The sequence below is a fragment of the Rhinolophus hipposideros genome, assembly GCF_964194185.1.
Source record: "Rhinolophus hipposideros genome assembly, chromosome: 14".
NCBI classification, from domain to species: Eukaryota; Metazoa; Chordata; class Mammalia; order Chiroptera; family Rhinolophidae; genus Rhinolophus; species Rhinolophus hipposideros.
Genome location: NC_138060.1, coordinates 61,451,424 through 61,694,497, shown reverse-complemented (window position 1 = coordinate 61,694,497; position 243,074 = coordinate 61,451,424). Strand labels below are relative to the sequence as shown.

The window sequence follows — 243,074 nt, the reverse complement described above, 5'->3', positions numbered from 1 at the left end:
TCTCCCCTCTGCCAAATCTGTGGACCTAAATCCCCAGGGCTCTGGAAGACCGCCCTTCCTGAGCCAGGTATGATGTCCCAGGTCGGGAAAGAAGCTGAGAGCCTTCGGTGGGAAAAACACACTTCACCCCAATAAAGTGAGGGTGCTAGAGCTGGCCTCAGGGACAGAAATGTGAAAGCATGCTGTTACTGAAGTGGCTGCAGGCGGACTTTTCCCGAGCATGTACCCTGCCCTAAGGGCTCGTTAAATCTTCATCTCTAAAGAGCCTAGCTGTTACCCTCATTTTGCAGATGGGGCAACCAAAGCGCAAAAGTCGCAGAGCTAGCGAGCCCTGACACGTGATGTGGGTGTTCACTGTGTGACTGCATCTGGGCTCCTAATCCTGAAGCCAAGCCGAGGGTTAGGTGCTCTGGGTGGGAGACCAGTCAGTCCTCCCAGGACTCATCGTTGGCCTGGGAGGCAGATCGTGGCAGTCCAGGACAAAATATGTTGTCATAGGAGCTCAAGACAAGATACTCTAGGGCGAGTAAAGAGAGTGCCTGCTGTGGGCCAGGGCTGTGCTGGGAACTGAATTCTACACCGAAGGACAAACGTGGGCAACGGGCCAGAAGCTGCTCCGGGAAGCACAGATGGCTGCACCTCGGTACTGATGAGGGGCAACGCCGGGGAAGCCGCTGGGAAGAAGGCAGTATACTCTGGAGCCAGTAGGAGGAGGTAGGAGACCCGGGGCGTCCACTTCCAGAGATGGCTTGACCTTGGCCCGGCCTCCCGCTCTGCGCCTCAGTTTCCTCACCAGTGAACCGGGATAGCAACCCCTTCCTTCCAGGGTGGGTGACAAAAAAAGCAAACAGCACACAGCAGACATTCCCCAAGTGTGCACACTTGTGTGGGAAGACGCTGCCGACTCCGCGCAGGAGTCGCGCACGCAGAGGCGCCAAGGGCGCTACGGCCTCGGAATCACCCGCAAAACCTCTGCCGCCAACAACTCCCGGAAAGGCACGCATGCGCCAATCCGTGCCGTCACAGTCACGTGCCGAAGCATTCGGCAAGGGCCGTGAGAGGCTGGCTCTGATTGACAGGTCAGTCCACCTCTCAGCGGGAAGCACTCCCGGGGCGTCCGGCAAAGGGACTGTTGATTGGGGAAAGTTTCAGCTGGAGGCGGGTTCTTTGCAGCCCTGGTTACTATGACGCCCGGCCCCCGCCCCCTCGGCTGGCCGCCATCTTGTTGTTGATCCGTACCCAGTGGGCAGCGCCGGGAGCTGGACCGAGCGGCCGCTGCGGGGCCGCTGCTGCGGGGCTCAGCCACCTGCGCTGCCTGCCAGGGGGCGGGCCGAAACCTGGAGGCCCGGGGGGCCCAGCTCCCGTAGGGAGCCGTGGGCGCCCGCTGCCCGGGCCGGGCCGGTGAGTGACAGGAGCTGGGCGGATAGACCGGCCTGGCGGCCGCGGGGCGAGCAGCAGCAGGCGCTGGGTTGGAACGGGCGCGCGTAGGGCCGGGATATCGGCAGAGCATCACTGGCTCAAGCGTCCCGACTGGCCGCCTGTGGAGCCTCCCTGATGCTGCTTCCAAGGCCGGGGGGACGGCTCGGGGTGGCGGTCTGAGAGCCCCGCGCCCGAGGGCTGGCCCGCGGGGTAGCAGGGAACCACTGGCTTCTGTGATCGGAGCGCCGAAACATGCTAGTGCCAGCCTGATGCTCTCCGGGGGCGTTGTGTTGCTCTCGGGTGAGAAATACACGTACCTCCTTAGATGTCGTTCTTGCGAGTGATTTTCAGACGGCTTGAGACTTAGGACTAGACGAAACAGCTGAAATCGGGCAGGCCGGTCTCATGGCCCTTTGATTCTGGAAGGGCGAAGGCCCTCTCGCCCGGCTCCTGCTTCTGGTGCTCCTTAGAGCTCAACCTTTGCCTCTTCCCGAAGGGCCTGGTTAAATGTCCGTGATGTCCGAATTATATTTTGGGACATAATTTCTTTGGTTCTTGACCGCCACTTTTTGGAGTTGTGGTATGATCTTTTTTGGTCTAGGAGAAAGTGAGTATTATGGTGATGACTTGGTTGATTTTACCTCCTAACGAGATAAGTTTGCCGGTGTAATGAGACACAGGAAATGTAGGAATGTGTTAGAATCAGAAAAAACGATTTTGTCGTGGTGGATAGTATGGATCTACCAAAATTAACTTTTGACAGACTAAGTGTATTTTGCCCAAGGAAAACTGACTGTACGCCCCCTTCCTGCGGGGGTGGGAGGGCTAGAGACCTGGGGCTAGGTGTGCAGAGGGTTCTGGGTGCTCCATCACACATTTTTCTTTGTGGTCCCTCTGCTTCTCTGCACAGGCACCTTGTACGTGGTTATACAAAAAGCCTGGATGACACCGCTAAGAAGTCAAGCAGCAATACTTTGTGCACTTGGGTCAGAATCTTGTCACCTTCAGAATGTTTAATTTTGAAAGAAAGCAGCTCCTTGGTCAGGAGGTCCTTTTGGAGAACAGATGCTGAAACCTGAGGAGGCTGGCGGCCTGTTGCTGGTGGCCTTACTTGTGAGAAGAGTGAAGTTGAGTAGTCCTCAGTTATTTATTTCATTGCCTTCCCTCCAGCCATTTTTTGAATCTTGAATGAATTTTGACCTTGGCGAGACCAGTCAGTTCCTCGGGCAGTTCTTGATAAGAAAGGAGGGAGGTACTAAAATATCAAGAGCTTCTCAAAATTGTCCCAAGCTAACTAGTGTGTGTGTGTCCCCATGTCCGTCCCCTCCCGCTTTACTTAAGGTTTCCTTTAGAAATTTAAGGCAGCCACAGGTTTCTTTTAAATAACCTTAAGATAGGCTCCTAGCCTATTTAGGACCTCTTTGAGATGTAGAAAGAGCCAGACTCTCCTTGGTAAGTTCTTAACACTACGTTTTGCATACAATTTTTGGGGGTCCAAGGGCCCGTTACAGTTCATCCATGGTGTAATCCTACCTTAGAACTGCTGCCCCAAGGAAATTATAGAATATCCAAGAACTTTTATTGCCTTTGTTGAATACTTTTACAACCTCGTGAATATTTATGAGCAGTAGGTGATGCTTGATTCAGCATGGTATTCACCCAAAGGTAGCTAATAGCAGTACTTCTGTGCTGCGCATTTTTAAGTGCAATTGAGTAAAAATGGTGTTAGAATAGCAGGTCCTCAGTCCGCTTAAACTTCTTTGTCTGCATGCAATTCACCTGTAAAGATGAGCATTTTTGATTCCTGCGAGCAGCAGGCTCTGGAGATCCTACACTGAAGTCGGAAATGCTTCGGGTTTATCATGGGTTGAGGTCCGAGGTCCTGATGTGGCATTCAGGGTGCTCCTGCCCGGCTGGCCTTCGCCCACTCTCCAGTGCTTACCCTAATCCCCGCTAACCAAATGGTTTACTGAACATTCCACACGTTAGTTATTTCCCTACACAAATCCTCTTGCCAGCTGAATCGAGTGGCTTTTGCCCCCTTTGAGATGCCCATTTCCTTCAGCTCCACTTCTCTTTTCTCCAGAGTCCAGCTCAGGTCCTTCCTACCTTCTTTATGAAACTCCCCAAACATTGCAGCCCCTGTGGATGCTTCACTCCCTCAGACCTGCAGTAGCATTTTTGCCCTTGTACAAAAATAAAATAGTGTTTGCTCTTTTAAAAATAATGTTTTGTTTCCTCTGGTAAGACTTAACCCCTTTCCTACAGAGACTATTTTTTTTTTTTTGTATCTTTGTGTACCTGCATATAGTAGATGAAGACTAAATGTTTATAATAATGTGCAAAATTTGAGTTGGAAACACCCTCTGATTAAGCAGGGAAATGGAGGGAATGGGCAAGTAGAAATAGGGGATTTGGTGGCAGTGGAGCTCCACCTCCAACCCTGCCTGAAGGTAGCACAAGTTGACTCTGGCGCCTGGTAGAGGCGTATCCTCAGTGCTGCAGAACTTGCGCAAAATGCAGAACTGAGGCCTGAACATGGTAATTCTGCATCTCAGAATGGACTGTCACCCACCCCCTTCCTGACTGAGATGCCAGTTTTGACTCTTGGAAAATGTGTTGGGTGAGTGTGGCACCAGGTGCTGAGATTCTTAGACCCTCTTCTTGGCTAGGGCTTGGTGTCACTGCCCCCTGGGGCTGCTGTAAATGTGTCAGTCGTACTTGCTCCTTGCTCTCCTCCCAGTGTTACCCCGAGGCTATGGGGGAACAGTGATGGGCAGAGCTGGGGAAAGACTGCGCAGTGCACCCTGTCTCCGGCTTGGGGTGAGGGAGCAGTTAGGAATTTTGTGTGTTTGTGCCAGTGGATCTGTGCTTTTGCCCTGATTTTAAATCAGATTTCATTTCTCTTCTACTATAGCAGGATTTGAGCAATGGATTCTGGAAGAGAAAACGTAAGATATCTTGGTTCTTTTATGAAAGGTGATGAGGACGCGTGTGCTGCTATGGCTTGAAGTTACGTTTATGTAGGAGGCATTACAAGTGTGTTTTGATGGGAACACAGGTTTACCTCAGTGCTGGATCCCTGTTAGTTAGGGACTTTGTTAGCTTGAGTGCTTAGAAAATCTGCTGCGGAGCTTTTCCATAAAAGTTTTATTTGTAGGTGGGAGAGTAGCTCGCTTATGCCTGTCCCTTCATTTTCCTGAAGGTGGGCAGGCTAGGGGAGCAGGTCTAGGACTGGACCCTTTTCAAGTCTAAAATTTGATGTCAGTGAAGAAGAGCACCTTGAAGTCCATAAGAATCTGGGCATGTTATGATCAAATGATAACTGATAAACAAATTGTTCTATAATCAAAGAGTCAGATAATGACAAGTGTTGGTGAGGGTGTAGAGAAATCAGACCTTGTACACAGCTAATGAGAATGTAAAATGATGCAGCCACTTTTCAAAACAGTCTGGCAGTTCTTTAAATGGTTAAGCATACAATTACCATGTGACCCAGCAATCCCACTCCCTAGTTATTTACCCAAGAAGAATTAAAAGATGTCCACACAAAAACCTGTATATGAATGTTTATAGCGGCACTATTCATAATAGCCAAAGGGGGAAACAACCTAAATCTCTAACAAATGATAATGGGTAAAATGTGGTAAATACGTAAAATGGAACATTATTTAGCAATAAAAAAGAATGACGTACTGACATATACTATAACATGGGTGAACCTGGAAAATATGCTTAAGTGAAAGATGCCAAACACGCAAGATCACGTATAATTCCATTTACATGAAATGTCTAGAATAGGCAAATTTAGAGAGACAGGAAATAGATTAGTGGTCGCTTAGGGCTTGGGGGTGTGTTAGAGACTAGGGGAATGATAACTCCATGTTTCCCTGAAAATAAGACCTAGCCGGACCATCAGCTCTAATGATGCATCTTTTGGAGCAAAAATTAGTATAAGATGCTGTCTTATTTTAATATGAGACCGGGTATAATATGTAATATAATAATATAATATAAAAGACTGGGTCTTATATAAGAGTGGATCTTGTATTAACTTTTGCTCCAAAAGACACATTAGAGCTAGGTCTTATTTTCGGGGAAAATAAGGTCCAGCTAGGTCTTATTTTCAGGGAAACACGGTAAAGAGTATGGGATTTCTTTTTGTGGAATGAATATGTTCCAAAATTGTAGTGATGGTTGCACATATTTACAAAAATACTAAAAACAGTTAAATTGTACACTTTACATGGGTGAATTGTATGATGTGTAAATCATATCTCAAAACTGTTATAAAAAACCAATATACATTACTTACATACTTTTATATACTTATATGTTTTTATATAAGTAATGTATATTCACTAGTTTAAAAAAGATAATATATGAGTAACAAGAAGAAATAAAAATAAAGGATCATCTATAATTTTACTGTTTTAGTGTATAACCAGACTTTTCCCCATGTCTTACAATTTTTATAAAAATGAGATTATGTTATACATACTGATTTGAATCTTTTTGCAATCAGCAATATATTATAGATACCTGGGTTGGTAAATGATGCATTTACATCAGGGCCCAACAACATGTTAAAGAAAGTGTCTTTAAACAGAAATATAAATAAGAGATTATATATTGTATGTACCTAGTTCTGGAAGGTTATGTACTAATTGGTTGACGAATGTATTGTCAAATGTATTGCTATGTATTAATGCTTGACCAGAGGCTCGCAGAAATTTAACTCTCTATTTCCTCAAGGAACAGTGGTTCAGCATTTGCTAACTTGGTGTTCACAGTCACTGTAGAAGACAACTACTATACTCGTAAGTAATGAGAATTGATTATATAGTCTTTGTATCTGGCTTCTTTTGCTCAAGGTGTGTTTTCAAGGTTCATCCATTTTGTTGTGTTTGTTCCTTTTTACTGCTGAGTAGTATTCTGTTTTATGGCTGTACCATTTGCTGATGGACATTTGGGTTGTTTCTAGTGTTGAGCTATTATGAATAAAGATGCAATAAATATTCTCGTATAAGTCTTTGTGTATACATACATGACGTGATCAGACAATATGGTGAATGTTTAAATTAAAAAAATTACAGTAAAAGATACATTGCTATTAATCCCCCTCAAAATACTCCCCCTCACTTCGAACACACTTATTCCATCATTTTTGCCACTTTCTAAAGCAGTTCTGGAAGTCCTCTTTCGTGAGTGTCTTTAGTTGTGCCGTCGTGGCTGCCTCGATGTCCTGAATCATTTTCACTTTGGGGAAGGGCCAGAAGTCACATGGTGCCAGATCAGTGAATAAGATGGATGAGGACACACCGTAATGTTTTTATTTGACAGAAATTGCTGTACCAGAAGCGATGTGTGACACAGAGCCTTTCCGTTGTGATCACAAAACACGGTGAATGCTACTGCCAAGCGTCATCCAACGGAAAGGCAGGGATCTTCAATACGGGAAGTAGCGCGTTGAACCTTAGTAACAGTGTGTGACAAGTTTTAACTTGTTCTATATAGTCGGGTGTTGAGAGAAGGTGTGTTTTAAAGTGTGCCGTAAATCGCCCTCCATCATGACATCCTCTGTGTCACACATCGCTTCTGGTATATGACAATTTCTGTCAAAACGTTACGGTGTGTCCTCATCCACCTTACTCACCAGATCTGGCACCGTGCGACTTCTGGCTCTTGCCCAAAGTGAAAATGATTCAGGACATCGAGGCAGCCACGACGGCACAACTAAGACACTCACGAAAGAGGACTTCCAGAACTGCTTCAGAAAGTGGCAAGAACGATGGGATAAGTGTGTTCGATGTGAGGGGGAGTATTTGGAGGGGGATTAATGGCAATTTGTATTAAACTTTATTTAAACATTCACCACATTGTTTGATCATATCTCATATGTTTTCATTTCTCTTCAACTAAATAAGAGTAGAATTGCTCTGACTCCCAGACTGCATCAGAAGGACACTGTTTCAGGAAAAGTTGAAGAGCATTCCTGTGGACTTTGGGCCCAGTTTTGTTGTTATTCTTCCCTCATAGTCCTCAGCTCCAAGTTTCATTTTCCATTTTGCCAGAGTTCCAGGTCTCCCCATACTGAATCGAGAACTAAGGGATACTTCATTGAGGTTGGAAGTTGAAATAACCAGGAACTGTTGCCAGTAGACAGACACAAGCTACTAGATTGAGGGAGTCTTGAGAGTTTACTTCCGTACTTGTCATGTTTCTAGATTTCTGTTAATTGGTACAGACCAGGAGACGTCTTGGTCACGCACAAATCCTTCCTTCCTGTCTCTGTGGAGCCTCGTCTTCGTGATTTGTGCCTTTGTAAAGTGTCCAGGCCCAGTTACCAAGGTGGGGACTGCCTCTTTAGACTGTTGGTCCTGTGGAACATATTTTGGGACTTTAAAAAGGTACTTGTGAATTAATTTTAACTTTAATTCACGTGTACCTTTTAAAACTTGGGGCTTACTTGTCTGATGATCTTCCATGTGTGTTACTGGAAAACTAACACCAACGGAGGGTCCTAGCGGGTGTTCTAGATTTTAGTTTCTGGGGACAGCAAGCAGTACTTTTGGTGACGAGGATTCGTCCCTTAAATCCCCCTCCCATTAAAAATCGTTTGCATACTTTGCCTCTTCATAGCTCTGTCTCACCATTGACTTCTTGGGCAGTGCTCAGTGACTACTGATTTCTTTGTTCTCAAGAACTTGGTTATCAGAATCCTCTTTCAAAGCCTTCCAAATCTCTTTTAAGAATGAAATTAATTCTTATAGAGCTGCTAAAATGGTATTTTCTGGATGGAAGTAAGGTGGGAATTTAAATGAATGGAAATTTCATGTGGGAATTTGTTCAAGTGAGAAAATTACTCTTTAAATAGTGCTTTTTTAGAGGGCATGTTATTAAAAATTTTGTCTCTATATTTTATTTATAGTTTACTGTATTATTTATAGTTTGTTAGGAGAAAGAACCAATATGTACTGTTCCTCTTCATTGATTGGAATCTTTATTTTCTGGTCTGCATTTCTTCTCTTGAATAACTAAGTGGACGAAAGAAGGAATTTCTTTTTTAACAGCCCTCTGAGACAAGTAGTAGTACATTCATTTTACATTTGAGGAAACTGAGAAAAACATGTTTAGACCATAAAGCCAGGAAGTATGAGTGCTCAGACAGTACCCATGAGTTGTCATGATACATAGGCTCTGCCTTCTAGTGTTAACGTAAGTACAGATTATTTTTATTTATTTATTTATTTTTAAAAGATTTTATTGGGGAAGGGGAGCAGTACTTTATTGGGGAACAGTGTGTACTTCCAGGACTTTTTTCCAAGTCAAGTTGTGCTTTCAATCTTAGTTGTGGAGGGTGCCATTCAGCTTCAAGTTGTTGTCCTTTCAGTCTTAGTTGTGGAGGGCGCAGCTCAGCTCCAGGTCCAGTTGCCGTTGCTGGTTGCAGGGGGCACAGCCCACCATCCCTTGCGGGACTTGAGGAATTGGACTGGCAACCTTGGGGTTGAGAGCGCCCTGGCCCATGTGGGAATTGAACTGGCAGCCTTCGGAGTTAGGAGCACGGAGCTCTAATCGCCCGAGCCACCGGGCTGGCCCCAGATTATTTTTTAACCCTTAAATGATTACTTTACCTTGTTAATTTTTTTCTTTTAAAATAACTCGATATATAAAACATATATAAACTGCACCAAATTTGATGATTTTTTACACAAGTGTACACCTAACAACCACCCAGATAAACAATGAGAACATTTAAATAATTTTGCTTTATAAAAATAGGGTCTTTTTTAGAGCAGTTTTAGGTTCATAACAAACGGGAATGGAAAGTACAGAGTGTTCCCATATACCCTTTGCCCCCACACATGACATAACCTTTCCCTTTATCAATATCCCAGTCCAGAGTGTGGTCCATCATTACAGTCTGTGAACCTGTGTTACACGTTATCACCCATTCCTTGGTTGTCATGAGGGTTCACTCTTGGCATTGGGGTGTGGACAAAGGTACAGTGACGTGTATGCACCATTGTAGTATCATGCAGAGTAGTTGGGCCATCCTAAAAATCCTCATCCTTCCCTCTCCCCCAACCACTGACCTTTTTACGATCTTCATAGTTTTACCTATTCCAGAATGTTGTCATACAGTTGGAATCTTAGAGTATGCAGCCTTTTCAGGCTGGCTTTTTTCACTTAGTCATACACATTTAAGTTTCCTCTGTGTCTTTGCAGGGTTTGATAGTTCATTTCTTTGTGATGCTGAATAATATTCCATTGTTTGGATGGACCATAGTTTATCCATCACTTACTGAAGGATGTCGTGGTTACTTCCAAATTTCAGCCATTATGAATGAAGCTGCTATAAACCTTCATGTAATCATTTGTGTGTTTTTTTATATATATATATATATACAAAATTGGTCTGGATGCTTGTGTTTTCCTTAGAATGAAAAGCTCTTTTTAAAGAAGAGGCATAGGGCATTTAATATTCATCATGAATTTAGACGGACTTAGGTTCTGAATTTGTTATAAAGAGCAGGTACAGCTTTTTCCTTTTTTCACTTTAGCTTTCATCTGTTTATCCTCTGTGTGCTTTAGTTTCTTCATCTTTTAAATGTAGAAAACTTTTCCTTTTCTCTTAAATAGCTTTGCACCCTGGCATGATACCTGGGAAGTTGGGCTGTGGGTAGGCAGGTAATCCTTTTACCTGGGAATGTAATCTGTGCTCTTGAGCAAGCCTGACTTTTCTGGATTGTAGCCCTTGTTAGCCTACTGGCCCCTGTGGGCTGCTGATGATGTTTGTAAAACTTCTTGATGGTAAAAATTCTTATTAAGACTCTGAGGGTGAGTGAGAAAATACTTGTAAAGTGTTATGAGTTACTTCTAGGTAAAAGCACTTAGAAGTGATAGAAACAAATCAAAACCAGCTTTCCTGTAAGGATTTGATCTTTTCAAGCATAAGACTATTTAGGGTCATACCCACTGAACAGAACAGTCAGTCTTTTAGTTCTCATACAACCTGCGATGAAAATTCTTCTTTAGAAAAAAGTTGAGCTGATTGGTTCTGCAGCTCTTCACTTGACTGATAAACCACGTAAGGCAGACGTGGGGACTGTGTATTCCCTCAGTTCCCTGCAGCCAGTCTGATTGCTGTGTCTGCTGAGGACCACATGAGTGGCTGGTACCCTGACAGCCTTGCTTTGCTTTCTTCCCATGTCGGTTATTTTGTGTCTATGTACAACTACTTTAGTTTTTCCTTTTAACAATTCAAATTTTGTCTCAACAGTTCAGTAGAGCCCCACAGAGGCATTGTGTCTGAGCTATAACATTGCCTTGGTAGGTGAAGGGCTGCCAACAGGTTTGCTCTTTTGCCAGGGTAGAGTGGGGGTGGGGGGGTGGGAGAGCATGTCTTGTCAGTTGGCTTATATGTTAGTTTTATAATGTACATAACTGCAGTTGGATTTAGATGTTGTGTTTTTTCCCCTTATTTATTGCTAAAGGAAGCATTTTTCAACTGCTCTTAGAAGAAAGTTTCCTCCTGACCATGGACATTGATGCTGGTTGGCAACACTCAGAATGTTTCCTGGGTGTTTTGAAACCCTCCAAGATGATATATTCCGACCCTTGAATACATTGGAACTGTAATGTGTAGGTTTTCAGGATGCTATGTCTTATTCAAGTGGGATAGTTTCAGGATCTTAGACAGTTTTTAGAGTGTGGAGACTTTGACAATTGTTTTTCGGTTTCTAGGCGATTACTAAAATTGCAGAGAGAATAAGTGATTTTCTTAAGAGCAAGCCTGGTTCTGAAACTCTTGGTGCCCCTACCATCCGGTCTGTCTTCCTCACACCCTGTGTGGCCTTGCTTTCCTGCCGTGGGAAAGAGACACGGAAGGAGTGCCGTCTGTAGTTCTGAGAGTTTGGGGTTCCCCCATCACTTTGTAAACTTGCTCAGTAAACTTGCTGAGCGAATGCACCTGTGGGTGTACTGCTGCGACTGCTAACCTCAGTCAGCCCTGCACGGAGTGATGCCTGCCTCTGCGACTACACTGAGAAGAGCTCTCGGAGCTCTCCTCGGAACAGGGAAAGGAAAGGGAATGCCGGTTTTCACACACTTTCCAGCTGTGGCCCCTTACCCTCACAAGTCAGCGCTTTACGACTCTGCTTGTAACACCCGTGCTGACAAACCGCCTCCCCTTAGCTCATGGAGTTGAGCAGATAAAGGGGAAGCTTGTTACTTGTTAAGTGGTTAACTTAATGGCTGGTTTTAATTTTTCAAAACTGGGAATAGTTTTATTTAGCTGTTGTAGTCTTGCCTTCTCCACACTGTGGGCAGTGCCAGTCTGAGCCCTTGACCTGCTTCAAGTTCTTCAGTGACTTCCCCGTGGGAAGTGGGTCAAGTCCCAACTCCTGAGCCTGGGAGACGAGGCCTCGCTTCATGTGCTCTGTCTTAACCGCTCTCTGGATCAGGTCCCAACTCCTGAGCCGGGGAGACGAGGCCTCGCTTCATGTGCTCTGTCTTAACCGCGCTCTAACTGCATCTCTTGACCCTCTGGTGTCAGTTTCAGGTGCCTCTCCTCCTTCTGGGCTTTTGTCTGTGCGTTTATCTTTGCTCTCGCTTTCCTCCCCTCTTCCTGTCTCGCTCCAGTTATCTTTCAGATTTCCATTTAGATGCCATACCCTCTAAGAAGCCTTTCCTGACCCCTCCCCTCTGTCCTGGTGTTTTCATAGTACTCTCCTCATCGTAACATTTACTGTACTCTTAAAATTGCTTGTTTGCCTCTCGTCTCTACCTGCTCTCCATCCTCCCTTTCAGTTTCCTGAGGACTGTTCATCTTGTTAGTACAGTATTAGTTCTGCAGGGTCTCTTTCATCGTTGGCACTCAGTATTTATTTGATTATGTATACTCTGACAAGTGAAAAGTTGTTTGCACGTTTTATTTTAATAGAGACTTTGGAGTTGCTATTTGGATCCAAACTTGAATTGATTGGGAGTATTCTGACACGTATTTATAAAGATGCTGCTCAACTGGAGGATGGGTCAGGGCCGAGTAGCACACTGGGACATGCGTAGGCTGTTCTGGGTTTTGATATTCTGCATGAAACTTAAAGAGGTTTCTTTAGCATAGAAAATAAAAGAAATGTGAAGAAGTTTCTTCTGTATTTGGGAAGATGTGTTATAGAATATGTGGTTGTGTTAGCTATTTTATGAGTATCTCCAAACAAAGGCTGGCTTTGGCCTCAGGGAACTGAATCTGAAGCTTGAGTAACTCTCCAAAGCAGAATGTACCAGGCAGGGCTGCTTGGACCCCCTAAGCAGGTTAACTTGGTTGCTCACCTGTCTCTTTATTGGCAGAATTGTGAAGGAAGCGGAGCTACGGAGTATGTGGATTTTATGATGGTAATAAAGTTTCTCATTTTTGGCCTATGCTACTTAGCTTTTCAACTCATTGAAACAACTGCCAGGGTCCATTCAGGAGACAGAAACCGCACGATAATTTGAATGGGTAAAGTCTACCAGAAAGAATGATTAATTATAATGGAATTGGAGTAATGAGGGATTGGTAGTAAGAAGTAGAGCGAACTCTAAATATAGGAATAGCGTATGTGGGAGCAGCCACTACCCCATGGCAGCTATAGGGCTGCTATAGCGAGCTCAAGGAGGACACCCTCCAGGCCCGAGATCTGTATCTTGTTGAAGGAGGGGATGGCTGTGCCTGACTGGATGGCAGAGAAAGTCATTGTGTTACCACACTGGCAGAGCATGCTGGAAGTTTACCCTCCAGAACTTGTTGGAAATCTCCCTTCTAGGATGTTGGAGAAAGCCGTATGTGGAGAGGTGTCGTGCTGGCAGTACTCGGCCACAAAACTGCTTGAGTGAGGTGTCAGGAAGCTGCTGGCACTGGGTGCTGCTGACCGCTATGCATGGTGGGAGTCAGGCGCCCAGCATTGGCGCTGTGGGGAGCTAACTGGGTAACGGGGCCTGGTGAGAGGAGCATACTGGAAGTAGGTAGAGAAGCCTCTACTTCTCGCAGTGTCTCTCCAGTGTCCTCTGTTGACAAAGCTAAGATTAACCTCAGCTGGCAAAGGAAAACTATTTAATGGGTTCAGCTCCCCTTTTGCAGAGCAGGCAATGATGGTTGGGTTTGGAGCCAACAAGTAATATGTTGATAACGGGTAAGTTGCTATTTGGCAGAGTTATATGAACAAGTTATTAACAATTTAATAAGTACTTTCTCAACAGAATTGTTACTACCACCTTATTTTTAAAATTTGTTTTCTTTAATGTGGGGGTTAACTTAAGCTTCTGTTCTGCTCTAGCCAGAGACAACTTGGGCCTTTTATCATATAAAGGGAATCATACCGTATGTGCTTGTGGGTATACTGTATACTTTTTTGGGAATTTATTCATGCTGTTGTATCAGTAGTTCATTGTGTTTTTTTATTGCTGTATAGTATTTCATTGCATGAACATTCCAGATTGTTTACTGTTCTGTTGATGGACATCTGGGCTATTTCCAGTGTTTGACTTATGATTAAAGCTTCTGTGAACAGTTTTGTACAGGTGTTTTGGGGAACATACATTCATTTCTCTTGAGAGTAGAATTGCTGGATAGTAGGGTAGATGTATGTCTACTTTTGTAAAAAACTTGACCATCTTTTCCAAAAGAGTTGTATCATTTTCTAGTCCCACCAGTAATGTATAAGATTTGTGATTGTTCTACATCCTCAGCAACATTTAATGTGCTGTTAGTGCTTTTAATTTTAGCCATTTTCATGAAAGTATAGTGATACCTCATTAGGAGTTTAATTTGCATTGACCTGATCAGTAATGATGTTGGGTACTTTTTCCTGTACTTACTAGTCATTTGTATATCTTCCTTTGTGAACTACGAGGTGTGAGCAAACAATATGGTGAATGTTTAAATAAAAAAAATTATTACAGTGAGACACATTGCCATTAATCCCCCTCCAAATACTCCCCCTCACTTTGAACACACTTCTCCCATCGTTCTTGCCACTTTCTAAAGCAGTTGCAGAAGTCCTCTTTCGTTCCACTGTCGTGCCTGCCTCGATGTCCTGAATCATACTGACTTTGGGGAAGAGCCAGAAGTCTCACGGTGCCAGGTCCAGTGAATAAGGTGGATGAGGACACACCGTAATGTTTTTATTTGACAGAAATTGCTGTACAGAAGCGAGGTGTGACACGGAGCGTTGTCATGATGGAGGATGATTCACAGCACACTTTAAAACACACTTTCTCTCTCAACCGTAACTCACACCCTACTGACTGTACCGAACAAGTTGAAACTTGTCACACACTGTTACTAAGGTTTCACACGCCCCTTCCGTATTGAAGATCCCTGCCTTTCCCTTGGATGGCACTCAGCAGCAGCATTCCCCGTGTGCTTTGATCACAACGGAGAGGCTCTGTGTCACACGTCGCTTCTGGTACGGCCATTTCTGTCAAATAAAAACATTACGGTGTGTCCTTATCCACCTTATTCACCCGATCTGGCACCTTGTGACTTCTGGCTCTTCCCCAAAGTCAAAATGACCGTGAAAGGTAAATGTTTTGAATCAATTCAAGACATCGAGGCAGCCATGACAGCACAACTAAAGACACTCACAAACGAGGACTTCCAGAATGGCTTCAGAAAGTGGCAAGAACGATGGGAGAAGTGTGTTCAAAGTGAGGGGGAGTATTAGGAGGGGGATTAATGGCAATGTGTTTTTCAGTGTAATTATTTATTTTTAAATTTTTTTTAGTTGGGGAACAGTGTGTTTTTCCAGGGCCCATCAGCTCCAAGTCGTTGTCCTTCAATCTAGTTGTGGAGGGTGCAGCTCACTGGCCCATGTTGGGGGGAAATTGCGACCAGCAACCTTGATGTTAGAGCACTGTGCTCTAACCACTGAGCAAATTGGCTACCCCATTATTATTTTATTATTATTATTATTATTTTTTAATTTATTGGGGTGATAATTGTTAGTAAAACTACATAGATTTCAGGTGTACAATTCTGTATTACATCATCTATAAATCCCATTGTGTGTTCACCACCCAGAGTCAGTTCTCCTTCCATCACCATATGTTATTATTGTTTTTTTAGGAGATCTTTATGTACTCTGGATATCAGTCAGATATATGCTTTATGAACATTTCCTCTTATTCCATAGTGGCTTATCTATTTATTTTCTTCTTATATTTTAAAAGTCAGGTTTTCAGTTTTGTTTGAAGTCTGATTTATCAATGTTTTTAAAATTTTTCAGTTATAGTTGATATTCAATATTATATTAGTTTCAGGTATACAGCACAGTGGTTAGACATTTATATAACTTACAAATTGATCCTCCTGATAAGTCTAGTACCCGTCTGACATCATACAGTTATTACTTGTTATTGACTGTATTCCCTGTGCTGTACTTTACATCCTTGTGACTGTTTTGTAGCTGCCAGTTTGTACTTCTTCATCTCTTCACGTTTTTCACCCAGCCCTCTAACGCCCCCCCATCTGGCGACCATCAATTTGTTCTTTATCTGTGAGTCTGTTTCTATTTTGTTTGTTTATTTTGATTTTTAGGTTCCACATATAAGTGAAATGATACTGTATTTGTCTTCCTCTGACTTAGTTCACTTAGCATAATACCTTCTAGGTCCATCCATGTTGTCACAAATGGTAAAATTTCATTCTTTCTGTGGCCGAGTAATATTCCATTGTATGTATGTACCACATCCTTTTTATCCTTTCATCTATTGATGGACACTTAGGTTGCTTCCATATCTTGGCTATTATAAATAATGCTGCGATGAACATAGGGGTGCATACGTCTTTTCAAATTAGTGTTTTGGATTTCTTTGGATAATGCCCAGAAGTGGGATTGTTGGGTCTCAGGAGGTAGTTCTAGTTTTAATTTTTTTTTGAGGAGCCTCCATATTGTTTCCCATAGTGGCTGCACCAATTTGCAGTCCCACCAACAGTGTGCAAGGGTTCCCTTTTCTCCACATCCTCTCCAACACTTGTTTGTTGATTTATTGATGATAGCCATTCTGGTTTGTGTGACGTGATACCTCGTGGTGGTTTTGATCTGCATCTCTTCGATGATTAATGACATTGAGCATCTTTTCATGTCTGTTGGCTGAATGTCATCTTTGGAGAAATGTCTGTTCAGGTCCTCTGCCCGTTTTTTAATTGGATTTTTTTTTTGGTGTTAAGTTGTATGAGTTCTTTATATGTTTTGGATATTAACCCCTTCTTGGATGTATCATTGTTGCACATCTCCCATTCAGTAGGTTGTCTTTTTGTTTTGTTGATAGTTTCCTTTGCTGTACAAAAAGTTTTTAGTTTGATGTAGGCCCATTTGTTTATTTTTTCTTTTGTTTCCTTGTCAGAGGAGACATTTCTTGGACGTGTATATTCATGGTTTTCCTCAGATTTGAAACATTTTGACTATTATTTCTCTAAATATTTTTTCTGCCCTCTTTCCTCTCTTGCTGGAATTTCTATAATGCATATATCATTGCATTTACTGCTGGCCTACAGGTCCTCAGACTCTTCACTTTTCCTTATTCTTTTTACATCCAAATAATTTCAATTGTCTTACCTTCAGGTTCGCTGATACTTTTTATGTGTGCTCAGATATGCTGTTGAGAACCCCTCTAAGTGATTTTTTCTTTCATTTTACTTATAGTGCTTTTCAATTACAGAATTTGTTTGGTTCCTTTTCATTTCTGGCATTGATATTTTCATTTTAACCTATATTTTCATTTTGTTAATATCTCATTTTCCTGATTTCCTTTGTCCATGGTTTCCTTTAGCCCATTCAGTGTACGAGATTTAGGACAGTTGATTTAACATCTTGGACTAATAATAATTCCAATGTCTTTGCTTCCTCCGGGGTTTTTTTCTTTTTCTATCAAAATCTCTTTTTCCTGTGAATGGGCATTGATTTTACTTTTCGTTGTATGTTTTGTAATTTATTTTTAAAACTGGACAATTGAGTATTGTGTTTTGGTAACTGTGGAAACCGCATTCTCCCACTCCTCAGAAATTGCTGGGTTTTGCTTATTGAGGGCTAGAGCCTTCCATTCATGAGCTTTCCAAACTAATTTTGGACATGTTTATTTGGTGTTGTATGTGGTCATTGAAGTTTCCGTTCAGTTATCTCTGCAGTTAGCCAGTGACCTGATAAAGATTTCCTTAAATGTTTGGCTCCCAAAAGGAGGAAAAATAGAAACAGGTACTATCCTCTTAAATCCCTTGGAAACCATTTCAGCCTGTGGGTATTGAAACAGTGGTCACCAGCCTCCCCCCTACCCCCCCACCCCCAATAATCAAAAGCAACCTTCATCAACCAGAACACACAACCCTGATATTTGGAGGAGAAGGTCTTTATTGCTATTGCGCACTCCAGCCTCCAGCAAGCTGCACCAGGAATTAGGGCAGCTGTCCCACTGCTGCTTGCTGTGGGCTCAGGGTTGGGTACCTAACAGGAGGCTGAAATTTACCAAAATTCACCAGCCTCTTCACCAAGCTCTACCTTGGAAGCTAAGCTTCAGGTTTTCCAACTAGACTCCAGAGTTGCAAAAGTTACTTCAGACAGTTTCTGCCAACTTAGTAGTTGTTTGGATACAGGGACGGATTCCTGGAGCTTCCTACTCTGCCATCTTCCATGAAGTCACTCCCATGAATTGTTTTTAAAAGTTTGTTTTCCTTTTGTTTGCTGCTAGCATATAAAAATGTAATTGACTTTTGTGTATTATTGGCCTTGTGTCTTCTGACCTTGCTAAATTTGCTTATTAGTTTTAGAAGTTGTTTTGTAGATTCCTAAGTATTTTCTATGTAAACAATCATCTGTGGATAGAGAAAGTCTAATTTTTTCTTTTCTGGTTTTTATGCTTTTAATTGCTTGCCTAATTGTACTGGCTGATAAAATGTGGAATAGCAATGGTGAGAATGGACACGTTTGCCTTAATTTTGATTATATGAGGGAAATTAAAAAGAAATTCCCATTGAGTATGATGTCAGCTGTAGGTTTTTCATAAATGCCCTTTATCAGGTAAGGAAGTTTCCTTATATGTTTAGTTTGTTGGAAGGTTTTCATTATGAATGGATGTTGAATTTTGTCAGACTTTTTCCTGTGTATATTGAGATGATCATATGATTTTTCTCCTATTAATATCGTGTATTACATTGATTTAGTCTTCAGATATTTAATCAATATTCCCATTTTGTCATGATGTATTATTTTTTTTCTATATATCATTGGATTTGTTTTCCAAAAAAAATTTAAATGATTTTTGTGTGTATGTTGATGAAGGATATTGGATAATCTTTTTTTCTTTTCTTGTTTTCGATAAGTTTCTTCTTTAGGTTTTGTTCTCAGGGATCTCTGTCCTCATAAAACAAGTTGGGAAATGTTCTTTCTCTCCGTTTTCTGGAAGAATTTGTACAAGATTAGTGTTAACCTCTTTTTTAAATGTTTGATAGAATTCACTAGTGAAATCATTTGTGTCTAGAGTTTTCCTTGTGGAAAGACTTTTGATAAAATCAGTTTTCTTAATGGGTATAAGGCTATTCAGATTTTATATTTTATCTTGATAAGTTGTTTTTTTTGAGGAATTTGTCCAGTTAGTCTAAGTTGTTGAATTTATTGTTATACCGTTGTTCATATTACCTTATTATTCTTTTAATGCCTGTGCAATTTGTAGCGATAGCCCATTTTTTATTCCTGATAGTGGTAATTTGTGTGTCTCTTTTTATTGATCACTTTCTCTAGAGGATTTATCAACTTTACTGATTCTTTAAAAAAATAAAAAGACCTGCTTTTTGGCTTCGTTCATTTTCTCTTTTTTTAAATTTATTTTTATTTTATTTTATTGAGTTCTCCTTATATCTTTATTATTTCCTTCTACTTACTTTGGTCTTTTTCTAGCTTCTTTTTTTTTTTTTTGTTATAGTTTTATTTTATTTTATTTTATTTTTACATCCCTCACACCGTGAACCCCCCCGCCCCCCTTTTTCTAGCTTCTTAAGGAGAACCTTAGGTCATTAATTTTGTATTTCTGATACTTTTAAACTATAAAATTTTAGCATTGTTTGAGCTATATCAGTATAGTATGTATACTTTTATATGAGGTAGAGAGAAGTGCTTTTCTATTGTTTCAAAATGCTTAAATGTAGTAATTTTGGTGTTTCACTGGAGGTTAGAACACAGAATCCAATCTGCTTGAAGCAATTAAACTGTTGCATATTAAACAGGTCATTTACCCCCTCTGTTTACAGGCTTTCCCACATTCACTATAACTGCAAGTTGCTCATCTGCTTCTGGGTGCCCTCTAATCAAATCTTGATCCACATGATGGATGTTTTGATATGTCATTTTGTGTGGTGTGTGGTGCTAAATGGAGGGATAGCCTGTTGAATTTGTGCCCTGAAGTCTCCATGCTCTGTGGACCTTGAGGGGAAGAGGTCTCACAGGAGGGCAGGAACAGAGGACACCAAGAAGACGGGCTGGAGGAGAGAAGCTGAGCTGGTCTCAGCCCTTGTGGAGCAGCAGGGGCAAAGCTGAGCGGCGCTGTATCTTATGGACACGTTATCATATCCTCCCACTACGATCCAATGCCCATGTAGAATGCAGAATTGGATCTTTGATTATATTTTCAGATAATCTGCGGAGTAGTATAGCATCAAGATATTTAGATTTGTGATTTCACCACCAAAGGAAGAGTCCTCTGGATTGTAGCCATGTTGGATTTTTAGTCGTTTTAGGTTTTTTGCTTCTTTGTTCCTCTTTAAAATAGTACAGAATTCAGTGATTTAAAACCCCTTTGGAGTTCTAACAGTTTTGTGATATTGAGACACCAAAGGAAAAACAGGAGCTATTTCATGGTTGCATAATTCCTTACTCTGGAGATTTTTCTTGTGACCCGAGTTTTAGCTTCACCTCTCCTATGTGGAGGAGATTTTGTTTCCACATTTTACTTATTTAATAGCAAGACACATGCAAATGTCACTAGTACCAGGTAGCAGATTTGTACCCGGAATGACCTCTGTTTATAAACCCAGAGTTACTGTGAATTGAAATTCGCGTGAGTGACAGGAATCATTGTTCTATTGTTTCTGTTCTGAAATAGAGCAACTTTTATTCAAAAAATGTTTCGGTGGGGGAAAAGCACAAGTTTCCCAAGTGTACCTCAGTTTCCCAGTTTCCCCGTCACCTTCGCGTGTGTCCCCCTGAGCCTCCAGTGTGACCTCAGCAGGACGGAGCCCGAGGTGGCAGTCACGTCACAGCCTCAGTGTGAGAACAGGCCTCGTGCTGGCCCCTTGCATCTTTCTGTCATTGTGCAGAGGCTTCTCTTCAGCTTCACGGCTGCAGTAGGATTGGCCGGATGAGACACGAAGTCCAGGAAGTTCCCTGTTCCACGGCTTGGCGTTGTAGACAGTCTCATTTTCAGTGTTCTGTGATTTGGTGTTCCCTTCAGAACCATTTCTCCTGTCCTTCCACATGTGTGCTTTCTGGATTTGACCATGTTTAGATTCAGTTGTAAATGTGTGAGGCAGAGACTTACTTGATTCAGGTATGGCTCGCCTGAACTGAGTGTTTTTGTCACAGCACGGGTATTCCTATGGCTTCTTGTTAAGAACAATCCCATATAAATCGTGAGCAATAGTGTTTCAGGTATGAAGGATGGGGTACCTCTGTTTCTCCTTTCCTTTTGGTTTTCTCTGTATCACTTGGGATCTTTGTTCTGAAAATTCTGTCCTCAAACCTCCTTTTTTTTCCATTTCAGCACAGTTGAGACATTTTCAAAAGGATCTTTGCTTTTACACACACACACACACACACACACACACACACACACACACAGAAGCGCAGTTTCTAATCCTTAAAAATCCAGTAAAAACAGGAAAGGGGTTCACTGGATTCTAGCTTCTCTCTTTGTCCTAAATTAATTCTGTTCTGGCCGTTTCTTGATGGGCTGGCACATCTCAGGCCGCCTGCCAAGTTTCCTTTCCTCCTTGCTCCGTTTGCTCTCAGCCTGGTGTCCTCAGGAGGATCCATGCCACTGTGTCCCTTACTTCTGGGATAGGACCCAGGAGTCTAAACAATTCTGCATCTCTTCTCGGAGAACAAACAGCAAAACAGACACCTTTAAAAGCCTTTTTCTTTTCTCCTTGTTTCAAACCTCCCAGATTGCCCTAGGCCTCTGCACACATTTCTGGTTCCTAGGTGAGCGATATGCCAGTCGCTGGTAGATTGGAAGGGCAGGCTCAGGTGGGCAGCCCTACTTACCTCAAGAACATTTCCCTCCTCAAAAGAGAGGTTTGTGAGCATCTGCTTGGAACAGTCCAGTTCATGGGAGTGGGGGAAGGAAGGTTGTTCTCCCGCACCCTCCTGAGTATACTTCCTGTGTATCAGCACCTGTGTAAAAGCAAGAATGGACTTGACTTCAAGAAAGCATTAGGTTCCCTTGGTTGTATGCTTTAGAGAAAAACAAGCTCTCATGTTCGTTTTCTGCTGCTCTTTATGGTCCATGAATTTGAGGGTATTTTGGTATCTTTTTTTTCTGTCCAAGTCTGATCTCAGCTTATGTCGGAAATTAGTTAGAAATTAGTTTTCACAAAGTCCAGAGCTACGCAAACCCAAGTTTTGTGTGTTTTCTGTTCGAGGGACTTACCAGTCCATTGTGTTCTTCGCAGTTGAGCAATTTTGCTATTTTGACCTTGGATTGTATCAAAGAGTAAAAAACAAACTAAAGAAACATTATTGCCAGAATTTTACTTAGCATCCTGACTTACCCAGTTTAAATTTAATTTCTAAAAAACTAAACACATTTCAAATGATTTTTAAAGGGCATGATACTTGGTTATTGTGCTTTTATTGCTTAAGTGGATACGTTTAATTTTAGAAGAGGTAGTAGAAATATTGGATTTATAAACTCATTTTTATGAAAATTTGGGGAAATTTGCAAATATACCTGTGCAATGTGAATGCACCAAGGATACTTCTCTTTATAAAAAGATTGCATATCAAACTCAATAGTTCATTTCAGGTTATAAAAATATGTTGGCCAACAGAATTTGGAATTCCAACCAGGCTTCTTAGAGTTCATGTCTGCTGATCTGCATTTTGGGTGTGTGTCTCTGCTCATCCTAAGTAACTTGGTGACCAGGTATTGTCTTGCTCTTGCTGTGGAGACACTGCTTTCCTAGTTCTTAAAATAGTCCTGACCTTGTCCAGCGCCATATCTGATTGCAGTTTCCCTTTCTCTGCCAGGGCTTTCATTCATTGCCACTTTCTAGGCTTGCTGTGTTGTTGAATTAAAACAAATAAAAAAAACTTATATTGTATTTTCTCAATTTGGTTTGAGTTCTTTGGTGTGGTTTATCCTTTATAATTGAGATTATTTGTACGTTTGCCTAATCACCCCCCTTGTTTCTCTTTTGTATCCTGAATAAAAACTGTCTAATCCTCCTCCTCATAGGCTATTGTCTTTTTCCTTCCATATCTTTTGTTTCTGTTGTTGCTATTATCCAGGTACATTTAACACTGTTTTTCTTTCGTATATCAAGGTTTTTTAGAGTTGAAATATAGAATTTTGCATTCTCTTTGTTGATTTGTAATTCTATCCCATGGCCAACATACTTTGTTCTGGTTTTGGTAGCCCTAGATCAGAAGTCTGTAAACTTTTTTTTTCAAGTTGTCCTTTCAATCTTAGCTGTGGAGGGCGCAGCTCAGCTCCAGCTCCAGTTGCCATTGTTGGTTGCAGGGGGCACAGCCCACCATCCCTTGTGGGAGTCGAACCGGCAACCTTGTGGTTGAGAGGACAGGCTCCAACCAACTGAGCCACCTGGCCATACAGGAGCTGAGCGGCAGCTCGTTGTCTTCAATCTAGTTGCAGAGGGCGCAGCTTGCTGGCCCATGTGGGAATCGACTGGCAGCCCTGTTGCTCAGAGCTTGTGCTCTAACCAAGTCCGCCCCTATTCATCTATTTTTGTTGTGTGGCTACTACATGTGCCAGACACTGCTTACATCATTTAAGATAATATATAGTGAACTAAACAAAGAGCCTTTCTTTCATGGAGCTGATATCCTAATAAAAATAAATGTTAGACGTTATCAATAAATATATAATATGTCAGAAGGGGATAAATACCATGAAAAAAAGAAAAAGTGGAGCAGATTGATTAAGGGGGATAGAGAATACAGGTGGGTTTGCAGTTTAAATTTAGAGAGGTTAGGTAGGTCTCATTGAGAAAGAGACATTTGAGCTCCTTTTGAAGGAGGTGAGGGAATTAGCCTTATAGATACCTGGCAGGGAAATGGTCCAGGCAGAGGGAATGGCTGGTGCAAAGACTGTAAAGTGGCAACGTGCCTGTGCCATGCCTGTGTCTAGGGTGAGGTAATAAGCTGTCAGGAGAGGGCTAGCAAATCAGACTAGAGGGAAAACGGGGTGGGGAGGAATGCAGATTTTGTGGCATCTTGTAGGCTACAGTAAGGGAGTTGAACTTTGACTTCGGGTGAGATGGGGGGAGTGCGCGATTTTGAATGGACATGTCACATGCTGTGACTAGCGTCACTGTGACTGCTGTGTTGAGAAGAGACTGTAGGGGGGCTGTGATAGAAGCAGGGATGCCAGTTAGGGGGTGAGAGATGTTGGTGATCACACTAGGCTGGGAGCATTGGCGGTGGGGAGAAGTGATTGGAGCTGGATGTGTTCTGAAGGGAGAGTCAGTAGGTTTGCAGGACACGGGGTTTGAGGGAGAGAGGAACCAAGAGTGACTGCCAGGGTGTGGGTGAGAGGGACTGTAACAATGGAGTTGGGTGTGGGGAAGACTGCAGGTCAAGTTTTTTGCAGGGTTGGGGGAGATGAGTCCTGTGTTGGCCAGGTTAAATCTAAACTTCCTAGGTCAGATAGGCAGTTGGATGTATGAATTGGGTGTTTAAGATAGAAGACCAAATTGAAAGTGTAGCTAGACAAGAGGGAACCAAGGACAAAGAACCAGCAGAGAAGACTGAATAACGGAGATGAGAAGAGTAAAGTGCTTGAAAGCCAAGTGAAGAAAACAGGTGAAGGAGTTCTAATATTTTTCCCCACTTCCAGGGGACTGTGATGGTATTCACACTCCTCTTTGGAACCATTGCTAGTATGTTCTTCTGTCATTTACTATGTATTGACATCAGGCTTTTAGCACTCTGAAGGCTTTTTGTTTTTTAATGAAGTACAAGTTCAGAGAATAATGCAATACTAATGTGCTTGACACATAGATTTAAAAATGTGAAGATTGTACCATATTTGTTTCAAACTTTCAAAAAAGAAATAAATTGTAGCTAGAGCTGAAGTTCTCATTTCCTCCCAGCTGTCAAGCCCCTCCTTTCCTTTCCTCCTCTGAAGCTGGTGCACCTCCTTCCATTCTATGGCATTGTTCTTGTTAATACAGACTTGTATGGATGTGCTTGTAAATTCATGGATAATGTAGTATTGTTATGTGTAGGAAAAATTTACAGTGGCATCATACCAGAAATATTATTTCCAAACTTGCTCTTTCCACTTTGGTTTTGAAATGTATTCATGTTGACATATAGAGATTATTAACTCAATACAGTTTATGAGTAGACCCATTCATTTATCCATCCCCCCTGAATGGACATCTACGTGGCTTCCCACTTTTGTGTTACACGAATGCTGCGGTGAACCTCCCTGAACTTGCCGTTTTGGGCATGTGCTGGGTTGCGGAGGGTCCACATCTTTGGTTGTGAGTTGCCATCAACAGATTAGGAGAGGAGCCATTTCTCCCTGACTGGCCAATGCTTGGTACGTTCACACTTTTTATTTTTGGCCAATGGTACAGGAGTGAAATGACACCCTGTTTTAATTTGCATTTCCCCATATTTAATGAAGGCGGGGAGCATCAGTTCACTTGTTTATTAGCCTTCTGAGCCTCCATATGAGAATGCATCTGCTAGAACCTTGATCTTGAACTTCCCAGTCTCCAAAATGGTGAGAAATAAATTTCTGTTTGTAAGCCCTCCAGTCTATGGTATTCTGTTACAGCAGCCCAAACTGACTTAAGACAATTTCCTAAGGATCCTTCTCGAAAGCCTCCTTGTAGTTACTTCCTTTCAATACTCCTTAATGCTGCAAAGAGGAGAAATGTCCTGCTTCTGTTAAAGGAAAGGGTAGAGAGGAAAGAAAATAGTAAATTTCCCTTCAGTTCAGTCTGGGCAAATGCCACTTCAGACTTGCATGTCAAAGAGTTAGGCTATTGGAATTAAATACTTTAACTAACTAAATAAAATGAGTTGTAAGGCTTTTCACTTTTGAATGTTTGTCAGTCATAGCAAAGGGCCATCAGGATGACTGGGGAAAGTGGGAGCCTCTTTGTTCCTGGAGACGCTTTTAGTAAATGGCAGCTTTCTGCCCGGCTGAGGAACCAGAAGGCATCTCACAAGTTCCTCCGCACCGATGGCGGCTGGATCTGTTGGAGACACATCTCAGCAGTGCAATTAAAGTGGCTGTTTTGTAACACTCAGCCACCACCCTTCATTTCTTCCCTTGACACCTAGGAAACCACCTGTTGCCAGCTCAGAGGTCTGGTTTTATAGGGATTCTACGTTTGCAGAGAAAATCTTAATGAAGTTTACTTGGAAAGCAGACAAGGCAGGTAACTTGGGAACACACTTACGTGGGTTTAATTCTACACAGAAAGGTAAAATTTGGCCATGATTTCTGTAGTGACACAGCTCAGATGACGACGCATTCTAGGAAGAAACACTGTAAAACACTGGTCTCCATTTCGATTTCTCTCTGCCCAGAGCTTCTTTCCCTTCTCACTATAGGCACGTCCTGCTCCTGGACAGTCGCAGTTCCCTGTCCTGGAAGACATTTGGTTATTGTAGACCTTCCCTTCACCTGGGCTTATATTCACTGACATGTCAGAAGTTTCCGACACTTCTGTGAGGTAGCGGAAGGACAGAACAGTGTCTCCCTGTCTTCTGGACTTTACACATCATGTGGTTTTACGCTGTAGAGGTTTGAGTAGCTCTGCTGGATATACTGAAAGGGACGAGTTCCGATGTTGCTGTGGCCATGTTGGCCGTCTCTGGGATGGGGGATTGTGTGCCGTTTCTCCAGCGTGTTCTCACAGTACTTACAGCTCAGGTCCTTAGTCATGGCAGGGAGGAGCTACTTATGGCCTTCGGTTTGCATCGGACTTGGTTTCTTGGTCTTGTGCAGGAATTGTCCCGCCGGGATGGTTGTCGTCATGCCCAGAATGTTAGTGCTGGTGACCATGTCGCGTGCATGATCAGAGTATTGTGACCACGATCCTCTCGGTGGCACTGGCAGCTGAAGAACTTGGTGGAAATGCTGAAGGCAGTGGTGTTGTGGTAAAAGCTACAGAGACCTTTTACAGTGACAGCCAGGAGTAGGAACGTCCAGGGAACAACAGGACTGGGAGATGCAGTCACGTCAGCGTCTGCAGAGGGCTCGAGGTTGTGATGGGATCTTCTGGAAGCTTCCTAACTGCAGTTGTTTCTGGAGTGGGGTGGGGGATAAACCTGGGCATCACTTTCCTCCAGGGTTTCCCAGGTGACTCGTGCAGGGGAAGGGCAGCTTCTGTCTTGCGAGTGGAGAGTCAGGTAGGTTACTGCTTAGCAGAGACTGCTGGCCAGGGGCTCAGGGTAGTAGCCCATTTGGGATGCTAATTCTTACCAAGGAAAGGGTTTAAAAATATTGCTTTTGTGGGCCGGCCTGGTGGCTCAGGCGGTTAGAGCTCCGTGCTCCTAACTCCAAAGGCTGCCAGTTCGATTCCCACATGGGCCAGTGGGCTCTCAACCACAAGGTTGCCAGTCCGATTAAAAAAAAAAATTGCCTTTGTAAAGAGCCTCTTGCACAGAAACTTGGGAACTTTGAACAGCTTGGTTCTTGATGGGTCTTTGGCTGTTCATTCCTCCTTGTTCACTTTACTGACAGCTCCTTCTGAGAAAGGGCTCAGCCTTTCCTGTTTTCCTAGTCTCTCAGCATGGTTTCAGACCGAGATTCCTTTCTGTTCCTGTTGTCCATGTATTATTTACATGCCTTAGAAGTTCCACAGGAGGGGAAGATACTGTCTGCCCCTGCAGCTCTTGTCTGAACCAAGTGTGACTGCGTCATGAGCCCTCACTGCCTCATGAGAGGAGTAGACGACAAGTCTTAAGAAGAAACCACAGAATGAGAAATTGCAGTTGTGCTTAAGGGATCAAAGAACATTTCGGGGGACTAAGGAGAATTTCTTTTTGTCAGCAGTGTTAATTACAAAGCAAAGTGAGTTTTACAGAAAAAAGAAAAAATTGTTAAGTCCTAATGTATTTGAATGGATAGAGTTGTGAGATCTTTATAATATGTAGATTATTTAGCTAATCTTTTTCTCCTCCTGAATAAACTCTTGTGATGTTGGCAGGGGACGATGTCTAGTGGTTGTTGTTTTTTTTAAATATAGTAATTTTATTAGCCTCAACCTAAAAACCATCCTGTTACCATCGTCATAGCTGAAAATTTTGTTGTACATTATGTGTGTACTTGAGCAGTGCATAGGAAACACCACTGGATTGCAAACCTAATAGGGAACCTCAGTGTATGGCCACATGGGGAAAAGAGGACCATTTATAAAGTTTCTCCCAGGGAAACCTTTGGAGTCGTTTACCAAACAAAAAACCAAAACATGTACTGATGGGTTTTCTTCCTGTTAGTTTGACTCATGGCAGTGAAACGAGAGTCTCATTATTTCAGTTATCTGACATTACTTTTGAGACTTTGTACCTTTTAAAAGATTTGCAGGTTTTTTTGTTTGTTTTGTTTTTTAATGCTAAGTAGTTCCTTAAGTCTAGAAAAAGACTGCAAAAGCTGTAGGCATCTTAAATGGCATAAACTACTTGAAATTAGGTCAGAGGACAGTCTGCAATATCTTTGAGGATTAGTTATACTTTGGAAAATAGGATTTATTGACTGTTGTATTTAGGTAAGTTTGGAAAAAAATCATAATCAGTAAGGTCCTGAGGTGGCAAAAGTGTCAATTTCTTTTATGGTCTGCCTCTTGTGGAATCACAGTAGAATTAATTCTCAGCCAGTTATTTGAATATTTGGACAGTTTTATTACTACTTATTAGAGAATGAATTTTCCATTTGTCAGATTCTTTTTTAGTGTCTTGGTACCAGCCCTGTGGACCAGATATAATTCAAATTATCTGCCTTCAGGGACACTTTTAAAGATTATAGAGCTACATTTTTCATTTCTGGCCTTGTGGAGAGTGTCCCCTTTTGTCATCAGTGACGGGCTTGTTCTTTAGTGAAGTTTCCTTGTCATCAGAAAACACGACTGACCTCTTTATGTGCAAAGTGTATTAACTGGAAACCTGGGGATTTTGATGCAACTATTTCTGTCCTTTTATTTAGGGTGGTTTTGGCTACAAGTGACAGAAAACCGTAATGTGACTGGCTTAAAGCATAAAAGGAAATTGATTTTGTCACATACGAGATATCCAGTACTTTCGTGACAGCATCGGGGCCCTGGTTTTTTCTCTCTGCTCTGCGTACTCAGCACATTGGCCTTGTCTTTAGGGTGGGATCTCTCTCTCTCTCTCTCTCTTTTTTTTTTTTTTTTTTAAGGAGGGTGCCGCTCACAGTGGCCCATATGGGGATCAAACTAGCAACGTTGGTGTTACTGGCACCATGCTCTAACCAACTGAGCTAACCGGTCACCCAGGCTGGGATCTTTTAAGGTCCTAACCCAAGGGGGCTGCAGTAGGAGTCTCGGTTATCACATCCAGACAGAATAGTATCCTGAGGAAGAGGAGGGATGCCTCTCTCCTGTTCTTTAAGAACGAGGTAGCTTTTCCCAGAAAACCCCTGGCCAACTTCCCTCATTCCTCATTGGGCAGAAGATGGTCACAGGCCTTTCCTAAAGCAGCTACTCAGAAGAGCGGAGGTACTGCTCACGGTGCCCTCTGGGCTAGAACGGCGTCACATCCCCTTGCGGTTTGGCTACCTGAACAAGACTGTGACTGAATTAACAAGGACCTAGTGAGGAAGGATGTCATCAGCTACAGCTCAGTCCATGGGTCTCAGTGGACACTAGGCTTCCCGAGCAACCTCTGGTTGTTTACAAAAAAAGAGTCAGCCTTTCTCTTTCCAGTCCTTCCAAGGCTGCGCAGTAGGCGAGACAAGCCCAAGCCCCTCAGCTGCATCAGCGCATCCCGCAGGGTTAGCAGTGGGCGTGTCTTCATTCTACAGGTGAGGAAACGTAAAGTTAAGTGACTTACCCAAGGCCCCACACCTTGTAGGCCAGGGCTTCCCGGAGGCTGAGAGAGTTCTGGCACTTCCACTGCTTCACATTTCACGTTGACTTAGAAATAAATGCCAGAACAAAGTTACGGAAATGTGGTATGTTTTACATGTTTACGTCTAAGGAAATATTTCAAACACAAAACAGTAACATAACTCTAGGTAGACATCACGTGGAAACAAAATATCAGAAGTCGAGATCTGACTGGAGGTTGGACTTCTGCCTGTTAGCCCTGTGGGGGCTGCAGAGGTTCTCTCCGAGTCCAGGGACAGCCATTTCCTTGACCCTTCTGCCCGACTCTTCTGTGGCACGTGGCACTGTTGACCCCTCTCCTTTCCCAGACACTGGCCCAGTCCAGGAAGATTAGCCCCTTCCTGGTATTCCCTCTGCAGTCAGAGACCCAGCCAGGGCGGGGCCCGGCTGACCTTGCCAACCAGAGTCCACGGCCACCTCCAGTCTCAGGGCACCTCCAGGGGCCCTGAGAACAGGCCCCCCACAGCTGCTTCGCCACTTTCCGCTGTCAGCACTGCCACCGGGAGAGTTTTCTAACTTTCATATTGTGCTTTTACTCACTGTGGTCCTCTTCTGGAATTATCTAATTCATTCCAACAAGCCTTTTTTTGAGTACTTACTGTGTGCCAGGAACTGCACCGGAGATGAGAGAGAATGGTCTGTGGTGTGACAGACAAGTAAAAAGAGGGCAGCACAACGATGCATCACTGCGACAGCGCAGGTACCTGCGGAACCACAGAGAACACTTATTTGTGTCAATAGCATTGAACTAGAACATAGTTTCTTGGGCAGCTTGGGAGTAAGAAAATTTTGCAGTTTTGCAAGTGGTCTTGTATAGCACATTTTGCCCATAAATATGAGGTTCAGACAAAAAGAATGGTTTGACTCTTCAGGTAAAACCATATTTCTGCTCAACAGACATTTCATTTTTCTTTTTTAGATTTGATCTTTCAGATGTAGTCTTGATAGTACATTCCTAATTTTAAAAATACATTCAGTATTAAGGAAGGTGCCTACTACTTTAACTTTCTTGAGAAAAAAATTGATATTACAAGGAGGGTATTTAAGTACAAAGAGCTTTTCCTTGTCCCACTGTTTGTTATAGAGTCAGACAGAAAGGAAGCTCTGTGGTTGCTAGACATGATCCTAAGTTGATGGCCGTAGATTGAAAGTGGAGGAAATCTGAAGCCGGAATTCCTTTGGGAATAGCAAAGCCTTTTCATGATTCTACAACCCAGCAAGGAATGGCTTTACCTGCCTGGCCTTGCACCTTCCAGAGAAAAGTTTGGTGTCTAGCATGACCTGATTTCTCAGGCAAAAACCCTTCCTTTGGGTCAGGGAGACACCCTCACCAGTATGGATATCGTGCAAAGTCTGAACAGAGTGAATTTGTGGTGCTTTCTGTTCTTTTCTTGAACTCTTCTCTTTGAATGTGCAGTGACTAGGGATGGTTGCCTTCCTGATTGTTGTAATATGTTGTAGCTCTAAAATCAAATCCTTTAGAGAATGTAGAAGGGACCTGAGAACTGGGAAAAGAAGAGAATGTGGGCTTTTGTGCATAAAAAGATGGTTAGAGGAGCCCAACGACACATCATTCAACAGAAGTTTCCTACTGCCTCTCACGCACCAGCTAGTGTTGTATGAGTACGTGCCGGGGCACCGCGTCGGGAACACAGCTGATCCCTGTTCTTCCTCGTGGAGCAGGTACTCCGTGAAGTCGAGGGTCACTGTAGCTTGCCACGTGTTTTGATTCCCTTTCCCTCTCTTCCTTTCTATTAGGAAAGAAGAATAAGCTGAACAGACTGACCGTTGGCTCTCAGCTCGCCAGGACCTCCTTCCTAGCCCTCCTTTCGTGGTCCATGTGCTGCATCCTCTGCCCTCAGTGTGCACCCGGCCCCCTACGCAATGTGTGTTTGTCAAACCATGGAAGTGGGGCAGTATGGCAAGAACGCAAGCCGGGCCGGAGAGCGGGGAGTCCTCCTGGAGCCCTTCATCCACCAGGTGGGCGGGCACAGCAGCATGATGCGCTACGACGACCACACTGTGTGCAAGCCCCTCATCTCCCGGGAGCAGCGCTTCTACGAGTCCCTCCCCCCCGAGATGAAGGAGTTCACGCCTGAGTACAAAGGTTAGTCACCGGCCAGAGTGCAGAGAGCAGCAGCCTTGGGCTTGTCGGCCCTCCGTTCAGTCGTCGGTGTTTTGTTCGCCCTGTGATGCCGCAGGCGTCTCTGTTGGCTCAGCTCAGCGCAGTCACTTCATTAGGTAAAATCCAGGGCTGCAGGCATCAGGGAGGTCTTTAGAGCTTAAAAATCGAATGTAGTGACAGGGACACCGAGAAGAACTCAGCGTTAAGTCCCACTGGGGGAGAGCACCTGGTGTCGGGGGTTCCTGTTTGCTGGGACAGTCTTGGCGAGGAGGGGGCAGTCCTGCTCTGGTCCCAGAGCAGGAAGGATTGGATGCTTTCCAGGCTACGGCGGTGAGACCGCTGGGAAGGGGCTCTGTGGGCGGAGCCTGTGCTGGGGGACTGAATGGATGGTAAGCAGTTTACAGAAGAATTGGGGTCTGGAGGGAGGTCCTAACTTTTGAAGGAAAAATAATCTCTTTTAAAATGTAAATTAACTTTATATAATGAATCGCAGGAATATATACCAGAATTAAGTCACTTCTAAAATCTGATTTTTGTCACTATGTTTATACAGTTTTATGATTGCCCGTCATATATATTTTTTGGTGTTCTGCTTTTTAACTTTTCTCAAGCTTTATGAATTCAGTCATGTTGACATCATCCTTTACTTAGGGAATTCTCAGTTTACGAAAACCAATCCATATCACTATTAACTTTTGATCCTTAACTTTGTGTGTGTGTGGTAAATATATATAACATAAAATTTGCCACTTTTATGTGTATAATTTAGTGGCGTTAAGTACATCTATAATGTTGTATAATCATTATTATCTATTTCCGGAACTTTTTCATCGCCTCAACAAAACTATACCCATTAAATAGTAACTCAGAGATACAGAGGAAAAACTGCTGGTTGCTAGATGGGAGGGGGGTGGGGATGGGGGAGAAGGTGAGGGGATTCGAAAGCACAAATTGGTAGCCACAGTATTGCCAAGGGGATATGAAAGAGTTTGGGGGATATAATCAATAATGTAAAGATTTTGTAGGGTGTCAGATGGGCACATGTCTCATTAGGGAGACCACTTCATGGACGGTGTGGATGCCTGGCCACTGCGGTGTACACCTGCAGCTGAAGCTGAATAATATTGTACGTCAACTATAATTATGTATGTGTATATATATATATATATATATATATATATATACACACACACACATATATGTATACACACATGTGTATACATATATGTGTAGTCACGGGATGTGGAGTACAGCATAGGGAATAGAGTCAATGGAACTGTAACAGCTGTATATGAGGTCAGAGGGATAGTAGATTGGGGGAGAGGGGTTGCCACTTTGTGAGGGGTGTAAATGTCTAACTATTACATTGTTTTGTACACCTAAAACAAACAAACCAACAAAAAACAGTAACTCCCCATCCTTTTCCCCCTGCCCGAACCCCTGGTAACCTGTGATCTCCTTGCAGTCTCTACAGACTTGCCTATGGTAGCCATTGCAGGTATGTAGAATCCTGTGATTTTGGTCCTTTTGTGTCTGGCTTGTTTCACTTTGCATAATGTTTTCAGGGTCCATCCATCTTGCAGCCTGTATCAGAACTTCATTTCTTTTTATGGCTGAACACTATCCCACTGTAAATATACAGCACATTTGGTTTATCCATTCACCTGTTGGGGAGCACACACCTTGAGTTGTTTCCACCTTTTGGCTATTGTGAATAATGCTTCTGTGACTATTAGCTTACCAGTATCTGTTAGTGTCTCTGTTTTCAGTTCTTTTGGGTGTATCCCTGGGAGTGGAATTTCTGGATAATATGGTAATTCTGTGTTTAACTTTTTGAAGATCCGTCAAACTGTTTTCTATAGTGGCTGTACCATTTGACAGCAGTGTTCTACTTCTCCACACCCTTGTCAACACTTACTTTCCATTAAAAAAAAACACTATTACAGCCATCCTAGTAGGTGTGAAGTGGTGTCTCATCGTGCTTTTGATGTGCATTTCCCTAATGACTGACCATGTTGATGTGCTTAGTGGCCGTTTGTTTATCTTCTATGGAGAAATGTCTGCCTAAGTCCTTGGTGCAGTTTTGTACTGGATGGTTTGTCTGCTGCTGTTTTCAAAACAGGATCCAAAGAATATTGAATTTGGAAGAATAAATATTCTAAGGCTGCAAAATAAGAGAAAAGTCAGAGTCAAACACACTGCCGTCTCTTAAGCGGCTGAGAAACAACAGTTGCAAGTGCTTTATAAATGCAGCTTCAGCCGCTTGCTTGTCTGCACTCAACACCTCCGTGGCCAAACCTTTTGCTATAAATATGCCAAAACCAGAACGAGAACTCTGCTGCTAAGGAGAAAACCTCTGAAAAGGGCGTTGAGCCCGGCTCCAGAGGAATGTTTTCTAAGTCACAGCCCCCAGATTCAGGACAAGTTGGGGTCTCCAGGTGCCTCCCGGGGAAGGAGTGCCAGTCATAGCACTGGTTCAGTTCCCCCACACTTCTCTCAGACCGGTGGACAGAGGTCTTTAAAAACCATAGCAAATCCTGAGTACTTGATTTTCTGTCCTCCAGCTGCGTTTTTATTAGAAAAGAATAAATACACTTTTTCAAAAGTAACAATTCAGTTAAACTAAAATCGATCCCTTCTTTTTAAGCTCAATTTATTCAAAGAAAATGGAAGATATTATTGGTCCAGTTCATGTATTTCAAAGACCAGCAGTATAGGATTTTTACCTTTTATTTTGAAATACATTGAAAATTACAGAAAAGTTGCAAAAATAACAGCCTTCCCATAAGCCCAGCTTCCTCTGATGCTCCCACAACACTGACATACCAGGTAAAGCCCTGTCACAGGGCAGCACGCCTCTCCGCAGAGAGCTCCCCCTCTGCGTGACCGGCTCCCCAGCGTGCACGGCAGGACCGGCAGGACTGGCAGCCCTGTGCAGGAAGAGTCTGACCCAGCCCTTCGAGCTTTTGAGTCCCGCCAAGGTGATATTTTAAAATGTCTTTATGAATTGAAAGCTGTGGTTGATGGTCTTACCAAGACATTCAGATGCCAGATGCGGACTTGGCTGTAACCCACATAATGCCAGCTGATGAGCCCACTGGTTTATTGCCCAGTGCATCGGACTTAACTTCAGTGCTTGGAAAGGATTCCAGGCACTGAAGACATGGTGATCGATGCAGACCCCGCCTCCCCTGCCCTCCCGGTACCAGCTGCTGTCACCACCGCGGGGTCCTGTCGTCCACTGAGGACAGGCATTCAGCAGTCAGGAGCATGCCAGCAAACCTTCTCAGGTGCTTAGGCGAGCAGACTGAAAACAGCCCCTTCATGAAAATCAGCTGTGTTTTACTTTAATTTGGAAGAGTGTGCCAAAGACTCAAATGAAGCTCAGTGTCCAAATGATGTGTCCCATTTGAAGGAGAAGGGAACATTGCATGTTTTGTTCTCTCTGTTTGGCCAGAAGCATATTGCTGTGAATTTAACCCGCATAACTAGCTGGGTAGATAGAGCTTTTTCTTTTTCTTTTTTTAAAAGAGTTTTTATTGGGGAAGGGGAGTAGGACTTTATTTGGGAACAGTGTATACTTCCAGGACTTCTTCCAAGTCAAGTTGTGTCCTTTCAATCTTAGTTGTGGAGGACGCAGCTCAGCTCCAAGTCCAGTCGCCGTTCAGGGGACACAGCCCACCATCCCTTGCAGGAGTCGAGGTATCGAACCTGCAACCTTGTGGTTGAGAGCCCACAGGCCCATATGGGAATCGAACCGGCAGCCTTCAGAGTTAGGAGCTCGGAGCTCCAACCACCTGAGCCACCGGGCCGGCTCCCTGAAAGAGCTATTTTTCAGCTAAAAGAGGGAAGCAGTAGGTGGCTAGATGGCTCAGTTAGTTAGAGCGCAAGCTCTGAACAACAGGGTTGCCAGTTCGATTCCTGCATGGGTCAGTGAGATGTGCCCTCCACAACTAGATTAAAGACAACGAGCTGCTGCTGAGCTTCCGGAGGGACGGAGGGGGCCGGATGGCTCAGTTGGTTAGAGCACAGGCTTTAAACAACAAGGTTGCCGGTTCAATTCCCGCATGGGATGGTGGGTTGCACTCCCTGCAACTAAGATTGAAAATGGTGACTGGACTTGGTGCTGAGCTGCGCCCTCCACAACTAGACTGAAGAACAATGACTTGGAGCTGATGGGCCCTGGAGAAACACACTGTTCCCTGATATTCCCCAATTTTTTTTAAAAAAGAGGAAAGCAGTGAAGCAAAGGCCACCGAGCTTCTTGAATTCCGCTCCTGGGCAGAGCCGCCGGCCTGTGGGAAGGACCTCCCGGTGGCAGGTGTGCTGGGCTCTGCATCAGCAGGGCGGGGCTGCGGTGTGAGGGGCCAGCTGCAGAAGTGGGTGAGGGCCTGGGAAAACCCGGTCCCTCTTACCACTGCCTTCCCGCTCCTTAAGTGAGTTTCAGTAACTGATTTTAAAGAGTTTTGATCTTAAGCATGGTGCCATTTCATGCCTATTGATGGTAAAGGGACTTATTCTGAAAACAAAGTCTTTATTTAAGCCAGTTGTCGAGTATCAATATAAGCATCATATTAAAAAACACATAACTATAGTACAATTTATGGTTACTAAAACCAGGAAATGAACATTGATATAATACTATTAACTGATCTGTACACTGTATTCAAATTTAGGTAGTTTTCCCACTTACGTCCTTTTTCTGGCCCAGGAGATCACGTTGTATTTATTTAGTCTTCCTTAGTCTCTTCCAGTCTGGAACAGTTTCTTAGTCTTTCTTTTTCTTTCACGACCTGGACACTGTCAAAGAGTACTAGCAGGTGTTTTATAGACTGTCCTTGAATTTGGATGTCTTCTATTTCCTCACGATTAGATTGAGGTGATATATTTTGGGCTATAGAAGTGACCCAGTGACCTCCTAAGTTCATCACGTCATGAGGTACGTGTCTAGTTACTGGTGAGTTAACTTGGGTCACCTGATTAGGGTGGTGACTACCAGGCTTCCCCACTGCGAAGCTTCTATTTCTCACATTGTAATTAATGAATATCTTAGGGGAGACACTTTGAGACTCTCTAAATATCCTGCTTCTTATCATGCTTTAGCCCACTAATTTTAGAATCCGTCAGTGGTTCTTGCCTGTAGCAATTATTACTGTGTTACATGCCTAATGGTGACTTATGTTTCCATTATTCCTTCTATATTTACTAATTAAAAGGAATTACAGTTCTATAAGGAAGAATTATTCCTTCTCATCCATTAGTCAATATGGACTTACGGATATTTTATTCCTCAAATCATTTTAGATTTGGCCACTGGCACTGCTTTACATGAACTCTTGTGTACTTGGGACATATACCCCCTCATTTTTCACTACTTTTTTACTTTCAGTTACCACAAGATGCTCCAGGCTCATTTTGTATTTTTCCTGTCCCCAATGAAGGAACCATTCGTTTCTCCAAGGAGCACTGCCTCCTTTTATTGTAGGAATAGTATTTAGAAAAACTGAGATGTTGGCACTAGGTGTACTGAGTACTACTGGAATATCATTGCTTTTAGGCTCTTTCAGCAGACAGGTCTAGAAAATACACGTAGATGCACTAACCCATATATATATACATACACACAGGTCGCTTTATTGCCAGAAGCACAGGTGTTTTAAAATTCAACCGAGCTAAGGAAAAATGTCAGTAATATTCTATATTTTGGCAATGGGTTTGAAGAGGGATTTTCATTGATTTAGTATGACCAGCTACAGTCATCAAGTGTCACAGCTTGTAGTACTAAGTGGGAAGTCCCAGGCTTCTGTGTGCTTCTGTAGAACTTTGCTGCGTTCATTTACCAAGTATTTACTGAGCGTCTGCTAGATGCTAGGCCCTGTGCTCATCGTGTAAAAGACAAGAAGCTCCATACCATCAGGGAGCTTAGGCACATGCTCATGTGAGAAACAGAGTAAGCAAACATGGACAGAATAATTACAGACTGTGATGAAGTGCTCTGAAGAAACTACGTAAGCTTCTGTAATGGAAACGGCTCAGGCTTCCAGGACACTTGATAAAAGGTGAACAGAGAAGGAGTATCTGGGGAGACTTGAGGAGTGAAGGATGAGGAGCAGCTGTGGGCACAGGACAATGGAAGGAACATTCCAAGCATAAGCAAAAGTCCTGAGGTAAAAAATAAAAATTAAAAAAAATTGGGTATTCTAAAAATTAATCTCTTTTTGCTAATTAAGAGTTAAGAAACAATCTGATTCAAAAATTGTCAGAGGACTTCAATATTTCTCCAGAGAAGATGCACAAGTGGCTGATAAGCACATGAAAAGACGCTCAGCATCATTAGTCATTCGGGAAATGCGACTCAGCACCACAGTGAGAGAGCACTTCCCACCTACTAGGACTGCTGTTATTATAGAAAGGAAGGAAGGGGAGACAGACAAGTGTTGGCAAGGGTGTGGAGAAGTAGAACACTGCTGGTAAGACTGTCAAATGGTACAGCCATTTGTGAAAACAGTTTGACGATCCTCAAAAAATTAAATACAGAATTACCATATTATCCAGCAGTTCCACTCCCGGGGATGTACCCAAAAGAACTGAAAACAGAGACACTAACAGATACTGACTGGTAGTCACAAAAGTATTATTCACAATAGCCAAAAGGTGGAAACAACGCAAGTATGTGCTCCCCCACCGATGAATTGTTAAACCAAATGTGCTGTATATTTACAGTGGAATAGTATTCAACCATAAAAAGAAATGAAGTTCTGATACAGGCTGCAAGATGGATGGACCCTGAAAACATTATGCTAAGTGAAACAAGCCAGACACAAAAGGACCAAAATCACAGTGTTGTTCCACATATATGCAATAGCTACCATAAGCAAGTCTGTAGAGACTGCAAGGAGATCAGAGGTTACCAGGGGTTCAGGCAGGGGGAAATGGATGGGGAATTACTATTTAATGGGTACAGAGCTTTAGTTTGAGGCAATGAGAAAGTTCCGGAAATAGATAATAATGGCTATACAATATTGTGAATGTACTTAATGCCACTGAATTGTACTTCTTAAAATGGTTAAACTGACAAATTTATGTTATATATGTATATCTGTTTAAACTAATCTTATAAATGCCAGGAAAATGAGGGCTTATATTAGATGAATTAAAAGACCATTAATTTTTATTTTCCTACCTGCATTCTGCCTAGGTGTGAGTAATGAGGTAAAAAAATGTCAGGATTAAAAATATTTTTTTTCTAAAGCTCGTGGTAGATTGCATAGCTTATTTAATTACCAAATCTCACTTACTCTTGGAGGGAGCTAGCTACTTCCTGGCCTACCCACAGCATAGCCATTTCTGCCCTGATCAGAGGTGCTGGCTGTGTGTCTGCCAGCGTTATACTCAGTGGTATGTGCTTACGGAGAATTATATGTTTCCAGGTTAGCTTTAGGTGACCTTGCAAGAAGAAAAAAGCTCATTGTAAAAGGAGAGAATGCTACAATTGACTATATAGCATTTAAAATATTTATATATCAAAATATACCTTTAAAGAAAATAAAGAGATAAAAATATTTACACATATAGCAGACCAAGCATTAGTTTCCCGGAAAAAAAAATATATGTACATTTTTTGTATGTGTGTAAATTTATGGAAATCAATAAGAAAAAGTTCAGTAGAAAAATGAGCAAAAATAAAGTCAATGAAAACCAATGACCGAAGGCTGATTCTTTGAAAGTACAATAAAATTGATAAATCTCTAGCCAGCCTGATAAAAAAAAGAGAAGACATCAATTTCCAATATCAGAAATGATAGCTGTATCATCACAGATTCTACTGATATTTAAGATAAAAGAATATTATGAACAACTTTATGACAAATAAATTCTACAACTTAGATGAGATAGACAGTTTCTTTAAAGACACAAACTATGAAAACTCACTCAAGAAGAAAGGAATAACCAAAATAGCCCTATCTGTTAAACAAATTGAAATTGGATTTTAATGCATTCTAGCAAAGAAAACTCCAGGCCCACACCGCAATTATACCAAATGTTTAAGAAAGAAATAGTGCCAGTTCTACACAAACTTTTCCAAAAAATTGAAAAGGAGTATGTCCCAACTCTAAGTCCATTACAAGAAAATAAATATTCTTAAGAACCTAGATGTTAAAAATTTGAACAAAATTTTAGCCGGTTGAATCCAGTAATATATTAAAAAGATAATATGTGGGCCGGCCCAGTGGCTCAGGTGGTTGGAGCTCCGTGCTCCTGGCTCCAGAGGCTGCTGGTTCGATTCCCACATGGGCCAGTGGGCTCTCGGCCACAGGGTTGCCAGTTCGGCTCCTCAGGTCCCGCAAGGGATGGAGGGCAGCGCCCCCTGCAACTGGGATTGAACATGGCACCTTGAGCTGAGCTGCCTCCCGGATGGCTCACTTGTTGGTTGGAGCATGTCCTCTCAACCACAAGGTTGCGGGTTCAATTCCTCGAGTCCCGCAAGGGATGGTGGGCAGCGCCCCCTGCAACTAAGATTGAACATGGCACCTTGAGCTGAGTTGCCGCTGAGCTCCTGGGCAGCCAGATGGCTCAGTTGGTTGGAGAGCGTCCTCTCAACCACAGGGTTGCTGGTTCGACTCCCGCAAGGGATGGCGGGCTGCACCCCCTGCAACTAATAACGGCAGCTGGACCTGGAGTTGAGCTGTGCCCTCCACAACTAGGACTGAGGGAACAGCAACTTGGGGCTGGGCGGCACTCTCCACAACTAAGATTGAAGGGACAACTTGACTTGGAAAAAAGGACCTGGAGGTGCACACTGTTCCCCAATAAAGTCCTGTTCCCCTTCCCCAATAAAGTCTTTAAAAAAAACAAAAGATAATATGTCATGACCAAGTAGAGTTGATAAGAGTCATGCAGGGTAGGTTGCAAGTAGGTTTAACATTCAAAAGCTAAAATGTAATTTACCATATTAATAACCTAAAAAAAAAACCCATGGGATTATCTTCATAGATGCAGAAAAAGCATTTGACGGCATCCAGTATTCATTCTTGATAAGACAACAATAAAACTCAGCAAACTAGAAATAGAAGGAAACGTCCTCAACTTGATAGAGGATATCTATGAAAAACCTACAGCTAGCATCATACTTAATGATCAAAGATTACTTTCCCCACAAGATTAAGAACAAGACAGAGGTATCATGCTCACCACTTCCAGTCATTTTACTGGAGGATCTGGCCAGTACAGTTAGGCAAGAAAATGAAGTGATAAAAAGCATCCAAGTTGGAAAGAAGTGAAACTGTCTTTATTTGCAGACACCATAGAATTCTGTCTTCAGCCAAACTATCAATGAATTATTGGAGTAGAGTGAAGTCCTGCAAAGGACTCAGAAAATGACTTCTTAAACACCCTTTCTTAGGAAGTTACTTGAAGATGTTTTCCACTCAAATAAGGAGTAAACCAAGAGCTGGGAGAAGTAGAGGATCATGGAAGATGGTTTTCACTCTGGTTAGTTACAGCAGGGAGAGGCCCAGCACAGAAGCTGTGTGGCCAGCCTGGAGGACACTAGATCAGAGCATGAGGGGGTGCCCAGGAGACAAAGAAGAATGTAGACCAGAGGGCACTTAGGCTTGAACAGAATTGAGACTCTGGTAAAGACAGACAAGAAGTTACAAAGGCAAAGACCTATAGGAGAAGCAGCCACCTGTGTAAGAAAGGCAGCGTACCGAAGTAAGTGAAGGCTACTAAAATGAGGCATATGTCTGAGCAAAGCAATGGGAATGTGAGAAAAAGAGTCCTTTTTTTTCTAATTTTCAGACTGTAGAAACAATTTTGCATACCAAGAGTGAGAAATGTAGCTGACAGAAGGTTAGACATGGAAGTTAGACAAAAGGCAGGCCAGACCTTTTTAAAAAACAAACAAAACCCTCCTCTTTGAGTTAGGTTTCAAGACCTTGTGTTTTAACTGCTTTGGTAATGATCCAGAAGAAACTATGAACAACCTGCTTGATAAAAATGGACACATCAACTGTTTTGCATGAGTACAGCGTGGAAAATACAAAGCTGTGCCAACTTCGGAATGCTGGGGGTTTGAAGAATGGAAGTTGTGTCTGGTGAGGTTAGAAAAGCCTGATGCTCAGTGTGGGCAGAAGACATACTTTTGGGACTGCTTGGAGGGGAAGAAGTCTTGATGTCTCTTTCTCTCTAGGTGACACTGTCAGGCAGAAAACAACCCAGATCTAGAGGAGGAAACAGGAAATGGCAGTAGCATAGGGCAGTTAAATAAGTAGAGGGTTAAATTATGTCAGGTTTGGATGTCACTGAGGCACACAGTTCTTTGAATGGTACAGAAGTCAGTATTGAAAGTGAGAGAGCCAGATAAGAGAATGGGAAATAAATATAGATTTATCCAAGATCAAAAGTAAGTAGCAGACTTAGAGTGGGGTTGAGTGGTCAGCTGTCTTCTGGAAAGATGTCTGCTGGTCACTGTTCCTACATTGACCTACAGTTTGCTCAGGGCAGGTGACGTCTGTGTGCTGGGAGCAGCCAATGCCAGCAGTCTGTGCTGCGTGGACCCAGCCTGTGGGGACATATGTTGACTGGCTGCCTTTTTTTCCAACAGGTGTGGTGTCTGTCTGTTTTGAGGGGGACAGTGATGGTTACATCAACTTAGTGGCCTACCCTTATGTGGAAAGTGAAACTGTGGAGCAGGATGACACACCAGAGCGGGAGCAACCTCGACGCAAGCACTCCCGCCGGAGCCTGCATCGGTCAAGCAGTGGCAGTGACCACAAGGAGGAGAAAGCCAGCCTGTCCATTGAGACCTCTGAGAGGTGAGGGGTGGTGAGCAGGGCTGAAGGGGGTGTTGGTCCTGTCAGCACAAATGCTCAAGAAGTGTCTAGAGTCCTGACATATCATGCATGGGGAAGTAGGGCCCAAGTGTGGGGGAAGGTGGCTGGTGTTCTTGGGCTACTCACACAGATGTGGCCTGTGTCCTGTATCATTTCACCTCAGTGACGCCTCCTTCTGAGTATGGCTGTCGTTGGTTAAGAGAATGAAGCTCTCTGAGCCCTTGGGAAGCGAGAGCTCCCTGTGCCCTCCAGCTTTGTTAGGTCTTATATCCCCAAGACAGGTCAAAGTGCACTGGCCCATGTTGAGGCTGCAGCTGCTTTCTGACCTGCAGGATGTCAGAGCCCAAGGGCAATGAGAGGCCATCCAGACGCGTTCTTGAAGGGCTTTGGTGTCAGACTTTCTCTTAGACTCTGACGTCTGCTGTTAACCCTTTCCCTGGATCTAAAATCGAGTTTATTGCATTGTAAGTGAATTTTTGTAGATTAGGAAAATAGTCTACAAAGAATTATGTTTTTTGATATTTCCTGCAAAAAAATGTAAACTCCCACTAGGGTAGCTATAATCAGAAGGACAGAGAAAAGTGCTGATGAGAATGGAACCTTCCTACATTGCTGATGGGAATGTAAAGTAGTACAGCCACTCTGGAAAACGATTATTAGTTCTTCAAAAAGTGAAACCCAGCAATTCCACTCCGAGGTATAAACCCAAGAGAGTTGAAGAAATATATTCACACTTAAAACTTGTACACAAATGTTCATAGCAGCATTATTCCTAACAGGCCAAAAGTGGAAACAACCCAGGGGTCTGTCACCGGTGAATGGATAAATGTGGTCTATCCATATAATAGACAATGGTCTATCAGCTTAAAAAGGATTGGAATACTGATATACAGTACCTCATAGATGAATCTTGAAAACATGCTCGGTGAAAGAGGCCAGGCACAAAAATCCACTTGTCTGATTCCACGTATGTGAAATGTTCAGAATAAGCCGAGCCACAGAGACAGAAAGTGTGTTAATGGGTACCCAGGACTCAGGAGGGGATGCGGGGATGGGACGCTACTGCTCATGAGGTTTGGTTTGGGGGTGATGAAAATGTCCGAAAAATTAGACAGTGGTGATGTTTCACAACCTTGTGGATATGCTAAAAAACACGGAATTATACAAAAAAAAAAAAATGAAAGGAATGTAAACTAAAAATAATGTGAGCTTCCTGAAACAAAGTGAAATCAAAATTGTATGATTATGTTATGTTTAATTTCACTCAAAAATAAGTTTCGGTGACTAGGCTGCTCGGTGACCTGACTTAGTTGGCACTGGACTGTTCTTACATGTGGCAGCACACAGTTTATCTCCGACATCAGATCGGTTCAGCCACACCTGCTGTACCCCTTGCTCCTGTGGCTCAAGGGCACGGGGGCATTCCCGCTCTCCTCACTCCCTTTGATGAAGGGAGCACAGAACCCCAGGGACTGGCTGAGTGTGTGATGTCTCACTTCCTGTGTCCTCAGTTGGGGTCCTTTGTGGCCAGGCCTGCATCTCTGATGTCAAGAGAGGCCTTCATCTCAGCGTCGTAGTAAGGAGGGTCTCCCGATGGTGAACATTCTTGTGGAAAGTGGACACCAGCCTGCAGAAGCACAGCTTCCAGGGCTTTCCTTTCATTCCCCAAGGGGCTTCTGTGTAACTGATAATTGTGGGAGCTAAAGTCAGTCAGTCAGGTGACAAGGAGTGTTGCCCAGGTCCATAGCTGGCAGTGGATGCTGCTCTCAACAGCTCTTTGGAGAGGGTTTTCCACAAGCACAGAAGTTATTTCACACGTCACCTAGTGAAAAGCCAGTGAACACCGAATCCCATCAGGTCTGCCCATGCCCAGGTTCAAGGCCCTGCTCTGAAGGTGACAGTTCTATCTGCAGTGACCAGACTTTGTTTGGCTTGTTAGCAGAGTCTCTTAAGTCGCTCCCAGGAGTGGAGCTTGTTTCCTCCCCAGGACCAGGGCTGCAAGCAAGGGTGATGCCAAGTGTCCCATCTAGGCACAGAGAACTTATTTGGGTTTACTTGCAAATAAGTCAACCTTGCTGTTTTTTAAAGGGGGTCATGAAAAGGCATCCATGAATGGCCTCAGCAGTGCCCTCTCCAGAAGACAATGGGAGTTTTGTCATGCCGAGAGGCCCTGGCCGGCTCCTCTACTTCCAGTTACAGGGAAATGGGATCTCTGCCAGGGCCTCTTAGCCAGGGTCGCCCAGGCTGCCCAGTAGCACCCTGTTGGGGAGTGTCAGCATTTCTGGCCACACTACCCTGTGGTTACCTCAACTCTGACTTATTCCATACCTAGAGGAGAGGCCAGCAGTTCTGGAGAGGAGAGGGGCATTGGCATTGCTGCAGCTCTCCGTCTCTGTTCCAAGCGCAGACGTGCGCTGCCATTTCCAGGGCACGTGGCGTCGCCAGCGCTCTGCTTCTCTTTGCTTAGTGTGAGAAACCGCATTGCAAGTTACTTCAAGCAAAGGCTTTTATGTTGGGGCAAAAATGAAGTTGTGGTAAAGTTCTAATATGTTCAATTAGATTCATCTTCTCACCACAACCTCTTTGTGGTTTGACTTATTTCTGAAGTAAAGCTCCCTTACTTTAGACAGCTTCATGCCTTCCACAGGTGCAAACGTCAGCCACTGAGAAACACAGGTTCCTTGGGGCCTGCTCTTTTTTCTTTGATGTTTTCCTTTTTCTTCCAGGCCTCATACAAAGGCAGGCAGACGTTCATAAACATGATGTCGGCGTCTGCTTTCTTTAAGTCTTCTTAAAGGTTCTGTTCTAGATGTCACGGACTCTAAAAGGATAGTTACTCATGTCCTCGACAGTGGCTTCCAGTGCTCCACTCTGTTTAAGTGTGACTGCATGCTCATCAATATCTATAGTTTTTTAAATTGTGGTAAAATACACATAGCATAAAATGTACATTTTCTCATTTCCCAGCATACAGTTAGCATTCACATTGATGTGCAGCCATTACCTCTGTCCATTTCCAGAACGACCTCATTATCCCCAGAGAAGGTCTGTGTATTAAACAGTTAACTCTGTACTTCTCCCCGCCCCAACCCTTGGCAACTGCTATTCTACTTTCTGTCTCTGAACTTGCAGTTACCTCATGAGTGGAATCATACAATATTTTTCCTTTTGTGTGTTGTTGCTTATTTCACTTAAATGAAAGCATGGTTCATTTAGGTTGTAACATGTATCAGAATTTCATTCCTTTTTATAGCTGAATACTGTTCCATTGTATCCATGTACCATGTTTTGTTTGTCGGTTCATCCACTGATGGACACTTGGGTTGTTCCCAGCTCTTGTTTACTGTAATGCTGCTGTGAACATTAGTGTAAAGTATCTGAGTTTCTGTTCTCGGTTCTTTCAGGCATTTGTTGGATCATGTGATAATTCCATTTCACTTTTTGAGGAAGTGCCGGACTTCCACAGTGGGGTACCTTTTCACGTTCCCACCAACAGTGTATGAGGGTTCCAGTTTCTCCACCTCTTCCAACACTTGTTTCATTTTGTTCTCATAATAGCCTCCCCAATGGATGTGAAATGGTATCTTGATCACATAATTTAATGCAAAGAATTCTTTTTTGGAGACACAAATTTCACTAATCTGATTTACTCACTTTTATGTGCTCATGCATGCGGGGCCACCATGTCACCCACCCTGTGCAGTGAGATCCCAGAGGGTGACTTGTCTGAGCCCATTAGCCATGTGTATGTTCTTCCCCCTTAGTTCCCAGGAGGCAAAGAGTCCAAAGGTGGAGCTACACAGCCACTCGGAAGTCCCTTTCCAGATGCTAGATGGCAACAGCGGTGTGAGTTCTGAGAAGATTAGCCACAACCCCTGGAGCCTGCGCTGTCACAAGCAGCAGCTGAGCCGAATGCGCTCTGAGTCTAAGGACCGAAAGCTCTACAGTATCCTTATCACAGCTCCTCAGCAGTGTCTGCTTCTGGGATCACGGGCCCTGCGTCAGGGCCCTCTCTGCTCAGTCCTCTCATTCTCAGCTTCCTTTTTCATAGGTTCTTCTTTCTCGTCCTCCTTCCTTTCATCAGCATGTTGTTGTTTTTCTGCCTTTGGGGACTCTTAAAACTGAATCTATAACTTGACAGTCTAGAAGAGCGCTGTCCAATAGAACCTTTTGGGACAATGGAAATATTCCGTATCTGTGCTTTTTCTCAGTATGGTAGACACTAGCCACACTGAGTATAGAAAATGTGGCTGCTGTGACTTGAGATATTGAATTCTAAATTTTTAATAATTAAAATTGAAATTGAAATCACCAGATGTGGCTAGTGGCTACCAGATTTATCAGTGCATGTCTAGGCTCGGGTGGGGGTGTATGTGCGCATGTGCATTTCTCCCCTCCCAGAAGATAATTAAAAAGTAATATGTTTGGTTTTGGTGTGTTTTTTTGTTTGTTTGTTTAAACACCATACCTATACAATGTAAAATAGTTTCAAGATGTTAAAGGTAAAAAAGTATTATGAAATCGGTATCTTTATAATCATTTAGTTTTGCAGCAGTAGACAATAAATAACCAATACTTACTGAGAAACTGAGGCGGGAATCTGCTGAGTACTTCATGTGTACTCAGTTTTCGTAACAGTCTTTTGAGGGAGGAACTGTTATGATTCCCATCTTTAGATGAAGAAAGGGAAGCACAGGGGTAAGTATTGTGCCCAGAGCCAGTGAGTGGGCAAGATTCAAGAGCCCATGCTCTCAGGCACTGAGATCTTTCCGCAGCCTTCCTTAAGTTTTATTGTCACTTATGTATAGGTTATAGCAGGCAATGAGATTAATTAAAGGCCAAATTGAATGGTTTTCTGTAAGTTATTTTTAAAAAGAATTAGCAGGTGTGAAAACATTCATCATCAGAGTGATGTTGAGTGGCTTATCGTTCCCAGATGTGGGCTGTGGTTCAGGTTGTGTGAGCCCCAGTGACTTTTGGCAGACATGTGATACGCCTGTACTTTATCCAAGATTGTTGCAGACAGTCGATCTAGGTGAAGACACAGATATAAATGACAGGAGGCCAGGACCATAGAGCTGTTTTGAGCAGAAGGTCCTAGAAGTACTAAGGGATAAGCTTTAAACATATAGTCCAGTAGTTTGAAATTAAGTCAGAAAATGACAAAATAGAAATTTAAACCAGCTTTTTCTGAGATTCCCATTTGGGAATGTTAAATCTGATTTTTCCTATTTGTAGTAGTGCTGCAAAGATGTCTTCCTTACGTCTTAGGCCTGGGTGAGGCACTGGCTTGAGTGGGGCCTTGGTTTACTGATGGTGCCAGGGATGTATGTGAATCTGCCAAATCTTCTTTAGTTTGTGTATGTCTACAGGACAGATCTAAAGAATAAAATTTAAATGATGACATCAATAGATGTGGCCTATCCATACAGTGGAATATTAGCCATAAAACAGAATGAAATTTTGTCACATGCTACAATATGGATGAACCTTGAAATAGCCAGACACAAACAGACAAATATTATATGATTCCACTTATAAGAACCACCTAGAATAGGCAGATTCATAGAGACAGAAAGTAGATTTGTGGTTATCGGGCTAGGGGGCGTGGGGGCAGGGATGGGAGTTAGTGTTTAATGTGCATAGTTTCTGTTTTCTGTTTGGGAAGTAGAAAATTCTGGAGATGGATGGTGGTGATGGTTGCACAGCAGTGTGAATTTACTTAATGCTGCTGAACTGTCCATTTCAAAATGCTTAAGGGGAAATTTTATATCTATTTTAGCACAGTAACAATTTTTTTTAGCGAAGTAATAAGCCAGTGGCATGAACTCTACATTTTACTGAGGTAGAATTCAGATTGCATTAGATGAGAATACCCCCTTTTACAGAAAAACTTGCTTGCACTTTCCTGGCTGCGGCTGCTGGCGAGTGTGGTTGTTATTGTCCTTGACTGTGGCCCAGAGTTCCTCCTGCTGGAGAACGTGGTGCATCACTTCAAGTACCCCTGTGTGCTGGACTTGAAGATGGGTACCCGACAGCACGGTGATGACGCTTCAGCTGAGAAGGCAGCTCGGCAGATGAGGAAGTGTGAGCAGAGTACGTCAGCCACGCTGGGTGTCAGGGTCTGTGGTATGCAGGTGAGTCGCCCCTGGTCTGGTGAGCGCCGGCGTGCTGCTGCTTGCGTGTTTTCAGCTGCCCATGTACCTGTCTGCTACCACGCCAAGTGCCCTTGCCTACGTTGGTCCCGAATCTCCTCCAAGAGTGGCGTCCCTCACCGGGTGCCAAGTGCATCCTTATAAGTATGTTCCTTGAGCTCTCTTGTCCTTACCTGGTGACCTTGGTCTGGGCTCCAGGTACAGAGCTGCTGTGGGCACCTGTTGCCTTGATATTGTCAGTCAGATGTTCTTCGTTTGAGTCCAGCTGGGCCCTCGGGCAACTTGGAGAAGGGCTTCAGAGGTGATGGCAGAGAACCTGCAGGCCTGGTCTCTGTTCTCTCCTGGCTTTACCGCAGGAAAACTTCAGGTGAACCTGGCCCACACACCTCAGTGGTGTAGGGGTGAGCAGAAAAGTTCAGGTCGGTCAGTAGTACTTCCCAGATAGTGCTTGCCCAAGGCACTAGGAGGTCACAGCACCTCCTGGCACTCACCCTTGTCTGTCTCCTGGGGTTTCAGGTGTACCAGCTGGACACAGGGCATTACCTCTGCAGGAACAAGTACTATGGCCGTGGGCTCTCCATTGAAGGCTTCCGCAGCGCCCTCTATCAGTACCTGCACAACGGCCTTGATCTGCGGCGTGACCTTTTTGAGCCCGTCCTGAGCAAACTGCGGGGCCTGAAAGCGGTGCTGGAGCGGCAGGCCTCCTACCGCTTCTACTCCAGCTCCCTGCTTGTCATCTATGATGGCAAGGAGTGCCGAGCTGAGTCCTACCTGGACCGCCGGTCTGAGACGCGTCTCAAGCATGTGGACGCAGGGCTGCCTGAGGTGGCATCACCCTGTGGCCCTAGCACCAGCCCCAGCAGCACCAGCCCTGAGGCGGGCCCCTCCTCGCCACCCAAGGTGGATGTGCGCATGATCGACTTTGCACACAGCACGTTCAAGGGCTTCCGGGATGACCCCACCGTGCATGACGGGCCAGACCGAGGCTATGTGTTTGGCCTGGAGAACCTCATCAGCATCATGGAACAGATGCGGGACGAGAACCAGTAGGCCCAGCTCTGGGCCCCCAGCGCCCCTTCCTCTCCACCCGCAGGCAGGGACCATTGATCTGAACTTGCCGTGAGGACACAGACTTGCTTTTAAAGGGTTATATTTCTCTTTGGTGTAAACTAAAAGAAATGTTTTTAGCTGTAGCCTGGAATCCATATATGTAAAGTAAAGGAGGGCAGAACACACATCCTCTCAGCCAGGCTCCTTAGCTCTACAGCTCTGACTGCTGTGTCCAGTCTGACTTAGGAAGGAAGAGGCGCCCCTGGTGGGGTTGGCAGCATGGACAGGGTGCCCTTGGACATTGGTTTCTCTTGCCAAGGTTTTTGGGGTCTGTGACTATAGGGCCCTGCTGGTTGCAGGGTGAAGCTCTGGGCTGATGCAGGGCCCCTCCATGCCCACTCATCCCTTTTCCCTCTTGGGTGCCCATCTCTTGGGGGACATTCTAGTGTGGTGGTTGTCAGCCGCTCTTTGATGCCCCCAAGGCACTACCAGGCCAGCTGCACACAGCTGGACCCATCCTTCTTGGTTCTGACCTTGGCATGAGGCTGGATTTGTGAAGCTGGGCAGAAGTCAGCTTATGGCAGAAGGCAGGCCCTGGAGTCCCCTGGCACTCTTTGGCACTTGAACCTGCTCCTCCTGTCTGCACACCCCAGCCAGCCTTTCTCAACAAGATCTCTTCCTAAGGAGTCTGCACTCTCTTGCCCCACTGAAGGGGGCCCTGCTTACTTGCTGAGGATAGTCAGTGTCCCACCAGGTGGCTCGGCCCAGACAGTATTTGCAGTTCTTGTGCTGTGGTTGGGAGTCCTCTTCCTCTGGCTCGGGCAGCTGTGCTGCCTCTGGTGGGCAGCTCCTCCCGGGGCTGAGGGGCTGTGGTCCGCTGAGGGGCTCAGCTTTCCCCAAGCCAAGCTTCTGGCAGCAGCCCATTGTGAGAAGCTCCTGGCTTGAGAGGGAGAACTTGGCGCATACGGACATTGTCTGTGCCTGGGTGCAGGTGCCCAGATTCTGCTAAGGAGAGTTTTGTCTTACGGTCCTGGGGTCCATCAGTCTGTCCGTTTGTCCATCTGCCAGCCCCTGTCTCTTGGGATCCTTCCCCTGGGGTGTAGCCTTGTTCATTAGTAAATATTGATTTTTCCTTCACACTTTCCTCAGCAAAATATTCTTTCTCATTTCTGAGGTGAGTTTTTGCCCGTGCCCTTCTTCAGCAGGTGCTACCTTTTTACAAAGAACTGGTAGCAAAATGAATTGTAGGAGGTGTTTCCCTGCTGGCCCATCACCCTCTCTGTTGGCCTAGAGTGTGGCCCCTCAACACTGACAGTGTACAGTGAAGGTCCAAAGGGTGGCCCCTTCCTTCCCCATGGTTGTATTTAATTTTTGCTGCCAGCCCTTAATGGTACAGAGACCTGCCACCGCTAACACATGTGGCCTGCCACCACTAACACATGATGACACTGCACTCACCTCCAAGCCTAGGGTCACTGTCATGATCACTTTCGGCACATGTCCGTTTGGGCATTAAAAGTAAGCTTGCCAGTTTGTGTCTGTGAGAGGCCTTGGTAACTGATGGACTAATTTCCTAGTCCTTAGAGATGCAGCCTCACACATCTTTCATGGGCTCCTTGATGGATCTCATCTCTCAGCCCTCTGACCCTGGTGCCAGTGGTGGGCAGGTTCCCATTCCTTGGGGCTGGGAGGGGCAGCTTGCCTGTTTCTGGTCATTAATGACCATCTTCTCTCCTGTACCATTCTGTAGCTTCAGCCATAGGGGCAGTAGCTCTTCATTAGCATAGTCATTGTCTGGCAGGGCAGGGGCTGAGACAAGGTCTGGGGCCACTCGTTATTCCTTGGTTGAACAACTCTCCAGACTGGGGATGTTCCGTGCCTCCTGCGTTCCTGTATTTTGGGGGCAGATGCTGCCCTCTTATGTTCTTCATAGCAAGAGATTTACTTATATTCAGTGTTGTCCTGGCACTAAAAAGCGCAGAGGGCCTGGGATTTGCTGCCTCTCCCCCAAGTCGGGGCCTCTCTCTTGAGCACTTTTTTTGACACTTGAGACCCAGCCCTGTTATCTGGTGGGGTGGTGGGCGTGTGCACAGGCGCACATGCTCTCTGCTGCTACTCTTTCTCACGGTTCTATGCCAGAGCCCTGTCCTTGTCAGGCCCTGCCTTCCTAGCCCCGACTTGGGACCAAAGTGCAACGTGGGATCACGGTTGGGGCACTCAAGTGACCCCTCTTCATAGTGCTTCCCTGGGTCAAGTGACACCAGCCCCTGGGGGGTGGGATCGGGCGGTGCTTAAAGAGAAAGGGGACCAGTGTAGCAATTTGCCAGGGACCCCACCCCTCCCTCACATTGGGGCCTGTGCAGTGGGCGTGGGGACTCCCCTAAGGGGCCAAAGGCCTAGGCTAGTTCAGTAGCACGCTGCTCATTCACTCACACCTGGCCACGTGCACGCCCCCTAGATGCAGATTGCTTTGAACTTGAAAGCTGTTCAATTTGGTTTTGTTTGTGCAGATTTAAAAAATGTTTTAATGAGGAAAAAAATTGGAGAACCCTGGGAAGGACCTGGTTCCTTAGCTTCTCCGAGAACTGTAAGCCCTCGCCTTTGGGTATTGCTTTCTTGCTCCACTTTCCTGTCCACGCCACCGAGGCCTGCCCGGGGATACCACACGTGGCTCCAGCCGCGTCTGGGCGCAGTGAAGTGTTCTCGGGACCTTGCGTGCGGGGGTGGGGTGCTCGGGCCTTGGGCCCAGCCGCCCCTTTCTGTACACCTAGCGCTGCCCGCCCCGCTTGTGTCTAAGGTCGTGTATGTCAATAAAGCCGCTAGAAACTCAGGCTGTATCCGCGTCTTTGTGAACAACCCGCGGCTTCTGGGAGACAGGCCGCCGGCCTCCACGCTCCTCCGCTCCTCCAGCGGCGGGGCCTCCAGGCACCTGGAGGGACGGCAGCCTCGCCTTTGGCGCCAGTTCTGCCTTTGGATCCGCCAATGGCCAGCTGACCCGCGGGCCCGTCGCAGTCCCCATGGCAGCAGGACGCGCTCGGGTTCTCATTGGCTACGTCTGCCGGAGCCACGCCCCAGCGCTCCGACGCCGGCGGCCGTGCCACGTACACGGCAGCCGATTGGCCCGTCTGAGTTCACGTCACCGCCCGACCAGGGCGGGCGTGAGTTCCGGGCCAGCCGCCCTCCATCCGGTGTGGCGTCCTGGTTTGTGGCTGCCCGGGGTCCAGCGTCGGGGTAGACTGGGTGGCCAAGGCAGCTCCAGAGTTGGTCAGTCTGTCAGGTGAAGGACGCAGGGCTGAGACCGGCGGCGGGAGTTAGCGGCAGGGGTCGGCCAGGCGGGCCGCGGACACCTCGGAGCGCGGGTTCAGTCTCCGGCCGACCTCCCGCAGGCGCGATGAAGGCACTGATTTTAGTGGGCGGCTATGGGACGCGCCTGCGGCCGCTGACTCTCAGCATCCCGAAGCCACTGGTGGACTTCTGCAATAAGCCCATCTTGCTGCACCAGGTGGAGGCGCTGGCCGCGGTGAGGCCCGGGGCCGGGGTCGCGGTAGGACGTGGCACGACGAGGGCCGGCTGACGAGTGGGGGCGGGGCACCCCTGCCTCGGGCTAAGCCCGCCTGTTGGGCGGCGCTGTTCTTTCCGGCAGGCAGGCGTGCATCACGTGATTCTGGCGGTGAGCTACATGTCCCAGGTGCTGGAGAAGGAAATGAAGGCGCAGGAGCAGAGGGTGAGGCTTGAGTGCACTCTTGACCCTTTCCCTCAATGCCTGCTCATCCTGACGGGGCTCCTGTCTTTCAGCTAGGAATCCGGATCTCTATGTCCCACGAAGAGGAGCCTTTGGGGACAGGTAAGTAGAGACAGGAGGTCCCTTGGGGAAGGGGAAGGTTTAGGGTTAGGAACGGGGTAAGACCCAGCCTGGATGGGGCCTGGATCCAGGGGCTCAGACCCCTCAGGAAAATGGTGATCTGTTCCCCTCCCCCAGCTGGGCCCCTGGCACTGGCCCGTGACCTTCTCTCTGAGACTGCAGACCCTTTCTTCGTCCTCAACAGTGACGTGATCTGCGATTTCCCTTTCCAAGCCATGGTGCAGTTCCACCGGCACCATGGCCAGGAGGGCTCTATTCTGGTAAGGCCCATGTCTGTCTGCTCCCACACTGCCCCCCCCACCCGCTGTGAAGGCTCCTTTATGTTGTGGGTGCAGGACTGTGCAGTGCGTCTTGAAGCATCTGGGGCACAGCCCCTGAGACTTAGGACAGCATGCATATGAAGGTTCAGGAGCACTGGTCTAAGCCTGAGGTCTCCCTGCACTCAGGTGACCAAAGTGGAGGAACCTTCTAAGTATGGTGTGGTGGTGTGTGAGGCCGACACAGGGCGCATTCACCAGTTCGTGGAGAAGCCGCAGGTGTTTGTGTCCAACAAGATCAACGCAGGCATGTATATCCTGAGTCCTGCCGTGCTGCGGCGCATCCAGGTGTGTAGAAGCAGCTGCTGGGGGGGCTGCGGTAGGGCAGGCCAGCACCACCACGACCCTGCTCACAAGCTGCCCACCCCCACAGCTGCGGCCTACGTCCATTGAGAAGGAGGTCTTCCCTGTCATGGCCAAGGAGGGGCAGCTATTTGCCATGGAGCTGCAGGGTGAGGCAGGGAGGCCACAGGGTGGGGGTGGTCTGTGGCTGGGCTGAGCCCCCTGATCCATTCCCTCCCTACAGGCTTCTGGATGGACATCGGGCAGCCCAAGGATTTCCTCACTGGCATGTGCCTCTTTCTACAGTCACTGCGACAGAAGAAGCCTGAGCAACTGTGCTCAGGCCCTGGCATTGTGGGCAACGTGCTAGTGGTGAGGCCCTTGCCCTGCCCATCATTAACCCCCTCAGTCCTGGGAGACAAATGGCCCACTTGTATTTTCCCCACTGTCCTCAGGACCCAAGTGCCCGCATTGGTCACAACTGCAGCATCGGTCCCAATGTGAGCCTGGGTCCTGGAGTGGTGGTGGAGGACGGCGTGTGCATCCGGCGCTGCACCGTGCTGCGCGACGCCCACATCCGCTCCCATTCCTGGCTCGAGTCCTGCATTGTAGGCTGGCGCTGCCGTGTGGGCCAGTGGGTGAGCCTCTGGGCTGGGCCAGGTGGGGGGAGGGCCAGGGAATGTGCATGCCTCGCTGACGAGACCTGCCCCTCTCCCCGAGGTGCGCATGGAGAACGTGACGGTGCTGGGTGAGGACGTCATAGTTAATGACGAGCTCTACCTCAACGGGGCCAGCGTGCTGCCCCACAAGTCCATTGGCGAGTCTGTGCCGGAGCCTCGCATCATCATGTGAGGCGCTGCTGTGGGGCTGGCTGAGCCACCATTTCCCTGTTGGCAAGCGGAGCACCAGCTTGTCATGTCAGAAGACCCTGGACTCGTTGCCATGTGTCTGGGGAAGCTTGGATGAGGCTGAAGTTGGACATCTGCCTTCTCCTGTGGACATACTCTGCCAGGATCCTTGCTGGGCACACCCCACTAAGTCTACTCCCTCAAGAAGGGCCGGGCCAGGGCTGTATGGAATAATAATTTAATGCTCACTGTGGCCCTGACTGAAAGTCAAGCTCAGGCACAATTAGGGCATGGCTGGACTCCTGGTATGAGGTTACACACAGGCAAGGAGGCTGAATGTGGCGGGAGTGGGGCGAAGGGGCATGAGGAGCTCATAAATAGGGCCCAGCCTGGGTCTGGGTTCAGGGGTGGAGGCTCCAGCTCTGGGGGCTCAGCAGGCCTAGGCAGCCGAGGAAGTGGCACTTGAGTTGGCTGCCTTCTCCCAGTCCTCTACAGACACGATGGTGGCTTTGCAGAAGAAGCAATCCTTGTTGTTCATCAGGTGCTGGTTGATGCAGGCTCTACAACAGGAGGGGTGGGGGTGGCTGTGTATCCCTGTGCCCCCTGTTCCCCCACACCCAGCCTCCTAAGCCCATGGGGCCCACTTACTTGCAGGACTTGTGGCCACAGGGCTGGAACACAGCAGAGATGGGGTGAGCATAGCAGATGGGGCACAAGTCCTCCTCGCTGGTGGGCTGCAGGGAGCAGAGTGTAGGGTGGGCTGGGGTTCGATGCAGGTGGACGCACACTGTGCCTATGTAGTGTGTACCCAGTTGTGCCAACATCTTCAGGTGTGGTGGGTGTGGACCTGTGTCTAGGGCCCTACTCACCAGGGAGGCAGCCGCTGCCTGGGCAGATGCAGAGGTCAGGTGTGCCAGCATCTGTTCCACCTGGGCCAGTTCCTCGGCGCTGATGTAATCTGTGTCTGGGAGACGGTAGGAGGGGTCAGGCCCAGTGTGGCCGTAGAGTACTCCCAGGTGGGAATTCACTCTTCAGACTCCTGGCCCAGCTCCAAACCCCTCTCTTCCCTGATCCACTTACAGCTCTGTAGGGAGAAGCGCTTCTGGTCAGGGGTAGGCAGGGCAGTGCCAGGGGCAGGGGGCTCTGGCTGCCCCAGAAGGTAGCAGATAGAGCGGAGCTGGAAGCAGGGATCGGCCAGGAGCACCGACGTGGCTCTCTCTATCCTAGGTGGGAGAGGGTACATGAATAGTCAGGAGGCTGGGGCCTGTCTGAGAACAGTCATCTATTAGAAGGGTGGGGGTGGTGTGACAATCTAGTCCACCCCATATCCCTACTTCTCACACCCCTCCCCCAAGTTCTAGACCCCGGGAAGAACCCACACAGCCCGGGTACCACGTTAAGGGGCCTCAGGCACCACCAGAAAATAGTGAAAGTCCATCTGCCTCCTAATATACATTAACCCTTCAAAGAAAATAGCTGAAAGGTGCTTCCCAGGCTTCACCTGCTACTGTTTAGGGAGATGGGCGCCGCGGAAAGCCGACCAAGCGAAGGTTGGGGCATTGGGACCAGATTCACTTCCCCCTCTGGCGGCCACGGGGGCCCTTGATCGCCAGGGTCGTGGCTGCCCCGCCCCTTCCAGCAGGAGCCAATGGGAGCCCGACGCTCCACCCCCTGGAAACCCGCCCGCCTTGAGAGTATTTAGAAGCTGAGTGACCGGGAGAGCACTCGGAGAGCTGGGGAAGCCCGAGAAGGGAGTGCTGAGGGGACCGCGGCCCCAGCTCACAGCCTGGAACCGGGGAGCTGGAACAGCTGGGCGGAGGCCGCGTCCTGCCTCCCCGGCCATTGGCCGTTCAGCGCCACGCACGTCGAGCCAGAGCAGAAGGGGGCGAGTGCCGGAGTTGCACCCCGCACAGAACTTCCCCGTCCCACCCCGGGAGGTCGCCGCCATGGCCTGGCTGATGCGCCTGGGCGCACTGTTGTGCACGCTGCGCGTCGGATTAGGCAGCCTGGACCCCGAAGTCTCTGTGCCCTCGGCGTCCCATAACTGCCCCCAGGAATGCATCTGCGCGGCCGACCTGCTGAGCTGCGCAGGGCTTGGGCTGCAGGATGTGCCGGCCACGTTACCTGCCGCTGCGGCCGCGGCCGAGCTCGACCTGAGTCACAACGCGCTCCAGCGCCTGCAGCCCGGCTGGCTGACGCCCCTCTCCCGGCTGCGCGCCCTGCGCCTAGGTCATAACGAGCTGAGGGCGCTAGGTCGCGGAGTCTTCACCAATGCCAGCGGCCTGCGGCTGCTCGATTTATCATCGAACGGGCTGCGGGTGCTTGGCCGCCACGACCTCGACGGGCTGGCGGCGCTCGAGAGGCTGTTTCTGTTCAATAACCGCCTGGCGCACCTGGACCAGCATGCCTTCCAGGGCCTGAGCGCACTCCACCGGCTCTACCTGGGCTGGAACGAGCTCGCGTCCTTCTCTTTCGACCACCTGCACGGTCTGGGCGTGACCCATCTGCGTACCCTGGACCTCTCCTCCAACCGCCTGGGACGCATCCCCGTAACTGACCTGGCCGCGCTGCCGGCCTTTCTCAAGAACGGCCTTTACTTGCACAACAACCCGTTGCCCTGCGATTGCCGCCTCTACCATCTGCTGCAGCGCTGGCACCAGCGGGGACTAAGCGCTGTGACAGACTTCGCGCGGGAGTACATTTGCCTGGCCTTCAAGGTACCCACGTCCCGCGTGCGCTTCTTTGAGCACAGTCGGGTCTTCGAGAACTGCTCGGAGACCCTAGCTTGGGCGAGCCTGGAGCAACCTGAAGAGCAGCTGCATGTGCAGGTGGGTCAGTCCCTGAGGCTGCACTGCAACACCAGTGCCCCCGCCATGCACGTGGCCTGGGTGTCCCCACAGGAGGAGTTGCTGGTGGCACCAGGATCCCACAATGGCAGCATTGCAGTGCTGGCTGATGGCAGCTTGGCCATCGGCAACGTGCAGCCATGGCATCAGGGTGTCTTTGTGTGCTTGGCCACCGGGCCCCACCTGCATCACAACCAGACGCATGAGTACAACGTGAGTGTGCACTTCCCGCACCCTGAGCCTGAGGCCTTCAACACGAGCTACACCACGCTGTTGGGCTGCGCCGTGGGCCTGGTCCTGGTGCTGCTGTACCTGTTCGCACCACCCTGTCCCGGCTGCCACCGCTGCTGTCACCGCACCTGCCGCTGCCGCCGCTGGCCCCGAGCATCCAGCCCACTCCAGGAGCTGAGCGCACAGTCCTCGGTACTCAGCACCACGCCACCCGACGCACCCAGCCGCAAGGCCAGTGTCCACAAGCACGTGGTCTTTCTGGAGCCAGGCAGGAGGGGCCTCAATGGGCGTGTGCAGCTGGCAGTGGCCGAGGACTTTGATCTCTACAACCCCATAGGCCTGCGGCTCAAGGGTGGCTCCGAGTCCACTAGCTCCACGGTCTCTGAGGGGCTGGTGATAACTTAGGCTGCCCAGGGCCCCCCCGCCCCAGGCCACCGCCTGCCTGCCGCTTGCCCTGCTGCCCGCTGCCGCACACAGTACTGCCAGATCCTGGTGTGAAGCACTGGGCTTGTGCCCCAGCCTCCTGCATGGGCCTCCACCTATACACACTCGCTGGTAAAGGGGTGGGGACCCTGACCTCTCCCCTGCTCCACCTCAGCAACAGGCCTGCCTGGGCCACATTTCCCTGGGACCTCCTGGTACCCAAATGTCCCATGAGGACCCTAACTGAGGCCCATCTGGAAGAGCACTTGCTTTAGAGCCCAGGTCCACCCTCAGGGACCGAGGCAGTTACCAAGGCATGGTGGTGAAGAAGTGAAGCATAACCCAAGCAGATAGGAAGGGGGAGGGCTCCAAAAAAAGACCTGTCACCCCCCACCCCAGGGTGGAAGAAGGAAATTGGCCCTCTGATGAAACGAGACTCCACGCACCAACATCTAACCCACTTTCGGCTTCACAACTCCATTCAGAGTCTGGTGGCAGGTGTGAGGCACTTAAGGGACCCCTGGGGTCCTAGCCTGGGCCTGGCCCTACTTCCTCTGTGGGCAGCAGAATTCACAGGCCACTCTGAGGGCAGAGCCTCTCCCATGGGCTCCTGAGACAGCAGGGAGGGGGCACTGTGGCCCTGCACCCCCAGCTTTTCAGCAGTGAAGAGCCTGCTGAGCATGGCCAAGATGGGAGGGCAGAACTGCAACCCGCTGTCCCTCAGGGATACAAGCCTCTTAAGGGCTGGCACTAGGCTCGGCCTAATGGCTGAGGCAGTGCCCTGGCTTTATGTGGATCTCAGCCGTCCCACTGCAGGGAGGCAGGGTAGGGGGGCTGGGCTGGGGGCCCCCACGAGTGTCCTGGATCCAGCTGTCATGGAGTTTCTTAATAAAGGTAGGACATGCTTGTTGCCAGAGCCTTTGCAAACACAAGTGGCAGTGTGTGTGCTCAGCTGTTGATCCCAGCGGTGCTGTTCTAGCCATTGCAGGAGCGCACCCCGCCCCTACCACAGTCTTGCTTCCCTGCCCCTGCCTGAGGCTCTGACTGGGGGCCAAGACACCTCAATCTGCTGGAGGCTCCGTTGCTCCTACTCACAGCTGCTGCTACTGACACCTGAGTTCAGACGTAACCGCCTGCTCTCTGTCTCAAAACCCGATACTGAGGTCCATTTTAGAGATAAGGAAACCGAGCTGCAGGGAGGCCCTGCCTAGCACCCTCCCCGTCAGACACACCCAACTCCCAGGGGCCCACAGTCCCTAACACTTACCCTGAGGCGGGGCCATGCACCAGGAGCCTCACCAGGATGCCTGTCACTGCCACCAGAATGGGGTAGTGGTCCACGCTCTCCAGGCCTAAGGAGGGAGGCAAGGGGCTGAGCTACCCACGCATTCCCCCTGCAGGGGCTGCTGGCCTACCGGGCTGATGCCATCACCCTTCCCGTGTCCTCCCCACAGAAGGACGCAGTTAAGGCTGGGGACGCCAAGCCTGGCCGTCCCGGTGAGAATGGACCATCAGACATCACTGCTCCTGGCAGAAGAACCAAGGCCTGTGGCGTGTGGAGTGCAGGGCACTTGGGTCCTCACCAGGCAGCCGCAGGGTGACCACACGGTCAAACAGATTCCTCTCAGCCGTCACCCGGTTCAGCACCTGATTCAGCAGCTGTGAGGACCGGAAAGTGTTGGTGGCTGGGTGGGCTTCCCATCGGGGCGTCCCCAGGACCCCCCCGCCCGGCCTCCTTGCCCGGATGGACACACCTGAGCAAGACGCCGCAGCAGCATCTCAGAGGTCGGCTGCGACCAGTCGAGGAATATGTCAGGCACCAGTGTGGTGGTCATCTCCAAGACACGCAGCAGGCTGACCGAGAGGTCAAAGCAGGTGGCACACACCTTGAGCTGTCGGCTGTCCACAAAGTTCCTCTCCAGGCGCTCGGCGGCCTGCTGAATCTGAGCCACCAACAGGGGGGTGGGCAGCGCTTAGTGGCCCGGCCACACTGCACATCATGCCCTGTGCTCTGCAACATCCGGGTCCACCAGGCCCCCCACAACCCACCTCCTGGATCATGCCGATGAACTCAGAGAAGGCCCAGTTGAGCTGGTTGAGGACGCTGTTGAGGAAGCTGGGTGCCACGTCTGAACCCTGGCGCAGCAGGTCCGCCATGTGCTGCTGCAGCAGGGTGGAGGGGCAGGGCTCTGCAAAGGGCATGGGGAGGTGGCACTGGGGACTCCAGTCAGTGGCCTTGCCTGTGTGCCCCTGCCCTCACCCACTGGCCATTGGTATAAGGACAGAAAGATGGTTCTGGGAATGCTGAGGACATGAAGGGGGGATGGTGCAGTACTGCCTGGGGTTAGGGCTAAATCTGTCCCCTCCCTCTGCTGAGCAAGCCACAGGCTGCAGTTGTTTCCAGCCCCTCAGCACCCCCCTCCCCAGCCTGAGTCCCTGCAAGTTCTCAGTTGCAGGCCCTCCAAAGAGGGCTAGTCCTAGACAGTGACAAAGACCCTTCCTCATGCCTATCAAGGCCAGCCTCTCCAAGAGCCTCCTCTGAGCCATGCCATCCTCTACTGTCCTCTGCTGCCCTTGGCTGGCCTTGGCATATGGCCCAGGTGGTGGGCGCCAAGTCTGGGCTGATAGGCAGCAGTAACCAGAGCCCTCAGCCGCAACCAGGCTAGGCAGACCTCCCCCCACCCTTACCCCCACACAAATCAATAGTCCCTGTAGCAGGAGGATGTGGCTCCAGCCCCACTGCCACTCTCCGTCTGCAGCTCACTTCCACCCTGGCAACTGGCAATGACTTAACTGTGTGACTTTGCACAAAGCACTTGACCTCTGGGGACACCCCTCAGGCCAAAACACTGCCCACCAAACACCATGTGGGCCAAGGAGAGCCACCACGTAGGGTACGTACAGCTTGTGGCAGGCAGACCCTCGGCTGGGCCTGGGGCAAGGTCCTCGGGCTCACAGGGCTTTGCTGGACCCCAGAAGCAAGCATATCTGCTCCCAATCAAACACCCCTTCCTCCAGGAAGCCCCATGGATTCCTCTGGAAACCTGGCCAACCCCCAATCTATGCCCCTGGACTCAGGTATCCAAGGTCTGGCAGCAGCAGCAGGACATGGCGCTGGCACAAGGATGGAGGTCAGGGAGCCGGTCCTCAATCTGCATAAGCGGCCAGCAGCCTGGGAGGGTGCTGTCCCTTTGTACCGTGACCTATGCAGAGCTTCAGGCCCAGAGGGCACATGTGGGACTGGGGAGCCAGCAGGAGTAGTCCCAGAGTACCCTTGGGCTGGGAGGACATAGGAGAAGGGAAACCACAGAGGACAGACAGGGAGTTTGGGGCCCAATATAAATCCAGAAAGGGGGCTGGAAGACGTGAGAGACCCCAAGAGCAGTGGGCAAGGGCCACGTGCGTGCCTGACCTGGATACTCACTTTGGAGGCTAGGCAAATTGGCGTCTTCAGGTTTGGTTTTCAGCAGGTGTGGCAGCCGTGTATAGCGGTACCCAAACCCACAGCCCTGGAGGGGATGTCAGTGGCAGATCAGTGGGGCGGGCAACCTTCCTCCCAGCCAGCCATAGCCACCTCCCCTCTGGCCAGGCTTACCCTCCAGAGCCGCACCAGGATCCAGTTGGTCTGGGCCCAGGGCCGCTGCTCATAGGGAGCTAAGAGGCTTCTCACCATGGCGATGCGTCTACGAGGGTAAGGGGTGGCAGGCACAGGGTAAGGCTGGGCGTGGTGCTGTGAAGGGCAGGGAGCACACCCCACCCCGGACCCTCACTCACTGCTCCTCAGGGATCCGCTCCACGGCCCGTAGGGAGTGTGGGTAGCAGACATAGCTAGCCAGGGCCTGCATCAGCGAGTCACGGATGTCTGCCAGGATAGAGCAGGCCTCAGCAAGGGCCTAGCATGAGCCCTGGCCCCCATGCCTCATGCCCATCTGGCCAGCATTTTGTGCAGAAAATAGCCAGCCAGAGATGCCATCCCATTCCCACGCCCCCAAGACCTTTGTAGGGCACCTCACCAGTGCCCACGATGCGTGTGTCAGCAAAGTGTTTGGCAAGGATGGCAGCCAGGCGGGTCAGGGTCTCTTCATAGCCTGCAGAGTGGGGAGCAAGAGCTGTTGACGAGTGGGGGCTGCACAGGTAGGCATGTCCCTTGGCAGAGTGGGTGGGCTTGGGTAGGGGGCTCCAGAGCTGGCTCCAAGGGCCAGTCTGGGCCCAAGCTGGCATCTGGGGATTTCGGGCACGGCATTCACTGACAAGTGGTGAGAGGCTAAGGCAGATTCGCTGTGGGGGGGAGGGCGGGCCCTGGCAAGATACCCGCCCAGGCCCAAACCCATCTTAGCACAAACACTTGATGGCTCAGCATCAAAGCACCTGGGCACCAACAGCTCCACCTCTGAGGACAAAGCCTGCACCTAAGCCTGCAGCGGGGCAGAGGTGGGCCAGTGGCCTGACAGCCCACAGCCTGACCCAGACACAAACCACCCAGTCCAGCCTGGTCTCTGATCCGCGGGAAGCCCAGGCTCTGGTGGGGCCCCCAGCATGGCCCCACCCCTTGCTGTGCTCTACAGAGACACTCTGCCCTGTGCAGCTGCCACACCATGTGGCCAATGCCAGGCGGCAGGGTGAGAGGTCAGTTAGCTCCTGGACCATAGCAGCACCAAGAAGAAAGCGAATGCGGGGATCTGTTTGGTCCGTTTCCCTCCCAGAACCAGGGAGGAGCTGCTGGCTCTGCAGTGCCGGCCTCAGGCAGGGCTCTCCGCCAAGTGGGGCTTTAGCAAACGCTTGTCTGCTGTAGGCAGAGCAGAGCAGACACTGTCTCCCTCCTGCCTACGCAGATGTGCACTGCTGGGCCATGAGGGCTCAAAACAGGGCTCCCAGGGCTCACACCGAAGACCCCTTTCTGCCCCCGCCCAGCATGAATGGCTCCATCACCTGGGAGCTCCTCCATGCTGTGTACGGGGCCAAAGTAATTCTTGAGAGCGCTGTAGCTGTTGATGGCCACGCTCAGGTAGAACTCGGGCATGAAGGCAAAGAGAGGACCTGTGCGGTCACCGTGCTCGATGGTCCGCAGGCAGACACGCAGCAGCCAGTAGATGTCCAGCATCTTCTCCTGCGGGAGGTACACCGAGCGCTGCTAGGCTATTCATGGGAAGGGTCACAGGGGGCGTGGCCTGGTCTGGGGACCAGGAGAGGCCTCCCTGGAACATGACCTGAGGACTGAGAACTGATCCCAGGAAGTGGGAGCAGGTGCTCAGGCGGGGCGATTGAGTGCTCAGCAGGTAAGAAGGGTGCACCCCGCGTGGAGGCTGCACTGTGGCCCAGACCAGAACTCTGGTTTGCATTTTTTAAGGCACAGAAGGTTTCAAGCAAGAGGGTGCCGTGTGACCAGAAGTCTGTGTTGGAGCACTGTCCAGTGCAGAAGGGGCTGCCGGGGCAAGTGGGGACAGGGCCATGAGGAAGCTACAGCCTCGTCTAGATCCAAGACAGCAGACAAAGGGACCGGATGGCCAGGAATGGGAATACACCAAGGGCCTGGGGGTGAGGGGATGGTCGCACCAAGAATGGGGCACAGATTTCTGGGGGTGATGGGCCATCATGGAGGTCACAAGTACTGGAGGAGAAGCAGGCTTGGTGCAGGGCAGAGGTGATGTGCTTAGGACACGTGGAGCACAGGTGCCTGGAGCTGGCCCCAAAGAGGTGGCACTGAGGAAGGAGGTAGAAACGTGGCCTGGAGCTCAAAGGGGAAGGCGGTGGGAAGGCCGGAGGCAGGGTGGAACAGAGGTCACAGAGAGCAGACAAAACCTGCCAAGGGCCCTGTTCCCACAGTGTGGTTCCCAGCCAGTCTGTCAGGATCCTATGGAGGGGATCAGAACGAGGCCCCAGGCCCCAGCCCAGGTCTAGAGCACCCACATCTCTTGGGTCGGAGCCAGAGCACCTGGACCGCACACCAGCTCTCTAATGCACTCTCAAACCTGAGAACCCGAGAAGAAGATGTAAGCAAGATGTCAGAGGGCACACGCATGGGCAGCGAGCCAGAGGCCTGCTGGGAGCCTGCTGCCACAGAAAGCCAGAGGAGACAGTCTGAGGAGGGGACGGCAAAGGCACACAGCGGTGCAGCCAAGGGGCCACTGCCATGGGGGTGAGCGTGTGTCCGCAAAGGTGGAGAGACTTGACAGAGACCTTGTAAGACCATTTTAGAGAAATGGAGGAGCTTGTGTTGGGCTAAGTGTGAGGGAAGATGAGGAGCTAAGACGGAGCAGGAAAGAGTGAGTGGGAGTTGTAAGCGGGTGTGGAGTCAAGGAAGGGTGTGTGGGCTTCTTCCTTTAATAAAGGGAGAAAGCGAATGAGAACGAGGCAGGAGTGGGAGCACTGATGAAGCAGAAGGAAGAAGGCAGTTGAGTACAATAAGGCTATGAGGACACCACAGCTAACATCACATTCAACAGTGAAAGACTGAAAGCGTTTCCTCTAAGAGCAGGAACAAGGCAAGGATGCCTGCTTTCACCACTTCTATTAGCATTGTACTGGAAGTTCTAGACAGTGCAATTGGGCAAGAAAAGAAGTAAAAGTCATCCAAGTTAGAAAGGAGGGCGTACAATTATCTCTGTTCTCAGATGACATGATCGTATATGTAGAAAACTCTAAAGATTACACACACAGACAGACACAGTCTGTTAAAAATAATAAATTCAGGAAATTTGCAGGATACAAAATCAGTACACAAAAATCAGTTGTGGTCCTGTGTACTAGCAATGAACAATCCAGAAAGGAAATCAAGAAAATAATTCCACTTATGTTGGCATTAAAAAAAAAATGAAACATCTAACAATTGTCACCCCAATAAATTTAATAAAAAGAAATGAAACAAGCATAAAGTTAACCAAGGAGGTGAACTACTTGTACACTGAAAACTACAATATGTTGCTGAACAAAAATGTTGAATGGCACAAACAAATGGAAAGACATCCCATGTTCATTGACTAGGAGACTTAATATTGTTAGGACGGCAACATTACCCAAAGCAATCCACAGATTTAATGCAGTTCCTATCAAAATCCTAATGGCATTTTTGAAGAAACAGAAAAATCTGTCCTAAAACTTCTATGGAATCTCAAGAGACCCCAAAGAGCCAACACAATCTTGAAGTAGTACAAAGTGAATCACACTTCCTAAGTTCCGCTTACTGCCATATTACAACAATAATCAAAACACTGTGATCCTGACATACAGACAGACACATAAATCAGTGAAATAGATGGTGCTGGGAAAACTAGATATCCACGTGCAAAAGAGTGAAGTTGGACTCTTACCTCACATCATACCCCAAAATTAACTCAAAATGGATCAAAGACCTAAACTAAGAGCAAAAACTATAAAACTCTTAGAAGAAAAAAAGAAACTCTTAGAACAAAACACGGGAAAATCTTCGTGAGCTGGGATTTGACAATGATTTCTTAGATATGACAACAAAATCATAGGCAAGAAAAGAAAAAAATAGATAAATTGCACTACATCAAAATAAAAAAACTGTGCATCAAAAGACATAATTAACAGAATGAAATGGCAATCCACAGAATGGGAGAAAATACTTGTAAATCATAATCTGATAAGGGGTTAATATCCAGGATATATACTAAAGAACTACTAAAAACCAACAACAAAAACCCCAAACAACCTGATTTAAAAAAATGGGCAAAGGTTTGAACAAATATTTCTCCAAAGAAGAGATACAAATGGCCGAGAAGCACATAAAGATGCTTAACACACTAGTCATTAGAGAAATGCAAATCAAACCTACAGTGAAATCCTACTTCATACAGATTAGGGTGACCATTATATCAAAACAAAACAAAACAAAAACAAACAAACAAATAAAAACCAGTAATAAGTGTTGACAAGGATGGGAAGAAATTGAAACACTTGTGCCCTGCTGGTGGGAATGTAAAATGGTGCAGCCTCTTGGGAAAACAGTATGGCATTCCTCAAAAATGAAAATTAGAATTACCATAGGAACCAGCAATTGTGCTTCTGAACACATACCCAAAACTACTGAAGAGGATCTCGAAGAGATCCTTGTCCCCCCACGTTCATAGCAGCATTATTCACAACAGCCCAAAGGGAGAAGCAACGCAGGTATCCATCAATGGATGAACGGAGAAACAAAATGTGGTCTACACACACCATGGAGTGTTATTCAGCCTTAGAAACGAAGGAAATCCTGACACATGGTACGACATGGATGATCGTGAGAACATTATGCTGAGTCAAGTAAGCTCGCGACAGAAACTAATACTGTGTCTGATGCCCCGTAAATGAGGTACGTGGAATAGTCAAATTCAGAGAGAGAGAAAGTAGAACGGTGGTTGCCAGGGGCCGGGGGAGGGGCGAATGGAGAGTAAATGGGTGTACGTTTCAGTTTGGGAAGATGAAAAAGTTCTGGAGACGTGTTTCACAACAATGTGAATATATTCAACACTACTGAACTGTGCATTAAAGAGATTAAGACGTTAAGTTCTATGTTGTATTTCACTACAACTTTAAAAAATGGTTAAGATGGTGAATTTTATGTTATGCATATTTTATCACAATTTAAAAGGAAGAAAAAGGTATAGAGATGGGAAGGTGAGGTTCCTAGGAGGGTGGTGTAGGAGGGGGTGACAAGATTGCGTAGGGAGGGGGACAGGCATGAAATCCCAGTGGTGGGGGCATGAAGTACCCTGACAGTGACCATCGCGGGGCTGGAGGCGAGGTGGTCTGCCGCAAGAGAAAGGAGGGGGTAAAAGGTGGGGCAGGTTGACTTAGGGACGAGCCGCCAGGAGAAAGAGCAAGTAGAGATGGCAGGGTCGAGATGGGACACCCAGTTACGGGGGCAGGCCTGCCCAAGCAAGTGGACAGATGCCCTGATGTGGGTACCTGGGGAGTGTCCCAGGATGCTCATGAGTGGGAAAGAGGTGTCAGGACACGGAGGGAGAGGAATCAAGTCCAGAGGGCCCTCAGGGGGGTCAGAGTACGGTCAGAGAGAGTACACCGGCTGTCCGTCCAAAGGCTGACTGGGAAGGCAGAGGCTCATCTTCCTGGTTCACTACTGAGTGTCCCTAGTGTCAGGATGGCACCTGGCCCACTCCAGGCCCTGGGAACATGTTATTGAACGAATGAGTGAATGGGGAACAAGCCAGTGGCATCAAGGATGGGAGGTGAGTGTGACAGGGGACGTAAAGAGCAAGGGCGAGACTCAGGAGAGGCCATGGAGCCCTGAGGTACTGCGAGGGAAGAGGTGTATGGGGGGTGTCAAGAAACTGAGAGGAGGGCAGGTAGAAGGGGAGGCACGTAGAGACAGACTCTGTTCCTCAAAGGGAGAGTATATGAGCTGGAGGGGAACTGGGAGCTCTAAAACTGGCATCTACCCAAGTTCATGGGTCATGAGAGGTTCAGCACACGCGGCATGGGGTGGTAGAAGGAGGAGGAGGGGTCGGGAGGGGGCACGTGTGCCAGAGGCCTGGGGCAGCAGGCAGCGTCAAGGGGCCGGCACAGCCCTGCCCAATCTGTGACTAGCCAGTGACACTGGGGAGAGCAGCAGCCACTGGCCAAGGCCACACCTGCTCACCTGGGAGTAGACGGTGGCATGGACCCAGGCAAGACGGCGACTCAAGTGGTCCAGCTTTTCTGAGAAAACTTTCTGGCTCTTGGTCAACTCCACAAGGATGTCATTCCTCTGTCACCCAAGGAGAAAAGACGATCAGGACATGACCCCACACCCAGACCCATCCTGCCTTCCCCACGCAGCCTTGTGGGGGCCCCACTGGTGCCAGGGGCAGGCAAAGGATTGGGCAGACCTGGTTCCACTCTTCAAACCCCTCTTCTGCCTCTGAACTGCTGGTGAGCCTGAGCAAGCCTCAGGGCTATGGTCATCCCTTCAGAATGTGGAAGCGAGATGCAGCTGGGGCTCTGTGAGCCCCTGGCCGGGGCACCCCAGGGCCTCCGTAGTGAGCTGCAGCTCTGGCAGCTGCTCTGGCCCTGGCCAAGCCGGGGGCTCTATTTACAGCTGGGGGCAGGCAGTCGGCTCAGGCAGCCCAGCCTGGGCATGCTTGGCCCTGCTCCCCAGGACAGGAGAGCTACAGGAGGAGGGCTCCAGGGGAGTGGGGGAGCCAGGCTCTGCTTCCTGCTGACTCTGCAGGGGCCAAGGAAGCACTCAGGGTCGAATCCATAATTGATGAGGACAGTTGGTTTGCATCAGCGCTTAGCGGACTGGGGGGGCACCTTGGCACAGGCCTCGGCTGGGTGATGGGGCTCAGCCCCTTCTCACTGATGTGGTGTGGCCAGCGTGGGGGTGGGGACAGGAAAAATTGCTGGGGCAACCCCCACAGGGAGGGGCAGGCCAGGCCAGATTTCCTCTGTGGATTGCCCTGGGGACCCCAAGTGGGTAAGCTGCCCCTCTGCACTACTCCTCCCTCTCAAAGAACCACCTGCCTGTCCAGGCCTTACCCGCTTAGGGCACCGGCGGAGCTTGTCCTCTGTGTCCCTCAGGGCCATCGCATACTCATTGACATCATCGGACACACCCACCATCTAGAGCAATGGACACCACATGTCCACGGTGACCCTTGGGCACCTCACCCACGTTTCTCTGGACCCAGCCTGGACCCCAGCCCTGCCAAGCTCCCAACCTCAAGCCCAGGACAGCCCCCTCCGCCAAAAGTCAGCCAGGTGTGGCCTAAAAAGCACTGACAGGAGTCAGTCTTGCTATAGCACATGCCCACGTGCAGACCCGGGTCACATGTGGGCACACACACACACGCATGCACACGCATGTGCTGGACCAACGGTACACGACCTTGCCCAGCTGCTGGTGAACGCTGAGGTTGTACATCATGACGGCGCCGTCCAGGACCTCCAGCAGGGAATTCTCAGTGAGGGGCTGCTCAGGCTCCTCGGGGGGCCGTCCCAGCAGCAGGCCCTCATTCCAGTGGCTGCCCTCAACTAGGGAAAGGGGAAAGGGCAGGGTCAGGGGCGGGGCCATTCCAGTTCTCTCCTAGGCCTGTGGGGCCAGGATTGGCCTCACAGCAGGAGAAGGAAGCCCTCTCCCCCAGCCTGGGCCCAAGGAGGGACCTGCAGGGACAGCACCGGGGAGGGGCTGGGCAAGGTCCTGCGGCTCCAGGACTTATTTCTGTAGCATCGATTTCCTGCCCTCAGAGTGTACTTCCCACGCCCTTGAGAGAGTGCCAGGCCACAGGACCGGGAGGTTGGGAGTGTATCCTGGCTTTGCCCAGGGAGGGGGGTTGTACATGGTAGAAGAACCCTTCGATGCTATGCCTGGCCCCGCTGGGCACCTACTGTCCTCCCGGGTCCTCTGCTCGGCACTCAGCGTGCGGACCTTCACTTTCTCCGAGGTGCTCAGAGGCCGCCGTGGGGTCATCAGACTCACAGCCGCTGTGCTGAGGAAGCGGTTAGCTCGGCCCAGGGTCGGCGAGCTGAGCCAGCCGGGCCGGGGCAGGGGCAGCGCGCCCCCAATGGCCAGGGCCTGCATGGGGCGCTGTGGTGGAGAGAGGAGGCCAGGCGCCATTCAGCTCCCCAGGACCTGACCCACTTAGGGCTCCCTTGATTCCTGGGACTGGGAATGGACGGGAAGGCTCATGCCTCCACCAACAGCAAGGCCTGGTGAGAAGCTCCTTGCCTCCGTGGAGAGGGATATGGCCCTGGGTGACACCCCTGCCCTTATGAGAGGGACAGCCCAACACCCGGCCCACTGCCTGCCCCTACCGCGGCACCTGGGCCGCAGCTGGGTCTGGCTCCTCGTCCTCGTCCAGGTCATCCATGGTGGCCGCCTGGAGCTCCAGGGGATCGATCAGGATGTTGGCCTTGGAGGCAAGATCATCTGGGAAGAATGGCAAGAGGGCACTCAGGCTAGCAGAGGGATGGGAGGTAACGGTGGAGCTGCCCAGGACGGCGAGAGAGCACCGCGGGCTGGGCAGGAGGTCTCACAGGCAGGAGGTCCTCCTCACAGGCAGGAGGTCCCCATTTACCACTGGGCCTGGGCCTCACGCCACTTACTCCAGCAGCCCTCACTCTGCATCCCAGGGTCCCTGGTTTCGCAGGGACCTGGTAGCAGGAGGCATCCCCCTCAGAGCCCTCCCTGCCAGTCCTTCTGTCTTTGTCACGCCCTGCAGGGACCTTCCTACTTCTCTGACTGCTCTATCACTTCCTCCTGTCCTGCCCTACCATGTTTCCCCGAAAATAAGACCTAGCCAGACCATCAGCTCTAATGTGTCTTTTGAAGCAAAAATAAATATAAGACCCTACATTATATTATATATTATAGTATAGTATAGTATAGTATTATTATATTACATTACATTATATTATATAAGACCCGGTTTTATATTACATTATATTACATAAGATCTGGTCTTATAGTAAAATAAGACCGGGTCTTACATTAATTTTTGCTCCAAAAGACACATTAGAGCTCATTGTCCGACTGGATCTTATTTTCAGGGAAACACGGTATAAACAAAAGGAGCTCCAGGGCTGCCTCGGTCTCTGCTCACCTCACTTCGCACCCCCAGGGGGTCCAGGCCTCACTGTAGGCTTGTTCCTGCCTCTACACTGACAGCTGAGCATACCACCTCTGCCTCCAGACCAGGCCTTGGTCCTGGCTGTGTCCCCAGGCACCTCCAATGCACCAAACTTGTCATCTTAGCCTCTTCCTGAAGCCCCTCTCCCTGATGCTGCCCCATTCCCACAGCCTTTGGCAAGAAGCCTGGGGTCATCCTTCACTCCTCCCCTTCACCCATGCCCTCTCCCTACCTTCTCTGTTGCCTAGACAACTGGCTACCCCGTTTCCTTTCTTGGCCCTCACCCTCACACCCCATTCTAAGCACCTCAGCAGCCAGAGGGAGCGTCTTAACAACACAGAACCCCGACCTCACTCCCCGGCCCTGGACCTGCCTTGTAGCCTGCAGACTCTGCCCTTGGCCTCGTTGCCCATTGCTCCCTTGCATTTCCTCCAGCACACTAGCTGCTTTCCGTCTCCAGGCCTTGCTGGGCCCTTTCTGGCGTCCCTGCCCTTGCTTGCGCTGTGCTCTCAGCCCTGTGCCTAGAGACGTTTGTGTTCATCCTTACAAGCAGTTCAGGCAGCAAGTGTATACACACCCCTCCAGCACCCGCGACCTCACCAAGATCCCGTGACCCCCCCCACTGTCATCACAGCTTCCCCCATTTCATAACAGCGCTCCCAGACGTCCCCTGGGGTCGGTGGTCAAGGAAAGGGATGGCTGGACCCAAAACCAGAAGCCAAGTGGGCAATCAGCATCTCCTGGAGAGCAGGTCGATACTCGGGCGCCCTCTGGTGGGCACAGGTTAGCACAGCGCTCGTGGCAGTGCTGGCTCAGGGACTGCTGCCCACCACGCCCTGACCCGCTCACTGCCCACCGGCTGGAACGCACCTTTGAGGGTTTTCCGAAGGTGCGAGAGGAGGCCTCCAAGGCGCTGCAGGTCGAAGTAGTCCACCTTGCCGTTATAGAAGACCTGGGGCGGGATATAGGCCTCTGCGAGGAGTTGGGAGGCCAGCAGTCAAAGCCCAGAAGGAAGACCCCCCAGAGGCCAGCCCTCTCCTATAGCCTCGCAGAGGGCACCCGGGCCTTGGCCACAGCCACACAGAGATGCAGAGTGGCCTATCCTACCTCCCCCACCCTCCACCATGCCAGGCCAGTGCCAACAACTGCACAACATAAGTTGAAGGAGGTGGGCATTCTTGGCTGTGAGTCGCTCAGAGGAAAACGAGATCCCGAGCCCAGCCCTATGGGGTATCCCCCAATCCAGGGCACGTTAGGCTCCCCCTGACCCTTGAGGACTCTTTCCCATCTAAACACAGGGCCCCAGCACCTCAGAGCCCACCCGAGGCACCCCTACAAAGGACTACACAGGAGGCTGGGTGGGCTGGGACGCACGAAAGGCGCCCATGGGACAGTCAGCACAAGCCTGGGCTCGGCAGTCCGCGAGTGCAGGGCTCTGCGACCCCAGTCGATACTCGGGATACCCAGTCGATACTATACTATACTATACTATACCCAGTAGAAAAGCTGCCCATGTGTGGGCTAGGACTCAACTGGGCAGGCAGCCTGGGCAGCTACCCCACCCCAAGCCAAGCCTTGGGCCCCCCTGTGCCCAGCTGTGCTCAGCCTCTAGACTGGAGGTCCTGGCCCCACTCACCCTCACTGAAGGAGGCATGGGGGTTCGAACCCTTGTACTCATCCCAGTAGTAGCGCAGGGCAGAGATCAGCCGGTGCAAGAAGCAGACCATGTACTCAGGGGGGCAGAGCAAGGGCATGTTCTGTGGGCACAGGGTGTAAGACATGCATCTGTGCCAGCCCAGAGCCCAGCCTCATCCAAGGCTCGGCCCCAGGACCCTGGGCTGGGCAGGGAGGGCAGGGCAGCAGAGGAGCAGGGCTAGGCAGGGACATGGCAGGCTGGAAGGAGCTAGAAGCCCAGGGTGCAGACCCTGGAACACAGCCAGAGGCCCATGGTGCGCACTGGCCGGATAGACACCTACCCCCCGGCCACTGGCATTCTCTTGCAGAAACTTTCGGAACTTGGTCAGGAAGATGTACCTAGAAGCTTCACCCTTCAGGGGAAGGAAAAACGAAGGGGCGATGAGCTGAGGATGCTGGCCCGACTGATTACTCAAGGCCCTGCCTGAGCCTGGACCCTGCCAGGGGACCCTAAGCCAGCCTTGCCCTCTGGGTCTTGAGCAAGGCCCAGTATAGCCCCCGCCCCACCAGGGACCCACACGGGTCTGGGCGTCACTCACCCCATTGTCGTCTTTATTGTTCAACAGCAGCTTCAGGATCTGGACCTGCAGTTCTTCCACCGCTGGGGGTGGGGTGGGGAGTACCACACTGAGCCCTCTTCCACAGGGCCTTGCCCTCAGGCTCCCAGAGGCAGGAGGGGGGGCAGGTTTGGATAGGGCTTCACCACTGGGGGTCCCTGAGCCCGGCCTAGGCATGGTCACCACCAAGCACCCCCAACTACACATGCACACAATCCTCCAGCCCCCCCAGCGCCCAGGCAGGCCGGACCTTCAATGCGCTTCTTCAGCCTCTGGCAGCCGCGCTCGTAGGCACGCCGCCGCAGCCGCTCCTCTGCCGTTTCATCCTTCGCCTCCTTACCATCTTTGCCCTACGCAGGGGCAGGGAGGGAAGGCAGCAGGGCTCAGCCCGGACTGACCCCACCCACTGTGCCACCCTCGGGCCGGCCGGGCTGAGGAAGGGGCTTCACTGCTGTGTGCCGGGGCTCCGACACCCTGCACGGGCCCTCATTCTAAGCCGCCCCCCCTCCCTGTCTACCCACCTCCCTGCTGGAGCGGTGGGGCCACCAGGTGGTGGGGATGAGCTCCTGCAGGCCGGCCTCCTCCACACGCAGCGGGCACTTGATGTAAAAGAAGACTGCGGACCGGAGCACGTCGAAACTGGTGCTCGTTAAGGCAGAGAGAGCTCCATCCACCGAAGGGCACCCCACACCCCTGCAGACCTCCCGGGAAGCCCCGCCGAAACCCGCCTCCCTCCGCATGTGCCTGTCTCCCCAACCCACATGACTCCGAGGAGACCTGTGCCAACAAGCCCACTAAGCCTGGTCCCCAGCAAGTGCACAATGAAGGCTTGTCACACGGACAGGTGACTGTGGGACAGGCTCGAGAGAGGGCCAGGTGGTCTCTCCGTCTCCCAGTTTGTTTCTGCACACTGGAGGCTGAAGACCCCAGAGAGAGGGAAGATGGAGAGAAAAAACAGCTACTAGCACAGGCTTCCCAGCCTGGGGCCCAATGCTCTCTTCACGCATCGTGGACATTTTGGGGAAGCAGGAAGGGCTGACTCCTAGATCTTGTAGGAACCCCCGCTGTGGAACGCAGATAAAAGGGCCCTGGTGACACCCCCACACCTCTATGTAACCCATCAGGAGGTCCCTGCTCAGGCTGGCCAGTGGCCTGGGCCGCTGTCCTACCCTCCCTGCTTTGTAGAGAAGGTGCTGGGAGGGCTCGTCCTGGAACAAGGACTCACATACTGGGTGGCTCTGTCCTCCTGAGCCTCTCTGGGGACCCTGGCCAGACGCACACTGCCCTCCCTGGCCTCTGCTGACCCTACAGGGCACTACATCTGGCCTGCCTGGCAGCCAGGGGAGGATACAGGACGTTGCTTAGCAGAAACTTGCGTGACTTGTCGTGCCTCAGGATGGTGACGGTGAGCCGCAGGTAGTGGATCTGTGGGAAGGAGATGCTCAGAGGGGGCGGGTAAGGCCCGAGGGGCTCAGGACAGTGTCACGAGTGCCCACCTGTAGGCTCAGGTCTGGGACGATGGGTGAGAACCGGTACAGACGCAGCAGGGACATCATCAGTTGCTTGAGGCAGTCGTGTACCTCATAGTCCTGGGGAGAGATGCCGGGCTGCACCTACCAGGCTCGGGGACGGCCATTCGCAAGACCCTCCGTCAGTGGAGCCTGACAACCTGGCCTAAGCCTGAGGTCAAGAGCCTCACCTCCATGAAGAGCCACAGTAGGTCCAGGATCTGGTGCACGACGGCCTGCGCCTGTGCGGGGGTGCCCGCCTCCACGACGCCCAGCAGGAAGCTCATGAGCACGGCCTCCACCAGGTACACCTTGCGCTGCAGCAAGGGTGGGCACTGGTGAGGTGGTGGCCTTCCGTCCTACTCAGGGCACTCCTGCCCTGGCACGTGGCTAAGGCCACAGCATAGATGGGTCTATGGGTCCCCTCAAGCAGCCCTAAGACACAGATGAGCGCTTCGGGGGTCTGACTGAGGCACAAGGGTCACTGCCCCACACCCCCTCTTGGGCTCTGAACACGCAGTTCCCTTGGCCTGTGATGTCATTACCTCCCAAGTGTCTTTCTAGGACATCCCCTGAGACCCTCAGCTGGAAGCATCGCTTCCTTTGCTGGCTGACATCCTTCAGGTCTGAGGGCTCTGGTTACGTGGGGCCCCTGCCAGGTGAAGGTGTGGACCTCACACACCTCAGCAGCCCAGCCTCTAGCACAGGCGCTTCCACCAAGGCCTGCCTCTTCCCCTCCCTAATGTCCCCTCACCAGGAGCGGCGCGAAGCGATGGAAGATGTGGGCCAGTGTGAGCAGGACAGTGGGCTGGCCCTGCAACTGCCACTCGGAGCTCTCCTTCTCCACCAGCCGCCCTTCCTGTGTCCAGGGAAGGAGAGAAGACTGTGAGGGGCAGAGGGTGGGAGAAGGGGCCCAGCTCCCCGGCCTAGACCCTGGCTCACCACGGGGTCCAGCTCCACACTGAGCACTGCCCGGAAGCAGCCCAGCAACTTCTGTGCCCGCACCAGGTCAGCGTGCGGTGGGTCCTGCAGGGGCCGGAAGCCCGCCACTGGGTAGGTGCCACAGAGTTAAGCCAGCACTACTGGACCTGGGGCTCAGACACACCCGCCCCTCCCCACTGAGCTCTGAGGAGGGGCCTGGGCTCCAGGACAGGGCTGAGCAGTCAGACGGCCTGCTTTGCATCACACTGTCCCACTTACCGTCTGTGGGGTGACACTTCGTCACTTTGTGCTCTTCATTTGTTCAGTGGAGATAATAATGATACCCACTTACAAAGGTGCTGCAAGAACTGCTGTCCTCGGCACCCAGAAAGCTGTACCCTACTCACTCCTTGAGACAGCCAGAGCCCACCACCAGCCCACAGAGTTCCTGGGGCAGGGAGCCCCCATCTCAGCTTCCCCAAGACTTTGCAAGCAGCCCCACAGCCTTCTTCCCCAAAAGGATATCGCAGGGGACGGCTGCCGAAGTTGAAGGCCACGGACTCCTTGAAGGAGAGGCTGATGGCTGGGAAGTAGGCCATGCCAGGGCCCCTGGATAAGTCCTCAAAGGCCGTGCCCAGCGACACGCCATTCCTGGAGCAGAAGGGAGGGCCTGTGAGCCAGTGCTAAGAAAAACGTGGTCAAGACAGGACAGTGAGCAGGCCCCTGTTGGGGCTGTCCACCCTCAGGCTACCCCCATCCAGGGACTGGGAAACAGGGCAACCGGGGAGGTCCCGGAGGCTAGGCCTATGGAGAGGCCGAAGACTCACAGGGAGAAGGACAGAGTGCCATCGTCCAGGTCGATCAGGCAGCTCACGATGTCCCCTGCTGCCCACGCCTGCCAGGGAAGGAGGCCTTACAGATGTGCAGAAGCCTGGCAGCCTGCCCACTCTGTGCCTTGCGCTGTGTCTCCACTACCACCCAGGGGACACGGACCCAAGTACAGAGGACCTGAGACCCTGCCCCCTCCCTCATGGCTGCCCAGTGGTCCTGCCAAGCTGTGGGGAAGGACATGAGGCAGGTATCACGGGGGGCTCGGCCCTCACCTTGCCGTAGTTCGTCGTGGTCACATTCCACTTGCGCACACGGTTGCCGTCATAAGCATAGGAGTTGTGTGTGTCTCCAACTCCCTCCTAGGGAGGAAGGTCTGTGAGGGCCTGGGGAGGTGGGCAGGGGCAGGGCCAGAGCCCTCCAGCCACCAACCTGGGACCCACACGGCTCTATAGAAGGGGCTGATGCTCTGAGGGCAGGAGTGAGGGCTGTTTTTCGGGCTGGCTTGCCCTGGGCAGCGGTGGGACACATTCCTCCTCCCGAGGGCAGTCGGGGGAGGGTCCAGAGCAGACCGGAAGCAGCTGGGGGGCAGCAGGAGCTCTCCCTGGGAGGGCCGCTTCCCTCCACCATATACCTCCTGATTGAAGCGACAGTTGATGGTGCACCAGCCGATCTGCATGAGCCCCTGGGAGGAGATGAGCACCTCGTAGACCCATTTCCCTGGAAAAAGCCAAGTCAGGCCCAGCAGGTAAACAGAAACTGCCTCACTCCTCAGGCCGGGGCTCTCGATTCTCCCTGACCCCCTGCGCCACAGAGGAGCACGGTCTCACCTTTGTACACGCATGTGGTGGAGCGGATGGTGCCAAAGTTGCTGTGTCCAATCACCTGGGGGAAGGGCAGGGGTGCTGAGCCTCCTCCCAGGCACACAAAGTGCCTCCCCAAGGGAGAACGGCCCCACCTCCACTTAGCTCGCCTTGGTGGTGCGTGCCTATCACAGGGTGGGAGGGCCTAGGCCTGTGGCATCAGGGACTCTGGGCCAGGGGCATGACAAGAGGGGCTCACGGCTAGGGTAGGAAGAGCTTGGGCCGGAGGTCCACCAAGAGGGGTCAGAGCTCTGTCAGGGGGGTTTGGGAACTGAGGGCTCAATGGGTCACCTCAGGAGAGACTTTTGGCTACAGACCCATCAAGAAAGGTAAGGACACCAGGGCCACATCAGGAAGAGCTTAGGGCTGTGTCAGGAGGGGCTTGGACCTGGGGCCCCACGCCTTGCCCTCACTCACCCCCAGGAGGTCATCATCCACCAGAAGAAGCCCCTCGAAGCCACCTGTGTGGTCCAGGACCACAGTGGATGGGCCAAGCCGCCCTTCAACCTGTCCTGAAAAGAGGAGAGGTGGGTGTGGGGTCGGGCAGGGCGCAGGGTCTGACAGAAGGCACAGAGTACACTGATCTCCCCAGGGCAGCCCCCACGGCACCAGGGTCCAGCCCTGGCACCTCCAATCCCATTCCAGGAGCTGCCACGTACCCTGGCTCTCCTCATCCTCGTCGTCCACCTGTAACAGCTGGTCCAGATGCTCTGGCAGTTTCTGGAAGTTCAGGGGTTTCCTGGGGAGAGCGAGAGGCTGCGAGGGGCCCAAAAGGCCTTGAAACCAGCCCCTAGATGACACTAAACCCCTCTCCTACTCCCTTTCCCCGGAGCTTTGGGTGCTTAGTCCTAAATTTCGGCATGCTGGGGTCCGGAGGCTAGATTATGTATTAAACTGAAAATTATGACAAGTCCAATTTGTTGTACCTCAGGACTGTCAAAAAAAAGAGCCCTCTCTAAGCCTTAATTCCCCCATCTGGAGAAAGGAACAGCTGTATGGCAGAGAATCTGTGAAGACTCTAGGGACTCATGTGTGCTCCCTGCATAGCCCACAACCTGCCCGCTCTCCAAGGTTGTTGTGTTGATTATACCTGGGAAAGGAAAGCTGGGAGAAATGCCAGTCCCCAAGGTGGTCAGAACCAAGGCCAGCTAGTCCAGGCCCGGACCCCAGGCCTTCCGGTCTCCCCACCACCCAGCCAGGGAAATCTGTGCGTTGAATCAGACATGTCCTGGCAGCTCAGGGCCCAGCCCTCTGAGCTGCTGCCTGGCTCTATCCTATACCCACCTGTACGGGCCAGGAGAGCACATGAACCACCTACTGGCCACCTGCCCCAGCCAAAGGGGCAAATCTGCCTGAGTGGCGCCTTCATCCGCCCAGCACACATGCCCAGATAAAGGGCTCTGTCTAATGTTGGCCAGTCTGCCCTGAGTTCAGCACTAAGAATAGCAGGGAATGAAGTGGTGGAAACTAGCATGGCTCAGGCGGAGCAGAGGCTCGATGCCCCTCTGGAACGAGCCCACAGGCTGCCAGTACCTGCTCTTCCACCTCTAATCCCAGCTCCTACCCCATTCATCTGCCTGGAGCGCAGGTCTGGAAGGGGGTGTAGATGGGCTAAAGCACTGATTCTCTGGCAAAGTAGCTTCAACCCAGGCTCAGGGACAGCATCCTCCCCTGGGGTGAGCCACCACTGACCCTGAGCTACAGCAGGTGGAGACGCACCAAGCCTCCTCCGTATTCCTGCTGAGCCCCAGACCAAGGCCAGGTCGTGGCCATGCAGTTTGAGTGCTCAGCCATCGATGTTGAAGGCTGCAGCCAGCCTCATCTCCGAGCACCCCAATGGCCCAAGGAGAAGGAGGCTTCCGCAACAGTTTTTCATGGCCCGCACTTGGGATGGCTGCTGGAGGCTTGTCCCTGCTCTCAAGAGCAGCTGCGAGAGGGCGGCCTGAGACTCAGCCTCTCCAAGGGCCTGCAGTGCTGCCCAGCTGGCCAAACCCAGCACGGGCCTGCCCTTTCTTGGCTGCCCAGGTCCCAGCCCAGGGTTCTCCATCCTCACCACCACTGACTGATGGCTCTTCCACCTGCTCTCCCTCCTGGCAGCCGCAGCACCAGTGGCAGCAGGACCATTTCTGGTATCAAATGAAGTAGGGATCAGATGGTCCTGAGAGCAGGCCAGGACTGCGTTTGGGGTGGAGGTGGGCAGCAGCCCTCCAGAAGTAGCAACCCCCTGGCCACCACAGGCGCTTAAATGGAACGGGCAACAATGCTGCCCTTTGTGCCTGCCCAGAGAGCAAAGATTGTGAAAGACAGAACAGCCCAGGCTGGCAAGGGGGACACACAAGCCTCACTGCAGAGAGGGAGGATCCGTATGACCCTTTCAAGAAGTAATTTAGCAATACCCTTAAAAGTGACTGCAGTTCTAATACTCTAGCTCATAATTCCAACAACCCTGGCCATCCTCACAGCATTGTTTACAAAAGCAAAAGCCCCTCCAAACCAGGGCGTGCCTAAGGGCTGACCCCTGGCCCTAAAAAGTGCCCATCGGGATCAATCTGTAACATAGCAAAACACTCAGGGGCTCCCACGTGACGACAAAAACAGGATTTCAATGTCATTATACTTTTGGAGGTGAGGGATATGTCCATTATCTTGATGGTAGTGATGGTTTCACAAGTTATTCATATTAAAACTCATTGTATTGCACACTTTAAATACATGCTGTTTATTGTACGTCAATTATTCCTCAATAAAACCTTTTTTTTAAAAAAGGACTGACGGTGACAAAAACTTTTTTAATTAAAAAAAATTTTTCTATACAGCATAGTCCAAACTACATACATTGTGAGATAAAGAAAACAGAAAAAAAATTCATGCTCAAATAGTCATGTTAAAATAAAAGAGATGGCAGATGCTTTTTCTTCTTCTAAGTTTCTGCTAAAGCAAACTTGTAACTTTGATATGGACTAAACTTAAATGCATTAAACTTGCAAGGAAAAAGGGCTACTGGGTCTGCACTTCATAGATTCAGGCAGAGGCTGCAGAGGGCCAGTGTGGGGAGGGGTGTGGGCAGACGTACAAGGCACCGATGCTGAGCGTGCAGTAGGTGTGAGGTGCTATGCTGAGTGCTGAACGGGCACCACCCCCCTAGCTCCCACACCTCCCTCAGAAGGAAGGTACTAGCACTGACAGGGGAAAGGAAGAAGCAGAGTCCAGAAGACAGAGTCCGACCGGAGGTCTCATAGCCAGGAGCGGCAGGAACCCAAGCCCGCCTACCCAGAGCCCCGGCTCCCTTCCCCACAACGCAGCCTCCAGCCTCTGATCTGGTCCTGCAGAGTGAGGAGGGCTACCCACCCGGCCATACCTGCTGGTGGCTGCGGTGGGTGCATGGTCAGGAGAGGAAAAGATGCGGTGCAGGTAGTCATTCAGTAGCTTTTCGTGCACGATGCCTGGGTCACAGGTCAGAAGGGAGAGAAGGGTCATACGGTCAGTCCAGCTCGCAGCCTCTGCTGGCCCCAAAGGCTCCTGGTCCTAGGCCAGCCACAGGGGTCAGGGGCGCAGTCATGTTGGGTGCACTGCTCCATGGCAGCTGGTGGAGAAGAGCTGGCTGACAGGTCCAGGGGCGCAGCAAGGCCCGAGGCTCACTGGACCTGAGACTTTGCCACCTTTGTCTCTTCCTTCTCCTTTCCTCAACACAAAGAGCCTCCTCCCAGCCCTGCCAGCCCTTACCTGTAACCCTGGATTTCTCAGCATCTGAAGTCAGCCTATAGCTCTTGCGGGAAAAAGGCATGCCAGCCCCCTTGGACGCCATCCTTCATCTCTTGTGGGCAGCCAGTGGTCCTGAGGGCTGAGCCAGAGGCAGAGACTGTCTATATGAAGCCAGCGAAGGGCTTCCATACTGACCTCAGCCCCAGGGTAGCAGGAAGGCTCGGGAGCAGGCCAGGTGCAGGAACACTCACACACATACCAACCCAGGGCAGAGGAAAGCAGGGGCTCCCAGCTTCCTACACCGCAAGGGAGGACATGTAGGGCCCCATGTAACAGGTCCATGTGACAGGGCCCATGTCCCTATGCTCAGCTCAGGGCCCAACCGAGCAGGTGCCAGATATATGTTTGTTGAACCCAACTAAATGCCTCAACCCCGGGAAAATCAAACCAAAGTATCCAGAGTGAGGTGGCCTAGCTGCAGAGCCCCTGTGTCCTTCACAGTCATAGCCACCCTGGGTCCAGCACGTATCCAGGAGAGAACCCTACACCACACAGTACTGTCGTCCATCATCCCAAGGTTTGGCGCCACCTCCAGCTCCAAGTCCTGCTTGATACCCAAGGCCAGGGCCTCCTTCTTCCGCTCCAGGACCCTTCCTTCTCTTGTCCAAAGGCCTGCAGGTTGTCTTGCTCCCATTCACACACACTGCCTCCCACCCATCAGAGCTGCCCCTTGTCCGGTCCTCATTGCGGAGCCTATTGGTCTTCCCATTGCTGTTCATCCTTCCTGGGGGTATTGCTACAGCTGCTTCAGAAGCTTCCCTAAGTCGCTGGTGCCAGCCTTGTCTAACGCTGTCCAACACAGTAGCAACTTTTTAAAGTTTAAAAAACTTTACACTTAATGTCTGTTATATTAGCCACATTTCAAGGATTCAGTGGCCACATGTGGCTAATGGTTACAGTACTAGACACCAGAAAATACCGAAGACTTCCATCATCACACAGAGTTCTATTAGCCGGCGCCGGCCTAGAGCCTGGCCTTCCCGCACTAGTTTAGACAGCACCCCCTTCTCCGCAGTCTCTTACCTCACCCCAGACAGCCCCTCTGCTCCCATCACGCACCCTTGCCCATTCCCAGTCGGAACTGCGCTTGCCCCCGGGGAAAGTGACTCTGCCGCCCCGCCGCCCCGCCGCCCCCCGCGGGCGCCCACGACTGCTGCCCCTCTCCCTCCGAGCAGCCGCAGGACAGAGCACACGCGGTCGCTCATCGGATCAGTAAACGTTCCAGACATCCACTCTGGACGTCAGGTGCTGAGGACCCAGGTGAGAGGCAGACCTTGACTTTGCTCGGGGGCTCCCTCCCACGTCGATTCTGCCTAGCCCCGCCGATCGGGCTCGGAACCGAACCGACTCCATCTCGGAGCCCAAGGACGCGGAGGGCAGCGTCTGTCTCCCCCAAGTCGCCCCCACCCGGCCACAAGCTCCGGAGGATCCTCCAGGCCAGTTCCAGACCAGAGCCCCGCACCACAGGTTGCAACCCCCGCGCGGGGAGCACCCGCGCACTGGATCGGCCCGGGCCGCGCAGGGAGGCGCGGGGATCCGCCCGCTGGGAGCCGGGCCGGGCCGCCCCTCACTCACCCCCAGCCTCGGCCGCGGAGTCCGGGCTCACAACATCCGCCCAGCCTTTCGGCTACGGCATCCGTCCGGGGTCAAACTGAGCGCCCACTGCGCACGCGCACCGGCCAGCGATCGGCCTCCGCCAGGGGGCCCCTTCCGCCACCATCGCCACCTCCCGCCACCTTCGCCGCCTCCCGCCGGGTTGTTCCCGGCCTTTGCCTCGCTGGAATGCCCGACCGCCAGACCGCCAGAGCCCCCGACCCCCGCCTGCGCAGGAGGAGCTCCTAGCCCAGCCATGTCGGAACGCAATGTCTTAACTGGGAGCTCCAGCCCGCCTGTTCCAACTCCTACCCATACTTGGAGGCCCGACCCAGATGATCCCTAAGGACGTCTGACAGGCCTCTCCTGCCAGGGTCCCTGCTACCTGTTACCTGCCACCTCCATTCAGGCCAGACAGGTGGCCTCGCTTACCTTCCTTGGGAAGACACCTCTGACGGGGCGAGGGCGTCCTCTCTGGGCTCTGCTGTCAGGGGCGTGGGCCCATATGCCTACAGCTGGGGCCCGATAAGCAGCAAAAGGGGCAGGCTGCCTTGGGGCTGGGGCAGGGAACGTTCCCCACTTTCCAGGGGGTAACTGAGGCTCAGAAAGGTTTAATATCACCACCTAGGGGCTGGAACTGAGGCCTCTGGCAACAACCATACCCATACTGCCCTTCCCTCCAGAGCAGCCTAGGCTGTAGCCGGCTCCACTCCTACCCCAGGGCACTTCAAGAATCCCCACTGAACGTTTCCAACAACTTCCTCCTACATAGGGTGGCCTCTCACCTGCTAGCTGTGCCAGAGTGAGGGTCGCTCGCCCCTCACCCAGGGACCTGAGGCCTGACCCCACCCCCATTCCTGGGTCTCAGGTCAGGCCCCAGCAGGCCTGGAGTGGGGGTGTGGAACCAGAGCCACCCAATCCCGTAGGGACAGGTTTCACAATTTCCCGGATGGGGCTGTGGTGGATCACAGTGCAGCCTCCAGCCAGGGGGATGGGGTGGTTCCCACTTCTGCTCCTTCTGATGCAGTGCGCAGGGGTCCCTGGTGAGTGTGCCCCCAACCCCACTGATCCCCATCTGCTTTCGGGAAGGGGTCAGCCCCAGACCCATCTGCTGTCCAAGCCAGGAGCTCACTGGGCATGGCAAAGTGAGGTCTTGGCTCCTTGCACAGAGCTGGGTGGCCCAGGAATACAGACACACACTGCCTATTCAGGCCTGTATTAGAACATCTGCTGTAGCATCGAGGCAGTGCTGGGACCGCGCTGATGCATTCACACATGCAGGCAGTTACCCCTCACGAGGCGGATCTAACCCTCTAACCTAGCACATGCCCTGCTAGCGAGAGACCAGGTCTGAAGTGGGAATGCCTGGGTTGAGCCTCTGCCTGGGTAGTATGATAGCTCTGAGCCTTGGCATTCTCAGCTGAGAGATGAGATGAAACAAGTTCCAGAGGGCAAGCACCACCTCCCACTGCTCTCCTACAGAGAATGTTTTAAACCTGAGTCTGGTGCCTTGCCCAAAAAACAGGGGCACAGGTAATAGTTACCATGTCGGGGCCGGCTTCTGCCACCCTGTACAGGGGTCTGACCCTTGAATGTATCCACTAAGCCCATCCCAGAGCCTTGTAGCTTTGATCCCCTGAATGAATGAAGTATGGATATACATGAACCCACATGCATGCCCACCACGCAGGGCAGCGCTCGCCTTTAAATGACTTCCAGATACTCCGGGGTACAGAGCTCCAACACCTGCTACATGCAGAGGGGCCTGGGCCTTGGCAAGACGATGCGACAGATGCTGAGGAATGTGCAGGGCGTTGCGGGCGCCTATTGGACTGCAGGTGACTGGCAACAGGACCTAGATAAGGGTGGGGGCAGGGGAACCTGGGCACTGGGTGATCCTGTGCCTCCTCCTTCCAGGGCCTTCCACTACAACGTGAGCAGCCATGGTTGCCAGCTGCTCCCATGGACTCAAGACTCACCCCACACACAGCTGCAGCGTTCAGGGCGTTGCGATCTCTTCCAAAAGAAAGGCGAGTGACTGCAGAGAAGGGCGAGCTGATGAGGGGGTGCTGGGGCCTCAGGCCTTGTTGACCGTGGGTCTATTGCTTCCAGACTATGTGCGGACCTGCCTCATGGATAATGGGGTCAAGTACCGGGGCACTGTGGCCATCACCACAGGTGGCCTACCTTGCCAGCGCTGGAGCCACAGGTTCCCCAATGACCACAGGTGAAAGGCACCTCCCCTCTGTCCCTTCTTGCGGACGCCTGCCCCCAGCAGCCACTGTATTGCAGCTCTCCGCACCCAGGTACACGCCCACACTCCGGAACGGCTTGGAGGAGAACTTCTGCCGCAACCCTGACCGGGACCCCGGAGGGCCATGGTGCTACACGACAGACCCTGCTGTGCGCTTCCAGAGCTGCGGCATCAAGTCCTGCCGGGAGGGTAACTGGCTCTGGTCGAGCCTGGGGCGGAAGGAGCATGCTCACGTCCGTCCACGAACCCACTGGCCCTGTGTTTCCAGCCGCTTGCACTTGGTGCAATGGCGAGGATTACCGCGGCGCAGTGGACCGCACCGAGTCAGGACGCGAGTGTCAGCGCTGGGACCTGCAGCGCCCGCACCCGCACCCCTTTGAGCCCAGCAAGTACGCGTGGGCGGGCTCAGTGCCACCGCGGCCAGGCTAGGGTAGTGAGGGCGGGGCCCGATATCAGGCAGTGTATAGGAAACAGTCACGGCCTGAGTCCCAGGGTCTTGTTCACGCCCCGCTACCGCCCCCAGGTTCCTTGACAAAAGCCTGGACGACAACTACTGCCGGAATCCGGACGGCTCAGAGCGGCCCTGGTGCTACACCACCGACCCGCAGGTGGAGCGAGAATTCTGCGATCTCTCGCGCTGCGGTAGGACGCGAGGGCCGGGCCAGGGAGGCACCTGGGAAGCGTGGGGGGGCGTGGCCTAGCTGGGGGAAGGGGTCGGGGTAGGCGTGGCCCGGCTGGGGACCCGCGGGAGTGGGGCTCAGCCTCAGCCCCAGCCCGAGCCCGGGTCTCAGCTCCGGCTCGGGCTCCGACCGGCCACGGTCCATCCAAGGGTCCGAGGCACAGCCGCGCCACGAAGCCACGACGCTGAACTGCTTCCGCGGGAAGGGCGAGGGCTACCGGGGCACGGCCAACACCACCGTCACGGGTGTGCCTTGCCAGCGTTGGGACGCACAGTACCCGCATCAGCATCGCTTTGCGCCCGAGAAATACGCGTGCAAGTGAGGTCGCGGGCTGTCGCTGGGGGCGTCCTCCTGCGGGTGGGACCTGAAGAGAGTGGTCCCGGGGCGGGGCTTGGAGGAAGGCGGGGCCTGGGGCGGAGCCGGAGGCTGGGCTCCAGCTGGAGGCAGCTGGGACCCACCTGCGCTAAGCCGCGCGCCTGCCCAGGGACCTTCGGGAGAACTTCTGCCGGAACCCCGACGGCTCGGAGGCGCCCTGGTGTTTCACATCGCGGCCTGGCATGCGGGTGGCCTTCTGCTACCAGATCCGGCGCTGCATCGACGATGTGCGGCCGGAGGGTAAGGCCCAAGTTAGGGCTGAAGTTACTTAGCCGGAGGTTGAGCAAGAATCGGCTGACGGCCGTCCCTGTCTGCCCACCGCAGACTGCTACCACGGCGCAGGGGAGCAGTACCGCGGCTCGGTCAGTAAGACTCGAAAGGGCGTCCGGTGCCAGCGCTGGTCCGCACAGACGCCACACAAGTCGCAGTGAGTCGGTCGGCGCGCCCGGCCCCTTAGGTCTGTGCTAACCCAAACGCGGCACGCTGTGGCCTCTCAAACTGGAGCCCAGCGGGGCCTTGGGATTACCCTGCTGATTTTGCTCCCCCTCCTGCCTAGGTTCACGCCTACCTCCGCCCCACACGCACAACTGGAGGAGAACTTCTGCCGGAACCCTGACGGGGATAGCCACGGGCCCTGGTGCTACACTACTGATCCCAGGACTCCCTTCGACTACTGTGCACTGCAGCGCTGCGGTGAGCGCCGGTGACACTTCCCCGAGGCCTCGCCCCCAGCTTCCACGACCGAAGGCTGGCTCTCTTAACTCGGATGAACTTGGCTCTTTCAGATGATGACCAACCACCGTCCATTCTGGAGCCCCCGGGTAGGGACTTGGGCCAGGCGGGTCGGAGGCCCTTTGCCCCCTCTCTCCATGCAGTCGGGGTTTCATCCAGCCCATCCTGTCCCCCAGACCAAGTGCTGTTTGAGAAGTGTGGCAAGAGGGTGCCTCCCGTGGACCGGCATCGCTCCAAGCTGCGTGTGGTGGGGGGCCAGCCTGGGAACTCACCCTGGACAGTCAGCTTGCGCAATCGGTGAGGCACAACTGCCCATCTCCCCAAGAGAGGAGCTGAGGCTGTATCTACTGTGCTTCTGCCAGTGGGGGGTGGGAACCTGTCCCTGGCCTCCAGTGGCAGAGGTCCTAGCCAAGAAACGGCAGTTCCAGCCTGTGTGCCAGGACTCACTCTTCCCTCTCCTACCTGCCCCTCCTCCAGGCAGGGCCAGCATTTCTGTGGGGGATCCCTAGTGAAGGAGCAGTGGGTACTGACTGCCCGGCAGTGCTTCTCCTCCTGGTGAGCCTTCCGTGGGTTTGGGGACCCACCTCATCCCACTCCTCCGCCTTCATCTTCCCCTTAGCCACCTTCCCCAGGTGAGCCAACAGGTAAGCCTTGGGGTTGCAGACTATGAGTCACGACTGACTTAGCAGAGCTTCTCTCCCAGCCATGTGCCTCTCATAGGCTATGAGGTGTGGTTGGGCACCATGTTCCTGAACCCACGGCCTGGGGACCCAGGCCTGCAGCGGGTCCCAGTGGCCAAGTTGGTGTGCGGGCCTTCAGGCTCCCAGCTTGTTCTGCTCAAGCTGGAGAGGTGTGTGATAAGTCAAGAGGGTGAGAGGTGGGGCTGGGCCTTGTGGCCACGGACCCTGAGTGCCCTCATTCCTGCCAAAGACCGGCAACTCTGAACCAGCACGTGGCCCTGATCTGCTTGCCCCCTGAGCGGTATGTGGTACTTCCAGAGACCAAGTGTGAGATCGCAGGCTGGGGTGAAACCAAAGGTAAGAGCACAGTGCAGGGGTAAGGAGGCCCAGCCTTGGATCCTACCCAAAGGCCCTCCCCTTCTTCTCATCGCCTTCACTATAGATACAGGGAACAACATGGTGCTAAACGTGGCTCCGCTGACCGTCATCTCCAATCAGGAATGTAATATCAAACACCGAGGACGCGTGCGTGAGAGTGAGATGTGCACTAAGGGATTGCTGGCCCCTGTGGGCGCCTGTGAGGTCCGTGGCAGGGCCCCTGGCCAGCCTGGGGAGGGTATGGGAAGCTGAAAATGTGCTACTTCAGCCCCAAGGGGGCTGGTGTCTGCCATGGCCCAGGCCCTTTACCACTTCTCCCACCTACCAGGGTGACTACGGGGGCCCACTTGCCTGCTTTACCCATGACTGCTGGGTTCTGGAGGGAATTATAATCCCCAACCGAGTATGTGCACGGCCCGGCTGGCCAGCCATTTTCATGCGTGTCTCTGTGTTTGTGGACTGGATTCACAAGGTCATACAGCTGGGCTAGGTCCGGCCTCAATCCCATGTACCTTGGGAAGGATGGAGCTTCCTGTCAGACATAAAGCCACCTTTTCCTCTTTATGCCTTGCAGGGTGCTTCTTAACCTTTGCGTCTAGGGAATGAACTGGCAATTCCTTGTTCAGCCTGGGTGGCTCGAGCCCTGTGCAGCCTGGGCTAGGCGATCCGGTCCTTAGGACCACCTTAGCCTATGGAATAGCAGGGCCTCACTAGTCCCCTGCATGAACTGCTGGCAGGGGTGGTGTAGGGCAGCGTCTAACAGAACGGGCTGCAGCACCAGGAACTAGCCCGGTGGAGTCCCAGTTGGCCAGGACAGACAGCGGCTGAACCTCTCACTTTCCTTTCCCCTTTCACACTGGACATAGATGAGGTCCTTCTGGCTACCACACCCGGGCCTATGGTCTCTGAACCCCAAAGGTGGGGCTGGGATTAGGCATGGCTTGGCACAAAGTACCGGCAGGAACCAGGCTCTGTCCTCATTTATTATAACCATATAGCCCACATTTCTTGGCTCACCCATCCATGGAGTCCAGAGCCCAGGAGGCCTCTCACCACTCTGCCAGACCCTAGGGCTCTCCAAGAGCCAAGTGTGGCATCTGACAACAGCTCATGCAGAGAGGCAGGGCTTCAGTTGCCCAAGTGCGTGCGCAGCCAGACCACAGCGTTCATGAAGCTGTCTGACTCCACCTCCACTTCCGATAGTGCATGGGTGCTTTTGGGATAGAGCAGGAGCCTGTAGGGGTCGGGCAGCCATATTTGAGGCCAGAGGGTCCTCCCCTGCTCACCTGCCCACCAGCTGCCAGGGCTGTCCTGATGTACTCACCGAACAGGCACATTCTGGGCCTTGAGGGCACGGTAATACTCTATGCCCTGCTTGAAGGGCACACGCCGGTCCTCCTGGCCCAGCATCAGTAATAGCGGCGTCTTCACCTGCGGGTGTGGGGAGCCATGGTGAGCAGGGCTCCAGGCTCTGGACAGAGTGGGCAGAGGGAGGGCTGCATACCTGAGGGGTGTACTTGATGGGTGACTTGTCCAGCATCTCAGCCCACATGCTGAGGTCTGGTAGGCAGTCACTTCTGTAGGGGAAGCCAGCCTCCACCATGCACCTGCAAGAGACTGAGCTGGTGCAGCTGCTGGAGCTCTGGGGCCTGGGTGGCTCCCTGGGGGAATGGGGTAGAAGGGAGAAGGGCAGGAACCTGTGGGGCACACCCACCAATCAGGGACGTCAGTGGAGCCCATCATGGAGGCGATGTTGATCACAGGGTTCCGTGCCACGCAGGCACCATACATCTCTGGGTACTGGCCAATCAGGTGGCAGGAGAGGAAGCCACCATGGGAACCACCCATAAGGGCCACGCGGCCTGCGTCAAAGTTTTCTTCCTGGAGCACCTGCTCTACTGCAAACTGTAGGGTGAGGTAAAGCACACTGCAACCAGCTGCCTGGCCAGCTTGATGGAGCCCCCCACCCCGCCCCCCAAGCCTGTCCGGAAGCCCAGCCCCAGCTACCTGGACGTCCTTCACATCTTGGTGGCCCACATTGCCAGGCAGGGAGAGGATACTGTCCTGGCCAAAGCCCGTGGAGCCGCGATAGTTCACTGGAGGCCAGGGAAGGACCAGACGGCGTGGTCAAGTGACAGTCCCAGCCCCTAGACACCTTGTCACCCCTCTATGAAGTAAGCCTTGCGCCAGCTGCACAGACTGTCACGGGGAAGGGCCAAGAGATGTGAGGCTGCTGCCCAGTGACCACAGCACCCTTGCCACGGAAGCCCCGAGTGTGTCCATGTTATCACCGCTCCGTGGAGCCAGAGACTGGGCCACGGCACTTCCTGGTAGTGGTTACCAGGTCCAGGCTACACAGACGCCTGGTGACTAGGGTGGTACCCGTGGTGCTTAACAAACCAGGCCTGACCTCACCCTCCCCCACTCAGCCCTACAAGAGCTGCGGGGCCCTGCTCACTCACCTAATAGTACTGCAAAGCCCATCTTGCAAAGCATGGCTGGGAACAGCATCCAGGCAGTGACAAAGGATGAATGGGGACCCCCTATGGACAGGAAACAGGATGAAAGAGCCAGCTAGGAGGGCTGGTGGGAGGGCAGGGGGTCTTCGGCCAGATGCCTACCGTGGGGCATGACCACCATGGGCACCTGGGTCTTATCTGGAGGATCACTGGGCTGCAGAAGGATTGCTTCGAAGTCAAGGCCAGCTGCAGGGAGAGGCAGCAGTTAGAAGAGCCAGTGCTACTGCCCGAGAGCTGCCCCAGCCAAGGCCCCAGCTGTGGCTGCAGGTCTGCGGCTGAGCTCTGGAACAAAGACCTGGCTAAGGCAGCACACAGTGACACATGGGCCCCCCGTCAGGGAACCCCACTCTGCAAGGACAGCATTCTGGGTGAGGTGTGGTCACAGGCCTCCTGTCTTCTTTGGGCCTAGGTATTCCCACCATAGGGGATCTGGCCTGGTGATGCCCAGATCAGATGCTCTGATACCCAGAGCAGGCACCCAGGTGCCTGGACACTACTCCCCATGACTGTGCACAAGACAAAGAGAAAATCTCCTGGAGGCAATCCCAAGAAACCCCACAATGCGAGGCAGGAGGCAGGAAAGGTGACTACAGAAGCTGTGTGCTGGGGAACTTGGAGAAGGTACCCCTCTGCCTGGGCCCAGCTCACCATACTGCATATTCTCTTGCTCTGGGGGTGGCTGTAGTACCCGGATGCCCCAGGAGATGTCGGGAATGGGTTCAGCCTCTTCCAGGGACACCCACGACACTGACTGCTCCTTCCCCGCAGGAGGCAGGAACCCAACTTTCTGCCAAGAGGAAAGAGTGTGTCACAGGGGCCCTGGCTGCCTCCCTGCCCTCCCACCTCTGCTCAGGGTGCAAGGTGGGCAGCTTTCACAGTGCTGGGCCTTCTCTCCCTCCGGAGGGTAGAGCATGGACTCCCACTGTGGGCTGGTATACACAAAGGTACTCATACAGCCACCCCCCGCCTTCTCAGCTTCTAGGCTCTGAGGTCTCTCAGTGCTCTGTTAAGCCAGAGGACTGGGCACTTTCCCAGACACCCTGTTCTGTACAAACCACACCTCAGCCCAATAGTTCTTCCCACAGGTGCCAGACCTTCATGGACCATGCTGGGCTGGACCCATGTCTTGGCCTCTCACATGCTAACCAGCCATAGTCAGACTCTGAGGCCAGTTCTGACCTGGGGAGCTCTGCCTGCACAGAACCCCTGACTCCTGGCCTGGGGACCACCGACACTCACCAGTGTTGGGGGAAGGCTAGGTGTGGAGAACTGTGCCACCATGAGGTCCCGGTCGATTGTGAGTAGCTTCCAGCTTCCACCTGACCCCCCTGGAGAAGGCAGATGCCACTAAACACTTGGCAGGGGCCCCCCTCTCTCCCATCCATTCCCTGTAGAGCCAGAGTGTCAGGCTGGACGCTCTGCAGCAAGGTGCCCCTTGCACCCTGAGAAGCAAAGGGATGCCCACAAACATTATCATGACCCCCAGCTGCACACGGCCCTGGGTGAACCTCCCGCTGTCCATTGTCAATCCAGCAGCTAGATCTGGGGACACACTGAACCATCATGGCATAGCCATCGACCACATGATGAATGTAGCCTGCAGGGTGGCAGCTAAGCCCAGGGGTGGGGGTGGGGAGGGTGCTGATTCTGGGCAGTGGGGTCCAAGGAGATTCTTAAGCAGGGCTCGCGTGACGAGATGTAGTCTGGAAATGATACTTCGGTAGCTTTGTGGAGGAGTGAGTAGTCAGGCAGGTGGAGGACTCAAAAGACATTTAGGGGCAGAATTACCTGGCCTGGGTAAGAGGACGATGAGGGAGCCAACAGAGGGCTTCACGGGGCCCTGGCTGGCAGAGTTGCTTCTGCCTGAGGTATGGGGAGGACGAAGTATGCCTGGCAGATCTTGGCAAGGGGGAGTTTTGTGGGTTCAAGGAGCAGGGGTGGGGACCAGGGCCAGGACACATGAAGCAGAGGGGAGCAAGGGAGGCGGGCTCTTGGCTCGGAAAGCGTCCTGCATGGGCAGGGTCCTCGTGAGATTGTCAGTGAAGTCTTCAAGACAGTCAGTGGTGCGGGGACCCAGAGAGCCTCTGCTGCCCCAGTCCCAGCCCTGGCCTGGCTGGCCCGTTCACCAGCTCTGCTCACCAGCCGTCAGGGAGGTCACACTGCCCATCTGGGTGTCCACAGCAAAAAGGTCCTGGGACAGGAAAAAGGCATATGTGGTACCACATTCAAGAGCCCCATGGGTCCCACCCCAACCTTGTCTCTACTCTCTTAGGGACCCCTGGACTAGGCCAGGGCTGTGAGCCGCTATGGTGATGGCTACTCAGTACAGTAGGGAGTGGTCTGAGCGCCTGGATTCAAATCCCAGACCCGTCACAACTTGTTAGGTGACCCTGGGCAAGGTAAGGAATGCCTCTGAGCCCCTTTGAGCCAGAACGAGGGCACATGATATCATACCCAACAGGAGCCTGGCACACTGTGGGTGTCCCCATGCAATCCCTGGGAGAAGGCCTCTGTTGCATCTCTACCAGCTCCCTGTATAGTGTTTAGGGGCCCACCCCAGTGGCAGCCCTTTTGTCCCCAAGCGGGAAATGGTTGGGGGAGGTAGGTTACATCTATGCCTTGGGGAAAAAGGCCAAGGGCTCCGTTGTAGATACTACAGGATACCATGACCAAGGATGGCATCTGAGGCCACAGGGCAGCCAGCCTCCTGAAGAAGTGAATCCAGGACCAGGGCAGGCAGAGCCTTAAGGGACCGTGAGACCTTGTGGCCGGGCGTTCCACCCAGCGGCGTGCATATGCTACGCCCTAGGCCCACGGGCCTGGGGGTTGGTGCAGACGCCGCCTCTCAACATAGGCAGGGCCCCTTACCTGCCGGCTGCGCTGAACTGAGTCGAAAACCACTCTCTGGCTGTCAGCTGACCAGCACCCCAGGGGCAGAAGGCTGCAGTAGATCCCAGAGAAGTTCTCTGCGAAGACGGGAAGGCTGCAGACCTCGTCCAGGAGGGGAGGCGTGGGGGGTCAAGACTATGAGGCAGGCTGGGCTGCTGGGGAATTCACCTGGGGCCCCTGTAGCTGTGACAGAATGGCGATCCCACACGTGGGGGGCACCCTGGGTGATGCAGAACTACCTGAAGAGGCGGCTGAGGGGCAAGGCCTCTGAAGGCCCAGGAGAGGCAGAGCTCAGGAGCTTCTGAGAGAAGCTGCGCGTGCTCAGAGGAAACGCACTGGCTTTTCTAAATTCACAGCCAGCTTGAGTCGCTCTGCTCTCAGCTTCGGACTAGTGGACTTGCTCTATCAGAGCTCCTCCCTGTGGTGGCGGCCCTGCTCTCTGGAGGCTAAACATGGGGCTGGCCCAGCAGGGAGGAAGACTTCAGACGCAACCCAGGAAGGAAGGGCTGAGGTGGCTGGCCCTGCACAGGGATAACAGACGGCAGGAAAACAGAGCTGCAGGCTCCACTGTACCCACCCCGCCACACACCCCTTACCTCCCAGCTGCCGAGGCACAATGTCTACTACCACCGAAGTGACCTTGGTATACCAGTCATACTGCAAGAGAACATGATGGTCATGCCCACCAAGGGACTGGCAGTGCCCTCAGGACACAGAGTGCAGTACCAGTTCCCTTCTCTGATAACCCTGGGTAAGCTCAGGAAAGGGAGGGAGGACCTGAGGTGAGTCTGATGTAGCCCCTTACTGGTGGCCTGGACCACATGTCCGAAAGGGCCTCTGACTTTCCCTAGGGTCTGGGCAAGGACTTTAACTCTGGAACTGCCCACTATATCCCAGCCCCTTGCAGAGCCTGCCACGTGCGGCTGAGGAACAAAGGGAGGAGCATTATGATAGACAGAGAACGATCTCAAGGCGGTGAGTCTTGACAGGCAAAGGCCCCCACGCCAGCACTCTCAGCCTCCAAGCCCTGCCTCGAGAGACGGGCAGGCAGGACTCACACCATCACTGCACCCAGGACAGGAGGTCCACTGAGGGGCCCATGAGGAGACGAGGCTGACCTTCAGCTCTCCTCCACCATCCCCCCTCTCTAGCTCACCCCACCTGGCCCACCTCCAGCTCACCAGGCACAGTTGGCTACACTGATGATGGGGGACCAGAGATGGGTACTGCAGGTAGACGATGCGACACTGGTCTGGACTCAGCCGGGGAGAAGAGACAGCCAGAGAGTCATCCGAAAAGAGCTCTGGACCAGACGGAAACGTGAGCGTCGTGCGGGCTGGCAGGGTCAGTGCGTGTCAGCAAAGCATAGGTGGGCGCCAGCACTTACCACACTTCCCCCCGATGAGATCCACATAGTACAGGGCTGACCTGGAACCGCCAGGGAGATTCTCAGCTTCAAGGCCAGCCTGAGCTACAAGGCCTCCTGCCTAACCCCATTCCCTCACCTGCGATTGCTGCAGAAGCGGACGCCCAACCGGAAGGGCTCATGCTGCCAGCCTACAAACACCACACCTGTATCTCCAGGGGCCCAGAATGCCTGTGAACAAGACCACAGGGCAGGTATAAACAAGGGGCAGTAGCTCAGGCAGGGCCCCCAGGCTCCAGCAGGAGTATGTAGGCGGACTCAGCGCTAACCTGTCCAGGGGACACACTGTCAGGGACGCCCTCAAGCACAGAGATGTTGCCACTCTCGATATCCAGCACGCAAAGCACCGGAATGCTTTTGGAAACCATGTTTTCTCCCCAGTCTTCATAAAACACAAACTGATCCCCCTGAGAACACAAGATACTCAATGCCCAGCCTGTCTTTGCAAGCCTGCCCTGCCCCCCCAGTTGTACGGCAGTGTGGGCAGGGAGCATACGGAGCCCCAGGGATTCCCTGCAGGGCCATCATGGACTGGCCATGGCCCTGAGCACCTTGATGGCCTGGTCTGGCTTCTTCGGCCTGGCCATCTCGTCATCATCGCCACTGACGTCCAAGGCTTTGGTCTGAAAGAAGGACTCAGCCTTGGGACGCTTCTTCTCTGCCACATACAACAAATGTGTTTCCGAGTGCGACCAGGACAGGCAGCCAAAGCAGTCTGGGTGAGGGAGGGCCAATCAGGGGAGCCCTGGGCTACGGCTGCCCCTCCTGTCCACCCTGCCTGCTCACCAGCCAGCTGCCTCACCATCCTCGTACACGGGCCCATGTTTTTCCAGCGCTGACAGGTTGAAGCTCTTGAGCTTCCGGTTCTTCGCCCAGACCTGGGGACATCTTGGATCAGGTTGCCTGCCTCCCAACAGGGCCTTATGTGTAGACTGAGGCCCCAGTTACCCACCACCTGGTCCCATGCTGACACACCTCCAGGAACTGCTTCTCCTCCCCAGGGCCCAAGCCTCCAACCTTGCGCAGTACAGCTTTCATGGCTCCTGAAGGAGACTCTCTGCTCAGTAACCTGAGGGGACACGGAGTGGCAGGTCAGGATTATCTCCCCCCACCCCCAAGCACAGCCCAATCCTGCCGCCTTAGAGGCCTAATCTCTTAGACAAGATTCCTGAGGCTTTGGCCCCACATCCACCCCTGCAGCCCTTCTAGCTCCACCATGGCAGCTGGCCTTACCTCTCCACCATGGGGCATGGGCTCTACTCTCCCCAGCCTCCCTAAGCCATGGGCTTTACTCCAGGCCCAAGTTTGGGACAAACCTCCAGTGCTTATCAGGTCATGTCACTAGAGACTGCATGAGCTCCCGAGAGGCAGGACGCTGGCTCCTGGCCTCTCTTCTGGGCCCTACCCGAACACAGACACATGGTGGGCATTCAAAAAGGCTTTGCAGATGGCTGTGGCCTTGCCCACAAACTTCTTCCCTCACACTTACTCCCCCCGGGTCTCCACACTGTTGCCCGCAGGCCCTGCAAAGACCACTGAGTCCCCATCGTGGAACACCAGGTACTGGCGACAGAATCGGATGTTCTCCATACGTTCCAGGTCCCTCTGGGTCCACTCTGTGAGGAAAGGTGTGAGACAGCTCGATTTGACCGCTCCCAGCACAGGTTCTCCCCACCCCACCCTCAGAAGGCCCAGCCCACCTCCCTCAATCTGTCTCCAGATATTCTGGGTGCAGGACGGACAACTCTTGAGCACAACTCAAGTCTAGGCCTCCAGAGCCTGAGGTGACGGCCTCTTGGGGAGAAACCACGACTGCGCCCACCCCAGAACCCTGAAGGCATCCTGGCGTGTGTGAGACAGAACGATAGGGATGAGCCCCACAAGGCCCAAACCATGCACCCAGGTCAGACTTCTACCCTCAACTCACGGACTAACGGGCACAGTCCCATAATGCCCGACAGCACCCCCGTTACACCTGTGCACCAACCTCTGGGAGGTGCACGCTTCCTACCCACTCCCTCCAAGACCCGTCCTCCTCCACACACACCCGGGTGCACTGTCAAGCAGCGAACCCTGCACACCCGCTTCCTCTCCACCCGAGTGGGCCCACTACCCGATACCCCTCCAAACACACACCAGTGTGCACCGTCCGGTAGTGGCCCCCGTACTGCGTGGTGACCTCCGGGCCCAGGCAGGCGGCGCTCAGCGCGGGCTGGCGGCTAAGGCCCCGGTACAGCGCCGCCGCCTCCTCGGGCTCGCTCAGCAGCACCTGGGCAGGGGACACACCACGATCAGGCCCGGCCCGGGCTGCCAGGACCACGGGAACCGCGGGCCGAGCCCTCACCTGCCGCTCCATCGTCGCCGTACGGTGTGGGGGCGAGGCGGGGCGTGCTGGCGCCCGGAAGTGAGGCTTAGCGGGGCGGAGCCCGTAGCGCTCCGCGGGTCTCGGCGCAGTCGGGCCTCGCCGTGGGAGGGGCGGGACCTCTCGCTAATAGGCGGGAAGCGTTAGTGGAGGGGCGTGGCCTCGACGGGAGGTGGGTCCCTGAGGGAGACGCCGGAGCTTCCGACCTGGGAGGCGTTGGAGGGGTGGGGCACCGGGCTGGTGAGAGGCGGGGTCAGGGGCCTAGCCCTAGGCCCGTTACTGGAGGGGTTTCCGAGGAGAGGGGGTGGCGCTGTGGACACGGAATACAGAAGTGGGTCTTGGGGGAGGGGGGAGGTCAGTGAGGATCGACGGCCCACTTGAGGAGGGGTGAGGCCAGAGTCCGGACCAGGCTGCGAGGAGAAAGAAGCTAGGCCAGGCGGGGCGGAGCCTAAGTGGCGGCGGGGCGGGGCGGGGCGGGGCTGAGCCAGTGAGGGTCGGGTCCACCGTACCGCGCGGCTGAGGGGCGGGGCCTGGGAGGCGGCGTGCGAGCCGGGCCTTGTCCCAGTAGTGAACTGCCGCGACTTCGGGGTTGACTGCCGAGTGTCTCCTGGTTCTTCACAGGGCAAAACATTCACCAGACTATGCCAGGCCCTGACCTCGGTGGGGCTCGCAGGCAGACGGAGAGAAGGACCGAGAGCTGCTCTCGGTGAGCGCGCAGAGCCCTGAGATAACCCCCTAGAATGCGGGACACAGAAGGGCGGCTGCCGAGCTCTCAGGGTGTCGCCTGGGGTTATCAGCTGCCAGGCCAACCCCAAGAGATATCTGTCCCTGCAGCCCTCACCCACCCCACTCAGTGGCACCTTGCTGGGGATCGTGAGTGGGTGGCCTCTGCCTGCCGCCCCCCCAAGGCCTCAGCCCAAGCTCTTGGGTACAGAGGGCCTGGTGGGGTCCGACTCCACCCAGAAGCAGAGAGCTTCCTTTGGAAAGAACCTAGGCAGGCAGGCTCCCTCAGCACAGTGACACAGGACTGAATAGGCTATAATGGCAAAGGACGGCAGGAGAGGCTTGGCAAAAGTCGGACCACCAGGGATGTCCCCTTCTTCATAAACTCTGAGCCTGGATGGTCATCCATACCCTACGGCCCCGGCTGTCTGCGTCCTGCCTTGCCTTTGACCAAGATCCCACTTGCCTGGCCAGCAGCTTCTCCTTCCCCAGCAACCACATGGGACTAGTTAAAAAAAGTCTTCACTTTCTGAGACCACTGCATTTGTAAGTACCCAGTGTGTGCAGGATGTCAAGGCCAGAACTGGGAGCAGAAAGAGTGGCACCAGCCACCGATCTTAGTGGAAAGGTCGGAAACCTCAAAGTGTTTGTAACAGTAGGAAAGCTGGGAACATGGCGCCTTCCAGCAAATGTAGTAGGACCAGTGTAAGCTCATGGTGCAGCTCTCTGGAGGCTGGGCCTTGGACCGTGGCCATCTAAGTACCTGGGATGAACATGTAGAAATAAATGGGTAGAAATAAATGTAGAAATGCTTCTGACCTCTGTTTAAAATAAAGAGAATAGAAAAACAGAAAGGACATGCATCAAAATGCTAACTTTGGGGAGAAGGCCAGAAGCAAGGCTGATATCCTTCTCGTTTCTTTGTACTTTTAAATTGTTCTAGCTGCCCTAGGTTACCTTAGTAAGGAGGTTCTCCCATCCTTTAGGGGAAGGACTAAGGTCTGACAGCCCCCAGAATTCAGGGGTTGGAGTAGACACAAGGCAGATAGGTGTAGAGCTTCTTGGCAGCACCAGGGGGCAGCACCTGCTAACTAGTTTCCCCAGGAACCAGGCCCCAGAAAAGCTGTTTGTGCAGCCTGGACACTCCCAGGCCTCGCAGGCGCCTGTCCCTCAACAGTCTGCACAGTGAACTGCACTCTGAAGGTCCAAGCTGGAGACCTGCTGGGGCACCTCTGTGCAGGGCCTATTGTCTGCACGGTCTGCTGTGGACTCAGCCCTGGCCTTGGCAGCACTTCTGCAACTTTGCCCTTTCACTCTTTTCCCGTTAACTGTCAACAAACAGGATTATCACCAATTCAGGGATTTGTTCCTCTGGCTAAGCCTTCTCAGTTCAGAAACATCCCAGAGATAGTCTGAGGTTGTTTATATCAAGTCCTTTTATTCTGATACCACAGAATTACCTTGTCACAATACAGGGGGAGGGACACAGAAGTACCATGAGTTCTCACAGAGCACAAGAGGACGGCACACATTTCACAAGGTCATGTGGAGGACTCGGGTCATTGCACTTACAACTGTAAACTTATTTGTTTGACTTTGTACAGCACTCTTCCCCCCTCAAATAAAGAAGGAGAGAAGGAAAGAAAGGGAAGGAATGAGGGGAAAGCAAAAACAAGACATGGAAGCCAGCAGAGAAAGGCGCGGGGCAGCCCCCACTCTCCAGGGCACTGCACTTGGAGAGAGGAGCTGATTTGATTCCAGAGGCTGAATGAGGCAGACGCGCACACATATCCGCTCACACGCTTGATCACGTGCATACACACACAATATCTCACAACTTCCACGGCTCTCCATGCCACCCCAGTGCACGTGGCAGCAGGACTGCTGGTACCCGGGGAGACAGAGATGACATCTCTGAGGAGTTTCAGTTGATCAGGCCTGTTACTCTGACCCTGTCGGAATCCATGATGATTAGTATTTACAAAATGGGGGAGGGGGCACAAGGGCAGGCAGGGGCCAACAGGCCAGGGCCATGCTGCCATGGCAAAGGATCTGAACCTTCTCCCCCCCACACACACAGGCTCCAGAAGACAGGCCATAGTTGCTGCCATTCCTGCCCTCTCATCATGGTCCCTGAGACCACACTTTCTTCCCAAGGACTAAGCAGATGGTGAGGAAGGGATGGTGTCTCTGTGAAATGAGTGTATTGGGCGGGCCCTGAAGTGGGCGGAGGAGGCAATGCCCTTTCTTATGACACTGGGGAGGCACGTGTGGAGAAGGCCTGGACTGCATTACAGAGACCCCTTATCCATTTGGAGATGTGCCTTATGTTCCTCTTCCCAAGGCACCAAATGCTGGTCCCTTAGCCTCTGGCTGCAGTGCCCCCAGACCCACAGCTGCATCCACACAAGGGCGAGGACACCTATGGCCCAGAGGCCTGCTCCAGCCACCTTCACCAGGGGTGATGGGTACAGATGTGTCCTGTGGGTTCACTGGGGGGGGGGTGGAAGATGGCAGATGTCAGAAGTGTCAAACTCATAGGGCTTGGCCAGAAAGTAAATTTGCTAAAAGTCAGTCTTTTAGAGTCTTAGAATGGGTCTGACGGAGGCTGACCTGCTGTTATCTCCCGGTCTCCATTTTCCCTGCTCCTGGTCCCATCCCCCGGCTTTTTGTTGGAAGGATTATTGCCTTGGGCCCCCATATATCCAGCCACTAGGCACATCCCACCTAAACCTGGCTCTGGGTGGTAGATGTGATGTGATGGATGGTGGCCTCCCTCAGCCCTTGCTCAGACAGCCTCACATGGCCCAGGTCTGATCTTAGATGAGGCAGGTGTTCTATGGGATGGGCGAGGCCCAAATCCGGGAGGACCAGGGTCTCAGGCGGAACACAAAGGTTGACAGTCTCCTGTCCCATCCACAGCTGCCAGAGGTGTGCCAGGATCCCTCTCTGAAGGGCCATGTAGACCTTATAAGAAAGCGTGAGAAATGTGGACCCTGAGAAATGCAAACCAGAGTAGTCTGGAGGAAAGCCAGGCCGAGGGGTTGGTAGCCACTGCCTGCCGCACTCCTGGCTCAGTCGTATTGAAGCTGATGAGCAGCGGGATACTTGGGCTTCAGAGATGAGGGTGGGCAGGCAATGCCCTTGCTTATAACACTGGGGAGGCAGGTATGGAGAAGACCTGGACTGCATTACAGAGACCCCTTATCCAGAGGCAGAGAGGGTCACAAAGGACTTTCTCTAAGTTTTGCTCTTGAGAAGGTTCCCCAGAAACTCAGCTTGAAGCCACTGTCTATGTGGACACCTGCGTTGGTCCAAGATGACATTGTCAGCTGTCCTCACCACAAGTGCCAGATGTCTAGCTCTTCCTGAGCACCCTTTGACCCCCAGGACCCATCTCTTGGCTCACAGATCTTTGAGCTTCCCAGCCACAGAGGAGAGGCATGGAACAGGTGGAGTCAGGAACTGGGGTCCCTAGGACACAGCGAGGCCCTGCTTTTGGCCTGCCTCTGGCCACGGACGCAGCCCAGCTCTGCCCTTGAGCAGGGCGCCACTGGGAACGGGGTGGCCAGATGCCTCTGGCTCAGGGCTGGCGGAGGAGGGGGAGCGACTTACAGATGGAAACCTTCAGAATGTGACAGCAAATCTTCCAAATGTGCATGCACACACACCCTGTCCAGGCTCCACCCGCGTGTCTACTCCAGAGACTCCCTGTCACCTGCCGACTTGGTCAGAGAAAACTGCAGGGCACGTCGGGCCTCGCACTGCCTGGCCCGCAGCCTGGCATGCTCTGGCAACAATTCCGGTAGGGCCTCACTAGCTCGTGTAGGATTCGGCTAGAAGCACTCCTGAAGGAGAGGTTCTGAGACAAAAAGAACTCCAAGCAAGAGGGTCGAGCATTTAAAATGGATGAAATCGTGCAAAGAGGCTGCGAGCTGTGCATGCTCTCCACTGCAGGCCAGGTGGTGACTCACCTGGCAGCAGCGAGTCCTGCCACAGGTCAAACATGCCACAGACTAAGAACTTCACACACACGGTGGGAGCGCGTTGGGCAGCGGTAGGGGGTTTGATATGAGCATATCTATCCAGTTTCTCAATTGCACGTCTGCAATTAACTCTTATACATAACATGGAATTTATTAAATATTAACAGTTGTCTTTGAGGGTTTATATTTCATTGCATAGAACGTTAGAGATGAGACTTGTGGCTGAGCCCGAGATAAAAGGAAGTCCCAAAGGGAAAGTCCTTGGGGAAGAATGCCACCCAGTCCACCAGGTGGATGGATGGTGCCACACTCCGCGACACAGGGCTCTGGGCCCTTCCCTTGGCTGGCAGAAGCCCTGGCCCCTCTGCTCTGAGCGCGCCCACTGGTGATGGCTTAAGAAGGACTGGAATTGCACAGTAAACAGAGGTGGGCTGAGGGGCCTCCCTAGACCTCGCCCTGGGGTTGTGCTCTTGGTGGCCTACTGCCCACTATTGCTTCTGAGTCAACATTCTCCCTGTGCGGAGCAGGGACAGAGCAGAGAGGAAACCAAACTATCAGTCACAAGGGGGTGGTGGAGGGGAAAGGCAAGAAGGTGAGCAAACAGAGAAGAGAGGGGAGAAGGAGAAACAAAAGTGTTTATGAGGTATACACGTAAACCAAACTGAAATGATTAAGGCTGTTCTTAAAATCAAAAGAAATCCCCAGGTATACGAACGAGGAGCCAGCTGGTTGAGACAATGGCGGTGCCGCTGGGATGCTCATGATGGCTGGGGGATGGCTTTGAGATGGTGGCAGGCGTGCTAGCACGCTGCCACCCATGGGCTGGGAGAAGCCTCAGCCAGCGCCCACGCTGCTTTTCGGTGCTATGGCCTCTTATTTCAGCAATGAGACAGTGTTAGGTCCTAATGTTTGTAAAGTTCTCCCAACCCCACACTAGCCACATGGAAGTCTGCTCCGATGTCACCCAGAGGGCAGGGTGAGGGAGGCAGGGCCCTGTGGCCCCAGAGGGATCCGGGCCAGCTGGAATGTGAAGGAAACGGAGCCCGGAGCCGTCAGCCCCCAATTAAAGCCTCTCTCCAAGGCTGTGGAAAAACTTCTGGCATTGCTGAGGGAGGGCAGCATCCGTCAAAAACAGGCAGCGTGCACCCCAACTCTGTGTATAACGCATAGGCAGCCTGGCTGGCCAGGCTGCAGAAGGCGGCTGTGGGAAGAGCAGCAAGACTGCACGGCGGCAGGGTTTCCAGAGAGGGCTCCTCCCTCCCAACCACGGCTAAGCCTTGAAGGTGGCGCCCTGAGGAGAGCAGGGTCTCTGGAAAGACAATCAAAGGTCCCCCGGGCCAGTGGTCCCACTTGTCCAGCAGATGCTTCACCCAGGCAGCTACTGTGAGAAAACATCCCGCCTCAACTGAGGCCGCCTGCCACGTCCCACTTGGTGAGTCTGTGGGCCAAGGGTTCGCCAGATTGTAGATGCTTGGAGGAGAAAAGGAGGCAGGAGGGAAGGAAAGAAGGAAAGAAAGAAGGATTTTGTCAAGAACTGGACAGGTGCTTCCCATCCCCACTCCTCTCAGTTGTCTGTCGTATGCGATGGCCACCTCCTCACCTGCCACATCCCACCCACTGAGGCTTGGGGAGGTGGGTGCATGGGCAGCTTTGAGGTCACAAAGAGAAGGACAGGAAGAAGAAAGAATTAGGTGGGCCAGGAAGGGACGTTAATATAACACAAGTTGCTTTTTGTTTTGTTTAAGGGGATTCTGTTTTTAAAATGGCAAGTCTCTCCCAGCCCACTTGTGAAATTGTCGTAAAAGACACTCACAGAAGCATTGCCTACTTGGCCCAATCATTAGCCACATGCCAGAACTAGAGGGAGATTCCTTCAAGGAGATTCCTTCAACTACAAGGTTGGTGGTCTAGTGGCACACTCCTGTCGTGTGGCAGAACCCAGAACAAAGCCATGCCCGTGGTTCCTTTCCCTCCCCAGTGATGGAGCTCCAGCCCTAAACCCAAGGCAGGTACTGCCATGCCCCTGGCCATGGGCTGCCCCTCCCCTCAGCACAACTTCTGATTGACAACTGTTCCAGGGCAACTCCAAGGAAACATCCAGCTGAGCAGGAAAGCGGCAGGGAGCCTGCTGTCATGGGGTGAAGGCAGGAAGAACCCTGGGGGTGCTGCACTGTGGCTACTGAAATTAGAATAAGTTCCAGGCTCTTTATTTTGGCCTACAAAGCCCACCCTTCGGCTCCCGCCCCCCAGACTTCACCCCTGACTACTTCCGGCTGTGCTGCTCGCTCACCTGGGCACATCCCCCAGCAGCCTCTTCTCCTCCCTCAAGCCTTACCTCACACTGGCCACTTCTCTCGAGCAGACCCCTCTGCTCCACAGCCCTGCTTCATGGGCTTCATAGCACTTAAACCTTCAGAAATTACCTTCTGAATCTAATTTTTATTTTTTAACTTATTCTCTGTCCCTCTCCATAGACTGTCAGCGTTGGAGGGCAGGGACTTGGTTCCATTCCCTGCTGTATCCCCAGCACCTGGAACAGGACCTAGCCCCTGCCTAGGGCTTGACAAACTATTTGTGGAATAAATGAGTAAGTGCGTGGAAGACTGGGTCTTTCCAGTGTCCCCAGTGTCCCCAGTGAGCCTGGCAGCCTTGTTGACACTCCCCCCAGCTCCTTTCCCCCAGCGGGCCTGGCTGCAGGGCCCCCTTCGGATTTGCTTGCCGGCCACCTGGCCTTGCCACACACATGCCTACCCACCACGAGAAGCACCCAAACCTCTGTCCTCTTAACCTGAGAAGAGGCAAAGGAGGGAGGAGGAGGGCCCCGGGGCTATGGGATGTTAGGAGGTGGTCCCTGGCTATGCACAGAGCAGCACCACAGCCAGGCCACCCTCTCCGCCATCCAGGATGATGTACCTCCTCCTCCTCGCACAGAGGCACAGAGGCGGGGCCACGGCCGGAGAAGACTCCAGAAGGAGGCGCCACATCCTGCGTTGGTGTTCACAGCAGAGACAGAGCCAAGGCTCCCAACCTGAGGCCCTTCCACTCTCTCCCTGGGCTGAGCTGGTCTGGGGCGAAGATTTCCTGTCCCAGTGACCTCCTTTTGCTCTCTGTCCCTTTCCTGTCTGCCTCTCTACTCATTCTGCTCTTCCTTTTTGAGGGTCACAAGCTCAGCCTGTGAAGCCAACTGTGTCTTGACTTCAGGCCCAGGGGTCTGCCTTCCAGGTAGCTGCTGGGCCCGTCACAGCTGATGGAAGGCCCCCAGGCCCCTGCTAGTTCACTGGTGGGAACTGGGTAGGTCTGCTCAGCCAGGCCTTGGCCCTTTACCCTCTCCTCTGCCCCAGCCCGCCCTGGTCCTGACACTCACTGTTATACGCAGAGTCCAGAGCTGTGCCCAGGCCTCTGACTCCAGAGATTTTTCCACAGCAACGATATCGTCTCCTTTCATCTCTTCAGGAGCCTGTGGGGGCATTTACAGAGGAGGGTTGGGGGAGCGGCACGCCAGGCCCCCACCCCAACCTAATGCCGACTCATAGCTGTGAGAGCCCTGTGGGGGCCAGGGGTGGTAGAGAAGCACAAGGGGATGGGGGCCCTGGCTCCCTTGCTAGGGACCTCTCCTGAGTTGGTCCCATGTGCACCGGGTCCCTCCTTTTCCTCCTCCCACACTCATAGGAGACGACATTGCAGCTCTGGCCACATCACCTGCCACTGAAGACCAGACTCCTCCCAGAGGACCCCTCAGGACTTAGAGGCCCCCACATGAGGGCCTCAGGCCTTTCCTGGGGGAGGCTGGGCACAGGTAGCTCATACTCACCCTACAGGGCATGGTCACCAGAATGAGGAGAATTTTTTGCCAAAAGCAGAGACGGCTGTGACATAGAAAAAGGAGAGAGACATTAGGAAACTGAGCTGGACTCCCTCCTAGTCAGGGGCATTTGGCACAGGGGAGCCAAGCTCAGCCCAAGGGGCCAGCTTCACCCCGAGACCCACCAGGCTAGCCTAGGCCTGGTGACTGAGCCTGGAGTCATTCCCCAGCCCCCATCTCTGCCACAACCGCCCACCGCCGACCTGGCTGTGGGCAATGCTTACCTTCTGTCAGCTTGCCGGCCTGCTCTGCTGCGCCCCCAGGGAGGATCTTGGAGAGAACACTCTCCCCCTCGGCACCTGGCTGGCCAGCAGGAGCCCCTGGGGTCCCTCCAGGCCTGGTTCCAGCCTTCACACCTGGGGGAAAGAAACCACCATCATGAGCCAAGCTTGCCTGGCTCTTCAGGCTCTGAGTAGGAGAGTAGCCACGAGGGACTCTGAACACAGGGACCCCGTGAGGTGGGGAGGCTAAGGAGGAGGACAGAGGAATAAAGAGAAGAAGAACAGGGATCAAAGGGGTGGGGAAGAAGCAGAAAAAAAGAAGTTGAAGAAGGTAAAGGAGGAAAAGGCAGAGGAGGATGAAAAGTCAGAAGAGAGAAGGGGAAGGAAGGTGAGAGGAAGAAGACATGGTCCTGATCCTGTGCTCACCAGTCCCTTCCAGTTTCCCTGCCCAAAGCTGTCTGGGCCCTACGGCCCCAGGGCTCCATTGCTCATTCGAACCCCAGGCTCATTTGCTGCTGGGGAAAGTTACAGGCCACTGGGCACCTTCTCAGGGAAGAGTGAGAGAGTGTAGTGTTGGGGAGCTCAGGGCTGGGTGGGTGTAGGGAGAGGGCAGCCCGTGTTCTGTGGGTCATAGCCAAGGGCCCCAAAGGGTAGGCTCACCTGCAGGTCCAGGTCCTGGTGGTGGCTGGGCCTGAGGAGGCCTCCCCTGCTGGGGTGCTTTGGCTGCCCCCTTAGAGCCGTTTGTCTGCTCTGCCCGTGGCTGCAACACAGAACCATAGCTGAGATACCACGTGGGACCCTGCCCACACCCAGCCTGGGACCACGGGGATGTCCAAGCCGCAGCCACAGCACCCGCCCTGGCTAGCGTCCCTGCATGGGAGCCCCACTTACCGGCCCGGCTGGCTGGGGGCCTGTGGCTGTTGTGGGGCCTGGCGAAGGCTTCCCTGCTGGCTGGCTGGCAGCAGGGGCCGGGCCCCGTGCAGTTGGCTGGCCTTGCTGCTGCAGCCGAGCCTGCGAAGGGGTCTGCTGGGGGTGCTGTAGCCCGTGACCTGGCTGCTGCTGCTGCTGCTGCTGCTGCTGCTGCTGCTGCTGCTGCTGCTGTTGTGTCTGCGGCTGGCGCGATGATGGTGCTGAGGGTGTCTGCCTGGATGGTGGCGGCTGTGCCTGCTGCGGCCCTGGCGGTGCCTGGCGGCCCTGTGGCTGTGGCTGCGGCTGGGGTTCTGGCTTTGGCTGCAGTGCAGCAGGCCCCGAGTGGGCTTGCCGGGAGCCCTTCTTGCTGTCAGAGGCATGATGGTATGCTGATGGGACACGGGATGGCTGTGAGTATTCAGCGGGGCTGGGGTATCCAGGCTGACCCTTCTTCTGCATGGCCGGGGCAGGGCTGGGCTGAGGGTGAGGCCGGGCCTCATGGCGACCCAGGTCCCGAGCATGTGGTTTGGCAGCACGCCGGCCAGGCTCCTCGCTCGCATGGCGGCCTGAGTGCCGCCCGTGGTCGCTGTGGTGCCGGTGTTCCTTGGCTGAGGTGTGTCGGCCTGGGCCCCCCTCATCATGTAGCCACAGGCCCTCTTCGGGGGGCTCACTGTAGTCGTGGTAGCTGTGCCTGGCAGGGCCTCGCTTCTGGGAGGAGGAGGAGACTGCGTGGCCCCCATGGTGCCTGAATCGGTCAGAGCGGGCATCCCGGGGCTTATCAAACCAGTCTGTCTCCTCCTGGCCCAGGTGATATGCTTCAGAGACCAAAAACAGAACACCATCAAGCCCTGGCTTGGCCGCAGGGGGAGGCCCAGCGGAAGCCATGCAAGGAAACCAGAGTGGGTGCCACAGCCACAAGCACGATGCTGGGCCCCAGCCCACCCTCCCGCAACCAGGGCCAGGGCGTGGGTGGAGAGGCAAGAGGGGCAGCCTGTGGCAGGCCCACTGGGCCATCTCGGGGCTCAGGGCCCCATGGGCGGGTAGACCCCCCAGGTGCTGGGTGTCTGCACCAATCACCCCCAGCTGCCATTACCTTCGCTGTCGGAGACTACGCAGTGGGAGTCATCCAGGATGTAACCCTCCTCACGCTTGTATGTGTGGGCCCGCGGTCCATCCTTGACGTGCTCCTGGACGTCAGGCATGGAGTGGCTGGAGCAGAACTGTGGGCAGGTGTCCGGAGGGAGGGTGCCCCCGGCAGGGCGGGGCCGTCCCAAGGGGCTGACGGGGCTCTCTTCTTCAGAGGCCTGGCTCCGCATGGGGGGTCGGGCCCGACCATGGGCCATGCTCAGGGATGAGGGCTTGGGGCCCACTTTTTGAAGCCTCTCCACAGCCTCCCGTTCCCGCTCATACCCCTTGCCCCGGCCACCGAAGTCATGGCTGGACAGCTTCTCCCCACTGTACGCAGATGCCACCCGGGACCGGCTGCTCCCACCATACGTGCGGTCATCCTCCTCCATCTGGTCCCGGCTGGACACCCCGTAGTATCTCTGTTGCTCATACACGTTCTTCTTGAGCCCATAGGTGATTTCGTCCTGGAACTTCCTGCCCCGAGAGGCCAGGCCGCTGCTGACCGCAGGGGAGGGGTAGGAGGCCAGGTCCGACTCCACGTCCTTGGCCTCTTCGATAGGCGAGAACTTGGAGATCTTTTGCTCCATGCCCTGCTTCCGGTGCTTGCTGCGCTTTGAGGAGATGGCAGCCGGGGCCAGGCTCTTGGCAGGATGCTTGGGGCCCATGGTGCCTGGACCGTACTTCTCCGCTCGAGTCCCGTGGCGGTAGTCGCTGTCACTGTAGTAGTGGGCGCCGGCTGGTCGGCTGTCACTCTCCACGCTCCGGTGATGGCTGCTCTTCCCACGGGGATCATAAGAGTCCTCCTCAGATTCTTCCTCCCCTCGGGTGTAGCAGCAGGGCAGTACAGGCCCCTCCAGGACACCTGCTTCTCCGGGCTCTTTCCCAGGACGCCCACTGCTGCTTGGCCCCAAGGGCTCCAGTCGCTGGCTATCAGGGGCAGTGGAGGTGCTGTCCTTGGTCAGCTCACTGATGTCATCGATCATCACATAATTCCGAGGGACATTCTGCTCCAGGCTGGTGTAGTGCGAGTCAGAGGGATAGGTGGGGGCCGGGCTCAGACTCACGCTGCTGCGGTCACTGGCCCGAGGCAGCTCAGGGGCCTTGCCTTGCTCATAGCTGCTGCTTACCGCTGGGCCACTGTAGCTCGTTTCAGATGGGGCTGAAGACATGGCCACCACAGGGCTGGCGATCACCTCATAGTTGGTGGGCACCTTCTGCTCCAAGTCGGCTAGTGATGTCTGGCGTGGCTTCTGATGGGGGGTGCGGCTATCAGCCGGGACTGGGAAAAGGGTGCTCTGTGTGGTTGGCATGGGTGTTTGGGCTGCATAATGGCCTGTGGCACGGAAAGCCTGCTGGCTTGCCAAGCCAGGCTCCGCTGGGTAACTGGTGCCAGGAGGAAAGGCAGGTGCTGGGTACGTGCTGGGACCAGGATAGGTGGGTGCTTGGTGGGTTAGGAATCCGTTTGGAGTTGGCCCACTGCTGCCTGCAGTGTACTGTGGGGCCGGAGGTGGGAACCGGGACTGCTGGAAGGCAGTGGGGCCGGAGTTGGTGGTGGGAGCGGCCGTGACAGGGAAGTCTGCATACGGGCCTGCAGGAGTGGCACAGCCCTGGAGCCGCAGCTGGTTGAGTTCGCTGTCCGATAGGTAGTCACGGTGTTCGCCGAGACCACGCAAGGGTGGGTAGTCACGGCCACCCCGGTCTTTGGCCAAAGACTCTTTGCGCTGTGTGATACCCAGCTCCAGGTACTTGAGCTTGGCGTCGATCTCCTTCTCCTCTTCGTCCAGCTCAGCCTGCTTCTTGCGCAGCTTGGTGGATTCGTGCTCCACCAGCCGCAGGTCCCGGTCCAGCTCCCGGAGCAGACTGGCCTTGGTGGCAGGGACAGCGGTGGGCCCCGCCAGCCCACGCTGCAGCAGGCTGGCCGCATACAGCTGTGGGGGGGGCTGGCCAGCCAGGGGCAGATGAGCCTCCTCTGGAGGGGGGCTGGGCAGTGTCCGCTTCACCTTGCGGACCAGGCCGTTGGGTGGCAGCGCCGACACCTGAGACAGAGGGAAGGGCGGGGCACTGAGACCCAAGGTGTGGGTAGCTTGACAGGGCGCAGGGTAAAAGAGCCCTGGCTTGGGCTAGGGCAGGGCCTGGGCTCCACTCTGTTGGTGCCCTGATTCACCAGGCAGCCTCAAGGTCTGCCATACCCACCCGCTGGCCTTGGAGATCACCAGTGGCCTGTGATCATTTTACAGGCCTCTCTTTCCCATTGCTCTGGGCAGCAGGAGGGCAGGGAAGGAGCAGATGCTCCTCAGTGCTGGTCTCTACTACTGGCCTGGCTCTGGGAACCCTTGTACATGTCCAATGGGCTTGCGACTCTCTACCTCCCACTGAGTGTACTGAGATGAGGTGAGTACAGGTGTGGCTCTGGGCTTGGGTCCTAGCAGCTGGTGGGGGCCAAGGGCCATGGAGGGCCATGGACTGGAGTGGAGTGGGTCCTGGGTCCACCAGGCTCCCTGGGGATAAGGAGGGGGCACATGCTGACTGTATGATAGTTGCTGCAGTCTCTGGGTCTTTTTCTGCCTCCTGACCTATTCCTCTCTAAAGTGACATGCAACTCAGCCACCTGCCCACTCTCCCCCTCCAGCTGCCCTGCACCGCCGCCTGCCACACACGCCAGGCTACGCGCTCGGCCAGGCCCCCAGCTCCCTCCATAGCCCTGTCAGTCCACCACTCTCTGTGGCTCCCTAACGTGGCCCTCCTCACCCACGCCAATGCTTCCACTGCCAGCAGGTTTGCTCTGGAGCCTCCCTTGGTCTCTAGCTTGTAGCCTTCCCAGAATGCCCCAGGCTTCTGGGCTTTTATGGACCAACCAAATCCCCCAAATATACTAGGGACTGACATCAAGCTTCTGATATTTTACCTTGCCAAGAAACTACATAAAAGCCTCCCACCTACTCTCACCATGTCATAAAGGAAATGATAGTGTATCCCAAAACCTCAGAATGAAGGGTAGGCCTTTAACGGAATAAATTTCACTTTTTGAACTCCTGACTCTGTTGTCCATCTCCTGTTTTTTTGGCTACACACCATGAGTGCCCATCATGGCGTGGCCCCACATGGCCAGCCCATGGGACCTCTGTGTCCCCCCTTGCCTGGAGCCAGACCACCTGCCCCTCTCTGACCGGCCCTCCCTGCCAGCCAAGACTCCTGAGCCCACCCCTACCCCCTCTGGCCTGCATACCCCAGGGCTTTCCACTCCCAGGCTCATGACCTCCACAACCCCACCACGAGGCCCAGTCCCTCTCCTCTTGCATCATGACCAGGAAACGAACAAATATGTCTCATGATGCTTCCAGCTCTTACTCCCTCCCCAGGACCACTGTGCAGTCTCTCCCTTCAGCCCATATGCCCACACTCTGTCCAGGAAGCTTTCTAAGATACCCTTCTTGTCCTGTCTCAGCTGCCTAAAACCTCCAGAGGCTCCAAGGTTCCTTCAAAAAAGGCCCACCCTCTTCAGCCTGGCACTCAAAGTCCTTGGCATTACGCCCTCGCCACCCCCATCTTTCCCTCTATGGCAGCCCATGGCAGGCCGCCTCTCAGAGTCCCAGAACATCGTTGGCAACTAAAGTCACAGATAAGAAGTTTATGCTCCCGGAGCCCCTGTCTAGGAGAGCAGACAGGTGTGTAAACAGATTTACTGAGGGCCAGATAGGGGCAGGGGCCAACACAGGGCAGAGAGCATGCTGCAGCCATTGGAGGGGTTTCAATGCTAGGCCAAGGGACTTGGGCTTCCCACGAGGCAATGGAAGCCAGGCCAGGGCTGGGGAGTGGGGAGCAGTGCAGACAGGTCCATGTGACTGATTTCCTTAGGAAACATCCACAGGACAGGTTGGGTGGGAGGGACCCAGACTGCAGGGGAGAGCTAAGGAGGCCTGAAGGGGGCGGTAGCAGGGGCTGGACTAGCTATGGGCCATGAAGAAGCAATGCTAAGCAGAAGCTGAAGCTAGTGGTGTCTGGACGGTTGGCTGGGGGCCCACGTGTGAGTGTGTATTTGCCTAGGATGTCCTTGCCAGGCTGCAGGCTCTACCAGATGTGCATAGAGGAAGATTTTGTCCTTGACTCCTTCCTCGGGGCCTCTGGAGCTGGAGGCGACTCCACTCCCACCCCAGGAGAAGCCCCTCCCTGGGGGTCCCCCCAGGCTAGGCAGAGACCCCTGTCCCACCCTGGACCAGTCCCTGTGCCCATACCTGGCTACCCAGTCCCCCCTGGTGCTGGTAGAGGGAGAACCTCTCTTTGGCAGACTCCTCGGCGGTGGGGCTGAGGGGCTTAGGGTCAGACAAGGACCGCTGCACGGTCTTCAGGGGGCGAGGCAGCGTGTGCTGGCGGAGAGCGCTGTCAGCCGCGAAGTGCTTCTGAGGACTCACGTGAGCCTTGTTCAGCCTCTCACTGGAAGCAAAGGAGGCATCCAGGAGCCGGTGTGGGGACAGGGGTGAGACTGGTGAGTAGAGGACCTGGGGGGACTTGGGAGGCTGGCGGCTCACAAGCTGTGAGAGGGACTCCGGGGGCAGGTGGGCCTGGTATCCAATTTCCAGGGGATCCGGCTTCTTTTTTTCGAATCTGCCCAGGGGCCCTGGGGTGACGATCTGGATGCCAGGCAGGTAGGGGCTGATGGCGGCTGGCCCGACCAGCTGCGGCCCAGCCACCCCCTGGGCCTGCCCATCCGGCTCCGTCTGGCAGGCCAGGCTCTCCCCGTGCCCAGTCTTCTCTGGTGCCGAGATGTACCTGACAATCTCCACCTTGGGATCAGTAGCAGCTGTGATGTGGATGGCTGGAGAGACCCTGGGCAGCTGGTCAGGTTCCGTCTGCACAGAGCAGTCACTGATAGTCTGGATGGCCACGCTGCTCATGGCCCTCGCAACGGCGGTGGCAGTGGACGACGAGGCGATCGCTTCGTGCTTGCTGTCCGAGCCGGAGTCTGAGTGGCGGGAAAGACGGGACCGGCGGCGGCGCACTGGCTGCTCCCACTCAGCGCTGTCCTCGTCGTCTGTCTGTACACTGCAGTCAGCGCTCCGCCGTGTCCGGCGCCGCCGGGACAGGAAGTAGCGGCCCTCCCCATCCTCATCGTCCGTCTGCACGCTGGTGTCTGCAATCCTTTTGACCATGCAGGGCTCTGGCCCCGATTCTGGCTCGCAGGCGTCCCGCAGGCGTGGCATCGAGTGCCGCTTCTTGAGGCCACCACGGCTTGCCTCCCACTGCTCCTCAGTCTGCAGCGACATGTCCGAGGCAGAGCTGGGGAGACCGCGGTGCAGCACGGGCTCCCGAGGCTGCCCGGGCCCCTCAGGCCCTGCCATGGCAATGAAGGCCGCGTGGGTCAGGGGCGGCCAGTACTGGCCATTCTGAGCCAGTTCAGTGGCTGCTGGGGGAGGCCCTCGGCCGGGTCCCTCACAGGCCACAGGGAAGGGGGCTTTCTGCCGCTGCTTCTGCTCCTCCAGTTGATGCTGTAGCTGCTGCTGAAGCTGCTGGATCTGCTCCAGCTGCAGACGCTGCTGTGCCAGCTGCTCCCGCTGCAGCGCAAACTGGGCCTGGCGTTCCTCCTGCTGCTGCTGCAGCACGTGGTGCTTGATGGTCTGCAGCTCTTGCAGCTCCCGCTGCACCAGAAGCTGCTCTTCCTCCCGGTGCCTCTGCAGCTCCACGCGCTCCCTCTCTAGCTCCTCCTGTAGCCGCAGCTGCCGCAGCTTCTCCAGCTCGACCCGCTCCCGCTCCAGCTGCAGCAGCTGCTCTTGCTGCTTCCGCTGCCTCTCCTCCTGCGATGCTTCCTCCTTGTCAAGCCCTGGCCGGCTGAGGGCCCCACTGCCGCCCCCAGGAGTAGCATCTACTGGTGGCTTCTGGCCAACCAGTGGGGCTGGGGCTGCTCCAACCTCCTTGGCAGCAGCAGGGGTGGCTGTGGACAGATGCTCTTCCCGAGCCGCCCCTGCTGGCAGCTCTGGCCTTGGTGGGCCCCCAGCCCCTGGCACCTTGGCAGCAGCAGGTTTCCCCAGGTAGACAGGACCCTCAGCAGGTGGAATGCTGGAAGCAGTGGGGAATCTACTTGGTACAGGATATCGGTATAGCCCTGTGGGCCCGAGAGGTACCCTGGGGGCAATCATGGGCATGCGTGTCAGGCTGGTGAGCGGCACGGCTGTGACCCCACCAGACCCATAAGGCCTGTACAGGCCCCCGCGCACCATAGGCCGCAGTACTGAGCCGGGCTGGGTGGTGATGGGCAGTGTTGCAGCAATTGGGGTGTTGATAGTCGAGTAGATCATGCCATCGGCTGCACGCACGGTGGCCGTGGATGGCAGCAGCTGTCTGACTGCTGCTCCCTGGGCTGCTGTAGGCCGGTACTGGGCCAGGGTCCCAGGACTTGGGTGGCCCTCTGGGAAGGTGGGGTTCCCAAGAAGGCCAGGTCTTAGGGGAGCCAGACCCTGAGGGGCACTGAGTCCAGGCCCAGGCTGGGGCTGATACTGCATGAGGTCGGGGCCACCACCACCACCACTGCCATGCCGCCCTCCATACTGGTCCATGGAATTGAGGGCTGCGCACATGCGGCTGATCTCACGGGCTGTGGTGGCACTGTACTGGGCCAGGCTGGCCTCCTGGAAGCCAGCTGCCTCTCCCCGCGGGCCATACCTGAGGTCTGAGTAGATGTTTGATACTGAGCTGTAGCGCCGCATGGGAAGTGGGTGAGTCAAAAGGTCTGTGGGATGACGCAGGTCTGTGAATGAGCCATACTGCAAGCCCTGCCCAACGTAGCGTCCATCCGCAAAGCCCAGGTTGTAGGATTGCTTCAGCGAGCTCAGGTCCACAGCCGAGTCTCGTCCAGGGCCTTGGAAGAGCTGCCCCAATCTGTGGGCATGGTAGTTGAGGCCAGCCTCAGCCAAATTGGTGTCAGACATGGAGGAGTACAGCCTGCCCGGGAGGCCCTGTGGGCAGGGCCTCTGCTCCTCATGCACTACCCCCTGTGGCCGGTAGGTGGGAGGCTCGGGAGGCTCAGGGTCCTGGGGATTGTAGAAGGGGCCACTGGTTTGGCCAGGTGGGGCAACATCTACCACACTCTTCTCAGGTGCGCTGGGGGTGGGATGGAAAGTGCCTGTGCAGCTACTGCCAAAGGGGAACTTGTAGACCATGTCACAGCATGCCAGTTGGCTCTCAGGCCTCATCCCAGTGAGATCCAGGGCACCCGCTGGCTCCTCTGGGAGCAGTGTGGTCACAGGGCCTGTCGTGCCCTCTCCCATCTGTACCAGCACTGTGTGTGGCTTCCTGGCACCTGGCAGAGCATGAGACCGTAACTCTGCAGGGGCAGCCCGATGAGGTTCGGCACCAGGCTCTGGTACCAGGCCTGACTTGAGGCCAACATTCTGGACACTGCCCATCTGAGTGATCAAAACATCCCTTCTGGCCAGAGGTGCTACTTGATTGGGCAGGTTATACCTGGCAAACTTGGGCTCCCTGGGTCTTCCCCGGGGCCCACCTCGGTACGGGGCTGTCTGGACAGACTGCTCTACCTGCTTGACCTGGGCCAGGCACACAGGGCTACCCGCACCCTGGCCAAAGTCAAGCCGGCTCTGGAATGGGTCTCCATAGACCACAGGCTGCTTTGGCTGCGCCATGAGCACAGATGAGGCCATGGTGATGCTCACGGTAGTGGAGGTGCTGAGGAAGGCATGGGTTTGCTCCTGGGCATTAAGGTTGATAACCAAAGGCTGTACAGCGGTCGACTGCCGTCCTGGGGCTGGATCCAGGGCAAGGCCGTACTTCCTTGCTTCCACGGCAAGAGAGGTCAGGTCTATGCCCTGGTCGGTGAGGATGATGGGTGTGGGTTTGACAGCTGTGCGAAGGTCTACCACGGCACTGCCAGGGGGCCTGGGGCCTGGCTCAACCCTAGACGTTCCAGGGATGGAGGAGATCCGGCACAGGGAGATGTTCTCGGCAGGGAGGGCGCCCCAGCCATACAGTGCCAGAGGCCCATCTGCACCAGCACTGGGCGCCCGTGGGAAACCAGCCTGCCCAGGAGGCTCTGAGGGCAGCTGAGACCCACTTGGAGGCGTTGTCTGGCTGTAGCTGTGGGTGGTGGGCTGGGTGTCAGTGGGTGAGCACACTGGGGAGGTGGAGGCACTGGCATGTACCATCCTGGTCTGGCTGGAGGCATCTGATGCCAGTGTGATGACCATAACGGGGGCCTCCTGAGAGGGCTGCTGCCATACCAGACGAGGCGTGCTGGGTCGGTGTGGTGTTTGTGTGCCCTGAGCCACCATGGAGGTCGAGGTTGGGGCACCAGGGCTCCGTGGCATGTCCGAGGCAGGGGTTGGGCTTGGCGTCTGTGTAGAGAACTCTGCTGTGGCCCTTGGGCCCAGCTTGCCAGGGGAGAATGTGGGACTCTCTGAGGGAGAAGATGGGGAGAGAGGTGGGCTAGAGCCGGCAAAGTAGGAATATCCCTGGGGGGGCTGGGGAGTGCTGCTCTTGCCATCACTCACACTCAGGGGCTCTTCTTTGGCAGCCCGTCCGCGGGCAGCAGGGCCACTGGGGACCTGAGGCTGCTCCTCAGTTTGGGACCCATAGTTTGCAGTGGTTGGGCTCTGTCCATAGCTGTGGGTTGTGGAAGATGGTGAAGGGCTGCGCTCAGAGCCAGCTGGGGACATCGGAGTCATATACCCTCTCGGTAGGCCAGACGGACAAGGAGCCACAACTGTGGTGGCTGGGGTCCCAGGGCCCTGGGAAAACGGTATGCCGACCTCCTTGGAGGCAGAGCTGGGCGAGGCAGGAGAGCTGTGCAGCTTGAGGGGGTCTTGAGACTCCTTTGCAAAATGCTGAGTAACACGGACATCAGGAATGACTCGGCCCCCACTGCTGTCTGAGGAGGTAGAGGGAGAGGGGGAGAAGGACACTGGGGCGGCAAGCTGCGTGGGGCTGGTGCCAGGGGTAAGTGGGCCGCCATTTTGTTTCATTGGGTCCATGTATGCACTCTCAGCGTTCAGAAACTGCTTCTCCTTCTTCTTGTCCTCAGCAAAGGCCAGGTCCCGTGAGGAGGCCTGACGCATGCGGGCGATGCTCTGTGACGTCTGGAGGATCTCCTCATACACAGCTGCTTCCAGGCTAGCTGGCGTGCCCTGTGATGCAGGCTGAGCAGCCCTGCCATAGTCGTGCTCTGAGGGGTCCTGGTATTCAAAGGAACCCTGGCCCCGGGGACCTATGGGCTGCGAGGGGCCACCATGGGGCCCCCGGCCCCCCGCTGCCTGGCCCTGTTGCCGCTGGAGCAGCTCGGCCTTTCGCATCATCTCCTCATAGGCCTCCTCAGCACTCTTGAGGGGCCGGCCAGAGCTGGGAGTGGTGGAGCTGCCCACGGGTGTCTCCGTGGGTGAGTAGAGGGACATGAAGGTGGGCAGGCTGTACTCACTGCCCGACTTATAGAGCCGGCTGGGCCCCCCGTCCAGGGCCTCAGCCTCCGAGTCCAGGGAGGGCGAGGGCGAGTACTCGGAGCAGGAGGAGCGGTGGAGCTCCTCCATCTCGGCTGCCTGCCGCAGCTCCTCTGTGGGGGAGGCGTCCTCGATGGGCGACAGGTTGCTGGGCGGGGTCTTGGAGCGCTCTCGCCGCCGCTGGGCCCGCAGCTCCTCCTTGTCCCTTCGGGTCTTACGGGCTGTGCTGCGGATGCGCTGCTGCTCCACCTCCCGCATCTTCTCCTGCTCACGTAGCAGCTCCTCCTCCTCCCGCAGCTCCTCCTCCTCGGAGGAGTCCTCGATGGTGGGCAGCAGGGGCCCATGGGAGCGGTGCCGGGCCTTCCGCTGCTGCTTGGCTTCTTCTAGACGTTGCCGGCGGCTGGGGCTGCTGTCGCTGTCCTCTTCCAGTGAGGACAGGGAGGTGGGAGAGGTACCTGACGTGTAGCTGGGCGTGGAGGCTGGCAGCGTGGAGGAGTGCTCTCCACGGGAGCGGTCCTCAGGGGAGCCTGTCAGGCTCTCCATCTCCAGCTCAGGCTCCCGGTCCAGGCCAGGGTCAGGGCCTTGGCTCAGGTCCAGCTCGTGGCCATAGCTGCCTGTGCTATTGAGTTCAATGGTCTTGAAGCGGCGGAGCCCACCCTGCAGGGCTCCGGTGCCATCGGTGGCCTCTGCTGGGCCTCCCTCAGAGAGCAGCTCCTCATAGCCCGTGGTGGCATTGTGGGGCAGGCGCCTCTTGGGCAGTGCCGCTGGCTCTTGGCTGGGCTCGGGCCTGGGCCTGGGGCCGCCCTTCTGGGTGCCATGTCTGGCCAAGCTGTGCCTGGAGGTGGCCGCATCATCCTCTTCCAAGTTGTCTTCCTCGGCACTCATCTCCAGTATCTGCCGTCGCATGAACTCCTCATCAGTCATTTCTGCTGCTCGGGCTGGGGGCTGGGGGGGGAGAGGGGACAGGCCACCCTCACTGCTGTCCTCCACGTAGTCATGCCTCAGCTGGCTGCCAAAGTCATCTGAGGACTCGGCAGTGTCCTGCTGCTCCCTCTGGCGCCCCCACTCTAGAGAGTCTTCCTCTTCCTCCAGGATGTCCTCCAGCTCCTCATCAGAGTCAAAGGCCTCGGGCATGATGGACAAGGAGTGTGGCCGCCGCTTCTGCTCCTCAGTACTGCTGCTGCAGGGCGGCCTGCTCTGCTCGCCACTGGGGGCCAGGCCCTGGGCCTGCAGCGAAGGCCGCATGCTGCTCCCCACCTTGTGGAGCTGGGAGGGGCTGGGTGGGCGTGGCCCTGTCACCCCTGCACTGTCCAGCTGCTCTACCTCCTGCTGCACGACCCCTGTGATCTCGCTCTGGGAGCTGGAGATGCCATCGGAGGAATAGCCTGTGTCACTGAGGCTCTGCGGGCTCCGAGACAGGTCCTGAGAGTAAGGCTTGCCCACCAGCTCCTGCAGCAGGGTGAAAAGCAGACACTGACTCCCCACGGCAGACAACTGATCAGGGAGCCCCTCGCAGGACCCTAAGGAAGGGTCTCTCCACCTCCCTGGGGATCAGAGCCCACCACCCACTCCATTTCTCTGGCCTTGAATAACTTGCAGGTTCTATGGCAGCCCCAAGCAGCCCTAGGTTCTCAAAAAGAAACTTTACTAGATCTAATGATAGTAAAATCCAGCGAAAGCATCCAACAAGCTGCCAGACACAGGACTAGCCTGGAACTCACAGGCTCTGGGTCTACTAGGGCCTCATCTAGGCATCTCTGCCTCCTCTGTGACCCCAAGATGTCTGCTCCAGACCTACATCCCAGCCCCCCAGAGAGCCAGGCCCTTCCCTAGACTGTCCCACCTGAGGGCTAGGGTCCCTGCAAGATGAATGGGACTGACCTCTGCCTCCCCACCCTTGGGGGCTTCTGGAATGGCCTTGACGACAGGGGTGGCAGGTTCAGTCCTCCGCACTCCAGTCTTTGCTTTAGGAGTCCCAGGGGGCAGTGTAGTCTCTGGAGGTGGTTTCGGCACAGGCTCAGCTTTAGCTGGGACCCCTGTTTTCTTTTCCTGGGCACTGCTCGGGGTCCTGCTAGGTTCAGAAGCCCTGAGGGGCTTGGCCTGAGGGCTGGCCTTGGTGGGCAGGGGACTGGCCTTGGCAGGCAGGGGGCCTGATGGCTGGCCCAGCCCCTGTGGCCCTTTCTGCTTCAAAGGGGCTGCTCCAGCCACACGATGAGGGGCCCCTACGGGGGGCTGCTGTGAGGTGGGCAGTGGTAGTGGGGTCGGCTCTCCCAGGCTGCCCTCCAGTAGCCGCTTAGTTTGGCAGTTCAGACAGAGCCACTCAGTTTTCTGTAAGGAAATGGGAGGGGAGGAGAGTTGGTGAAATCACAATGAATCACTCAAAGAATACTTCTGTGACTATTTCTGTAAACTTAAGGAGAGACATCTTCCAGAGCATGACAGCAAAGGCATAAGGAGAAAAAGACTGATAGACTTTTTGCCCCCAAATGACAGACTTCCCCATTCTTTAGCTGCATCTACAGAGTTAAAATGATGAACCCAAAAGAAGGGTTCCTTCTTTACCCCATAGAGAGCTTTTCACCTGGCCAGATAGGGAGGAGAACTGTAGGGGCAGGCAGGCTACAAGCGGCACAGCGTCTGGACAAGAGGAACTGGGGCCCACCCAGGGTGTGAACAGTCCCGGGGGGCTAGTATGGAGCCCAGAAGTGGACAGCTCCACAGTCCAGGACTGGTGTCAGAAAGGGGGCGCCTCCTGGATGCATGGCCCTTCCCCGCCTTCTAGCTCTCAAGTCGCACACACCATCCTTCCCCACACCTTTCCCAAGCAACAGCTGTGCATAGAGGGTGCTGACTCCTGGGGCCAGGGGAGACTGTCTGGGAGAAACCCTGCTTAGGGGTGCGGGTGGGGCTGAGCAGCCCCTTCTGCTCACAACCCCCAGCTCAAGTCACCTTGTCTAAGGCCAGCAAACCCCCACAAGCGAAACTCCCTTCTGCCCCCAGGGTTCTGGGCTGTTCCTCGGATGGGGACTGTACCAGCCCTTAGGCCAAGGGCAGTGCTTCTTCCAGAGCTGGGCTGGGATCAAATCCTCAACCATTAGTCTACTACTCTCAGAGTCACCCGTTGTATCAGGCTGGAGACACAGTCATAACTAGGACAGACACGGGCTGGCATGCAGTGTTCCTGGAACTGGTCAAGTATGATAGGGGTACCAAGGGTGAAGTAGCCAGAATACCCAAAACCAGCTCCAAGCCCCCAGCTCCACAGGGGTGGGGCCTGAGTATCCCAGGCCCTGAGAGCTGATTCTTGCAGCAGTTCAGACTGACAGGGACATTCTCCCAGGAGCCTTTCCAGAGCCAGGGCTCCTTCTTGGCATGACTTGAGGCCTGCTCTGGCCCACAAGGGGTAGGGTGGGGAATGAGGGTAACAGCCCACACCTGTGCCTGCCCTCACCCGGGGCGAGCCTCGGCACTCCCACCCTCCTGCTGCTGCTCGTCCCAGGTGCCCACTCAGGCTCCCACCAACAGCTTGGCCACTAGGATGGGCCATTCGGAAAACCACAGGACAAAGAACCACAGGGTCACAGAGCTAGGAGACAGTGTAAGGAGGTGGCCCTTGGCCTTCAACAGCCCCAAAGGCCAGCAACCTTAGTACCCTTCCCTCACACACTGTCCCCAAGTCAGCCCCGAGCCCAGTAGAGCCTTGGAAGTGTGATACCCCCAGGGTATCTGCCACCTGCCCTCAGCCTGGCATCCTCAGGCCACCATAGAAAATGCCATGTCAATGATTCTGCTCTGTTTTCCTGCCCACATAGCCACACACATCTCTACCCTGGGTCTTAGCTGAGGCCAGGCTGGGCAGGTGGCAGGGCCTTGGTGTGTGTTGAGGGATAGGCCCGTTCCAGTGGCTCGTTATTCAGGGCCTGAGACTGGAGCTCTGATTCTGCCCTAAGGCCCAATCCTACACCCAGGTCCTGGGCAGAGGGGCCCCGCTATGGAGGCAGAGTGTTCAGAGGTCCTGCATGTACTCACCCTGCTGCTGGGCCTAGCGCTTCTGCTGACTCCCTTGGACCTTATCTGGTGCTTTATGTGCCCCCATCCTCAACCCTGATGAGGCAATGGGTGCTGGCTCCTTGCTGGGCCTTGGGCTTCCTTGGCCTGGCAGGGTCCACCCCTAGAGGTGCCTGGGGAGAGCACTGGACAGGCTGAGACCAAGCCGCGAGATGGACAGGACATGGGAGAGCACAGAGCCTGAGGGAGAAATCCCACCTACATGCCCCCAGCGTCACCTGGGGACAGAATAAAAAAGCCCCCATGTCAGAGAGACTGTGAGGTGGCTCGAAGACACTGGAAGGTGGGAAGGGTGTAGGCAGAGGTCAAGAGGGTTCTGAAAATGAGCAAAGCGCCTCTTCCCTAGCCCCAAGATCAGCATGATGGGGTTAGAATCTGGGCCCAGAGTGGGGCTGGCCCAAGGCACCACTGTCCTGACTCCACCTTGGGTCCCCACACATTCATCCCAGGTCAGGCCTCTCAAGGTCAGGTCATATGCCCTGGGTCACCATGGTGGCTTGGCAAACCTCTGAACCCCACATCTGGCCTGCAGACCCCACCTCAGAAGCAACAGTCCAAATGAAGCAAAGGCACCTTGGAAGTGTGGCCTGGATAGAGGAGACAGATGTAATGCCAAGAGCTGAGAGCCAGCCCCTGAAGCAGCTTGCTTCCCCGAGCCCGGAGGCCCAGCCCTCAGCAGAGCACGCTCAGTCAGCCCTCCTGCTCCTAGTTCTCCTATAGCAGAGGGAGAGTAGCCTGAAACTAACGAGAGAGAGAGAGAGAGAGAGAGAGAGAGAGAGAGAGAGAGAGAGAGGGAGCGCAGGAGGAAGAGGCATGTGAGATAAGAGCTAAAAATAAACACCTGTCCTGGCTGCTGAAGGCCCTTCTCCAGCCCTCTGGGGGTGGAGGGAGAAGGGTACAGGGCATTGGGGCCCATAGGGATGGAACCAGAGGAGACCTGGCCCAGGCCCGTCTTCGGGGAATGAGGATGGGGTGGGAGGCCATGCAGAAGCTCTGCCTGGGGGCTGGAACACAGCTGCTCTCACCTCTGCTACCCCACCAAAATGCCCCCACCCCACCCTGCTCATTCATTCCCTTGTTCATTCACTCATTCACTCTCCTCCTTCAGTGTTTATTCCCTCATTCGTTCATTTACTTGCACGTTCTCTCTCACAGTCTCCCTCACCCAGCCCCAGCCCTCAGGGAAACTGTTGCCTGTTTGACCCTCTGCCTGTCCCTTTCGGCAAGTGGGCAGGGGACGATCTCGACCTGGGAAAGGACAATGGGAGGCTCTGATGATCAGTCCGCCTTGCCTCCATCTGCCCAGTTCCTTTCTGGGGTCAGGAAGGTAGGAATCCCCCAAAGGCAATTGGCATGAAAAGGTGAAAAGTGTAGGTGCATACACCATCGGATGGAGCTGGGTGAGCTCAGGATGAGAAAGGGGAAGTGAGTTGTCTGAGAGAGCTGGCGGGCACCCCACAGGCAGGTGAGACCAGCTGCCTTTGGGGACCACTGTCCACTGTGTCTTATGGGCCAAGGGAGCCCAGCAAAGCTGCACTGGAAGCTGGGTATCCTCCCTGCACTGTCTGCCATCATCTGATTGACCCTGAAGATCAATCACAGTCTCTTTACATGTGGAGATGGCCTATATGTCAGTCTGGTTACAGTGACACCAGCCTAACCAACAGCCTATGGCCAGCTGCCTGGCCCAACATACCCCCAGGCCCACTGCCAGACCAGAAGGCAGTGGATGAGGATTCCAGAGAAAAAGATGCCCAGAGGTAAAGGGCCCAAGACTTGAACCCTGGACCAATGGCATGACCATCACTGGTCCTCTGTTCCTCTCCTGATTTTGTGACCCTGCCCACCCCTGTCCCCAGACATTCTTAAGCTCCTCTTTTTGGGGCCCCCGCCTCCAATAAGAGGCATCCTCCCTGGTATCCCTCACATGTGCCTTTGTGCCCCGCCGGGCTGTGCTCCCCTCGTGCCCCAGTACCAGATGTTTCATTCCCTGTGGGCCATCCGTCACGAGGCCAGGATCTTGCACTGGCCACGGGGTGGATTCCACCCAGACAGCCAGGGGCTGGTAGGACTCTTTCTTCCCCACACAGAGACTCTTTTTCAGGACACTCTGGTTTCAATTTCCTGACTCAAGGGCTGAGTGCGTTGGACCTTGCATAAGTACCTGAGGTATGGCATCTCACCTGGTCCTCAGAGAAACCTCAGAGGCGGTACTATCGCCCCGTTGCACGTGGGAGGAGACTGGGCTCCCAGAGGTCACGTCCTCAGAGGTAGTCTGAGGCAGGTCTACAGTACAGGCAGCTGCTGGCCTCTTGCCTGATGCCCGGGCTGCAGTCCCTGTCCCAAAGAAACCCAGCCCAGCCCCAACTAGCACAGGTGCCAGGCCCTTTGCCCAGGGAGGTCTGACTTCTCAAGGACATGGCTTCTATTTTGGCAATTATTATAAGATAAGAAACTGGCAATGTTACTGTAACCATTCCAATTCCACTAATTTCTTCACAAACTCTATTTGGAACTGAAAGCCAATTAAAAATTAAGCCAGAGGGTACTATTATCCTTCAAAAAGAAAAATAGGTAAAAAAAAACCTTGGAATCAACAACTCTTAATTACGAAATGACTCACTAAATAGCACTATGGGTTTTTTTCCCCTCCAGAGGAAATTTCAAAGGGAAAAAGGATATAGTTTACTGCCTCTTCTATTGTGTGTGCTGGACTCCCTGGCTACAAAGAAGGAAAAAAGATCTTTGCAGCTCAGAAACGTTGAGGAAAATTCCCAACCTGGCAGTCCAGACAGTTGGCTCCAGCCTCAGGTGGAGCCATGGCAGGCCAAAGAGGCCCGTGGGGGCCTGGCAGTGGGGGACAGTCACACTGTGCACTGGCATCACAGCCATCCCAAGCCTGGCGGGCCAGCCTCAGTCAGGCAAAGTGTGGAGAGACAGCCAGGGCAGACCCTTGGACCTGGAGAAGGACCTCCCACCTCACTCGCAAGGCAGTATGTGTCTGAACTCAGGAGCCTGATTGAAAAATCAGGAGCCTCTAACCAAGAACACACTAAGTAGGTCACAGGGAAGCACCCAATGGCTCCGAATGCCAAGTGGCCATTCACTGAGGGGAGATCAAAGACAGCCCATGGTCTGGTTAGAGCCTCAGCGAAGAAAGCAACCATGCTGGTTGGAGGGAAGGGGGGTGACACACCCCGGGCCCTCCCCACCAGCCCCTTGCAAGACCCAAGGCTGTCAGAATCGAGCCGGTTTTGTTCGCTGTCTGGTGAGGGAGGACACAGGCTTGGACTAGCGCTGTGGCCATGAGGGTGGAGAGGAGAGGTCAAGTTCTAGTGACAGTGGGGAGGACGGTCCGTGGAGTGGGTGCTGAGGTAAGAGAACGGAGGCTGAGGATGACCCCAGGCTGTTAGCTTGCGTCTCTGACGGTGGATGGTGGCATGATTTCCGTGGTGGGAACCACGGGAGCAGGCACTGCAGCTGCCCAGCCACATCTTCCCCAGGAGCTGCCATAGGCCCTCTGCAGCATTAACAGGCAGAGCCATGAGGAGAAAGGAGACGGAGAAGCTGGGCCTCCCTCTGACTGTCGGGGGGAGCAGGAGGCAGGGAAGCAGAGGGTGGGGAGGAGCTGAGACCAGGAGGCCCAGCAGCTTTGCCGTCTGGCCCATGGAGCCGGCAGATCCTGCGCAGGCGAGGGTGGTTCTGGCCAAGGAGGTAGCAGTGGAGCAGCGCATGGAGCGGGGGGGGGGGGCAGGGGGCAATGCAGGCCATCGAGAGGCAGAAGCTCCGGAGTGCAGGAACGCGAGAACCAGCAGCTAACGAGAGGTCTAGATCAGAGTCCTTACGCTCTTCCAGGGCCAGCCTGGGACTGAGACACTTCTGTGTGGGCTGAATCAGCACTTCCCCGGGCCTGGCCCAGGGGCTACTGAAAGGAACTGTCAGGAATGTCTACACTCCTGGACAGGGACAGTTTCCCCCTCCCCTCTGCACATATCCCGCTGAATGAGGAAATGCAGGCCAGAAGCTGTCTCAGGACTAAGGGTCCTGTGGGCTGGGCCACCTCAGCCACCCAGTGGGGCTCACACCCAAGTGGCAGTAAGCCAGGGCCTGGCAGTCTCTGCTGGAGCTCCTCTGGCCCAGTGGTGATTCCGAGGTGCCCCCTCCCCACTGCTCAGCCAGGCCAGCTGTCCTCCAGTGAGCCACTGGACCTAGGGCTTGGAACAGTGGCAGTGTGGGGCGTGGAGGGCCACAGGGGCCACAAGAGGAGGTGGCCTGTCTTGCTTCAGGCCTCCTGCATCTTGGCGAGTACGGCCTGTGGCGGCCAAAGCAGTCTTCCTCATCACACTGGGCAGCTTCCATGGAGGCCTGGCCCAGAGCCAGTCATAACAAGGTGCCACCCAGACCATGGCAACACCGCCATCCCCTCTGTTGTCCCATCCTGGGCCAGCAGTCCACGCTCACCTGCCCTGCCATCTGCCATCTGCTATGCATGGTTCAGCCCAGGAGCTCCACGGGCTCAGGTGGCGGATTGTGTGCAGGAAGGGCCTGGGCTTGACCATCTCCTGACATGACACAGCAGGGGGCACACTCACCTGCCAAGATGAGCCAATCAGCTGCCAAGGGCATGCCACAGAACGGCACACACCCAGCTACGTCCAAGGCAGCCAAGGTAGGGCTCATCTGGGTGGCCCTGAGCAGGGCAGCACGGGTAAGGGGAGGTTGAGAAGCAGGCTCCAGGGGCAGGATGGTCCAGCTCTGCCAGGGCCCCTCCACACCGCCTGAGCCTCCCAGGCTGGGCCTCCTGCTCCCTCCCACCCAGCTCTGTTCAGTGCCCAGCACCCTTCTCTGGAGCAGGAACTACAGCGAGATAGGCCCCAACCCCAGCACTCTCTCAAACTTTCCTTCGGGAAAGAAGAGCGTCTGAGCTTCCCCACATGCAGATCCAAGGCAAGCCAGGCCCAGCCAGGGGAAAACACGTGCACCAAAGGCTATGGCTTTCACTAGTGGACACCAACACTCCAACAACCACAATCTCAGAAAGGAATGGAGGGTGGAGACCACCTGGTTGGACTAGAGCCTGGCAGTGGGACATGGCCTTCCCTCTGTGAGAAAGCCTTCTTCCTTGCCCTAGACATAGGGGCACAGCCCTCTGCCTAATAGCTCTTCAACCCTTGTGAGGGTCACAGGCCGAGGGCAAGGTGGGACCTCAGGTTCTTCCAACCTGAGCAGAGGAGGTTGGCACATTTCATTAGGGCCCTGCCCATGATAGTGGGAATGGGGAGGCCAGTTCAGGGCCTCCAGAGCCTGGCTACCTCTGGGACCAGCCTCAGGATACTGGTCAGCCAGTCAGAGGCAGTGGCACCATTACCCCATCCACTGTGCCAGTTAGGTCTCTGAGTGGAAGGACAGACATAGGGCAGGGACAGAAAAGGGGGCACAGCCCTTGTGGCATCAGCGGTGTAAGCAGCCCCACGACTGCTGCAGACCCAGCTCTCTGCAGCTCTTCCTGGCTCCCATGCCCCCCGTCCCCCATGACCCCAGGCCTTGGCCCCTCACCAAGGCCCAAGGAAACAGGCTTGGTCCAGCTCTCTTACCTCCACCAGGTGGGGTGTCGGGTTGAAGCCACATAGGTTGCACACCTGGAGCTTGCAGGTGGTGCAGGTGTTATAGTTGGCAGGGCCCTTGCTGCCCACGTTGAGCTCGGCTTGGCACAGTGGGCAGGTGGCCCTTTCCTTCGGCATGGTCTTTGGCTTGGCAGTAGCCTTGGACACTGCCTGGTGCTCTCCTCTGCCATGCTTTGGACTGGTTGTTCCCCCAGTTCTCGCCAGGGCTCCAGGCCCGGATCCAGGACCTGTTCTAGCTGCAGGCTCAGTTTTGGCTCCAGGTGTTGGCCCAGGCCCGGGCCCTGAGCCTAGGGGTCTTGGGCCAGCCTCTTTGCTGGCATCACTGAAGACGATCTTGGGTGGCCCCTTGCTGGGGGCAGGCTGGCCCTGGGGTTCGGTCTCAGGCTGCACAGACATGAGTGTACTTGCCTGGGTCAGCAGCGATGCACCGAGGCCAAAGAGCTTCCCGGTGAGGCCCTCCTGGCTCTGCTCCGCAGCACCAGGCCCAGAGGGCACTGTGGGGGCACTTTTGGCCAGGGTCTCTCCTGCCGGTGGCCTGGGCTCAGCTGTGGAAGGCTTGATGGGGTGAGGGGGCTGAGGAGACACCCTCCCCACCTCTGGAGGGGCAGCTGCTGGGGCACGTCCCGGCACTGGGGTGGCCCTGGCCGTCTCAGCCTGGCGGGCCCCGGGCTGTGGGCCCCGGGATCTCTCTTGTTCCGGCTTCCCCAGGGGCTGTTTGGCCGGGGAGTGGACAGGAGACAGGGCGGGGGAGTGCAGCTGCTGCTGACTTTTGGAGCGAGGCGCCGTGGTCATGTCCATCCCCAGAGCCCTCTGCATCTGGCAGTTCAGACAGAGCCACTCCTTTACCTGAGGAGGAAGCATCATGGTCAGCAGGGTGACCAGGACCGATGGCACACCTGGCCCAAGTCACTGCAGGCCACACAGCAGCCAGGGTGGTCTCCTAGCACAGGTGGGAGCACCACACCCTGCTCAGGCTGCCACGAGGCAGGGCTGAAAGGGCAGATGGCACTGCCCTGCCCACTAGTAGCTGCCAGACACATGGAGCAGAGCAGAGGCAGTCACATAACCCTCATATCACCCCCCAACCACCAACCCACGGCTGGCCAGACCCTCCTGCTCAAGAATTCTCCCAACCGCCCCCTGGCTGTGCCTTCACTCCACCCACACCCGCCTCACCCATCCACGCCACCATCCTCCTGGTTGAATGACCCCAATAACCTCCACTGGGCACTCTCCTTTCCACGCTGCCCCTTCAGGCCTTTACCACACTGGGGACTCTTTTAAAATACAAATGAGGGAAAGCAAGCCCTAGCAGTGCTGGTCCAATAGGAATTCAGTAAAAACTTGCAGAGAGAATAAATACGTGAAGAGGGTGAGGGAGGGAGGCATAGAAAAGCAAAGCAAACTATGATTCCTGTCCTGGAGCTCAGAGCTTAGCAGAGGAGACAAGAGATATGAAAAATCTTGAGAACAAAATAAGCAAAATAATACAATGTAAGTGACAGTGTAATTAGAATGAAATAAGCCCTTTTTGTTCCTTAAGGAAGACAAATTTTTGAAGAAAATGGGATAATTTGTGCCATCAGAATCAATCAGATGTGTTGCTATTCACAGGACAGACGTGTCGTTTCTCCCTGTCATCAGCCCCTCCCTGAGTAAAGTGGGCGCTTGACTCAAGTGGGCCAGTCAGCGGTTTAGCTAGTGGTGCAGGGATGGGCGTGTGACCGTGCAAACCAGGCCAGTCAGAGCTCGTCCGTGTTGCATGGTAAATGAAGAGGAGAGAGGGTCTTCTGTAGGCTGGGTTACGGGTCAGAAGGATGTTGGCTTGGAAGGTCAGCAGCCTTTCCCAACACGCAGAAAAATACTAAGAATGAAGTCAATAGACAGTAAGAGGTGGAGCCAAGACCAAGAGAAATGGGCAGATCTGACAACTTCATTTAATTCTCCGGATTCAGTTATGCCTTAAGTCTACCCTTGGACTTCCAGTTACACAAGCCAATCATATTTTTTTTCCTCCACAGATGAATCAGAGCACATCACCTACAGGCTCACATCCCTCCAGGGGATTCCTACCACTCTTCCCACAGGGACGCTTTCCCATGGCCCTGGAAGCCCCCCACCCCCAGCCCACCCCTCTCTCTGGCCTCCTCTCCTGCCAACTCCCCTGAGCTGTGTCACCCCAGACATGCTGGGGCTCCTGTTCTGCCAAGTGGTGCTCTGCGCTCACTTCTGTACCAGGGCTTTGCACTCACCATTCCCTCTGCCCCACCCCCCGGCCCAGCTAGTTGTGTGGGTCTAAGATCAAGTGTCACCTCCCTATCAGTGAAGTGACACACAGTCTATCAGTCACACAGTCTAAAATACCCCCCAGGCACTTGTAGCTAATCACCCAGGTTATTTTCTTCCCAGGACTAATTCTGCCCAAAGTAATCTACGGATTTGTTTCCTTGGGCGTCTCCTATCCCCCCATGAACCTTGGTGAGGTGCTCTCTGGACTGTGCAGTGTGTGGCACAGATCGGGGCTCATTCCAGGCTGGTTTGCTCATGGGATTAATCCTGACAACCTATTAATGGGGGCACAGCTTCCATAAGGCCGCCGCCAGGAGACTAGAGATTTAGTGCCGTGACGAAGGGGCTCCTTTTTCCTTCTCAACTAGAGCCGAGGCCAGAAGCCAGGCCTGCTCCCATCTATAGTTGCAGCCAGTGGTTTTAAAAGAACCATGGTAGCCCAGTCACCAGGGAAAAGTCCAGTCTGATCCCTGGGGCAGAAAGCCCCTTCTGTCCACCGGCGGGGGGCCTCCAGCCCTGCGCTCTGCCTGGAGACCACAGGGCTGTGTGGCTGCTGTGCTGCCGTTGACGGCCTGCCAGGGAGCCTGGGCTCCGCTGTCCTGCCCCATGGACCAAGAGCAGCCTGAGGAAGGGGAGAAAGTGTATGTGGGTGAGTGCCACCTTGAGCCCGGCATCACATGGGGTATGGTCACAGGCAGTCTCCCATTTGTCTTCACAGTAGAGAAAACCAGCATCTGATGGGACTGAACGACAGGCTGTGTGGTTACCCAGCTAGGACGTGGTACTGCTGGCAAAACGGCCACAACAGCCCTACGGGTCTTGTGAGCAGGAGCCTGGAGCCTAGAGCCTTCTGCATTCCTGCCTCTTCCAAAGGCCACTCAGCCTCACGCAGGTCAAGTCATGGGTCTAGAAGTCACCCCTGCAAAACACTGGCAGAGCCCTCAAAGACCAACTCCACCTCTGGAAACCCAAGAACAGTGGTGCCAAAGCCCCAGGGTGTGATGCCACCCACAGCTGGGAGCTGTTAATTCACCCAGAAGCTTCTTAAGACCCAAGGCAGCCTTGTCTACATTTGGACAGACAAAGTCACAGAAGAAACAATTTATGTCCCTGGGATTCAGTCCAAAGACCCCTTGAGAAAGGTCATCCTTGGGGTCGGGGGGAGGCTTGCTCCCATCAAAGGGGAGCTCCCAAGGGCAAGCTGTCTCTGTTCACCCTCAGAGGTGCCCTGGAAAGGGGGTACCTTCCAAAGGGGAGGCCCGAGCTCTGGCCCAGGATGGCAGCCACAAACTCAGTTCCTGTGGTAGATGCCCAGCCCACAGCCATGGCCCATCTCTGTCGTGCACCTGCAGGCTGCAGCGTGCCATGAGATGGGATTTGCAGAGAAGCGGGACCTGGTAGATAAGGCTTCTTATCCTGGGACTTCAGGGTGACCCTCCCTCGGGTTCTAGACAGGGTTGAACTAGGGGGAGCCATATGCTAAAACTCCTGCACTAACTCCAGAACTTTCCCTTACCCCGCCCCCGTCACCCAAGCTGTCAACAGGCATCTCACCTAAAATAGAACCTCTGCGAAAGAAAAACCGGCTGAAATGCCCCTCAGTGACTCATCGCCCAGCTGGGTGCAGCTATTTCTATCCAGCCTCTTCCAGACAGCAAGGAGCCTTGACCACACCCTCCCCCAGTCCTCCCAGGCTCAGGCCCAGGCAGATAGGCCCCGCATGCCAGGCCTCCCAAGGAAGATGCTGGCAGGGGGAGCTCTCTGAACCCAGCAAGACTTCCCTCTCTGCCTCCCTAGGGTCACCAGAAGCTTGCTGGGACAGGCTCATCCTCGGCCTCTGCCTCCCTACTCCGAGGTCCTCACCGCTGTGTGGGGATGGAGACTGACACTGGGCAGGGAGAGAGATGGCTGTATACCTCCAGCCTGCCTGCTGGCCTAGGCTGTGTACATGGCCAGGCCTGTGGCGCATGCCCCCGGCCCTGGGGCCAGCAGCAGTGAGTCTTCCTCAACTGTACATAGTGCCTGTGGCTCTTTGGCTGCCCACCAGAATGCGAGGGAATGGCTTCCTCCCGGTGTAACAGGAAACCTCTCTTAGGGTCTTGCTGTTTATGAACCTGACCTGGCACATGGCCAGGTGATGGGCAAGCCACCAGCCACAGACTTCACGTCCTAAGAGCCAATGGTAGAGCTAAGGGGACTTCCCAGGGCCACCTTGAGGCAGATGGCTCTGCCAGACACTAGCTTTTGTCAAGCTGACCCTTCTCACCAGCAAGGAATGGAAAAGCTCGGGCTGGTGTGCAGGTCAAGAAGTGGTTTGCCTGCTCTGCCAGAAGCCTGCTGGGGATTCCGAAAGGCAGTGCCTTGTGGACTCTGTGGCTCTGAAGGGACTTTTTCTCCGAGAAGAGCCATTTTCAGCTGCTCCCTTAGTCGGACTGTTCAATGAGCAGAAGAGCAGCTAAGGTGGCACTGCCCACCAGAGGCCTGGGGACCAGGCGGGAGCTCTGTGAACCACACATTGAATGAGCAGCCAGGTATGATCTGACTGCAGTGGCCACGCCCTGCTGCTCCCTGGGCTCTGGGCTCTGGGGCAGGAAGGAGACGGGGGACAGTTCTTAGGAGGGGCTTAGACATTTTTCTCACAGTGATACTGGTGACGTTGAAGCTTGCCATCCTGTGTTTTAGCCCCAGAGGGGGGGATCTAGCCTTACTAGCCATGTCTGGCCCCAAGCGACGCTGCTCAGGGAAGCTGCTTCTGCTCGGGGTGGCGCCTACCTCACTGCCACCTCCACGCCTGCCGGGAAGCTCTGGGGTCCCCAGCAGTAACAGGTTCGCTTTCCACGCTCCCCTCCCACCTCCCCACCAGCTAGGAAGGGAGGGTTGCAGATGTCACTTAGCCTGCCTTCCTGCAGAGAGCAGGAGAGCAGCGTCTGCCTGCAAGGCCCAGCCCTCCCTAGGAGAGTGGCCACTCAGTGTCGGCTCACTCTGCATTGACATCATGCCTGATGCCACATTCATGCTTTTCTCCACTTTGGTACAAGGTAAAACATCACAGAAACAGCCTATCAAGGAGCCTCCCCTGCTGGTGCCAAATCCAGAGGTTCCTGGGAGGGCCCCACCATGCTCTTCCAGGCTGTGAGTCACTAGCTGGGCCTCGACAGGGGGTACATATCCCACTGTCGCCCCGGACCAGGGGGGCCTGCGCCCTTGCACTGCCCATGGCACTGGACACATCACCTGCCCCATCCAGCATCCAGCTTCCTCACGTCTGCCAACAATGTGCTTCACCTGTTGGCTGGCTGGCCTCAGGCTTCGGGGCAGGCACTACAGGTCCTGTAGTGCAGGGCACACGGATCCGAAGTTAAATCCACCAGGCCTGGCCCTCAGGGGAGACCGGTGCCAATCTCATCAGGTCCAGACCCTGAGGGGGGCCCTGGAAACCTGCCCAACATCTGAGGCCGGATTTGGGGAGTGGAGGCTGAAAGCCTCGCATCACTGGCTTGGAGCTCCATGAAAGGAAAAGAAACCGTTCCCTTGCTGGTCTCTAGGTACCTAGGAGGCCTCCCTGCCTCCCTCCAGGTGCCCCCACTGTGCCCTAGAACATCTCCAAGCCCACTCCCCTGCACCCCATCCCCACACTCCTCTTCAGAAGCTGCACTTCCTGGACTTCTGAATATGGGGAAGCCTCTGCGGCTCTTTAGAATCCCTGGGGCACCTGGGGCTCAGCCAGCTGCTCCACCGGACACCTCTCGCCCTCAGCCTCACCCTCTCCATCACCCTAAACTGCGTCTCCTCCAAAATGGCCCTGCACCTGGCTCCTCCAGCCTCCTAGGTCATTCCCCAGGCCTCCCCAGCAGCCCTGTGGACTTGTGGAGACCCTGCCACTGACCCTCTGCTTTATTTTCATCCATGGCTCTCTGCCTTCACATCTCTTCCTACCCAGCTGGATCTGGTCTGTCGTTCCAGTCACTCTGCTAAATGTCTGCACTCTCTCGACCTGTGTCTGCTTCAGAACTAGACCCAACTGCTTACCTTTTCTCCAAGCTTACACCCAAGCAGCTGAATAGGGCCCAGGCTAATGGGCTCCACTGTAAATTTACTTATGTCCTAACCTCTCCTGGGCCCCCACTATCTGCCTGGTTAGTTCACCCCATCTCTCCAGGAAACTTTTCTCCACAAAGGCTGGTTCATTTTCTCCTGTTCCCGTCCCCTGCTTTCTAGCTCAAATGATGGCCTTGCTTCCAACGTCTTACAGAGGAACCACACAGTAAGATGCGTCCTCCACACTCAGGATCTTCGGGGGCCCACTCCTTCATTCACGCCCCATCTTCCGCACCCCCAGGCAGGCCTTTCCTCTTAGAACTCAGTGCTGTTGTGTCTCCTGCTTTTCAGAACCTCTCCTGTCTGCACAGCTTCCCCAATTACTGTCTGTGCCCCCCGCTCCTTCTCAGTCAGGTCTTCTCAAGAGTTGTCCACATGGATGAACCTCAGAAAACACTGTGCTGAGTGAAAGAAGCTTTTACATAAGAGTACATTCTGTAGGATTCATTTATATGAAGTCTGGCATGGGCAGAACTCATGTATGGTAGATAAAAATCAAAGCAGCAGTTGTCTCGGGCGGAGGGGTGAGGAAGGACAAAGATGGGGCCTGACGGGACTTTCTGGGTGATGGAGGTAGTGTCTTTCTTGATAGAGGGGTTTGCGTAGCACAGGTGTATGCTTTCCTCAGAGCTCGCGGAATGGTACACTTAAGCTTTGTACATTTCATTTTGTGTCAATGTTAACCTTTAAGAAAACCTTAAATAAATACTCGAGCTAACGATATGCTTGCTGACGTGTTTAGTGGGAAGTAGACTGGTGTCAGTATCTGCTTGTGACTGTTGTCAGCCGACCAGACTCCACTTGGGTGCTCACAGGCCCAGACGGAAAAGTGCTCCGTCGCCATCCCCTACCTCATGCCCAATACATTGCCCAAACCTGTTTCTTTGGCCTCCAAAATATACCAGGAGTCTGCGGCTCTCCACTCCATCACCCCAGCCCCAGCCTGCTCCTGGAAACCCACCCCTGCCCCTGTGGGTAGCCCCCCACCCGCAGCCAGAGGGGTGGGGGTGTATTTTATATATATATGGAAAGAGAGGCAGAGAGACATAATGTAAAATTTGCCATCTTAACTATTTAAGTGTACCATTCAGTGGCATTAATTACATTCACAATACTGAGCAGCCATCACCATTATCTATTTCCAAACAGGTGCTTTTCACTGCGCGTCTGACCTTCCCACTGCCACCTTCCCAAAACCCTGAAAGCGCACTTAGAGACGCAGCGGGGTCTGCGTGCCCTGTGGTCCTGGCTGTGGCACCCCGCCACCCTGGAGCTGGCTTGTTCCGGACCCTCACGTGGACCACGCACTTCCCCTCAGCCTCCCCTGCCTCTACCTGTCTGCAGCCCAGCTTCAGTCTCACATCCTGGGGCCTAACGTGCCCTCCTTGAAGAAGCCCCGAGAGCCTTGTCGCAGCCTCACACCAAGCCCTGCTCCAGCCTTCCTCCTGGCCCTCCTCAGCCCTGACCCCAGGTGGGACGATGTGTTTGCCTGTGTGGTTGTTGGTACCAGTGCTGCCTCTCCCACGGGCCCTCATGGCTGAGCAACGCGTCTGCTTCAGCTCGGCCCAATTCTCCAGGATCAAGGACAGTTCCGAGCTTAGCATAAGGACTCAAAAAGCGTTTCTGGAGGGAGGAAAGGTTGAGAAAAGCAAAGAGAGGACCGCCCTGTGACTGAGTGGATACAAGCAGGCTGCCCAGGCCAAAGGTTGAGCTTAATCGGTAGTAGAAAGAGCAGAACCAACGAGCCAGCCACTGGTCATCCACTGAGCTTTCCTCCTCTGCCTCTTCCTGCCTCTGCCTATCTCCATCTTGTCTATTTCCTGCCTCTCCCCTCTTGACCCTTCTCCCCATTCTCATTTTATTTATTTCTCCTTTTTGCTACCATTTTGAATCCATTCTCTTTTCATTCTGTTTCTTTTGCCCTCACATGTAAAAGCAGGTGTTTTAGGAATAAAATTGCATATTTTCTGTTTGAATTAATTTGACATTCATTCTCAGATAACTCTACAGCCCCGTTTCATAGCTAAAAGTTAGCATTCGCTGCCTGGTGGCCTCAGCTGTGCGTCAGCTCCCTCTCCCACAGCTGCCTCTCCCGCAGGTCCCCACTGGCTCTGGCCTCCACCCTGAAGTGGTCCAAGCAGGGAGGCTGAGGGTTCTGTCTCCTGGGACGTGGAATGGCTGAAGGTCGGGGTGCGGGGCATTTTCCTACTGACTCGGAGACTGTTTGGATCAAAGTGATTACTGCAGGGCAAACCGCCCAAGAACTAGACATACATAGGGTGGGAGTAAGGCCTCGCTAAGGGCCTGCCCCCTGGAGACCCATTCGCATTTTGTTTGGAGGTGGAAAGGGGAAGGCTGGGCATGTGTGCACACGTCACCTCCTCCTGGGCCCAGGGAGGAGTAGGACACCTTGCCTCTCATCAGCCCACTGCTGAGCCATGTCCTAACAGGTGCCCCGCCTTCCTCACAGCCAGGTGGCAGTGTGGCCAGGAGGGAGCAGACGGAAGAGGGCAAGGTGCTGGCTGCAGCGAAGGGACCTCTGCTGCAGTCGCAGCACCACCAGCACCACCCCCGGGCCATCTGGTGCCCCAGCCCCAGAGTGCCGGAAAGGAGTGGGATGCAGGCGGAGAGGAAGGCGACTGTGACCACTGCGTCGTCTCCCTCCCTTCTCCACACCGCCCACCCTGGGTAAGTGCCTGAGCGCACGGCCTGCCAATGGGGGTTGAGCGGGAGGGAGGCACAGGGGATTAAACATCCTTGGCTTGGTCTCAGCCAAGTCTAGGCCTTAGAACAGGGGACGAAAGGCCATGATCACTCTTCCGTAGTTTTCTTAGAAGTTGTATAAGCGATTCTGACTAGAGCAAGGGAGGTGGGCAGGGATGGGCTGCCTGGACTTGGAAGGCTGGGGATGGGGTGGCAGCCCTATTGCCCCTCCGCCTGGGGGCAGAGAGTGGGCCTCCCAGGTGCAGGCTGGATTTACGTGGCACTGTGGAAGGATTCTGCCAAGCCAACCTGAAAGCACAGGTGTGCGGGCCGCCCTGTCTGCACAGCACTCACCCCTGTGACGCTGTTCCTAGAGCAAGGACACACTCACATCTGGCAAAGGGCCAGGCCAGGATGTGCTGCTGGGGCTGCTCTAAGCAGGGCAGGGAGGCCTCTGGGCGGCTGGCAGACATGGGCTATGCCTGTCCCAGGCCACCATTCACATTCGCCAGCAGCCCACTCCCATCCCTACTGCTCACCCCAACCTTGCCTTCCTCGCCTCCACCCAGCGGGCTCATGGCCATGCCTTGTCTCCTACTCCCAGCTGGCAGAATAGGGGCCTGACGAGAGTAACAAGGGTCTCCCTCCCGGAGGAGAAAAGGGTGGCAGGCCTGAATGGTAAGTCACTGAAGAGCAGAGAGGTGAGCTAAGTGGCCTGAGTGGGCGTGGAGCGTCAACAAAACCACTGAGGCTGGTCCCTGGACCACTGTTTCTCCTCTGGAGAAATCTGACATTCAGGAAGTTTGAGGCACTTGTCTAAGAGCCCACATCTGGGGAGACAAGAGGGGTACCATCTTCCTGCCTTCTCCCCATCACTGGGCACTGAATGTGCTCAGAGCTGACATCTCTGGTCTCCTGGTCAGTACCTCTGCACAGGGATAGTCTCTTGCACGAATGTTCAGACCCCACGAGGAAAGCCCCAGCCTTTTGGAATTGTTTCAAACAGGTTAAATTATTTACCTGCTCTGAGCCAGGACTAGAGAACCCCGGGAAGAAACAGCCTCCACCATGAAAAGAGGCCAGATGGCCCTGCTTGTTCTGAACCACCCTCAGCTTGAGCAAAAATGAACTGTGGCTGGAGAAGATGGGGCTGGGAGGCCCTAGGGGAAAACGGGACACCCAGCCACCGTTTCTGGGTCCCCTGCTCTATTGCTCCAGGACAACCCAGAATAAGCCAAGACTTGGTCTTCCAAAGACTTGGTCTCCTCCACTGTAAACAGAGGGTGCATTGAGCTCCTTCCCTGACTTCCCGGCAGTCTCCATGTGCTCCAGGCACTCAGAGACCGAGTGAAGTACGTGGGCAGGCATCTTCCTATCATGGCGCCACAGCCTCAAGAGCTGGCCAACCTGAGCACGGGCAGGACAGCGAGCGCCATGTCTGGAGTGTAGTTCCCATCCGGCAGCGCCAGGGCTGACAGGGGAAGCTTCGGTCCACTAGCCAGAAAAGCAGCAGCTCCAGACCTCAGCCACCGCTCCGGCCAAATGGCGCACTGTTCTATTTGTGTATGAGTCTCATCTCCAGACCTGGTCTGTTGTTCCTGCAGGATCCAGCTAAAAGAAAAGACCCTGCCAGATGTCAGAAGACAGAAAAGCAAAATGCTGCGTTCCGGCAACCATCGGCCCAGGGGAGCCAATCTTTCCCCGCCTTTCTGCGCACTTGTCCTCATGGAGCCATTGGGCACAGCAGTTAGTTCTATCACACTCCTAACCTGGGCTGCAACTTGAGTTACAAACCAGCCAGTGATTCTCTACTTGTGACACACATGAAAGAAGGCCCGTCTTCCCTGGTCGCACTTTCAAAGACCCAAGAGCTGTTTCACTAGCAGCCCCTGCATGTCACTTGTGTGGCCCGTGGCCCTCTCCACGCTGGCTGCACAACGCATCCTGCTGACATGACCTCAGGAGGAGGCTTCCGGGACCTTCGAGGCAGGGTGCAGGCCCCAGGCTACCAGCTCTCCTTAACCAGGGCTCAGCATAACCACACCAGCCGTTTCAGGCACAACCTCCTAGCTCTAGACAGGGGCCCTCAGAACGTCCAGTTAGAGGTGCCAGAAGATATGTGGTCTGGCCAGGGTGGGTCTATCAGTAAAACCTGCCAACTTGTTTTCTCATCACCTGGAAACATGACCAAAGTGACAAAGACCACCTGCTCTGACTCAAGAATTAAGCTCTGCCAGTCCCTCAGGAATATGTGCCAAAGGTTCCTTTTCCTTGACGGGAACACCCCTGAAAGCCAACCATGGAGAGGCAAAGGTTTTGCTTGGATACCCTGGCAGAAAAGGGCACCCACAAGGTGAGCACCCAGAGAATGGACTAGGTCAGCATTTCCCAAACTGGATGCCATGGAACAGCAGCCCTAATGGCCTAGCAAGTCTGGGAAAGTCTGCCCGCTACAGCTGTGCCTTGGAGCTCTGCGGCACCCTTGGGCTGCTGAAGGCCCTGATCAGTGTCACTGCGACGACCACTGCCCAGCACATGCTGGAAGTACCGGGCCAGGAGGCCTGCTTTTCTCCAAACACTGTGTCTGCAGGAAGTTTCAGGCCCCTTTCCTCCTGGCCCTGAGCCTCGGCTTCCTCCCCACACAAGGAAGCAGATGGACTGGGTGTCCTCCCACTCTGCTGTTTTTCTAGGCACAGTCAAAGCCTGGCTCCCTTCCCACCTCGCCGAACGTCCTGGGCTTGGAGGAGCCCATCGTGTGGTGAGGACCGGGATGCCCTCCAGGAAACTGGTGCCACCGTGTGTGGCTCTCCCTTGATCTCTGCCCACCCTACCCAAAGTTGTTCATGTCCTGCGGCTCGAGTTAGCATCTCAGAGAGGCTGGAATCCAGAGGGCAAGGCCAGCACAAGGGGGGACGCCCCCAGTGGCACCTCTCATTTGTGCCTGCCACGCTTCCAGCTTCCTGCAAGGCCAGGTGCTTCTGGCTTCTCCTGGCAGAAACACACAGGTGAGCGGCTCTGGCGTCCATCACACTTCTCCATACTCAAGAGCACACACTTACCTAACCGATCAGTGCAGGGACGGGTCGTTTCTAATCCCAGATGTAATAATCACGAGTGTGCCCTCCTCCTCAGGAAGCCCCCACACTCCAGGAACGACTCCCAATGCACTGAGTCATCTCCCCACACCCGCAGCTCCTTCCTCGGAATCTCACACTTACCTCTCACAAACCACACGTCCCACACCCACAGCACCTCATGTCACAAATAGTCCCCGACCCGCGAACAATTATTCTCACTCATGCCCCCTCCCATGTGGTCCAAACAGCTCCTGTTGCTGCTAATCAGCCCAGAGATGGCCATGGTGGGCCTGCAGTCAGCCACTCTCCATCCTGCCCACGGGCAGAGCCCTGCAGGGAGAACCGGAGACTCCTATGGGTTGTCCCGGAAGAAGAGGGAGGAAGCTGGCACACCCACTCAGTTCATTTGAAAGGCATGGCCCCAGCTCAGCTAGTACATTGGAGCAGCCTGCCTCCTGCTCAGCAGAGAGCCTCTGGGGGCCTGGCTGAGTGTCCCGCAACAAACCCAAGGAGGGGCTGTAGACCCAGGGTCCTCTGGAGGAGAAAGGAGGCCAATCTGATGGAAATGGGCCTGCAACGGCCTCTTGGTGAGTGTAGGACACTCACTCATTAGGAAGGCGTGGCCCCCCCACTTGGATCTCTACCCCAAAGTTGTTTCTTTGGGGGTGGGCAGCTGCTTCGGGCCAGCTAACTGGAATGGGAGCCCAGAGGAGGAGCTTTCCAGGGTTTCCTGTCTCCCCTAATGCCTGGCTGCCCTCACCAGCATCCCCCTTCAGGGCCCACTGTGAGGGGCAGGCTGGCCTAGGACTAGGGAAACTTGCCTCTTTGGGGGCCCTGCCATTGCCCAGGGCCCTCTCCAAACATTGTACTCATTGGGAAAAGTCCACAAGACTGTCTGGCCCTCCCAACATTGTTTTTCCAGGTCGAACTTGGACCAGGTGAGAAAGCATTCTACTTTGGGACTCTGCCCATGCTTTCAGGACGTACAGGGACCCCTCAGGAGATCTGAGGCCAGACCTTGTTCCCCACTACATCTGGAGCCAGAATGACTCCAAAAAGACACAGAGACTGGTGGCCAAGGGAAATGAGCAAGAAAAGAGAGTTGGTGACAGGGGAAGGGAATCGGGGAAGGCGAGGGAAGGTAGGTGGGGGGAGCGGCGCAGAGGTGGTTACCTGGGTGAGGTGAGGGTTGGGGTTGAACCCACACTGGTTGCAGACCTTGTTGTGACACTGGGTGCAGGTGTTGAAGTTTGGCTGGCTGGGGGCCGACGTGAGGTCCGAGGTCTTACATATGGGACACAGCATGCTGCTGGGAAGAGGGGCAATCTGGGGGACGGAGTAGGGTGATGTGGGGGTGCTGCCTCTGTCCGGTGACACAGAGGGGGACCGCCCTGATCTCTGCGTCCTGCTGTCTACCTGCAGCGTCCCGCGGGGGCCAGCAGCGTCCTGGCCTGCTGGGCCCTGTGCCCTCGTCTCCCGGGGGCTCTCGTGGCCAGGAGCAGTAGCAGAAGCCTGCTTCGGGGTTGGGGAAGCTGCTCTCTGGCTCCCCAAGGGCTCCTGGGGGTCCAGTCTCCTGGAAAGGCTGAAATGACATTGAAAATGACTACGTTAGAGACACATCTGAGAGAAGCCGCCTGCAGCCCCGTCACCACTCCCTCTTCCTGCCCAGCGGTGTGATCACAGCCACCATTCGCTGAGCACTGACCGTGCTCAGCCCTGACAAGCATCTCCCCGTGAACCTCAGCACGAGGCCACGTGGTAGGATCATGAGTGTCCCCTGTCACATCCTGATAAAGTGCAGATTCTGATTCATTAAGTCTGGGGTGGGGTTTGCATTTTTAAGACTCTCTAAAGTAATGCTTGTACTACGGTCTGCAGACTACACTTTGAGTACCAAGGCTCCAAACCCATCTGTCTACATTAGAAACACCTAGCGTGATTTTTCTCAGACGGCACCACAGACAAATTCTATGCGATTCTGTTGCGGCAGGACCCTGGCATTCGTATCTTTTCTTCCCTAGGTGATTCCAAGATACAGCTCAAGTTCAGAGCTACCGCCCTGGTAGGTCTGTTACATTCTGACAGGTCCCCTTCAGAGGCTGACCCCAGACAGTTGGAGATGGGTGGGGGAGGCACCCCAATGCCTAGTTAATACCATCTCCAACAGGGACACAGGTGCTTTCTCCTGGAAGCCTTTTAGCAGGCCTGAAGCCAGACCTGTCCATCAAGATGGGTCAAGTGTGACTTTTCATGTTACTTTTCTGCTAGTGCAAGGCTGGGTGGGGTTGGAGTCCTAGGACCCAGCCCTGGGGGAACCACCGAAGGAGGTTCTGTGTGTGAGACCCCCGTCTCCATCCTGACCCGGCCCAGCTGCAGCCGAGCCAGTAGGATTGAATAGTTCAATGAGGTAGAAGGCAAACCGTCAGGCTAACCTCCATTCTCTTACATTCTTTCCCTTTTGACCCCATTTAAGTTCATTTCTGCCAGTTTTCCTTTTCTAATTCGAAAGAAACTGAGCACAAAAAGCCAAAGGCAATTCTTTCTATCGCTTCCCTGAAATTCTATACTTGCTTCAGTCTCTATTCATTTGGGTGGATACCCACGAGCAGAGCAGACTGGCCAAGAGCCTCTTGGGAGGCTCGGCCACAGCTGCCCGCGGGGCAATCTGGCCTGGCCTTCCGCCCTCGTGCCCAATCCTTTTAGGGGCTAACTGACAGAAGATTCTGTTTGCTGCCCTTATAAAAAGGCTGTGTGCTTGCCAATAAGATTCAGGAGCCAACTGGTAAGACATCTTCAGACAAGCCACTTCAGAGGGCAGCGGAGCCCACCAGGGGAGGCCCACTCCTAGATGCTCTGCAGTGTTTCCTCCCTTCTGGGACACTGCTGGTGGAGAGATGCACCCTTTGTCTAATAAAGACTCTTCTAGAACAAAAGAGACACTATTAAATGTCCATCAAATGTTTCTTTCGGCAGCCACAGCAGTACACACCCATCCAGCTAGTCTCACAGACCTGCCATTTTCTTCAGCAGTAGGATAACCAGAGTCCGGGCCTAGCCCCTGGGCCAGCTTTGCCACCAGCTGCGAGGCCCCGGACGGTGGTGGCTACACCATCTCTGGCCCACACTCAGAAGCTGGCTGCGAGGGCCTTTCAGGAGACTAATTTCCAGGTACCATAAGAAATATTGCCACTTGGTTAAATTCATAGTTTCATTTTTCACTTAAAACTTTCAGGGCTGAAATTTAAAAACGGCCCTTGTAAGCTAGTCAGAAGCTACGAGAGGCCTCTATGTCCCATGAAGGGACTGCAGCCCCCCTCCCAAGCTGTGCAAGGTCTGTGCTTTCTTCTAAGAACTTGAGCAATTTCTACTGTATCTGTGTTGCCTGGTATGTGACAGGCAATCTCCTGTGCACACAATGACTTTTTAATTCAATGGGTCATCACAATGTAGTCTTTCTGGGGACATTTAATGTGACAAGTAAGGATTCAAACTCAAATTCACTTTCAACTCGGCCGTGGTGACAGCGAGTAAACAAACAACGCCTCTGCAAGGTCTGCAAGGGCAATGCCCCCCGCCCAGGCCTGAGGCCTGTCCACAATGCATGCCCGCCATTCCTCCACTCTCCTGTCCTCCTGGATGATTCCACACCTTCCCCTTGACCTTCAAGCCCCCAACAGTTTCCTCCCTCTCTTCACTGTCACTGACCACCTGCTTGCCATGTCCAGGAGAAAGTGGGAGCCACTGGAGGGGAATCTGCACATCCACAGCCTCCTGACACCTGTCCCCCACTGTTTGCCTGTCTCCTGTCCCCAAGGCCCACTTCTCACCTTCACAAATTATCCCCTTTCCTTCATCATCCATTTCCCCGTCTATTGGATTCAATTACCATACAAACATGCTTCTCCCACCCTAAAAAACAACAACAAACTCTGAGCCACTTCCCCCTTCAGCTACTGTGCCTCATTCTCTGCTGCTCTTTACAGGAAAACTTAAAAGAATTGTCTCCACTCACTACTTCCTGCTCCTCTCAACCTAACCCAGCCTGGCTTTTGCTCTCATTCCACAGCTCAGGTCCCAGTCACCGACGGCGTCCATATTCTCAAATCCAACAGTCACTTCTCAGTTCCTCCCACCACCTGCTCTGCAGCAGCAGACCTTGACACCACTGAGTACTCCTTCCTTCCTGAAATAAGGTCTCCACCTGCCTTCCGGAACACACCTCTTCCCTCCTGGCCACATCTTGTTCAATTCTTTTGCAGTTGCTGCCTCATGTCCCAATCCCAGAACCCCACTTCTTACACTGGAAGGACTAGGCCTTCGTGCATATTAGCTTCTCTGAGTACACACAATCCCTGAGTCTCAGGGCCCACCCAGACTCAAGGCTTCAAATCCCACTTCCCACGGACCACCACCAAGTGTGTGTCTCTGGCCCAGACCTCTCCCCATCTAACTGCCACCTCTACATCTCCACTGAGATGTCTTACAGGCATCTCAAACTTGATGTGTCCAAGCTGAGCCCCTGATCTTCCCCCAGGGTCCTCCTCCCAGAATTCCCCTTGGAGTCACCTCTGACTCCCTTCTTCTCTCATCCCATGTCAATCACCAATACCTTTGTTGGCTTCAGTCTGGCCACTCCCACTGCCTCCTTGCTCCACCTGGTTCAAGCTACTGTCCTCTCTTTTTTCAGTCCTGCCTGCACAAGCTTGGCTGCTCTCAGTCGCCCTTCAATGGCCATCTCTATCCAGCAGCCAGGATAATCCTTTAGATAAATAAATCAGACCACTCGCTTCCTCTGCCTAAACCCTCCAATGGCTTTCTTTCCCTCCCAGATGAAAAGCCAAAGGCTTTGTGATGGTCCATGAGGCCCACGAGATTCCGCCCCTTCCCTCTGGTCTCATCTCCAACAACTCGCTCTCTCCCTCCCTCCCTCCACTTTCCTATGCCAGGCCCACTCCTGCTGCTGGCATTTGCATCTGCTGGCACTTGCACGTTCTCAAGACTGCTCTGGTGGCATCCTTTCAGGGACACTGTCCCTGACCAGTCTATTTAAAATGCAGGGGGGATGGGGGGCGGGGGTCCACAGTGTGAGGGATATAAATGATGAACGTCTAAGTATTACCTTGTCTTGTGCACCTGAAACTAATAAAAAATAAAATAAAATAAAATGCAGCTTCTGTCCCTCCTGCCTCTTTGCTCTCACGGCACTGGGGACCTTCCAACTCCCTATGTAATACATGTATTGCTTTTGCATACCCTCGGTGATCCCGGAATTAGATTCACAGCTCTGTGCGGGCAGGGCCTCTGTGCCTTCCCCACAGCTGTGTCCCAGGGCCTAGCACAGCGCGTGGCACATGCTGGATGCACAGTGTGTTTCCTGAATGGATGGTTTGTAGGCACATCATGACTCAGAACAGTAAAATGTGGTCCCAAAGTGTGTTAGAGCTGAGGAAACACGGCGCTCCCTGGAGGAGAGAACTGCAGGAAAGACACCTGGAATTCTCTGCAGCCTCACCCTCAGCCCCACTCAGTGGGCCACAGAGGCACTAATGACAACTGAGTCGTCACCACAGGCCCCACGTGTGCCAAGCACCTGTCACATATTAACTCCTCTGCGCCGCATAGCACATCCAGGGGGTAGGATCCATTTTGCTCATTTTACGACAAGGAAACTGCCACACAGAGAAGTGAAGCAACTTGCACAGCCATTCTGACTTGCGAATGGTGGAGCTGGGACTCCAATATCAAAGCCACCAGTCCACGTTCTTCGCCACTGTCACACCGTCTCTCTGGGGGAGCACAGCGAGGCTGTAGAGGAGGGAGAAGCACTACAGTTTGGTTGTGTGTTTTTTTCCTGAAGAGCTGTTTACGTGGAAGCTCCCTAGAAAGAGGTCTCCCCACTGTCACCCAGGCCCCAGCACCACGCTTGGCACTGAATGGGCACTTAATAAGCTTAAGCCAAATAAATGGAAAGACGTGTGAGCAGTACAGTGAGCTCATGGAGTGGAGCTGGGTGAGGGCAGACACATGAGTTAGTTATGACCAGTTCACCTGGAGTTTGCCCAGCAATGCTGACTCTGAGAAAAGCACAGAGGTTCATTCATTCATTTGGGCAGTCAGTCATTCACAAACACTTACTGACCTTGGACTAGTTCCAGGCCCTGTGATAAGTATTAATGGTATGAATGGATTATGTCTCTTATAATGGAAGGTGGGTCTACAGGTGTTCACTGTATTGTTATCCTTACATCTTATACATATTTTACAAATACTCTTATATTTTTGATAAATACCTATTCAATATTTAATAAGGATTATTTTTTTAACGTGAATCACACAGGGATCTAGTCCTCTGGGAGCCTCTAGTCTAGAGGGAGACAGATGTGCAAACAAATCACTGCAAGACACATCTCCACGTGGTCCAGGGAGAGGCAGAAGCCTGAGAAGGCCTTGAGGATGATAAGGCATCTAAACCAGGTCTTAACAGATGAACTCTCTCCCCGGGTGAACTATGGTGAAAGCGGGTAGCATATACGAGGGCCCAGAGGCAGGACAGAGCACGTTCAGGTGGGTGGCTGTGCAGGGCAGGCGTCAAGTCAGTGCGATTTCAGCACCTAGAACAGCTCCTGGCATTCGTGGGCACTGAACTACCTGGAGGAAGTGGGGGGCTCTGAGCTAATGTGGATAGGCCAGGAGAGCAGGGCCTCTAAGGTTTTCAAACAAGGCCAAGCCCTGGCTCTGTGTCAAGGAAATGGTGGAGGTAGGGAACCAGTGAGAATAAGGCCCAAGAGATTGTTCCTCGGGAGAGAGGGAGGCCAGATTCAGCAGGACTATTTTGGCTTGGCTGAGATGAGGAATCCAGGGGGAGACACCAATTGGTGGGTGGAGAATGGGGAGTGAAATGGCAAAATCACGAGGTTGGGTTTGGTTTTGTTGAGTGAGTATGGGGGGCGTTAGGAGATGGGACAGAGGTTGGGTTCAATTCAAGTAAGTCCAGATATTTTTATCTGTGAGAGTTAAGGGTTCAACTCACAGGCAACCCTCAGGAGAAAGTTCACACAGAGAGCAGTGGTTCAGGAAGGATTTTGGGGGAGCACCAACACTTATGGGAGCAGGAGAGATGCCAGAAACAGATAAGTCAGAGGAAGGAGAACACACAAACACACACGCTAAAAGTTCCCAGGAGGAGGAGCAGTCAACAGTGTACTATGAGGAGTCTATGTTCCTGAAGGCTGAGAAGCCACGGAGGAAAGGGTTACACCCGTGAGGGCCACACACCGTGACTGACCAAGCCCTCTCCACACCCAGTCAAGTTTGGGAGGGGCCAGCTTCCCATCCTGCTCAACACAAGGTTCCCCCCCATGGCAGGAAGTCCAGGAGGTCTGTGACATAGCCCTGGACACAAGGCCCAAGCAGTGGTTGGAGTAGCCCAAGAGCGCCTCAGGAGAGAAAGGGCATGCTCTCCAGGAGGCGGGGAGAGGGAGGAAAAGGGGAGGGAGGTGTCCACAGGCAGGACCCAGCCCAGCCCCAGGGAAGACCTGGTTCATCAATAGGACCAGCAGCAGTGAGGTTATCCTGGGGAGGGCGGGGTAAGTACAGATGAGCAAGGAGGGGAGAGAGGCGCTGCCATAAAGCAGAAGACACCGGAGGACAGGTATGTGGAGGAGGAGGGAGAAGCCAGAGACGTGAAGGAGTGGTCGGAAGCAAAGCAGGGGGAGACTAAAATGCCTTGTCTGGGGACAGATACTTTTTAAAGATGGACAAGAAAGGTAAAGGACATAAAAATGGCTGGATTTCTACCAGCTTTCTTCCCTTTCAACATTTAAGGCTATTGACTAGTCAGAAACAAGTCTTCAGGCTGTTTAGCAGGGCAGGAAGGAGCCCCCGCCCCAGGAGGGCTGCTGGGGAGGGGCTCAGAACCCATTCAGTCAGCACACCTCAGCACCCCAGCAGCCTCCTGTCCCATGACCATGGCCACCAATGGGAGAAATAACACAGAATGCACTGGTCAGAAGCTGGGCTCCCCTCGGTCAGAAAGCCCAGGAAAGGCATGAGGCCCACAAGCTCCAGAGACCAAAGATGCTCCACATACCAGGTACATCTGTAGGGGAAAGGCCACCAGGGAGAGATGAGCCTGCACTCAGGGAGGGCCTGCTCAGGCTGAAGCAGACAGGAGGCGGCTTGGAGAAGTGTGAGCTCCAGGGGGGAACCACGCTGGGTTCTACGCGGCAGCATTCTAGGGCATGCCCCCCACTGCCTCCAGTGGGATATTCGAAAGAGAAATATTTCACACCAATAAATGTTTGTCTTTGTTCATCAGGAAGGGAGTGAACTTAAGAAAACTGTTTTTCTAAGTCAGAGCAGCCGGAAGAGTCCCACAGCTTCAAACAAGGTTTTGATGAATTCATGGCTGACCTTTACATAATAGGCAATTACAGCTGGGCAGATGCTGTGAGCGGACCTCTCCCTTGAGACCCATGCCAGGAAGAGCCAGTGCCACCCCAGTGGTCCCTGTGTGTTCGGGCAGCGAGGCCGGGCTGCAGAATGGTGAGCACCAAGGGCCAGGTCCTGTGTGCTGGAGCTATGCGCTCAGGAATGGATAGGAGAATTCACAAAGCTGGAGTTTAGAAAATAGTCCAGTTTTCACACAAGAAAATATTTCTCAACCTGCCCAGCTTTCAGGCTTCCTGCTTTTTTGATCATGTATCCCTATCAATAAAACATGTTTGCATGTCCCCAACATATGAATATTTCCCCACCAAGTCCATTCATGTATATTACTGGTAAAACACACCTTCCCAAACAGAAAAGTTCAGAAGGATGAATATATATAGGCATAAATATAAATAGGCATTTTCATGTTTTCTTCCCATGCCTCAGCTGACTGTCTTGTCTCCCTTTCCTTCTTGGCACGTGTGCCCCAATTTAGAGGCCACTGCTGAGCAAATTCTAATCTCCCCACCTTTAAAAGTGTCTCTATTTGTTTGCTCAGACCAGATTCTCTCCTGCCCCCAGCCCTGCCCCGTTGAAGGTGAACTTAGGTGAGTGTCGAGGAAGCCCCAGGCCACTGGGGGCTGCCCTCACCAGCCTTCCTGCTACCTATGAAACAAGGACTCCCTTTGCTGACAGAGACAGCGCAGCAGTGAGGGTCTCTGCAGCAGTGACGGCAGCACTCAGGAGGAGGCTGTGACGGCACAGGACAGCAGCGTGGGCTCAGCCTCGGAGACACTCTGTTGGAAGAGGCCACACCCAGGATTCCTGGGGGGGGTGGGGGGCATGCCATAAGCAGAGCTCCCCAAGCGACTGACATCCTCCCCTCCTGACTTCCCAGCCCCTTGAAGCTGCTGCCCACTATGAGGGTAAGGTCCCAAGACCCAAAAGACCACAGAGAATTAGTTCCTCTTTGGTACAGGTGGCGACAAAGCACCATGCCAGCCTGGTGGCAGCCCCCACAGCAGGCATGTGCTGATGCACTTGGGCATACATGGACACACACCCCGAGCAGACAGGCCCACGTGAAGAAGCCATTTGTGTTACCCAGATACCCACCACCTCCACTCATCCTTTCCACTCAGAAACTAGCAGCTGACTCTTCCTGTGGCCAAACAACAAGCTTCAGTTGGTCCCAGGCCAGTCCATCTACGCCAACAGAGAACATGTTTAAGGCAGGGAACTCTGACTGCTCTGCTATTGCAGAGGGAACATGAGATGAGACTGCAGGTGGGTCAAGCAGAGAATGTGGAGAGAGACACTGGGAAGAACAGGAGAAGCTGCCATCACACAGGCCAGGAGAAGCTGCCAGCATAGGAGAAGGGAGCAGCGGGAGGCAGGGAGCAAGATGGGCGCCAGGCCTTCACTGCAAGGAAAGCAAGCCCTGGGGACCTTATTCCCCAGCCCTGAGGCCTACGTGGGTCCACTACGGTGACAGCATCTGAGGACAATCTGAGTTGGCTTGGGTTCCCTTAAGGCTGAGGCAGTCTCCAGAATCCAGAACAAGGATGGGAAATAAGGGTGATTTTCCTCTACTCCATTACTTGGCAGTGGCTGCCTAGAGGGCTGGGTCTGATAAGCATCCGCGGGAAAGACTGTTGCCATCAATTAGTAAGGTCTGTCATGAACCCAGGAGTAGGGCACATACGAGGCACAAAGGCCATGGACTTGTCATCCATGACGTAGAACCCAGGCCCTTAGACCCGCCTCAAGTGATCTCCAGCTTCCTGGAGGGTCTCACTCAGAACTGGGCCAGCCCACCGCAGGTCACATTCATCCCCACCAGAGGCGGCACGCAGTGTTTATCTCTGATCTTCCCCGCAGTCCCATTTTCACCTCTCTCCCATGTTTTCCCAGAGTCATAAGAGCTCTATGTGGGCCTCAGTCAGCTGAAGCATCAAATGCCATGAGCTCAGTGTAACGTTGAAGGCTGACTATCTCTTGAACTGCAGTGCTTGTGGCAGATATTGGATAGGTGCTGGCTTGCCTGAGCCCTAGCTGCCAGCGCCTTAGTCTAAGGACTCTGTTAAGGGGTTACTACTACTTTAACCATAACTTCTCCATTCATGTCTTCTGGAGTTTATCTATAGAGGCATTCATTCATTCATCTAAAAAGAGTTCACTGGAACCATGTTTCCTAGCTCTTGAATATCTAAACATATCTGTATGATCGTTAAACTTGAACAGCAGCTTGACCAGATATAAAATTCGAGGTTCACACTTTCTTTCCCTGAGGACTTACTTTGTAGGTACAGCCTCTCTGTTTTCTAGCATCATCCATTACTGCGGAGAGCTCTGGGCCAGCCTGATTAGTTCCCCTTAGAGGTGTATTAACATTTTCCTCTGGATACAATAGAATTCCTTTTTTCTCTTTGAAGTTCAGTATGTTTGAATATTCCATACCTACTTTTTCTGGAATTCAGTATGTCCTTTCAACCTAAAGATTCACGTGTTCCTTTATTTCAGAGGAAAATAGTTTTCTATTATATCTTTGACTATTTCCCTGTTCCACTTGTTTTGTTCTCTTCTCCAGGGATGCCGACTATACCTATTTTTAATTTCCTTTGTCGTCCCCTTGTCCAGGCTGCTCACAGCCAACAGCTTTCCCCCCACTTGCTCAACTCCTTGGGCAATTCCACCCCCTAGTAACTCCTTGGCACCACACAGCGTTCAAGGACACTCCTCAACGTCCCCACATATATGGCCTTTGCTAACTGGTCCAAGAAGGGTGTTCTTGCATTTGGCCCTCTGGACTCTGACTTCTGTGCCCTGGTTCCACCCCCGGGCCCCCAGCAAATTCTTCCTCATCCCACACTAATTTCCTCTGTGTTTGGAAACCATTTGTTTTTCATTGCATTTCAGCATATAGGTGTTTCTTAGTTTTGTTGAAGATAGTTTTCTTTTCTTCTTGCAGTTTTTGGTTAGTTTGGTCAGGAGATTGCACAGAGATGCTTGAATTCATCATATTTAACCAGAAGACATTTTACAACCCCAAACAAATGCCATTTTCCTCGGTTTTCCTCGCTTTTCCACTTGCGCAAGTTCTAAGTTTTCTAAAGCATGGACCCATTTATAAATCTGACCTAAACATTAGCTCTTATCCCTAGCAAAAAGAAAAGTACTCATTCCTAAACATGTTTGCTTGATTTCAGAGCCTCCTGAGGCCCATGTAGGCCAAAGTCCTTAACGGCTGGTCTGGCCTGTGGCCAGCAGACCCCTCCTATCACACCAGCCTGTCTCCTGGGCACCACCCACATGCCCCCAATGTCTGGGAGCCCTAGACAAGCCAGGGTCTTTCCTGCAGCCACGCCCTCAGGCTCTCCAGGGGTCTAGGTGACCACCTCCACAGTACCATGAGCACACGACTTCTGCTGGGGAGCCTCCTGGGGTCTCCCCGCTATACGTCCCCCACCAGTCTGTTTACTATCTGCCTCCCAGGTCAGACTGAGCACCCCAGGAGGGCAGGGGTTCCCAGAATCTTATGTGGATACAGCCGTGTCTGCCAGTCAAAGGAAGCACAAGTTCCACAGCCTGTTTTAATGAATTGACGAAAAATAATTTGTAATTAGGCAAGCTTTGTAGGCAATGACCCTGCTAAGGCTTGAAAGCAACTTCTTTTAAGTGAGCTAAACAGTCATAGTTATGCCATTCACCTTTTACAAAGGCCTGGTTCAGCCAATTATCACCAATTCCAAGGGAAAGGAATCCAAAGACTGAGTTTTACTACAGTGCATAAAGGAGCTGCCTTTTTATAGCTAGGACTCAGTAGGAGGGAGTGTTATTGCTTTTAGTGCCCTAATGTCTTTTTCCCCACTTATTCATCAGACTTGGGTAACAGCTCATCAGTAGGAGATCCCTGAGGGAACCCGAGGAGGGGGGGCCACGCTGGGAGCCAAGAGGGCCAGAGACAGGCAGGTGGCCAGACCAGTCACCACTCAGAGCTGAGACCCAGTTTAGCAGCTCCTTAAAGGGCTCTCCCCATCACCTCCTAGGCCTTCCAGATGTCTGGACCTGGGACACCAGTAGAAACAAGGGCCCCAACCTTTGGCCACCATAAGGACTAAACCCAGGACGCTGACATTTGCTGCGCAAATCACAGTCTACCCTGCACCAAGGCCTACAGCATGTGCAGCCCGTGACTTTTAAGGCTTTTCCTGGCCTTCCCACCTTGTGGTGATTGGAGCACCCTTCAAGAATGCCTCCAGGCCAGCTAGATACCCCAGGGACTCTCCTACCAGGCTCAGCTTTCTGAGGGGACTCATGGCTAGACAGCGAATTCTCACCCCACTTTCCAGAGCCTTCTCAAGGGCCTTGGCCCCAGTGCCACCCCTCTGTTCACATTTATCAACCCTGCCTGCGGGACTGCCATGGCTCTCAAGTATGGCCCAGGAGTTCTGGTCCATCCCAAGCCATGGCAGCTCCAAGCCCCCACCTAGCCCCAGGCTTGCAGACATCTGCATTGGGACCCCACATGGGAACAACTTTGAGCTGTGAAATGTCCCAGTTTTCTGGCTCAGGGGGAAAGCGCCTGAAGCTAGGAAGCTCTAATCAGGAGTCAGGAGTCATTACATAAAGCTGAGCCAGCTTTTCCCCACTCCTAGCTCCAACGAATTCTACTACTACAGCCTTTGCCAAGGGACAGTGAGGTGCTTGTGAGCTCTCGTCCCAATTCTGCTGAAACCGGGAAATCAAGATGAGTTAAGAGAAAACCATCAGTCTTTGTGATCACAGAGGCAGCAGGCCCCACGCTCCCCACTCCAATTGTAACAGGGCAAAAGCCAGGACTCTGGCCCAGAAAGCTTGAAAGCTCCTGCTCAGCCTTCAGACCAGGGCTGAGGACTCGGCACTCAGCCAGCCCTCGGGGTTCCAGGACAGTCCTCAGCCCACACAGATGGTGAAGGGCCTGCTTCACGCCCTGCCCTGCCCCAAGCACAGGCAGGAAGACGGGCCAACCGTGCAGTTAGCAAGATAACCCAGGGCCTGCATCATTAATGCATGGACAGGCTGAACACCTGCTGTACACAGGGTACTGGGCTGCACCTGGAAACACCCGCGTGAGTGAGCTTCCGAGAGCCTGCTCTACTAGACTTTCAGTGAAACCTCCCGCCTGGCCTGAGACCCCTTGCCTCCTTTCTCATGGGAAACAAATGGAATCCCAAAACTATGTCTATTGTATTTGGGGGGAGAAAGAAGTAGTGTCTGCCCATTCCATGGACCTCTCTGTCCAGAAATCAGGTTAGCTTTTTTTTTAAATTTAAAATTTTAAAAACTTAAAAAAAAATTAGCAATAGCAAAAAACAAACAAAAAACTAGCAATAGCTTGCTTGCTTTTTATGTTTCTATACAAGAATAAGGAAAACTTACCAGTGACACAAAAGTGGTAAAAGAAAATCATGATTGGGGGTCATCTATGGCCCTTAGTTTGAGCTCTGAGTAAAACAATGGAAGGACTTGCACCCTTACCCAGCTCCCAGAGTCATCCTGTTGGCACCTGCCCTTCTGTCACTTGCCCTCACAGCCCAGGGCACTTGGCTGGCTCTTGGGTAGGACCAAAGAACTCTGCCTTTGGAAAGAGGACTGGCAGCTCTGGTATGGAGCTGGGCAGTGCGTGGCCTTGGAAATAACAGGTAAGAAAATGAACTTTTCCAAACAATACCTTTGCCTTCCAACTTCAAATGTATTTCAATCAAAAGAATTCAAAGCAAGTGTTCTCACACAAAAAACTCCTTCTATCATGCACAAAGTAATTCGAACTTAAATGTACACAGGTGTGTGTATGTTGGGGTTAGAGGTAGAGATTCAGGAGGCTGCCAGAAGGAGAAATGAATGTGGGCTGGCAGTCAGAGAAAACCCTGGATGAAGACAGTGGTCAGGGGAGAAGTTCTAGAAGAAAGTGGGCCGTCTGCCTTTCCTCCACCCATGCTCACAGGGGTTCTCAGAGCCAGGCACAGGGCTGAGGCAGTGTTTATGGGCTGACTGACCGATGGACTGAGGGGATTAACTAGGGAATCGGTGGTCCTCCGTGGTCGTGGGGGCTGACACACTGGGCATGGAAGAGAAGGTGTTTGGCCAGTTCTGGGGCCTGTCAGTCTTGTTAGGCTGATGACACACAGTCTGGGGGCAGAAAAGACTGAATTCTGGGACAGACACGGCGACAGGCCCTGCTCAGGTGTCTTGCCCAGGAAGCCTGTTTGAAAGAGGCCTGACTTGCCTACGGCAGCTGCCACAATCAGCCCCATGAGCTTCAAGGAGGCCGCTCTGCTAAGTCACACTCTTCCTGCCCAATGAGGCAGGAGGAAAATGCCGACCCTCCCGCCCCGCATGTAGGTAGGCACTCTGTACAGCAGCACTCCAGGGTCCACCCACCCTGGGTGCACTCACCCTGTGCCTCAAAGCCCTCCACAGTGGCGACCCTCCTACCCGCAGTTTCCCTCCCTGCCGGCAGGGAGTCCCTCCAAGCCTCAGCCCTCCCAGCTTATGCTCTGCTCTTTCCAGAAGGCCCTTTCCTTAGAAGCCAATTCAACCTTCAACAGCCAGCTCAAACATCCTGCCTTCTATGGGGCCTCCCCCAGAGTCCCCAGTCCCCAAATCTGTGGTGCCCTCCTGCAGGCTCCTCATGCCTCACTCAGGACAGTCCCTCAGGGGGCCTGTGGGCCCCTCTCTGCCTCAGTCTCCCCTGCCCTGCATGCAGCTTGTGCCAAACGCCCAGCCCCAGCGCAGACCCATGGGGCTGGTGCTAAGGAAGTGTTGATCTAAAGGCAGCTCTTTACAGGGCTTGTGAAAGAAAATCAGAACGACAAAAATGGCATCTCAGATGGTAAATGAGACTCAAGATTCCAGAAGGAAAAATATGCCCTCTTCTAAATAGGCACTGCGACATTTAAGGACATTTAAAACGGAAAATCATCTACCCCCTGCCCGCCTTCACCCTCACCGTGTCCATGGCTCCACCCGCCGTCAAACTAGTTGCACAAAACGTAAGTGGATGGTAACTTGTTTTCCTTTTCTGCCACCTCTGTGCCTTTCCTCTGTGTTTTCCTTCATGTCACTTCTGAGGGAGTCTACCTCGGAAGGAGGGTATCTACCTGTGCCACTTTGGCTCCCTCCCTGCCCTCTCCATTCGACTGAGGGCCAGGAAGGAGCTGGGCTTTCATTTCTCCATCCCTCCGGTCAGTATTCACCTACGAGCCCCTCAGGAGCTTGCCTCCCACGGGTACAGATTTCCCAGGGAGGTGACAGGCTAGAAAGGCCTCCTGTAGGAGGTGCCCCCCATTACTCCCCAGCCCATCTTCCCATTCTTCCCTCCTGCCTCCGGGGCTGGTCCTCACATCCCCGTCATTGCTCAGCCGAGTGAGGGGTAGCTAATTCTCTCGTAAGTCCTATGGGCCTGGTCGAAGGCCCAAACCTCCCTCCGAGGAGCCGTCAATCCTTTTCAGGTGCTCGGACCCTCCTTGACCAGCAGAGGCCTCCCTCTGACGACCACCAGGGGCGCCCTCCCCTCTCTCTGTCCCTTCCCAGGACTCCGAGCCTGGGGAGCAGAGGCTCAGGGACGCCCACCTTCCCACCTGACATGTTTCCACATGTTGAGAGCATTAAACTCACATACTCGGGCTTACAAATCCATCACGACAGATGCTGCCATAAGGAAGCGATCTGCCTGTGGATCCGAGAGTGGTGATGAAGCCCTGAGAAAAGAGCACGATGGGATGCTGTGAGTGTATGTACACGTGTGAGTGCGGTGTGTGCGTGTGCTCGCATGTGAGCGCCTGTGTGATCACACTCTCCGCGGCACACGTCTAGCCACTGAGTAAGGAGTGCTGCTCACTCCTCCCCTCAGCCAAGGGGAAGGGCAGATGTCCTGAGAGCCGGGCCAGCCTGAGCCAGCAGAGGGAACAGGGTCACCCCAGCCTGAGGAAGAGCAGTGCCAGGCGCACAGGAGGCGTTAGCTCTTTCCTTCCTCCCTTCCTTCCTTCCCTGGCTTGACAGCAAGTGGAGTGGGCAGGAAGCCTGCGATTCTGATGCCAAAGTCTTTAGGGAAGTGGGAAGTAATGAGAAGTCCAGCCAGCAATACTGAGGGAGAGAAATGGGAGAACCGTATGGCCTATGGCTGACGGGAGAGCAAGCAGCAGGCTCTGAGGGCCAGGCTCATGCAGCAGGTCCAAAGACCCCCTGGCCAGGAAGAACCAGTGAGGGGGGAGGGAAAGGCTGCAGACCCAGGCGCAGCCAGGCTCTCACCTGGCAGAAAGTGGGGAAAATGTCTGGGAAAGATGCTGGGGATCCAAGGTAGTTTGAGGTTCCAGAGAACAGGGTGGGACGTTTGGGGTAGAGGATGTGGTGAATGCACTTCAGACACAAATGGGGGAGATGGAAGTGGTTAGGGCCCCGATGGCAGCCATAGCAGCACACGTGTGGGCTGCACGGAACATCAGAGCCTTAGCAGGAGCTCCAGGGCGCCTGGCACTGGGCGGCACTGCCGACGCGGCTTACCTGGCACTGAGCAAGGCAGACAAACCCACTCAGCTTGTGGAACTCACCTCATGTGCAGGAGACAAGCCAAGGCTGTGAAGACAAACAGGTAAGCCTGACTCATTCAGAGTAAGGTACCTAGGTGCTCAGGAGAACAATACACATGACGAAGCAGGCAGCTGACCCTGGCGAGTCAGGCGGGCACCTCTGAGGAGGGGACACCTGAGCAGAGCCATGTAAACATCCTGGAAGCGAAAGGGCATCCCAGGGAAGAAATGTCAGGGGCTTAGGCTTTGAAGCGGTTGTGGGGACAGAGCCAGGAGTGCAGTTTCCAGGCTCTCGGCCTCAAGTGGAAAGGTGCTGGCTCAGGTAGTAAATGGCCATCGGCTGTGACTGGATGGCCATCAGCTGTGGCTAGTTGGCTGTCAGCTGTAACCAGTGAGCCACTGGCCACTAATATAACTGCCGTGGCTACGCTAGCAGAAAAATGGGGCTAGAAAGAGGATGGTGGCTGAGCCGGCAAGCGCGCATGGCAGTTAGCACATGAGGTTGGTTGGCAGAGACAAGTGGACGGCAGGTTGCGGATCTTGTGGCTCCTGCTTCCTGTGTCTCCAGCCCAGCCGCCAGCGAGAATATAGCGGTATGACTCCCCTATCTATGGCTCCGTGGGTGTTCCTTTTTGGCCCCACCATATCCTGCGTTCTTATGTGGGGAGCGGGAGCTGAGACCCCGCATAAGTCCCGGTATGACAGCAGAAGTATGCATTACAGGCAGGGAGCAGCCAGGAGGCCAGTGTGGCTGGCGGGGTGCGGGAGGGGGAAATGTGAGGGGGTAGGTGGGGAGACCTGGAACGTGGGAGCAGCCCGCTTCTGGACTCCTTCCCCAAACTTAGCATCTTGTCTCAGTATGGTCTACGTGGTTTTGTGCTAACTATCCACCAGGTTGCAGAGACTCAAGGATCCTTATGTTGACTACAACAGCCACAAGGTGGAAACAAATGTCCATCGATGGACAAGTGGATAAACAAGATGTGGCACGCAATGGAATATTATCCAGCCTTCAAAAGAAATGCAGCTCTGATACATGCTACAATATGGATGAATCTTTTTTTTTAATGTACTTTAATCTGAACTTAATTAAATGTTGTTTTTTGTTTTGTTTTGTAAAGATTTTATTGGGGAAGGGGAACAGGACTTTATTGGGGAACAGTGTGTACTTCTAGGACTTATTTCCAAGTCAAGTTGTCCTTTCAATCTTAGTTGTGGAGGGTGCCATTCAGCTTGAAGTTGTCCGTTCAGTCTTAGTTGTGAAGGGCACAGCTCAGCTCCAGGTCCAGTTGCCGTTGCTAGTTGCAGGGGGCGCAGCCCACCATCCCTTGCGGGAGTCGAACCGGCAACCTTGTGGTTGAGAGGACTTGCTCCAACCAACTGAGCCATCCAGGAGCTCACCTCAAGGTGCCGTGTTCAATCTTAGTTGCAGGGGGTGCAGCCCACCATCCCTTGCGGGAGTCGAGAAATTGAACTGGCAACTTGTGGTTGAGAGCCCACTGGCCCATGTGGGAATCGAACTGGCAGCCTTCAGAATTAGGAACATGGAGCTCTAACCACCTGAGCCACCGGGCCGCCCCCAATATGGATGAATCTTGAAGATTTTATGCTAAGAGAAATAAGTCAGATATAAGAGGACAAATTTTATATGACTCTACTTATAGGAGGTACCTAGAATAGTCAAATTCATAGAGACAGAAAGTAGACAGTGGTTACCAGGGAAATGGGGAGTTAGCGTTCAATGGGCACTGAGTTTCCATTTGGGAAGATGAAAAAGTTCTGAAGATGGATGGTGGTGATGGTTGCACAGCAGTGTGAATGTGCTTAATGCTGCTGAACTGTGTACTTAACAATTACTAAAATGGTAAATTTTATGTGATGTATGTTTTTCCACAATAAACAAAACAAATGGTATAAAGCACTTATACCTGCTACAATATAGAGGAACCTCAAAAACAGTATGCTAAGTGAAAAGAGCCAGACACATTTTAAGATGCCAGTTATATGAAATATCCAGAGTAAGTAAGTTGTAAGAGACAGAAAGCAGACTAGTGATTGCCTGGAGCTGGGGGCAGGAGGAAATGGGGAGCAACTGCCTAATGGATATGGGGTTTTAGTGCAGTGGCTGGAAGATCTGAAATGCTCAAAACAAATCACGCTTCCTTTCTGGAAGTTGTAACACAAACTGGACACGGACCCTGAGCTTATAAAGGTCCAGGTACAAAAATAGAAAAGATACATGCACTTGGAAATTCACTGGAGAACTATTTGTAACAGTAAAAGTCAGGAGACGACTCCAATGTCCTCAGTAGGTGTTGGGTGAATAACAGTGTGGTCCAGGCACACAATGGAATTCTCCACAGCTGTGGAGAGGAATGCAGAAGGCCTCTGCTGACTACCGGGACCACTGTCGGGGGGACGAGGTCAGGGCTAGGACTGTTAAGCCTAGGATATCTTATTAGGCTAAAATTAAGGAAGCAAGAGCAAACCGGGGAGACCAGCGCAGGCCTGGGCAAGGGCTAGTGGTCCCAATTCCAGCTCATGGGGCAAAAGCAAGCTGCTGTTGGTTGCTGAGGAGGAGAAGCTGCTTTGTTGACGTACCAGGGAGGGGAAACACCTAACCCAAAACACAGGGATTGTTTAGGTGTGGGGGGTTCTGCACTGGCTGGGAGCTGGCAAGGTCAACTGATCACATCTTTGGGCTGAGTCAGGTCTTGGGCTTCAGCAGAGTGACAGCAGCCATGGCTCACCAAGGACCTGATGAAAGAGTGGCCAACAGCACATCTGTCTCCTGGGGCCTCCAGAGCTACTGGCACGACTGCAGGGAACAACTCGGAGCCTGGCTCCAGCAATGGGGCAGGGTCCACTCAGCACTCCTCACACCGGGGGGCCCTGTGGGACAAAGCTCTGGTCACGTGCTCATTCAGTAAGCCTAATGTAATCTGACAGGCCCGTGTTGTCTCAGGTACCAACCTACTCGTAGGCAGGCAACTCCTGTGATACACCCTGTGCAATTGGGAGACTGAAGAAGGACCAGGCAAAGCTGGTGGCATCTGCTCACAGGGCCACACAGCCACAGAAGGAAGAGTCCACCGAGGTCCCACACTGGCTGGCAGCACACCACCAAGAGGCAAAGATAAGAGTGAGTCATAGAGGCAAGGGCACTTCCTGTGACAGCTCAGAGCAATGTGTCTGGAACTAGAGCAGAACAGGAAACTAGCAGAATATCCCCTATTCCCCTCGAGAGCTCCCAGGCTGGGTGTCCTGGAGGGGCCAGCAGTGGAAGGGTCTGACTCGATGGGCCCAGCCCTCCTCTGGGTGTGGAAGGCCAGGCCCCAGCTGCCCAGTGAGACGCAGGGATGTGAGCTGCCAAGTGGGTCAGGCCAATCTGCCGATTGAGCACGAGGCTCCACGGGCAACTGGCTCCACCCACAGAGCTGCTGTCCCACTGCAGGGAGCTGCGTGGGATGTCAGCATCTTCTGTGCTGTGCCCCTGACTCACAGCACACCTCTTCGTTCACTCTGCACATGAGAACGATCTGTCACTGATGAAAGAGGAAAGTGTACAGAAGACAGCAGGCCAGACCGTGGTGGGGGGGGGGCAGGGCAAAGAGACGGGTCATTTTTAGTACATGCCAGACACTTTAGATTCACCATTTCAGTGAACCCTCACCTCACAGCTCTGCAATGGAGGTCCAGAGGAGAAAACTGACACTTAGAGAGAAGTGACATGCACAAGGCGAAGCCAACATTGGCAGTGGGTCTCTCTTCCCCGTAGCCTGTGCCCTTTCCCGTGTTGTTTCATGCTCCCATGACCCCTCCTGACCGGAGCCATCACCACCTGCCCTCAGAAAGCCAATTCAGTCCGAATGAGTCGTCTTTCCAGGGACACAGAGCAGAGCATTAGGGCACCGCAGGCCACGAGGACCTGAGGAAAGCGTCCCTGCAGTGAACGCTCCCCCTTTCTGATACTCAAGGGCAAACTCAAGGGCACTCAAGAAAGAGCTGGCAGAGGTCAGTGGACAAGGAGCCCCCCCACACCCCTCTCACCCACACGCAGTGGGCTAATTGCAGGGCTCTCAAGTTGAGAAGCTCTCAGGAAACAGGGTCCACCTCCCCGATCTTTACTGGTGAGGCTGGGCCAGGCAAGGTGAGCTCCCAGAACACCAAGTTCTCCTGCTTCCCTTAAAGCTCACTCACAGAGAACAGAACTGGGGACCACGCAAAGGCAACAGATGGAGTCCTCTCTATTTTAGCCAAATGCTCTGACTCATTTAAACAAATCCCACAGTTGTCAGAAGTCTAATAACTGCCTCCTATTGAAAAATAAAAGAATAAATTCTTCAGCAGCAAACCACGCTAGTGATTGATACATACAAAAAAAAAATTGGAGGACGGCTGGATGGCTCAGTTGGTTAGAGCGCAAGCTCTGAACAACAGGGTTGTGGGTTCGATTCCCACATGGGCCAGTGAGCTGTGCCCTTCACAACTAGATTGAAGACAATGAGCTGCCATGAGCTTCCAGTGAGCTGCCATGAGCTTCCGGAGGGGCAGCCGGATGGCTCAGTTGGCTAGAGCACAGGCTTTAAACAACAGGGTTGCCTGTTCAATTCCCGCATGGGACGGTGGGCTGCGCCCCCTGCAACTAAAGATTGAAAACGGTGACTGGACTTGGAGCTGAGCTGCGCCCTCCACAACTAGAATGAAGGACAATGACTTGGAGCTGATGGGCCCTGGAGAAACACACTGTTCTCCAATATTCCCCAATAAAAAAAATTTAAAAATTGGAAACCTGTTCTGGTGTCATTCTAAGAGTGGATATAATCCAGGCCAGCCTGAGACTCAGCCCTCACTCTGAAAGAGACGCCACAGCGCGACTTCAGTGGGGAAAATGTCATCGAGGAGCATCTGTCCCAGGTGCCCCCCAGCGCCATGGGCTCTGCTTGCCAGCTCTGAACTCAGCGTCACGCTCACACGTTTTGGTTAAGACAGAGCTGTGAGGGAGCGCTGGAGGAGGCGCTACACTCGGAAGACCAACCTCAAAGAAACCGTGCTCTTACCGAGATCTCTAGGCTTCCAGGCACTCACACATCTCCTGAGCCATGGAAAGCAAAGCAGAGCTGAGACCACTGGACATTGCCATGCCTTGCACTTCCAGCATTGCAAGGAAGGATCTCCTTAACTTGTGCAGAACCCTCGAGGAGAAAGTCTCGTGTGATTTCAGGCAGCGCTGACGACTGCTCCCTGCACTACACACCACCTCCTCTGTTACGCCAATATTCTAGGCCATACTTCAGGCCACCCTTCCCCTGGTTTCCTTTTTCTGGAACCGAGCGCCCTCCCTACTTGCCTTCCTCTTGGAGAACCCACTCTCCTGTGTGCTCTCCCACAGGGGTTTCTCTGACACAGTTTGTATCTGACATTGGTCCCTGACTATGTCACGCAGGCTAAAGAAAAAGAGGTGGGGTGTCTTGTCCTGCCTTGATCTAGTCTTGAATGTGGCTCCTCATCTACAATCATTCCCTATCACCCTTTCTTCTGTCTCAGACCCAAGTTCAATAATCTCTGTCCCTAGCTCCAAGATGGGGCTCTGGGCTATGACTCAAGCCTCCAGTCATCCCAGGGCTCCAGGCTCTCCTCCCCCATGCATGCCACATACAGTGGCCAGAAGAATTTTCGTAACAAGCCTCAGAAATCTTTAAGAGTTTCTCTGCCACCTTTAGACCCAAGTCCAAACCCTGCCTGCCATTCCAAGCGCTCTGGCGTCTGGCTTCACCACCCCACGCAACCTGCTGTCTGAAGATCCCTTGGCCCAGCTCTCTCTTCTAGCCTCTCTCTTAGTCAACATGGTACTGCAAATTCTAGATGGCTACAATAAGACAAGTAAAATGAATAAATGGCATACAGATTGGAAAGGAAGAACTAAAAGTGTATATTTCTGAAGATGATATGATTGTCTACATAGAAAATTCCAAGGAATCTACAAAAGAAATCATAGAACTTTTAAATAAGTTAAGCAAGATTGAAGGATAAAAAATAAATATGGGGATCCGCCCGGTGGCTTAGGCGGTTATTGCTTCATGCTCCTAACTCCGAAGGCTCTGGTTCGATTCCCACGTGGGCCAGTGGGCTCTCAACCACAAGGTTGCCAGTTCAATTCCTCAAGTCCCGCAAGGGATGGTGGGCTGCGCCCCCTGCAACTAAGATTGAACACGGCACCTTGAGCTGAGCTGCCTCCCGGATGGCTCAGTTGGTTGGAGCGCGTCCTCTCAACCACAAGGTTGTTGGTTCGACTCCTGCAAGGGATGGTGGGCTGTGCCCCCTGCAACTAGTAACGGCAACTGGACCTGGAGCTGAGCTGTGCCCTCTACAACTAAGACTGAAAGGACAACAACTTGAAGCTAAACGGCATCCTCCACAACTAAGATTGAAAGGACAACAACTTGACTAGGAAAAAAAAAAGCCCTAGAAGTACACACTGTTCCCCAATAAAGTCCTGTTCCCCTTCCCCAATAAAATCTTAAAAAAAAAAAAAAACACAAAAACCCAGCCCCAGCAGGGTGATATCCTGGCTGGAAACATGCCGTGTGGACTATTGCCAGATACGCCCCTTTGCTCCCATCCACACTTCCCGTCCGTCTTCCACTGCAAACGAACACTCTGCTGCTTTGAGCATGAGCCTCAGGACCTTTACCTGTGTGGTTCCTCCTGCATAGAAGCTCTGTCCCCTTGCCCTCCACCTGCCTGCTTTAATTCCTACTCACCTCTCAGATACATCCCACACATGTATGCCCACCCCAGGGTCCTTCCCTGGTGCCCTCGTTCTCATGGCTTCTGGTTCTTCTCCTTCAAGAGCACTTTGATTTGTGTGTGATTAATGTCAGTCTCCCCCACGAGGCCCTTAGCTCCCCAACAAGAGGGCTGTGCCCCCTCTGCTCACCACTATCTCAAACTCCAGCACAGTGCCTGTGAAGGAGAGGACGAACAAGTTTCCAGGAGCCTGGGTCCCTTCAGGTGGCCTCTCCGAGCCTAAAATACCTGAGAGTTGACCCCAAGAGAGGCGCCTGGCAGAAGCCACCTATCTGCTGGCCTTCCCCTTCTTCAGCATACACAGCTGAGGGATTCAAGGAGGCCGTGGAAATGAAAGTTGATCCCAGTAATGAAAAGGGTCTGGCACGAAAAGCACAATCCTATCATCTGTGAAAGCAGAGACTAGGACGAGCATTGCAGGGTCAGCTCTAAACCAGTGGACAAATGGCGACTGAAATCCTCAGGACCCTTGGAGATCAGGCTACAAGATGTCACTGGCAAAATAAACAGCTGCAGAGGTGGCCCTGGGGTCAGTCTTGCCTTGAGAAAGGACAGGGAGAGGGAGTAAGGGGAAGAGGAGTGGGGAAGACAAATTAGCTTTTCAGGATTTTCCCCCAGCTCCCCTCTTAGTCTCTCCCGCCCACTGTGCAGCCCGCTGCTTGGCTGCCCGTACACTGCAGCTCAGTCCCGGGCAGACTGTACAATGCAGCCCGGCCTGCACTGCAGCTCAGCGCTGATGCCGCCCCTACCAACACTGAGCCTCTCAGAGTTTCTCCCCCAGAAATCTGAATCGGGACAGGGGTGTGCAAGCTGGGGCTTGGGTGGCCTGGAGAAGCCAGAATGACCAGGCTGCGGGAAGGGGGGACGGTGTTCCTGGCCTCATCCCTGCCTGAGGCCTGGGTTCTGAAAAATACCATTCTGATCTCACAATCTGGCCCCATTTGGGGCCCAAGGCTGTCCAAACGGGTTATGATGTTTCCCACAGAGGTGTTCTTTGACCATCCACACCCTGCTCAGCTGCTCCCACTGACCTCGGAGCCCAGGGAGCCCAGGCCTGGGAAGAGACTCCGTTCCAAATACAAAACTTTGCAAGGTCTCTTAGGGACACCAAACAAATCACTGACCTTCCTGTCCTCAAAGTCTTCATTTCAGATTCGTTCCATTGTGGTAGAGGCTCAAGTTTGCCCATGAAAAGAGGTTCTACAAACCCTACATTACGTACTATTTTAGCCAAAGGGGAGAGAAGGGGAGAGGGCGAGGGATGGCACTCTGCACAGGAGGTGACCAGGTGCCCGTACAGAGAGTCCACTGGGTGTTGGAGTACTTGAGAGGGAGAGAACTGAGGGAGCCGTCAGCACTCAGCATCTTGCATACAGAAGCCCTGGGTGGGGCCCAGTGAGGGAAAGAGACATGGCTTAGGGATGACTCCTGGGGACCTCAGGCAGGCACAGAAGTGGTGCCACAAAGGAGAATGACAAGTAAACAAGGAGGTGCTACAGAAACCAAGGGAATTTCCAGGAGACTGTGGCCAGAAGGGTCTGAGCCCACAGGGAGGTCTGGGCAGCTAAGGACAGGAAGATGTTCATTGAACCTAACCATTGGCTTGTCCTGGAGCCTGGGAGGTAGCAGGGACAGTGCGTGTGTGCACGCGCACACATGTGTTAAGGGACAAGCAGCCATCACCTGAGACTCAGGGCTGCCCAGATACAAAGCAATCCTGCCCAAGGCTGGCAGGACACCAGCATTCTAAGATCCACAGCTGGGGCACCAGAGGAGTTTTGCTGCTCCTTTCTCTGAACTGTGTGGCTTTGGCTGAGCCCTTCGTGGTCACGCAGAGTGGGATCCAGCTAGGCTGACACTGCATTTCCTCTGTGAACTCAGAGCCTGCACAGACGCTGGTCCACAACAGGACTAATAAGTGCTTGTTGAATGAACAAAAGTAAACGGTGAACAAAAATGTTAGACAAAGAAACAACACTCTCGAAATCAGAATCTTTTGGCAGAAAACCCTTCCCTGGGGCTAATGCAGGGTCTTTGGAGAAATTACTTTGTCAGGGGTGGGTGTTGGTGGTGCTGGCTGTATTATTCTGTGTAAACCCACCTCCACGGCACGTCACGGAACGGTAACCAGCTCATTTCACCAGCATCGCTTACATGGGTGTGGGTCTTACTCCCAAAGGCTGTACGCTGCAAGAGCCTAGAGAGTGTTGGCTTGTTCACCAAGGTAGCCCCAGAGCCTAAATTCTGTGTCTGTTTGACCAGCTGTACGTGAAAATGAAGAGGATGGGCCACAGTGGGCCCTCTGGGCCCCCAAGACCCCCCCCAGTCAGATTTCCCAGAGCGCAGGGATCACACCCTTGATCAAGTGGAATTCAAACGTGCTCTGTGGGAGGAAAGAGGGGTGCTAATCTACCTGTTCACCGTTACCTCCTCGGTCCTGGGCAGGAACCAGGCACCAGCAGCATTTAATGCCAGGCCTCTTGCTGAGTGCGTTCATTTCCAGCATTTCATTTGATAAGATACATGTTTGTTGAATTGAATGTGCTCGTACCTGACTTGCCCTGGTGGAACCCCAGTGTTGCTTCAACTTCCTCCTCTTCCTTGTCTCTTTCTCAGGGTACTGGTAGGAACGAGGCAGCATTAATATTAACGAATTTGCAGGTAAAGTGCTATGTTAGTTTTCCAGCCTGGACTTGAATTCCCAGCTGCCTACCTAACATCGCACCTTGATACTTCTAAAACACAACTTGCCCAAGAACAAACCCCTGCTCTCAAGCCCCATCCCTGCTGCACCAGATTCTCAGGCCAGACTCTGGGGTTCTCTGACTCGTCTTTCTCTAACCCTTCATAGGCAACCCTGCACAATCCTCCTGGCTCTACATCCAGAATAGATTCCGAACTCGAGCACTCTTCAGCACGCTCACCCCCTTCCCGCTCCTTACCATCCGTCCCAGGCAGGAACCATCCTTTCACACCTGAATACTGTCCAAGCCCCCCACTAGCTCCCTGCTTCTATTCTTGCCCCTCAGGCTTGGCAAGGCATAGCAAAACGTGCATTGACCATTTTGTTTCAGCAATCTTACTTCTGGGTAACTATCCCACCGATACAGTGGTAAAAACAGAAAATGATGTATACAGCAGGTTCCTCTCTGTGGTGTTACCTGTAGGAACAAAAGACTGGACACAGGCCAATGTCCACGGATAAACCATGGTAGAGTGCTGCACAGACTCAAAAGGAAATTGGGAAGATGTCTACATTCCACTCCAGGGTGATCTTCAGGATTCGTTATGTGAGAAAAGCAAAATACAGAACAGTGTTTAGAGTCTGCTACCTTTTATATAGAAAAGAGAAGTAAATTAATATATATTTTCTATATTTTCAAAAAGAAACAATGGAAAAAACTGATAATGGTTTCTCATCAGGGAAGGAAGAGATGGAAAAAGGTGGAAGGGGACAAGATGGAGCCAGGCTTCTCTCAGTATAACTTGTTGGATTTGGAATCACATGAAAGCAATTTTAAGAACATTAACTCAAAAGGGAAAAAGTACAGTCAGCCCTCTCTCTGTATGTGTGGGGTCCCCATCCACAGATTCAACCAACTGCGGACCAAAAACGTTCAGGGAAAACACATGCTGTTGCTGACGTGTCCCATGTAGTTAGACCTACGATGCTTGCTTCTGTACCGCACGTGTACAGACTATTTTCTTGTCATTATTTCCTAAGCAATAAAGTCTTACAGCTATTTCCATAGCATTTACATTGCATTGGGTATTGTAAGGAACCTAGAGTGATTTAAAGTACCCAGGAGGACGTGCCTACGTTACACACCGATACTACGCCGTGTTATATGAGAGACTTGAGCATCTGTGGATTTTGGACACTGAGGACTGAGTGGTATGGCATTATTCTCAATTCTTTACCTCTGTGAATGTCTCCCCTTTGCCATGGGACTTTGTGTTTCCTCCCACTAGAGGTGGAGTATATTTTTTTCGGTTGTGGCAGTCTTTTTCCAAAAATGGTCTCAGCAAGCTTTCCAGTCCCACATGCCCTTATAGAACCGGGACGCTCCCAACCAAGAGACGGAGCCCATGTCTCCTCCTCGCAAACCCAGGCAGGACTTTATGACTGCCTCCATGACCAGAATGTGGCCGAAGTAACAAAGCATGTCTCCTGAGACTAGGTCATAGACGTAGCAGACCTCCTCCTGGCTTCTGCTCTCTTTCTTTCCCTCAGGACACCCCTGGAACTCAGCAACCATGTTGTAAGGAAGCTCAAACTAGCCCACCTGGAGAGCACGGAGGCCCCCGGTGGAGAGCCAGCATCACTGTAAGACACGTAAGTGATGAAGACATTTCAGACGATTCAGTCCCCAGCCTTGGAGTCTCCCATTTGAAGCTCCAGACACGGCAGAGCAGAAATAAGCCATCTCACTGCGCTTTGCCTGAACTCCTGACCTACAGAATCTGTGAGCAAAATCACGGTTGTTTTATGCCACGATGTATTGGGCTAATTTGTTATGTAGCCGTTGTAACTGCAATACCACTCCTTAACTTTGGGCTTAACACTGAACTGCTTTGACTAAAGGAACGTTAGTAGCTGTTCAAGCCTCTGCTTGAAATGTGTGTACGTGGTGAGGCACGCCCTCTGGCGCGTCTGGCGTCACCACGGGGAAATGTGCCCTGTCTAGCCTGCTGTCCGAGGAGGATGACACACATGGGGCAGAGTTGGACTCAGCTGCAGCTTGGAGCCCGGATCATGAATTCTAGCCAGCCAGCAAGCTGACACATGGGTGCAAATCAAAACTGGCTGTTTGAAGCCACTGAGTTTTGACTGATTTACTGTGCAGTATGATGGTGGCAACAGGTAAGTGAACAAAAAGCAATCCTTACAAACTGAATACACACTGGAAAAGAGGCGCTTAACTGTATATCCTCTTAATGGCATAACCACACAGAGGAGAACCATGTCTAATAACTGTGAAACATAAAACTTTGACTATACATCCCTGGAAGGATATAAACAAAAGAAACTACAAGGAAATCTTAAATTATATTCATTAGTATTGCAGTTAATAAAAATATCTATATATTATTATTTCAAAATACATATATGTGATAATATATATAATAAATATATATATATATATATATGTGTAAGGTTTGTTTGGATCCTGGTTTGAACAAATCAACTCTAAAAAGTCATTTTTGAGATAATCAAGAAAAATTGAACATAGACTGGGTATTAGGGCATATTAGGAAATTGCAGGGTGGCTGGATGGCTCAGTTGGTTAGAGCACAAGCTCTTAACAACGAGGTTGCAGGTTCAATTCCCACATGGGATGGGGGGCTGCGCCCCCTGCAACTAAGGTTGAAAATGGCAACTGGGCTTGGAGCTGAGCTGCGCCCTCCACAACTAGACTGAAGGACAACTCATGGGTCCTGGAAAAACACACTGTTCCCCAATAAATAAATAAAAAAGAAATTGCCATTAACTTTGTTGGCTGTGACATCATTGGGTTAAAATAGAAATACATTTTAACTATTAGAGGTACATCCTAAAGTATTTATGAATGAAATATGTTTGGATTTGATTGAAAATACTTTGGCCAAAAAAAACAAGTTGGAGGAATACAGATGAAACAAGTTGGCAAAACACAGATCATTGTCAAAGCTGGGTGACAGGTTCACAGAAGAGTCATCATACCACCTTTTCTCCTGTTATGTGTGTTTGAAATTTTCAACTTCAGAGCATTTGCTGCTCCTGGGGAAATCTACCCCACACAGCCAAAGGCTGACGCACCCCAGAGAGGCCAGCATGACATGGCCCACCAAGGAAGGACAGGCCTGCACAGGGGTTTCCTGTGCAGTGCACAGGGGCTGCCACGGCTGGGGTGCGAAGGATGGTTGCATCTCCAATCCAACCCTGGCTCTACCACTGTCCTTAGCTGGCACCACCACAAACCTGAGCTGCCAAGACCTTGGCCTCAAGAACCCAACACTGGCCATTCAAGTTCAGGTGCAGGGGTTTGGAGAGTGGGCTCAGGGGGCCATAAGAAGGGGAGAAGGCCTCACCGCAAGATTCCCAAAACAATCACACTGCCTTAGTTATTACCCCTAGTTCAGGGGACACAGTCAGGATCCAAAAGGTCTCACTTGGTGGGAAAGGATGTCCAAGTCCAAGCAGAGAAGACATGGCAGGACCCACGCAGGCCCCCACAGATTCACACTCAGGCTGCACGAGCCCAGGATGGAGGGAACCCACGCGAGGGAGATGCTCGGCATGAGGCTGGACCAGTATAGGGTACAGCGCCAGAGATTGCTCAGAAAGGTACAGGGAGGTGTTCTCACGTTGCATGAGCGAAGACCCCTCGTCCTTCAGAATGTGTCACTCCTAGTCCATGTGACATGCTGAGCGCCAGGTGCTGTTCTATAAGGCTCCCTGTCCTCAGGATACTGACAGCCTTGGGCAGGACAGCAAGGGTCCCAGAGTGACATCCAAGACACAGCAACTGGAGAAGTCAAGTCTACAGAAAAAGACGAGGGTTGAGGAGATGAGAGCACAGTGCGCTGCTAAACCTGTGAGCAGATAAGTGACCTGTGCCAGACAGCAGAGCCAGGACCATGAAAAGCAGGTATAAGGGAACCCATTTCAGACGAGTAGAAGAACTTTCCAACAGTAGAGCCCTCTGCTCGCGAGGGACCACTGACCACTGGGGTGTTCACACCCAGGCCACCGAGGTATTCACACCAAGGCAGAGCTGTGAGAGCAGAATGTGAGAGCAGACATGCTGGCATACGTTAGGGGTTGGATCAGATGCTCAAAATAAAGGGACAAAGCAAACACATTGTCTGCTGAAGCTAAAGCATGCTCCTGAAGGAAGTGGCCTCCCACGCTGGACCTTGACACTGGAGGAAACCCAGCCTGAGTCCACAGAACCCCAGACTTGCAGGAGCACCACGCCCATCTCCTCACTTTACAGGTGAAGGAATCTGCCCTACTGCCCCACTGGAGGGGGCAGAACTACCAGGCCAGCCCTTTCCGTGTCCCATCTTCCCCCACCACGAAGTGTTTGCCAACCCCAGTTCCCCTGGAAATCATGGGATCAGCTCTGGCTGCTGCCAGAGCACCTGTGGGATATGGTGAGACAACACTCAGCAGATAAGCAGCCGAGCACGGCTGGGAAGAGAGAGCTGCAGCAGGCTCTGCAGACCCAGGTGGGGACTTGCTGGCTGTGCAGCCAGCCCAGTAGAAGGAGGCCAACCGCTTTCCAAGAGCTCCTGCCTACGAGGAGTGCCGGAGAGGCAAGGTGCCAGCCAGGCCCTCTCCTGGCTCCAGGCTTCATTGTGAGGCTACCTCATCTCCTCCGAAAGATCTCTGGAGAAGCTGGAAGAGCAATCCTCTTCACTTAAAGTGGCTGCTCATTAACCTCAAGGCTGCGTGTTGTCCTTGTTTTCTCTCAGGAGCTGTCAGAAGTGGAGGGATTTTGGAGATCATCCAGGTAAATCTCTCATTTTACAGATGGAAAACTGAGGACCTACCCAACATGTACAGCCAGGTTGGGCGCAATGGCAGGATTGATTAAAACCCGAATTTCTGACCCCACCCAGGACGCTCCCACCCCACCCTACCCACTCTCCTTTGCTCAAATGTCCTACTTCCTGATGCTTCCCTGTCCTCAAAGCCCTCCCCATCCTCCTGCTAAATTTTCCATCTTCTCAGAGCAGGAGGCAGAGGAGTGACGCGGTTCTCCAGCTGTGCTCAGTGTATGGCATTTCGGTTTGCTAAAGTCAGCTAGCTGGCTGTTTTTCTAGAGCTCTCATATTAGGCCTTTAGAGCTCCCAACAGAATAAGTTAACATTGTGAATGTGTTCTGTAAGCTGTAAAACACCACACAAGTATATGCTCTACTATTTTAGAATATGAAATAATACAACCCCTTTTAATCATGCTCTCATTTATCTTACCTCTGTGAGATCAACAGAAGACAGGAGCAGACTAATTTAAGGAACTTAACGGTAAATAAAGACCGAAACAAGCAGCTCTTGCTCTCCCACCAGACTGCGAGCCCCTTGAGGGCAGAGCCCATTTTGTGCACCATCCTTTGTTCCTCACATTTTACCCAGGGACAGGCATCCAAAGGATTTCCTGAATACTGCACATGGATAAAATATCACTTTAAAATCCTCCTGCTTCTAAGTAGAATTTAACTGTAGAAATCCCTCACAACCATTCTCATATATAAAAAGCACAGGCAACCCCTATTACCTATCTGCTTTCACGAATGTACAGCCTGTATGGTGTGACTAAAGGGAAATTTCCTTACCTCCCCCTTCTTCCAATGCCTTACTGGCTCCTCCAATACCTTTGGAAGGGAGAGCTCCCTCCCTGAGCCAGTAGCACTGAGCTCAGGGCTCCTCTGGGTACAGCGGGCAGTCCCAGATGAGATCGGGTGGGGTGAACCCTGCGTGAGCTCATGGACAAGTTGCTCAGGCTCTTTGATCTCCTCAACAGTTGGGACCAAGTCCTAGAAGCCAGCCCTTCTACTTCCCATTGGGGAAAAGCTCTTCTTCACCTTTGGCTCTGACAGCAGCCCCACCCACTTCAGGGGCAGCCAGGCCTCTCCAAGCAGTTCTGGATTTGATCCCAGGGGTGACCTAGAGTTCCCTGGGGGCTCTCAATATGCGTCCATGTGACCCTCTTGTTACAAAAAAGTGGGAATACCAGGTAAGGGGTGTCTGCTAGAGCAAGGCTCTCTTTAGAACCTAGATGCCCATCAGAGCAGCCGTGACCAGCCTGTAGCCCCAGGTACAGCACAGATGAATCAGGGCGCATGCTCACCCGCTCCATCCCCTAGGCACAGCTGACCAGAACCTAATGTCTAAGACACGTGGACGGAGAGAATGCCAGGAATAGACAGACACCCACCAGAGGCCCAGTTCAGGAGGTGGGACCCCAGAATTCCATGCCCCCACCCACAAGCAGGATCCCAGAGGCCAGGGTCCCATTTCAGTCCCCAGCTTCAACTAGCTGCCACCACTGTGATGGTGAATGGAATGGAGATGGCCCTGCAGAAAAGGAGCATGAGCAGGTCCTGCCAGTGCAGCATCAAGGCCATGATCAATGCCATTGGCACCATCAGTGACATGTGCCTAGTGCCAACTGAGAGGCCCGGGCAGGAGTCTCCATGGCTAAGACTGTCCACCAAGTCCCTGCTCACCAGGAGGGCTTCAAGTCCGAAGGTGACCCTCAGCCCTTGCTGCAGTCATGCTTGTCTCAGCTACCTTTTCACCATTTAAAAAAGTGACTCCCCAGGCAGGAAAGACCACTGAAGCCAGGACAGAGGGGGCCGGCAGGAGGTGCGTGGCCAGGCAGGTGGAGTGAGGAATAGCATGTGTAAAACCCCTAGCAGAATGCCAGTAATGAACCAGGCAGCCAGCAGTGGTAGTTCCGACCGTGATGACAGTTTTGCCCACCTTCCTCCACAGTCAGCCCCAACCTATCGCACATGGGCCGCAGGCTCCAAGTATTCTCCACACAACAGGGTCTGTCTCTCCCAGCTCCATCACCAACAGGGTGAAAGGGCCCCATTCAGATATGCAGGACTTCTGAGAAGAGAGCTTTATTGAAGCCCCAAATCCTATCTCCTAGCAGCCTGCTACTTACATATACAGGAAGGCTCCACAAAGCTGGGGTAAAAAGGCATGATCCGGGGTCTCTGAAAACTTTGGCCTTCTGAAACTCAGAACCAAACCTACTCAGAGGAAGGGAAACTTAAAAAAAAAAAAAAAAAAAAAAAAAAAAAAAACAAGAAGAAGAAAAAAAGTAACAGATTGAATGAGTTTTTTTGGCTCACAAACTAGTCCGAAGTATTGGCTCTACTTTCCATGAACTCCCAGCCCCTTTATGTCTGAAGCCCTCGATTAACTCTTTTTCAAAGCTAGACTTTCTTGGCCAAAAGAATGAAATTAGAATCTGAATGGCTTCTAGATATAATTCCCCATTTACAGGAAAAATGTGGGACAGAGGAACATGTTAAATGACACCACAGGGATACACTCAGCATAACTCAGGATAGGAGAAACCACAGGACAAAGGGCACAGTTCTCCAATCCTAAATTGCCAAGGGAAAAAAGGAGAGGAAATCTAGATTTAAGGGAACTCAAGAGATGTATTAAATAAATGCAATGTGTAGGCCCTGTATAGACCACAATTCAAACAAGCCAACTGTAAAAAGAAACTCATAAGATAATCAGAAAAACTGAACACTGACTGGATATTTGCTGAGATTAAGAAGGAGCCGTTATCCTGCTTAGATGTGATCACGGTGCTGTGGTCATGTTTGTGCAAAGACCTTATTTCTTAGACATACACACTGACATATTGACGATGAAATGTTGGGATGTCTGGAAGTTGCTTCCATGGTGGGTGGGAAGTGAGGAAGACAATAAACTTGATCAGCCAAGAGTTGATGACAGCTATGGGTGGGCAAGGGGAATATGGGAGTTCATTGGCTTATTCTCTCTACTTGTTTGTATGTTTGAAACTTTCCATAATAAAAAGTTTTTTTTCAGAATAGCTTTCTCTGCCTAACATCTCCCTACCTTTTTTTTTTTTTTTTTTTTTTTGATTGGCACCATCTCACCAGTTTTACTAAAGCTGGGAACAGCTATGTTATCAAAGCTGTCCCTCTCTCCCTGGCAAGAAATGCAAAAATGTTTGCCCCTTTGGGGTAAAATTTTTGTATTATCACCATTCGTTAGGCCACTTTAACACAAACCCCATGACATGCCGTCCATGAGAATCCAGCTACTGGGGCCAAACATGATCTCTAAAGGACCATTATTTCAACCCTGGCAATTGTATCCTTTTATTTTATCCTTACAAATTAATCCCAGATTTTTCTAGAGCCTGACTGGTAGTTGATACAGTATAGTAAGTCTGGCTAATCCCAGACCAGAGATGCGATGCCTGACAAAACCATCTTTTTTTTTTTCTCTTTTGAAATATAATTATAAAAAACCCATGCTGAGAACGGAACTCTGGGTGTGGTTGCCTTGCCTACCTTCCCGCAAATGAACAAGTTTTCTGTGCCCAGCTGCCTTTGGCTCAGCATGTCTCCATGACATATGGGCTGGAAGCAAGTGAGAGGCGACCTTGACGTTGATCACAGATTCTGATGGGTGATAAGGGAAAGACACTTCACCTGGTTGGCCCAGCTCTCTTCCGCACCCCTGAACTTGACCCCATCCTCTGCTCACTGACCCTGCCTGTATAGACCACACTCATCATGCCACTTACTCCCCCTCTCATAACCCCACCATTTTTCCTGCCTTGGGTTTCTCCTTCTTTTGAAGCTAGCTCTGCCTCTCCATTCTTCTCCCTTGACAACCCTTCTATAAGCACTGCCTATTTGTCACTTCTCAGACACTGAACTGCCTGCAGCGCCACTCCTAGGATCCTTCCATGATTTGGTTCTTTAAGAGGTCTTCAAGAACTGTGTGACCGGGCACCGGGTGGCTCAGTTGATTAGAGCGCGAGCTCTCAACAACAAGGTTGCCGGTTCAATTTCCGTATGGGATGGTGGGCTGCGCCCCCTGCAACTAAGATTGAAAATGGCGACTGGACTCGGAGATGAGCTGTGCCCTCCACAATTAGATTGAAGGACACGACTGATGGATCCTGGAAAAACATACTGTTTCCCAATATTCCCCAATAAAAACATTAAAAAAAAGAAAACAAAGAACTGTGTGACCAACCAGACCGTGAGGTGCTAGAGGGCAGAGGAGCAGACCCTCCACAAAGCCTAACACAGCACTTGCTCTGGTAAATACACCTTGGCTGATTGACTAAAGATCAATTTGCAAAGGTCAAAATGTGTGCAACTCACTGGGGCTAGTATAAGTTAGACACGTTGCCACAGGTCTAACATGGCTCGTTTGTGCAACTTTTTTAAAGGTGACTTCTTGGGTACTGAAAAGGTTCCATCTTGAATTGGTGGTGTGTCATGGGCGTGTGAGCAGTAAAGGCCCATCAGCTTGGGCACTTCACTGTACATCAGGCATCTGAGGCACATCATACCTCCAAACAAATAAGCTGATGAATGAATGGACGAAAAGTGCCCCTTCTTCTAGGAGGATACAGCCCACACCGTGGCATATAGCGTGGAGAGTGGAGCCGGAGACAGAGCTCAGCCTTCCCCGATCTGGCATTTCTTGGGAAAGACACAACCTATGTAACTGGACACATGACCCTGAGACCAGAGGCAGAGAGCCCTGCCTTGAGGGAATCTCTGATGCCCAAAGTGTCAGATCGTCCAACTGGGCAGCGCTGCGGGTGTCGTTGAGGCAGCACTATGGGTGTGCTGGCAAAGCTATTCCCAGGATTCGAGTCAGGCTCTTAAGCCACCCCCTCACAGAGCCCAAGTCAGCTCAGTATGAGGGTGAAAAGACTAATTCAGCCTGGGGTGACAAGGGGTAACCTACCAACAGGGAAGCTCCATTTCCCTCTAGGGCTGGTAAAATGACCCCCCCCTTACCTGATCCTCCACTGATTTCTGTGAGGTTTCCAACTGCCCCCAAATTCACAAGCTTGCTGGAAACTGTGCCAATGCTCTTTCCCAAATGCCCTGAAGCACATGCCATAGGGCGTTTTCACCATCAATGGGCCAATCTGTTCAGCAGTATCTCAGAACAGAACATGCTAAATTTGGCATCAGGTACCTGAGATGCTCTGGTGAGAGGAAGCAGAAGCCATTCTGAGGTGGAAGGAGACATACCATGAAGATGCTGCTCAGCTGAGTTGCTGTGATAAGCCGAATATTAGCTGGAAGAGTAAATGCCCACATTTCCTAAGGGACCCCAGTCCTGAGCTTTGGTGACAAATAGCCAGCTCACCCTGAGCCTGATGGCCATAGTACCATAACCCCACAGGCCCAAGTGTAAGCCTTGCCCACAGGCAGGAGTGAGATTATGTGGCTGCTAAACCAGCAGAAGCCTATGGTTCCCCTAATGCACAGCAGTTCATGGGTCTGCCCTCAGCAGAACGCACAGACGGGATAGAAATGACACGCTGAAAAGGAATGTGAGCAGTACACACCAGCCTCTTTCCTCTCCCTCTGGGCTGCCCAAGTCTTCCCAAAATTTCATATGCTTGGCTCTGCAGCGTCAGATAAACTACAAGCAGAGCAGCCTGTTCAGTTACCAGGAGAGAAATGTCGAATTCCCCATATAGAGAACTCCCAATACCAAGGTGTTTTTCCATTCAGCTCTAGACGTTTTCCCTTAGAGGGAGAGCTCTAAAAGCCTGTGGGTGAGCCTCGCTCATGCTAAAACTCAAACAGCAGCTCAACACGCAGCAAAATGGACAGTATTTGCAGTGCTAAGTATCATGTGCCGTCCAACTGCATTACTGTAAAAGCTAATGTAAAATGGGCAAACCCCCCTTTACAAGGGACGCTCATAGGCTGGCCTGTCTGCGGCAGGCTTCAGGCTACTAAGAGCCTTTCATTACTATTAGTTGTCTATGAAATGACTTCTTAGGAATTAGCGTATGAGAGGCACAGTTGGGCAGCTATAGAATCAAAGATTATGTTCCCTCACAATTTATGTGCTCCCACACAGAAAAACCAAGGCAACATTATTAACAGACTCACATGGAGCCGGAAGAAATCCCCCCTCCCCGTTTTGCTACTCCCCAGGGCTATTTGGTGTAAAGATAATGCCTTCCATTTTACCGTGTCATCTCTCCGTTGCTTTCCTGAGTTTTCAGTCTACTGAGTTACCATATATTGGCATTCCCTTCCACTGCATTCACTGTCACTTGATTGTTTTTCTAGGACCTCAATTGGCATACATTTTAAACAAGCTGGTTTCATGATATTTGATCAGATATGTTGTTTAAAGCATTTTATATGAGTTCCAGCTTTTCCACTGGTTTGAGGTGGTAATCTAAGTCAAAAGGCAACAGGAACATACGTGGAGCTAGATGATTCAATAGCATTTTTGGTTCACCCCAAAGTGTTTCACTGAACCTTGGTGAAAGCACCTCACCCTGTTGGTATGGTTGAGCCCAAAAAAGTACCTTTTGGTGTCCAGTGGCATTTTTCCTTCCTCCAAAGATGATTGCAGCCACTAAATGTCTGAGGAAAGCGCATGACCAAGTTCATGGTTCAACTATTTCTATATCTCTCTGTTCCTCGCAGTGACACTTATCTTTCCTGACAGCCACTCCCATTGTGCTCTTTCCTCAACCCAACACAATGGACACATACAGACACCAGCAAACAGGGAGGACGTTTTCCATCCCACTGCTCCTCAGTGCGGAGGGACCAGGCTGAGGTTACATAAGACCCTCCTGAGCCCGGCGTTGGGGGGAAGCGAATTTGGGGTTCGTGACGAAGTCACAGTCTGCAGGCCCCGACTGACCCTGTGCTCACCATCCTGCCTTGCCAAGGCGGGACGGCTGGAAAGGGAGGGCCGCTGCCCGCGACCACCCGCGACCACGCCAGCGGGGCTGGGTTCAAAGTGTAGCCGGACTTCCGACCTCGCTCCAGACTGGACCGCGGGGCTCGCGGGGCCCGGCCCTGGCCCCAGGATGCGGCTCCTCGCCCCCCCTCCCTCCCGGCGCCGCGACACGCGCTTACCTGCCGGGGCCGGGGCCGGGGCCGGGGCCGGGGCCGGGGCCGGGGCCAGGTGGTCCGGCTGTCGTCGCCCGCGCAGCGCCAGCCGCGGGGAGCTGTCCGCCGCCGGCCGGTGCTGAAGGCGGCTTCCCTGTGCCGGGGCCCCGACCAGGGCCCGGGCCAGGGCCTCCCGGCGGCAGCGGCCCATCGCCAGCGCCGCCCTCTAGGCTGGCCTCGTTGCCCATGGCGGGAGGGCGGGCGGGCGGGGTTGGGGTCGCGCTGAGCCCGGGCCGGCGGCTCCCGGGCGGCTGCTCACACTCTCGGCGCCGCCGCCGCCGCCGCCATCTCCCAGCTCGGCTCGCGCCGCCGCTTGCCGCTGCGCATGCGCATGCGCGGCCCGCGCGCACCTTTCCCGCACACGCCCCTCCCCCCCACGCGCGCGCTCCCGCCAGCCTGTGAGGACGCGTATCCACGAGCCAGCGGCGGGGTCGCTGGGAAACAGCTATCGGCGCCAGCGCATGCGCCCTCCGAGGCCGACACGTCCCGCGTGTGCTACCTGGAGCCCAGCTGGGTTTGGCCGGAGCGTCCCACCGAACCAGGATGGAAGGGCACAGACCTGGAGAAAGAGCCCGGGGGAGAGGGAGGGGGGCGTCGCGCCGTGTCCTGCTCTGCCCTGGAGTCAGTGGCGCTTCCTGCTCCAAGGACTGCGGGCATGGGGTCTCTCCTTTAGGTAACCTCAGTATTCCAGCTGGCAAGCTTCGTGGGGACAGGCCTCGGAGAGGGGACACCCGAGAGTGGCCTCAAAGTATGTTTAGGAGTTGGAAAGGCAGATGAACTGAGACAGAGAATGTTGAGTGATCGGGCGGATTGGGAGGGTGTCAGAGGCCAGCTAGGGAGTGAAGACTATCCAGATGGCTATGGGAACCTTGTGGGATTCATGCTGAGGCCTGGTCCCACTGGACAGGATCTCCGGAAGTGACGCTGGGAAAGGTGGAGGGTGTGTCAGCTGGCCTGACGCCAGATGGAAGGCTGCCTCAGCAGGCCCTGGGACAGTGACCTTGGGAATGGGGGGAAAAGTTGATATTTCTCAGAGGCCTGGAGCTGTGGTTCCCAGAGACTAACTGAGAGGCAACAGGCTGCCTCTACGTTAACCTTAGAGCTCACCAAATGACTTTCCATTATCGAACTTTTACAGACGTCAGTATTTGCACACGACTCAGGATGGTCTGCCTCACTGCTTCTCACACAAATCTGTGCTTTCCTGAGGGAGAATATTTCCTAGAAGATCCAGACTATTCCAAACTATTCCTGGCTTCATAAATCATGGCTGTAGAAGAACTTGAGTAAACTTGGACCCACTTTGCAAACCCATTTAATTCTAATGATGAGAAGTATATCGAAAGGGACGTCTATAGTTCTAACCTGACCTGGAATAATGCAGACATCCAGTGAACACTGATAGCCAGGCTGATGGACAGACCTTAGCTGGGCCACCCCCAGGTACTCTCAGCTGCTCCTCCCAATCTCCAGGATGGAACTTCCATGAAACCTGAACTTGCTGACTGCCTGGGATGATGAGAGCCTCTCTGGCTGTGTTATGAGGGTCCTCGCATGTTTCCTCCTGTGTTTAAATCATCTTCCCGAGTTTCTAGTGACGACGCCCGTGCACATCCAGACTCAATAAGGATCCACATCTCAGCCCTGCCACTTGCCAAATGGGACCTTGGCAACTGACTTAGGCTCACCAAGCCTCCATTTTCCTAGCCTGCAGTTATATTAGCCCCTCTAACTTGGGGGGTTGTGAGGGTGGAGTGGCTGATATAGGAATACACATGACCCTCTTTATTGTCAGTTGTCTCTCTGGTGGGTAGTCTGGGATTTCGGGGGTTGTGCCTGCTGGGGAAGAACATGGCAGTATGGGCGGGCTGATGACCGGCCCAACCCGGCCCAACCCAGGCTCTTCTGGCTTCATAGACACCAGTGTGGATTGGGCTACTTGGAAGTGGGGGAGAGAAAGATGTTTGTTTTCTGTTTCTGCAGAAGCCTCAGTAGCTATTGCTTTCCACAGATTTAAATCAACATGCCCCTGGTTTCAAAGGAGGTAATTAGCAGGCCTGGGGAGTTACCTTCCTCAGAGTGGATTTCTGGCTGTTAGCAGACCTCCAGGCTCTCTGCTGCCTTGGTGACAAGACATAGTACAGTGGACCCAAGAGGACCTGGAAGTGTGGATTAGTGGTGCCCCTGCCTTCTTTTCAAGCGCTCAGTTCCCCTTCCCCTGTGCAACACCCCCAGGAATGTGCCTGGTGTTCAGCTCAGGGGGACTCGTGCTGGCCGTGAGATGTTGCTGGCCTCTGGTTGTCTGGGGCTCTGATTCGGTCTCCCATTTTTATTCACTGTTCCAGGGGTTGTTTACTTCCTCCTGACCTAGAGTAGGGGCTCATCAACAGTAGGACTTTGTCTGACTTGTACTATCCCGAGCTGGCCTTCAGCAGGGCCTCAGCGGCTGACTTGGGCTGGGTTCTTCATGCGGCTCTGAGTACTTCCCTCACCTGCACTTCAAGGGGTTCACCAACCACCAGGCTGAAAGGCTCCCCGGAGGGACCCTTGGCTGCAGCTCCTGCATCACCATGTTTAGGTTGTTGACTTCATAAGTGAGAGGGAGAATGCTGAGGTTGTGTCCAAAGTTCCTCCTGGTAGAGGGGGTCATGGATGGGATGTCTGCACTCACCGAGAATTCACTACGCTTGACTTTATGACAAGTGAACGAGCACATCTCTCAGTTTCTGCGAAACAGCTGTGTCCTGCTTCTGGTACCATTCCCTCCTGGGTCCAGCTGCTGCCCAGCCAGGGACAGGATGCTACCGGATAGCCTACCAAAGTTTCCCAGCTCCCTAAATTTCACTTGCCAAAGGTATCTTCTTCCCACTTCAGTGTGACATGTGACACATGGCATTCATTTGGGAGAAAGGCCACGTGGAAGGAGAATCAGTCCCTATGCCAAGACAGAAGATAGGCAGACATCCACTTACTGCTCTGGCCTGTGCTCTCAAACACCTGTAGAAGATCAGAGGGAAAATGGAATCAGAAAGAAACCCATCCACATAGGAAAAGGCCTAGTCAGAGCCAGCTCACTGCTAGATTTGTGGCAATGATTAATCATCAGAAGGCAAATCTTGGGAAGATGAAGAGATACAGGGCCCTCAGACACCAGCTGGGCCCTGGGCCAGGTAACATGCAGATGAGCCTCCGGAAGGTGAGGAGGGCCAGAGTGCAGATTCTGGGGCTTTCCTGCTTCCCCACACAGTCAAGTTCACTTGACTGAGCTGCTACTTTCAGCGTGGCAACTTTCACAGGGGGGGCTCAGCATCCAAAGGTGAAGGTGCCGATGGGGATGAAGAGGAATGGCAAACTGCAGGCAAGAAAGGGAGGCGGAGAGAATGGAGATGAAAGAGAATAAGGAAGGATGAACAGGACAGCTCTAGATGATGGGGTGCCAGGGGCTTTGTACTGTTCCAGAAAGGCTGAGCATTAGGAGAGCCAGCTCCTGTCTACGGAGCCCCCTGAGCTCTTATCTCTTCTTTTTATTGTAATGCTGCTGAGGAGTGTCTAATCTCCCAATGAGAAGCAACTCAGAAAATTGGCGTCCTATCCTTACTCCTCCTCTGGGATAGAGAAATAGAACTGAAGAGGAAGGATAGAGCCCGAAGAAACAGAGGGCTTCCCTCCTGGCCGAGATTTGTCAGCACTATCCACGAGCATGGGGAATAAGGCAGCTTCCCGAGCAAACCTCTGGCTGGTGTGAGGCTACAAACAAGACACCCAGTCTTTGTTCTGCTCAGCAGCCCACTTGGGCTGGGCTGGACAACTGTTCTTGTGTACTAGGGTCTTCAGCTAGCCCTTGGTCAAGTAGGAAAAGGGAATAAAGCCGGAAGGTATAGAATTTGCTTGATTCCTATTCTGCATAATTCCTTTCCTCTTGCAATGTGCAGTTCTTTACTTGTGTTCTGTGAAAAAAGCCACTAAAAAAATCTTCAGAAATGTTTATCACCGGCCTAACCTCACCACCCATCATTGCTCCCAAGAAAGCTAATTAAGCCCCATTGCTATCAGAGCTATGCGCTTCCGAAGGTTTGTTATGACAAGAAAAAATAACGAAGCCATGGTTTCTCCAAGTTGTAAGTGTCCAAGTCAAAACATGCTGCTTTTCTTTTCCCTTCTGCATTCCCCGGACAGGCCTTCAGGCTGGCTTTGTTTATCTTACCCATGTGTACACGTACTCATCCTTCTTTAGCCAGTGCATAGCTAACTCCTACAGAGAAGACTGGGACCCACCCTCAAGCTCGGTTTGCAGGAGAGACAGGCACACAAACTGTTTCCCATAAACTATAGAAAATGCCACCTCAATCCCTATTGCAATCCTTCTGGCTAGGATCCAAGTTCCCATGGAGTTCCTCCCACCCACCCCTGTTGCATAGATGGGGAGGTGGGGGGTGTGGGGAACAGGCCCAGTGGAAAATCATGCCCTTACGCCCTCTCCTAACCAGCCCAGGCAACAGAGGTTCAGACATGACTTGGACAGTCCAGGAGAAGGTGCAGCCTGTTCAGCTTTTCCATCAGGCTCAGCTCCACACATCTTCAGGAAAGTCTCTTAGAGGGGCCCTACCTCCTGAGCCCTCTGTGGCTTTATTACTGCAAACCCAAGCACATTACAGACAATCACCCTTGACCACTAGGGATTTCAGGCCATGTGACAATGCCACCCTCTCCACTGACCTTCATCTTTGTCCTCATCAGACTGGATTGTCAATAGGACTTGTTTGCCCTGTCATCTTTACTGAGTGTCCAGCAAGCTTCCAGGAGCCACAGAGGAGTTCCTGCCTTTCAGGAAAGATGGACAGGAAAGAATTCTTCAGGAAAGAATGCGGCAGGATCTCTGATGGTGAAGCAAAACCCTTATGGCAAACTGAAAGGTCCATAGTCAGGGGTGGCCCATTAGCTCAGCTGGTTAGAGCACAATACTCACAACACCACGGTTGCCAGTTCGATCCCTGCATGGACCACTGTGAGCTGCGCCCTCCACAACTACCTTGAAATAACTACTTGACTTGGAGCTGATGGGTCCTGGAAAAACACACTTAAAATAAAGAAAAGTTAAAAAAAACAAAAAGAAAGAAAGGTCTGTAGTCCCTTAGACCTCTACTAAACCTCTGCTAGGTCTCTGCTAGAATGAATAACTTCAGTTCAATTTATTTTTTTGTTGTTATTCATTTTATTTTATAAGATTTTCTAGATAATACAATCACAATTATTTTACCAAACGCTTATCACCGACACCAGAGAGTTTTCCCATCTGTGAAATGGAGGAAATACTAAGCTCTCCCATAGTTGTAAGAAAAGTCACTGCTTCTAATCACATACATAGAAAGTGCTTAGAACTGAGTCTGGCACATAGTAAACATTTTATGTGTTTGCACAAAGCTTGAGAAATGAGAACTGTGACATTTTAGCTATCACGATGCTTTTCTACAAGAGAATCCTTCAAGAGACAATGCCTTAAAGATCTGGCAGCACATTCCGTCCTCCTGGATCTCCTTCTCCAGTTGCTTTTTGTCAGGGATGGTGGCAAGTGCTGCCAACATTCCTGAAAGCCCATTGGCCCACACCCTGGGGCCAGGCTCTCCATGGGGCTCATTGGTCATAACGTCTCAATGCCACACCGCCACAGTCGCAGCACTCATACTCAGAGGAGTCTTGGGATGGTGCGAATATCCCTAGATCCTTGGTTTGTGTGAGGTTGCTGCCTGGAGAACCAAATCTCCAGAAGCTTCTTGGTCCTTTCGAAAAAAATGTTCAGCTTCCATCACCGTGAGACTAGCCAACAACCAACAACCACAGAAAATCAACTAAATTAAATCTCTTCTCCCGCCGCTGTTGCTGCTGCAAAATGTTCCAGCTGTTATAAAGTTCGGGTTCCTTGTTTTGCTATAATTTTATATTAAGTTTAAAAAAGGATTAATACAAGTTTCCCAGCTTTTGTGTGTGTGTGTGTGTGTGTGTGTGTGTGTGCGCGCGCACGCGCGAAAGTTGAACTTGAGTCTGTTAGAAATAGAGTCCACTGTTTTCCCATTAGAGAGCACAGCAAGCGCTAGCTAATGTCACCAGCCATATTGTGGAAGCCAATTTGGTTAAATTTCAGTTAAATTTGACACTTTTGGAGCTTAGGACAAGGACAGCACAATGGCAGGCCCCAAGGAAGCAGCAGAAACCAAGACTGCTGAGCCTACTCTACCCTCACTGAGTTTGCAATCTCCAAGTCTGGCCTTTGCCTGGCTGCTGCTCAAAGCAGGCCCTGGACCTGGAGGGCTTGACGGCTGGCTGGCCCTCAGTGCGGGACTACTGTCCTACCCTGCACTGGTGGGTGTGACCAAAGTACCATGCCAGACTGTGATGGCTAAAGGCACTCTCGGGCACCAGGGTGTCTGAGCACTCCCTGGCTCCCCCAAGTTCTGGACTGGAGAGCCGCAGGTATCAGTTGGGCAGCAACATCTGGTTAAACTGCTCTTTCTATAGTGATAATGCCTCCAGCGGGGAGGCATGGCATGGGCGTCAGCTTTCTGGGAAGCTAGTCTTCCTGTCAGTGCAGACTGAGGAATTCCTGGTAAGCTGGACAAAGGACATCCTCCATTTGCCACCAAGAGAGCAGAAGGGCAATGTGTTCAGCTGAGCCCTCCCCCAATCTTTGTTGATTCCAACGAAGCCCACCCCCATCCCCTGATCTGCTCCAGGAATCTTGGGGCTCCCAGGATGGCTATGTCCTTCTCCTAGCCCTGCTTGACCCAGCACAAATGAAAGACTGAGGATAAGGAGGAAGTTGATGTGCTGTCTGGGACCCAGGGAGTGGCGTGGGGGACACAGTGGTGGTGGAGTCTGCCATTAGGGTCACCGTGGATACCTCCCTACCCTCCCATTTGCCCTCTAATCACTTCCCTGGACACAAGAAGGCAGAGTTGCCCTCCCCCCACACATATATACATGTCCTTCTCAAACAAGGGGAGGACTCCATCCCCTTCAGCATCCACTGAGCCCAGCTCCTTGCCCAGCACAACCAGGCACATGTTCCCTGAGGGTGAATTCATCGAGGACAAAGCTGGTCCTCTCCTGCAGGCACACCCACCCAGAGAGACAAGCTGCTGCCACCTCCCGGCAGGACCTTCCCTCCCCTGCCGTCCTGGGCTGGAGCCAGCCCTTTTCTTCACCTTTCTCTTCCAAGACCTTTTGCAACAGAGGTGCTGAGGGAAGAGGGGAGTGATTCTTAGAAAGGGAGCTGGCCTCACCTGAGCTCCCAGACATTTCCACAAGTTCCAAACTTGTGCTTTGCCCTCTACAGCCTGAGGCTGTGACACCATGAGAACAGAACGCAACAGTATCCTCAGACCTGGGAGCCCTGGCCAGCTGCCAAATGAATGTTCCCTGACGTCCTAGTGTGTGCCCAAGGCTGTGACAACAGCTTTGGGCAAGGTGTTCCCTGGAGCTTCAGGGTTGACCCAGAGAAACTGACCATCTGCTCCCCCACTCCCCTCTGTTTCCCCAGGGGCACAGACTGTGTCCCCAATCACGCAACTGGAGATGCCTGGCTTCCAACCAGGACCCTACCAGATCCCACCGTACTTGAGTCTCAGCATCCAACAAGTGCTGAGCGCGATCGTGTGCAGGCCCCGCGCTGGCGGCCACTCGCGCGAAGCCTGGAGGCATACAGAAGCTAAGGCGACGGAGTGCGCAAAGGAAGGTTCCTTAGTTGTTCCCGCCTACATACATTCGATTTCGAGGTTTGCGGAAGGGGCCCCAGAAGCGGAAGACCTCCAGAAGCCCCGGCTCGTCCCTCCTATTCCTACCCCGCTTCCCTTTCCGATGAACAACGCCCCGGGGCAGGGCAGGCTCGGAGCCCCAGCTACACTCGCCCCAATGCCCTCAGGAACTGTGCACCAGGGACTGAGCAAGAGGAAACCCACCCAATTACACAACCAGTCCGCGACCGAGCTCCGAGCGGCTGCGGGCCGCCAGCACTACGGCCTCAGCCCCGCCCTCCCTTAGGCCTTAGTCCAGTCAATGGCCATCTCAGTTCTGGTCTAGGAGGGTTCCACCCAATCCTCCCCGGGCGGCCTTAGCCCCTCCCACAGCCCGACTTGTTAGCTCCGCCCACCGCTGGCAGGCTTATTTCGGCCTCTGGCGCCACCTACTGGGAGCCCGCGGGTACTGTCCCCCTCTTGGGCCCAGAACTTCCGGTTATCTGCTCTCTGCTGGGTTCACCTGCACGGAGCCACTACCCAGGGTGAGAGCTGCCCCCATCACGAACCAACCCAAGGGCACCGTCCAGGCCACACGGAGACTTCCACAGGGACATGAACAGACCAAATTCTCTCCACCCCAGCTAAGACTCCAGGGTCACCTCCACTAAAGCTGGGGGCAGTGGAGCTATTGAGAGCCCAAGTGGCCGGGCCTCGTGCTGCCTTTGCTACAGATTGCCCTCAGGTGGGGCCCCACTGTAGGAGCACCTCACCCCCAGTAGATGGGAACCTCCACTTTGAATGTCTTGCCCTATCTTCTCTGAGTTTTCAACAGCCCCAGTAGGGGAAGTGGTACCCAGCATCTCCCACTGAAGGCTTCAAATAATTCTTGGCTCCATAATTTTACAATCAGAAAAAAATTTAAAGTGTTGGGGTCACACTTAGAATTGAATCTGCCTTGCCCTAGGTGCAGGATTGGACCTTGCCCTCTCTGCATGTCACCTTGCCTCAAGATTTGTGATGGAGAAGGCAAGCAAGGCAGGGAGAGTAAGTCATCAGCTGATTTAGGATATAGAAATATGTAGACAAAGGGGTGAAGCTTGCCCTGAAAAAACATGTTTGAGTGGGGTCTTCCATACTTTAGGGGAGCTAGGGAATGGCCTCTGCTAGGATCTTTTTCAGCTGTTGGGAACAGGCAGAGGCCAGGCTGGTGGCTGCAATAAGGTGAGCCGTGTGGAATCTCTAGTTCCCACCAAACTGGTGGTATTCTAGAAGGCTAGCCTGGCCAGGAGCTCCAGACACCCCAGTATTCCCCAACCAACAGCTCTGGCCCAGGAGAGAATGCAGATTCTTTTAGTCTCACTTAGATTCTCTGCCACTTTCGCAGGCACGGTGTTGGAAGTAACTTGTTATCCCAATTCCACCCCCCACCCCCAGTTCCTGGGTGTCTCAGAATCCCTCAGGGATCAGCACTGTCCGCACCTCACAGATGGGGAAGCCAAGCTAGAGGGATCCGAGGAAATTGCCCTGGGTCAGAGACACATGAGCAGCCGATTCCTGTGGGTGAAAGCCCCGTCCCGTCCCCCCACTGTGTCCCTTCCTTCCATCACCTTTTCTCCAGCTCAAAAGTCCTGAGTAGACAGTGCCCACCCCCTACCAAGGAGAGGTCCCAGAGACCTGGAGGGGTCTGCCAGGCCAAACATTTGATATTCCCAGGGCAGAGAGGCCAGACACCCTTGTGGCTTTTTACTGCCCTGCTGACATTGCTGTTCTCCGCTGAAACCAGGGATCCTTTTCCTCAAGTTCAGGCCAGTGAGTCCACTCATAATCCAGTGACTTCAGGTTAGATATGAAGCAGAACTTCCTGAAACCAAGAGCGCAAGGACAGGGCTATTTTCTGGGCCCTGTTACTAGGCCAGTGGCGTGAGGTACGTGTCCCTGAACATGTACTGGGGATACAAGTAGTTATTTGACCCTCAACAACTCCCCACGCTGGGACTCAGCTGTCTGCTTGCAATATGGGACCTTAGCTATGTCTTGAATGAGCAGAGCAGCAGCCCAGGGGCTGTAGGTGGCGATGGTGAAGACCCTGTGGGGATGGAGGGTGAGCTCAGATGAGGTCCTAGTTGTTACCAATGGCCCTGGCCCTGCTTCTGAAGACACAGCTGCCGCATCCCCTGCCTCCCACAGCCTGGGCACACGGGGATCCGCCAGTGTGCACGCACGACCAGGATTACCCTGCCCCTACCCAGCGGGCCTGTCCATCCCAGGCAGGACACTTAGGGGGAGGCCCCCAAAATCTGTAAGCCCAACCAGGGCAGAACAGCTTGGCCAGGGACCGTTTTTCCTTTCTCTCCACTCCAAGCCCAACCAAACCTACCTTGAGACTACCTGGGAGATTGGCCAGCCCCAAGTCCACCAGGCAGTGGGAGCAGGAGCTGGAGCGGGGCTGCAGCCAGAGGCACCCCTAAGTCCCCAGCCTCCTCAGTCTCCTTGGATTTTTCGGTTCCTCCCCCTCCCCACCAGATGAGGAAATTGAAGCTCAGGCCAGAGTGCTAAGACGGGCTCATGTGATGGCAGAGCTTCTGGAGCACACCCCCCCACCCCCAGCAGCACGGAAATGATAAGGCTATGGAGCCTATCAGGCCAGCTGCTCAAAGGCCACCTCCGACTGGGCCTGGCTGGGTTCCATCTTCCCTGCCACATGGACTCCAGCCTGCCCTCCACTCATGTCCTAAAATGTGTAGGGGCCAGGGAAATAGATGCTTGGACATAACTGTATAATAAAGACACTGCTTTTATTTAGTTTGATATGTTTCTATACAGAATGCAGAAAACACATCTTAAAATCATATAGAAGGAAATAAAAACACGTCAGTGGTTGGTGAACACTTGAATGTGAGATTGGCTGTCTCACAGAGTCCAGTGGCCATCATGCCTCCCGCAAGGGCATTGTTGCTGTTATTATTCTGTTCACTGCCCTGGCGCCTCCAGTTGCTATGGCAACAGGCCATTCTGGGCCAGCCCGCTGTCTCTGCATGGCAGTGCCCCATGGTGGGGTTGCTAGGGGCAACAGCTGTTTGGAAAGCCTTTCAGCGCCCTCACCTGGAAATTGGGAATTGCTTCTTTATTGACGAGGTCATCACAAATAATCTCACCAGGTCAGATGCGGCCTGTGCTCCTGACTCTGGGGAAACTAGCGTGGATTAGGGCTCAGAGGCACAAGGCCCAGTCCCCAAAGGTCCACTGAGCCCTCATCTACAGGCTCCCTCCACAGGGGCATGCGCACCAGGCACCAGGCGCTGGGCAGGGGAGAGAGGCTGGGCCTCTGACCGGCCCTCCCCTCCTGAGGCAGCACACATGAATGCTCTGCAAAAAGGTCTATATGGCTTAGAATTGGCTGCTAGGTGTGCAAAGGGAGCCTGGGCCCACCCATCCCTCTTGTCACAAAAGGGATACATTATTGCAAAAGGCATTCCTCCCTAAAAGGTACCCCATATAAGTCTCAGACATCAAGAAAAAAAGTCATGCTCAAAATGGTTTCTTCCAAAGGAGGAGAATCAAAGCAGAGTGGGTGCCCCTGAGTCATGGGCCAGATGCAGATGGGCAGACGGACGGTCTGCTAAAAAAGGCAAAACAAGCCCCAATGTAATTCCAGAATTTAAACCATTAGGAAAAGAACGGGGGGGGGATCAAAATGAGCAAAGCCATCAGTTCCATGGAATCAACACTAAGAGCTTGTACAAACTGCTGTAAGCATCACCATTTTTAATCTTTTTTTAATAAAACAATTTGAGGCTGTATAAAAACTTTAGTAAAAAATTAGCTTTGAGAGCCCACAGATTTTTACTACGAACTTTTGCTGGCACGCCTCCACAGCCACCAGACCTTTCCCAGCTGTTCAGGCCCAAGGCCTGGAACTGGAGTGCCAGAAGAGGAGTGCGGGGGGGTCAGGGTGGGGCTGTGGACTGTTGGGACAAAGCGGCCAAGGTCAAGTGAGGAAAGAGCATCACATGACATAAAAATATTGCATCTTCACCAAAATGTCCCCCACTGAGTGTTTCAAAAACCATGGTATTCCTTTTAGGAGGGAGGAAAAAAACCACACAGAAGGATAAAAGAAACTAGGTTGATGAGGTCGAGTCCCTCGACCTCCCCCATACCCCATGAACAGCTGGCCCACCCTGGAGCACCTAGGTTGGGGGCCACGGCCACCACTGCCTCTTGGAGTCGCCTTTCCAGGGAAAGGAAGACCCCTTGGTGGTGAGCCACTAGTGCGCATGGGGTGGGGTGTGGATGTCCACGGCCCAAGAGGCCCCTCCAGCTTCCAGCCACTGGCTACAGCAGGAGAGCAAGCCCAGCACCAGGGCCCTGACCCGAGCCAGGGCCGGGAGGCCCCCAGTCCGGCTCTGGGGAATCAGAGCAACCAAGTTTACGTAGTGTGAAAAAATAGGATTCCTTTGATAAAAAATACTGTCCCTTGGTCTTCTCTAAGTTTGAAACACCCTGGGAGCTTATTTTTAGCAAAGCAATTTCCCATACCCACCCAAAAATCATACATACAAGTTTAGGTAAACAGCAGATTAAATGTAAAAACTTAACCTTAAGAAAGTCCTTTGACTTTAATCTTTAGCTACTGTTTTCCATGTTACATCCTGCAGCTAGACACACGTGAATAGAAAAAACAGTACAGTTAGTGTTAAAGGCAAAACGCAGAGAGCCGGGAGGCCACCCAGCACTGCCTGCGAGTTCATTCACGGTTCCTCGCTCCCTCCATCTACCACTACTCCAAACGGTGCTTTCAGAGCCAGCCATCAAAAACGCAGCGAAGAATTTTCTATGAACAAACAAAAAGCTGTTAGGCAAAAACTAAAAGTAAAAATGTCCCCAAAGTCTCTCCAGCTGCTTTGGGGAGTAGGAGGCCCGGAGAGGGCGGGCTTGTCCAGGCCCCGCGTCAGTGTGTGCTAGGTCAGGCGTCGGCTCCCAGTGGGCAGTGGTCTGCAGGCCACTGGTCTCCACAGACAACACCGTGTTGTCTCCAGGGCCCTGCCCTACCCCTGCCTCCACCTAGGCGCTTGTGGGTTAAGGGGGGACGTAGGGAGGGGGCGACCGGTATGGGGTCATGTTCTTGGGACGGGAGCCCTTGCCCTCCATCGGGGCTGTGAAGGGCGGCGGGGGCTGGTAGGGAGGCGCGTTGGGGTCCTCATCCCGCAGGGGTGTGTACTCGCCCATGGTGTCCTGGTTCAGAGGAGTGGTCTCGGGCACGCTCTGGTTGGGGTACTCGGGAGGGGGGAGAGGGGCTTTCTCCTCCTGGAGGATAAGTGGCATGCTGGAGGAGGGTGGGGGCTTGGAGTCGTCCAGCTCGTCTGCGAAGATGATAGGCACGCCCTTCTTGATGAAGGTGGCCTGGTCCTCAAGCGTAAGCTTGCCCTTGCGCTTCTTGCGATAGCAGATCATGGCAATGATGCCAGCGATAAGCAGGATGGCTGCAACCACCACGGCTGGGATGACCGTGTGCAGGTAGACGTCATCCTCGCTGCTCTTCTCAGGGTCCCTATCTGGCACTTCCGTGTGCGGCGCCTCTGAGGGCACCCTCTTGGGTGGCGCCACAGGGATAAACTGTAGATACCGGCAGCTACCAGAGCCGGTCACAGCAACACTCAAAGCCTTGAAGTCGGGCTCCAAGGCGTTGGAGAAGGCGACCCGCGGTTTCCCATCATCCTCGGCGATCCTCCGGCTGAGCCCTGTGATCTGCTCCTTGGGGCAGGGCTCCAGGGGCAGCGTGTTGTTGGTCCACTCCACCACGATGGAGCCCTGGCTGATATTCTGCAGAGTAATGGTGCTGCAGTTGCGGTCCCCAAAGGCGAAGGCCAGCTTCTTCACCAGCGTGATCTTCTTGTGGATGTCATTCACCACCGGGGCTGCGTCACCCACAAACGTGGCCTTGAACCGCGCAGGAGCCCTGTCCCCTTGCGGGCGCCTGTGGACATGGATCTCAAAGGCATCCACCGCCGACAAGCCCCCCTTGTCTGTGGCGTGCATGAAATACTCGTGCTTGCCCACGTGGCTGCTGTCGGGCAGTCCATACATGAGCTGGCTGTTGCTGTTAAACTGTACCCAAGACTTCTCGCCTACCAATTGCTGTTCTCGAAGCTTCAGGGTCAGCTTCAGCTTATCAGTGGTGGTGTCCTCCTTGTCATAGAAGGTGTCTGATGGGATCTTCACCTCAAAATAGGTGCCAACCCAGGCATCCACCTTGTCGATGTGGTTCTTGAGCTCTGGGCGCTGGTTGGGTTCCCCTCCGCGGGGCACCCCGCTGGTGGTGGTGCGGATGCGAGTGGGTGGGGAGGCTGTTTCCAATCTGGTGATGGGAGCTTTGGTGGTGACCCGGGGCACCGGTCGGGGTGTGCGTGGCTTCTTGGTTGGCTTTCGAGTCGTGGTGGTTGAGGAGTCAGTAGAAGGAGTGGCTGGTTTTGGCACAGAAACTCGTGGTTTCTTGGTGGTAGTCGTAGGAGGTGTAGCGACTGCCGTGGGCTCCACGTAGCCAGGAATGGTCATCGTGGGGCGGATCTGGCCAGTAACCGTGGTGCCACCTTCCAACACCCGAGTGGGCTGGATGGGGCCCAGGGTTGGGGTCTGAATAATGGCACCTCGAGTCCGCGTGGTGACTGTGGGCTTCCCTGGAACAGGGTCCCTGACTGGAGGAGCCATGGTCTCTGTCGGAGGAGCAATGGCTGGAGATGTGGGAGTGGGTACAATCCTGGATGGTGGCTCCTGGAGGGCTGTGGTTGGGGGCCCAATGGCAGTGACAGGCGTGGGTGTGGCATGGATCTGCCTCCGGATGCGTTTGGGGAGAGGGGGCTTCTTGTTGGCGATGTGCCAACCCACCACGGGGTAGCCAAGCTGGGCAGACATGGCACCCTCCCTGGCAGGGGCCTCCACTCCACGAATGTCAGGCACACTGTTCTGGTTCAGGGAGCAGCCCAGCTTCCAGGAGAGCAGGGCCCCATTCTCCACCACCTTTTTTGCATTTCCCGGGCCGGCCATGAAGGCCGACATGTCGAACAGCCTGTTATTCACCACCGGCACCAGCTTCATGCTGTGAAGCTCCACTTCTGAGAAGCTCTGCATCCTGTGCAGGAGGTCGAGCCTTTGTTTGGGGCTCATCTTGGTGAGGTCAGCATCCAGAATGACCGTCAGGACAGTCACAGGCTCGTCGGCGGCACAGGCAGATGACACGGCCTCGCCAGGGTCTGGTGACGCCGCCCGCACGGCCGGCAGCTCACTGTGGTCTTCCGGGTAGACCTCGATGGAGAACACGCTGGAGGTCTGTGCCACGTGGCTCCCGTTGGCCCCGAGCCGCGCAGCGCTCACTGCGATGTAATGCATCCCCTTGTCGGTGTCCAGGGGGAGGCCCTCCAGGGTGTGGCTCTGCGGGTCCCAATGCAGCCAGGACGGCAGCGCCTCCTTCCCCGCGGCCGACAGCTGGAAGAGACACCAGCAGGAGTTAAGTGCTACTGTTCTTAAGCGGACAGTGATCACAACAGTTAACCACTGGTCCAGCCTGAACTGTGATAGGCTTGACGTATAACTCAGAATTCCTGTTGGGGGAACCCACGCTTCTCTCCTGGGGCTCATTTACCTATTATGAGACTGGGGCTGCCAGATGGGCTGGCTTGGAAGGCAAACGATTCACCCACGGCCACACGCTGGGAGACAGCAGTGCTGGCCCTCAAACACGTCTCCTCCCAAAGAACTGATGCCACGGGGCCCAAGCATGTTGTGAGTTTCTAAACCAGTGACATCTCTTAGCACTCAGACTTCTCCCCTGCCCTCTGCAGACAAATCCAATGCCTGGCCTCAAGTGCCTTTCCTGCCCAGAAGTAGAACTGCCTGCAGGTCTGGGTGGGGATGACTCAATGCCCCCAACGATTCCCTTTACAAACACCACGTTACAAGCAAGTGTAGTGGTACACGCTGGGGTAGCAAATACACTTAGTCGTACCTAATGTCCTCATTAACCCTGCTTTTCAAACTTCAAGAAAAACTGCGATGCCTAGGGTGGGACACTGGAAACAACTATTCTAGAAGAGTGTTTATCAGAGGCATTCCAAGGAGCTCTGGCCTCTCTAGAAGAGAGTTCTATAGTCACCTAAGCTTGGGAAACGCACAGAGCTCACCTCTGCCCTTGGAGAGCCCAGGCACAGACACCGGCCTGAGGCGCTCACCCCTTTATTCCACCCAACAGCACATCCCAGACGTGTTTCAGGGAGGAAGTCCTTTTCCACAGAGATGGGACTGGTTACAGTCCAAGCACACAGGGGGTGGGTGCTCCATAAAAAATGGACAAGAGGGAAACAGGACTTGCCTCTTGCCCAGGCCCCGTCTACGACTCCTCTCACCTTGGGGAAACATCTCCTCCTGCCCCCAAGGCAGACTCTCTTTCTGCCTTGAAGACTCGCAGCTGCACACTCCTGTCCCATCAAGTCCAGAGACACACTGGCCAACAGATGGCATGTCTTCCTGCCAGCCTCAGCCCAGGGCCACTGCCTGTCAGCAGAGGGACACTCAAATACTTCCTTCCCTGTGGGCGGAAGGCCAGAGCCACGCCTGATGAGCTCCCCAGGGGCTCCGGTGCCAAGAGCCAGGTGCCTGAGTGACTGCGGAGGAGACCGGAGCTCACAGCTGACCTTCCCAGCCTGGACCCAGATGCCCGAGCAGCTTGTAATTCCATCAACCTTATCCGAGACCAGATACTTACTTACCCTTTATAAACAGGTTTCCTACCTCCAGCAAACACCCGGAGATGACATCTGACATTAACTATCGGTGTCTTCAAATCCATGAAAAACACTAAGTACATTATTCCTTTACAATTTTAATTATATATATAAAAAAAATCTTATTTCAAATGTTTTGGCTGAAAAACCTACGTTTTAAATTTTTTCAGTTCAATTACATCAAATATGAAAACACCTATAAAGCAAAGGCTGAATGCTCTTATTTTGCAAAACACATGAAGCAAAGATGTAAGGCCCCAATGTAGAAGTCCGGGAACCATGTGATGTTTCACAGGGATGGGGTAGGAACTAGGTCCTGAGGTGGACAGTAGCTGAGCCACAATATAGAACCAGGTCTCCGGCCACCCAAGGGTGTTTCCCAACCCCATTCCTTCCCATGGCTACCACTGGGATGAGAGCACACCTGTCAGAGGGAGAGCACAGAGAGAGGGGAAATGGGGCCCCTGGAATGGAGCTCTGGGTGAAATCAGCCAAAGAGAAGCCACTTGTAGAGAAGACAGAACAGGGCCAGGAGAGACCAGGGGAGGCTCCAGAGGTGGATGCCAATGGGAGGCCCACGGGGCATTCCTGTGTGGCCAGGCAGGGCGGCCTGTGCCCAGTCCTGAGGGATCCGATCCATCAGCAGAGATGAACACGCAGCCCCAGTGCTTTTGGAAGTCTGTCGCAGCCACGCAGAGGCACTTGAAGACAAAGAAGGGCCCCACCGCCTCCGGCTTCCCAGCCTGGCTCACTTCCTATTCTGCAGACCCCAACAACCATAGTTCTGCTGTCAGACATTTCCTAAGGAGTAAAGCCAGGCCACTCTTTGGCCGAGGATCCCCCACAGCCAGCCTTGGAAGACATATACTTATTTAAACTATGCCAAGTAACATTATAACATGTCAATAACACGTACCATAAAGAACATACATTGAAGAAAACCCCAGGTTTCACCAAAGCAAATTATAATGTTCAATTTCAAACTGGGAGACGGAAGAGAATTGGTAGCTTTACTTTGATTATTGAAACGTTCTTTCACTATGGTCTACTTACAGCTTTACACATTTAGGGCAAGCCACGTCAGGAAAACAGAGCCAAGCCTCTCCAACCTCTGCAGATTCTGGCACCTCAGGGTCCTGGCCCTGGTCATGCCTGGCCACAGGACAGGTGTCCAACCTGGACGTACAACCCTAAGGCAGACAGTTCCCAGGGTCTTGGGTATTCCTCACACAGGAAGGAAAATCACTAATCTGAATGTTCTAAAACTCATGCATCTCCAAGTGTCCTGGTACTGGGAGTGGCAGGCCCAGGAAGCACTTTGAGTGACAATGATTCATTTCAGTAAGTGCCACAGGAAGCAAAATAAATCTGAGTTCCACACGGAACCTAGCCAAGTCATAGACACCCATGCATTTTGCTGGCACCCCTGCATTTTCAAGGCCATTTGGGGAAAACCCCTGAACATGCCTGCAGGGCTGGCAGCGTGCACGGTTCCCTAAAGATTCCCCTAGCATCCTCTCCCTCCGGCGGGCACTCGGGTTGCTCTGGATACAAGTCCTGTTCTACCCTAACACAGCAGGAGCCCGTCAACCCATAGGAACTCAGGATCCTCTCCAGCGTTCAAAACTTCCAAGCGATGGACCACTTTTCCTCTCAGGGCCTAAGGATGACGTGGGTTATAAAAATTCCTTCTGAGAGACACAGCCCGTGTGGCAAGCCAGGACTCATCCCTGTAACAGCAGCCTAGCCGAGGGGAAGCCCCACCTCCAGGAGCCTGGGCTGCTCCCCAGCTCCAGGCAGGCTGAGGCTTGACTCAACCTCAGCCCCAATTCTTTCATCTGTAAAAAGGAAAACGATACCATTCTTGTACGATCTGAGGGTCAGGCATGTGCTGGATTCTGTGACAGTGCTGGTGCCCCCCACTCCTGTGGCCTGAGAGGGGACCCAGCACACACTAGGCCTCATATCCCTGTTCACGTCCCAAAGCAGAAGCTTAAAGCATCAATGGGAAGTGGGGCGGCCACAGGAAGAGGGAGCCAGGATCCTATAGGAGAACAAGGCCAAGGATGGGACCCCCTCCCCCGGACTTGCTTGCCTTATAAGGCCTGTCTGCCAGGAGTGGGTGAAAACCCTGAGGGGTGCGGGGGGAGGGAAAGGCTTGTTGCAGGTACAGCCCAAAGACCAGCATTCACTTTCTCTGCAGTCTAAAACAGGTGTGCTGAAACCTGGCATCTCTGCCCAGGAGACTCTCACTATCCTTGGAGTCCTTGGTGACCCATATAAATACTTCTGCCTTGGCTGGACTGTAACCACCCACAACTAACCCCTATGGGCTTCAGGCTAGGAATGGCAGGCGAGAGGCAGGACATTAGCACTGACACGTGTTTCGGGGGACAAGCTGGTCCTGGCCCTGGGACTCCCCCAGGATTTCCGGTCACTCAGCCCCCCATCACCAAACACCAGCACTGCCTTGGAGAAGTGGGGGGCAAGGCCTGCTGACCTTATAACACAGCCATCTGGAAAAGGAGTCTTCAGGCAGTTCGTGGGAACACCTACAAGAGACAGAAACTGCAGGACAAAGCCCAACTTGAGGATATCATAGGCTGTCACACACAGGACACCCCAAAAGAGCCAGAAATCTTTCCAGCTTCAGCAGTCCTCAGACAGGACATGCTTCTGAGACGGAAGGCAAGCCCAGAGAGGAGGAAAACAAAATCTCCAACAGCCACATGCCCAGTTTTAGAAATCTTGATCCATAAAGTACATCCAAAAACATTAAGAATCAAAACCACAAGACCTGGGCAGAGCCCGAAGGAGTTCTAAAGTCTAAAGACTACCCACCCAGCGATGGCCACAATCAATCACCATGACCAGTAACGGGAACGACCACGTGTGAAGGTTTTCGTCCCTCCTCAGCCTACACTAGCAGATGACTAGTAACTGACTCCCTGCTCAGTTCTGGGACATTCTCTCCACCTGCTTCGCTGGCACCCTCTCTCGCACAGCAGACCAGCAAACACCCAGTGTAAAGAAGATACAGCACCTGTGCTAAACACCACGCAACACAAGCCAAGTCTCACCCCAAATCAGTATCCTTCCACACCTGGAGTAACAGCCAATGGGCGGAGGAGCGTCTGTTACTAAGTCCCTCATCGCCAGTTAGGCACAGCTGAAAGACAAAACTGAAGAACTGGACTCTCACTGGGGCCAAACCAATTATGACCTTCCACTCTGAAGCCAAGAAAACCTAAGCTTTATCATTCACAACCCACAAGATGGTTCTCTTACCAGTGCGGGAGTTGTGGGACTTAGAAATGGCCAGCCAAGTGTGGGGACAGAGTCCCAGAGGGCAGTTTCCAGGCTCTCGGCCTCACGTGGAAAGGTGCTGGCTCGGGTAGTAGATGGCCGTCAGCTGTGACTGGCTGGCCATCAGCTGTAACCAGTTAGCCAATTAGTCCTGATGTAACTGCCGTGGCGGCACTGGTTGGTTGGCAGGCAGAAAAGCGGACGGCGGATTGCGGACCATGTGGATACTACTTGCTGTGTCTCGCCTGGCTGCCAGTGCGAGTGGGGGACAGGAAGACCCCTTGTTGGAGTACTGATGGATGTTTGCTCTTGTGTCTCCAACCCAGCCTCCAGCGAGAATACAGTGGTATGACTCCCCTACCTGTGGCTCCGTGGGTGTTCCTTTTTGGCCTCACCATGTCCTGCGTTCTTATGTGGGGAGCGGGAGCAGAGACCCCACATGACACCCCGCGTGACACCAAGACTCCAGAAAGACAGGTGAACACTTTCTCACTCATGTCACTTGGGTGAGCTGATGATGGGATCTTAGAAATAAAGTATAATCAAGAAACTGCATTTGGTGAGAATTCCCTCACACTACATCTTTTGGAGGGTCCTTCGGGCCTCAGTGGCGGCACCTTCCAAGCAGCATCTCTAGACAGGACAGTCCCACGGGTTCAGGCTGGACTCTTCCCCGACGCCCCCCAGATGTGCTGCAGGGTCTGCTCAGCAGCCCGTTTCAAAGCGGCCCAGACTGCTCCCCGGGGCTCCCCGCTGCCCGGGCCCCTAGCAACCACCGGTCCTGCTGCTGGGCCCCTGCAGATCTTCAACCAGCTCATGGGTCTTGCCACAAAGGCCAAGGCCACAGGACCATTCTGAACACAACCAGCCTAGCCCAGTCAGCGCCCTTCTGGCCTGAGTTATAAAGCGTTTTACCTAAGAGTAACTATTCTTAGCTAAAAACACAACCTCATCTTTTTCCCCCCGAAAATAAGAGACAGCTTAGCATAGTTATAGCCATTAGTAAAATTCTCAGAAATCAGCCCCTCAATCCCAAGCCGACATCATCTATTTTCATGTTGTCGTGTTCTTTTAGTCCTTGTCAGTAATTTTTTTTCCCCCCGAAACACAGAAACCTATATTTTCAATAAGTATGTGAGTTGATGCATTTGGGCAAATGCCTGACAACCCACCCCCAAGGACGCCGTCCTTCGCCAACCCGCACTTCCCGGTGTGCTGTGTTGACAAGGGGTCCATTCAGAGCTGGGGAACACCCACTCGAGGCAGGAAGAAACTGCAGTTCATCTCACGCAGGCGGGGTTGCCACAAAGCTCTCAAGCATCCAAAGAAACGCTCCTTTCATGAGCTCCCCTTCCCAGCCAAAAAGAGTACCCATTGTTCTCAGGGCAACAATTGGGGGCCCATGCCAGCAGCTGAGAGCATAGTCCCAGGAAGGGCTGCTCCCAGTCTGCCGACATCTTGGGCTGAGGGAAAGTCCACATTGTCTCCAGGCAAGGCGGCTCAAGGGAGCAGGGCTGAAAAGCCATCCTTGCTGGCTCTACCAAAATGAGACATCTGAGGGGGCTCTAGAGGGGCGGCGCAGTCGCTTCACGAATGCAAAGCTGTCTCTCCTGAGCGCCCTGGAGAGGAGGGGTTAGAACATCTCCAGGCATATAACCACCTTCCTCAGCCAGTGAGCCACACTCACTCAAGTCAGAGAAAAGGTGCCTGCAGGGAGCCAGCGCCAATCCTGAGAGAGGCAACAGTCAGGATGGGTAACTGACGCTGTGGCCAACTTGGGGCAGCCGAGGCTCCGCCCAGCAAAGGCCCATCCCCACAGGCCCTGATGAGGAGGGAGGGTACTCTAGCATCCAAAGGCAGATGTGGGAGCAAAGAACAGTCAAGACCAGGGATGAGCTCTGTATACAGGCATCCGGTCTGGTCGAAGGGAGCACACGCCAGGACCATCTGCTTTAGCGTGTTCTGAGGTCACAGGAGAGGAGAGAGCTTCACGCCAGGTCTCTCAGAAAGGTCACGCTGGCCATGAGGGCCTGGAGCTAGCCGGCAGCTCCTTCTTGCATCATCAAATCAATGGAGCCCACTGGGAGTTCCGATGGGGTGGATTCTTGAGGGAGAGCTAGAGAACAGCAGGGGAATAACAGGTGCTGGCCAGGCTGACACCGGACAAAGGCGTTCCAGATATGGAAAGGCGTCCAGTCTGGGTCAGAGCATAGGATCTAAGACCTCAGGGCTACATCTTCCAGGCAGGCGAGTGAATCCCCTCTTCCTTCTCCTGACCTGCCTCCTTGCAGCCTGGTGTATAAAGTACAGGGAAGCCCTTGTTTTAGGAGCTGATGTTACCTGATGGGCACACCTGGCTAATACCAAGCACCCTCTGTCACTGTGCTTCCCAGAGTGGCCACCTGCAATAGTCAGCATAACCAATAGCCCACATAAATCAAACAAGGCTCAGCAGACAGTAGTCCATGGAAAGAAACCAGGGACCCTGACCAACAGCCCCAGCTAAGCTCCCTGTCACCAGGCAGCACCCACTGGCCAGCCATGAATGAGCCACCCTGGAAGTGGATCCTCCAGCCACAGATGAGCCCCTCTAGCTAGTGCCATGTGAAGCAGATAAGGTTCCCCAATGTGCTCTGAATCCCTCAATTCCTGGTCACAAAACTGAGCAAAACGAATTGGTTGTTTTAAACCACTAACTTTGGGTGGTTTGAATACACCAATAGGTAGCCAGAACACTATGTGTATGTAGAAGTCTAAAGGCAAAACAGATGTAGAAACTACCCTAACAAACTACAGTTCTGAGAATATTTTTTTAGTTCATTTTCAAGGCACACCTCTAAGGAAAGAATGCTATAGGGCAGGGGTCAGCAAATTATGGCTGTGAGTCAAATCTGGCCTGCCACCTGTTTCGTACGGCCCATGAGCTAAAAATGTTTTTTTTTTTTTCCGTTTTCAAATGACTGAAGGGGAGAAAAAAAATCAACAATAATAATATACCTTGACGTGAAAATTACATGAAATTCAAACTTCAGTTTCTGTGCCCATTCATTTATATACTGTCTGACTACTTTCACACCACACTGGCCAAGTTGTGGAGCTGCAACAGAAACCAAATGGCCTGTAAAGCCTACGAGTAAAACTCTTACTACCTGGCCCTTTGAGGGAAAGTGTGCTGACCTCTGTTCTAGGAGACGTTTGCAGTTTGAGGTATACCCCACCCACCCACATGGCCCCCTGCAAATTCACTCAAGATCTAGGAGAAATTCCAAGGTCTCATATTCCCAAAGGTCTGGTGCTTCTTCACACAAAAGCTTCCTGTTTCACCAGATTTCCATCCTGCGACAGCCAAGATACTCTTCCTGTTACATGGGTCTCAGATCCCGTTCTCTAGATTGCGTCCCCAAAAGGAGATGGGGCAAGGCTGAAGTTTGGATACTAACTCTGGTTCTTAAGTGACCGCATACACTAGTAAACATAGAATACCAAATCAGAGAAAAACTCCTACATTTATAACTTATATTTAAAAAATAGGTTTAAAGCATTTAAAAGTTCTTTATGTCTTGGTTTTAATCCCATGGTTAATGAAAAGAGACCTTTTCCTATACACAGGCCCTTTTCCATCAAATCCTTAATTCGATGACCAAGAGGACAGATGTAAAGGCTTTTTAATGGTGACCCCCTCAAAATGGGAGTAAGAATAGGTTTAACATGCTATTCTGAGATATACAGGGAGCCTTTTGTAAACTTCAGTGGCTGTCCCTCTCTTAAGGGACACTTAGCAGGGCCTGGAAGAACTAAGCTCAGAATTGTTGGGAGTGTTGAACTGAAAAACTTAAAACCTAAAATTAAACTGGAAGATGAGAATTCTTCCTCGTGTATGCTTTCCATCCAGTCTCACCTTGATGACTTCTCCATTGGAGGCAATTAAATCTGTTGGAATGGTCACTCGAAATGAGCGCCCGACAACAGCGGTGCCATCAGGAATGCCAACCACCGTGGGAACAGCCTCATGGAGGTCTGTGAGCACCGAGTGCATGGATGCCTCCAGCTGGTTCTCCCAGTCCCTGACGGTCTCCGAAGGGCCACTGGGCCAGTGGGATTGAGTCGCAGCCACGGAGAGCAGAAGGAGAAAGGTCCTCCCCCAGAGGGGGAGCAGCAGCGAGAGGTCCACAGGCATCCTCATCCGGGGCTGAGTCTGCTCAAGCCGACAGTCTCACTAAGAAAGGCAGCAGGTGACGTGGTCCCAGAACGGGGTCCTCACCCTCTGCACACCTGCTCCATCCCAGGCACCCAGCGCCTGAAAGAGAAGAAAACTCATCTCAGACTTCAGCACGCCCCATGGTTTCAAAGCCACGCCCAGGCAGTTACTCCCCCCTAAGTGCTCCTGCCAAGCACATCTACCCTGAGTGGGATCCAGTCTCATCTCGCACTGTCCAGTACTAAGCTGCTGGCGGCGCGTGGCTCCTAAGCACGGGAAACGTGGCCGGCCCATTCAGTGTCAACTACACACTGGAGTTTGAAAACTTCATATAAAAAAAGGAATGTAAAGTATCTCATTAATACTTTTAAAATATTTATTACATATTTAAATAATATTTTGGACCTAAATATATTATTAAATACATTAGGTAAGTAATAAATAAATGAAAAATAATAAAAGAAACATATCAAATTAAATGTATTATTAAAATTAATTCTACCTGCTTATTTTTATTTATTTTTTGTGACTACAGAAAATATTAAATGACATGTGGCTCACATTATTATTTCTGTTGGGCAGTGCCACGCTAGACCTAACTTCCACTTTACCAGAAATATAGGCGCCATGAAGACACAATCAGACAAACCTAGAATGTGGGGCCTTCTACAAGATACTGGCTTGGTTTCTCCAAATGCTGATACCCTAAACACTAGGGGACTGTTCTAGATTTAGAGACAGCAACCAGATGTAATGTGTCCACGTGACTGGATCCTGCATTTACTTCAGAAACAAAACAAAACAAAACAAAAACACCACACAAGTCTAGCTCTGAAAGAGGTAACTGAGGAATTTTGTATGTTGGCTGGAAATAAGCTTTATTGTTAATTTTCTTAAGTGAGATGATGGTGGTATGGTTAAGAGACTGTCCTCGATGTTCAAGGACTTAGGGATAAAACAGCAAAAATATCTGCAACTCACTTTGAAATGGTTCAAGGGGAAAAAGGTGTGTGTGTGTGTATATACAGAGATAAAGCAATGTGGCAAATGTAACAATTAAGTCTTAAAACAAGACTAAAACATCAAGTATTTGCAGAGAGACCTGCAGCAAGTGCCCACTCCTCATACCAAGCACTAATGACAGTACTTGTTTTTAAAAATTTTTTTTCTCCCCTTCTTCCGCCTCCCCGCCCACTACGGTTCAAGCCGTAGTCTCTCAGTCTAGTTGTATAGGACGCAGCTCCCTGGCCCATGCGGGTATTGTGAGCCTTGCGCTGCCCCGGCTGAGGCAGTCGGTTGCCAGTTATCGGTCGGCCGCTCACAGCAGCTCACGGCAGCTCATGATGGCTGCCGGCCACTCACGCTGGCCACTGGCCACTCGTGGCAGCACACAATAGCCCACAGCAGCCCACAGCCACTCACGCTGACCTCCAGCTGCTTGCAGCAGTCCAGCTCCAGGCAGAGCCATTGTTTACCATCTTAGCTGTAGAGGGCGCAGCTCACTAGCCTATGGGGGAATCGAACCCGCGACCTAGGCATTAGGAGCACAGCACTCCAACGGCCTGAGGAGCCAGCCCCAGGACTCATTTATTAAACACAGATCTGCAAACTCTGCCAATAAACAACAACACTTATGTGGCCTCTCTTGACCCCATACCCGGCAGAGTGACTAGAACCCCACACATTGTCCCCTCGCCCCCACACTGGCTTCAGGCAGCTCATGACACCTGCCCTAAGGCTGGCAGCCACACAGATGCATTGTGAGACTTGCTGGGTGACCACAGGTAACCACAGCCATCACGAACAATTGCCCTGAGCCAAGTTGTCAAGAGGCCACGTGGTATATTTTTTGATCTGGGTAAATAAAACTGCTAAAGAAAACAAGGTCAGGGGTAGCCAGTTAGCTGAGTTGGTTAGAGTAAGGTGCAAGGTTGCTGGTTCGATCCCCGCATGGGCCACTGTGAGCTGAGCCCTCCCTAAAAAAAAAAGAAAAGAAAGGAAAAGAAAAACAAGGCCACTGAAATGGGCGGTGTATTCTAAAGTCTATGCCAATCTAAGCCAATCCCAACAGGGTCTAGTTTTGTGTTTTGTTTTGTTTTTTTGCTATTGACTTTGCTCTTCCTGTTCTTATTTTGTTTGAACTAAAATTCATGAGACAGAGCCAACACAATAAAGGAAAACAATTTTGGAATTGTTTTCTCTCCTGCCAGCCAATGACCTATCATAACGCTACTGTGTTTAAGACAGTGTACATGGAGCAGAGTAGACCGTGACTGTAGAACCAGACAGAGCCCAAAACCAGCTTGCAAAGGAGTGTTTCAAAGGCACCTGGACACGTGGCCATGTATGCAGAAAAGCAAATACAATCAGGTTCCTCCTTCATGTTTCCATCACAAACAAGATAAATCCCCCGCCCCGGGTACATTAGATACACAAATGCAAAAAGCAGACTTTAAAAAATTTTTAGAATATAGAATGTCAGGATAAGGAAGGATTTCATTAAAAAGACATCAAAAACATAAAAGAAAAAGACAACTGGACTTCCACTTCCAGAAAGATTGAGTAGACATATTTTTCCATTTTCACACTAAACCAATGAAAAATCATAAACATTATATGTAAAATAAATATTAGACTCTAAAAAAAGTCAAGAGAAGAAGGTAGACCAGCTAGGGACGCCAGGAGTCAAGGAAAGACAGTGGTTGAGTTCCTTTTTGCCTCATATATCCCAGAATCGGAGCTGAAGAAGCTGGCAACCCAGAAATGCCAAGGGATGAAACAAAAAAAGGTCCCAACAAAAGTCTGCTCTCTTTAGCCAAAGAAGCAGGAAGGGGGTAGCCTAGCAAGACAGAAAACAGACAATAACAGCTCTATTCTAGCAAACACCACGGAAAACACTGTGGCTCCACTCCCACCCACACGAGTAAAGGCCAAGTGGGGAACTTAAGACTTCTACCCTCAGGAAAAAGTAAGAAGGCGCCCTAATATCCCCACTGGGATAGTATCAGAAAAGGCCAAGTAGGGACCTGGGACTGTCATACCCACTGGCTTGTAACAATGCACTGCCCTCCTCCTCCTCCAGTACCTCAGTGTCAATGGAAACCATGTGGGGAACCTGGGTTTCTACTCATATGCCCACCCAAGCAGTAACAAGGAAACTCCCCTTCCCTGCTGGATGGTGTCAAAGGAAGACTAGAGGAGGGTCAGAACTTTTACCACTGGTCAGTGGTAGCGAGGCCCAGGGAACCAGAACTCCCATCCCTGCCCAGCAGTAACAAGGACTTCACCCACTGTCAGGTAGTGACAAAGGCTGCCTGGGTTATCTGGACTTCTACCTCCACTTCCCAGTAATCCAGCAGCACCTTCCCCACCCTTCCCCTGCCAGAAGAGTGTCCCAAAAAGCCAGCTAAATAGAATCCCGGAGTTTCAGAACAAAATACAAAATTGTCCAGGTTTCAATTTTTAAAAATCACTCCCGATAACAAGAACCAGGAAGATCTCAAACTGAATGAAAAAAAAGGCCATCAATAGATGACAACACCAAGAGGATAAAGACAGGTAGAAAGTAAAAGGATGCAAAAAGATATATCATGCAAATATTAAAGGAAAGCAAGTATGTCTATGTTAATATCAGATAAAGTAGATTTCAGAGCAAAGAAAATTATCAGAGACAGAGAAGGACATTATATAACGATAAAATGCTCAATCCACCAAGAATAGCAATCCTAAATGTATATGCACCAAACAACAGAGCTGCAAAATATGTAAAGCAAAAACTGAAAGAAAAAACTTAAAAACCCACAATTCTAGTTGCAAACACTTCAACCATTAGCTCAACAATTGATCGAACTAGAAGGAAAATCAGCAAGGAAACAAAAAAACTCAAAAATACCATCAATCAACATAATCTACTAGACATTTATAGAGCACTCCATCTGACGAAGCACACACATTATTTTAAAATGTTCACAGAACATATCTAGGGCCATGAAACAAACCTCAACAAATTTAAAGGAAATGAAGTAATACTGAAGTGTTCTCCAACTACAATGGAATCAAATTAGAAATCGGTAACTGAAAATCGGTAACGGGAAAATTCCCAAACACTTGAAAACTATACAACATCCTTCTAAATAATCCCTGGGCCAGAGAGTAAGTCTCAAGGGAAATTTAAAAAATTATACTGAACTAAATGAAGATAAAAATATATTTGTGGAGCTGTATGAAAATTTGTCAAACACAGCTAAAGCAGTGCTTAGACATAAATTTATAGCACTTAATTCACAAGAAAAAAGGAAAAGTCTCAAACCAATAACCTATGCTCCCACCTCAAGAATCTCAAAATAAATTAATGAACCAATGAATGAACCAAAAGCAAGCAGAAGAAAATAATAAAGAGCAGAAATCAATGAAACTGAAAACAAAAACAAGAAAAATAAATAACTTTATTTGGAAAAAACATAATGAAATTGACAAATCTGCAGTAAGACTAACAAGAAAAGACACAAATTACCAATATCAGGAACGAAATAGGATATCCCTATAGATCCTACAGACATCAAAAGGTTAATAAGGAAGTACGTCAAATAACTCACAAATAAATTTAACAAATTAAATGAAATAGACCAATTCCTTGAAAAATACAAACTACCACAATTCACCCAATATGACACAGATAATTTCTACTAAAAAAAACTATTAAGGAAATTGAATTTGTACTTTAAAAACTCCCACAAAAAGAAATCTCTAGGTCCAGATGGCTTCACTAGTAAATTCTACCATTTAAAGAAAAATTAACACCAATTCTACACAGTCTTCTCCAGAAAGTACGAGGAACATTTCCCTCTTCATTTTATGAAGCTACCGATACCAAAATCTATCAAGACAAGACAAACTCTCCCCTAAAAAAGAAAGAAGACACAGATCATTCTCTCTCATTAACAGAGACACAAAGTCTTTAACAAAACATTATCAAATAGAGTTTAGCAATATATGAAAAGAATTATACACCATGACAAAGTGGTACTTATTCCAGGAATGCAAGACCAGTTCAATATTTGAAAACCAATCAATGTAATCCACCACATTAATAGACTCAAGAACAAAAATCACATGATCGTATTAATTGATGCAGAAAATGTACCTGACAAAATTCAACACCCATTCATGATAAATGCTCTCAAAAAAAGAGGAACTTTCTCAACTTGATAAAAAGTCTCTACAAAAACATACAGCCAACATACTTAATAGTGACAGATTGAATGCATTCTCCTTAAGATCAGACAAAGCAAGGATGTCTTCTCTCACCACTCTTATTTGACATAGTGCTAGAAGTTCTAGCCAGTGTAATAAGGCAAGAAAAGAAAATAAAAAGCATGTAGATCAGAAAGGAAAAAATAAAACTGTCCCTTACATGCAGATGATATAATTGTCTATGTAGAAAATACCAAGGAATCTACAAAATAAACTCTTAGGACAGGTGAGTTTAGTAAAGTCACAGGACACAAACTAAACATAAAAATCAATGACCCTTCTATATGCTAGAAATGAACATGTGGACACCAAACAAAAATATGACACCATTTAAATTGCTCAAGTAATGAAATACCTAGGTTTGTATGCTGAAAACCATACAAAGCTGGTGAGAGCTATCAAAGATCTAAACAGAAACATGTTATGTTAACAGACTGGAAGTTTCAACATAGTAAAGATGTCAATTCTCACCCAAACTGACACACAGGTTTGTAATAGGCTAAATACTGGTGACCCAAAAATTATCAGGGCCTAATCACTGAAATCTGTAAACAAGGAAAGCCTTTGGCAGATGTGATTAAATTAAGAATCTCAATGTGGGGAGATTTCTGGGTAGTAGGCCTTAAATCCAATCATTTGTCATAATAACATATCCACAACCATCATTATGAGAGAGGCACAGGAGGAGGTTATAGACACACAGAGAAGGGGATGTAAAGTCTGAGGCAGAGATTGCTGTGATGTGGCCAAATGCCAAGGAATGCCAGCAGCCACCAGAAGAGAGAAGAAACAAGGAATGGATTCTTCCACAGACCCACAGAGGGAGCACGGGCCTTGCCAACACCTTGATTTCAGACTTCAGGTCTCCAGAACCGTGAGAGAACAAATGTGTGTATTAGCCTAGGCTACTAAGGTTGTAATTTTTTACAACAGCCCTAGAAAACTAATTCAAGGTTTAATGTAATTCCTATCAAAGCCCTAGCAAGAACTTTTGTGGATATAGCCAAGATTATTCTAAAATTTATATGGAAAGGCAAAGGAACTAGAATAGCCGTGATAAGAAAAACCACCACCGTGAGTTGCTGCCTAGGTATTTTACAGAATGATAACTTTGCTCAGAGTCTCTACATTTAGATAAGGACCTGAGCTTAGGATTCCAACCGTAAGTTCCCACTTTGCTCTTCCCAGCGCATCTTTTAAAAGAACCACTGCGAGTTGAGCCCGCATTAGTGACCTCCACCCCAAACACCTTATAGCAATAGGCACTCACTATCCTGCTCTCCATCTCCTGCTCAGAGGACTGCCCTTCTCCCAGAGCTCACTGACCCCACACCCCCCTACCTCTATTTCTGGGATCTGTAAGTAATACAGTTTGTCACTCCACTTCCTTTGTGGGGGTGTTATTAAAACTGTACCCTCGATCAAAAACGACTCTGTGGTTTTCATAAGTGGGAGTCCCCATGCTGAGGGAGCTATCTGCCGACCCTATGTGGGTAGCTTGTGCGCCCTCATTCGGCAAGTCATAATCTGCAGATTCTTAATTTAATACATCAGCTCTGGCTTCTCAACACAATAGCCAAAAGCAATTGTAAAAAAGAAAAATAAAGAGGACTCTTTCTACCTATAATATGAAGACTTAGTTACAGTAATCAAGGCTGTGCTGGTACAGGAATAAACACAATGGAACAAAATGGAGAATCCACAAATAGAGCTAAACAAGACAGCCCAACAAACTTTTGACAAAGGTACAAAAGCAATTCAATGGGGGGTGGGGGAAATAGCTTTTTCAACAAATGTTGCAATCCAGATGTCCTTCAATGGAAGAATGATCGATCAAACTATAGTAGATCCATACCGTGGAATGCTAAAGAACAATAAAAAATAATGAACTATTGACACATCCAACAACTTGGATGAAAGTCCATGGAAGTATGCTGAGTGAGAAATGCTAATCCAAAAGGCCGAATACTGTGTGATTTAATTTTTATAACATTCTTGAAGTGACAAAAGTGTAGAAACAGAGAACAGATTGCTGGTTGCCAGGGGTTTCAAGAGGGGGTCAGGGCATAAAGGAAGTAGGTGTGGCTATAAAAGGGCAACATGAAGGATCCTCCTGGTGATAATGCTCTGCATTTTGACTGTGCCAAGGTCAATATGCTGGTGTGATACTGTCCTGTAGCTTTGTAAGATGCTTCCATGGGGGAAACTGGGTAAAGGTACACAGGATCTCTCTGTATTACTTTTAACAAATGCATGTGAATCCAGTTATCTCAAACATTTTTTCTAATTCTTGAAGGAAAAATACATACATTTTAATTAGAATTTTCAATTTCTGTACGATGAAGACAGAAGAGATAACAAACTGATAATTCACACATATTTAAATTTAAAAAAAACCACAAAAACCCAGAAATAGTAAACATACAACAAGATGCTCAACCTCACTAGTAATCAGGCAAAAGAAAGCAACATGAACCACCACCCATCAGAATGAGCAAAGCTGTTACAACGTGACATCGCTAAGGGGAAGGAACTGTATGGCTGCTGGTGGGAGTAGGTATGGGCGGATTCCACCTCCGGGAGAGGGCTCCCCAGCCCAGCTGGGCCCTCCTAGGCACACACACATACCAGGAGAGAAGAGGGCAAGTATGTCCACTGCAACGCTGGACAGCTGTCCATGAACTGGAGAAAGCACCAACAGGTGTAGTCCCTTCGTGGCATGGAACTCTGCAGACAATTAAAATGAACTAGAACTACAAGAACCAAAATCAATAAATCTCAAAAAATGTTTAGCAAAGAGAGCCCATTGCATAAAGATATTAAGACAATTTATGTAAAATGTTTATTTATTGTTTATAGATTCTTATGTATGTAAATAAAAGAATGCATGCAATCATAAATACCAAATTCAGGATCATGGTCGCTGATCCTAACCATGCTGGAAGAGAGCAAAGGAAAAAGAAGGGGTTCATAAGAGTCTCCAAATTTATAACTGCTTTACTTCCTCAAACAGGATCTGATAAAAATACAGAACATTAAGGTATGACAACGCTGGTGGCAGATACTCAGTTTCTCTGGAATGTGAGTCTATGTTCTCTGCTGAGCACTTGAAATGCATGCAGGTAAAGAGCCTGACTTGAGTAATAAAAATCCTAAAACGCCCAGCACCTCTTGCTCTATTTCACCTCTCTGCATCTTGTTGACCACCGTCTCAGGATTGGAAAGCCGTCTTCATGCCTGTGTCTAGCATATCCTGAACGGCATCTAAAATCCAGATCCCGGCTCCTGCCCTGCCCCAACCCTACCCCCTTCATCACCCTCATCCCTGTCCACCCGTCTCTTGGCACCCGTATCACTCAGGTTTACATTACATGGCCCCCCCACAAGAACAGTGTGTACGCACCCCGAGTTCCTACAACAGCATTTGCTCCCTAAGGGCTCAGAAAAACACATGGCGCAGCTCTACAAACAAGGTATGAGAAAGGATCTGAAATTCACCTGTCTTAGAAAGTTAATAAAGGTGTTCTATCACTGGCGGGATCCCACCCTCTCATCAGTGCAAGGTAAGTAACAGGTTCACAGTGTCCCCTTCCTTCCTGTTTGCACTACCTTGTTCTACTCGGAAGCCACATGTGACAGGCAGCTCTCACAGGACTTCAGACCCCTTTCTCTATGGGGACCTTTCTTCCCTGTCAGCGGTGAATGGCTGAGTCACTTTTGCCCACCAATGACTTGCCAGAAATTTGACTTGCACATTTCTCCATGGGGATACCAAACGACCATGGACTTAGAAGCCAGGTCATTTGGGCATCAGTTCCAAGAACCACTTAACTCCTAATGACCTCTGCGGGGTCCTCTTCCAGGAAAGGCAAGGAAGGAAACACCCCAACTTCTCAACACCTAGTATTCATTGTACTCTGGGTGAAAGGCTTCTCCTCAGACCCCCAAAAAACCTATAAGGCTTTTCTTCGAACTCTTCTGTGTTGTTTTCATCTCTCACTTTCTTACCTGTGTGCTTTTTACCCCTTTTATAACTTATTTTATCATTTAATTTTTAAATTTTTCTAGGGCTTTTATGTTACGCTATCTTAACTGTACCTTTAGTTTTCTTTACCGTGGCACAGTGCTTCCTTCAATGGCCTTTTCCTTTCTGATATATTTTAACTCTTATTTAGTACATGGCTCAGCACACCCCACGGCTGGTTGGAAGGGTGGTAAATTATGGAAGGGCAGGGACACATCTGCTGCAGTCACTGATGTATGCCAAGCACACAGGCAGTGCCAGATACACACCTAATGAATGAATGGGAAGGATACAGGATGCTTGGTTTTTCAGCTTCTTCCTATGTCTTTAGTCTTTAATTTACTTAGTTTTCTACTTATTAGATCCAGTTCGCCTTTACTTTTCTAATCTGATTCTCCATTTTCAAATTCTCAGCTCATCTGAAAACAGCACCAGTCTGAGACACACCCTGTCCTACCAGAACATAAGCTCAGTCTATCTGCGGGCACATGACGACATGGGGTATCTGTTTCATGACTAAGTGCTCTGCATTTAGCAGCGGGCGATGTCCCAGGCAGAACTCCAACTGCTATGTGTTGGCTTTCCATGCTCTGTGGAGAAAAGATCTTTTTGCAACTTGGCAAAACGCAGCCTTGTATCTTTCTGATGCTGGCTTCCTACATGCAAGGGTTACGTCTCCTCGTATTAGGAACTTGGCAGACTGCACCCACACACCCTTATTAGGATGTCCCTCTGGGAGGGTTTTACACATACTCACAGGCTTGTCATTCGGAGATGGAGGCCCTACAGAGATTCTCCTCGGTTTTCAGGGAACGAGGCCCAAAGAGAGGTCATACTCAAACCAGTCACACAGAGCCTGTGGTCAGAACATGGCGGCAGGAAAGGTGCTCGAAACCAGAGAACGACTACGGCCAGAGTCACCCAGTCTTCCTGACACGGCCACTCACTTTAACACTGCACATACACACTTACATTAGCCCCTCGGGAACACCAGTAAGTGCTCAGAATATCTTTGCTGAACTCACCACTGTCTAGCTGACAGGAGCTGCCGAGGCTCCTACTGAGAAATGGGGAGTGGGACTGGCTAAGGTATTTCCCTAGGCCCGTACCCAGTGCAGTGCCCGCCACTAAGTCTGAGCTCAGTGAAATCCAACTCTGTGAAGAAAGCCCTTCCCAGAGCCTTGGTGAAGCCCCTGGCTACGACGGCCACGGCATCCAGTATGACAAATAGGCAGCGCTGCCACGCATGAGTTCCATCCTTATTCCCCCGGATGCAGAGAAACCTTAACAGTGTCCCAGACGCAAAGCCTGGACACCGCATGGTCCTTTGGGACACTGTGTCCCAGAGCAGCCCCTCAGGCTGTCATCTCCCTCTTCTCTTGGTAAAAGTCTGCGTTCCTGCCCCAGGAGCCACGAGCGCCACAGGGAGAACCTACAGTACCCTAGCCACCCATCCCCGCCCTCCCTGGGCCAGCAGCACTGCGGCAGCGCCCCCACAGAAAGCTGGCTGGGGTAGCGAAGACAATCTGAGCAGGGGACTTCTACCAGGCACCTGGGGTACCACTCAACCATGAGCGGACAGACTAGGTTGTGTGAAAAGCCCAAGGAGCCCCAGACCCTGAGGCTTACTTCAGGAAAGCACTTCATCAAAAGGAACCAGAGCTAGTTGGGGGTGGAGCCGGCCATCCCCTGCACCTGCCAATGGCCATGCCCAAGCTTCCTTTCTCCAACACTGCCACTGGCTCTCTCCAGTGATGGGCAGAAATAAAAAGTCATGTTTCCAGGAGTGCCTAAAAAGTGGAGTCCTTTGTTAACCAAAATATATAAAACATATGTACCATTTTTATTAGGCAGGTGTATTTCAAGTTTACTAGATCAGTCAGCAAGTAGACAACCAGGGAATCAAAAGCCTTAAAACAGTGACAGGATTGAAGCCCAGGCATCCGACGCAGAGTTCAGCAGGACAGACTCCTTCTGTCACCCATACTAATCCCTATCTGTATGCGATTGAAGCATGTGCCTTGCAAGGGGAGGGGCGGGATATATGCCCATGATGCACAAGTCTTGTGACCCTGCTCTGTCCAGACAGCTTTGGGTCCCTGGGTAATAGAAGGAGATTCCTCTGGAATCCCAGCCCCAGACGAGGAGCAATTCTGTGGTGTCCAGGCTGCCTCCCCAGAGCTAACGGGTGCCCCATCCGCGCAGGAGGCTCAGTTAGCAAATGCTTTCCACTCAATAAATGTGAGGCGTGAATGTGTACATGGCACCAACTCAACACATAGGAAACTTACTGTTTCTTCGTATGTGTATAAACCCACAGAGAACGAAACCTTAAGATATCCTCACGAAAGACTCTGAAAGAACAGCTCCCTACTAGGTTTCACTTTCTAAGAATGAAGGAAACGTTGTGAGATTCAACCCCTTATTAACTACACAAAATGAGGCAGAGGCAGCCTACCCACCACTTCCAGGAACCCCCACTCTCCCATAGCTTTGTTATCTAAAAATAGTACTTAAACTGTCTAATGGCTACCATTTGCCATGGTAATTAAAAGAATTAAGGAAAAGGAGATTTTCTTTTAAAAACCAAATTAACATCATAATATTCCATGTCCCTGTTTTAAATGGTTTTCAAAAAGTCAAAAGCAAACTTGACTACAACACCACTTTAGGCTCCAGCTAGCAAAAGGCTTTTGTCCAGACACTCAGAAGTTAAACGTCAGTCTAACAATATAAAAATTCTGGAGGGTTAACCAATTTAAAACTGCTCAGTCTGATAGCCAACAGGATGTACTCAACACAATGGAAAATAGTGTGAAGTCACTGTTTACTTGGGCTCCAAACAGTAAAAAGACAGGCAGGTTTCTCTGCTTTGAGTTCAAAGCAGGCCTTTTTCACTCCTTGGCGTCAGAGGAGGAAGGTGCTGAGCAAAGTCATTGGTGAAGATTCAAGGTGTCACCCCAGAACTGCTTGCAACTCCAGAGACAGGTGAGGTTTCGCTACCATGAGGTCTGTGTGCTATGGGACTATCACCAGGGTGTGGGCGCAGCTCCGTGGAGTCACCAGCAGGGAGCTGAGCAACCCACCAAAGGCGTCCAGGGTCACATCACAGCAAGAGATTTAAAAGTAAAAACGTGGGAGGAAAAAAATGACCACCTCTGAGAAGCAAGCACTATACAACAGTCTACCAAACAGAAAAGCTGCTTTCACTTTCCTCACTTGGAAAACTTGCCAATTCTCACTTAAAACAGATACCAAAAGCAGAGGTCCAGGAAGGGCAGTGGTTTCTGCTGATGGTGGTTTGGTTTTTTTCAACAAAGGCAGGAAGGAAGCAAGGGTTTAATACCTGGGTACAAACTCACTCAGGTGCAACCGGTCCTAGAAGAAGGGAAGAAAGACAAGGTTCAAAACCCAGGGCTGAATTCTCCACTGGACTGTGGTTTCTAACCTGGGTAGGCTTTTAACATCTTATGTGGATAAAGCTCACTGAAAAAACAGTTCCTTCTACACTCCACTGAACTCCCCATGCTGTTAAACATTACTCACTACCGAACTGCACACTTAAAAACGGTTACGATGGTAAATTTTGTTATATGCTTTTTACAATTTAAAACTTATAGTTAAGATGGCAAAATTTACGTTACGTGTATTTTACCACATTATAAATAGATATTTGAAAAAAATTACTCAGCCACATCAATTAGACTTCAGAAAAAACACTTGAGGCTTAGTCTTTAAATCATTGACGCCCAGGGAAGGCACTGAGGACACAAAAGGGTAAACCAAGCCCCAAGACAAGCCCAGGTCTAACTGGCCATTTGGCTGCAGCGGCTGGACTGGGAGGTGGGGCGGCAGAGGGGAGGGAAGTGCGAGAGGTGGGCGGCCAGACCCAGCAGAACCCAAGTGGGAATGAATTGCCACATCCAAGACCCGCGTGGCATCCAAGAACCCAATTAAAGCAAATTGCACTTATCTCAAGACAGCCCAACAATAATTAACACTTCAGTGCGTATTTATGGCTCCCTACTCGGAGCTAGGTATGAAGCTTCATTTGGAATGCATGCAGTCTTCCCAAATTTCATATAAAAATATTCAATTAAGATTTATATACATTACTAAATCATAAAACACAAGAGGTCATAAACTAAGTACTTATATTATAAACAGGCATTTTCCAAGTAGATGATTACAGGAAACTAAAGGTTACCTTCTGCTCCCCAAACTTCCCTATGTAGCCACCTCTCCATCTCGGTAGAAAGGTGTCTGTCTGTCCTGGTCAAGGCCGGACAGGGCTGCCAGGACAGGGGAGGGGAAGTCCACTGCAGGGGTCTGCTAGCCCCAAGCAGGCACTCAGCAGCCATCAGAGTACGCGGAGAGAAAGGGTTTGCTCTAAATCCCAGAAATGATTAACCAAGCACAAAAGCAGTAATCACCTGATTTCACACTTTGAAGTTGAAACCTAAGCTTTTCTGCTCTATTCTCCGTTATACTACAAAACAAAAGATGAAAAATAAGTGCCGTAGCTCAAAATTAATATGCTAATCCGACTTCAAAGAATTCAGTTTAGAAAAGTGCCACTGCTGGCCTTCCCTGCCGCAACTGGCTAATCAGACTCCAAAATGGGAGTGAAATGAAATATCCAGGTGGCCCCGCCCCCGCCCCCTCCCTATTCAGCGCCAACCCTCCTACTGCAGCCCTGGTCCCAGCCAGCAGCCTCACAACACAAGCCTCAGGAGCCAAATGGGGGTGTCCCGCCGGCCCGACTTGGTGACTGTGAGGGCTTGCATTCACTGTGGAATACCATCCCGAACGTTTTTCTAGGCAAATACTTCAACCTTCAGTGATTCAAGCTGCGACACACTTTTGGTCACATTCTTGTTTGGGGCCCCATTCTTAAGGCTCAACCATCAAGAACATTTCAACCATGCCAGAAATTTACAGATCAACAAACCTTGTTTAAAAAAGGACAAGACACAACTAGCATCCACTCTCTTCGCTCAGACTTTCTGGCTCACAGAATTCCTTCCCTCCCACATACAGCTCTAATTGGCCTGTCTACCTACCTCTGCCTTGTCACAGCTACAAGATTTAAATAATCGCAAACTTCCCCGGTAGGTTTTAAGGGTGCGCTTCCAAAGGCAGGAACAAAACAGCCAGAAGACGGCCTAGCAGACTTTGGAAGCCCCACTCTGCAAGCCACAGCCGTCCTCCCACCAGGCAGCGAAGCAGCAGAGTAGGCCAATGCTGAGCAGGACACGAATGCCCACATGCCTGACCTCAGGCTCGCCCAGACGGCACCTGTGGGCACAGTTCCCTGCAAATTGGTGAAGGCAAAGCTCCTGGGCCAGATCGAGTCAGCTCCCGCATTGCTGGCCTTGCCCAACAGGGGATGCCGGGCTCCCCAAGGACCACGGCAAAGATTTATTTAGGGCATTGTGTCCAGTTCAGGCACTTCTACACCATGGAAGAGGGAGAAAACCCAGTACCCCAAGGACTTTCGTCCTCCTCAACGCTCCAGGAAATCCCAGCAGCCCACCCTCTGCCACAACACAGATTTACACCCAGGTTAACACAACTGAAGAAGTCCTTGAAGACACCCTTGTTCTCACCTCCCACAGCCTCTACCCCCTTCTTTCTGCCGGCTTTGATCATTCCCTTAGCACAAAGGAAAAAGTGGGTTTCCACTCTGTAGTAATTATTTGAAAATTAATTCCTGCCTTTTAGAATCCAAGGATGAAAAATTACAAGCGATAAGGGAAGGACAAATGCAAAGAGATCTTCCATCTTAACAAAAGAGTGCAGCTGTAATTTACATATTCCCAAATTCTGGGGAGAAAGTCGCAGCTGCGAAGTACTAGTCAGTGGTGGCCAGAACCTCCTGATGCATGGCAGGTATTCAGAGCGGGGACCTGAATCTCCACGCCGAGCCCCTTTCAGGCACGGATGGACTCCCACAGCCCAGGTGGACAGAGATCCCACCAGCCCACAGTTTAATTTTTCAGATGCTTTACCTTTATTTCCCATGAATCTTCAACTGGCTCCTAAGGTGAGCACACAGGTGCCCTGCCCTTCCCGGTCTCTATGTAAATCATTTGTCTGGGAGCTAACTACTTAAATGACCTCTTTTATAAATGGCAAATTTACTTTATGTCCTCTCATTGTAGCAGATTATCCAATGAATCTTAAAAAGTTCTGTGGGCTTAAGAATATACCTAATCAAGAGTCAGGAACCTCTGCTTCGCATGTATCTCCCACAGGGTTACAGCTGACCTGGGAGAGACTTGTGGCTACACAGTCCTCCTAACAGGCTGGCCGCTGGGGGGAGGGGGGAAGAAGGGGGGCTAACCACTCCCTGAACTTCCTTGGTCGGTAAGAGGAAAAGGACAGGAAGGCAGAGGTCACAGGCAGAAGAGAGAGCGTGAGTAAACCAGATGGAGCTGTGATTCTCTCTTCTCAGACTAAAGCTGCCCTACAGAGCCTAACGGCTAAAACAGGATGTGTGGCCTTGTCCCTCCATCTGTCCCTCCCCCTAGTTATCCTTGGAGATTTGTTTGGGGGGGGGATGCAGAGACAAGACGGGCAGCGCAGCACCCAATGAGGACCAGGGAGAGCGCCCTCCACATCCTAGACACATTTCTCACCTGGTTGAGAAAATGGTCACAAAAACAGTCGTCCTCACCCTCTCTGTGGATTCCTTCCTGGATCTGGCTGGCTGTTACAATCCAAGTAAGTATCCCACCCATCAACCTGCCTCCAGGCTGGGGAGGGAGCAAAGAGGGAACACAGGCTCCCTAGAGATGCTTCTCACCCAGAGAGAGGGAGAGCCATCCAGTCCTCTGCCAGCCTTAGACCATTACCAGCTGTATTCAGCAAAGATTAGAGGAAAATCCAGACTTCTTTGGAACAAGGAACTAAAATACAGCAAATTCACCAATTATGAATAGTATCAGTAGCATTTATCTAGGGCGCTAGGTTTGTTTCTGTTTGTCTTAATCAAGGTCTCTTTATAAGCTCATTACCCATAGAAGCCTCATAGAATCACCCCAACTCTCCTTGAAGGAGGGCTAAGAAGCAGGAAGTAGCCCAGCCCACTCTTGTCGCAGAGTTTCCACCTCTCCCACCACAAGGTTAAGTGTGGCTGCAAACTTGAACAGCAGCTTCTGGGAGGGTCAGCTCTGGGAAGTAAACAACTGCAGCTAATTCAAAGCCAGCAAATTGAAAGTTTGCAAACCTGTTTTTCAAAATACTTGCAATGCATCCAGGGATCTCAGCTATCTTCTGCTTTTACAGACTAAGTATTACATTTGACACTGACCGTGGGGCCAAGGACATGAAAAGGCCTCCACAAGCATCGGAGCATGGCAGACTCAGCAAGGACCTGGCACAGTACCTGTCCGGTCGGGCTCTGCTGGCCTTTCAGTGGTTAATGCACGGCTCTTGTCGTGGCCCTGGACACAGCAGGCTTTGCAGAAATCATTTCCAAACATTCTGAAGGCAGAGCGAACATGTTCTAACTTCATCTGCCCTTCAACAGGAAAGCCGCGGTCCTGCCCACAGAACCTCAGCGGTAGCTGTCCTCTGGGTACAAGAGGCAAGAAGTCAGTGAGATCAGAGGTCCCCTCACTGCAGAGAGCAGAGCAACAACAGGTGCCACAGAGCAACAGCAATTGTTTTCCAACTACTTGATAAATCTAAGTCTGTTCTCAGAAACTTGTTTCCTAAGCAAATAGAGAATGAAATAACACCAGTTACAATGTTCAGCAGTATGAACAACATGGCAAATTAAATAATGATACCTCGTGTTTGTTTCACTCTCTGGAGGAAAAACACTGGATAAATATCACAGAAACACCTACTGTTTGCTTCTGCAATAAATGCTTTTCTTTTTCCATAAACACCTTGCTCTAATAAACACACAATAAGAATTGTATTTTGTTAATGATTCTTATTCAACAAATTCTGACCCCCTTACTCAGGATCAGACATCATCCCACCTTCCTCCACCTGCTCTTGAATTTCAACTCCATTCTGTTTGAGTTGCAATCTCTTCACAAATGAACACCATAAAAACGAAAGTACGTGCCATTACTTAGAAGATTCAAGTCTCAAGAAACATGAGCTTCCCTTGTTTCTCAATAAAAACGTTCCCAACTAGACTGGATGACCCGAGGGCTGGAATAGGGTCAAATTCACCTGGGTCCTGGGTTCAGGCTGGTTCAGTGGGGGCTGGGACAGCAGGACCTGGCCAAGGTAGAGGAGCGTGCACGTCAGCACCAATCAAGGAAAGCCAAGGCCTCAGAGTGTGACCTCCTAGACCAGTCTGTCCATCCGAGAGCTCGGGAGGAGAGGGCACAGAGGGTGCATGCAGACACCTGCTTTCCCTTGTCCTTCCCTGGGAGATGGGCCATGCTCACCACCCAGTGATGTGGGCTAAGACCCAGCCTTCCAGTTAAGTTCAAATAGGTCAAAGAGCCAAGAGTGCGCCCTGGCCTCTGGTCCCAGCGGCCTCCCTTCTCCACAAGCTAGGACACTGCATCACTGCCCAGCGCGGAGATGTCTACTGCACCCTCAGGTGTCTCCTTCTCTGCAGGACTAGCTTCGAGCCCTCCCGTCCTGAGGCCACGTTCCTCCGCCAGTCCAGGAGTGCTCTTCTTTCGCTCCGAGGAGGCCCAATCGCTGCCACTCATTCACTGCCTCTGCTCCACAGAGGTTCTCCTGAAGCAGGCTGCACGTGTTCCCACAGCACAATCATGCCCCCCTTACCCTGAAAGGCTTACTCCCACTACAATCAATGCAACAGGTGCTCTGCACACATTTGGTTGGTGAGTTGACACAATGTTTTTCCTCAAATGTGGGCACTAGCCCCAAGTTCACTTCTTCCCTTTGCTCTACCACTTGAAAACCAACTAGACATTTCCAGTGTCAGGCATAAGAATTCCCTTTCTGATGCACTGGCCTCCCGAGGCCACTGAAGGCTTGTTTCCACGTGACCATCTTCCTCAGAGGAGCTTTGGTCCATCTAATGGGCAGGTTTATCGGCACTTCTGAGTGCCCAGTTCTGCCTGTGAGACAGGCTAGCTTTCTTACTTAACCAAGGATACAAGCTCTGCCAAACTCCGGGGCAGTGGCTCTCGACCCTGACTGCCCATCGTCACCTGGGCAGGGGACTTAGAAAGCTGATGCCTGGGTCCCACCCCAAAGATTCTGATGTAATGGGGGGGCGGGGGCAGGGCAGAATTCCAACCAATTGTAAAGTAAACCCTGCTCTAAATTAGAGCAGCTCTGAAACAGAACAGGAGGCGGACAGTATGGTTCAGGGCCTCGTCCCCACAGAGGGCAGGTACTGAAGGAATTGAAAACTGGTGCACAGCTGAGGAAAAGGGCTTGGAAATGCAGCGACCTACCCTCTCCACCCAACCCACCTGACCAATCCCCACCAGGGGCAAGGACTCTGTATTAAAATTCTCACCGGAACCTCAAACCCACAAGTGCAGATCCCCTAGCAAGTTTCTCCCCGAGGTCCCGGCCGCATCACAAAACACATCAGTGCTGGTCAGAAGCAGCACAGGCCCCTCGTGGGAGCAGGAGCGATGCCGGTGCTGTGCTCCCTCCTGCCTCAGCCCTCCTCAGGGTCGGAGAGGCTGCAGTAGTCCCCGCCTCCACTCTGCTTCTGCGGCGGGAGCCCAAGCATCTGAAGTTGGCCTCCACTACCTAAGGGACCCAAGCTTGTTTTCACATCAGTGAAATGGGGACTATGCTGTCCCTGACCTCACAGGTCCACCGTCACAGTGAACTGAAGGTGACACGTCGGCCCCTCAGCCTGTGCAGAGACTGCCTCTTTCAATGACTATGGTTTACCCCGCACACAACTGCCACAAGGGGTATCACGTTCTGGATGCTGCAACGCCTTAAGGCAAAGACCCTGGATCACAGCCACTCTGCTGAACAGCTGAGGTCTCCTTTAAGACGTGAACAAACTGAGGTCCACACTGAGTAAGAGGCAGAGCTAGGACTTGAAGCCAGTTCACCAGATTAGTTCGCCCGAGCCACAACTGCCATCACATGGTTCTTGTGTTCCCGGCAGCTCTTGACAGCAGCATGGATCAGGTCCCCCCCTCACTGCCTGGCGCACAAAAGTACTCAGGAGCACTTGCTAAGTGGAGTTTTTCCTAACTATCTCTCACCCTCTGGCTTCCAGCTCCCTAAATACTGATGCTTCAGGAAACCTGCCCAACTCGGGCCTCCATTATCCGCTTGCCTCTCCTTCATCTTTCCTTCTTCATCAGAGTCTCAGAAAAGTGTGAGCAGGGACCAGACCCGATTTGCTCACAGAGGCTAATGATGGCACAGAGAGGACATAGGTCAGACCCACATCTTCCCATGGCACTGGCACCCACCGGGGGGAAAGCTGTGTCAAAGACCACCTGAAACACCAGGGCACATCTGCTCCATCGCCTCGAGGGACGTTGCACCATTAACTCAAATCTCTGACAACAGAGTTGTGGGTGCTGCCTCACAGAGCTGGGTGGGCTTCAGGCAGTCCACAGCCCAGAACAAGGGGCCCTGGCATTAACGTTCAAGTATATCCAGCCTCTTCAGAAATCAGCTCATTGGATCTGATCATTTCCCTACTGAGGTAGAAATAAATTCTTTTTGAACAGGCAGGGTCTTCTTTCAATTAACTGCAATTAACCTTTTAAACCGCCATTCCCTTTGCACCAACCTAGTGTTTTGTTGCTAAAGCCCATCTCACTCTGCTAATATCTATCATGTGTCACTTGTTCCATGCAGAACAAAAGTAAAAAACTGGACACTCATGAAACTCCTTTATTCAACTGCAACATTATGAAGTAACTGAATACCAAATAATATATTTATTTTAAAAGCCTTTCAACAAACAAAAATATGTGCCATTCACCCATATCGTGGTTTCTAAGTGCCACTTCAACTAAAAGGAACCAAGGCTCCTTGTAAAAAGGGCTGAAGCCAGGCTGGGGCATGTTGCCTAGACTATCTTGTTGCACCAAAAACTCAGGAGTGCTCAAACAATGCTGAGGACGTATCAAAGGAACACAGAAACCAGCCTGAAGGGGCGTGCACTGACCACACATGGGACAATCTGCGCATCAAAACAAATCATGACCAGAATGGACTATATCACCTTGAACAAGTTATCAATAAGAAGCCGATAAATAGAGATTTAGGGGATGAGAAAGCTTTTCTTAGAGTAAGATGACAAAGAACACAGAAGGAATGATGGTCTTAGAAGCAGCACTGGATGCTGAGAGTAGAGGGTCAAAGTTTGACCCTCTACTTTACATAGCCTCAAAGTTTCCCCCCCATAAATTACTTAATTGCAAAGGGAAAAACAGCAACTTTACAGGAAAGAAAAATGCCAGGCAGTAGAGGAAACCTCCTTACCCAGAGCTGATCATCAGGACAAACCAGTATCTATCTCGTGCCTACTCAAACGGGGCTATGGAAGACGCCACTGGGACAACTAAGACAATCTGAACGAATGTCAGCTGCAGATCAGGTATTACACCAATGTTCAATCTTCTCCTACTGATAGATGTACTATGGTGACATCAGAGAATGTCCTCATTCTTTGAAAGTACACAATTAAGTATTTAGGAGTAAAGGGGCATACTGTTTGCCAATTACTCATAGATGGTTCAAGAAACAAGGATAGATAGAAAAGAGAGAGGATGACAAAACAAACAAGGTAAAATGTTTTTAACGAATGGTGACTCAAGGTAAAAGTATTTAGGAGTCCCTTTTACTATTCTTGGAATTATTTTCCGTAAGTTTGAAGTTATCTCAAAATTTAAAAGTTACAAAAACATGGCAAGAAAATCAGCGGTAAGAAAAAGGAGCATAGAGCATGGTCCGCCTCCCCTCTCAGAGCCTCGGTTCTTCCCTGGCAAAGCAGGGCTCTTCATCACAGTTGTGAGGCAGATGACTGTGAACTGTGACAGCCTGTCACCCCAACCCCCCACTTACCTCACACCCTAGCACTTGTCCACTAGCAACAAACCCCCAGATTGCATGACTCAAACACACCGCTTGCCAGGCCCCCAAGCCTAAGTTCATAAGGGGAAATGAGGACCTTTTAAAGGCATTTTCCTCCAGAAACACTACAAACATAAAATATACAAAAAAGGACTTCATTTGTTTTTAAAAGTGACTTGGGTTATAATGGAAGAAAATGTCAAACACTGGGGCCTGAAATTACTACATTGGCTATGTTTGCTTAAGATTAAAAATAGTTTCATCTTCCCTTCCCAGAAACCTTCCCTGCTGGAGGAAAAACCCCCGACCAGACCATCACCAAGTGCAGAGGTCCCAGAGCCAAATGCAGAACCCCCTGAAGCCAGGGGTTCCTAGGAGCAGACCGGTCACCATTCAGAAGCCATACAGTAAGCTTCACAAAGGTGCCATCAGCTGGCTGGTCCTTACCTTCCCCACCTAAAGATCGGAATGACTTTCCCCTTACTTTCACTAACATTGAGTTACTGTCAAACTCCTTCATTATGACGTGAGATGGATGAGGAAGGAAGGCGAGACAGGTTGAAACAGCAGGAGACAGCATTTTGCCCCTCTCGTTCTGCTTGATTAACGGGCTGATGGGCAGCAGGGTCATCAATTCACACTGGGAGCAATGGCACGTCCTAGTCGGGCAGCATAAGAATAAAGGCGGGGGAACATCCGGGCGATTCAGGAATCAAAACATGGTGCTATGTTTTTCTAGTCAAACTTGACTACCTCAGAGGAAAATTGCTATGGAGAATTTATGGGCTAATCATTCCACATAATAAGGTATGTGTGGGGCTCTCTGCTCCTATTGTTGCCTGCCTGGACCAGCCCTCTGGGCCCACTCAAGACCAACTCCGGGCTCAGGGCAGGGGGAAATCAGATGCAAGTGCTGAGCACAGGGAGGGCAGGAGAGGGAAGGCAGTGGGTATCTGGGGGCTCCCAAGTCTAATCTTTACACTGTGGTTTCTCTGTTCTTAGAAACTTGAACCTTTCCTAAATAACATTTCCAAATCTACGTCTGATGCCTATTGTCCTTCGACTGAGGGGCAGGGGCAGGAGGCATGCTAGCTGTCCTGGAGGGGCACCCTCCGGATTCTGAGGGCACTGGGGAAAGAACCATCTATCCCCGGCCAGTGCCACATCTGGGACAGGCAGTCACGTGCCTAAGCACAGAAGTACGGACCGATCCACGCTGACCTTTCTCAGATCAGCCTAACTTGTACACACGAGCAATTAACCCAACAGAAAGTGGTGACCTCAACAGCAACTGCCATTCCAAAGTCCTAAGATGACCCTCCCAACTCTATACCATGCTGGTTCCTGGTTCAAAGGCTGCCTGAGAAAATCAGACGACCTGGGCAACTCCAAGATGAGTAACAGGAAGTGGGAGCCACCCCCCACAGGAGGATCATGATACAAATCCCCAGAGAAAACACCAGCATGAAGCTGAGCTGGAAGCCCCTCAGCAGATGTTGTGGTCTCACTGTCTTCTAGAGATACCCACTCAACTATCGATGAATGAAATGACAGGTCTGAGATAGGCTTCAAAATAATGTGGGGTGGAACAGTGGTTGGGAGTGTGAATGGGGCAAGAGTGGTCACAGGTTGACAGGGTCGGGGCTGGTAATAGGTACATGGGATTCATGTACTATTCTGTCTTTAAGTGTACTTGAAATTCTCCATAACAGAAAGTTCAACAATGAAATACAACAAGAGGCATATAAACAGAATTCCCAGTAATTAAAACACCAAATATATTCAGCAATTCACTCTTAGGTATTACACAGAAAATATGGACAAGAACGTTCATATCAGTATTATTCATGATGGTCAAAAACTGGAACAACCCAAATGTCCACCAACAGGAAAAGCAATAAACTGTGGTATATTTATATATGAAATACTATACAACAAAAGAAAACAAACCACTGTACAGAACCACCCAGATGTCAGAGATCTAATATTCAGTAAGAGAGGCACACAGAGTAAATGCATACATAAAAAGTGTCGAGCTGTACATTTAAGATTTATACATTTTGATACATGTAAATTATGCTTCAATTTTTGAAGAAATAGTGATGTCAAAAAAAAACAAAACCCAGCAAACACTGCTAGTTACCAGGAGGTTCAGCGAATGAGTAGGTTTCCAAAGCCTGAAGAATGAGAAAACTCAGCTCTGGCCTGGGACAATTTTGATCAGGGCCTGCCTGCTCACCTGCCTGCTACCTGCCCACACCTAAGGTGAAAGCTAGCTGATCACAAATACCAAAGAACGCCAGGGCAGCCAACCCCAGAAAACATGGCTTTAACTCCTGCTTTACCTCCTAAGCCACCAGTCATGGCTGTGGCCTTGACCTCACCAAATCCCGAGAAACTCAGTTTTTCAGTGAAGGGGTATAGCTCTCCCACACAGGAGATTCAGGGCTCCCTCTCCGCCATGCCTGCTGCTGGCCACCTGACACCCACTCGTGCGGGCAGCTCCTGAGCCGTCCCCAGCGGCCTCTCCACCCTCCCTCCAGTACACCCACGCCTCCCTGACTCTGGAATTCCTTACATTCTCTCCTTAAAAGACAGCCCTCACAAAACTTGGATTCAAAACAAAAATACAAAACCTAGTCTACCTCTTTGGGCCTAAGCAACTTTAGTGAACACACAGGAAGCAGAAACCTGAATTTAGTTGGCTTCAAAATTATTTCAGTAGGGTGGCCGGTTAGCTCGGTTGGTTAGAGCACGGTGCTGGTAGCACCAAGGTTGCCGGTTCGATCCCCGCATGGGCCACTGTGAGCTGCGCCCTCCTTCAACAAAAACAAAAACAAAAGATTTATTAAAAATTATTTAAGTATAAAATAAATGAAAGTTTAAATGTGTGAATTAATAGCACAGCAAACAAAAACCCCACAAGCACGTTAAGTGTCCCAGCACCTGTGGAAAGGCCCAATAGATCCTGGTACGTCACGTGGTACGTCACGTGAGCGCTCTTCTCGGGGCAAGGCCCACCTGAAGGGCAAGAGGCTGGGTATATACCGAGGCACAGGCCAGCCGTGAGCACAGCCCTTCACCCGCACATCCTCACAGCAACAGCCCATCAGGCAGTGGCTCTGTCTGAGGGGATCACACCAGACACAGGCCTGCTCCCATCTAATTCTGGGGTAAACTGGGGAGGAGGGGCTTGCACACAAGACAGCCGCGACCAGCTGACAAGTTCCTGGCCCGGAGCCTGAGCCTACTCTCACGTTGAAGCCATACTGTCGCCCTCCACAGGCGCACATTTTCAGCCACCTGCCAGCATGGCAGCAGCACTGGCAGCTGACACATCTCTCTATTCTGTAAGGCAAGTCTCTGTCCCAGAGCTGGAGACGAGCAGGGGAGGCCACGACCACAGCCCACAGAACCTTCCACTGTTCACCCAGCCCATCCGGCCTAATGGGGCAGATATGAGGAAAGACTAGATTCGGGCTGAGCCCTCTACCCGTTTCTCATTTCCCTGCTGCTGCAGCTGTGCCCTAAATGGAAAAGCAGGAAAACTCTCTAAAATAGCTTTGAAACACAGTAAATTTGTAAAACACAACACTCACAGGACAGAGTCTGAGGCAACCATCTAAGTCATCAGAACCAACACCTTCATTTTATAGATGGGTAAACTGAGGCTTCCAGTCTCCCAGGAGAGCCATCAAGCAGGATGAGAATCCCTCCTAGGCCTCAAACAACCTTTTCTCTAGCAGAATACCCTATAAACAAAGGGGGAAAGGAAGAGAGGAAAATTGACGGGAGGGGACAAAATGAGGACAGATAGTGAAAAGACAGGGGAGCTGCAACTTAGGAGAAAGGGCAGTGTGAAGGAAGAAGGAAGTGCCTGAGAGGGGGACTGCAGTGTGAGCCCCCCCAGTGCACTGGGCCAGAGGAGACATGGGCTCCTCCTGGCTGGGAGGCTGGTTTGACAAGGCCTGCAGAGCGAGAGCCTGAGGTGGGCCTGGCCTCTCCCAGGCCCCACCGTCCTCCCACAGACGTGGTGCTCTGGGGACCTGCTAATGAGTCAAGTGTGGAACAGGGGAAAGCAGCCCTGGGGAGGAAAGACCCAAGCCACTCAGCCCTGCCAGCCAACCAAGCCTCCGGATCCAGCTAATGCCTCACAGGAAGGAGGGAGAACAGCTGAACTGCACCCTGAGACACAACTACACCCGACTGGGAGACTCCCCACGTCACGGACCAGGTTCTTCAGCAGATAACCGTAAGGAAACGGGATAGAGGGGGCAATTGTAGATTAAAGACTTACAAGATATACCAAGTTTTTAAAGTGGACAAAATGACACTATACATTTCAGAGGTAAAATCATAAAGAAACATAAGGAAATGGATCCTTACTGTATGGGGGTTACCTTCGGAAGGAAGGACAGAGGGGGCTGCAGCAGGGATGGGGCCCATGGAAAGGCATTTTCTGGGACCAGCAAAGCTCTATTTCTGGACCTTATAATTCACTAAGCTATACTTTATTTTTTTGGGGGGAGGGTCTTCTTTTCTCTCTTTTTGTGTTATTTTATACTAGTAAAAGTTTTTTAAAAGTTTAAAATACATTTTTAAAAATAAGATGAAGTAAACACAAAATCGGTCCTGAATGAGCTTGGAGACATTGCGAAGCAGCACAGCAGGAAGAGAACCCAGCCAGGAATGGTGAACACAGACGCTACCTCTCCTTAATTCTGGGGTTCAGCATTAGGAACCCCCAATGGCCGCCTCCCCAGGTCCTACACCCTCCAACAGCTCAGTTGGTTATTAAGCTGATATGTGGCCACCTGCATGACTCCTTTATCCATCTCTCAACTGGTGCCCAGGGATACAGTACAAGTGTAGTTTTTTAACGGGGTGCCCCCAAATTCTAACGTGTCTCCCTCCAGGCATTCCTCTCCGCGGCAGAGTTCCCGGACTCCCACTCCCTCACGGGCTCTGACCTGCTCCCCTGGAGAAGCACACCAGCACTGACTCTCAGGCCCCACCATTCCTCTCTCAGGGCAAGTCCAGCCTCACTGCCTCCATTTCTGTTCGGGAGCTGGCTCTATCTGTGCCCCCACACCACCATCATCTCAGCGTTGGCCAAAGTCTCTACCCACCACCCATCCCTACCGCTCGCTGACTGGGCCCCACTGTGGCCTCTGATCCCCACCCCTGGCTGTCCCCAGACAGTAACCCCTTGTTTCCTATCTCCTCCAACGGACTTGGGGATTAACAGAGCAAACACGGCAAAGTTCCTCCACTTACTGCGAGTTATCTTCTCCCTCCACCCCCCTTCCCTCCCCAAGGTTCACCTCTTCCTGTAATTATCCTCCAAAGTCCAACCCCCACCCCTGCACACCCTCATCACCAAACTAAGAGGTCTCCTGTGGTTCACTCTGACCAGTCTCTGGAACCCCCCTTTCAGGCCCCACCAGAATCCCCTAAGGACGGCATCAGGAAATGGCTCGATCGGTAACAGACATTGTGTGCACCCAAATCTCAGCTTGGCTTTGAAAATAACCGAGAACTGCCTGCCAGCTCCCCAGGCCCTCCCCCTGATCCCTCACATTGCCCCCTGAGATACGTGTCCCCCCACCTCCTCTTTTGATGAATCAGAGGCACACTGACTGCCTGTGGTCAATGCCAGGGGCGGGACCCTCAGCCTCTCCAAACCACACTTTCTTCTGAAAAATTCCAACTGGAAGAAATTAACCTTCACTTCTCTTCCCTCTTTCGCCTGGTCAGGGGAAGAGTAGGGCCCATATCTGTCTGTCATCCATCACCAGATCCATCCCTGGGGCTTACTTAGCACAGTGCCCAGAACATGACAGCGACTCAAAAACCACCTGCTGAATGAATGAACCAATAACTGACACTCGGTGCCAACAACGCCTGCCCAGGGGGCAGCCGGATGGCTCAGTTGGTTAGAGCACAGGCTTTAAACAACAAGGTTGCCAGTTCGATTCCCGCATGGGATGCTGGGCTGTGCCCCCTGCAACTAGACTGAAGGGCAACAACTTGAGGCTGATGGGCCCTGGAGAAACACACTGTTCCCCTATATTCCCCAACAAAATTGATTAAAAAACAAAACAAGGCCTGCCCACTGGGTGTCAGCTGGCCGTCCCCTCCATAGTCCATAGGCTAGCCTGTCTTGGAAAACTGCTTAATAGTCAGTATTTAATCTCGAACACTTCCTAGATCAAATTCCTTCTCTTTAACTTTTTCCAATTATAAACATAGATTCATTAGGTGAGCTAATCCATGTAAAGACTTAGAAAAATGGGGTGGCCGGTTAGCTCAGTTCGTTAGAGCATGGTGCTAATAACACGAAGGTTGCCGGTTCGAAGACCGCATGGGCCAGTGAGCTGCGCTCTCCTTGAAGAAAAAAAAAAGCTTTAGAAAAGGATCTGATACACTTTAAAATGTATCTACAAAATACAAATAATCTTAATCCAGTCCCCCATTGTCTCTCTCTCTTCTGGGCGTAACGTGTCTGTGCGTCAGACAACCCACACGAGCAGGCGAGCTAAGGAACACGCACATCCCCGTGCGCCCTGCGTTCTCCACCCCAGCTCCAAATCTGAAAGAAGACTGCCAAGGTCAATCGTCTCCCCACAGGGACAAGAAGTCAGAGTGCCTGCAACAGACATGGACTTGCTTCCACACGGGGGTGGCTTCTGTTCCACTGAGCATCACCTTCTGTCCAGCGGCCTCCTCCGGATCGCCTGCTCAGTTCAGCACCACCCAGGACGACACGGCTGGGAGCAGCCTGGGGGCCCTGCTTCCCCTCCACCCTATCAGAGGACTTAGCGTGAGCATTCAGAGCTTTATTTTAAGCTCCTCTCTGGTGGTAACACGTCATTTTCTGATAACAGCCAACAGCTCTACCCTCACTTGCCTCTAACACAAAGGTCAGAGACCACATGCCTTCACTGTCTGGAAATCACTAGGAGCTTCTCCACTGGGAGCCCAGAGGCAGCTCCCCGCAACACAGGATCGAAAAGTATAGTGCCTTTATAACCTGGAGACTGGAACCCAACTTGTCTTTAGCACAATGGTTCTCTGCTCAGAATGTGGGCACCACGCCCCTCACAGCCTCGTAGCTCTGTGACCAATACGGCCCCGTAAGGAGCTGGAAGCCCCACACAGGTCAGGTTTCCAGGGAGGACACTCACTTGACAGAGTGAGGTTCAGACATTCCATATGAAGTTCATTTTATGAACCAAACAACAAGAAATCTTAAAATTCCTGTTCTAAAGAGTTCCGATCCTACAGCTCAGAGGAATCAAGTGTTCCAGGAACGGAATCTGCCGCAGCCCAATGTTCAACCAGGAGCACTCACTCGCTCCAGGCCTCCTAAAATGCATGTGCTGGCTGAAAAGTCAAAGTTTTACATTGTAAGTTAGTCAGGAAGTCATATGGTCACTCAGGGAAAAAATAAGTATATGTGTAGCCATGTGAAAACTAAGGGCTTTTCACAATAGGCATTTATTGCTGTTAATAACTCAAACAGAAATAAACATCTTACAAAAAAAGAAACTGAAGCAATTCCACTCACTCAAGTCACATGGCAACCCTGCCCGGTCTCTGCTCCTTCTACTCCACTGGTGAGGTTCAAGGAAGCAAACCTGGGCACATCAAAGAATCTCCAAAGAAACTCCTTAGAAATCTACACAGGTTGTCTAGTTAACTGAGAACTTCGTCCTCAAATTATTTTATCCTTTATTCAACATGACAGAGGCCAGTGCCTCCAAGCACCACCCAACCCAAGAAAACACCAGAGCACTCAAAGCTCCACAGGTGAACAAGCAGTCACCCTAGATAGAGCAGCTTTCTAGGAGGTACCAATGGCTAGATTTGTTTTTTAAATAAAATACTTGGTACATATAAAATAACCTATTACATATGTAATCATAAAATAATAAAAAAACAAAAAACCATGAACCCATCACTCAACAAAAGAAACGTGTCCAGCCTTTATTAAGTTTATACCAGAAAAGAACAGGTGTAGTAACGAGTAACAATTATATAGAGGTTATGCAGGGCACGTTACTAGAGAGCCTTTATTTCCTCCTCAGCTGCCTATGGGGAGGATATTCTGTCCCAATTTTACTAAGGCAGAGAGATCAAAGGCTTTACTTAATGCCACAATAGGATGATAGGGTTCCCAGGGGACTCAGTACCCCTGGAAGGTTCCTTCCTCAGGCCCAGATTTCTACTGCTGAGGGCACTCTGTTTTCCTTGTCCAACCTCATCATACTTATGCCAAGAATTTTGCCTGCCTTACCAAAAAGCAAGGGCCCTCACTGGAAGGCCAGTGAGGGAAGTCGTGGTCCAAAATATGGCCAAGCACTGTCTGAAAAGAAGAGTTCTCCTTTAGAAAACTCAGTACCATCTTATAACAAGTGCTGGCTTTTGCAGTGAGAGCTCAGTATGGCACTGTTTTATTCCTTTATTTGATAAAAAACAAAACGCCACTCCCAATCCTAAAACAGAGAAAGAAGAAGCCTATCACTCTGCTCAGTCAGAAGGATAAAACAGTCAGTATTTTTTTTCCTGTAATAAAAGAGAGAGGAAAAAAAGGTTGGAGGAAGGCAACCATCCAGAGCAGTGCCAGAGCCAGCTGCTCTTTTCACAAGACACATCCACAGAAGACAAAGAAATCGTACATACTGAAACATCATGGAGAGAGTGGATTTTTTTACTCAGAAGATCTAGAACAATTCCAGGACCATTCCCAAGTCTACCTATCTGGGTTTGAGAGGAGCAAATTTCGCAGCAGCCAGCCACGCAATCATAGAGATCTCATGCAGAAAAGCCTTTCGCCGGCTCCAGGAGGGCCTGGCCAGGGCTTCTCCATCTGCCCCACCACCATCAGCTCACTCACCTCCTCTTCACAGAACTTGCTAACGCACAACAGCTGATCACACCTGGCTCCCTGTCTGAATCCAACACCTCTGAAAAAGAAGCTGGTAGTGTCTATCTACCCACTCACCAAAACTGTAAGTATCTCATAGGTTTTTCCCAGGGACACACTGGCCTAGGGTCAGGAGAACCTCCTGTCTGGGAAGGCAGTTTGAGTATCAGGGAAGAGCATCCCTATCCACAACAAACCTTCTTTTAAAAAAGCTGAGTCCCTGCAGCACTATTCACAATAGCCAAGACTTGGAAACAACTGAAATGCCCATCTATAGACGACTGGATTAAGAAACTGTGGTACATTCATACAATGAAGTGTTACATGGCTATAAAGAAGAATGCAATCTTACAATCTGCAACGATATGGAGGGACCTAGAGAACATTATGCTAAGTGAAATAAGTCAGTCAGAGAAAGACAAATACCATGTGATCGCACTTTTATGTGGAATCTAAAGAACCAAATAAATAAGCAAAGTACACAGAAATAGTCTCAGAGATACAGAGGAAAAACTGATGGTTGCTAGATGGGGGGGGGGATGAGGGAGAAGGGGAGGGAATAAGAAAGCACAAATTGGTAACTACAATATTGCCACGGAGATATGAAAGACGGTTTGGGAAATATAATCAATATTGTAAAGATGGGGCAGCCGGATGGCTCAGCTGGTTAGAGCACAAGCTCTGAACAACAGGGTTGCCGGTTCAATTCCCACATGGGATGCTGGCTGCGCCCCCTGCAACTAAAGATTAAAACCGGCAACTGGACTTGGAGCTGAGCTGCGCCCTCCACAACTAGATTGAAGGACAACGACTTGGAGCTGAGGAGCCCTAGAGAAACACACTGTTCCCTAATATTCCCCCAATTTAAAAAAAAAAAAATGCTAGTTTCACATATCCTTTAAAAAAAAGAAGTGCTCAACTACCGCAAATAATAATTCAAATGACATGAAGATCAAAAACTGGTCATTTTTTAAAAAATAATGTTGTAAAGATTTTATAGGGTGTCAAATGGGCACATGTCTTATTAGGGAGACCACTTCATGGCCGGTGTGGGTGCCTGACGACTGCAGTGTACACCTGAAGCTGAAGCTGAATAATATTGACTGTCAACTATAATTTAATATATATAGTCATGGGATGTGGAGTACAGCATAGGGAATAGAGTCAATGGAATTGTAACAGATATATACAATGTCAGAGGGGCAATATATTAGGGGAGGGTGTTACCACTTTGTGAGGCGTGTAAATGCATATTACATTGTTTTGTACACCTGAAATTAATACAAAAAAAATTTAAAAAGCAAAAGCTGAGTCCCTGTGGCTTCCCCTACCTGGAGAATCATATGCTGGCATTTCACATCTTCAATGAATTGTACAGTTGATTAAGGCCAAAATAAGTCTTTTTCCCCAGCCTTATTAAGATATAATTGAGGGGGGGCCAGATGGCTCAGTTGGTTAGAGCACAACCTCTCAACAACAACGTTGCCAGTTCAATTCCCACCTGGGATGATGGGCAGCATCCCCTGCAACTAAGATTGAAAATGGCGACTGGACTTAGAGCTGAGCTGCGCCCTCCACAACTAGATTGAAGGACGACTTGGAGCTGATGGGCCCTGGAGAAACACACTGTTCTCCAATATTCCCCAATAAAAAATAAAAAAAAGAAACAAGATATAATTGAAGGCCAAATAAATTTAAAGTCAGTTTATTCACAAATAGACTAATCCTATGCTCACCGGTGGATTCAGGACACAGAAAGGCTTGCAGGGCGTGCCCAGCTTCCTGAGTCAGGCACTCAGCCACCCTTGGGAGCAACAGGCCTGCCTCTCCAAATATGGCCTCAGATCTGCAGCAAGAGTGAGCTCAGGCCTGCAAAGGGGTCCACAAGAATGTTTATCAAAACGTGACACAGAGGGCAGACCCAGGGGCAAACAAAGCATGAGCCACCCCTCAGAATACTCCTGAATAGCAGGGCGGCATGTGAGGAATTGACTGCTTGCACACCCAGTAACCACAGCGGACCGGACGGAGAGGCCACGGCAGGCCTGACACTGAGCGGAGGGCTGTGCCTGTGGGCACAGCCCACAATGGGCCCCATTCTCCCTGGAAGCGCATGGCAGGAGGAGAGAGGGGAGGCCAGGACATTCCTTCACCCCCTCACATGGAGGAAAAGGGCACAGGCAATCCGGAGAACCAGAGGCCTGCATAGGAAGAAAGCTGAAGAAGCCATTTTCCTTTCCAGCTGCACAAATCAAAAAAGGGACCCCCTCCTAAAAAGAACAGAATGGAGACCTAAGATGCCATCTGATTAAATCAGGTGGATTAAATGGCCTGCACAGAAGTCCGCTCTCTGGTCAGCAAGGCCCAACCAGAAGGGGAAAAAATCTCAGGGCTTTGAGGGGTCAGGGGACCCCTCGGGCCCTATCAGCTTAAGGTTGGTACTGCAAGCAGAACAATCAATTTCTCCTGCTAAGGATTTCTTCCTGGTGCCAAGGAATCCAGTCACTTTTTAAATTACATTTAAAACTGGGAAAAGCATATCTGCAGATTGGCAAACAGTGTTTTAAGTCTAACTGTTAACTCGTCTGACAAAATAGTGTGATCTTTTCCAGGTAAGCAGAAGCAACAGCTGGTAACACAAATCCAGAAGAGAGAGCGAGACAGGAACCCTACTTGTTATCTATTTGTGACTGTCATAAATTCTATTTTTAGATCTTTATTAAAGAGCTTCTCTTCTAGTCTCCTCCTACCAAATTTCTCTACTCAGGCGATTCAATCTTCCCAACACTGCTCAAAAGTCTAAAAATATAAGACACTTACTGAGGCCTGCTTCACAAACAGGTAAAGCAAAGTTCTCGACACTTCCTCGTTTCCCACTAGACCCAGAATCCAGCCTGCTCCAGGGCTACTCGTGCGGCAGATCTGCACTACTAAAAACCCAGTAAGCAAGGCTCCCTGAGGTCAGGGCAGATCCAATGCAGAGAGAACTACCCGCCACGCAGGTGTATACACAGACATTTACAGTGATGAGAGGTGCACGTTCCATGGAAGCATTCCATAGTGAAACAAGGGCCCAGAAAACGGATGGTGTCCCAGGTTCTGATTAATAGCCAAATAAAAAGGAAATGCTATTTGGAATTCCATTATTGACTGTATCATTTTTCTTGACAAAAACTGGCTAGAGAATCAACCCAGCCCTGGAGAACAAGTGAGCTAATTAAGAGAGGCGTTTATGACAACTAAGGCGGAACTGGTTTCACTTGTGCCGCAGACAGCCTTGGGAAGTTTCGTAAGTAATCCCATGCCAACACCTGGAATGCCTGTGGAGAAATACTCCCACACAGTGAGAGGTAAAACAGAGATGACCACAACATTTGCAAAAACAGACATCTTCCAATTCCACTAACCTGTTCCAACATACAGTATATACCAACCATTAGAAAGAACCCTGTAAGAGGTGCTTGTTTGTAACTTCCCGTACTCCATATACAGAAACGCAACATCCATAGGCATGAACAGCAAATGCCAAAACAGGGGACCGAGCTGGGCACTGGCCAGTGTTTCCTTGAGTATGACACATCCTTCCAAGTGCTTCACGCAACCTCGTCCTTGGGCTCCCCTCGACTGGCACAGTGGCCTATACTTGGGTATCTAAGGGCTGTGAATGCCTTGGGAAGAATGAATCTGTGTCTACACATACCTCCAACGGCAGGGAACATCAAATCGGGGCTTCTACATAGCTATAAAAAAACATACACCCATGCAAGTCACAGGAAAGGGACCGGGGGAAACATCCCCAGTGCTTAGAAATAAAAATCAATACAAACCTGTCTTACTTCACCTTACAGGCATGCTCCTGCAAAACTAAGTCACCTCTCACTTTTTCAAAGGCTTTATATTTAATATTATGGTAATAAAAAAAAGATTCTAAAAATACTTTATGCACAAATTATAACCAAAGGAAGAAAGAACCATCTAAGAACTGGGGACAGGTTAACCATGAAAAATGTTCTAATTATGGGACAATGTTCACCCTCTAATGCTGGGAGGGGAAAAGCAGGATAAAAATTAAACCTATACTCTAACCCAAACTTGGTAAAAGAGCTGCCCAGGGGCCATCTCTGGAGGACACCCAAGAATCAGAGAATAATGGCTGCTCCTGAGTCAGAGGACCAGGGACTGAGGGGGTGGGTAGAATAAAGATTTCTTTCCCCTGTATCATCCTTTTGAACTTTTTCAGTTTGTACCACGTGTTGGCATTTCTTATTTAAAGAAAAAATAAAATTGGGAGGGACAAGGAATTTCCTCTTCTTTCTAATACTTTTATCTTCTACATTTCTTATTTTAAATATATGTATTATTTGATAAACTTTTTCCCCACTATGGAGTTTTTAGACTCTGGTTAATCATTTCGCCAAGTATGTGTTTATCCATCATCTTTCTTTCGCAGAAACCTCTCTCTTCAAGTACCTTACCTCACCTTCTAGTGCTATGCTGCTTTATGAGCCTTATCTTCCTGGAGAGCAGAGGCCCTGCAGGAAAAGAAGGAACCAATATTGGTGAATGCCCACAACCGAAATAGAATTACACCACAATGACCAATTCCAAAGGAACTGGGGAATGCCACTCAGTCTCCTGCCCACACTACCAATTAGTCACCCTTCTTTGTCAAAGGGTCACAAAGAAAATGAAATGTTTTCTATAGTCAATCCAGGACCAAAAATTATAAAGTTTCAAAGATATAAAATTAATTCCAATGTCTAAAATTTAGACAGCGGTATTTTAAAAAACAATGAGCTCAAGAAGGTTTTAAAAATAAAACCTCAACACTATTAAATGCACCCCAAGATGTGTAGGAGAAAGACATTCAGTCATAAAAGTGATTTTTTATTTTCAATGTATTTCCCATGCTTTTAAAATATAATTAAAGCCAACACACTGCTCAAGTTTCATTCAGATTTACTTCACTCCAACAGAGAACACAGAACAGCTTCACCAACACAGAACACCCTCAGTTATGATATTGTACCACTGCATCCCATCCATCTTTCCTCCCTGGACCCAAAGCAAAGCGAAGAAAACGCTTAGTTATCAAACCTCAGAAATAGGAAAATAGGAAACCCTATTCATTAAGGCTAAATTAAGCCCTATGGCTGGTGTAATTTTGTAAACTACTCTAAAATCCTATTTATAGAAATTGCTATCTGAGCAGTATTACTGATTAATGATCAGAGAGAAGAACGGTCAAAAGGCAAAGCAGGTTATACGACTTTAGGAAGACTGCTTTAAATTAATACCCAAAGTCACGGACACACAAAGACCTATTGGGAAGTGACCAGATTAATCACTTGTATATTCAAAACCACCATCACCTTACTTCAGGCCAGGAGTGTCAACACAGGAAACGCAGAGGAAGACGGGGGCTTAGGAATAAAGAGCACAGTAACACTGGCAAAGGCATAGAAAACACTTTTTAACATGGAGGAAGATGAAAACTTGCCCTAGAAAAGGAGGGAGAAATCCCTGACCAACACACACAACACACTGAAGAACACATTACTTGAATCTATTCTCACTATGAGATCCCTTGAGGTTCAATACCATCTCTCTCTAGTGCCCATCTGGGACCCCTCAGACGCTCATACCAGCATTTCTTACTTCTCTGGAAGCCTCTAAGCAGGCACTCTGCAGTGGCTCAAATCGAAACAGCACACCCGGGAACCTGGATGTTGACCAAAGTTCTCACAGCTGACTTCCTATACGAGCAAGAAAAGAATCACAAGGGCTCACTCTTACTCTCACCCATCCACAATGGGTCTATCCCAATTTGCCATTCTGCGAGGCTAGTTGTGAGCCTTTTATGAAGAAGGCTATGAGCAAAATAGATCCAACTCAAAAAGGCAAGCACAGGTAAAGGGGCTCTGACTTCACACCATCATGGACCACCCCTAGTTTGCCCTGCACAGGTCAAGTCTTTGAGCCCGTCAGCCTTCCTTCGGGTCAGCTTTCTGCCCTACTATTCCCCAAAGGACGCTTCCTTTGGTGCCAGCCTATCCACTCCTTGGTCCTCGGACGGGGCCTGCTCTTTCCCTCCTTCACTCTTTTCTGCTCTTCCAAGGTCAGCCCCTCATCTTGCCTGCCTGCCACAAAGACTCAAGCCTTCCCTACTTCCTTCGATCCAGGGCCCCTCTTAGTCTGAGTCTCTCGAGTCGTCAGCAGCACTGAGCTGACGCGGCCTTACACCCTCATCTTTTCAGTGTCACCTCCAGCCCCTCTACTCAATGGCAGAGCCCTGAGGGTACGAGCACCATTCAGGTCCCTACCATTGGCTGAATTGTCTCGTTTGGAACCTTCTTTCTCTCTCTCTCTGCTCTCCTGCTAACCACTGTCCTTATTCAGGTCCACTCTCCCCCCACTGGACCACAGCAGTAACCAACCTGCCTCCAGTCCAGTCTCCATGCTCACATGGGGGGCTCACTTCTTAAAACCAAGAGCTGATCCTACCACAGCTGTGCTCCGAAACCTTTAGAGTTCCCCCATTCCTTCCTACATAATTCCAAACTCCTCCATATGGCATTCTGATTCCAACTTTCCAGAACATACAAAAAAGGTGCTCGTCTCCCCTTCCCACCCCTTGCCTCTGCTCCTCTTTCCCTCCAGAGTTGTGAACTTCCTGCCCCCACCCCTTCACCAAGCAAACTAACCCTTCTTGAAGGTCCAGCTCAAAAGCAGTGCCCATAAAGTCTGCCCCCCCAGCCTAGGATCCAAGCTCTGTGGCTCCCTACAGCATGGAGCCCAGAACAACCAGCACGGGCACGGGCACCAGGATGGCTCTCACAGCCTCCTTTCTGAAAATGGGCCCTCACAGCGTGTTTCTGGGGTTCCATGTGGGGGCCTACTCACCTCTCCCATATCATCCTGGCATCCTGCCCACCACCAGACACCTGGGCTTGGTCTTCGCCACAGAAGCGCCTAACGGAGGCCACCATGATGTCTGATGCAACACAGACACACGTGGGCATAGCCAAATGTTCACCCTGAGTTCAAACCCTAATTCTGCCACAGGACAGCTGTGCGACCTTGGGAACATTCCTTCATCTATGACTCAAGTTTTCTCAGCCAGTGGAAAGGATTTTCATGAGCATTAGCAAGGGGGCATGTGGAGCAGAAACACAAGAGGCCCCCAAATGTGGCTGACGTCGCTCCGTCGCATCACTCACCTAGACAACAGGAAAGGCTGGAACAGCTGTGAGGTAAAGAAGTGAACACGCTCTCATCTGCCTCCACGAGGATGGACATATCTCCTCACAGGTCAGTATACCCACACTGCCCAACACGACACGCACTGCCGCCAGTTCAAGTGACAGAGAAGGTTTTTAACAATCAAATGCCAAGCCTCTCCTTTCCCAAAAAACAATCTCAGTCTAAGTGGCCCCAGGGTCCCTCCAAACCCTACCATTCGCAATGTTTAACAGACACCAGCAAACTCGCAGAAGAGGTAGTTAAAATTCTTGGTCACGCTTAGTCTCCGGCCCCACACATTCCTGAATGCAGGCTCCTCCCCTCACAGCGTGGTATCCCCTCGGCTCAACCTTTGCAGCCTCTTCTCAGCTGGCTCTGCCTCCCTCCTCATCTCTCCTTTACTGGCTGACCTCACAGCCAGAGGTCCTCACCCCCACAGGTCCCCTCCCTGCCACGAGCGATGTGACCACCAGCAAGGACTTTCTGAACACAGATCTGGACCATGCCACTCTCCTCATTGAAAGTTTTCCCAGGCTCCTGTACCCTGAATATGAAGTTTGAACTCCTAAGCAAAAGAAAGGCCCAGGGCTCCCGACTGTCAAGCTGGAGGACTCACAGGTGCTATTTTAGGCGCTCCTGTACATGTGGTTCCCTATGTCCGACCTTGCTGTCCCCCAGCTAATTAATTCCTGCTGGCCCTGCAAGCCTCAGCTCAGGAATTCCCTCTCCTCAGGATTCCACTATGTGAGCACACTTAGTGGCCAGACACCTTCAATCTTAGGTTCCGTAACCCCCACTGGCCCCAAAACCTAGTTCCTTAAGGGCAGAATCAGCCTTTTATATGGGTCCTCAGGACCTATCACAGAATTTGGCAAGTAGTGAAGTCAAGTATTTGTTAAATGAATGAATGTATTTTGCCAAATTGAATTTTTAGAACAGTGAAGACTTGCCCTCTGCCTCTTTCAACAGAGGCTCATATCAACACAAGCTTTCCCGTTCCGACCTGGTGTTTGCTGCCTGTATAGCACTGCTTGCTCCAACTTTCATACATATCCCGAAGGCTTTCAACAGGCCCACACTACGCATCCAACTCCTCCTCAAATCTGATTGCTCCAAGAAACGGCTCCTCAGCTTCCTTGAAGGATGCAGGCCATGGGCTCTTGCTCCTTGGCTCCAAGGAAAACAAAGTTCAATTCAAGGTTACCATTTTCAAACTACAGATCTTTATGCCTCCAAGGTTGAATTCTTTTTTAAAACAGGGACATTCCAAAAGTATCATGTCTCTGAACATTAAGCATAGAACAACTTCATAAAGTTACAATATCCCATCTACACCAGACTCCAGAAACACCTGGTAGCATATCCAACTCATTATCTGGACTTATGTCCTATAAACACCAGCCTCCCTACATTGTCTGGGTTCCATGCCAGGAATCACTTCTACTCACTTATTTAGGGAAACGGCCGGCTGGGCTCTTAAGCTAAAATTCTAGGCTATAAACGTGGGGTCCCAGACTGTTGCTCCCACCAAGGCAAAACTTCATGGTCACTATTAAAACTAATTCTAAAGTCAGTTTACAAATCTAAGAGCTTCTCAAGTCACAGAGATTAAAATATGCATTTTTAATTAGTAGTTGAGTTTTGTAAAATTAACTTGGAATTTATGGCAGAAGAATTTTTAGCTGAGCGATTATTTGCTCTGGAGACATATTCCAAATATACTCGGGGGGTGGAGGGGGGGTAGAGGGATCTGGTTTTCCAAACACCAAGTGGAAAGGTAGTGAGCTTCCAAAGAAGTTCAGGTGTATGTGTGTTGGGGGGAGGTGACCCCAAGGCTCTGAGTAGCTCAGGACTCAGCGGCTGCAGCGCCCTTCCGCCTCCTGCGGGGACTCGACTGCCCATTCGGCCGGCTTCCGCCCAACTGGGCCACGCGACCCTCTTTGGCAGCCCGGGAGGCGGCCCACAGGCCGCATACGCCGATGGCCGACGCGCAGGCCCTGCATTCCGGGGAGCGCGGGCCGAGCTGAGGCCTGGCCCATCGCCGCGGCGTGCAGCCCGGGCCCGGCCACCTAACGCCCCGAGCCTTCCCCTGAAGGGCCGAGAGCAGAGGGGCGGCTTGGCCCCAGCCGCGCTGCCGCCTCACCCGCAAGGACGTCCACGACCATGTCCCCGCCCCGGCCAAGCAGCGAGCAGCAGCAGGTGTTCCTCGGGAAGCTCGGGCGGGCGACGGGGGTGGGGGCCTGGGCTGCCAGGCTCGGCGGCAGGGGGCGGACGGCGCACTCACCGAGCGCCGGCGGACGGGCCGCGGCAGGTGCTCGCTCCTCCCGGCCGCAAGACGCTGCCGCTGCCGCCACCGCCGCTCCCTGGGGACTCAGCGCAAAGCTGCCGCCGACGCTACCGCCGCGGAGCCCGAGGACCGCGAGCGCCGCACCGCAGCCTCCGCGCGAGCACGTACCGGGCAGTGAGAGGGCGCCGAGCGCGAGGGCGGGGCGCGCGGCCGGAGCCTAGCAACCGCCTGACACGCGAGTACCGCAGCCAATCCCGCGGCCAGCTCCGCGCGGCGCCGACCGGCAGTCCGCGCGACGCCCGCTTCTGCCTGCGTCGGCCGCCCCGCAGCGCGCCGCACCCGCGCACAGTCCCCGCCCCCGTCGGCTCCTCTCTGCTCATTGGCCCGCCACGCCCCCCGCCCGAAAAGACACGCCCCATACTGGAGCCCCGCCCCTCTGCCAGCCAGGTCCGTCCCCGGGCCACGCCCCGGCCCGGCCGGGTTGCCCGGAGCGTCCTGGACTGGGAGTGGGGGAGGGGCGCCCCGCCCAACCCAGGCCTTTGGGCCTCTTAGACGTGTCCAACTAACCCGGGGTGGTTAGGCTCGAGAACTGCCGGACTACAACCCATGGACTTAGTTCAGCCCTCCTTATTGCCCTCCAGCGCAAATCGAGCGGTATTTCTAAGCCATGCAAACAATCAGGAAGCGTCCTCCAAATTACCAAGGATGATGGCCCTGTTGCCCAGCCCTTACACGAATGGGGAAACTGAGGCGGGGGCAGGAAAGGCAGGAAGCCCGTACCTCTCTGAGGGCTTAGCCCTCATCAGGCTTGAGTGTCTGGGAAGTGCCTCAGGCTTGACCCTCATCCCCTCCCCCTGCTCTGAATGCCGGAATCTGATGCTTCCTCGGGTGTCAGAAATAGCTCTGACCCGCTGGTGTGCTGGTCACTCATTCCTTGTGGCCTGCATTCTTTCAGGGGGTGGGGGAGTAAGGCACAGAGGTGACTGCTGAGGTCCGTCTCCCTTCAAGAGAAGGATCATAAAGGTGCTCTCACTCTCCGCAGGGCTTACCTACAGCTCCCTACCCCAGAGGCTCAGGACCTGACAGTTACCGGTCCTGAACAATTCCTGCATGGGTCTGGGGATGGGACCCTTGGTGGGCTCTGCTCCCTTTCCCTCCCCAAACCCTGCACAGGATGTATCCATTCCCTCCTGGGCCTGTGGCCAGACTGGAATTCCAGGCCCACACTCTTGTCAGCAAGCATTCTGAACACAGAACTGGCTGCTGCCGGACAGCTCTAGGTCTGCTCTACTTTCTCCCCTACCTTAGGAGGGCTGGGAAAAGCAAATTTCAGAGAGAGCAAAACAGGAATGCCCCATCTCCCAAATA

General features: G+C 51.9%; 8 protein-coding genes and 1 pseudogene across 22 annotated transcripts; 5 read left to right on the top strand and 4 right to left on the bottom strand.

Annotated features, from left to right (window-relative positions):
• Positions 1-1,202: 1,202 nt before the first annotated feature.
• On the top strand, positions 1,203-52,769 carry IP6K1 (inositol hexakisphosphate kinase 1). Its single transcript, XM_081073034.1, has 6 exons — positions 1,203-1,401; positions 31,532-31,880; positions 42,505-42,715; positions 46,498-46,679; positions 48,695-48,870; positions 49,405-52,769. Exons 2-6 carry the CDS (start codon positions 31,658-31,660, stop codon positions 49,936-49,938), a joined length of 1,326 nt encoding a protein of 441 aa, XP_080929160.1. The 5' UTR covers positions 1,203-1,401; positions 31,532-31,657; the 3' UTR covers positions 49,939-52,769.
• On the top strand, positions 32,977-36,261 carry LOC308507340 (aminoacyl tRNA synthase complex-interacting multifunctional protein 2-like; annotated as a pseudogene). Its single transcript has 3 exons — positions 32,977-33,024; positions 34,728-35,394; positions 36,184-36,261. The product of its transcript is annotated as an aminoacyl tRNA synthase complex-interacting multifunctional protein 2-like (transcript).
• Positions 52,770-53,087: 318 nt separating the features above from the next.
• On the top strand, positions 53,088-55,783 carry GMPPB (GDP-mannose pyrophosphorylase B). 2 transcript variants are annotated; one of them, XM_081073035.1, is made up of 9 exons: positions 53,088-53,458; positions 53,582-53,662; positions 53,734-53,782; positions 53,918-54,060; positions 54,247-54,405; positions 54,491-54,569; positions 54,644-54,771; positions 54,855-55,037; positions 55,120-55,783. In XM_081073035.1, exons 1-9 carry the CDS (start codon positions 53,330-53,332, stop codon positions 55,249-55,251), a joined length of 1,083 nt encoding a protein of 360 aa, XP_080929161.1. In that variant the 5' UTR covers positions 53,088-53,329; the 3' UTR covers positions 55,252-55,783. The 2 variants fall into 2 exon arrangements, with proteins under 2 accessions (XP_080929161.1, XP_080929162.1); XM_081073036.1 differs by having other exon boundaries at positions 53,211-53,458; positions 53,586-53,662; positions 55,120-55,500.
• RNF123 (ring finger protein 123) lies at positions 55,472-83,095 on the bottom strand. 6 transcript variants are annotated; one of them, XM_081073026.1, is made up of 39 exons: positions 83,026-83,095; positions 81,412-81,529; positions 81,047-81,131; positions 78,348-78,427; positions 78,106-78,200; positions 77,656-77,710; positions 77,460-77,545; positions 77,101-77,187; positions 76,825-76,892; positions 76,523-76,648; positions 76,019-76,133; positions 75,831-75,935; positions 75,268-75,393; positions 75,065-75,157; positions 74,920-74,993; positions 74,090-74,207; positions 73,819-73,918; positions 73,551-73,612; positions 73,293-73,364; positions 72,953-73,073; positions 72,187-72,288; positions 70,510-70,616; positions 70,076-70,274; positions 69,576-69,721; positions 69,227-69,310; positions 68,349-68,456; positions 63,677-63,854; positions 62,761-62,835; positions 62,522-62,609; positions 62,343-62,430; positions 62,172-62,256; positions 60,797-60,936; positions 60,502-60,690; positions 60,331-60,406; positions 60,015-60,099; positions 56,328-56,470; positions 56,117-56,211; positions 55,896-55,981; positions 55,472-55,807 (listed from the first exon to the last, which is right to left on the bottom strand). In XM_081073026.1, exons 2-39 carry the CDS (start codon positions 81,491-81,493, stop codon positions 55,687-55,689), a joined length of 3,945 nt encoding a protein of 1,314 aa, XP_080929152.1. In that variant the 5' UTR covers positions 81,494-81,529; positions 83,026-83,095; the 3' UTR covers positions 55,472-55,686. The 6 variants fall into 6 exon arrangements, with proteins under 6 accessions (XP_080929152.1, XP_080929153.1, XP_080929149.1 ...); XM_081073027.1 differs by having other exon boundaries at positions 82,724-83,054; XM_081073023.1 differs by having other exon boundaries at positions 55,896-56,211.
• Positions 57,194-58,729, top strand: AMIGO3 (adhesion molecule with Ig like domain 3; the record flags this gene model as incomplete). Its single annotated transcript, XM_081073033.1, has 1 exon — positions 57,194-58,729. One exon carries the CDS (start codon positions 57,194-57,196, stop codon positions 58,727-58,729), a length of 1,536 nt encoding a protein of 511 aa, XP_080929159.1.
• An 897-nt stretch (positions 83,096-83,992) lies between the features above and the next one.
• MST1 (macrophage stimulating 1) lies at positions 83,993-88,733 on the top strand (the record flags this gene model as incomplete). 3 transcript variants are annotated; one of them, XM_081073031.1, is made up of 18 exons in its annotated part: positions 83,993-84,086; positions 84,734-84,881; positions 84,961-85,073; positions 85,156-85,270; positions 85,350-85,486; positions 85,566-85,686; positions 85,821-85,939; positions 86,127-86,295; positions 86,462-86,592; positions 86,677-86,779; positions 86,909-87,045; positions 87,138-87,173; positions 87,261-87,381; positions 87,562-87,639; positions 87,788-87,934; positions 88,015-88,121; positions 88,207-88,289; positions 88,471-88,733. In XM_081073031.1, 18 exons carry the CDS (start codon positions 83,993-83,995, stop codon positions 88,630-88,632), a joined length of 2,121 nt encoding a protein of 706 aa, XP_080929157.1. In that variant the 3' UTR covers positions 88,633-88,733. The 3 variants fall into 3 exon arrangements, with proteins under 3 accessions (XP_080929157.1, XP_080929156.1, XP_080929158.1); XM_081073030.1 differs by having other exon boundaries at positions 88,207-88,346; XM_081073032.1 differs by lacking the exons at positions 86,127-86,295; positions 86,462-86,592 and having other exon boundaries at positions 88,207-88,346.
• A 374-nt stretch (positions 88,734-89,107) lies between these two features.
• On the bottom strand, positions 89,108-97,443 carry APEH (acylaminoacyl-peptide hydrolase). Its single transcript, XM_081073029.1, has 22 exons — positions 97,321-97,443; positions 97,113-97,245; positions 96,466-96,592; positions 95,952-96,045; positions 95,779-95,854; positions 95,528-95,691; positions 95,246-95,383; positions 95,056-95,147; positions 94,938-94,978; positions 94,732-94,853; positions 94,147-94,207; positions 93,530-93,627; positions 92,801-92,852; positions 91,901-91,989; positions 91,310-91,448; positions 90,764-90,847; positions 90,605-90,685; positions 90,150-90,238; positions 89,857-90,047; positions 89,647-89,749; positions 89,467-89,573; positions 89,108-89,376 (listed from the first exon to the last, which is right to left on the bottom strand). Exons 1-22 carry the CDS (start codon positions 97,330-97,332, stop codon positions 89,271-89,273), a joined length of 2,199 nt encoding a protein of 732 aa, XP_080929155.1. The 5' UTR covers positions 97,333-97,443; the 3' UTR covers positions 89,108-89,270.
• Positions 97,444-102,664: 5,221 nt separating this feature from the next.
• BSN (bassoon presynaptic cytomatrix protein) lies at positions 102,665-178,253 on the bottom strand. Its single transcript, XM_081072330.1, has 12 exons — positions 177,916-178,253; positions 140,637-141,045; positions 127,267-128,142; positions 119,486-119,932; positions 112,400-119,053; positions 108,133-110,203; positions 107,022-107,854; positions 106,791-106,890; positions 106,134-106,265; positions 105,859-105,913; positions 105,412-105,504; positions 102,665-103,517 (listed from the first exon to the last, which is right to left on the bottom strand). Exons 1-10 carry the CDS (start codon positions 178,134-178,136, stop codon positions 105,873-105,875), a joined length of 11,784 nt encoding a protein of 3,927 aa, XP_080928456.1. The 5' UTR covers positions 178,137-178,253; the 3' UTR covers positions 102,665-103,517; positions 105,412-105,504; positions 105,859-105,872.
• Positions 178,254-188,455: 10,202 nt separating this feature from the next.
• DAG1 (dystroglycan 1) lies at positions 188,456-242,053 on the bottom strand. Of its 6 annotated transcripts, none has more exons than XM_081073332.1 (4): positions 241,875-242,036; positions 225,940-226,067; positions 201,660-202,058; positions 188,456-193,160 (listed from the first exon to the last, which is right to left on the bottom strand). In XM_081073332.1, exons 3-4 carry the CDS (start codon positions 201,942-201,944, stop codon positions 190,758-190,760), a joined length of 2,688 nt encoding a protein of 895 aa, XP_080929458.1. In that variant the 5' UTR covers positions 201,945-202,058; positions 225,940-226,067; positions 241,875-242,036; the 3' UTR covers positions 188,456-190,757. The 6 variants fall into 6 exon arrangements, with proteins under 6 accessions (XP_080929458.1, XP_080929455.1, XP_080929457.1 ...); XM_081073329.1 differs by having other exon boundaries at positions 241,704-242,007; XM_081073331.1 differs by lacking the exons at positions 225,940-226,067; positions 241,875-242,036 and adding exons at positions 218,627-218,814; positions 241,704-241,867.
• Between the last annotated feature and the right edge of the window lie 1,021 nt (positions 242,054-243,074).

What these genes read in the sequence shown, in the direction of transcription:
- IP6K1 (XM_081073034.1), top strand. Translation starts at nt 31,658, where the DNA reads ATGTGTGTTTGTCAAACCATGGAAGTGGGGCAGTATGGCAAGAACGCA. An exon ending in GTTCACGCCTGAGTACAAAG is followed by an intron (nt 31,881 to 42,504) that starts GTTAGTCACCGG and finishes TTTTTCCAACAG; the next exon opens with GTGTGGTGTCTGTCTGTTTT. An exon ending in TCAGGGTCTGTGGTATGCAG is followed by an intron (nt 48,871 to 49,404) that starts GTGAGTCGCCCC and finishes CTGGGGTTTCAG; the next exon opens with GTGTACCAGCTGGACACAGG.
- GMPPB (XM_081073035.1), top strand. Translation starts at nt 53,330, where the DNA reads ATGAAGGCACTGATTTTAGTGGGCGGCTATGGGACGCGCCTGCGGCCG. An exon ending in TGAAGGCGCAGGAGCAGAGG is followed by an intron (nt 53,663 to 53,733) that starts GTGAGGCTTGAG and finishes CCTGTCTTTCAG; the next exon opens with CTAGGAATCCGGATCTCTAT. An exon ending in TTGTGGGCAACGTGCTAGTG is followed by an intron (nt 54,772 to 54,854) that starts GTGAGGCCCTTG and finishes CACTGTCCTCAG; the next exon opens with GACCCAAGTGCCCGCATTGG.
- RNF123 (XM_081073023.1), bottom strand. Translation starts at nt 81,493, where the DNA reads ATGGCGTCCAAGGGGGCTGGCATGCCTTTTTCCCGCAAGAGCTATAGG. An exon ending in GGCACTCTGTCCTTCTCCCT is followed by an intron (nt 76,649 to 76,824) that starts GTGAGTCTTCGG and finishes CTTCTGCTCCAG; the next exon opens with GAATGGCGTGTCGCTGGGCA. An exon ending in TCCGCCGGTGCCCTAAGCGG is followed by an intron (nt 68,457 to 69,226) that starts GTAAGGCCTGGA and finishes CTTGGGTGACAG; the next exon opens with AGGAATGACATCCTTGTGGA.
- APEH (XM_081073029.1), bottom strand. An exon ending in AAGATGTGAAGGACGTCCAG is followed by an intron (nt 90,048 to 90,149) that starts GTAGCTGGGGCT and finishes CTCACCCTACAG; the next exon opens with TTTGCAGTAGAGCAGGTGCT. An exon ending in CCATCAAGTACACCCCTCAG is followed by an intron (nt 89,574 to 89,646) that starts GTATGCAGCCCT and finishes CCACACCCGCAG; the next exon opens with GTGAAGACGCCGCTATTACT.
- BSN (XM_081072330.1), bottom strand. Translation starts at nt 178,136, where the DNA reads ATGGGCAACGAGGCCAGCCTAGAGGGCGGCGCTGGCGATGGGCCGCTG. An exon ending in CCAACCCTCACCTCACCCAG is followed by an intron (nt 128,143 to 140,636) that starts GTAACCACCTCT and finishes CTTCCTCCTCAG; the next exon opens with GTAAAGGAGTGGCTCTGTCT. An exon ending in CGTAGTCTCCGACAGCGAAG is followed by an intron (nt 107,855 to 108,132) that starts GTAATGGCAGCT and finishes TGGTCTCTGAAG; the next exon opens with CATATCACCTGGGCCAGGAG.
- DAG1 (XM_081073328.1), bottom strand. Translation starts at nt 201,944, where the DNA reads ATGAGGATGCCTGTGGACCTCTCGCTGCTGCTCCCCCTCTGGGGGAGG. An exon ending in CCAATGGAGAAGTCATCAAG is followed by an intron (nt 193,161 to 201,659) that starts GTGAGACTGGAT and finishes TGTCTCTTCCAG; the next exon opens with CTGTCGGCCGCGGGGAAGGA.